Source organism: Halichoeres trimaculatus, unplaced genomic scaffold (genome assembly GCF_033239565.1).
Source record: "Halichoeres trimaculatus isolate MK-OKI-2021-1 unplaced genomic scaffold, fHalTri1.1 fHalTri1_scaffold_19, whole genome shotgun sequence".
Lineage (NCBI taxonomy): Eukaryota > Metazoa > Chordata > Actinopteri > Labriformes > Labridae > Halichoeres > Halichoeres trimaculatus.
The window spans coordinates 2,723,478-3,008,177 of record NW_027437197.1 but is presented as its reverse complement, the minus strand read 5'-3'; the positions used below and the strand labels follow the sequence as shown (position 1 = coordinate 3,008,177).

At 40.6% G+C, this 284,700-nt stretch overlaps 10 protein-coding genes across 15 annotated transcripts; 4 read left to right on the top strand and 6 right to left on the bottom strand.

The window, feature by feature from the left end:
• Window positions 1-7,094: 7,094 nt before the first annotated feature.
• On the bottom strand, window positions 7,095-87,092 carry slc49a4 (solute carrier family 49 member 4). Its single transcript, XM_074695274.1, has 9 exons — window positions 86,673-87,092; window positions 81,033-81,126; window positions 68,701-68,969; window positions 66,947-67,076; window positions 53,977-54,085; window positions 46,219-46,286; window positions 33,702-33,829; window positions 26,745-26,927; window positions 7,095-8,605 (listed from the first exon to the last, which is right to left on the bottom strand). Exons 1-9 carry the CDS (start codon window positions 86,965-86,967, stop codon window positions 8,490-8,492), a joined length of 1,392 nt encoding a protein of 463 aa, XP_074551375.1. The 5' UTR covers window positions 86,968-87,092; the 3' UTR covers window positions 7,095-8,489.
• A 55-nt stretch (window positions 87,093-87,147) lies between these two features.
• hspbap1 (hspb associated protein 1) lies at window positions 87,148-100,943 on the top strand. Its single transcript, XM_074695275.1, has 8 exons — window positions 87,148-87,297; window positions 88,557-88,755; window positions 90,881-91,065; window positions 94,591-94,727; window positions 95,344-95,515; window positions 99,125-99,208; window positions 99,280-99,390; window positions 99,501-100,943. Exons 2-8 carry the CDS (start codon window positions 88,560-88,562, stop codon window positions 99,960-99,962), a joined length of 1,347 nt encoding a protein of 448 aa, XP_074551376.1. The 5' UTR covers window positions 87,148-87,297; window positions 88,557-88,559; the 3' UTR covers window positions 99,963-100,943.
• Window positions 100,944-101,538: 595 nt separating this feature from the next.
• On the bottom strand, window positions 101,539-119,616 carry slc15a2 (solute carrier family 15 member 2). The gene is made up of 22 exons (XM_074694288.1): window positions 119,256-119,616; window positions 116,842-116,929; window positions 114,047-114,188; window positions 113,728-113,820; window positions 113,445-113,544; window positions 113,267-113,357; window positions 113,086-113,163; window positions 110,670-110,752; window positions 110,491-110,574; window positions 110,311-110,400; window positions 108,483-108,527; window positions 108,220-108,255; window positions 108,000-108,088; window positions 107,567-107,648; window positions 105,444-105,569; window positions 104,905-105,072; window positions 104,775-104,821; window positions 104,583-104,687; window positions 104,404-104,503; window positions 104,179-104,322; window positions 103,949-104,053; window positions 101,539-102,685 (listed from the first exon to the last, which is right to left on the bottom strand). The coding sequence occupies exons 1-22, from the start codon at window positions 119,262-119,264 to the stop codon at window positions 102,467-102,469; spliced, it is 2,124 nt and encodes a 707-aa protein (XP_074550389.1). The 5' UTR covers window positions 119,265-119,616; the 3' UTR covers window positions 101,539-102,466.
• A 2,993-nt stretch (window positions 119,617-122,609) lies between these two features.
• On the bottom strand, window positions 122,610-131,915 carry cyp27a3 (cytochrome P450 family 27 subfamily A member 3). The gene is made up of 9 exons (XM_074694286.1): window positions 131,491-131,915; window positions 129,094-129,284; window positions 128,743-128,942; window positions 126,510-126,707; window positions 126,149-126,312; window positions 125,910-126,076; window positions 125,750-125,831; window positions 125,463-125,669; window positions 122,610-123,390 (listed from the first exon to the last, which is right to left on the bottom strand). The coding sequence occupies exons 1-9, from the start codon at window positions 131,725-131,727 to the stop codon at window positions 123,271-123,273; spliced, it is 1,566 nt and encodes a 521-aa protein (XP_074550387.1). The 5' UTR covers window positions 131,728-131,915; the 3' UTR covers window positions 122,610-123,270.
• Window positions 131,916-133,519: 1,604 nt separating this feature from the next.
• eaf2 (ELL associated factor 2) lies at window positions 133,520-136,497 on the bottom strand. The gene is made up of 6 exons (XM_074694287.1): window positions 136,299-136,497; window positions 135,779-135,873; window positions 135,455-135,591; window positions 135,004-135,176; window positions 133,982-134,230; window positions 133,520-133,897 (listed from the first exon to the last, which is right to left on the bottom strand). Exons 1-6 carry the CDS (start codon window positions 136,399-136,401, stop codon window positions 133,854-133,856), a joined length of 801 nt encoding a protein of 266 aa, XP_074550388.1. The 5' UTR covers window positions 136,402-136,497; the 3' UTR covers window positions 133,520-133,853.
• A 3,029-nt stretch (window positions 136,498-139,526) lies between these two features.
• On the top strand, window positions 139,527-209,275 carry arhgef49 (Rho guanine nucleotide exchange factor 49). 4 transcript variants are annotated; one of them, XM_074694796.1, is made up of 8 exons: window positions 139,527-139,777; window positions 185,180-185,328; window positions 190,663-192,260; window positions 200,521-200,710; window positions 201,908-202,124; window positions 205,295-205,884; window positions 205,976-206,121; window positions 206,412-209,275. In XM_074694796.1, the coding sequence occupies exons 3-8, from the start codon at window positions 190,723-190,725 to the stop codon at window positions 207,244-207,246; spliced, it is 3,516 nt and encodes a 1,171-aa protein (XP_074550897.1). In that variant the 5' UTR covers window positions 139,527-139,777; window positions 185,180-185,328; window positions 190,663-190,722; the 3' UTR covers window positions 207,247-209,275. The 4 variants fall into 4 exon arrangements, with proteins under 4 accessions (XP_074550897.1, XP_074550899.1, XP_074550896.1 ...); XM_074694798.1 differs by having other exon boundaries at window positions 139,527-139,793; XM_074694795.1 differs by lacking the exon at window positions 139,527-139,777 and adding an exon at window positions 163,536-163,667.
• A 1,730-nt stretch (window positions 209,276-211,005) lies between these two features.
• tsn (translin) lies at window positions 211,006-213,880 on the bottom strand. The gene is made up of 6 exons (XM_074694924.1): window positions 213,707-213,880; window positions 213,199-213,292; window positions 212,999-213,095; window positions 212,747-212,862; window positions 212,591-212,670; window positions 211,006-212,469 (listed from the first exon to the last, which is right to left on the bottom strand). Exons 1-6 carry the CDS (start codon window positions 213,770-213,772, stop codon window positions 212,239-212,241), a joined length of 684 nt encoding a protein of 227 aa, XP_074551025.1. The 5' UTR covers window positions 213,773-213,880; the 3' UTR covers window positions 211,006-212,238.
• Window positions 213,881-215,213: 1,333 nt separating this feature from the next.
• Window positions 215,214-244,201, top strand: fam124a (family with sequence similarity 124 member A). 3 transcript variants are annotated; one of them, XM_074695048.1, is made up of 5 exons: window positions 215,214-215,280; window positions 215,380-215,468; window positions 220,386-220,417; window positions 236,132-236,907; window positions 243,227-244,201. In XM_074695048.1, exons 2-5 carry the CDS (start codon window positions 215,413-215,415, stop codon window positions 244,016-244,018), a joined length of 1,656 nt encoding a protein of 551 aa, XP_074551149.1. In that variant the 5' UTR covers window positions 215,214-215,280; window positions 215,380-215,412; the 3' UTR covers window positions 244,019-244,201. The 3 variants fall into 3 exon arrangements, with proteins under 3 accessions (XP_074551149.1, XP_074551150.1, XP_074551148.1); XM_074695049.1 differs by having other exon boundaries at window positions 215,237-215,468; window positions 236,141-236,907; XM_074695047.1 differs by having other exon boundaries at window positions 215,237-215,468.
• A 7,454-nt stretch (window positions 244,202-251,655) lies between these two features.
• On the top strand, window positions 251,656-258,066 carry serpine3 (serpin peptidase inhibitor, clade E (nexin, plasminogen activator inhibitor type 1), member 3). Its single transcript, XM_074695133.1, is given in 10 exon segments — window positions 251,656-251,980; window positions 251,982-252,000; window positions 253,914-254,244; window positions 254,616-254,843; window positions 254,958-255,197; window positions 255,283-255,481; window positions 255,555-255,655; window positions 255,764-255,847; window positions 255,931-256,014; window positions 257,896-258,066. Coding segments are annotated over 10 exon segments (1,374 nt in total). The 5' UTR covers window positions 251,656-251,945; the 3' UTR covers window positions 257,949-258,066.
• A 122-nt stretch (window positions 258,067-258,188) lies between these two features.
• On the bottom strand, window positions 258,189-282,739 carry ints6 (integrator complex subunit 6). The gene is made up of 18 exons (XM_074695222.1): window positions 282,286-282,739; window positions 282,070-282,147; window positions 281,399-281,548; window positions 275,905-275,994; window positions 273,177-273,360; window positions 267,300-267,425; window positions 266,905-267,056; window positions 266,664-266,816; window positions 264,365-264,497; window positions 264,176-264,270; window positions 263,960-264,070; window positions 263,657-263,872; window positions 262,621-262,747; window positions 262,381-262,523; window positions 262,118-262,298; window positions 261,697-262,041; window positions 261,412-261,505; window positions 258,189-259,587 (listed from the first exon to the last, which is right to left on the bottom strand). Exons 1-18 carry the CDS (start codon window positions 282,394-282,396, stop codon window positions 259,494-259,496), a joined length of 2,583 nt encoding a protein of 860 aa, XP_074551323.1. The 5' UTR covers window positions 282,397-282,739; the 3' UTR covers window positions 258,189-259,493.
• Between the last annotated feature and the right edge of the window lie 1,961 nt (window positions 282,740-284,700).

The window sequence follows — 284,700 nt, the reverse complement described above, 5'->3', positions numbered from 1 at the left end:
CTGGACACGGCGGTTAGGACCCAAAGCTGTCTCAGGATAACCGTCACAGCTTATAGACCTGTGACTGAAACCCTCCACGAGCGCTAAATCAACCTGCAGACACGTGTGTGTCGTCTCTGCCTCTCATGCAGCTCTGTCTTATGTTTTATTAACACCAGAGGAGCATTTATATCTTGATATAATTTGTGTTTCCCACAGTAGTGGCCAAATACTTCACATTCACCGGTGATGAATTAGCAAATTAGCGGCCAGCTGTCAGACGCCGGTAGCTTGTGCTTTTGCAGCCCATCGCTCCTAATCAAGAGCACCTCGCCCTTTTTAATACGTTGAAGATAAAGTAACGCTCGCTGTGATAGCAGCTCTGCTAAATGAGCCGTTTGAAAGCACGGCTCATTTTTCATAATCCCGGAGAAGTCAATTAAGGGACTTGTGGAGCTCAGGGAAGGCCCAAGGAGACATTGAGGTGCAACGCTCGGGAACAAAAAAACAGAGACACACGAGTGAGTTTTAGTCACAGGAGGAAGAAAAACAAGCAGGAGGACAAGAGGGGAATGAAAAAGTAGCGTCTGGAAACAAAAGATGGGGTATAAAAATGTCAGACGCAGTGACAGGAACAACAGGTTTTTCACAGCCGTCGACAGCCACCGCAACAAAAGCCGAATACTCAAATTGCTTGTGGGTAAAACAAATCTTTTGTTTCACTTTGTGAGGCTCCGTCCTCTCCCCAGAGACCTCTGAGCGCTGCGATAGCACAGCCAACACCGACGACGAGCCAGGGAGGGAGAGGAATTAAAGTCTCACTGAGAGGCCGTTAATAAACAGTAAACAGTGTGAACAGAGGGAAGTGAATGCATCATTACCTTATCTCTTTCTCCCTCTGACATAAAAACACAATCACCTCCTTTGTCCCGTGTTTGATGGAGGAAGTTTCAGAGCGTTTGCGTACATTCAGGCCTGATTGTAAAGTAGAAAGTGTTTATTCCTCCTGAATAACACCCCTCTGAGTGGAATAAAAGTGCTCCCTTTTCCACATCAGATAAAATAGATTTTCTGCTGTGAAGTTGTTGCCTCCTGCAGCTTCTCTTTGTCTCAGACATGAATCTGAAACTTGGATAGTTATTAAACCACTGAGTCAGATTTGGATGTGCTTGTTTTTCCTGCACATCTGTTCAGAATTAAACGCAGTGAGGAGGAGAAAAGTTCAGACAATCTGAGGGGGCCACAGCAGAAAACTTAAACAATAATACACTCACTGTCAGTGGTGAGCTAGTTGTTAAAAAACACACACTGAAGTGTCCTCTTGGGAGCAGAACCACTAACGTGCCCTCTTGGAAGCAAAAATGTGTTGCAAAAATACCTTTTTGGAAGCCAAATTGCACTATGGGCCCTTTTGGAAGCAAAAATATGGTAAAAAGTGTCCCCATGGGGGGCCAAAACTCACACTAAAGTGCCCTTTTTGGCACTCAAACGTGCTTCAGTGCACTCCTGAGAGTTAATACATGTATCAAAGTGCCCTCTTGGAAACCAGAATGTTTGTTTTGGTGCATTCTCAGGAGCCAAACCAGTGCTGAAGAGCTGTCTTGGGGCAAGTTGCACTAAGGTGCCCTTGAAAGAGCCTAGACATGTGCTAAAGTGCACTTCTGAAAGCCTTAATGCAGACTTAAGTGCCATCTTGGCACCAAATGAGCGCTGAAGTGCCCTCTTAGATGCAAGAAGGCATACTAAAGTGCTCTTTTCAAGACATAAATGCTGCAAAAGTGCCCTCTTGGAGTAAAACTGCTTAAAGGTGCCTTCAAAAAAGCCAAGATGTGCGCTAAAGTGCACTGTCAGGAACATAAACCTGAACTAAATTGACCTTTTTGGAACCAAAATGTGTGTTTTAGTGCCCCTTTGGAAGTCAGGATGCATGCGTAAGTGCCTTTTTGAAGCAAAAATGCTGCAAAAGTGCACTTCTGGAGCAAAAATGCCATAAGGTGCCCTCAAAGAAGCCAAAAGGTATGATCAAGTGCACTGTTGGGAGCCTAAACAAGCACCAAAGTGCCCTTTTGGGAACCAAACTGTATTCTTAAGTGCCCCTTGGAAGTCAGGATGCATGCTTAACTGCCCTTTTCAATACCAAAAAGCTGCCAAAGTGCTCTCTTGGTGCAAAAATGCTTGAAGGTGCCCTCAATAAAAGCCAAGATGTGCGCCAAAGTGCACTGTTGAGAAAGTAAACCAGCGCTAAAGTGACTTTTTTGGAACCAAAATGTGTGCTTAAGTGTCCCCTTGGAAGTCAGGATGCATGCTTGAGTGCCCTTTTCAAAACAAAATGCTGCAAAAGGGCCCTCTTGGAGCAAAAATGCACTGTGGTGCCCTTAAAGAAGCCAAGAGGTATAATGAAGTGCACTGTTGGGAACCTAAACAAGCGCTAAAGTGCCATTTTCGGGAACCAAAATGTGTGCTTAGGTGCCCCCTTGGAGGCCAGGATGCATGCTTAAGTGCCATTTGGAGTCAAATATGCAGCAAAAATGCCCTCTTGTGAGCAAAAACACACTCTTTGATGCACTCCTAGGGGCCAAAACTGGTTTTGAAGTGCCCTTTTAGCAGCCAAAATGTTTGTTTTAGTGCACACTTGGGAGCCACAAAAGTGCTGAAGTGCCCTTTTGGGGCAAAATGCACTAAGGTGCCCTCAAAGAAGCCAAGATGTGCAGTGAAGTGCCCTGTTGGGAACCAAAATGTGTCCTCAAGTGCCCTCTTTGAATCCAACTCATAGCTAAAGTGCCATCTTGGTAGTCAATTTAGCGCTGATGTGCTCTATTTGGAGCCAAAACGTGATAAAGTGCCATCATTGTAGCCAAAATATGTGCTTAAGTAACTTCCTGGTTTGCTAAGACATTTAACCGCCCTCTTGGTTGTTTAAAATATAAGAAACTGCCCTCTTGGGCGTCAAAAATGCACATGTATCTGCTGTTTACATTTCTATCTTTTCGCCCCAGCCCTTTAAAAAGTCTGTGCACGCCACTGCTGTAGCTAAATTGCCACTTGCTTTGATGCTCTCAAATCATGGACTACAATAAAAGAGATATGCCATCATTCCCAAATCTAAAAGCTTTTGCATAAACACATCATTTTTTTAACTTTAACTTTTGTCTGATTGAGTTGCAGAAGGAGAAGTTTGAGTTATGAGATGTTTGTCTTTGTCATTTTAAATCCTCAGGGTTAAAAAAGGCTGCAACAATAACTGGTTGGTCACTGCACATTCCTAACTCATTGCTTATTTAATTGAAAATAATAGCTTTTGCATAAACAGCTCCAGGCGTTTGGCTGCAGGCCACTCAAGGCAACTCATCAACCTTCCTGTGGGGCCTCCAAATAAACCCAGCCTCCATAAAATATATCAATTAATAATCGTTTACTCCTTTCTGCAGGGTAAGGTTGATTGTTTACGTGTCGAATCGGCCTCCTTCCTTCTTATCTCATCCAGTTTATTCCTGATTTGGACTGCGTGGCAGTGAGCAGAGGACACAGAGGACAGAGTCTGAAATAGAGGAGGAAAAACTGTGTCAATAAACCCACAGTCAATAAACGGAGACGCCAAAACAAAGCACGTTTTCTTCCCACTGCAGGATTTGAGAAGAATGCATGTGACAGCTCCTCTAAAACCAAACAGATCTCCATAAACCAACAGTGGATTAATTTTACATCCCTGCAGGCCTGCTTTGTGAACACTGCGCAGTAATTTGAGGCACACCCGGCCTAAAAACAACCAATCTCATCTCATGCACAGTGGCATCGCTTTCTGCGTCTGACTTATTTCTTATTCGGGGTTTAAATCTGACTCCTGGCTCAGGTCGGGAGTTTCTGCCGGCTTAAAGAGCCGCAGTTCAAAGGATGAAACAGATGAGGTGAAATTAATCTCTGCATCTTTTTGTCCGCGCACACACAGACTCAGGACGACAGTCTGTTGCATACAGACTCACCCAGGAGAGTTGAACTCGCCAGCTAAAGAGTGTGAGCTCATCTTCAGCTGGGAGCAAGGAGGAAGGGTGTGAAAACAGCTCTTTCAGAGGGGGTTATGCATTTTTATCTAGATCTAAATATATGAAAAAATGAGAAATGAGCAGACTCAGAGATTTCCTAGAAAGTAAGTTTCCTCTGATGACTCCCTGGGCTGCCGTCCTGGGAGGAAGAGGACGTTGCAGCGCTGAGAGGATAACACAACAGATGAGATCAGTGCTGAACAGAGGGTGATGTAATCTTCTCCTTAAAGGAACAGTGCACAATTTAAAGGTAACTAATAAAGGCTGGGAGCTTCAGTCTGTCTGACAGCGACTGATATTTGAGATGTTTCAAACTAGAAATGTGAGCTCTCATCATCGCAAGTAAAGTCTGAGTATCTCCTCCTCTGCTGCACTTCTTCAGACTTTTCTCTCATAAACCTGACCCCCTAAGCCCCCCCCTCCCAACCTTTAAGGACAGAAATATTCAATGAAGCACTCAATCACTCCTCGCCGTGGTATTTTAAACTTAAATTAAATGCAACCGTTTGTTGCAGAGGTGCTGGCATGCACATTTCCCAAATGTCAAAAAGGCGGCGTGTTGACCTGCGTGTCAGCCGAGTTGAGAAGTAATTTCAACTCTGGTCAAAAGGTAAAAGGGTAAAAAAAAGGAAGTAATATACAAGCTGCATCAAAGTATACCTGAGCATTTGGAAAAGGGACCCACTCAAATGTTTGCTGATGCGATAAGAGCAGAAATGACAAATTATAGAGCTGATATTTCAGTTTCAGGCCAAAACAGTAAAACTCCTGGGATGTACTTTCACTTTAGGTTGATTCTGGCGCCCCCTGTGGATGAAACACCTTACATTTTGGTATTTTTTATGAAACACACTCCTCTTGCTGGCTTCCACAGTCGAGTTAATGCTCAAAGAGAGTGTGTGCAGCTTCGAGATGCTCTTACCAGCTCTGCCGTCTTTGTCTGGATTGCAGGACGGGACCAGAAAGGGTGATGGGTTGGGGTCCAGTAGCTCCTCAGGCTGCTCTCAGATCTGTGCCTGCTTCACTGGTTTTACCACAGTGTCAACAGGCAGATGTGAAACATGGACTCCTTGATACTTTTGCTGAATTATTCACCGTTGTTGATGAGGTTTTGACCAATCAGCATTGAGTACTCAAAGCCCTGTTTCCACCGAGTGGTTTGGTTTGGTTCGTCTTGGTACAGCACACGTTTTGTGGCGTTTTCCTTTGACTAATCCTGGGACGGGTCCTGAAATATCCGACCCGTACCGTTCCTCTTTTTGGTTCCCTTCTGTTGGGGTATCAGACGTACCGATCTGACTCCAGAAGGTGGAGCTAGAACACTGCAGTGTGTTGACTGGTTGAAATAATCATCACTTCCTGTTTGATGGTGGTAACAAAGAACAACAAATGACCCCACCATGTTGGAATCACAAAGACAAATTTCTGGATGTCTCCCGTCGTTGCTCTTTGTTTACTGTGCCACGTTTTTCTTCTTCGTTGGATTTGTTAGCAGGGTGCCGTACAGCTTTTCTGTCACGCTATTATGTAGCTGATGCAGCTATCAACATCCGGCTAACACTTTGCCCACCAAGAACTGTTCTGCTCCATACCGGTCCAATTGGTGGAAACGGGGCTTTTTTTTATGTTTTAATATTTTAGTCTTTCATTAGCACTTTAGGATTTTAGTATCTCAGTTTTTATTCATTTTATTATCTGGACAATTGTTGTTTTTTTATCTTCTTGGATTTAGGGTTTTAGCATTTTAAACAGTAGACTTTGAATTTAATGTGCAACATGGTCTGTTTGTGGTGTCTGTTCCCATTTGTTGACTTCTCTACACGCCTCAACTCATTGGCTGCCGTTGGCGTCTATAGACGTCAATTATGTTTTTCAGCAAGGGGAAGAGATGGGGTCTGGCGGAGCTTGTCAATCAAAATCATGTAGAGGATCAAAGGATAGAGCTTCAGAGATCAGCACGCTCCAAAAAAGTATGTTTTCTCTGTTTTTAAAGAAGAGAGTCGACCCTTCTTAGGTAGTTTTGGTGTTTACATAGTCAGAGAAAATAATGTTATTTGGTCTTGAAAGATTGTTCAGAATACTCTGAGAAATGGCTGGCAGCCAATGAGTTAACTGACCCTGTGAATAAAGTAAGTTTTTTTTTGTTGTTGTTTTTTAATTAAATCCAATTCAATTCAATTTAATTAACACAAAACTGGGTGATGCTTCAGATCTGTCTAACAGTCCAGTGGATCCCAAAGTGGTGGTCTGAACCCCAAGGGACTATTTACAACTGCCTATTTCATGCATTCTTGTAACAATACCAACAGAAAAAGTTAAATTTATTAAATCTAAATTTTTTTCTTTGTTGAAGACCCTTGAGGTAACTTGGGTAAGGGTGGTGTCAGTGGTGACAGATTCATTTCTTTCTCACGGCTTTTTTGTCTTCTTTGATCAGTCTATCCATATATTCCCTCAGCAGGTGGTCCAGAGTCTCCTGGACGTATACCTCGGGGTCATGAACTGAAAAGTTTAGGACCTCTCCCCTGGTCGATGCTCATTTTTCCTTTTTGAGGTTATAGAAAGAATCAAAGTTCTTTTCAATCTGTTTCAAAAGCCGAGTCAAACTCTGAAGAGGAGTTGGATGGGCCTTTGTACGCTTTTTGGTTTGTTCAACTTTTACTTTCTTTCTAAAAGAAATCTACTTCACAGCCTCCTCGGAGAGGAAATAATAGCCCAGAATGCACTGCAGCAACAACTTCTGAGAGGTGGGAACAGACTTTTAGCTTTATGGGTGTTAGCAATTTTCACATCCACTCTGGGTTCAAATTGAAGCGTAGAGTTGTCTTTGAGCAAAGGAGCCACCTCAAAGTGCCTCGTCTAAAGGTCAGCGAGACTCAGATCCTCTACAGGAGAGGACTAATGTAAGAACAAGGGAAGGAGGCAGCTCGGAGGGAGGAAGGTGTAGGAACAAGGATTCTAATTAAGTCCAGAGTGAACCGAACCGAGTGGAGAAATGTCAAAGAGCGCGTACGTTTTTCACACCGTCATCAGCTCATTAACAAGACGAGAACAACAGCAGCTTTATTCGTAAAATGTTTGTTTTAATAAGGTGCTGGAGGAAAATTAAACAGTCACATTTGCTCTTTATCCAACCACAGAACAAAGACGTTTAAAACCCAAAGTCTGCTAAAAACCACAGAGAGTGAGCTGCAGAACAGGAGAACATGACCTTTAACATACGCCGACGGAGGAGTCACAGTGTGGAGGAGAGGAGGCCGAACGCACCGCACCAGGCAATTAAGGCAACACGTCGAGAACGGTAAAAGACAACCTGTTTCTTTTCCTGTACAAGGAGATAAAAAATAAAAAAAAGCACCAGGAAACACATCACAGAGCCTCCAGAGGGAACATCGACACACCTCACAGCTGCTGTGCAGGACGACGACACAAATTCAAGTCACATAACGTGTTTCTAACATCAAGTTTGTCTGCGAAGGAATCCAAGAAAATGCCCACTTCCTCTCATCCTTCAGGTGAAGTTCAAGTTGGCGCAGAGACACCTGCTGGTGCTTTGGAGGAGCAGCTTGGCACAAAGACCGTAACGTAACCCTAATGCCTGTGTGCTAAAATAATCTCCTGAAACCGACAGGAAACCAAACGTTCCAGTGAAACGAGGTGTTAAATATGTTAGTGTTGAGACTTTTCCAATAAATACTGGCAGGCTGCTGAGGAAAACAGAGTTAAAAACATAAAAACTGAAAGAAAACATCACTGAGGTTGATTTAAGAATCAGGAAAATCTCCTAAAATTTGACACGATGAATCATAAAACGAGCTCGTGATCAGGAAAACGATCAGATCTATCATCAAATCCCGGCTCGCCTCTTTGGCCCACATCCAATCATCAATGTGGAGGATCATTTTGCATAATTTCATTGAGAATGGGTGATAAAGTCAGTTCAAGTCCCGCCTCAGCACAGCCAGGCCCGCTGATTGGCTGATGAAGCCGTCTTTTATGCTTCCCTGTCAAAGGTCGACGCCTCCTGCTGATGTGGCGTCTACAGTTTCAAGACACGACCGAGGAAGGTAAAACGAGCAGCCACAAGGGGGCGACACTGAATACTTTAAATATTAAATCATCTGTAAACATCTAACAGTCCGTCATGCTGTGCCTGGTTAGGAAAATCAAACCGCTCACAAAGTTTGTTCACAACAAACGTAGACAGACGAATAAAACCAGGTGAGGATGTTTTTGCAGTCGTATGGCATCGTCGTTAGAGTAAACATCATTGAATCAAGTCTTCTGTTGCCATACAACGAGAGATCCATCAACACCGCGTTGAATATTTACATCCACACCCTAAAATCTCACACCGTAAAAGAAAGCGTCCGTCCTGCTTTCCTTTCGTCTCCCTTTTCTCATCGTCTTTGTGCAAGAATTCACGATTCAGTCCCACGTCGTCGAGTCGTTGTTTCGTCCTCAGCAGCATCACACGGAGACAAAGACGTCCAGGTAGAGACGGTCGTAGGACTCCCTGAAGAAGAGGACGACGAGGAGGCTGAAGACGCAGGAGCCGGCCAGACACCAGTTCACCCACGTCGGGTCTGAAAAGAGACACAGACAGGTGTTTGGGTTAGATCAGTTTCAGATGTTCCCAGATTTCTGCTTGAGTATAGATTCGTCTGACCTTTCCATCCACTCTGCACCTCTCCTCTCTTATTTCCCTTTCATAAAGAATACAAATAAATCCTTTCTGTCTGGAGCAGGTTGTTCATGAGTCTGATAAAAGACATTTGCTTTGCTACGATATTCAATCCTGTATCTAAGAAGAGCACTTTAAACTTTGTGTCATCGTTTAACGGCGTACTACACAGGTCTCTGAGTGAAATACATCCTGCGAAAAAATGAAACTCCTTCTTTCTGCAGACACAAAGCCCTGACCTTAAAGACATTCAACAGCTTCAGCATCAGTTTGAACTTCAAGCTAACGGAGTCTGAGCGGAAATGCCAGCAGCCGGAGCTGAGAGGACGCAAATCTCTGCAGCTAGCTTTGATAATACCAGGTATGCTTTCTTTAGAAGCAGATTAAAGGCACAGTCAGATGTTTTTTAATCACTACTGTCTGTATCAACTGAGTATATCAAATATACGCCCCCTGTGACTCCAAGTCAGCTGCACAATCAGTAATTATCCCGCGCCTCAAACTACAAAATGCTACAGAATCTTTGTTGATGTTTGTTGCAAACTAGATTTAATGTAATCACACATTTTTGGCTTAGTTTACAGCTGAAAACTGCAGCAAAGTGAAGCCAAAGCTGCAGCTTTGTGAATGCATGCAATGCATCATGGGTAGGGGTCTGCAACTTTAACTTTCATAGGAGCAATTTAGCCTCAGCTCACCTGGTTTAGAGTTGATCCAGAGCCACAAAATCGAATTTATCTTCACATTAAAGACAAAACAAGTTTATAAAATTTTAGACCTAGTTAAAATCTGGTAAATACTTGTCTTAACTACAAGGTTGGTGAATGCATGAAATTGTACACCTGATGTCTCAGTATTTTATTTCTAGTTTATAATTTGAATCAGCAGAATGTTTAAAAAAATTGCAAAAAAATTGCAAAAGATTTCACAAATTATTTGATTTCAAAACTTTGCAAGCATAAAAAAATAGATGAGAAATTAGAAATATTTTTTAAAAAATGTTTTTTTTATTAAGAAAAAGTTTCAAAACTGTAAAAAATTTGCAAAACATTAAATAAAAGTTTGAAATTTTCTTAAAAATTTCCTTTCTTATTAAAAATTTGCACAATTTCAATAATATTTTTTAAAGCTACAAGAAGCCACTGCAAAGGAGTTAAAGAGCCACAGGTTGCAGACCATTAAACATGATTCATGTAGGCGTATCTCTTCTAGTCAACGTTGCACAACCTGACGTTTCTAAGGCTTGATCTGATCACATTTTGCATGAACAATAAATGAACTCAGAAAGTAAAAACAATGTCAATCCATGTTTCTGTTGGTTGTTGAAGAAACTGAGTAGGAATAAAGATTTGATTGACTCCAAACTTGAATCATCACCATGCTAAGAAACTCTCCTCAAACTTCAGCACGTGCTCTTTGATGACGACGTGGAAGTCACCTCCATAAATCCAGAAAGCATAAAGGGAGTTTGTATGAAGGAGCATTGAATTATTTATCAGTATCATACAGGGCTAATGGCTAATCGATAGGAGCGCCCAACATACCATGAAGGAAAGAAGACCAGCCCCTTCAGCTGTCTTTGGTAATGATTCTGAATAATTCAATGGTATTGGCAGTGTTCTCCATTATCATTGACCTACACTTGAACCTAAACCTGGTACAGGATGAGCTGCTCTATTTTCTCTGCTCAGGCTCCATTAAGCACAAAGAGAGGAGCTGTGGCTGTCTGCAACAACGCCGACTCCAAAGGGCGTGAAGGTACTAAAGCATCGACATCTAAACTCATCAACACGCAGACGGATAACCTCCAGCTCCGGCTCTGAGCTGTGAGGGGTCAAAACTCTGACCACGAGGCCTGACAAATCCAGAAAAGATGTGATGTGAAAGAAACAATCCAGTAAATGACATACTGTATTAACCCAAATATAAGGCAAGTTTTTTTAGTTAAAAATGATGTGAAAGAGGGGGACGTCTTGTGATTGAGGTCTGACCATTGACTCATGCTGATCTGTCAATCACAGCAGAGACAGGAGATGAGACATGGAGAGATGCTTTGGTTGTTCAGAGCAAAGTGGGCCAAAAGTTGGATACGATGACAGAAAACTGAGGCTGAGTTATGATGCAAATTTTAAGATAACGATGGTCAATGCAGCAGAGACGACAAACAACTGTCAGGGAAACAAAAATAAGGAGTTACGAAGTGAAATTTCTGAAGATTGCAGTCCAAAAAGAGCATTTGAAAAATACGAACTGCAAAAGAAAAGGTTATCGTGGTTCTCATAGAGACCGTTACCAAGAGACTGAAAGGAGGGTATGTGAGTTTATTGAGAATCGTAACAATGGCATGTAAATTACCAGAGCTGTCATCAGAATGATATCTGAAACACAGATTTTGAAAATGAAAGCAGTCGCTATTATTTCAATGAATGTCTCAGAGTTTTAATAAAAAATAGTTGCAAAGCAAATTTCTGTTGTCAGTCTTTTTCTAAAAATTGGTCTTGAGAAGAGGGTGTCGTCTTATAATCAGGGTCTTCCTATGTTCAGGTCAATATGGTAATAAGAAAAAAATGAGATGAGAGAAAAAATAGTAAATGATATGGTACGAGTGACACGATAGGAAATAATTTGAAAATAAAATATGACACAAAATGAGATGACACAAGCCAAACAATACAACAAGAAACGATGTGGCATGAGTGATACTTTAAGAAATGATACAATGAAACATGATATGATATAGCGATAGGACGATAAGCTGTTCTCCTGATTCAATTCTTGTACGATTTTCAGGCTTCTTGATTTGTTTTAATTGTGATTCTTCAATATTTCTAATTTTTGCAATCTTTGGTTTGCTTTTTTGACACCAGACCGGATGAAAAAGTTGAATGATGATGTCTAGAAACTATATCAGGAGCCATGTGAGTCAGTTTTTAAGATTCCTTCAGGGGATTTAACATCATGATACTAGATAGTTGAAGAAAACTCTTTGCTGGAGAAAAACATTAACTTTTTTTTCCAAACAGGCTTACAAGCAAAGACCAAAATGAAGGATTTACACTTTAAAATACATTCAAAACCAACAGTTGATGATGTCAATGATAATGTGTAAACATCTGGCCGACACTACAGATGGAAACTAGCCTTTTGGCTAACTCTGGTATATTTACAGAAATGTAAATTAGTATGAATTAAAATTAAGTGCTAAAACCTGCAGTTTGTCGAATGTCCACTTGAGGCTAGTTTCAGAAGAACCAAGACCACATGCACACCAAAGTGTCTCCAGTCTAAGCGGCTTATTCCCATAATTTTTTCTTCATCTGTAGCTTAGAAGATATTAGGGATGTCATTTTATCCAATCAGAGGCACAGTTCAGCTGATTGACAGGTGAACGTCTGTAACATTGCCAATATGGCCCCTGTCGACGATTTGCTTCAAAACTCTAGCTGTGTCCCAATTCAGGGGCTGCAGCCTACGGAGGCTGTAGCCTTCGGAGGACCCGGCCTTTATAGCCTGCGTAGACCGCAAAGGCCGAACTGAATTGAGACAGTCTGGTCTATGAAGCATTTCCTGTTTGTCACCCTCGACGTCACACAGCGCCGCCCTCACCTGTCAGGCTTTCATTACTTTTAAACACACGTAAACCAAAACCTCACATTTAAACAGGATGATTTTTACTATCTTTTTATCACTTTGAGTTTTTATTATTATTATCATCATTTTTATCATTATATCATTTGTATTATTATTATCCCTATTGATAGAGTATAGATCTACCATTTACATGAGAGTAAGGCAACAACGTACATGTTCAACATTTGATCAAGTGCTGGGGGGATGATAAATAAATAAGTATAAAATAAAAGCTGCTGAAATGATTTAATGTCTTTTTTTGAATTCCCTGTAAAAAATACATAAATAAAAAAAAAAAAAACTCCAAGTACGTTTTTTTCCCAAGAGAATTTACATTTATGGACATATTTTTATATAATAATGAGAAGATTCATAAAGAACTCTTTTTCCTCAGTATGTTACTTAAAAAGAGCCCAAACAACACATTTTCACACAGAAAAACAAAATATTCTTTCACGTTTTAGAAACACAATCACATAGTTGTTGCCAGAAATCCTTCATATCTGAATAAATCAGGACTCCTTTTGGAGTTCGGCCGTGTCCATCATGTTTGGCATTCATACGCAATGAATCTTGGGATATGTGAGGCTATGAAGGATTCACCGAACCCGTCCTTCGCGGCCCCTGAAACGGAGGACGGATTCGTCGGCCGCATTTGGAGGAGCCTCCGTATTGGGACAGCCTCCGACGCACCGCTGTGACGTAATCGGTCTTCAAATCCAGCCTCCGTAGGCTGCAGCCCCTGAATTGGGACACAGCTTCTGTTTCAGAAACAGATGGGTGATGTCATGGAGACCACACCCATGTTTTATTCAGTCTATGGGCGAAAATTAGACGTATTAACCTTTTTGTTTCAGAATCTGCCTCCTGCTGGTCACTACAGGGAATGCAGCTTTCAGGCCCTGCCCTGGCTCTGCCTCTGAAACAGCCTTTGTCTGAGCAAAACTCAAATCAATAAACTCCTTATTCCAAATGCATTAAGCAGCTCTCGCAGTAAAGCAGGTAATCTCAGCAACACGTGGGCTCTCCGAGCGGTTTTGTCCCAGTGGAGACTCAAAGAAGGATTCAGGTCCGGGGCCGTCCTCCCTGCCAGGGCGGAGGATGTGGTGGCAGCAGGCAGCTGCTCAGGTCCCGATAACGAGCCAGACTAAATATAGAGGAAGCAGGCAGTAAAACACACAGGGGTCCCTCAGGGTCCGGCCTCTACAATGTGTCTGGACTCACAGCGGCTGATTCTCGATTCCAATCACATATCTTTTCATAACATCGTTAATCAGTGGTAGAATCAATGCAAAAGGTGGCCGCTGCTCACGCTGCATGAGGAAGCCTCTTTGTGGGGAATTATGGGGTTTGGCTCAGAGTCTCACACCTTTTACTGCCGCTCCGAAGAGGAAGAATGTGGGTTAAGAGGTGCAAAGATGAAAGTTGAAGATAAATGGAGGTAAAAAGGAGGTGAAGATGGGGCTCAGAAGGAGAGGGAGGTGAGGAATCGGGTGAAAGTGTTTTCAGCGAGGTGTCGAGACTCCTGGAGCAGCCTCATTAATCAGCGGCGTGCGGACCGGACAGCAGGAGACCCAGCGAGGAGGCGGGTTAATGGAGTTGTGTTTATCTGACCTGCTGTCTTCTTCCTCTAACTCTGTCTCACACATGTACTGGATGGAGAAATGTATAAATTAAAAGTTGGAGACTCAGACTGACTCTGAGAGTTTTAAAAGGAAGCAAACAGGGAGCTTGTTAAACGGCGGTCGTTCAATTAGGTGATTCGGTAAAAACAAACCAGCAGCTCGATAGCTCCCGACTGATCTGTAGCGCGAGTCTGGAGCAACATTTTGAGAAAATCCAGGCAGTTTGACTAAACGGAGAGGCCTGAGGATGAGGAAACCAGGAGGCAGAGGAAAAGAAGATTATACAATCATTTAGCATTCACTGCAAGCTGCTGGGCTGGTTCTGTCTGACATTTTGGCCACAGGGTTGCTAATGCATGATAAAAAATGTTTTAAAGAGGGGGCATTGTGCTTTTTTTATTCTTAATACTAATAAAATCCCTATTTTATCTCACTGCTGCTTTAGAAAATCCTTATTTCAACTCTGTCTCTGCAGGAGTTTCGTTACCTTTTTAGTAAACACAACATTCAAACTGGGCTCCTCCTCCTTGCCTCAGTGCCAGCGGCAGCACACACCCACAGCTTCCAACCATGAAGACATGAACACACTCACTAGCCCAGCGACCATCTCTAGCATTACGTTTCTAGGTGGGAGAGACTCGAGAGACTTGCACCTGACCTGGTGTGTTAGCACAAGCTAATCTTAGCAGGAAGCTAACTTGTGTCGCTCTTTGTCCCGTGCCGCTCTCCAAGTTCCTGAAAGCGAGTGAAAGTCGAGCCAAAGCTTTATCTGTATGGAGTTTCGTTTCACTTTAGTTGTTTTTTTTTTCTCCATGCTTCATCCGCTAACGTTAGCTTCTTCCACTTACTGCTTTCGTCAACATGCAAATTCACTTGGCCATGCTGTGATTGGCTGATGAAACCATGCCTACTCTCTGCCAAGAAAAGTCCCATCACAACCAAAACATCAACATACAGGCAGAGGTGGGGGTTTGAGGCAGATACAGACACAGACACAGGGGAAAATCCTGCAGACCCTACCCTTCAGGCTAGCCCAGCAACCACCTGTAGCGTTTCGTTTCTATGTGGGAGAGACACGAGACGTACACCTGACTTGGCATGTTAGCACAAGCTAATCACAGGTATCTGACACATACCTGGTTAGCAGGAAGCTAACTTGTGTTGCTCTTTGTCCCGTGCTACTCTCCAAGTTGCTGAAAACGAGTGAAAGTCAAGCCAAGTTTTACCCTCATTTAGGAAAACAGTTTATCTGTTTGGAGTTTTGTTTAACTTCAGTTGTGTGTTGTTTTTTGTTTTTTTTGCAACATCAGCTATTGTAGCCTCTCAGGGGCTAGCTTCTTCCACTTACAGCAATCGTCAACACACAAATTCACTTGCAAACTGGCCATGCTGTCATCAAGTCCCAACACAACCAAAACTACAACATTCAGGTGGAGGTGGGGGTTTGAGGCAGACACAGATACCGACACGGGGAAAAATCCTGCAGACCCTACCCTTCAAGTGTTTGAGGCCCTGTTCTTTCAACATGTCCAAAGCAGAATCTTAGCGGTGGCATCATTTTCTCCATGATACATCCGCCATCGTAGCTGCTCTAATTAGCTTCTTCCACCTACAGCTATTTTTAACACGCAAATTCATTCACTGGCTGAAGTAACCACACCTACTCTCTGCCCAGAAATGTCCCAAAACAACCAAAACATCAACATTCAGGTGGAGGTGGGGGTTTGAGGCAGACACAGATACCGACACGGGGAAAAATCCTGCAGACCCTACCCTTCAGGTGACTGGGGCCCTGTTCTCTCGAATCCCAAAAGCAGAATCTTACTGGTTGCATCATTTTTTCATGCTACCTGCGCTATTGTAGCTACTTAATTAGCTTCTTCCACTTTCAGCGATTGTCAACACACAAATTCACTTGCAAACTGGACACGCTGAGATTGGCTGATGTAACCATCACTAACCACCTCGACCCAGAAATGTCCCGACACAACCAAAACATCAACATTCAGGCAGAGGAGAGGGTTTGGGGCAGACGCAGACACCGACACGGGAAAAATCCTGCAGACCCTACCCTTCAAGTGTTTGAGGCCCTGTTCTTTCAACACGTCGAAAGCTGAATCTTACCAGTGCCATCATTTTCTCCATGCTACATCTGCTATCGTAGCCGCTCCAATTAGCTTCTTTCGCTTACAGCTATCATCCACATGCAAATTTACTTGCAAACTTGCCACACTATGATTAGCTGAAGTAACCATGCCTGATCTATGCCCAGAAATGTCCTGACACAGCCGAAGCAACAACATAACAGGCAGAGGAGAGGGTTTGAAGCAGACACAGATACCGACACAGGGAAAATCCAGCAGACCCTACCCTTCAGGCATTTGAGGCCCTGTTCTTTCGACATGTCAAAAGCAGAATCTTAGCGGTGGCATCACCATTCCAGGAAGTCTCTTATTGATCTCATACTTTGTTTTCTACAACATATGAATATGCAGAGTTTTGAAAATCTGCACACCTTTCGTCCCTACATACCCCTCTTTAAAATATTAGAGGGGAGGATTATAAAGTGGAGGATGCTGGACCAAAACAGCGGTATCTTTTAATAAACCAGCTTCTCTGTGACAGATTGAGTGTACGCTGAACCATCAGTGTGAACACTGGACACTTCATCATGCTAACAGGCTATTACTGCAGCTGCCACCATCAGCACGTCGCAGCTACAGATGAAGACGGAGTCACGGGCAGACAGGAGTCTTATGGCCGTCGTTGCTCTTAATTGAGGTCAATAGAGCGTTATAATTAATGAAACTCTTCTGGTGCGAGATGAGCAAAGTGACGACTCCTTGTTATATACGTCTACGTCGACAGGTGGTAAAACACCTATAGAAGCTGGATTCACATGTGGGTGGACTTTGTGAGTCAGCCTCTTCTCACATGAGTCAAAACTCTCCAAAAGATTTCAAAACAGAAAATAAAGAAGCTTTTTATTCTCTCAGGAGTGACGGAGACAGCAAAGAGAGGCTGTTTGTTTCTTTAAACACCTCCACGCTCGTTACAGGGGGCCGGAAGAGCTCCTCTGCGCTTCTCTTCACATGGAAATGCAAAGTTTAGCAAAAAACAAAAAACTTCTCAAGAATAAAGGAGTGCCACAATTATTTCTCTGAGCTGGGAACTCTAACTCAACCCCCCTCAATGCAGGAGACTCCAGCCCTCCTCGTCTTCCTCCTCCACAAAACCTCTGAGGCTCTTTTGCTCCACAATACCTCCCTGCTGCTTTGTATTCCACCAGACGCATTGCTCCAAATGACACAAACACACAGAAGATGAAATGGAAAAAAGAGCAACAAGCGCAGATATTTGGCCCGGGGTATCCATTCATGTTCCTGAGTCACATGGTTCAAAGATTTTTTTTTTTTTCAGAGGGTTTTGAAAACACGACGATGAAGCCGAGAGGCCAGGTAAGGCTCGATGAACCGGGACCGCCTGCTCATGGATATTTAAACGGTCAAATTCATAAACTGCAGGAAAAAGGAGACATCAATCAAAATGCATAACGAGGCAGAGAGCAGTGAAAGGGAAGACCCTTAAACGAACCATAAACTGGAAATAGATGGAGCTCTTGAAAGGCTAGTGTCGCCAGTTTTCAATTCCAGGAGGTAAAAAAAGGAGAGTTTGAAGAGACGAGGCTCGTGCTGAATCTTTCAGTTTTAAAGACTGCACATTATTTTCCTCCGCCTTTACGGGAATACAGAGAGGAAATTAGAGTAATGAGACAGCCCACTAGAATACCTCCAAAGGGGAATTTACATAATAATCAGATTAATCTTTGCAGGAGGGACGGCTGCAGGAGAACACAACGCAGATATTTTGGAACAAGGACAGGAAACAGGAAGTATGATTCAGATACAAAGACGTAGGCGAGATCTTCAGATATGTAACAGTTATTATTTTATACCGACTCATGGAGTGAGGAATAATGTGGAGTAGGCCAGTGGTATGAAAAACAGAAGATCTCACACTGTAAAAAATGAACTCCAAGCAAGTGTTTGTCTTATTTTTGTCTTGTTAGAGTTAATATGAGCAAGATTTAAGGTACTCAGAGACAAAAATAACAACTGGTTTGCTTCAAAAAAAATAAAAATCTGCCAAACAGGTAAGAAAACTTTGTTTATTATTTTTATTTCAAAAAACTTTACCAGTATTTTTTTCTCATCCCCTTCAGGCAACATCTTTGTCTGCTAATATCTTGAATTAAGGCATTTTTCTGGAAATGTCAAGTAAATGTGGCTCAAATTAAGACTTTTTCTTCTTTGTTACTTAGCCCCGTTTAAGTAGCAGCTTTTTGTTTTGAGTTGTCTTCTTGTGATGTCTTTTTTATGGCTCATTTGTTAGCCACTGAAACAAAGCTGGTTAGGTTTGCTGTGGTGTTTTTACTTGTTTTGTTCCTGTGTGTGTCCATAGACTGGCAGGAAACCATAGTTGCATTGATTACACACAAGATTTAAGCTGTTAACACTCTGAAGCATGTTGATGCTAGCTGGTGCTAGGCCCAATGTTTCCTGCAGGCTGAGTAGAAAGAGGTAAGGAAGACATGCTAGCGCTGCACTGTGAGCAAAAAAGAGATGACATCAACCTGTCCTTCCATCCATCATTATGGGGAATATAAGATCTTTCTCCAGTATGATGGACAAGCTAGCCATGCTAACCCAGCACCATAGGGAAAACCAAAGGAGAATGATGGTATGCAAAACAGAAGATCTCACTCTGTAAAAAATGAACTCAAAGCAAGTATTTTTGCCTTGTTAGAGTTAATATGAGCAAGATTCAAGGTACTAAGAGACAAAAATTACAACTAGATTTTAAAAAATCTGCTAAACAGGTAAGAAAACTTAATTTGTATTTCAAAAAACTGAACAAGTAAATTCTTCTTACCCCATTAGCAGACTTGTTTAACCCATTACAAACGATTCAGGCAACATCTTTGTCTGCTAATACCTTGAATTTAGACATTTTCCTGGAGTTGTCAGGTAAATGTGGCTCAAATTAAGACTTTTTCTTCTTTGTTACCCAGAGCTGTTGAAGTGGAAGTTTTTTGTTCTGTTGTTTTGTTTTTGAGTTATCTTCCTGTGATATGTTTTTCTGGCTCGTTTCTTGACCATTGACACCAAGCTGGTTAGATTTGCTGTGGTGTTTTTACTAGTTTTTACCAGTAGGTTACAGTGGTTGCATTGATTACACACAAGATTTCAGCTGTTAACAGCCTGGAGCACGTTGATGCTAACCAGTGCTAGGCCCAATGTTCACTACAGGCTGAGTAGAAGGAGGTGACGATAATGTGCTAGTGCTGTGCTGTGAGCTAAGAAGAGACATCGACCTGTCTTTCCATCCATCGTTACAGGGAACGTAAGATCTATCTCCAGAACGATGGACAAGCTAGCCGTGCTAACCTAGCACCATAGGGAAAACCAGAAGAGAAGATGGCCAAGCTGTCGCCTCTAATAGACACTTTTTCTAGTTGACACTTATTTTATCTTTCTGTTCATACATTCCTGAATGTTTTGCACTGTACACTTTGTTAGCTGATGTGGCTATAAAGTTCCCTTTGGGGATAAACAAAGTACATTCTATTCTATTCAATTCTATCCTGAACACTGGCCTGGATTTCAGTTTTTGCACTGCGTACAGCTTCACTGTTGTTGACAAAAACAAACAGAAATCCGTATTCTGCTGGAAATACTCACCAGAGCACCACATGTGTAAATCTGTTGCTAAAAATAGCCTCAAACAAACGTTCTGTTTACTACACTTTGACTGACGCTGCTGAGAAACGACATCACCCAGCTGATTTAGTAAAACCGCCTTAAAAAAAATGAATGCATAAAAACAACTCTTGAACCAATTTCTCAAAGCCGTCATCTCCAGTGGGAATGAACGAGCCTGACAGAGAGCGCCGCAGAGAGAAGTTCATAAACACATCGCTGGATTTGGTCTCTTTATGGGATTTGCTGTCAGTGATGTTTAAGTTGTAAATCCCTCATCTCGGTTCAGTCACCTTTAACTCGATTATGTAATCACAGAAGATTATAAAAACAGGATTAAGGATTATCCGGTCATGTGGAAGCAAGTGTCTTGTTGCTGAACAATGCTTCTTCTCTGTCTGCAGCTGGTCTCTTCGCAGGGAGTCTCCTGAGAGGGGATTTGTGGGTTTTTTTGCAACACTCCTGAAAATAAAACCTAAAATATTCAAAAAAAGTCGGCTTCTAGACATTTGGAATAATATGGCGCATCATTTCTCAAAGCAGCCCTTGCCAAGATAAAACAATGACACTAATGTTGTGCTGTGCAGCAAGTCTGCAGTTCCTCAAGTGTCCACATGAGGCTGTCTCCAAAAGCAAAGAGATTTAATAAACAGCCGATGTTAAAATATTTTACCTAGAATTTGATAAGTTAATGCCTCTGTGTTTATGCTAACCCACTGAGCAAAGAGACTTTCATGTCCTTTCATCATCATTTTTGGGAGTCTACCTCTGGTCTCCTAAAGCCACAGATTTTTAATTCAGAAGATGTCTTTTTTCCAATGTCTGCTGAACGTCCATTTATGATGCCCACTAATCCTCTGTATGAGACCTACCCAAAGAAAAATAATGCTAGGGGATAACACATCACCATATTAAAATGGAAATCAGGAAATGGGAAAAAAATTAAACACAATATTACTTTGATTTAAAAGTAATGTTTAAAATTGGACATAAAACAAAATGATGCTGAAAAGACGTCCTTTGAGCATTTCTTTGTTCAGTGGGCTCACTAATCATCTCCTACTTACACGTCCACTTAACGTCAAAAAAGCCAGTATTCAAATATTGATCTGCACATTTATGGAGGACCAAAACTGCCAAAATTAAAAATAAATTAATTCATTAGAGTGAAAATAAAAATGAAAATAAAAATGTATAAATACATATGTAAAAAAATAAATAAAAGTGAAAATAAATAAATTAATTAAAATTAATATAAATAAGAGTGAAAAGAAAAACAAAAATAAAGATATATAAATACATATGTAAATAAATAAATTTAAAAAAGTAAAAATGAATTAATTAAGGGGGGTTAAAATAAAAAAAATATATATATAAATACATGTGTAAATAATCAAATAAATAAAATTAAAAATAAATAAAGAAATTAATGTGGAAATAGGATTAAATGTCAAAAAATAAGTAGCAGGCACATCTTGTCCATTTCTGCATTCACTTGTCTATCAACCAGTAGGCAAACAGTTCAACCCAAGACACACTTTTGCCCCTTCATCTAAATCATATTTCCTTCTGTATTTAATGCTGATATTCTCTGCACTGTTAAGAAGAAATAAAAAAAAAATATATGAGCACACTGCTCTTTTAATTTATTGATATTTAATTCTATTTATAGATTTAATTCCACTTTTTTTTTCTTTATTTTCAATTTTTTTTATATATATTTTCAGTCATTTTTACCTTTATTTATTTAAGTGAATTTTTTATTTATGGTTTGTTCGTTTTTTTCCGATTTTAATCTTTCTTTTCGTATATAATTTTTTAAGTTAAATTTTTATTTGTGTTTTCATTTTGATTTATTTACTTTCATTTTCGGCAGTTTTGGTCCGCCATACATACTGGGTTGTGGTTAGACGTCCAGATATCAGACCTAATTCAAACATTGTACAGATTTCCAGAATTGGTCTTAGACCAATGAACACAATATAGACTTGATTTGCACGTCCACAAATGATTTTTAAATGATGCTAAGAATATCATAGACTCCACGTACAACAATCGGTCTAGGGGTCTTTTCACTGACCTTGCAAATAATTTACCTATATGAATGATTTTTTTCCAACATAAAAGGAATGTATAATTTATCACTTTTAAGGGTATAGCTGGTCTGATTGACCTGTAGCTGCCTGCCAGCTGCTGAGGCTATCATAACTCCATCTCTTTGCTGACCGGTCAGTGAGCCTCATTAGATTCAGCATTTCTGATCAGGCATCTCTTCTTCTGTCTGTGTCCATGTTTTAAACAGCCCACGTATAAAAACAGCTGCTCAGAGCTGCAAACAGCTGTTTGGCTTCCTGTCAGTGTGGCAGCATCAGCTGACCTCAGAGACTCAGCACTTTGTGCAGGTATGTAGTCAGTGGCAATCTCCTGCTCAGTTAGTTTCTAGTGCGTCTACGTTCCTGCAGCTGTGTGAACTTTCTGACTTCAGAGCCGGGCTGCACGGCGCTCCATTAGACGACTGCAGTGAGGGAAGAGGAAGAAAAGAGCAGAGAAAGCCTCCATCATCTCAGCTTGATCGTCTCTCTGCCTGTCGCTGGGAAGTTGTCAAGAATCCATCCTGGCACATCAGACGCCCTTCAGCTCGCCCACATACCAGACACACACACACACACACAGGTGTGCATCTCTGAACAAAAAAAAAAAAAGAGCAGCAGCAGCACACAAAGTGCACAGGAAGACACAAAACACACACACCTTTACACACACAGCAGTCAATCACTCAGCCCCGCAGAGAGAAGTGTGGAGCAGAGGATGCATGTATTCTTTATGAGTCGCACTCTGCTCCATCCATCCACACCTGCTCCGTCGCTGTCTGATCCATGATTTATCAGCACGCTGACACCACGCAGACGATTCAAAATACATAACACGGCGTCAAAGTCTCAACTCTGAACGGCTTTATTCTTATTTAGGCTGCTTTTCTTCTTCATGTGAAATTAAAGCCAGCTGAATCAAACTCACACGCTCCCTCCAGCTTCATTCTCAACCATCCAGACTTCACCTGTTGAACACACAGAGCCAAACCTGCATCTGTAGAGCTGCTCCAACAAAAACCTTGAAAGCACATCGCCTTCAAAATAAAGCTCATTCATCTTTTTCCAAGTGTTTCCTCCTCCTGTTTGCCGTCAGACTAACAGATTTTTAATCTAAATATACAATAATCTCGCCTCCTGTGCCTTTAACCACTCCAAGAAAAACATTTGGCGATCTATATATATATATATGCCGTGTTGCTTTGCTTTGCCTTCAAATGTTTTATAAGAGATCAGCTTATTAGTTTAGCAACAATGCTGCACAGCTTTCAGTCATTTTTGGTATTAAACTCGTACAAATCATCCTGCTTTGAGAATAAATGCCTCTTTAAGAGATTATTTACCCGTGAAAAATTAGATTCAGTAATCCTTAAGTAAGATATCACATTTTATAAATTACCCTTTTTGCTTCGGTGCAGTGTGAACCCAGAGCCAAATGTGTGTTTTGGCTCTCTCTTGTGATATTTACTTCTTTGGGAGCCAGCTTGGCAGAGAAACAGTCAGGGCTCCGAGTTTGACTGCGCTGACGATCTATTTGGGTCAAAAAGCTGTGAGAGCAGCAGGTACGTCTCCGAGCGTAACCGCTGAGGAGAGTCAATCGCTTCGTCACAGAGATCAGGAGGGAGAGGAGGCACAAAGGAGGACGTGGGAGCGTATAGAGGTGTCAGGAGCTAAACACTGTAAGTCTTTAATTGCGTGATTTAAATAGCTGAAGGCTTCCTCATCTGCCGAAGGAACGAGTGCAACAGCATCCATATGTTACATCAATTACATAAGCTCCCCTGCAAACCCACGCTGTGGAGTCATCAGTTTGATTTAAGTTCAACGACGAAAATAAAAAATAAATCTTTTCACAGTTTGAAACTCTTTGTTTGAAGAAGACTTGTCAAAGTTTTAAAACTGATTGTGAAAGTGCAAAAAAGGGTAAAGAGCTTCTGTCTGGAACTGCAGTTCCTAAAGTGTCCACTTGAGGCTGGGTCTGGAGGCATCCGAAACGACATAAACACCCATACAAAAAAGGTGATTTTACAGCAAAAATTGTAATTATTTTGAAAGCGTTTGGGTGTTTTCACTTCCTGTCCAGTTCAATCTTTTCTTTTTACATTAATGCATCGCTTATTCAACATCCAGTAGGAACATTTATTTTTTTCAAACTTTTTTCCACACCAGCAACGTTTTTCAGCGGAGCGAAATTTTGGCTTTAATTTTGTCAGACTTAAGTGGGTTTTTGCAAAGTTTTATTTACGGTAAGTACACATCCGACCAATGAAACACTTGTTGACAAGACAGATACCATAACATTCAACATTAATTTTGTTTTTGTCCCTGCACCTGGTTCTGTACGACAAAGGACATAAAAACAACAAAGACATTGTTTGGAGGAGAATAGCTACAGAGATTGAATATGACGCCTCCAAATTTTTCACAATTTTGTGCCGTTTATCTGCATCGCCGTTGGTGTGCTTTATTTGAGAGGCTTCAACTGCCTCAGTCTGAGACACAACCAGAAAGCAACCGCTGAGTTGGTGTGAGTTACCGCATCGACTGAAACTGAAATCTATCAGATCTGATGCAGCGACGGAGAGGAGGTGGATTCGGACCTTTGGCCATCAAAATACCTCCACAGGAGCTGAGTTTAGCATTTCCAATATACAGAGGTGCCTTAAATTACAGGGTTTAATTTGTTCATAACTCAAATTACTTGGATGACAAATCAATCCTCCCCATTGAAATGAATTAAAATACCATTTATATGTTCTGAACCCTCAAAAAACATCAGATTTTTTTGGTTACATGATTTTAAATAAGAAAAATATATTAATAGATAATAACTGTTGTAGAAAAAAAATCACCCTACATTAGAATGTATAACAATAGCCTGGTTTTATTAAGTATTGTTGCTAGGTGCCGCCCAGTTGTGGCTGCCTGTTACAGCAGCTATGTCTTCTTTGTCCGTTTCTCGTAACCTTATCCTTTCTTTTTCATCATGGTTTTCTCTTCAGTGATATTTTTACTATTTTTGCTCCTGTGTTTGTTTGGAGATCCATTGTTAACATGTGAAATCAGCTGTTAGCAGCCTGTAGCAAGTCAATGCTAACCGGTGCAAGGCCAGATGTTTACCACAAGGTGAGAAGAAGGAGGTGAGGACGTTGTGCTGGTTCTCAGGTGTGAGCTAAGAAGTGACGACATGGACCTGTCCTTCCATCCATCGTTATTTGGAACGTAAGATCTATCTCCAATAAGATGGACGAGCTAGCTGTGCTAACCTAGCAACAGAGGGAATACCAGAAGGCAGAGTAGCATCATGCTATTCACAGACATGGCTAACAGAGCTAACATCAGACACCACAATGGAAGAGCTTCACCTGCAGTGAGCAGACAGGATCTAGGAGACAGAGACTGAACAGACTTTCTATACACTTTCTTACTTTAGTTTTCTTGATTGCTGCCGTGAGTCCTCCTAAATTTCCCCTTGAGGAAAAATAAAGTATATTTTACTCTGTTCTATTCTATTCTATTCTATTCTATTCTATTCTATTCTATTCTACTATTCTTGAAGATGCTGAAAGGATGACCTAAATAACTGAATCTTATTGGATGATTTTTCCCCTTTTCTCCTCACTTTCATCTGCAGGTGCTTCCCATAAAAACACGTCCAATGAGCTGTTTCATTCTCCTTTTCAGAGTGCTCCTGAAATTAGTTAGAAAACTGTTATTAAACAGTGTTGTTGCATGCCAAGTTACTTTTTTGTGTGTTTCTTTCAAATAATGTCTGAAAGTTTTGCAAAATAACTGAAAGCTCAAATGCACAAAACTACAAACGACAAACAAAAGCCGGCTCCTAACTCCAACTTTAGCTCTCAACTCAAAATAAAAAGTCATCCTAGAGACAGTTCGTATCTCCAAATACTTGTTTGTTAAGACACTCATAAGTCAAGGCACGACTGTATCTTCTTACTACAATAGGCTTCAAAACTCCATATTAGAAACAGATGGCTGATGTCACTGAAACTACAGACATGTATTATTCAGTCTATGGAAACCAGCCGAGGGAGATTAGCAAATATAATTCCATTATTTAGACGCTGTAGCCTAAAAACAGGTGATGCAAATTTTTGAGACCAACAAGCTGGTATTCTGCTCAACTGTCATACTTGTTAGCGGGCCCCCAGGGGCCTCTTGGCTCGACGGCTGTTGAGGTGGAACTAGATTCGCATCCACCTGCACCGGCAAGACGACCCAGAAGGCAGGATCAACATACAGTTGTCAGGCAGCAGCTGTCAGTCTCCTCGTGGCAATCAGAGAGAGCCGGCAGAGTGGGAGGATAAAGCTCATAAATATTTATGAAGGTTGGAGAATATATCTGCTGTTTACTCGAACAAACACGGCAGAGGCAGAGAGTGTCGGGGAGAGATCCATCAACCCAGCTGATTTGTGTTGTGATGTAGCCAAACAGGGACGGGCAATAAAAGTGAAGACTGGTGGGTAAATATCACCGAGGAGAAGGAAACATGAAAGCAAACACGCCAACCTGTACGCACACACAGCTCTTAGCCTTTATATGCATGACTGAACTAGTTTCACTGAATAGTTTTGCTCTCGTGAACACTGCAGGGCAGAGAAGAGGCAGACGATATCCGGCGCTTTCTGCTGCTTTCCAAATTATTTCATCAAACTCTGCCAGGAAGCAAACTCAGAAGATAAATCGGAGGCTAAATTGCAAAAGGGAGTTTTTCTTTCTTTGTGCTGGATGTGACAATTGGATTGCAACCTTATTTTCTGTCTTTTATCAAAAGTATCTGCAGGCCTGGAAATGGATTTTTGAAAACAATGGTGTCTGTGGCTTCTGGGGGGAGAAAGAAACCTGCACGCCTCTGAATGAAGTGAAAACTGTTCAGAATCTGCTAAAATACTCCTGCACAGCTCTCCTGACTCACCTGTGCTGTAAAAAGTGAGGAAGAAGAGGAGCAGGCCGCAGAACAGGTTGGCGAGGAACGTGACCACTCCACAGGTGATGCCTTCAGGGACCGGGTACACCGTCTCGATGAAGAGCTCGAAGAAAATGGGCACGCTGCTGTTCATGAAGATGCCCACCAGGATGCAGGAGGTGTAGAGGATAGCTGAAGGAGAGGGGGATAAACAGCTGTGAGCAGGAGTTTAATGTGAAATTATAATAATAAAGAAAAAGGTTTGAATCAAAAAGCTTTCTGGTCAAGTTTGTGGAAGAGCTGCGGTGATTTATGCCACCTTCACATTCTCCTAAGGTACCATTTGTTCTCAGCAGCTCCAAGATTTATGCTGAACCCTCGTCCTGAAAAAACACTTCAATTACACCGTCGGCCCTTAAGGAGGAAATTTACGAGGAACAAAACCAAAATATTGTGGGTGCATGGACGAAAACAGCCAGTTTGCAACGATCTCTGCAGAGACACAGGTCGAATATTTCCGGTTTATTCTCTGATCTACGTGTTTTTAGATTATTTCCATTATTCCACACAGAAGTAATCTAACAAACATAACATTTCTGCCTGAGCTGGCAGTTTTTGCTGAGGGACACACACTTCACTCTGCGTTTACAAGACATCCCTTCTCCCTGTAGTCGAGTTTCCTCCGCTTCTCTGTTTCATTTCAAAACATTGAAAGGAAAGAAAGGGCGACACGACAGCTCCCAAAAAGCGAAGACAAACATTTGGACACACTTCCTGAAGTTTATATCAAGAATTCACTAAACTACTGAATGTAAAAGTAGCCATTGTAAAGGGAATACACCTGATATACAGTCAAAGTCCAGCTAAATATCTGGTTTGTTCGATTTTAAAAGTTCCTGGCTCTTTTGAGGTAGTTCCTGTGCATCACTTCCTGTCCAGGTATCTGGTTATGCAGTGTCTGTTCCACACTCAACTTTTTGAGCGTTTTGAGAGCGCTAGCTGAGAAATCAAAGTGCACAAGGCTCAAAATCATAAGTGGAGAAGTACACGATTTGGGACACAGCCATAGTCTGACAGTGGTTCAGCTCAACTTGTGATGTCACAAGTTGATTATATGTAATAACCTCCAGACCTTGCCATGCATTTACAGGAACAGGAACCTGCAGGATGTGGAGATCAAAATGACTTTTTGTTTACATGATGTTTACATGTTACAGTAATCTTAAGGTAATATGGTCATTTACGGTCATTTAATTACTTAAAAGACAGATAAACTCATGATATCGACTTTTAAGAGCGTGTGATTAACCGGAGTCAAATTCCTTGTATTTTTGAGATACTTGGTGAATCAAGGCAGTTCTGATTCTGATTCTTTACAATCTTTAAAATCAACATACTGTCGATTACTAACACTGTGAGAGACGCAGAGGTCAGTATCTACAGGCCACCTCTTTTCAAACCCATTACTTGATGTTTTCTGTGATCTTTACTTTTTACTGCTAACAAAGAAGAAGATATTCTAATAAGTATTCCCAGTTTCCTGTCTGTATCGTATTTTCTAAATTATTATTTCAAGGCATCATGGAGGAGCGTTGCGTTGGTGAGGCTACCCTTTGGGATAGCCATCATAGCTGCCAGCAGGTCACACACGAGGCTGCTACTGCCACTTATTACGCTTGCCCTTTCTGAACACTTTTGAGGTCTGAAACCAGAGTTAAAATGATAACTACCAATCAGAACCATCCTTTTTGATTATTGAGTCCAGACTTCCCTCTCAGCCCTGCGTGGGGAATGACAAGGTGTTTTTAGTGGCACCATGACAGTGATTTCATTTTCAATTTCCTTTATCAAAAGTATCCTGTAGGTTTAGTGATGTAGGCTAAGACAGGACTTAATGTTTACACACAAGATTTCAGCTGTTAGTAGCCTGAAAAATGTAGATGCTAACTGGTGCTAGGCCCAATGTTCCCTGCAAGCTGAGGAGAAAGAGGTGAAGACAACGTGCTAGTGCTGCAGTGAGAGCTAAGAAGAGCTATGGTGAATGGAAGATTTATCTACAATAAGATGGACGAACTAGTCATGCCAACCCAGCACCAGAGGGGATACCAGGGGGCAGAGAAGCATCATGTTATTCACAGATATGGCTAATAGAGCTAACACTAAACACAAACACCACAGTGGACGGATTTCACCTGCTGTGAGCAGACAGGATCCAGGAGACAGAGACTGAACAGACTGCTGAAGAAGCTCAGTCCTGGACTAGCTTCTCCTGTATCTTTGTCTGACCGCTTCGTTTAGAGAACGGCTGATCAGAGAAAAGTTAGACTGGAGCATTGTTTATTTAATCTGGACTCAATGGTTTGTGTTAAATGATTTAAAAGTTTGATGTCACCTTTAAAGCTGTCGGTGAAACAGATACTCCTGTGGATAGCTCTCCTTCAGAGCAGTATCTAAGTCCTACGTGTCATCCTTCCCCTCCCCCGCTGCCAGACAAACACTCAGCTGGAAACGTTTCTTCAGTTTGGTACCCAGCCTTCATCATGTGCGGACTTCCCTCTCAGCCCGGCGTGGAGAATCACAAGACGTTTTTAGTGGCACCATGACAGCAATTTAATTTTCAATTTCCTTTGTCATATTTTGCACATTTGAGTTTACTTGCACAGCCCTAATTAAGCTGCAACTCATTTCATGGATTCTACAATTTATTAAAATCTAATTTCAGACTCTGTTGCCAAAATGTGCAGATGTCCCCACAGTAAACAGCTTGTCTCATTTGCTCCTGAGGCATGATGGGAATGTTTCTGCCTGTGGTTAACTTTGGGAGAAATTCTTGCTTGAATTGAGAAAGAAAATCACTGGAGAATTTATTTTTAATTTAAAATTATGATGTGCTGTCCAGCTCAATCTATTTCCCAAAATAAAGTTTGTGGAGGTCATCTTCTGCAAAGTTTGGAGTAAAGTAGGATTATTGCTTGTTCATTGCTTACTGTGTGTGTGTGAGTGTGTGTGTGTGGAGTAATCAGACAGTCTGAGCTGCAGTCTTCCAGCTGAAGTAAAATATGTGTGTTGGAGTGGATGTGTGCAGAGATTAAGCCGTCACCTCTGGAGCGTCACGCCACCCTCCATCTCCCTTATCACACAGCAGATTGGTCCAAATGAGCCCCCCATTAGTCTGCACGTCCCTTTAATCACAGAGCCTCTGAGGGTCTCTCTGCGCCGCCTGTCCGCCTGCGTGTGACGGGGAAACCAGAGGCCTCTAACGCGCCCATGGAAGGCAGCCTTCTCCCCCTACTCGTCTCTACTCAGGCCTAATGAAGCCCTGATATGAAACACCACAGGCTGCTCTGACCAGCGCACTTTTCCCCTGATGACATGGCGTGAGCCTGAACCTGGTTCCAGGAAGAGACTCCATGTGGACAGGATCCCCGTGGTGAGCACAGCGGCATAGAAACACGAGGTTTACTTGTTAGCCTGAGGAGAACACAGTGTTTTCATACTGGAGGGCAAACAGTAAACACTGTTTCATTATTGATTAGTCTGAAGGTCTATCGCTGAACGTCTTCACAAAATGACGTAAAATATTTTAAAAGGTGTTTTCTTTAAACTGTATGACTTTTTTAAACTAACAGTCCCAAACCAAAAGTGTCCTGTAAGGTTTTGGACTATGCTAAAAAAAAAAAAGTCTTTGTGTGTACATACATTACTTCGGCTGTTAGCAGCCTGAAGCACGTCAGTGCTAACCTGTGCTAGGCCCAATGTTCCCTGCAAGCAAAGGAGAAGGAGGTGAGGACGACATACTAGTGCTGCAGTGATAGCTAAGAAAAGATAACAAAGACGGGGAATGTAAGACCTATCTCTAATAAGATGGACAAGCTAGCCATGCTGACCTAGCACAATGAAGCCACATTGGAAGAGCTTCACCTGCTGTGAGCAGACAGGATCCAGGAGACAGAGACTGAACAGACTGCTGAATAAGTCCAGCTAAGTCCTGGACCCCATGGAGGTGGAGGCTGATGGAGGACTACAACCAAGCTGTTATTTCTGATGGACATCTTTTTCTAGTTGACTTTTATTTCATTATTCTATTTCTATATAGAAAGTTTTGCCCTCCTTTACATTTTTCTGTGTTAATGCTGTGACACTGAATTTCTATTTGGGGATTAATAAGGTACATTCTTCTATTCAATTCTATTCTATTCTATTTTATCAAAATTTTAAATCAAGGCAGGAAACGTTCCCTGTATCCCTTTAGAAGACTTTGAAAAACAGTGAAACATTCAGATCTTTGCTTCTATCAAGAATACACGGTATTATCGGCAAGTTATAAGTTTAGATATTGATTGATAGATATTGGCTCAAAAATAAAACATCAGGAATCGGCTGACGCACCAAATTCTGGTGATATAATAAACCAATAAAAATTGCGGGCTGAAGCTGCGGATATTTTTTGCACTTTTGGTGGATTTTTTCGCTCAGTTTATATTGAGCAGTCCTATATTTGGCTTCTGTTTTAAGTTGGACTTGAGTTTAAGCAGCTGTCGGTACTAGGGATAGACCAATTATCCGGGCTGATTATCGGGGCCAATATTTGGCATTTTGAAGCATATCAGCTTCAGCCTTTTTTTTTTTTATTAATCCGACGGACGATACATACGAATTTAAAACTGTGTTGCTGCGGCTCTGATGCAGTCACTTCGCTGTGACTGCATCACACAAAAAAATAACAACATCATGCAAAAACTGACTTTGAGAAGCTTCATCAAGGTCAGTATGACAGAGACCACCTGAATCCGTAATGTGGATGTTTAAAGTGTATTTTCTGAAAGTATAGATAAATAATCTACAACATGTTTAATCTGATTTTATCTTATTTAAATCTCAGTGTCTATAAAAAACAGGAGTTTATATTTTTTCCCTTAAAGTCTGGTCAGATCTTTTCAGAAACTGCAGATTTCTTTGATCCGGCTCTGATTTACTGTCTGTGTGCGGCGACCAGCCCACACCAGGATAATGAGGAGCTTCGGGCAGATTCTGTTGCAGTCTCACACCACCCTCTGGTATGATCTGCCAGGTGGAGGAACCAGGATGGAGCCTGGCTGCTGCAGACTGCCAGAGAGTGGGGTGAGAGGGTGTGTGTGAGAGTGTGTGTGTGAGTGTGTGTGTGAGAGTGTGTGCAGTGCCAGGGCCTGGAGAATGATGATGGATGATGATGGCTGGAATCAGCAGCTTTGAACAACATGCTGGTATGCTTATTGGTTTGGCTTGGGAAAAAGCAGCACAGTCCACTGATGTCCCTAATGGGTTTGTCACTAATGGAATGTCTCTGTTGAATATGTAGCAACAGCACAATGCAGGCGGTAAATATTGGAAATGGGACTTTTTTTAAAAGCTTTTGGCTCGATGCATCAACGTTTGTGATGAAAGAGAAACTACACGGTGTAATTGTTGACTTTAAACTTTCAGGTTTGCTCGAGGCATCAAAAGACAAAGCTGCCGTGGAGTTTCCAGGCCGATACTGTGAGAAACGTTTGAGTATTCAAAGCAGCATTTTCTTTACAAAGTCCCCCATGGGAATAAAAAACCTTTACAGGAATTCAGTGAATTTCCTCTGCAGGGAACTCGGTCAAAATTAAGTTGAGGGAGAGTTTTATTACCTCTCAAAAGACTCGAAGGGATAGAAATGCAGAGGAGATGGGAGCTCTCTTAACTTTAGCCACGATTTATCAAAACAAAAAATGAAGCCTGCACATGACGCTCTCACAATCACTAAAATTTCTCCAAATTCTGCATCATTCAGCAACTAAATTCCCTCCCTTCAGCCTCTGATTGCACCAACTTTCCTCATCTCATCTCTGAGGTGAGGGTTCAGGTATTATCTCATCACTCTTTAAAACTTTTGCATGCAAAAAAACCCCCAACAACCAGAAGTGATGACTTGTCTTGGACTTGAAAGATTGACATACATTGTTAAAGGTAAAAAAGAGGTGTTTGCCTGTATTTGGGGTTTAATTCATGTCATTCTTGACTAATGAAAGGGATAACACTGACTGAAAAACATTAAGAAATGATCCTGCCTTTTTTATTTATTTAGCTTTTCTCTTTATTATCAATTTTTTAAAAATTATTATTATTATTATTATTATTATTATTATTATTATTATTATTATTATTATTATAATTATTAATTATTATAATTATTATTATAATAATAATTATTATTATTATTATTAATTATTATTATTATTATTATTATTATTATTATTATTATTATTATTATTATTATTATTATTATTATTATAATTATTAATTATTATAATTATAATTATAATTATAATTATAATTATAATTATAATTATTATTATTAATTTATTATTATAATTATTTTTATTATTATTATTTTATTTTTGTGTATTTTCATTATTTATTATTATTATTACTATTATTTTATTATTATTATCATTATTATTAATTTTATTTATTTATTTTTATTTATTTATTTTATATTTTTGTGTGTATGTGTGAATGAGCAATTGTTTGAGGGGACATAAATGAAAATGTTTGTACATTAGATACAAAGTTTGATATGTATCTAAAACTGTAATTAAAGTATTGTTAAAAAAAAAAACCCAACAACAAACCAGAAGTGATGAGGTTGCAGCCTCGCCTCTTAACACAAATAACGCTCAGCTGCTGCCGCTCCTCGTTTGTTATTCTTGGGGGGAAATCCAGAGCGAATCTGGAAAGCAAACCTGACCTTGAGGTGGAGGTGTAGCACATAAAAAATACACACTTATGGTCCGCTCTTCAACAAATCAATGAAAATGATTCAGAGTGGATTGGCCTGCATGTGAAAAATCAATTTGGCAAAGACTCATGAGCTGCCCGCTGGATTCATCTGGCACTGAGTTGTACCTCGCTGCCTCATTGCCCCAGTCATCATGGCAGCGATGCTGAGTGAGGACCCACCTGCAGTGGAAGGGAGGTGAGTGACTCTGCACAGGCAGGTCAGAGTGAACCAGGTAGAGGACAGGGAGGCTCCTGCCAGCAGCAGCACCAGGATGAGCTTCAGCATCCCCCGGATGGAGTCTGCAAACCTGAAGGAGAGAGGAGAGAGGAGAGAAAAGATAAAAAGGAGTTGGCAAAAGCAAAGAGGAAGAACGGGAGTGCAATTTTCCTTATTTCTGTTACTGATATTCTGGGTTATTTAATGGATTGAATGTGGTAGACAAAAATAAGCCTCAGCTTCACCCTACTCCTTTTTCAGTTACATAGTTTCTTAAACTTTTGGGGGATTTTTTGTGGAAAAAAATGTTTTGTGCAAGCATGCATAAACTTTTTTATTTTGTTTATTTATTCTTTTGTAAAGTCATCACCCATGGTTCATATTCTGTAGTGAAAAATGTAACCAAAACCAAAATAAAATCCTCATTTATTAAAACACTCATTTCCACAAGGCGGTCCGGTACGGATCAGTACAGGTTGGTATGGGTTGGATCAGAAAAGCCTGATCCTGTTTGCGCTTCCACAGCCTACACAGTGTACCCCACAAATTAATCCAGCGAAGAAGAAAAAGACAACACAGTAAACAAAGAGCAACGATGGGAGACATACAGCAACTCGTCTTCTTTGTGATTGGCATGTAGCTCTTTGTTACAAAGAACCATCGAGGTTTGTTTCTCTCGTATGTAGTAAGTGATGATTCTTTCGAACAATCAACAGTCTGCAGTGTTTCTGGCTTCACCTTCTGGGGTCAGATCGGGATGTCTGGCAAACAGAAGGATCCCAAAAAGTGGTACAAGTCTGTAATTTTGGGATTTGTCATAGTTTTAGTTAGGGATGCAGGATATATCAGTATCAATATCAGTATCGGTCGATATTTACTCATTAGCTGCCGCCATTTTCAGAGAATCCTCAACAATCTTTCAAGACCCAACTAATCTTGTTTTCTCTGACTCTGTAAACACCAAAACTACTTAAGAAGAGTGGCCTCCCTTCTTTGATGTCTATCTTCCTCTTTTTGATCCAATAAACAGACAAAAAGTACTTTTTTAATCACTTTCATCTCAGGCACTCCATCCTCGGGATGTCCCGATATTACATTTTCACTTCCGATATGATACCGATACCGCAGCATTGAGTATTGGCTGATACCGATATCAATCTGTTACGGTATCAGCATTAAACATGCATACTTCTATTACTTATTTGTAGTATGTCTGTCATGTTAGAAAAGGCTTGATTAAGTGATATTATTCAAAGAACAGTAGTCAGCAACAGTAGGTATGAGGAAAAACTGACCCATTTATTATTAACCAATGGGTCACAGAAACTGCTTATATCGGAGATTTTAGATGCATTCCAATACGATACCAATACTTGTTTTTTTGCTGATATCGGACCGATATCAGATATCAATATCGGACTGGGACACCTCTAGTTTAGACCTCATTTTGTCTTTAAATAACTTGAAACGAGGCATTTTTCTGGACTGGTCAGGTGACTGTAGCTCATATTGAGTCTAAAAAGACATTTTATACTGGAAATAAGACAAAAACACTTGATAAAACGAGCCAATCAGAGAGAAGGGGGTGTGTAGACAGGCAGAGTTAAAGAGACAGCAGCTACAACAAACCGTTTTTGGACAGAGACTAAAATAAGAGTTTTCTAAAACATGAGTTAGAAAAATTAGGGTGTTTTACTGAGCTGCAAATCATGTCAACGTACTACAGGGACACCAAAAGGACATAATAAAGATGAAAAAGTCACAATAGCTCTAAAAAGCATTTATTACACTGACATCCAGTTATGGGGGAACATTTCCAACTATCTTTGCAGCTTTTTCTTACCTCCTACAGAAACTTTTAAGCCTCTTAAAACCCCTCCTAAATACCCTATTTTCTTTTGAGGAGGAATTCTTAGAAAATGTCACGATTTTTAAGAATAATTTTGTCACAAAGTTGGACACTCGGTCGACACGGCCGCCTAGCTCTCACAGGTACGACCTGTGACTCACTCAGGCTGATAGAGGACAGGAGAAGTGATGGAAGTTGAATCCAGAGATAACACCACCACGTCTGATGCTGAGACGTAAGAGGACGAGAGGCGAACACTGAAGTCGGCTGCTTCAGAAACATGCAGCGTCCTTTATGAGCAGTGATGAAAAAATCCAAACGTCTGCTTCCTCTGTGACTGGTGTCATCATCCATTACAGGAGACATTCATTGTTTCAGGGAACGGCACCATCATTTCCGTCTCCCACTTGTTTCTGAGTGCGTCAGTCGCACTTGTCATTACACAAGCCGACACTTATCCAGGAGCTGATTCAATTTGTCTCACCAGCTAAGCAGGCGGACTTGAGATGCGAAATGTATAATATTGTGGAAGACAAGCCGTCCAGCCGTTCCCCACACTCTCTGGAGGACTGAGGTTTTCCTTTGTAGGCCTTTCTGAACCATCATAGTTCATTAACTCCCCTCCTCTCCTCTGGGTTTGCAGATGTATGCTGCTGAAAGATTAGATGAAGCTACAGGAGCCTGAAGCTAAGACAGACACTAATTGCTTTTGTTTTGTTGCTCACAGACGAGATGCTCGAGAAAAGAGGGCTCAACTTGACAATGAACTCGATGCACGAATAAAGAGGAGAGCTGGAAATGGCTGATTAGTTCGGCGAGGTTTGAAGTTCTGACAGCGAGCTGAAGGCCGGGCCGGTGAGGGAAATCATCTCCAGGACGGATAACGAGAACAAATCCACCAAGACCGGTCCAGGGGAGTTTTTAGACGACACAAGCGTCTCCTGAGAGTTCACGAGCTGTCAATCTCAGCTTCATGTTGACAAGAGCAGCCTTTTTAAAAGTTGTGTTGGTGGTAAAACACAATTCAAATCAGTGAGATAAAAAGTGAGTTGTCATACTCTTTGTCAACAGCAGAGGGTGCTATTTCTCTTTCTGTGCTTTTCGTAGAGATGCAGCTGAACAGAAAAGGTGGCAGGACGCACGACTAGTTTTGCAACCAAACCTGGAGTTGATGTGCTAACCATTTTAGCAGTCTTTTCATCATCTACCATCTGCTGATACTCTGTCGTGAGTAGGGATAGTTCATGACTTATCTAGGTTCAGGGTCATGAAGCAGCCAGGCAATAAACAAAAAAGGGCAGAGTAAGCCAAAACAAGAAGAAAACATCATCAACAGAAAGTAGATCCAGGCATGCTGCATGCACAATCTTCTTGTTGCATCTTTTGCCTTGTTTCCACCAAGCGGTTCAGTTCAGTTTGTCTCGGCATGGCACGTATTTTTTGGCGTTTCCACTGACTAATCCTGGAACAGATCCCTAAATGACCAAGACGAGCTTTTAGGACCCTTCCGTAAGGGTGCCAGACGAAACCGATATGATCCAGCTTTTCTGGTCTGGATTCCGATACCGACTCCTTTTGCTTCGGGTACCGACCAATACTGATCCTCATCTGATACCAGTGTTGAATAATAACCTGCATGCTCTACTGAGGGATAAGACTGGTAATGTTTTGGGTAGAAGACAAAAATGAGTACATATGGATTAACTGAGGTTAATATTACTGATCATTTTAAGTATAGGTGCTTAAATGTTCAACAGCAGTTTGGTCAAAAAAAATCTACAGAATTTACAGAAATGGCTTCATACCCAATACTTTGCTTGCTTTGTAACAAAGAGCCATATGGAAAATCAAAGACAGAGAATTACTGGATGTCTTTTTCATTGAATTATTAGCATAGACTTTAAAAAAGCTCGAAGTGAGGTCTCCACAAAAACTGCTCCCCCTGGTGGCCGGCTGCAGTATAGGTCAAAAAAATCCATCTCCCCAGTCATTCCAGATGGGCTGTGGTCAAATTTAAAGAAATTAATACACCTGGTAGAAATGTTTCTCACATCTGATTGTTTTGGTGATTTGAAGATATCGTTTGGCTGTCTTGTGTTAAAGTCCTCTTTTTTCTGAAAAGTTTTGTTTTCATTAGTTATAAGAGGTTAAAAACGAGGTTTTACGCCACATTAAATGGTGATTGACAGCTGCCATTCTTGTGTATTTTTTTTGGAGATTGTAAAATACGTCTGAAGGTAGAGTCAAGAAGTGATTACACTCTCAAAAGAAAAAAAATATATTGTTTTTGTGACTCGGCTCCACTCAGATTATCCCAGAATCCCTCACAGTCTCTACTGCACAGACTTTGGCTGCCAATGACTGCGCCTGTGACGGGGAATTTTGGCTTCAAAATCATACAATGTCCAATGACCAGGCTGTACCAAACCATGCTGATCCAAACAGGGTTTGGGTGGAAACAGGGCTATAGAAACACAGCACTGATCTCAGAGCAGTCGCTTGATAGCCCTGAACAATCAAGCGTTTTTTCAGAGAAGGCTGTGTGCCGCCAGGAGAAAAACAGCAGCCGCTGTCGCACAGGACGTGACAATTCTTTTGACCAACCAACGGACTGCAGTGTTTCTAGCTCCACCTTCTGGGACTGGATCGGTATGTCTAGCACCCCAACGGAAGGGAACAAAAGAGTGGGACAGTATGGGTCAGAAATTTGGGGACCTGTCCGGTTTTCAGTCAAACGAAATGCCACAAAATGCGTGCTGTATGAAGATGAACCGAACTGAGCCGCTTGGTGGAAATTGAGCTAATCATGCTGGTGTAGTCCTGTTTTTAGCAGCACTTCACTTCAGCTCTTTATCCAGCAGACTATGGGAGTTAATTGGTTATTTAGCAGCCAAACCAACAGCTTGGGATGCACAGCATGTCTGCAGAGAGCTTCCATTCAGTGACTAAGTGTTGTCTGAGTCACTGTTGTCTCTACTTGTCCTGTCAGAGCTTCTGTCAGAGCTTGACCCAGCAGTAATGAAATCACAGCACTATCATATCAGTTCTGACCATCCAGCAGGCTTCAAATGCTCAGCACTGTGAGAAGTGTGTCGTGATCTGAGGCCACTGCATCCCCACTGCTGTGAAGCACAAGAGTGCAACGGCGTCATGTTCAAACAGGATGAGTTTCCCAGATAAAGACATCTGAAGCATCGTATTTCTGTTAATAAGTCCAGTAGGAGGGACAAATGTTTGGATTTCCCACATCTGCACCCCTCAGATCTGCAGCATCCATCTGCCAACGCATGGCTTACATCCACAACTCCCACAACTCCACAGCCGCCCCCCGGTGCCAGAGCGGGACAAAATCCTCAGCCCGCATCCAGCCAAGCCCTCATCGCTCTGCAAAGAGGATCACAGGCTGCTTCCCTGTATCAAATCCAATCTGATCCTCTAGGTAGAAACATGATAAGTGGCTTATTTCCTATAATAACTGATGCTCCCTGAGTCCACCTGATAAAGACAGGCCAGGTAAGTCAGGTGTGGTGCAGTTTCAGCTGAGGTTTAGACGGTTAAAAATGTTTTTTTTTAACGATAGTTCCTTTTTTTATTTAACTTCCTTTTGGAAAAACAAACTAGTAAACAACACCTTTGTACAGGAAGCAACAGAACTCCATTTCTGTCTTTAAAGCATCAAAAACAACATCAATGTGCCTCCCTGTTGGACTTGATGAAATGTTCAATAAATGTTTACGGCTTCATTTTCCCCTCGTACACGATTCTCCTGCAGCACGCGCTCATAAAAGCATCAAATGGGTATTAATCCGAGGATGAAAGCAGCCCTCAAATGGATGCACAATTCCTAGTTTTTGATTATATTTTTAAAGCAGCAGTGCACGCTAAAACGAGAGCAGAGAAACGCAGGATGCTGCCGAATGAGGAAACATACGATGAGCGTTTGTGCGTCTGTAGTTATGTGGTTCAAAGCGTGTAAAGAGGGTCGAGGAAACGTCAGAATTAAGAGCATATGCTTCTCTAACGAGGCTTATCGGTTGTAAAGATAGGATCATTCTCGTTATGTTGAACAGGCTCCATTTGCTGCTCCCCCATCGCCTGCAGGAGCGATGAAATATCATCAGCGTGATGGTATCTATGGGGCCTGTCTGCATTTGTAGCATGGGACATGCTGTAAATAGATGCTGACAGAGTAATTTGATGATCAGGCTGCAATCACAGATATTCCCTGTTTGTAGGAAGCGAATGAAGCTGTGGCTGACACCCGTTTGTGTTTCTCATCTCATTAACCTGCAGTATTGTCACACTCAGGCCACCGTAATGTGAAGGAGGATCATCTGCTTCCGTTTTCTGTCATTTCCTCCCCCTCGCTCCCTGTTTGCCTCGCTTTTATTCCTCAGCGCTTAATGGGAAGATAACAAGGCTGCTCCTCAGTATTTCTCCCCACTCCTTCAATCTGAGGGAGAAAGAGGAGCAGCCAATCACTGCCATCCAGTCAGCCTCTGTCTGGGCCACATAATCAGAACAGCAACCAGCCAGATTGTTTGTCAAAAGCCGCCACGACGGGTGCCACACCTTGGAGCATCCACCGCTAATTGAACCTGCAGCATCCGGCTTCCCGCCAATCAACTTCCCAACAGCGAGGTGATGAATGTTTGCAAGCAGCCTTTTTTTTTTCTGGCAGAGGGCAAGCGATGATCCCTGGAGGAATTTATTCTGCATAAAAAGTGAAGCTGGATCACCTGCAGCACAAAAAGCTTTTACAGCCGGCTATTTTCTGCCGCCCGTGGCACACGGTGCTCGGCGCTCGCCTCTCTGCGCTGGCACGGCGTGCTGCTAGCTGGAGGGAGAGGGACATTAAAATTTCTCGGCCTGCCTGCGGGTGAAACGAGGGACCAAAATTGCTCCCTGCTCAGTTCATTACCACGAGCTTTCCAGGGAGTGTATCTAATGATGCCGTACTGCAGCAAGTTGATGACGGAGGGAAACGCAGAGAGATGCTGATTTCAGTATTAACGGGGAAAAAAAAGGGGAAAATTCTTGGTATTGTTAAGTTTTTTCTGCTCTTGCCTCTTTTGAAACATTTCTCTGACGGTCAGATTCATCAGACCTCTCCTGACTGCATAACCAATCAAAGAGATGAAGGCAGAAGAAAGCCATCAGCCCACCGACTGATGATAATTAATGAGAGCGTCTGCTCCCTGTTGTGAATGACTGAGCGGCGGCGGCGGCCCCAGATCACAACTGGTGAACACTTCAATCAGGTTCTGGCCTCGGAGAGCATCATTACACAGATAGGATTAAACAAAGGCTGTAAAAAGATAAGATAATGATAAAAATCCTTCTTTTTCTACAAACTTCTGAACCAAACTCTCCTTGGACTTTGTCAAACTTGAGGTAACTGAATCTGAAACTGGAGCTCGACTGAAATCAACTCATTAAGAAACATATAATGAATGAAACTCTTCTTTAAGCTTACAACAGCAAAGATGTGAAATACAGGAAGAACATTTTACCATTTTACGATTCTTTATCCATTACTATTTGTTCAACTTTACAACAGACAAAGGATTCAACCTCTGGGAAATTATATAACCTTTAAAAAAAGACACATTTGCTTAAGTCTGCAGTAACTTTCTTCCCTCTTCCTGTTTGGAAAACATTTGCCTCTTAGTATTTTGACATTTGGAGTTTCCATCATTGTTTACAAAGACTAAATGTGATCTGATTGAAATTCTGTTTTAAAAACAAAGTTATATCGATGTATGCTAACAGCTAGCATGTCAATGCAATTTTCCTTTTACGTTAGAATCAAACCAATGCAAGGTTTTTTCTTATGGATTCTTAAAGAAGATGTGCAACATGTTAAATCTCATATGTGTAATGCAACTTTTTTTGTGTTCAGTTTTACAGACAGGAAGTAACTTAAGCTAGGTTAGAGCAACTTTAGCAATAAACATAAGTGAAAAAACAACACCACAGTTAGTCAACAGCTCCGCCCCCAACAGGCCTCCAGACAGCTGGCCAATCAGAGGGAAGGAGGTTAGTGGAGCAGGAAGCCTTAAAGTGACAGTAGCTAAAGCAAAGTGTCTCAGACAGAGGCTGAAATAAGGGTTTTCTAAAACACCAGAGAGAGGATATCTGCAGGTTTTATCAAGTGAAATTTAAGACTTTTTAAGACTTTTTATTGCCAACTTGAATAAAACTTAGAGCTGAAAATGTTGTAAATACATCTTACAGCCAACCCTTGATAAACTTGCACTTACCCAGAGTCCCACACTGGCTAGCTAGCATACATATAATTTAAAACACAGAGGATAAAGCAAAAAGAAAAAAATTAAAAACTGAATTCCTAAAGAAAGAAAACAACAGAGGTGTTTTTTGTTTTATTATAGGAATCAAACTGACACTTTTTTTTCTTTTTTTTTTTTTGAAGCTCAAGATCTGGGCTGAGATATATGCCTCTGTATTAATAAATAAAAAAAATAACATTCATAAAATATTAAAATAAAATATAAATATAAAATATAAAAAATATGAAAATAAAAATATATATGTATAAAAAAAGTTTACCAGTCCTGTCCCCAAAATTTAAGACCTCTGGGTCAAGTATTTAAGACTAGCATATGGAATTTAAAATGAATTTAAGACATTTTAAGGCCTTAATTTTAGATACATGAATTTAAGACTTTTTACGACTATTCAAGGATGTGTGTGTAAAAAGAGATTTTTTAAGCTGTAAATCACCAGAGGAAAAAAAAAATCACTTCAAAAAGCACAATACCCCCTCTTTAACCCTTTTAAATCATTGTTTACCAAATACTTTATAGTGGCGCGATAACTTTTTGCTTTTGGGGCAGTAACAACGTGTTAGCTTCTGGCTGTTCTCACCCTGTTGGCATGAAGGTGTTGTTTTGTGTTTGTTTTATTTCATCAGTTAAATGTGTCACCTGCCGATAATCCTTCCTGAGCAAAATACTAAAAAGTCAGTCAATCTCTGTGTCTGACACTTAACCCTTCTGAAGCATTTTTAAAATAAGCATTTAGAAATAATCATTCCCCACGCTGACGGTTTTGTTTTGTTTTTTGTTAGTTTCATTCAGATTCAAAGACTCCTCACAGGAGCTGAAAAGGTGAAAAATGAATTCAGAAGTTGTTTTCTCCTCTGCTCCTGAACAGAAACTTTGTCAGACTCAGAGACTGACACGAATTCAGGCAGACATGTTAAACACTTACACTGCTCCACATTAAATAAATGCTTGGAGCTGAACTCCACTTAACTATCAACTGTTGCACCAGCGAGAGCCTAATCAATCCCTCCAGTGAGTCAGAGTCCACGTAATCAGTCCCAATAATTCAAAGGCTCTGTTTACATACACTTTCATCTGCTGCAAACAGCTTCATTGATTAACAGAGGGAGTTATGGGCTCATTTCCCTGATTACAGCTTTAAGAAAACACTGGCTCCGCCTGGAAGTGCTGATTGGGCCTCAGCCTGCAATAAACATATATTTCCATCAGAGCAGGAATGAATCCGTTGCTTTTGCAGACTCCACACTTTGTCTTTGTGATGTGGGCCCCTATTCATCAATGAGGGGAAGTGGCTGTTGCATTAGCATCTATTGCTCTGACTGTGCTGCTGGATTCAGATCATATATTAGGAAAATGGATGAAATTAGGGGAGCAGGACAGAGACGCCCTCTTTAACCTCAATGCAAGCATTAACTTTCCTTTATGTGAGATTTATAAGTTATTAATGTTGATATAAACAGCACAGATCTCCTTAGGGATTCTCTAAAGCACAATATAAATGCATAACAGCCACTGTGAGTCAAATTTAAAGGTTGGAGTCGAGACATCAGACAGAAATGAGTGAAACAAGCTCCAAGACTTCACTGGAACCAGTTTTTACTGCAACTAGCAGGTCCACAGCCTGGTTTAAAACATGGTTTTCATCTTTTATAGCTGATCATGTATCCAAAACAACTATGAGAGGTACACTTTGACCTCAAAGAGACTCTCACTCTGTAAAAACATAAGGAAATATTAGCATATTCACTAGTTTATTTTCCAAAATCATTCAGCCCTTCATAAGTCACAAAACACATCAACAGATTTAATATTTAGGCGATAGAAAGTTGACAGCAGCTCTAAAGCTTTGAAACTGACCCTAAAACCAGCGCTGAACCCTGCATGACTCTGTTTTTCTTGACTCTAAAATAAGCAAATCAAAAATGGAAAACAGAGAATTTTGTTCCAAGTAGAATCACTTCACACATCCAAAGATTCCTTTTATAAAAATAAAAATACACTTTTTATTTCTTCTGCATCAGTTATCCTTAAGCTCTCATATCTATCTGATATCAGACACAGAAATCTCTCTATCTCTTTATAGCAAATGTTGAATGCTTGGAGGGCAAAGTGGGGTGAGATAAACACTTTCCTCACAAGTTGAAAAACTCTGGTGCTGTGTTCAACCTTCGGACCATTCACAAAAAACACTCAGATGCAAATGAGGCTGGGCAATTAATCAGAAACTAATACAAACTAACATTTGGAGCGTCAAACTGACCCATGATTGGATATTGCAAACTTAAAAAAAATGAGATACTATTTCTGGCGAAGAATCAAAGTCTTTGCAACTGTTTTCAAATTTTGTGTAAACTTAAAGACGCTGTGAAGAGCATCTGTTTTGATTGCACTCCCTCGCCACCTTGTGGCCTGGAGTCTCTGAGCAGTGTCGTAAATTTCTTTTAGCGAGGCGTCTGTTTGTTTTGGAAATAAATAAAGATCAGATCAAAACAAATCTTTGTTCAAGACAACTTTTTACTGGATACAACATGCTAAAGTAAGGCAGCTCTACGGTTTGAAACGTGACAACAAGCAGTTGTAGTAGCCGGCAATATGTAGCGCTATCGGCAGCCCGGTGCTAAGATGTATCTGCAGGCTAACATGACAAGAAGTAAACACTGTCAGTTTGTATATAATTTAGTAGCCATCTATTAAAAAGACATGTCTGTAATGTGTAACGTTAGTAAATCCTGGTTATGTCCTGCCAGTCATCTACCAATCAGAGCTAACGTAACCTCACTCTTCATTTTATTGATAGACTCTCAAGTTTGAACAGACCACTGCAGAATAACTGCTGACTGTGGGTTGGAGTCAACATTAGCACAAACAGATTGGCTCTTTTAGCCTTTAGCTTGTGCTCTATCTCTCTCCTGTTTATCTTTCTTCTGCTCTTCTGTCCTTTTTCTGTCTGACAGTTAGGCTCCAGTGTCCACCATCACCATCTCTGTATTTTATCTCCTCTCACAACTTAACTTCTTCAACCCTAACTGGAAGCTATAAAATAACCTGTAACCAATAATATTGGTGCTGATAATCTCATTTTAAAGTGTGGATTACAATCAGGCAAATATCTAGAAGGGAGAGTTTTTCAAGATCACTTCCAAACTCCTCACAGGAACTTTAAGAGAAAAAATCTATAATTTAAGGGGAGTTTGTTGTCTTTAAAACAGGTAAAGTGAGAACTAAATTTTGAATACAGATGTGTTTCTTTTTGGGAGTCAAATTATTGGACGGACTCAGTGATGACTTGAAATCTTGTAAACTAGGGTTGAGTTTTAAAAAAACATCGAAAAATTAAATAAAGGGTTACAATAAAAAATGATTAAAGAAGAAGAATAATTACAACTAGATCTTGTCATGACTATTTTTCCGTATATCTATTACAAATATTCTGGGTTAGGATTATGGATTGTATGGGATAGACAAAAATGAGCCTCTGCTTTAGCCTTTTACTTTTTCGGTTATGGAGTTTTTTGTTTGTTTGTTTTATGTGGAAATTTTTTTGTTTGTTTGTTTGTTTTTTTTGTGGAAATATTTTTTTGTTTGTTTGGACATTTTTTTTTAGTGGAAATATATTTTTTTTTTTGTTTGGACAATTTTTTTTTGTGTAAATATTTTTTTGTTTGTTTGGACTTTTTTTTTGTGGAAATGTTTTTTTGTTTGGATTTTTTTTTTTATTTTATTTTTGTGGAAATATTTGTTTGGAAATTTTTGTGTTTGTTTTTTTTTATTATTATTGTTTTTTGCGGAAATATTTGTTTTTTTTCTTTGTTTATTTTATTTTATTTCATTTTTTTGGGAAGTGATCGTACATAATTTATATTCTGTACCAGATAATGTAACCAAAAAAAATACTAAAGACAATAAAACTGCAGACCTGTGTAGTTACACAACAGGCAGCCAGGTGGCGCAAAGCATGAAGGTTTGAAGGTTTTACAATTCTAAAATTATACAAATATTTACAAAACCAACTGAGGTAAGAGTAGGACTGAAGATTTTGATTTTTGCCAATCATCACCCAGCCCCAAGGGGTTACAGTAAGAGCTCATTTTCTAATTTTACGCCTCAGTAGGACCATCCAGTTTCCACTGAGACTGCCGTTACACATCATGTGACATCACAATGAAATTAAAAACTTATTAAACCTCTTTCTTCAGTTTTATGACTCTGAAAACTTCAAACAGCGCTCCAGCTTCCCATGCCGAGCACGGCTTCGGAGAGGAGCGGCTGCAATCTGATACCTGCCAATGGGGCGGCTGGAAAGCCAGGTGAAGAGCAACTTACCTGGCCATTGCTACTCCGAACACGCATCCACCAACACTCGACCAGAAACCAATCCAACCGGCATCCACCTGCGTTAGAAAAGATGAGAGGATAGCGGAGCGGAGGTGGAGAAGGAAGGGAGAAGAGGAGAGAGGAGGAAGGAGCGTCAATCACGGCGTCTTGTTAAAAAGCGGCTGCGCCTGTGTGTGCGCAGGATTGTTGTCCTTTCTTATTTACGAGGCTGAGGGCCGGTGCGTTCACTCGGCCTTAGAGTCGAGAGAAAGGACTTTACGGCGAAGGGGTGCCAGCAAAATCAATATGAGGTAAAGTGGAGCACATGTGCTTACACACACACTCACACAAAACCAATGTGTGTGTGAAACCCAGGCGAAGAATGTCTCCGAGTGCCAGTGAAGGTGTTTGGTTCCCATCAATCTCCCCGAGGCAATAACTCACATTCAACCAAACCCAACCAGATGGAGGATGAGACGGCGAGGGAGCAGAATCTAAAGTAGGAACTGATGCTTTTTGCTTAATCATACTCTGCAGCGACCTGTCAGGAAAGTCTGTAATGAAGAAAAGTGGACTATCAAAGTTATTAAATGTAAAATGTATTCTGGCTTGGAAAGTGATGAATGTCAAAATGTCATTAAATTTGAGCTAAATTACACTCCTCCGGGAGCTCTGTGTGGGCCAGCCTTCTGTAAAAATGCTAAAAGCTCATCGGAAAGGCTCTGTTCTCTGTTTGCATGGCCCCAGGCAGATCTGTGAATGACGAGCATCAAAAATATTTGATTTGCAAACATTTCTAAAACACCCACAACCTCACGGCACCTATAACAGCACTCATTATATCTGTAGGCTGAGCAACACCGGCGTGGGAGTTTCTGCACAACTTGCAAAGCCAATCCTGACATGCAAACGAAGGTGGAGAGGTAATTAGCTGCAGGAACACATGAAACTAAAAATGTGTCGCCAGCCTTCAGGTTTCCACAGCTCCTGACCCGTCGCGCTGTTTGTTTCCTCCTCCTGACTCTGACTCATTTCAGACCTGAGCTTGCATCATATTTCTCATCCTGTGACTTCCAAATGGCTGCTCTCCATTTAGGAAACAATTATGTCTGACTTATTCGCACAGTAAGTCACCTGTTCTCTGAGTCATACTCATCCATCCATCTTTCTCACGGCGAGCCCAACTCCTTTGCCCCTGCAGAGCTTACTCAGCAGGCAATCAAGCTCCAAGAGTTCAGCAACGCCGTCCACATTCCCTAAAGACCGCCACCAAAAACGGGCCTTTCATCCATAGTCTGACCATGTATGCTTTCATGATCCTTTCCTGTCTGAATAGCTCTCGTCCCGGTTTTACCCCAACTCCCATTTCCCACTCGATACAATCACAGAGGAAAGGATGCCGGCAAAATATTGTGGCAGCAGTAAAGACAGACTGACTGTATTGGAGAATGACGCACAATCTCAGGAGCAAAATTGAAAAGGGTTGGAGATGCAATCATCAAGATGGACTTCCATTGAAGAAAACTGTCCAATTCTGAAGGTTATTACTTTTTCAGGTCAGGCGACAACCACAGTGGCTGCTGGGAGAGATGGAAAGGCTGTGGGAGGGACGGGGCCTCCAGTGGTCGCTTGGATGTGACTGGATGAAAAAGAATAGTTCCTTTTGGAGCAGATGGTTCCCATGGAGAACCAGGACTTTGGACTTTTAGGTTTGGTTTCTCATCTGAAAAACTTAGCTCCATGTTCAGTCGGCACAATACAAGGGTGGGCTGAAAAGTTCATAGCCTGACTAGGAAGGAGTTACGCCTTGGCGTGCATTAAATTCAACATTTTCTGACACTTATGGTATGTTTTATTTTTAACATGATCAATGTTTTCTTGGGTTGTTGCTGTGACAGGACATCTGGACCTTGGGTCATCTTCCAGACTCCCTACCCCTCTTGATTTCAGTTGATAAAACTGGGGCATCATCCCCTGCTGTAGCAACCATGTTCCTTGGGGGTTACCTCCTTTTTCTGCAGATATTTGAGAACACCACACTGTCAAATTTTATCCAAATTCACAAAATATCTCTAGTTCTACTTTCAAAGTCCTCAAACGCTTCAGCATCAGTTAATCTGAAAATAAATCACGCTTGAAGTGTCAAAAAAAATGTTGAATTTAATGCCAAGTTTCATCACCACAGCATAACTTCTTCCTTGTTAGGTTACAAACTTTTCAGCCCACCCTCGTTCACTGAAAAAACTGAAATCTTATCAAGTTTTTTTTGTCTTATTTTCAGTTGAAAAAGTCTTTTTAGACTCAATATGAGCCACATTCACCTGACCAGTTCAGAAAAAATGTTTTAATTCAAGTTAATTAAAGACTAAAATGAAGTCTGAATTGCTTGGTCTGAACATTTTGCTTGGAAATGAGATTAGTGTCTTAATAAAAGAAACTTGTTTTCTTCTTCCATTGGCAGACTATTTTAACTTGTTACAAGCAGTTTGCTCAATTTTCTCATTAAATAACTTGAAATAAGACATTTTTCTTGACTGCTCAGGTGAATGTGGCTCAGATTAAGTCTGAAAAGACATTTTCTACTGAAAACAAGACAAACACACTTGATAGGATTTTGTTTTTTTTGCAATGTGGAGTCACAGATTGAGGAGTTCCCTTGATGATCCTCTCCTGGTTCATGTTGGGTTATAAAACCTCAAACCTGTTGACTCCTGGTCTTGCTCTGCTTATTTTGTTGGTTTGTTGTTGTAACTGAAGTAAATACGACCTGGTTTTGACATGGTTTGTTTTATTTTGAAAGTCACTGGGCATTTCTAGATGGTTGCCATTCATGACTTCCTGTCCTGCACAATCTGCTTTTTGTAAATTTGCAAGTCACAACTCCCGCATTCGGCTAAAGCAGGAGCCTTGCTTATCTGATGTTGAGGGCTACGACCTGCTGGAGAAACCCATCTGGTCCGGTGACGTGACTCCAGGGCCTGTATGCATGACAAGCCATTAGCAAGGAAAACAGACCGTTTGTATGAATGGGGGAAAAAAAGATGAGCAATAAGCATGAGCCAGGTTAACGGGCAAAAGAGCGTTAAGTTTAATAGAGGTAGACCCCACCATTACAGGCCTTAATGGCAGGATTACAGCGCCTGTTCCGCTGTTTAAAGGCAGACATCGCGCAACGTTTGAGCCGTTTTATTCGTCTGGGTCCTTCCAAGATGTGTTTGATGAAATGTTGGAATTCATGAACTGCTTTAAAAGTCATTCATCAAGGTACTGGGGCTTGCTTGTTCTGCAAAGTAGATTTCATATAACTGATTTTAATAATGAGGTTTTCCACTGTGAGCGCGGAAACTCCACACGCATTTACTCTAAAACCGCCAAACTTTCTCTTTCTCTTTGTTTACACAATTGACTCACTGATAACAGCTGTTTGTGTATTCTTGAAATAAAATCTCCATTTCTTCCACTAAGAAATGTTTTTCTTGACCTTCTCTGAGGCACACTATTACAACTAGAGGTCGACCGATATGGTTTTTTTGGGGGCCGATGCCGATGCTTTCCAAATTTGGGCAGCCGATGCCGATATGCATAGCCGATTTTTCCAATTTGATATTCAGGCCAATTGTTAAATAAATATAAATGTATCACATTTTTGTGAAACGCAGCAATTTCTGAGCAACTAAAAGAAATCTATTACAACAAGTCGTGTCCAGTCCTCTGAACATTTATTCAGCTTTCAAATCAATGAAATATTTTGTCTGAGTAAACACACAATTTAACAAGCAGTAGTAAACATTCACACTCTTCTCAAAATGTCAAAAAAGAAATTTAAACTTATTAATATAATTTGAACAAAAGTATGTAATGTATCCAAGTGGTTCCACAAGTTTGAGGTGCTCATCTTTTTTGTGCCTGATCAAAAATTGCGTCATTTTATACAACGGATCAAAAATTGGCTTTTTAATGGCCGATAGAGACAAATGTCCAAATATCTGCCCAATATATCGGCCGGCTGATATATCGGTCTACCTCTAATTACAACTCTCCAGTTTATGAGTGGTAGACGTGCATACAAACTCTACTTCCTCAAGGTTTTCCTTCAACATCCCAGAGACATGGTTACTTTTACGTTAGAAGAGAAGCGTCTTAAAACTCTTAATATAAGTTCCCCCGAACTCAAAGTTTGAGCATTCCTTTGGAAAAGACTTAACAACAAACACTGTAGATCATCCGTAAAAAACAAACTACACCTTCTGTTTGGTAGACTCTGTCCCTGATACATGCTTAAATGAGAGAGCACAGTTTTCCTGATTAAGACAAATTCACTCAGACTCAGACCTTGGTGTTTGAGGCCCGACCTGGTCTCCCACTGAGCCATGGCTTCCTCAAAACGCCTGGTCCACCTCATGTTTCTTCCTCCTCCTCATACCGAGTCAAGTCGAGCCTCTTTCACAAACAGTCCCATAAATTAGCACCCTCTGACTTTCACCTACTGATGATTTAACGCAGACTGCTTCCTGGCGTCTGGTGTTGACAGCAGATTTCTGTTTAAGTGATGGAATAATATTCAGGCCAAGACTTTCTCCTATCAGCTGCTTGACGTTTTTACAGCCAGACAACTTGAGACGCAATAACCTCACTGAGTTCGAGACGAGGGCCAGAGACAGAAACGTTTTCTGATCAGTCTACGACAGCTAAACCGACTACAGCTGTGGAAAAGACACAAGTTTGTTTCTCAAGTTTTTGCAAAAGCAGGCAGAATCATCCGTCTTATCAGATGGCATCAGCTCCGGCTGCCTCGCAGCACCTCCAGTAATCTCTCAATCAGACTGCCCGGCTCGCTGAGAAAGCGCATGACAGAAGCATCTATATTTTTCAGGGAGGAACTCTGGAGAAAGAGCTGGAAGAGAAACTCCGACAAAGATCAAGTGAGAGTGGAGGAGAGACTGAGCCGGATCCTGAAACTGACAAATGAGGTCAGGGAGCAGAGGATGAATAAAACTGATGTAAAGTTTGAAAAGTGGACTTTGACATCTTCTTGAGAGAGGTCACAACAGACGCAGCAGTTTCCTGATCCACAGGACGGAGAGAGAAAGGAAAAACTGGGCTGAGTAACTGATAATCAATGTGAGTTTAAGTGAGTAATCATCTAAGGAGGGACCCTACAGACACAACCACAGACTGCGGCGCTCTTTATGAAAAGCAGCAGCACAGAAATAGTTTGAAATCAATAAAATCCTTCCAGGTAATATTTAGTTTGAAAGTATTGATTTTCTTCGGTAACTGGGTGTGTAATAAGAGGGTTTGGACTGGTGTACAGGTCATTACAGCATAAACAAACTCCTTTAGGACTGAATGGAGCTTTTGATTACACTGTCAGAGTTTATTTCCTCCTAAATAAATGACTTCATCCCTTATTTAGTGAGAGTGCGTGCAGCTCCAGACCTGCAGCAGAGGTAAATGTACAGGAAATGGAGGAAATAGAAAGATTGGAAAGGCAGTGCTAATGGGTAAAGTAGCATGGCTGGAAGTGGAAGAGTCACATCCTCTCCTCTCCTCCTCTTTGTTTTTCAGCTCTTTCTCGATGATAACCCTGAAAAGATCCTCCTTTTGTCTTCTGACACACCAAGCATCAAGACACAGGCGACGCAAACGACACAGAGCTCTCCCACACGGTGTGCCGAATCTTTTACTCCTCTCTGCTCTGTCTCAGACTGAAGACCAGGATCAGAAATGTCAAATTTCAACTGAAGATCAGCAGAAGCTTTGAGTCAGTTCAACAAGTGAAAAAACATCATTTTAGTTTTTTCTTTGGAAGATAAAAACAAAGTTTCACAAAAGAGTAACAATTAGTTATTAAATTTTTGCAGAAAATCTGAGCTTTCTGTAGGCTAAAGGTTAATTATATCAAACCTGCATTATTTTAATTTATTTATTTATTAAATCCTCATTGTGCAAAAATAAGAAATGCATTAAAATTGATATTTTTATCATTTAGTGACATGGTCAAGGCTGTTGCATATTTTTCAGAAATACTCCACTCTGCACCTTTTTTGGAAAAAATATAATATTTTCTGTTTTCCCTGTAAAAACAGTTGTTTATTTTAAAAGAAAGGCCATAAAAACATTGAAGATTAAAAAAAAAAAAATTATTGGTGGATAGCCTGGGAGTTTCTGAAAAGATCTGATGCAGTAAAGGTTAAAAAAAAAAAAAGTATTATCTTTTTTTTTTTCTAATAGTTTTCATTGTGAGGGTGGCCATTTGTGTCCACTCAAGGCAGCACGAGGGATAACACTCTTACTCCTAGTGGACACAAGTGGCCACCCTCACTATAAAACTATTAAAAAAATAATAATAAATATTTTTTTTAACTTTCACTGCATTAGTTGTTTTCAGCAAGTTCAGAGTTTTCCATAGATATAAACTTTATAATGTTTTTTTTATATATCTTTTATGTGTATATGGTCTTTCTTATATAAGAAACCACATTTTTTTAAAACAGAAAAAAAATAAATATTTTTTTTTCCCCCAAAAAAAGGTGCCCATTGGAGTATTCCTGATAAATATGCATCAGCCTTGACCATGTCAATAATTGATAAAAACATCAACTTTTATTTATTCCTTAGTTTTGCACCAGGAGAATTTAAAAAATAAGTAATTAAATAAAGGAATTAATAAAACAATAAATAATAAAAAATAAATGATAAAATAACTAAATAAATAAATAAATAAATAAATAAATAAATAAATAAATAAAATTTAACTTTTACTCCTAGTGGACACAGGCGGCCACCCGCACTATAAAACTATAACAAAAAAAATTAATCAATTTTTTTTTTTACTTTCACTGTCATGTCTTTTATGATTTTATGGCCTTTTCTTTAAAAGACCACAATTTTTTTATTTTTCTTTTAAAAGGACAAAATTGTCCTCATGGCCCTCCCCTTCAGCTCTCGTCAGGGGTTAAATAAAGTTTAATTTGATGGAGTAGCCTACAGGGAGGGCTGGTGATGGTCACTATAGCAGTGAATCATATTCACATAACCCTCACTGTAAGATAAAAAATGTGTTAATCTTTCCAAAGCGGCCACCGGACACAGTACTCAGCTGTAAAGATAATGCAGACAAGGGGAAAAAATAAGATAAAAAAGGGACAAAATTGGAATATTAATTTTTCCAAAAATAAGGTGCAGAGTCAAATATTTGGGATAAATATACAACAGCCTTGACCATGTCAAATATTGATGAGAATATCCGTTTTAGTGCATTTCTTAATTTTTGCACAAGGAGGATTTTTAAAATGCTATCTGCACTTTTTGCGATAGCATCAGCTGGACGTTAAAGTACAGACTTTGTTTTTTATGGTGCAAACAGGAAGTGAGGTCTCAGCAGCTTTTCGTGTCATTGTTCGTCAGAGTGGGCCGAGGGTCGTGAACATCTCTGCAGAGCTCTCACTCAGTGGCTCAGCTTTTTTGGAAATGGAGAAAATCAAACCAGACAAATGGACCGATCCAGCTCCTCATGCAGAAACACGAGATGAGCCTCGGTCCATTTCTGGTTGTGATCCATCCTCGTAAACGGTAACAGAGATGAATGAGAGTGAGTGAGTGGTGTTTGGCAGAATCAGCTCTGAACTTATCTGCAGAGTTTCACTGAAAAAGACCAAGGACTGAGGAAACCTTGGTTTCCTGATGTGTTGTCCTATTCCAGTCTGAAACGTTTAAAGGTCTAAACTTCATGTGAAATGTGTGTGTGTGTGTGTGTTTCTTCACCTGGTTAACTTTGGCTGGTGTGAGCAACATGTCGAGGACTCCAGCCCAGCCTGACATCACACCCATGGGGACTGCGTACGCCAGCGCCAACATCAGGAAGCGGTGGTTTCTAAAGGGACAAACAGAGAAATTCAGAGATTAGGGGAAAAAAATCTTTTTCACAGCACTGAGAACTTTGTAACCCACCCAGGTTAAAAAGTTAAAAGACACTGAGCTCCTTCCACGAGCTGAAGTCATTTTTCGCCCCGTCACCCAGCCCTGCCTCCAGGTACAATCTATACTTTATCCTCAGATGAGACAATGAAAGCAGCATAATGGAAAGTCTCCTTCCCCGTCTGCTCTCTGATGTCTGGAGTCCTGCCATCAGCTCCACGCCCAGGTTCCCAGCCCATAGTATAGCTGTCACTTTGTACACACACACCAACGCACACACACACACAGCCTTGGCTCGTCAGCCTGCTACTGTCACTGCAGAAGATGTATCCTTGTGCACGGTGTAGTGACAGGGAGATAAGCAGCTACCTGAGCACACTGTCCTGAGCTGCCAGAACAATGCGGAGAGCTTTCACAGAGGGCGACGTGCTTCCTGCTCTGAACAACACGTCCAGAGGTGTGGATCCAGATCATCATACACAATCACTAAAACCTACACAGGCCAAACTCTGATCCAGGGACTTTATCAGGAACAGTCAAAACTTTTACTCATCTGGGAGTAAACGTTGCAACACTTGGTTACCACCCTCATACCTGTGCTGGTTCCTCGTTGCTCTGGTTGACCAATTATGGTTTAGTTTAACCTGACACAGCCTGAAAACAACGTCATCCTAATGTAAAATACAAACAAATCCATGTGTATCTGAAAAGGCTCAGATTGGGCCGTTACTGGATGCAAAGTTTGTTTGTAATAAAGAGACAATCGGGTTTTAAAGAGGGGCTATTTTCTTCTGTCCTTCTGGTGCCCCCATAGTAGCTCTACCTGATTTGCATTTCAAAAAATTCCTATTTTTTCTCTTCTTGGTGTTTTGAAAACCTTTGTTGCAGCCTCTGTCTGAAACATTTTGTTGTAGCTGCTGTCCCTTTAAGGCTCCCTGCTCTGGAACCCCCCCTTCCTTCTGATTGGCCAGCCCTCTGGAGGCCTGCTAGGGGCGGAGTTTTGGGCAAACCTTGGTGTTTGTTAGGGCTGGGATGATATGCTATTCTCGCGATTTGATTCTTTTACGATTTTCGGGGTACCGATTTGATTTACACTGCAATGCTTCGAAATCTACGATTTTTGCAATTTTTAGTTTGCTTTTTTAACACCAGACCATGTGAAAAAGTTAAATTATAATGAAAACGTCTATATCAGGAGCCATATTTTCCCATGAGATGCACATCACGAGTCAGAGAGAAACATTCCACCCTCTGCTGGAGAAAAGTGGTAACTTTTTACCAACCCGGTTAAAAATAAAAGACTGAAATGAAAAAAAAAAAAAAAAAGCAGATCATGTGGGACAGGAAGTTTTGCACAGAAAACAAAAATAATAAATAAAACAAATCGTGTCCAAGCCATATCAACAACAACAACAAGGAGCCAACTGTTGGAGGTTTTACAGCGCAAACAAGGACAAAGAGAGGCTCAATAATGGATCGGGAAGTGCAGAAGCTCCTTCAAAAAATAAACAAATCTGATCGCTGATCATTAAAAATTCTAAAAATGAATTGAATGAATCTAAAAACAAGGCCTTAGATGGCCTTAAAATGTCTTAAATTAATCTTTTAAAGTATAAAAAAATGCTAACCCAAATCTTAAAAGAAAAATTTCTTTTTTTTTCTTTTAATTTACATAGTGACTCTTGTATTAACATCACACAATCACAATAGTGGAGCCAACAAACACTAAGTAGCTGAAGCTGGGACTCTATTAATTGTCCCTAACCCTGTATAATTGATGTGTTTTTTTTCCATTTACGTTTATTGTGAAGTTGGTCTCAAATTTAATCTCAAACAGCATTAAAAAGTCTTAAAAAGCTTTGAATTTAACCTGCCTTTAGCCATAAGAACCCTGTATTCATACTTCAATATATAAACTTGTCATGCTGTGTTCATGTCCAGCATGGAAAATTGCCAACTCTTCCACTCCCTCACAGTCATAAGGATGTGTTTAGGTACCTAAACATGGTACCTTTTGATTTTATCCCTAGCTTTGGTGAGGATTTTTAACAAAATTTACTGTTGTGAGAGGAAAAGCTTTCATGTTATTCAAAAAAGACTGTCTGTGCCTTCGATAATTACTTTCTATAAATTTTATTTTTGATTTTAATACTCTTTGATTTGACATTTAATTGTCAAAATATCAGAATCAAGGGGAGATCTGTGTCTACATTTTTGGATCCTGTGTTTTTTGTGTTTCATGCTCAGTAGATTTACAGATTTACTCACATTTGAGAAGCTGTTATTAGTTTGACAGGCTGTCACTGACCAAAAGTCTAAAAACTGCTGTCTTTGCAGCTTTCGCTCAGCCAGCTGACGGCTGCTTATCAACTCATCAGCTGAAATCAACCTCCAAACACGAGGTGAACACGGGCCTCGTCCCTGAGCTGTCATCCATCGCTTCAGGCTGCAGATATTGTGCTGCAGGGTCTGATAGGAGCTGTCTGCAAACATCCCGTCAGCTCACTGTGTGCTAAGAACAACAGGGAGGCAATAACAGACCTTTTAATGTATGCATATCCAGTAAACACACACACACACACAAACACAGCTCACTTCTTCAGGCGAGATGGCACTCCTCCAATCACACACAACCCATTTACAATCACTCCCAACACCCACGCTAATCACCTTCACCCAGCGAGGTGGCATGCAGATTTAAATCAGCGCCACCTCCCCAACCCTAACAATGTGATTAGAATCTCTGGGCGCCGGACAAATGAGGAGAGGCCAGCAGAGCGGGCTCAGGATCCAAAGATTGTTTGTTTATGGTCGCTGTTTAACTCCCGCATTTATTCCCCCACCTCCCTGCGCGACGTAACGCAGGCAGCATCCTGAGAGGCACCGGGAGGGGACACGGAGATAACACTGTGGGCCTCCTGCATCCCTGCGAAGGCTTCAAACGCTGAGCAGATAACCGCTGAGCGTCTGAAAGTACAGGTGGAGAGGCCAAAGAAACACAACCTGTACAGAAAAGGCGATTTGTTTGGTTGTTAACACACAGAAAAACACACGGGCTGTCTCTGTACAGCAGACCTCTGCTGTCCTTAAAGCAGTGTTACATAAGTTTTATCATCTATGAATAACTTTACATCCGTCCTTTTTGATTTGAGCCAAGTTTCCATCCAAACTGTAAATCTACTCTTTGGTTGTATCAATTATTACCAACATTTTCCTCAGAGAACAAACAAAAAACACCCCTGGATAACATTATATTAATAATCTAAGTATCAAACAGGTTTTTACTTGAAATAAATGTGATAGAGTCATCTGTAATTCAGGGTCTGGGTGTTGTAACGCCAGGATTCTTTGACAACGACAGTGTCAGGGGGGTGAAAGTTTGAAAGTCTGACCAAAAAGGACGTAAAGAAAGTCCAAATTGTTTAATACAGGGTTCCTCCAGCTAAAGGCAAGTTAAATTTAAGACTTTTTAAGACTTTATTAATGAGGTTGGAACTCAAATTTAAAAACAAGTCAACAACAAACCACAATTGAAACAAACAAAACTAACAAACAAAAACCCCAGATGAATTGCCTGGGTTAGAGGCAATTTTAACACAATGTTTATTCTACATAAAACATCACTTTTTTCCTTTTTGTAACCCCGTTTTTACAACTTTATGCCTGTTTTGCCCCCATTCATCTTTTTTGGCCACTGTCACAACCATTTGGGGATCTTTACATAGTTTTTGAATTTTAATTTAAAATTTAATTCTCAATTTTGCTGCCATAATCAATTTTCCTAAGCCATTTTTGGATTTTTTTTGCCAATTTTTTCTCATTTTTTTCTCTCTCCAGCCACCTGAGGTAGAACCAAGACATGCGTCTGCTCTAAAAGTTCCTGGTGCAACCACATCACCGTTTTTTTAAGTTCTGCTATTGCGATTACGCGATGTTGCCACAAGAGTAAATCAGGAAATTATTTAGAGAAATAGATAGATAAAAATGTTTTTTTTACTTCAAACTAACATAAATCTTACCAATGTGTTCAAATTTTTAAGACTTTTGAAATTTGGATTTAAGACTTTTTAATGCCAATCCAGGCCTTATTTTTAGAATTATGAATTCAATGCCTTTTAAGACTTTTCAAGGATCCACAAGAACCCTGTAATACTGACGTGTAAATGTCACCACACCAGGACGCCACTGTAGCCAAGCAGTCTAAGCATAGACAGTATAATAATATAAATGGACATAGACTCTATGACATCATCCATCTGTTTCTGACATGGAGTTTTGAAGCAAATCGTTGACAGCAGCCATATTGAAAATGCGATAGGGCGCCCACCATAGACTGTATAAAACACAGCGTGGTCTCTGCCATGTCACCCGTCTGTTCCTGATACTATGAAATGAAGCTAATCCCCGTAAACAGCTACATTGGATGTGACGCCAGCTTTGAGCTTCCTCTCTAGCATCTACAGGACACCCGTCAGTCATGTGAGCTGAACTGTGTCTCTGATTGGACAATCAGACGATCCTAACAACTTCCAAACCGATGAGTTAGAAAAAGATTCACCCCCCCTTCAGTGTGTGCCAATAGCAAAATTAGCATTTCAGACCCACACTGTTTTTTGAACCAGGCTGTAAAAAGTCTCTTTTAGGGTCCTCGCCCAAAGAAAGAGAGCATTATCGTTCTTCGTCAACCCCCTGAACTTGCTCAAAAACTTACCAAAATTGGCACACACCTTGCGATCAGCAAAAAATTTGACATGATACCAAACTTAATCCTCGACACCCCACAATTCGCTCTCTAGCGCCACCTAGGCACACTTAAACAGCCCTAGCGTCCAGTAGGAATGTCATAGAGAGATGAAACCAACGTCAAAATGTTTGTCTCATCGAGACGCACAGAAACAGTAGTGGCACCACAGCCCTATCTTGCACAGGAAGCCGGCAATTTGTCTTTCAAAATAAGATTTTGCCACATTTTTACCCTTTCTGGAAAAATTATCTCCTCAAAAACCATAAGTGGTATCGGCTTCAAAATTGCTCACATGACAGACTAATCCCTACTCTACAAAAGCTCTTATGGAAGTTGTTGTTTCGGACCTGGTTTTTGAATGACGAGCCCTCAAAGTTGGTGAACCCCACAGAAGCCCCCCCAGCTCCCTCCATTGAAATACAAAGGATTTCTCATTCCTGCCCATGCAGGCTGCCGCCTTCGGGCTTCTGGACAAAAAGTAAAAGTCATTAATTACATGGTATAAATTGTAAACTCAAGAGGATCCTAAATGAACAGCATCTCTCAGCACTTCTGCATCTTCATTTTTCTAAACCAGATGTTGCCTCTTGGCGCTTAGCTGTCATTCAGCTGAGATGTGCCTCTGATTGGCTAGACTTATCATCTTAACATCTTCTAAAATGTCATGTTAAAAAAAAAAAAAAACACTCCTGTACAGTGTGTGCTTAGCAAGATTAGCATTTCAGATGGAAGACTTTCAACCAGGCTGCAAACATGTTTATTTTGATTTTATTGTTTGCATATTTCTGCAGTGACAATGTTATTATTTGGCTGGGTGTGTATGGGTTTTCTGGTATTTTCAGACCCAGCCTCATGTGGACACTCGATGAACTGCAGGAGGTTGCAGTTTCAACCTGTGGCATCTTTTCCACATGTCACTCCATGCTTCCCTTCTCTCTATCTACTGTCCTGTCCTCTACAATATAAAGCAAAAAAGCTCAAAACAACGCTCTCTATATTTTCTAAATTTGGAGGATCACCAGAATATCACTTAAGAGTTGTATTTCTCCACCCTGAAACTTTAAAGCTAATGTTTTGATCTTGAACTGAGCAGTTTTTCATGTCTGCTAATCTTACACTGTAAACATCTTTCTTCTTATTTCTTTTGGAAACCAATCACTCACTGTGAATCTTTGGCTGCAGCAGTTATAGCATCTGAGAATTTCTTTACCGAGGTAATCATCCTCGTCCTTAATGGTCTTGTTTACTTTTGCAGGTCACAGAGAGACATTAGCATTCATTTCGGTCTGTTTCATAAACTCCTCACAGGAGCTTTCATAAAATGATTTATCCTTGGTTTGCTCGCTGCTTTCCACTCCAAAGCCGATGATCTTTTAGCTTGTGAGACGCACATGTCTACGAGTGCACGGCTCCTCGTCTTGGAGATGAAATCACCGGGATGAATACCTGGGATGCACAGGTTTGGTTTACACAGAGCTGATGTGATTTTGTTGTGTTTGGCCGGTTTTGTTGGAAGCAGTGTAGAGATTTGGCCTTCTACGATCATAAAAGCCTCGTGATGAAGCATCCTCTCTGCTTCTCTCCGCCACCTTTTTCATTAACCTTGCCACAACAGCAGGAAATCAATATCCATGCACCTTTCATCCTCGGCCGGAAGCTTATTTAGATAACCAAATGTAAGCAAGCAGACACGAGCAAACGGGTGAAAGAGGGGACATTTTTCCTCCCGTTCCTTTCCTGCTGGTGATGAAATACCTCAGAAGAAGTCTCAAAGGTGGCGGCGCCATCAGCTAAGTGCCATTTGTCCTTGGCAGACCCCGACTGGGAATCAATGCATCAAGATGACAACTTTCTAAGCTGAAGTGAGTCAGCTGAAGGGGGGGAAGGAGGATCATCAATACTCTGGCTTTAGGCTGCTCAGTATTTCCCTCACACTGTGATCACAATGCAACGATAACTTCCCGCCACGTGTGGGGACGCTCGGGCTTCTAATTAGGCTGCTGCTGTGGAGGCAGATGTGAACAGCTGGGAGCACTCATCAGGCGGAGGATCATTAACCAGCACTCAGACTCTGACAGGCTCAATGGATGAGCAGATCCATCAATGGGAAGGTATCAGACAGACAAATCAGACAAATTGATGAGTCAGCTACCACCTGCTGCAGCTATCTCCTCTGGCTGCAACAAACTTTACCTGAGGTGCTCCGCTCTGTGACCTTTTCACCGTCTGCTGAGAGTTTGTGTTAAGTGTGTGTCCCATTATTTACAGAACTTTCCAGTCATTGTGACAAATCCACCTCTGGATAAACTAAAAATAAAGTGTCAGTAAGCAGAACTTGACATTTCTCTTGTTATTAAACTCAGGGGTCATGAGACTGTGGAGCTAAACCCTGCAGACGCTCTGTCAGCATGTGTCGAGACCGGGTGTTTGTTTTGATCAGGACACGCTCTCACATTAGCTCATCTATCAGGAGTGAACTTCACAGCACACACTCATAAGAAGTCTCCTCTCCTTGTTCAACTCAAGTGCATCAAGCAGCAAACCAAGCTGAGATGCAAACTTTTTTGTGCTATTTTTAAACCCAATATATTCTGCATGAACTCATGTAAAAAAAAATAAAAATGTATGAATGAATGCTTTTTATCAACATGGGACCATAATACAAAAAGAAAGAAAAAGAAAATCAATGGGGAGAAGAACAGATGAAAACAAACAAAAAAAAAATAATAGTAGAGAAAAAATACAAAAAAAGCAAAAAAAAAATCAGTTCTTCTTTATAAATAAAAAATAAAAAACAAAAAGTAAAAAATTCTGTGTTAATAATTGTAAATTCTCTAAAAAAAATAGTTTTATTTTTTAATTTTTTTATAACAGGAAATTAAAACAATAAATTTAAACAATTAGTACTCTAAAAAAGCAGTTAAATCTACAACACCTTGCAGTTTAAACATTTTTGTTTTTATTTTTAATCTTCAATTCCCCGTAACTCTTGTTTAAATGTTGAAAATGTACGTTGTTGCTTAAGTCTTACATGTACATTGTGGTTCTATACTCTATCAATAACAAAAATATTAATTATAAAGTAAAATATTTAAAAAACTAATAGTAAAAACATCCTTTTTTATATGTAAGGTTCACCTCTAAAGAGTGAATTTGAAGAGCGATTACTTAGTCTCACATATCCCAAGATTCATTGCGCATGAACACCAACGATGATGGACACGACCAAACCCCAGAAATTGTTTTATCCATCTGTGAAGGATTTCTGGCAACAACTTTTTAAATGTATTTCTATAAAAAATAGAAAAAGTTTTTGTTTTACTGTGGAAAAATGTCGTTAGGGAGAATGAATGAATGAAAAAATGAATTAATTAATGGTTTTATTTCGAACATGGGACCATAATACAAAAAGAAAGAAAAAGAAAATCAATGGGGAAAAGAACAAATGAAAACAAAAAAATACTAATAATAGAGAAAAAAAAACACAAAAAAGCAAAACAAAAAAAAATCAGTTCTTCTTTATAAATAAAAAACAAAAAACAAAAAGTAAAAAATTCTGTTAATAAATGTAAAAAAAAATAAAAATAAAAAATAATTATACTTAAATAATAATAATTACTTGATTTTTTTTTTAAAGGGAATTAAAACAATAAATTTAAACAATTTAGTACTCTAAAAAAAGCAGTTAAATCTACATCATCTTGCAATTTAAACATTTTTTTTAATCAGAAATTCCCCGTAACGCTTGATTAAATGTTGAAGATGTACGTTGTTGCTTAACTCTTACATGTACATTGTGGTTCTATATTATATCAATAACAAAAAGATTAATTATAAAGTAAAATATTTAAAAAACTAATCGTAAATACATCCTTTTTTAAATATAAGGCTCTGGTTTAAGTGTTTGAAGAGTAATGTAAGGCTGACAGGTGAGGGCGGCGCTGCGTGACATCGAAAGTGACAAACAGGAAATGCTCCGTAAACCAGACCATCTCAACTCAGTTTGCAGACTGAGAGGGACGGCAGAGCCAAAACAACACTGTTTTAAATTTTTTATCAGCCGTTGGATTAAAAAAAGGCTGATATGTCTCAAAATGTCAAATATCAGCGCAGATGACCGGTCTATTCCTGGAAATAATGCAGAGAAATACTACAAATCATGTTTGAGAAATGAATGTGCTTCACATTAAAATAAAAAAGCTAAAATGGCTGCAGGGATTGCAATCAATCTTCTAGAGATTCCCTCAGTTAGCTTTGCATAAAATGAGCTAATGTGGGTCTCTGGAGTTCAAATATGAATCACTTTGTCTACACTCTGTCTCAGAGCGAGTGGACACCCAGATCCAGGCTTACCGGACAGAGATACAACATGCTGCCCAAACAGGTTACTGGATGACTGCCTATCACAGGAGGAACAGAAAGCCTCTCAGCTGGATGGCCTAGTTCAACTGGCCGCTCTCTGTGTGTGTGGATGTGTTCAACCGTCCAAAACTAGCAGTCTGCCCCTCGTCATGTATCTGAGGGGAGCTCTTACAGGAGCTAAGCCTCTCTGTGCTGGTCAGCAGCCCTGTCCAAAGCATGGCACTGCAGTGAAGCTATTCTATTCAACAAGGGGGGCCGAGAGCCGCCAACAAGGCCGGGCCAGCTCCCCCCGGCTCCCTCCAGCTCTTTAATCCCTGGCCACAGCCACGGGCCTCGCTGCCCCACAGGCCAGACAAACAGACAGCAAACTACAGCTGAGCAGAGCGGCTTCCTGGCTGCCCTCAGGACGGAAACGGCGTGGGTTGATGCGTGTGATGGCTGGAGCGATGTGGGTGCTGCAGCAGAGTGAGGAAGTATGATTCAATCATTGTCTCCAGATTTCTTTCCAGCTCCTCTCTTGACGAAAAAACACTCAGGGAGGAAGTATCAAGACATGGCGTCCAACTCTAAGGAGTCGCCATCACTTCAACTTGAGAGGCTGTCACTTTAAAGAAGGAGTCTCAAAACATATTTGTTCATATTCAACAAGCAGGAGCCTTTTGACGTTCTCATATAGACTCATGTTAGAGACAGAAACCAGATATTCAGGGTGGAGAATCCTGCAGAATATTCTTGGGCTCAGATTTCTTTTACATGAAAGCATCAGGAACACACTCATGGAAGAGATTCACGAGTTATAAAGGACAGAGCGGCTGTGAAATGACATAAAAGGTGCGAGACGAAGACGAAGATGTTTGTCAGGGTTAATCAAAATGTCTGAGTAATCCCTCAGTCTCTGACAGGCTGCTCAGTTAGTCCCACGTTGGACTTTAAAGGTGCAGTGTGTAGAAGTTGGCAATGAGATAAAATGTTTATTTATGTGAAGTATCTTAAAAAAAAGTGGAAAATAATCTCCATAAAACTTTCCTTTTCTTTTTAACTAACGGCCATGTTTGTCTACGGCAGATTTTGGGGGACAGAAAGAGCAAAACACGGTTTTTGATATGAGTCTAGCTGCAGGTCCTAGGCAGAGAGGAAGAGAGGAGGGAGGTTGTTGTTTTACAGTAGAAGAAGAAGACGACGACAGCGGTTGTTGATGAAGAGGAAGAAGAAGACAGAGTTTATTTTGCTGTTTTGCAGGAAAGAAAAGGTACTGAGAGTTTTCTTCTGCTGGAGAATCCCAAATATGCATCACATGAGTGATGCAAACTGCTCCCCCTGGTGGCTGGCTGAAGTATAGGTCAAAAAATCCATCTCCCCAGTCATTCCAGATGGGCTGAGGTCAAACTTTAGAGAATTAATATACCTGCTAGAAATGTTTTTCACGTCTGATTGTTGTGGTGGTTTGAAGATATCATTTAGCTGTCTTGTATTCAAGTCCTCTTTTTTCTGAAAAGTTTCATTTTCATTATGTATACAAGGTTAAAAACAAGGTTTTATGGAGGTAGAGTTAAGAAGTGATGAGACTCAAGAAAGAAACAAATAATTACTATTTTTGTCACTTGGTTCCACTCAGATTCTCCCAGAATCCCTCACAGTGTCTACTGCGCAGACTCTGGCTGCACTACTGCTTCAATGGCGGCGCTGTGACGGAGAAATTTCGACTTCAAATCTGTACAATGGTAAATAACAGAGCCACGCTGTCCACTTTATATACAGTCTTTGGTGTAAATTCATCACATTTTGGTGCAAAAAGATCAGGAAGATATGAAGAGAAACTGGGACAGACAACAACTAAAACGGTACAGAAGAGGGTTAGGGCCACTGGAAAAAAAGGGCCAAATTTTTTTATAACTATTTTTCTAAGAAAAAAAGTCAAAATTCTGACTTTTTTCTTATAAGAAATAGAAATGAGAAAACAAAATTGATGAATTTATTTTTTTTTAAATTCTGACTTTAATTCCTGAATTCTAACTTTTATTAAAAAACAGATTTAAAAATAATTTGGACATATTTTTTTTTAAAATTCTGATTCAGAATTCTTTGAAAAAAGGCAGAATTCTGACTTTTGTCTTAAAATTTTAGGATTAATGTTTTTTCTGTAAAATTTTGACAGTAACCTCAGAAATTTGTATTTTTGTTTCACAGAAAAAAAAATATAATAAATGAAAAAAAATGATTTTTTTTTCTTTTTTTTTCAGTGGCACCAATCCTCTTCCTTTGGGTGTAGAGTTTCAGCGCTGGGAGACATCAATGAAGAAGTTGGGTCTGAAGGACGACGCTGCAGTAAAGGAGCAACATACCGCTGGAGAAATTTTCCATAGCAACATCATTGTTTGTTGTTTATGGTATGGTCTAACAAACGTCAGCGTTTCTCTGAGAGTTTTCTTTCCTCTCTGACAGTCCGAGGTGGATTGGTGCTTTGTTGTTGAAAGCTAGCTTTGTCAAACTGAACATGAGCTATCAGAGGGTGATGAGGCTTCATGGAGCTTTCTGCCAGGTGTTTCTCTAGAAATGAGACATGTCCCTCAGCATCAACGCCATCAACATGAGGATCAGAATAAATGACGCCATCTTCAGGATCCTGTTTGATCTGTAAAGGCTGAGAGTCGCTGAGTGATGGACTCAGTCTAAAATCTGATGTCGCTAAAATTCTCATTTCTACGCACTGCTCCTTTAAATGGTCATATAATAGTCACCGTACGAACTGCAAGAAAAACTCTTACTCCTCTGCTCTGGTTTTGAGGTTTTCTGGATAATCAGATCCAGTAAAAACACTAAATAAAGCACACTAACCTCAAAACCTGAGACAATGTGACACACTGCGGTGGAGCCTCAGGGCCAGGATGCCCTACCTTTGGCTCAGCGTGTGAGTAATATCCTCTCTGGAAGGAAATGTGCTCCAAAAACGACAGTGACATGACTTAAAAGGGTGAGAAGGAAAACAACATGAAAAATAAAGTTTCTGTCTGACTTAAAAATCTCTTTTAAAAGGCATCAGAGGGTGGAAAGTTTTCCAACTTTAAGATCATAAAGGAACAAAAAAAAAACAAAGTTTTAATCAAACAGACAAATCCAATATGTCTGCAGACTCTGAGTGATGCACGGCGGTTTCCTCTATCAGCCGGCTGTATCTTGAGATTCCATCGACCCTGGTTTTACAGATGCAGAGGTGGTTTTTAACAGCAAATACCATATAACAGCTTAGTAATTAACCTAGAGGGAAGGCTGCAGTTTCTTTGATAACAGCTCAGGCAGAAGGTGAGTGACAGAGGCCTTCATTAAGATTCAGCATCCCTCTCCAACCAAAGACTGTGTCACTTTAACTTTCCAAGATGAGAAGCTCGTGATGCATCGGTAAATAAGAGCCCAAACAAGCCTTAATGGTTGTGCAGACAGGGGTAGACAGCGCGAACTGATCTGAAGAAATATGCTCCCGACTCTTCTCTCAGAGTCTGATGTTGTAAAACATAACAGCACCTGAAACTAATCCCAAAATCAGCGCCAGAGTTTACTGCTTTACATGTCCACAAAGGAGCTGGATCGAGGACACGTCGGGTTAGGCATACAGAGCAAACTCAGCACAAAGGTGTCAGAGTCAAATGACTTTGTGTGTGTGTGTGTGTGTGTGTGTGTGTGTGTGTGTGTGAGAGTGTGTGTGTTTGGCGTTACCTGAAAAGTCTGCACATGCTGTTCCTGTAGCTCAGTCTCTGGCTCGCAGCAGCCACGCTCGGCGGTATCGGCGGGCGCGATGGGAAGTAGAGCACGACAGCCGCGTAGATCACGGCGATGGCAGCCAGCTCTGAAAGGACGCAGAGACACAGGTTCAAAACATGTGATGTTATTTTTTATTTTTTCATCCATCTGACTCGATTTTTTATCCATGACCTGAAAACTTTAGCTTCATAAAAGGCTCCTTCTTCCGCCGTGAAAAATTAATAACAAAGCTCCTCGTGTTAAAACAAAAGCTGCAGCCTCACTTCGTCGCAGCGTGCTTGTTTCTCTTTTCAGTGTTGCTTTTAATTTTCTGAATCAGTTAAGCATAACACTCTCAATCTATTTTTCAGAGGGGTGGTTACGGAGATAATAATTTAAGTTTTTTTTGGCTTAAGTGTTAAATTCTTCAACACCCCTCGCCTGATTGTGTTTGTGTCCCTTGGCGTGGTTGATATGATGCTGAAATGAGGTGTTATCAATCCTCCACGCCTTCAGAAAGGTTTCTGTTAGGGGCTGATCAATATTTATACGCATATGGGGCTGGTCCAAAACGGGGGGGGGGGGTTCTCAACCTTTTCTTGGAGCACTGGGGGGAGCCATAAGGTTTTTATTTTGGCTTCAGGGGGGGGTCATCCAACTTTAATTTGTTAAGTTTTGTATGCTTTTTTTGTTTGTTTTCCATTCGTATTTTACTCAGAGGTTTTGGTTTATACTCCCCTATATAAAGGTACCCTGCATGGTCCACAATGGTATTTCCCCATAGACTGTATTTCCCACTTGTGCACACGTCACTTTCAATGCACACGTCACTGACCGGGAAAACCCAATAGAGTAGCAGAAGAAGAAAAAAACACAAACAATTAAAATGGCTACTGTGAGGAGATCGAATCCGTGTATGGTTCGTTATTCTGTTTCAAAACCAAATTAAAAAAAAAAAAAAAAAAAACGACTTGTTTTTTTCGTTTTCTGTTTTAAAACCAAAACAGAAAAACGTAATAACAGAAAATCAGAAAAACCACGTTTTTCTATTCTGGTTTTAAAAATGGAAAAACGAAAAATAATAAAAGATTGTGTTAAAATTGTTTGTGTGATATTTTGATATTAAATGTGAACATCTCTATATAAAAATTAGACAAATAACTCACATTTAAGGTCTAAACCGACATGTTCCTGGGCTTTTTTTTAATATTGGTCTTTATATATGTCTGCAGCCATAAACCTTCAATGTGAGTTATTTGCCTAATTTTTATATAGAGATGTTCACATTTAATATCAAAATATTACACAAACAATTTTGACACAATCTTTTATTAATTTTTGTTTTTCCATTTTTAAAACCAGAACAGAAAAACGTGCTTTTTCTGATTTTCTGTTATTCCGTTTTTCCGTTTTGGTTTTAAAACAGAAAACGCAAAAACATGTCAGTTTTTTTGTTTTTTTGATTTTGTGTTGCGAAAGAACGAACTATACACGGATTAGATCAGCCTATCGAAAGGAAAGTTTCCTTCATGCTAATTTGAGAAATTGCCCTCTTTACTGCTGGTGTGATTATATACAAAAATGTTGTTTATGGTTGGGGGGGGGGGGGGGGGGGGGGGGTCCCTCACGTTTTTTTTGGACGCTGGGGGGGGCGTAAGGAAAAAATAAAATCTTAATCACGTCCCAACTATACCCCAGTCCTATTTAAATAACGATCAGCCCCTCAGTACCTATATACATGACCAGCTGGATCCTGGAGCGGATGGTGCTGTCGGGGAGGGGTGCTTCCAGGACGCCTGTCTCAGTGTCGTTGGGCGACGGCACGATCAGGGGTCCGATCACGAAGGAAGCGGCGCCTCCGAGGTGAGCGAAGAGCGAGGCCACGGCTGTCGCTGTGGCTCTCTGGTCGGTGGCGAACCATGTGGTGGAGAGGAAGGGGCCGGCGCTCATGATGGTGGGGCCGGCTAAACCGTTCATAAACTGACCTCCGTGGATGAACCTGAAACAGAAGAGGGAGACAGAGGTTGACGACGTATTCCTTCTGTCTCTACAAAAACAGGAATCTTATCAAGTGTTTTTGTCTTATTTTAAGTGAAAACTGTCTTTTTATACTCGATATGAGCCACATTCAACTTATCAGTCCAGAAAAAAGATTCAAGACAACCATGGCTATAGACAGATGTAACTCAATGATGTCTCAGCAATATAACAGAACCAGAATGCAAGAAACTATTCAATGAAGACAGGTGGACATTGAAATTTTCTGAATATTGACCCTTAAACAATGAAAACTGTGAATAACTATGTACAAATCACTTTAAGTCTTGGATCAAAGAAGAGGGAAGTATTTTCATTTTTACAAGCTATGGACACACCAACTGTTGCTCATTGGTGCAGAGCAGCCCCAAGCTAAACACGACACCAGGAAGATGGAAGGTAATTTTCAAAGAATTCTGTAGATTTTAATACAGGACACATATCGATCATTCGGGGCTTATTTAAAGCAGTAAAGAGTGTAGAATTATTTGTTTTTTACAGAATTGAGCTAGAGCAAACGGTTGATTTTCTGCAGATTTTCAAAGAGGACATCTAAATAGACACGATGTTGATGGCATTTCACAAAAATAATCATTCTTTCCCGCCGGTTCGGCATGTTGCTGACGTCACGTGTGATACATTCAAGGACCGTCAGAAATTTGAGAATCTGACGATAAAACCACTATGTACAGCTTTTGAATAGGACAAACAGTTTGTAAAAGCCAGGCATTTGAAAATAAGAGCGTTTTTGAACCCGCCACAGGTTTGGGATCCTAAAAATGAGGTCTGAATTGCTCTGACGAACAAAACAAACTGTCAATGGAGTAAGAAAATTGGCAATTGTTTACTTGTTTAAGCAAATCAGACCTAATTTTTGTCTCTAAATAATTTGAAACAAGACATTTTTCAAGTAGATGTGGCTCATATTAAGTCTAAAAATAAATTTTCTATCTTTTCAAAATAAAACAAAAACACTTGATAAGAGTTCAACTTTTTGCAGTGTGTTGGGGCAAAAAATGAGCAAAAATAACCAACCCCCTGCGCTCAAGGTGGCGTCTTCAGGAGCTTTTTTTCTACATCTGAGACTCCTGTACACAAAACTCTTTATCCACTTTCTCGCATATAAAAAAAAAGAAGAAGAAGAAGCCTGAATCTGCAAACTTTGACTTTTTTTGCCCTGATAATGACTTATTGATCATTCAAAGGGTTGGAAATTAAATTTCCTTTGAGAAATTAACTTAATCCAGCAGGTCTGAAACTCTTATACTGTTAAGGACATCAAACACTGCAACATTAAGGTGTGATGATATCCATGTTTTGTGTCAGATAACACCATGTGTGAGCAGTGGATGAATATTATATAATAATAATCACAGAGATAAACACCTGCAGTCTTACTCATGCACCTTCAGACTGTGAGGTGTGAAACAAACGTCCTCTGAGACGTCCCCGGATGCCACCAGATCCCCCCCGCGCCCTCCCATTACGGAGCTGTCTGACAGCAAACCACCTGAGACAGCACACGCCTGATTGTGTGTGTGTACGTGTGTGTATGTGTGTGATCGTGCTAAAGACACGGTTCATTCAGAGAGATGTGAGACAGAGGAAGAGGCTCAGCGTGAGGGAGGAGATGAGGATAAGTAAAGGACAAGGAGGGCTAATTCTGACATGACTCAGGAAGATTCAGGATAACTGTGTTCAGTGGGAAGATGTGACGGCTAAGTGTGGGAATTAAATTTAAAGAGGGGGTATTCAGTTATCTCATTTTAAAGGTGGACATAAAGAAACAATGCTATGTTCATACATACAGCACTCAGCATATGAGCTAAACAAGATCTAAACAAGATCTAAACAAGATCTTAATTAGATCTTTACAAGATCTGAAGAAGGTCTAAACCAGAACTTAACAAGATCTGAACACAATCTTAAAGACATCTAAAAAAGGTTTGAACAAGATTTTAACAAGATCTAAATAAGATCTTAATTAGATCTTTACAAGATCTGAACAAGATCTTAACAAGTTCTAAACAAGATCTTAACATGAACTTAACAAGACCCTAACAAGATCTGAAAAAGATGTTAACAAGATCTAAACAAGATTTGAACAAAATCCAAAAATATCTATATGAGATGCTAACAACATCAAAACAAGATCACAACAAGATCCTAACAAGATCTTAACAAGATCTTAACTAGATCTGAACAAGATCTCAAAGAGATCTGAACAAAGTGTTAATAAGACCTACCACTATCTTAACATGCTCTTAAGAAGATCTTAATCAGATTTTAACAAGATCTTAACAAGATCTTAATGAGATCTTAACAAGACTCAAACAGGGTCAATCAAGACTCAAACAAGATCTAAATGAGATTTTAACAAGATCCAAACAAGATCTGAAGACTGTTAACAAGCTCTTAACGAGACTTAAACAAAATCCTAATGAGACCTTTAACAAGATCCAAACAAGATCTGAAAAAGGTCTTAATGAGATTTAAACAAGATCTGAACAAGATCTTCACAAGCTCTTCACAAGATCTTAATGAGATGTTAAGGAGATCTTAATGAGACTCGAACAAGACCTTAATGAGATTTGAACAAGATCTAAACAAGATTTAAACAAGATCTGAACAAGATCTTAACATGATCCTGACGAGATATGAACAAGATCCTAATGAGGTCTTTACTGGACTTGCTAAAATGACTTCATCATCACTTGAGGACCCCCTAACTGGTTCATGACACATTATGTTGGGAGTGCGAGCCTCAAGCATCAAGGCATGCCTTTGGCTCCGCCCCCAACAAGCCTCCATAGGGCTGGCCAATCAAAGAGAAGGGGGTCTGTAAAGTGGGGAGCCTTTAAGGGACAGCAGCTAAAATCAAGCGTCCATGACAGAGGCTGAAATGAGGGATGAATAAAAAAAACAGCACCATGAGAAAATCAGGGAGCTGTAAATCATTTAAAGACACTACGGGGGCACCAAAGGGACAAAATAAAGGCTAAAGAGAAACACTGTTCCCCATCTTTAAGAGTGTGAGTCCACCATGTAGAAGGAGATGAAAACACGGCCTTACATAAAAAGTAAACAGATTTCAGTCTCTAAAACTCTGTCCTGAATCTGGTACCAGCTGTGTGTTAAAGAGGAGGAAAGGAACCAGCACCTCGGACCTCCAGTTTGCACATAAGAGCATGTTTCCCTCTCTGCCCTCTAACTCTTTTTAACTTCGCTGTCTGTTCCCTCCCGGGTTTGCAGTTTTCCGTGTCGAGGCGGAATACAAAGTGCAGCGGTCAGTGACAGATTGATTGGAGAATAGCATGTTTGCTCTATATCTCCTTCCCACATCTAAGGCTGGCTAACATCCCAGCCTACACAGCAGCACCTCCTGGAAACACTCAGGGCCTCCTCCTTTTATTCATCCTCTCCTTCCTCCTTTATCTGTCTCAGTCTTTATGGCTCAATTAACTGGGAAACTTTCTAACAAATGCAAATTGAGGCACAAATTTTGAGTCCTGTTTTTTATCAGATCCCGATTATCTGGGTTGTCGCTCACGTCTTGAACTCAACACATCCACTCTGTCTGTCTGTCTGCTGTAACGAGTGAGTCACCTCCGCCGCCACCGAGGAACGAACCCAGTGTCAGGACACAGCTGAACACCACTCTGATATTTTCCTTCGTCTTATTAACGACAGGAGCAAAGAGAGGTGAGGGATAAATCTGTCCTCTACATGAACCAGGTTTCTTTCTTTTTCACATCTTTTGTGGAAAGAAAAATGTACACAGAGATTGTTAATTTCATAGAGATGATGATGATGAGAATCAGCAGCTGGGATCAGACATCTCGCCATATTTGGTGATTTTCCACCTCTGCATCTGTCTGCACGAGCCTGTTCCTTCAACATCACAGCGACCAATCAGCACAGTTTCCCTTATAAATCCAACGAAGAAGAAAAACGCGACACAGTAAACAAAGAGCACAGATGAAGACATGCAGCATTTCATCCTCTCTGTGATTGGCATGTAGCTCTTTGATACAAAGAACAATCAAACTTTGTTTCAGAGAAGTCTGTGAGCCGCCAGGAGAAATGCAGCTGCTGTCTGGGTAAGTGACGATTCTTTTGACCAATCAACGGTCTGCAGTGTTGTAGCTCCACCTTCTGAGTGTGGATCGGTTCAGTCTGGCACCCATACGGAAGGGTCCCAAAAAGTGGGACTGCTCGTCTCGGATATTTGGGGATCTGTCCGGGGATAAGTCAGTGGAAACGCCACAACAAACCGAACTGGTCTGCTTGGTGGAAAGGCGGCTTCAGACGGTGAACTCATTCTCTACAAAAGTCTGCAGCACAACATTGAAGCCTTTCTCCACATCTCTGGATTTCTCTCCATACCAGGGAAAAGCCAGGATTTCAATTTTGGGAGGGCCTTAAGTTACAAAAGTTAGTAAATTGCTATAACACTGTAGATATATCCAATCCACTTCCAATCCACTTTATTTATATAGCACATTTTAAAAACAGACCAACGTCTCCAAAGTGCTGTACAAAAGCAACAAAATAAAGGCAGATACACAAAGCTCTGCCAGCTCCATAAAATAAATAAAACCATAAAATAAACATGAATTAAAATAATAAATAGGATAAAATAAATTTAAAGACACAGAGGACCACACAACTCATGCGGTGTTAAAAGCCAGAGAATAAAAGTGGGCATTAAGACGAGACTTAAAACAGTCCACTGTGGGGGCCATTCGAACGTGGTGGGGCAAAGCGTTCCAGAGTTTGGGACCGACCCCAGAGAAGGCCCTGTCCCCTCTGGTTTTAAGTCTTGTCTTAGGCCCCACGAGCTGGGACTGGCCCTCAGACCTCAGAGCGCGCGCTGGAATGTAAATTTGGAGGCAGTCTGTGATGTATTGAGGGGCCAGTCCATTCAAAGCTTTAAAAACAAAGAAAAGGATCTTAAAATCAATTCTAAAATTAACAGGGAGCCAGAGCAAAGAAGCTAAAATTGGGGTGATATGTTCGCGCTTTCTGGCCCCTGTTAAAAGTCGTGCTGCAGAGTTCTGGATTAACTGCAACCGCGAGAGTGCATTTTTGCCTAAACCCGTGTAAAGCGCATTGCAGTAGTGCAGGCGAGAAGAGATAAAAGCATGCACGACTTGTGCATATACAGATACAGTTAACCTTGCAGAGCAGATGGACCTGCCTGATTCAGTTTCTGAACTCCTGCAGATCCATCTCGCCAGGCTCCATTGACCAACGAATTCACTCAGATAAATTCTTAACGGCCCAATCAGGGAAGAGAGGCGGGAGCTGTGGGTGCAACCGTTTGGAAACCGTTTTCTCAATAAGCTTTGCCTGCTTCAAATATTTTTCTCGTACTTGTCAGCGTTCCTTTGATTCTTAAGTTAACTTAACAAAAACGGCAGCACTTGTTCATAAGCTTCATCATACCGTGGCTTGATGTGGATTGGTCTGTGGTGAGTGTGTTAATCAGAACGGTCGTCCAATCACCAGTTGCTGTTTTTTTTTTAAGATCCCGCCTCTGAAAACAAATTCGAAGAGCTGCTACCCAGATGGATTAGTGAAATATTTCCGTAGCGGATATATGAAACTGTGGGTCTGGCGTGTCAGGTTAAGATATAGTATTGTTACTATGTATGTTTCAAACGCCTCAATTTTCCATGTATTACAGGCTGTAAGAGCAGCAACATCAACCACAGTTAAAACACAAAAATCTACAGTCTTTCCCAAGTCATTTTCTAGTTGTACTGGTTTAACATGAGGCTAAATTAGTCATAACGTTTTACCAACAGGCTAGAGATTTCCAAACTTGGCTCATTTTATAAAGACAGGGCATCTGAAAATGACAAAAAAAAAGCGTAAAGTGACGAAATTTTAAAATATTCCTCTTCAAAGAAAAAAATATCTTTTTAAAGAAAAGTTTAAGGTGGGTCTGGGACTGTTGGGCCCACCCATGACGCCGCCCCTGGTCCATACAATCAGTCACCTTGACTAAACCAGAATATCTACATGAAAGCATCAATAATCAATTAAAGTCTGTCACTGTGAAACTCTCGACTCCCTTATTCTGTAAGTATCAAAGCATTTTATATTCTCCATCCTCTCCTTTATTAATTACAGAAAACAAATGTGCCAACAAAACCAGCCAAACAATTACCAAATAAAAAGTGAGCCAAAGAAACTTCCAGAGTGTTTGAAACTTCAAGATAAAAGTTTGGTCACTTCTCAAAAACTATTAAAGTTCTGTGTCGGAGCTCTCAGGATGGATGTGAGCGTGAAAATTGGCCTTAATGTGACAGGTGATGAGGACGGATGGAGGCTAACGTGAGGACGAGGGGCTGCGCGGGGCAGGAGGAGCACAGCCAAAGGAAGGGGAGCAGCTTTTTCCAGCCTTCATGGGAATTGATGAATCCTGTCAGACCAAATCTGATGGAGACTGAGACAAAAGAGCGGCGTTCTGGTAAAAATCCACCCCGTGTTTCTGATCTCGCGGGGCTGACAGGACCCAATTTTGCCGTCACACAAAGGCCAGACAAACTCTGTCTTGAAAATGACACCAAAGCAATCGTCACGGTAATAAGACAGCCCGCTGCGAGGCCCACAATGTGTCCTGATGGCCAATCAGACGGCGTCTAAAAGAAAGTCTGAGATCTGACTGATAGACACTTACTAATCACACAGCCGGCCTTTGTTTGGATGCAGGACAGAGACAGACAAAGACGAGCAAAAGAAAAGAGCAAAGGCGTGAAAACAAGAGGCTGAGGAGGTAAAAATGTGATGTCTTTGATTTGAGAGCAGACCTCATCACAGCGAGGGCTAATCAGCGACCGACTGATGCAACGCCGCTTCCCTCTCCTCATCTGAACTCCACAAAACAAACACTCCTCTTATCAGATGGGACTGCAGCAGCTGCACAAAGTTCCTGGAGATAAAACCAGAGGAACTTCAGCCTCAAACAGGTTCAAAAACTGCCTTTGATTTTACAGACAGGATCTTAAAAACTCAAAACAAAGAAACACTTCACTTCCACAAGAGGACGGCCAAAACAATCCCAGAGAAACATGAAACAGCATGTGGAACAAACAGATCTGCAGGAGGCGGCGAGGAGACTCCTCAAACTGAGCAGGAAACTCAAACACAGCGTTTGATCGCCGCCGGACAGCCCGTGATCTCTGGAGCCGGCGTTTCTCCAAATGATATCAACAAGACTTTATTTATGGATCAGCTTTCAGAATGAGAGTTCACAAAGTGCTCCAACAAACAGGCAAGACGACACAAAGATGCAGTCAATACTCAACAGAGGCAGGACAAAAGATGTAAGAAGTATAAAACGTAAGACGAATAGACGAAGAAAAAAAGGAGAGTGAAAGAAAATCAGTGAAACAGTGAGAGGTAAAATAATAGTTGAAGTAAAAGCTTTGAAAGACATTTCTCGAAGAAACTGAATAGAAAAATAAATAAAAGATTTAAGAAAATAAAAGTTGGTGAAGCTACGGTGGCCCGCGAGGTCAGGGCTCCTGAGTGCATGAGTTTGATCCTTCATTTGACAACAACTAAACGTGTTATGATTAATGTTTATTTCGTGCAACCATCAACTAAATACAAAACCACATGTGGCTTAAGTTTGTCCTTTCTGTGCTGCTGTAGAAGCATGGAAATCCAAGATGGCAGCCTCCGCTGAAGACAAAAACATTCATACTACGTTAGCACAGTTATTTTTATCTTCAGGGGATCTTACGCTTATCTAAACTTACTTATGAACATTAAATACCAAGTTTTTCTGCTACTACACGCTGACCTTCAAAAAACGATGGAAATAAAAGCGATAAAAAAAGAGTTGTAATTTTAAAAAAATGAAATAAAAGCATTAAAATATATGCAATCTTTAAATCAATTAAAAATAAAAGCAATTAAAGCAGTGAAAGGAGTAAAAGTATGTGAAGATATTGGTTTCATAAAGAAAAAAAACAGTAAAATTATATATTTTTTTTTTTAAATGATGCTATTAAAGGAGATAATTACAATAAAAAAATTGAGAAAACTAAAATAAATTTCATTAAAAAGTCAATTTTTCAAGATTATCCTGGCCAATCAAAGGAAATAAGAGTATGTGAAAAATTGGTTTCATTAAATTAAATAAAAAAAAAAAAAAAACAGAAAAATTGAACAAAAATTAGAAAAAAGAATTCTATTAACAGAGATTGTTGCAATCAAAGAATAATGAAAATAAAGATAAATTTCATTAAAAAGTCTTTCTTTCAACAGCGCCCTGGCCAATCAAATAAAATAGAAGAAATTGAAATTATCAATGATGTTATCAAAAGTATGAAAAAGAATGAAACAGAATTAATAATGGAAATAAAGAGGGAAAAAAATTAAATGAGACAAAAGTCAAAGGAAAAAAAAACTTTAAGTCTTAAAAAGTGGGATTTTATCAAACACCCCTCCGGGCAGGTCATTCAAAAGTCAAAAAGCCTGAAAGCAAACTCATGATTGTCTTTTTATTAAACCTCTACGGGTCAGAGAGGGTCAAAGAGGGTCAAAGAGGGTCAGAGGAACCTCACAGGTTGTGAGCTGCCGACCCAGACCCATCCCTGCTTTAAAGGGGATCAGGAAAAGCCTCACACAGCCCAGATCTCCAAACAAAAGCCCTCACAGTCTGATTGCTCCATCTCCATCCACTGTAAAGCAAAGAGTGACATCTACTGGTGAAGCGTGGAGCTGCGTGATTCCATCAGTTTGTACTTCACTGTTTTTAATCCACTGTGTCATCCATTAAGCTTCAAGAGCCGTAACCTATTACATTTAATATGCAAATGAGGCCGCGCTGTGTCGGAGCTAACATTTGCAGAGTGATTCACGCTGTCTTGGCTTTCACTGCGCTGTCTGCTTTTCCACTTGAATACTGAATCTAAAGAGCGAAAGGTCAAGACTGTGAAAGGCTGATCCTATCGGGCAATGAGAGCGCAGCGGGCGGCCCTGACCCGGGTACACACCTGGATCTCTGTCCAATTTACAGCTCGAGTTGAGCAGACAGAAAATTGCTCTTTTTAAAAAACACAAAGAGAAGAGAAGCTTGATATTTCTGTTCATCTTCTGGTTGATGGATGAATGTGGACGGAGAAGGCTCTTCACGTTAATACAAACCACTGTAAAGCAGTACAACCTTATACCTGGGTCACATCAGCGTGATAATACCCTCAAAGATGAGCTCATTATTTCCCAACACTTGCCCTGATTCACTCTCACACTTGCCGTTCGCTCCACTAATGGCTTTCCTCACCCGGACACATGAACCAAGAGAAAGAGAAGGAGGAATGAAATTGATTTATCCGCTCTATAAAAGCCAAAATTATTTTAAAAATCCTCAAACCCTGGGAGTGAAAATGATTCGTGACCCATTCTGTGGAAATACAATTTCCTCCAAGTATTGATATTTTATGATAAACCGCCTCATTGTCGAGCCCAATAGGAATCATTAGACGGATTACCACTCAGAAATATTCAATGAAATTGCATTTCTAAAAGGCAAATTATAATTGAAACGACCTTCTTTGAGCTCCTGCTCTTTGGAAACGAGGAGCGGTGAGCTCATGAGTAACGCTGAGAGAGAAACACAGAATAATGGAGGCTTTTATGTGTCCTAGCGATGGCCTGTCTTCAAATGAAGGACGGTCTGATAAGAGAGGCAGCAAGGACACACAAAAGGAATGTAAAAGATCCACACAGTATTGAACTGTCTGTCAAAGGCGGCCAAATGCCTCCTGACCGCCGGCCGATCAGTTACAGGGCTCTGCTTTGAAGGGAGGAACAGGACCTTGGCTTGGATCAATACAGCTGATACACAAGCCCGTCGTTCACCGCTGTGTGTTCAACAACATGTTACTGAAACTCATGTTTGAAAACCCAAACAGAAACGAATAAAAATCCAAAAAGTGTTTCTGATTCTTGTGCTTTTGTAAACTCACTCTGCTACAGCGAGTAGCATCTCCTCACCAGTGACGACTGCCTATTCAAGTCCAATTATGGAAATAATGACTACACTGAAGACCAGGAGCCGCTCTGCCTCCTCATCATCATCATCATACATGAAGCACCCCTCACCTGTCTGCTGCCACACTGCCAAAAAAACTGAAATCTTATCAAGTGTTTTTGTCTGATTTTCAGCAGGAAATGTCTTATTATACGTAATATGAGCCACATTCACCTGACCAGTCCAGAAAAATGTTTTATTTCAAGTTATGTTAAGACAAAAAAAGGTCTGAATCGTTTGTAACAAGTTTTAAAAATCTGACAGTGAAATAAGAGAAAAGTTACTTGCATTTAGACATTATTCTAGTTCAGGCATGGGCAAACTACGGCCCGGGGGCCATATGCGGCCCATTAAACATTTTAATCCGGCCCGCCGAACTTGAAAAAATTAAATGAATAAACCTTGTTAATATTTTATTTTCCCTGCAATTCTGATGTTTTCTGTATAGAGAGTTCATATTTAATATCAAAATATCACACAAACAATTTTGACACAATATTTTATTATTTTTTGTTTTTTCATTTTTAAAACCAGGACAGAAAAACCACGTTTTTCTGGTTTTCTGTAATTCCGTTTTTCCGTTTTGGTTTTCAAACAGAAAAACAAAAAAACAAGTCAATTTCTTCGTTTTTTTAGATTTTGTTTTGAAACAGAATAACGAAAGAACAAACCATACACGGATAAAACGGATATGGAATGAACGAATGATACCCTGATAGGTTACCAGAGCCCTCTATCCATCTGCTCCAACTCCGGCCTCTTTGTCAAATGTTAGAACCCATTGTGGCCCACGAATCAAAAAGTTTGCCCACCCCTGTTCTAGTTTCAAGCAAATTTTCAAACTTTTTTTTTTAATTTCCTATTGCCAATGGAACAAGATAAATTAACAAGAGAATTTGCTTCAAACTATAATAATGTCTTAATACAAGAAACTTTTCTCTTGTTCCATTGGCAGATTTTTTCAACTTGTTACAAACAATTCAGACCTCATTTTTGTCTTCAAACAACTTGAAATAAGACACTTTTCTGGACTGGTCAGTTGAATGTGGCTCATATTGTGTCTAAAAAGACATTTTCTACTGAAATTAAGACAAAAACACTTGATTAGATTTCTTTTTTCTTGCAGTGCAGATTTTTGTTCCTTCTTACAGGCAGTTCAGACCTCATTTTGTCTTTAAATCACTTGAAACAAGACATTTTTCTGAACTCCTCGGGTGATTGTGGCTCATTTTGAGTACAAAAAGACAACTTTTACTTAAAATAAGACAAGAAACTTGATAAAATTTCATTTTTTTGCAGTGCAGTCCAGAAAAATGTTTTATTTCAAGTTATTTAAAGAGAAAAATGAGGTCTGAACTGTTTTCAACAAGTTAAAAAAAGAAAAACTGCCAATGAAATAGAAGAAAAGTTACTTGCATTTAGACATTATTCTAGTTTCAAGCATTTTTTTTTAATAATTCCAATGGCAGATTTTTGTTTCTTCTTACATGCAATTTAGACCTCATTTTTGTCTTTAAATTACTTGAAACAGGTCATTTTTCTGGACTCCTCAGGTGACTGTGGCTTTTATTGAGTATAATAAGACAATTTTTACTTAAATTAGGATGAGCAGTACAGAAAAAACGTTTCATTTTAAGTTATTTTAAGAGAAAAATAAGCTCTGAATTGCTGTAACAAGTCAGAAAAAAATCTGCAAATGAAACAATAAAAAAGTCACTTGTATTAAGACATTATTCTAGTTTCAAGCAAATTTACAAATTTTTCTTGTTCTATTATCTGATTATTTTACTTTTTACAACCAATTCAGACCTCATTTTGTCTTTAAATAACTTGAAACAAGACATTTTTCTGGACTGATAAGTTTAATGTGGATCATATCAAGTCTAATAAGACAATTTTTACTTAAAATAAGACTAAAACAATTGGTAAGATTTCAGTTTTTTGCAGTGCACTGTGCTCACAGAGGAGACTCACCATCGTCTGAGACGCTGCTCCGACAGAGGGATGGTCCTCAGGACTGCTCCAAACAGCATGAAGAATCCCGCGAGGAGGAGGGACGCTCGAAGACCTGGAAAACAAGAAAAAATAATGTTGGTTTTAGGAGCAGGATAGTGAAATAATGAAGAAGAGAGACACGAAGGAATGACTCATTCAAAAATCTAAAAGTCAGTTTCACCAATAGTTAAATCTAACACCCATCCTGCAATAAACAGAAGATTTATGATGTGAAAAACAGTGTTTTATGCAGGATGCAGTTTGTAGTCAGTTAATTTTCATTGCTCTACACAGAGATATTTCTGTCTTCAGCAGAGACACATCCCCGTCACTGCAGACTAAAATAACTGCTTTATTTTTAGCTGGCGTTCCAAATTAAGAGGCAACTCTGTGTGTATCATCAAATATGTAAAAAGGCAGCAGCATGCTGCTTCAACGAGGCCTGCGTGACCCCAGTCGTACAGACAAGGATCCTTTCAGAGACTCAGACGTGTCTACTCTCAGTTTCAGACACATGATGCCCGCTCATAGGGAAACTCTCTCCACTTCCTTCTTCTTCCTCTCTTTCCATCTGAGCTGTCAGCTGCTGGAGCTGTACACAGATCCTCCTCACAGGTCAATACTTTAACAGCAGACTAACAGGGCTAGGCTGCAGCTGAGATTTATTGATCCTGGATGGGAATACAGGTCGCACATGTGAGCTCATGGTGCATGCTGGGAGCTCGTCAGGCTGTTTAATTAGAAGTAGAGGTTGACAAACGTTGGCTTTCGATATGTTGTTACAACTTGGATTGGCTGTTTAACCCACACAGTCCCCTTTGCAAAGGAAGTTGGCTTTAAGAGACAGCTTTAATAACAGATATCTTGTTAAAGAGAAGAGATTTGGTATTTCAATGGCCGATTTTTAATAAAACCTGCAAATAAATTTCTTTCTCTTGAAAACTTTCAAGACTTTTGGAAGTGCTGCTATTGTTGGATCAGAGAGCTGAAGAGACAGGTAATATAGGATGTAGATATTGCTGGACGACAGGCAGCCATAGGTTATGTAATAGATGGACACCATCTCAATCACTTCAAAACATCCCTACCAGTCCCCAAATTTCTGCAAAGTAACAGCAACATTTCAATATTTTGATGATTTCCAGGCTAAGTATCACGATATCACAATAATAGAAAAAAAACAGATGATGTCTATGTTATTCACATAATATTCAAAATTGAAAGGACAAATTAGGTCAAAACGAACTAAAAATAACTTTTTTATATGATTGTTTTTGAAATACTGAAAGTCAAATAACATACACACACTTAACTTGAAACCATAAAGTGTGTCAAGTTTGTCACTTAAAATACTGTGACATTACACTAATTAGCAAAGAAATTATTGGGTGTAAGAAGCGGTCAGTTGGTATAACCCATATTTCTCAAATAAAAAAAATCTAACATTGCGTAAAAGTTACTTTGATTAGGATTTTATCAGTGCACTACACTGTAAAAATTAATAGAGATGCATCGATGTGAACATTTTGGCCGATATCCGATATCTGATATCAATATTGCTGTTATGGCCGATAACCGATGTCACCGATACCGATACTGATATGATATTCATATCGATATTGGTTAAGAAAAAACAAAAAAAAACAAAACAATATGATATGAAGTGTTGAGGTAGTTCAGAGACTATGGAGAGGCACAAAGGATGGGGCGCCCCAAAAGCACAATCAAAAAAGTATGTTTTGTCTGGTTTTTTGATCTAAAACAGAAAGAAAGACATTAAAGAAAAGAGTCCACTCTTCTTGGGTAGTTTTGGTGTTTACATAGTCAGAGAAAACAAGATTATTTCGGTCTTGAAAGATTGTTGAGGATGCTCTGAAAATGGCAACAGCTGATGAGTTAATATCAGCTGATACCAATATTGATACCAATATATCGTGCATCCCTAAAATTTAAACAAAATGATTTTAAACCAACTGACCCCAAAATAGAGAAAACATTTATGTCTACAGCATCAAAACCAATAACATTAAGTTTAGAAATGAAGCCTTTTATGTACACTTACAAATAATATTTATAATACAGTCTATGGGAAACATACAGCAGAGTAGCCCTTTGGCACAGTGAAGGTTTTGAAGCAGTATTTGACTTCTAACTCTGCCTTTTGCAGCTGCTCTCTCTTCTTTGTCTGTTTCTTGTAATTTTTTGTCTCTTTTTCATAATCTTTGTACTTGGAGTGGATCATCACTTTGTATGACTCATTTGTTGGTCATGGACACCAAACTTTTTGTGTCTTCAGTGATATTTTTACTACTTTTCTCCTGTGTTTGTCTGGAGATCCTACATGTAGCCATGGCTGCATTGTTTACATGTGAAATCAGCTATTAGCAGCCTGTAGCATGTCAATGCTAACTGGTGCAAGGCCTGATGTTTCCCACAAGGTGAGGAGAAGGAGGTGAGGAGGACATGCTGGTTCTCAGGTGTGAGCTAAGAAGTGACGACATGGACCTGTCCTTCCATCCATCGTTATTGGGAACGTAAGATCTATCTCCAATAAGATGGACGAGCTAGCTGTGCTAACCCAGCAACAGAGGGAATACCAGAGGGCAGAGTAGCATCATGCTATTCACAGACATGGCTAACAGAGCTAACACCAGACACCAACACCACATGTGAAGAGCTTCACCTGCTGTGAGCAGACAGGATCCAGGAGACAGAGACTGAACAGACTGCTGAAGAAGCTCAGTCCTGGACCCTGTGGAGGTGGAGGCTGGCTGACTGGACAATGATGGACAAGCTGTCAGCATCTATTTTCTTATGGAGCTTTTTACGCTTTCTATACACTTTCTTACTTTTGTTTTCTTGATTGCAGCTGTGACTTCGATTTCGTTGTACTTGTTACAATCAGAATAAAGTTCTATTCTATTCTATTCTATTCTATTTACACTCCTGGGTAGAACAGAGGAAGAAGTCTCTCAACGCCACTTTAAGCTCTGTATTTATTATTCTCTTTATCTACTGTTCGTAGCAGCCCCTCTTGTTTAATAGCGTCCTTATCAGTAGATGAAATAATAAAGCAAACAGAAAATAATCAGTTAATCAGATTGTACTTCTGCAGCTTTGCATCATAATAACGCTGCTGCTGAGATTTTATCATACTCTGTGCTGCATGTGGGCCAATATTTCACCCTGTTGCATTCGTGGCACACAAAGACAGTAACCTACATTTCAGAGAGGCCAGAGAATTACGTCAGGGGACAATTCAGACATTATGTATGGCAAAGGACTCCTTTTACGAGTGGATTTAAGGAGCGTCTACTCTGTTGTTGATCATCAACAGCCTCCACCTTCAGGGAGGCTCAGCTCTCAGCGGGAGGCTGATCGTTCCCCACAGAGACATGTTGGAGCAGAGCCAGTGAGTCTGTGTGTTTGACAGAGGCTGGGTGTGTAGTCAACAATTACAAGCCCAATGCAACCTGTAGTTATCATCTAATTGTTGTTCTAACAAGGTAAACACATGTCCAGGCCTATTCTGTTAGTGCTGAATGATGAGCAGCAGATTCTGCTCAAAGCTGGGGATAAACTCAGGCGATATCTTTTACAGACGAGAAGATTACGTCTCATAACAGGCGTAACTCAGCAACAATACATCCAAAACCATAAATGATTCACAATCACAAGAAGAGTTGTGTAATTTCTTGGCGGTCTGTGTGTTTAGTGAATCAGCGAGGTATATTATGTCAGCTGACAGATGATGCAGAGGAACCGGTTTGGTGAAGTGACTCAGTGGCTCGAGTTAAGAGCTCTTCTGCATGCAAAGGCACTCGGAGAATGTTGTGTGGTTTAAACCGTGTCCTGAGGTTAGTAATCTGGAAGAGAGAAGTCTCAAGAAAGTGTTTGAGTTTTTCCTTTCGTGCATCAGCGGTTTTTCACATTTTTGGGGGCAGATGACATTTGAAAACCTGTCTGAGTCCAACAAAAAATGGCAATCCTTTTTCTGTTTCTTGTCCATCAAAAATAAGGATATAATGCCTCTTTGAGTTTCTTACTTTAATATTTAAATATCTTTGGATTAAATATTAACCTACCTAAGTGAAAATACACCTGATTGAATGCTAATACCAGCACGCAGGCTCTGTTGTGTCAAGTATCAACATCTCATAAGCTCTCCAACACATCCACTAGTTTCTCCTTCTTCTTCCTCTGCAGACAATCCCTTCTTAAAAATATTACAAAACAATGCCAGCAGAATGTCAGAAATCTGTTTTCTCTTTCATTAGCTCCATTTCTTCTGAGCTCTTTAACAAGCTTAGCATTTATACTCAAGCCAAGCCAAGAAAGAAGCTCATAAAAATGTGCAAATATCGATTTTAGGTGTAATATCAACATCTTTAACAAATTAAACCAGTAGGGAAAAGAAGCCCCAGCAGTTTAGACTATGCTTGATCCTGTTCTGATGCACCTGAAAATGTCCCTGCGCTGTGGAGCTGTTTATGGCGCACTATCTGACTCCATGTTGTGTGTTTCCAAGTACTTATGGTCAAAGAAAAAGTAGTTAGCATGCAGGCTAGAAAATAACAGAGCAGGTGCTCAGGGTTAGCATGTTTTCTACAGTGTTCAAAAGGTTTGTGCAGAAATGCATAGAAGAAAAAGACGCAAAAAAAGCCACAAAAATGTAAAATAACTGCATTTCTTATATCATAGTTGAATATTTAAATGAAATGGTTTGACTACAACACCAACTAAAAATAATATGTTGGTAGAGGACACTAATGTTGATATTTTGCCTAAAGCACTCAAATTAATCACATTTATTTAGCTTCAGGAGCAAGATGTCTGGCATACCCTGGAAAATAATAACGTATTTAGATAAAACCACGCAAGTCCAATAGGATAAGAGTATTACTGGCACCATTCATGGTCACAAACAGGGCCAGATAAGGTAGTCACCTGCTCCATTCAAACTCTAAATTTCACCTCTGCTGCTCTCTGCTGTGTAGTAATTAATTTTAATAAATGACATGCAGCTACATGTCTGAAATAAGGTTCTATTGTACTATATTCAAATCCTAATCCTATAATCTTAAAACATATGCCACTTTGAAATATTAATCTAGAGCAAGTAGAAGTCCTGAGTTTGAAATTTTACTTCCAAAAAGTAAAGTTTAGATGTACCCGATGCAGAAATATATCCCCCCATATTATTATTATTATTATTATTATTATTATTATTATTATTATCATTGTTAAAATTATTATTTTTATTATTATTATTATTATTATTATTATTATTATTATTATCATTATTTTTATTATTTTATGTTTTTATGACTTTACCTGCTAAGACTTGAGTTTTTTTGTTTGTTTTAGTTTTTTTTTTTTTTTTTTTATGTATTCATACATTTCTAGAAATCGTATCCAAGTTACAATATGTTGTGCAAAAGAAACAGCCTATCTGTAACCCACTAACCTTTGAGATAAGAAGTACAGGATGTCAGGTAACCACACTAAACCTCAGAGGGTCTGAACCATCAGGTGTGTGTGAACAAATCATGTGTTTTTGGAAGGTGATAAGACCATAACACGAGGATAGGACACAGTGTACCAACAACAGCAGCTCACCTTTTTTATCCATTAACCACATGAACAGGAAAAAGGGAAGGAACCCCAGAGGGCTCCACAGCACCAGAACCGCGATGTCAGCCTTGGTGAAGCCGTACGCGTGACCCGCAGAGACCTGAATTGGACCCCAGAAATTCCACACCATCCCTTGCAGTAGTCCCAGCAGACAGAACAGCATCAGAACCAGCCATCTTCTCCGGTACACTCTGCTGTGCACTGGCCGTGTGTGTGTGTCTCCATTCGCGGGGATAATAAGCGGCTGCCTTTCGGACTCGATGCTCCGAGCGGCACCCATAGTAGCTGCCTGTTCGTCTGTGTGAAAAATCTGTCCCAGCAGCTGTCAACGAGCGACTCAGCGAGCTTCTGTCAACCACAAACAATAACACCCGATAGCTTCGGCTTGTAACTTCACTGCGCATGCTCAGACGGAAATAGCGCCAGCTGTCGAAACTGTAGCCCATGGAACACCATTTTGGCTCTACTGGTGAAGCAGCTTCAGTGGTGCTCACAGAGCCGTAATGGGGTACATTCACAATGAGGCGTTTCTGGTGTAAAAAGAAACCGCACACGGTCACGTGAGGTTTGTTTACTTCCGTCTTAAACTCGACTACACGTGTTGTTAAAGGTGAGTCCTCTGCTTTCTCCAAATACAGCTGCGTTTCTGCGAAGCTAGCATGCTGTTGTTGTTAGCTAGCTAATGGAATATTCGCGGGTACCGTTTGCTGTAGCTCAGACATTCAAAGATACTGTCGAAAAAGGATGTTTCGGAGATAGTTACAGAGCAGAGCGCCAAATGTTTGACCAACTTTGAGCTAACTTAGCTGAATGAGGAGTATTTCGAGGTCTTTCTAATCAGAACATATATGAATGGTCTCCCGGCACCGTTTTAGACACATTCAAACACATAGCTTGCAAATCGATAAAGGTGTTAACTTGCTATCTGCGTTTAATAAAGAGTTAATAAACCACCTGTGCTCAATCAAAACCAAAATAATTATATAAAATTAGTGGCACGTGTTGTCAAATACTTGTAATAACACCTCATGGGTGTAAAGCCAAAAAAAAGTTTCATGAGTATTTGTCATAGTCAAACTTTCTCAATCATAATCCAGATAAAATCTGATTAAATGTTTGCTAAACAGGATTACACAGGAAAATATTAACTCTACCCCTATTTGGGAGCCATTTCTCCACAAATAATTTGCTTGAGCCAATTTAAATGATAAGTAATTATGATTTTATAACTGTGTTTTAATAAAAACTCTGAATAATCAATTTACTTGGCATATGTAGACATAACTCCCTACCACTGATTCTACTGTTGTTGTTTTTTGTAGCTCTGTAAACCACTTTGAGTTGCTCTTTGTATGAGTAGTCTTTTAAAAATAAACCTCCCTTTTCTTGAATCGACAGTGTTTCTAAAAGTATGCAAACGTAAGTACAACCCTTTCTCTAAAAAGGTCGTACTTAAAACGTTTAAGGGTTGGCAAACATTTAAACCCATGTGTAATTCAAAATAGTGAAACCAGGTCAAATATTTTGGCAAATTAATGTTTATTAAAGTATTAAGTGTGCGCCTAAGAGGCTTATATAAAAAGTAATATGCTTTTAGTCACATTTTTGGAACGAGGGGTTGTGCGTTTTGCATTTCAGAATTGCAATGCATTGTTCATTTTGATGTTTGTGCAAAGTAAAAACATTTGAAATTGTTTGGTATTGTTCGCTCATGCATTCTAGCCAATATTTGTTGAGATTTTATGTCATCTTTTTATCCAAAGAAAGATTAAACAGCTTCTCATAAACAGACACTGGAAGAATCTCTGTAATGTCACACCACAAGAAGCGATGATCTATCAGCTTCACTCTCTGCTGTGTAAACTTCAGGCCATGGCAGCTCCTGACTTCATCAAACCCTTCAGCCCAGAGGAGACTCGGAGGATTCTGCGTCATCTTCAGCAGCCTGCAGTCTTCATGGACATGACGTGTGGCTGGCCTGTTCTCAGCTGGACTGCAGAGCATCTATCTGAAAGCCTCGGTGACAAGCTCGTCAGATTCAGACTTGGGAGGAAAGACGAGACAAAGAGTAAGAAAAGAGAATGAATCAGACAGAAAAAGTATTGTGTAGTTAATTTCAATAAAATTGCAAAACTTGACTGGCATGATAGATTGATGGATAGGTCAGTGAAAGTTAGGCCTGTCATAATAACAAATTTTGCTAGACGATAATTTTCCAAAATATTATTGCTGATAAAAGATGTTATTGTCAATATTATTTTGATTTTTTTTTCCATTTTTTCATTGATGTAATTATGATAAATGGGATAATAAAGTGAGTACACCATATCAAAAGCAAGAAACTTTAATTTCTTAAGAGTATTTAACTATAATTAAAAGGTCAGGATCTTTTAAATAAAAAAAAATTAAACAAAAAATAAAATAAATTTAACAAACAAGAAAGAGAAAAAAAATACAATGAAAATGAAATGGACTCTTTTTTTTTTTAGAAAGAAATACATGTCAATGTAAATAATTAATACTGATCAAAAACAATAAAACATAGATCCTGTCTGTAAAGAAAAAACTCCAAACTCAAAAACAAAACAACAATAAAAACTGTAGCCTAAATAAAAGGGAGTTTATACAGTTCCTGAATTGTTTGTAACATGTACTTTTTCCCAGTCAATCCGTACTGTCTGTCAAACATTTTTAACATTTCTGGCTTTGAACCGTATTGAAGGGCTGCATTTCTTTGGCAATGTATCTGTCTTTGAGCGCCACCATTTGGCGCTTTTATTTGTATTTACTTTGCCGACCAAAAGCCTGAGTAAGAGCGGATTGTCAAAGAACAAGGCTCCGCTGCACCTCCCCTTCTTCTTCTTCGTCGCCACTATTTTCAAACAAATGCAACATATCAGCTGGTTGGTGTTCATGAGCTCACACTTTGTTCATTCTGATAAAAAACAAAATATTCCCACACTGGGACTGTGGCAGGCGGCTTAAGAACCGTATCTTTGGTGCCATCACTCATATTAGCGTGTGTTTCCTTCTTACCCCTCAGGACGCTCGCTTCAGCTCTCTCTGTGTGTATGCGAGCAGCCCCATCTTCACCCCAAAGATCGCATTTTTGACAGATGCTCACTCCCCTATAAATCTGCTAAATCTGCTATAGAACCTAAGCACCCCGATGTTAGGAAAGACAGACGTAGTGAGCCATCTTCTCATTCAGCCTCTTTGGTCGAAAGAGAGGAGGAAAACAAACATGCATGCACGTGTCAGTGTATCGAGGCTGGCAAACTTACCGAGGACGTTTTTATTTATCATTTGGTTAATCGATTTATTGATTATTGTGACAGGCCTAGTGAAAGTCTAAAAATAGAAAAAGGATACAGATCAAGATCTGAAAAGCTTTAAATGAGAGATTTCCACTTGCCCATTCCTTCTTTGTCAATTAATTAATTGATTTTCAAAACCATTAGAACTCTTTCAAAAGGTTTACCCACTTTGTAAAATATCCACTCCACTCTGAGGCATTAATCCAAAATGTTCTGGCGCCACCACATTCCTGTAGTCGTCAATTTCTACAGCTTTATTAATAATAAGCTTTTCTGTAGCGTTCCTGTTCACAGAGTCTCTATGCTTTTGAAATTTCAGTGAGCACATAATCATTTTCTGCAGGCTGGTGAAATATATTCTGAAACAGAGTGTTTCAAAGGTTGGAAAATGAGGTTAGGAGGATGTGGTTTAGAATTTCACATTAGGGAGGAAAACACTGAGTTTTTGTTGTTTTAAACCGGCTCTGCATTGCTCTCCCTTTTGGCACAAAGACAGATGCGCTGCTGACTCCTCCTGTGATGGATAACTGAGCGTGTCCTCTGATAAAAGAAGGCTAATTAGATTTCTAAATCATCTTCTCAGCTGCAGCAGCAACAGGAGGGCATTGTTTATGATCGATTATGACTGACATCGCTCAACTATTGACACACTTTGTTAAGTGAAACAGAAGAAAGTAAATCACTACAGCAGTGATTTATACTTTGGATGAAAGTGGATAAAAAGTAAATTTCATGCCTCTGTGGCGATGCATATTGTGATTCTGGTGTGTGTGAGTTGCATTTCTTTTTTAAATAAAGTGATTTTACTGAAACTGAATCACATTTTTGCACTGATTACTTCATTTTTATGCTTTTTCTTTCCATTTCCCTCCTCAGCTCCTCTGTTTGAAACTCAGTGTTCTTATGTGGAGGCCAAACTGGAGCACTTTCTGAACTGGACGCAGGGCCAGACTAGGACTGATGTCGGGCCTTTCTGTGGATACCCATTATCGGAGTACTGGGCTTATGCTGATTACAAATACATCGCCATGTTGTTTGAGGATCAGCCGTCCAAGTTTGAGGTAATTCAAGCTTCTATTTTCACATGATAAGACTTTTTTCCAGACTTGAAATCAGGAACATTAGCAGCTGTGCATCTCTTGAAGTCCTGTATCTACTTCCAAACATCACATAATCCTTTTGTTAAGATGAAAGTTTGTGTTTTGAAGATATGACCTTAAAGTGATACTCTGGGATGGAACAAGTTGGGTCCTATCACAAGGTTTAGGGCAGAAATTACCCCTACAGCAGTGTTTTTGTGCAGCAGAAGCCAGGGGCGCACGCACCAAACATCTCATCGTGTCCTAAAACGGCGCTACCTCCGCTGCAGAGCCACAGTTGGCTAGAGGCGCTCGCCACTTAGTGTATCAGTCCGCGCCCGTGGAAACGCAAACCCAGGTAGTCTGCCAGGACAAAGAGACACGATGAGAGCTAGAGCCTTATCTAGCGGTGTTTTTGTGTGAAAGTAACGCGCTGAAAATTCTTTAAGTAAAGCGTGAATGCAGACCGATATCAGATTTTTTTGGTTGGAGTCCGTCTGAGTGCAGAGGAAACCGGCAGAGGAGCAGGGAGGGGGTGTTTGGTGCGAGCGCTCTGGGCTTCTGCTGCACAAAAACACTGCTGTGGGGGTAATTTCTGCCCTAAACCTTGTGATAGGACCCAACTTGTTCCATCCCGGAGGATCACTTTAAAACCAGCAAGAGTTCAGAACTTTTTAGATCAAATAAGTTAAATTGGTACATTTCTGAAAGCTGCAAATAAGTTTGCCCTAAACTTTGTGTAAACCTGAACATTACACTCAGGTGTTCCCTGAGTAAGATGTAAGAGCATTAGTGAGGTTTGTGCCACCAACAGTTAAATTTTAGGTCACACCAAACGTGTTGAGTCAGGTGTATTTCAGTCCCCAGAGCTGGTCACATTCCTCCGGAGAAATATTCTCCGTGTACCTGGCGCTGTTCACAGGGTGGCATTAGCATGTCGAAATACTGTAGAAAGCAGCTTTCTCCACTTCTCTTGCCCAAATTTTTCAAGACCTTTCACAAAACAAACGTGTTCAGATTTCCCTGAGCTGCATTTGGGTAGTCTTGCCCGTCAGTTTGAGACTCTGAGCTCTTACATGGATTTCAAAATAAAGCGCTATAATTAAATAACCGGGGATCAGACCGGGACGGGTGAAGAGCCTTCTCAGACTACTGTTTCAGCATCAGCTTTCCATGAGGGAGAAATAAACCCCCTTCCTCCATTTTTCCTCCATATGTTGCTAGACTTTTAGTTTCTTCTTGGTCAAACGGCAACAACTACAATAAAAGACTCATTTTTTGTGCATTGACTGGAGAATTGGGTTAACATACACAAAATAAAACTGACATTGTCATGACTAGTTATAAGAAAGGGTTAGGCGCCCAAAAAAAGACGTAAGGAAATGCTTTTTTTAAATATGAAACTACTTTTTTTCTGTTTTGGATGAATGTAACAGAAAGAATAGACTAGAAAATACTTTATTTATCCCCGAGGGGAAATTCACAGCAGTCACAGCAGCGATCAAGAAAACAAATATCTGTGAAAAGCATGATGGTACTCTGCCTTCTGGTATTCCCTCTGTTGCTGGGTTAGCACGACTAGCTTTTCCATCTTATTGGAGATAGATCTTACGTTCCCAATAACGATGGATGGAAGGACAGGGCCATGTCGTCACTTCTTAGCTCACACCTGAGAACCAGCACGTTGTCCTCACCTCCTTCTCCTCACCTTAGGGGAAACATCCGGCCTTGCACAAGTTAGCATTGACATGCTACAGGCTAATATCTTACTGCAAATATGTGTTATTGTTGAATTTGTCAGCTTTGATTAATATCAGGTGTTCCTGTTGGCAGTTTTAACCGTTGTTATTAATAATTTGCTGTTTCTGCTTCTTTTTGGATCAAGCGAAAGGATTTTAGTGGGCTAATGAACAATAATTTCAGATTGGCTCACTGAATTGCATATTCAGTAATACCATCATTACATTTTCGAAAACACAGGAGACTGGACCAACTCTGTAATCTGTATCGGCACATTTCCTACAAAAGAAAATTGAGTTCAGCAGGCGTAGGGTCAGTTGGTCGCTGCATCAGATTTGAATATTAGATTGCTTCGAGAAATTAGAGTAGAAAAGCTTCTTATTTTATGTGTACAGTTTGATTTTCGAAACATTAAAGCGACCTTGCTTAACGCCTGAATAAACTTTAGGGAGCTTTAAGTCAAGCTGACATGTGAGCCAATGCTGCATGGTCAAAGTGGTAAATTTGGATCATGTGACTGCTCGTGTTACAGAAGTTTAGGTTTTAGTTTAAATGGATTAAAGCTGAATCAAACTCATGAGTAAATCTGAACATTTTGCTCTCTATATGACTGATGCCTGTCTCATTAACAGTCAAATTTCAGTTAATGCCAAACTTTTTATTTGAGGTTAAGTAATACTGGTCACATTTTTTACCACAAAACCAACACTTGGACTTGGCTTTGTGCACAGGGGGGTATTGTTATGTTGAAATAAAAAGGAGCTTTTCCCCCAAATCCCCAGGAGTTGTTGGGACTTTGTATGAAACCAAAGTTTAGGCTGGGCTGCTGCAAGATTTCCCTGAATTGCAGAGCAATTTTTCAGGAAAAGAATAAACGCCTCATAAATCAGCTTGATGCACAGCAGGAATTTCCAGTGCACGGTTCAGGAAACACTGATAGCCTCCCAAAATCAAAAACTATTTCAGATTGCTTGTTTCACCAGTCATTTTTAGAAAAACGAACAAAAATAGGAAAATATTCGATCTATTTTCTACATTTCTTTGCTGAAGACCCCGAGGTGACAAAGCAAGGTAGCTTATGAATAAATTATATCAAATAAGAAATTTGCAAATTAAAAAATGTGAAACATTCCCTTTAAAGTGTCATTAAAGAAGTCATTTATATTCTAATTCTCCCGTGTTTTGACATTTTCAATTAAATTGTTAAGCTTAATGTTCTGCTCAGTATTAGCAGCTATTTTTGTCATAGTCTTAAAAGTGCCATCCTTCCTCAAGCAACAGCCGCCGGTTCGTTTCATTTTTATCTCTGTGATGTGTTGTTATCGGGCTCCTACCTGCTGTTATTCGCCGCTGACATTCATGCCTTTGTGACGGGCAGATTTGAGCTTTTCACGGGATAAACGATGCTGGATTGACCAGTGTGTCGTTTACAGCCGCCTGTGTAATGACTTCATTATTCAGGATGCTGGTTTGATTGCTGCACCTTTGTGCTCTGACAGGACGTGATTGACAGACCAGTTTTCTATGACGGATTACAAATAGTGTAGCCTGGTTTTCCCACACAAAGGCCTTCATTCAGCACCTATAATAGGCGCTGTCAGAGCCGCTGATGAGGTGGGGTGACTCGGATGAGATGTGACAGTTCTTAAAATATGAGACATGTGTGGATGTCATCTCATTGTCATGCAAAATGGGACTTTTAGGGACTGTTATTTCTATTTCTGTATCATCTTTGATTGATATTTTTATAATTTGTGTGTGCTGCAGGATGTAAAGTGGTCTGAGTTTGGTTTTGAGGGACGTGATGGAAGGGAGAGCACGCTGTGGATCGGCACAGAGGGAGCCAACACGCCGTGCCACCTCGACTCTTACGGATGCAACCTGGTGCTGCAGGTACAAGGACGGTAAGAAGCATCACAGCACAGGATTGCAGATTCCTACACACTCAAGTTCCCACAATAAGTTTTCTGCCTGTTAACCCTCCAGCTCCTCTGCAGCAGGACTTCTGATCCCTCCTCTGCCCTCTCAAAGAAAGTTAATTTGTGGCAGAGCTCGGCAGAGCTGCAGGGAAATAGAGACAGAGAGTGAGGCGCCGTATGAGGCGATGTGAGTCAGAAAACAAGAGGGAAAAGGTCTCTTTGAATCTTATCTGAACCCAGCGTTCTCCCAGAGAGCAACACTCTTATCTCAGCCTTTGTAATGGGTCTCAGACTCTTTTATTTGGTATTGATCTCAAGGTAAATGAAATTCAGGCGCTACAGCTGACCCATGAAAGTACATCAGTGATGATTGAAATGACAACCTCTGCAACAAAGGTGGGTTAGATGAAGAGAAAGCAGTAATTGCTCTAATGGATTCTGCAGATGATAAAGCACAAAAAAGATGTTAGCAGAGGGTGAGAAAATCTATCCGCAGAAGCAGAAAACGCAGAGATCTAGATGACACATGCTTTTTCAGGTGCACGTAAAGGTCAGACAGAAGAGTGGGGTGAAGTTTGTGTTTCTGTGATGTGTGCTGCAGGAAACGCTGGCACCTCTTCCCTCCAGAGGACACTCCTCACCTGTACCCGACCAGGATCCCTTATGAGGAGTCCAGCATCTTCAGCCAGGTGGATGTCCTCCATCCAGACCTGAGGAGGTTTCATGCGTTTCAGGGAGCCAGGCCGCACGTTGTTACTCTGCAGCCAGGGCAGGTGAGGGCTCTTTGCATGCAGCACATTGCAAACTAAGACTTTCTGTCCTCTAAGGCAGGGGTCTGCAACCTTTACTTTTGTAGGAGCCATGTAACCTCAGCTCACCTGAATTGAAGTCATTCTGGAGCCACAAAATCATCTTTATCTTCACAATAAATACTATTAAGCTTATAAAATTCTAAACATAGTAAAAATCGGGTGAATAATTATCAAAACAGAAAGTTATTTAAGAATTTATAAAATTAACATGTAATATCTTAGTTTTTTTGTTTTGTTTTCAAATAAATTCGCAAATAATTAAAAAAAAAGCTGTGAATTAAAAAAACTGCAAAAATAAAAAAATAATTTTAAAAAATTGGCCCAAAAAAAATTCAATTAAAAAAAATCAAAAATGCAAAAAAAACTTGAAATGTCAAAATTCTGCAAAAAATTGCCCAAATTTCAAAATTTCAAAAAATTGCAACCTTTTTTTTAACATTTTTTTTAAAGTTTGTAAAAAAAAATTTAAAAAATTGAAATTTCAAAAATTTTCATTTTTTTTTTCATAAATCTGCAAAATTTTCAACATTTTTGTAAGAATATTTGAATTTAATAACATATAAATAATTATATTGCTTTACTTATTCATTTGTGTTGTTTGCTGATGTCTTGCTTATTTAATAAGCCTTTTGTCAGTTAAATGAATCCATCTGCACAGAATTGTTTATTAAATTTGCAATTTTGTTGTACTTGCAATGGGTTGTTGCAAGTACAACTGGTGGGCTGTTGATGTTGTAGGAGGTGAAGTAGAGCGGTGGCAGGGTTTATTGACAGATGGGATGAAGATTTAGTTCGACTAAATGTTAACGCAGGTTTTATTTAGTGTCAGTGTCTTTAATCATCAATACCCTCTGGAAGAAAAATAAAAAATCACACTAGCATTCTAGTTTTGCAGCAGCATTGAACTATGGGTCTTTTTTCATTTCTAGTTTCTCCACCAAGACATAAAGCACACTGTTTCATTTGTTTACTTGTCACTAGAAAACCCCCGCCATGACTCGTTGAATCTTAATGTTATGCAACACTTAAAAGCTCGGTTATGCCGAGCAGCTCGTAACACACAAGCTATAACCATAAAGTATCTCCTGATTGGTCCTTGAGCTCTGAACATGTAAAAGTAGACTTAACCAGAGGAGATTTATTCTTCGTGATGTCCTCCATAAAAGTGCAATGCAAGGCAACGCACATGACTTGTGTTCCAATTAAAATCTGGCCTTCATGCTGATGGTGCATCACCTTCAAGAGACAGAGGCTTTCATATGGAAGGAGGCGTAAGGTAAGTCACGTTACAGTCCTTTACGTCCTCACTCTTGATGTCTTGTCAGGAGAAAAGGTAACAGGGTCAAGTCCGGGCCGGTAGATCATCTGACAGCTCATGTCAGGCTCTGCTGCCGAGGCGGTGGAGTCAGACTGTGTGAAGGTATGATGGAGGTATAGCGCAGTCACACGGCGGCTGTAATGGCGCCCTGAGTTACTTTCTAAAGAGTTTCCAGGATTTCCAGAACCTTCCTGTCCTACTTTGCCTTGTTTGAGATTCCAGCTGCATTGTTTTGTTCTGCAGGAGTCAAAATAGTGACAGAGCAATTAAGCATCCGTCTCTTTTCACCGCCTGTTTGTGCCTGAGCTCCTGAAGCGCCCTGAATACGCTCTTATCAGCAAAACCAAGTGTCAGGGAGCTCAGAAGGCAGGTGACAGCGTGAGACGGTCAGGGTCACAGCCGATGATTCAGGAGGTTTACTTATTTCATCAGGAGGAAAATGATGAAGTTTTTTATTTTAATTTCTTAAATTAGATATTTTTTGGTAAATGTTTGTAAAATTCAGTCTAATGAAACAATTTCTACAAAAAATGAGACACAATTTGCAGTTATTGACATTAATCTTGAGATTTAATCATATTAGGATGTAGTTTGCTGTCTTTTTGGGCCTTTTTGTGTTAGATTAGATCAGAGATCTGCAAACTTTACTGTTATAAGAGACATTTTCCCTCAGCTCAACAAGACTAAAGTCATTTTGGAGCCACAAAATCTACTTTATCTACACAATAAAAACTATAAAAGTGTATAAAAATGTAGTTAAGATCTAGTAAATAAATTTTGAAATAAAAAAGCTATTTTTGAATTTATGGAATTCTACACATGATAGCTTTTTTTCACTTTTAAAAAATGTGCAAAACATTGCAAAAAAGAATTTGATTAAAAAAAAGGCAAAAAATTAATAGAAAAACTAAATAAAAAAATGTAATTCAAAAATTACATCAAACTTTTGCTAAGATGTATGAAATTTTACATGTGATGGCTTTTTTTCACTTTTAAAAAATAGCAAAAAAAGTGAATTTTCAAAGAAAATGCAAAAAAACAGAAAATAACTACAATAAAAAATAATTAATTCAAAAATTGCAAACACATCTTGCTTAAAATTTGCTAAAATTTATGAAATTCTACATGTGATAGATTTTTTACTTACAGTTAATTTGCAAAAAATGGAAAAAAAAAAAAATCTCTGTAAAGGTTAAAAAATGCAAAATGCAAAAAATTAACAAAAAAACCCCTCAAAACCCCACAAATTGAAATTGAAAAAAATTACAATAAAATTTTGCCAAAAATATTGGAATGTCAAAAATACAAAAGAAAAAATTGAAACACCAAAATTTTGCAAATTTGCAAAAACTGCACAAAATTTTAAAACTTTAAAAGATTATAAAATGTCAGACATTTTTTAAATTTTGAAAATGTGCAAAAAAAATTTTTTTTTAATTAATTTTATTAACTTGCAAGAACAAATGATTAAATGTTAAAAACATGCTTAAAAAAACTTAGAAAAAAAAGATTTCTGAATTTGATAACATATATTCATATCACCCAACCCATCTTTTCTTGTTGTTTGCAAATATCTTGCCACATATTAAGCATTTTTCTCAAGCTGGCATGTTGTCAGTTAAATGAATCCATCCACACAGAATTAAAATCTGTATTTTCTTCCAGATGAGTCTTTGTAGATTTCGTTTTTTTACCAAGAGTGTAAAACTTGAGCTGCAGGTTGCAGACACTTGGTTTAGAAGCATCAAATGCTTAGAGATTGACAACACTGCCATCTAGTGGTGAGAAGTTTAAAACATTGAACTACCTCCTCCCAGGATCCCTTGCATGTTAAATCAATCTGTGATTTTTAGTATCACAAGTCCCTCTGTTATCTTACACCCCAAACTCTTCCAGCTCCACGTTTGTCTGGGTTACACATAACGGAGCTCACCTTCAGGATGTCTCCACCTGCGATTCGAGTGATGATCATTCATCCTGTCACACCACAGGCTGTGAATGAATCAGGTCTGCAGAGGAGGCAGGGATCAATATGACTCGCCTGTTTTTAATGGACTCACTTTATGAATGGATGACCTACTGAGGGGCTGAGAGGGGGAAGGGGTTTGCTGCCACCTAGTGGATGATCAGTGTGAATCCTCCTCTCTGCTAAAGATTTATCACAGAGGCTTAAAGGTAAAAATACTGCGTGGGTGATGTTATTAAACTGCTGATCCCTTTAAGCTGCTGAGGTTTAACTTTTATCCACTCAGGTGCTTTATGTTCCCCGACACTGGTGGCATTACGTGGAGTCTGTGGATCCCGTCACTGTGAGCGTCAACTCCTGGATCGAGCTGGTGAGAGTTTACCCAGAAGAGTTAGTCTGTCTCATGTTGATCCTTAGACTGATGCGTCTGTCCCTGAACAGGATGTGGACCACGTGTCCAGAGTGAGTGAAGCTGTGACTAAGACCGTGGTCTGTGCCCTGAAAAGCGCGCCGAGTGATGACAACACAGACGACTGGCTGAATCCCACTGAGGTACGAGCTTTACCTCATCCAGTCTGAGTCTGTTCTACCTCCCACATCTGATTCAGACAGATTTAGTTAGAAAAGCCTCAAACCTCTCTGCTTATGTCATGTTCCAACAGGAAGGAGTAGGATCCCACACAGAGAACATGCAGTACGTAAACCTGGCGCTTAAAGCTTCTGCTCAAACACAGAGGAGCATCCACCACAGGAAACACACCCAGGACCACAGAGACACAGTCAAGAGGGACTCCAGAGGACACATCAGGACACACTGTGTTAAAGCAGGGGAGCCTGAGCCCTACAGGGTCCCCTTTGGACCACATCTGGTCCCTGTTCACTGTCAGACAGAAAACCCAGCAGGAGCTAAAGACGTTGACATGAAACCTTCCAGGAAGACGGAGCTAACATCTGCAGATGTGAAGTCCCAGAACTCCTCAGGGGATTATGAGGCTTCAACAGACACAACAATAACCACTAATGACCTCTTAGACTGCCTGCTGCACCCTGATGTCATCGCCCTCGTCACTCAGCTGTTACTGGAAAGGCACACAGGAAGTCAGCGGACAGATTCGCCGACTTAAGATGTGTGCATGCACAACGCTTGGATTTGCAGAGGCCTTGGCGATGAGGGAAAGGAGGACAAATTAACAGCACCTTTCTTATTCCCCTCAGCTGTAACCCTCCTCCTCCTCCTCTATGAAACCACAAACTAAACTGAATCACTCTGTGAGGAGTGATGCCATCAAGTGCTTCCTTGTTTTGTTGTCCTGCACGGACTAATCCAGTTTGCTTCCTCCAGGCCAAGAAAGATGTCCCACTAAATCAATTTGGTATGCTAATAAAGCGGGTAATTCAGGGAAATATTCCCGAGATGTGAACATTTGTTTTCTGCCTAATGTTTCCTGTCATCAGCTGAAGCAAACTGTGAATGAGCAGCAGAGGTAATGCTTTAGTGACGGATGCAAACAGGAAGTAATAAATGACGAGGAAACGGTCTGCTGCTGCAGAGAAAGTAAAATGATCAACACAAACATCATGCTGTGGTATAAAACTGCTTTAGTTCTTCAAATTGACAAAACAATCACATGAAAGACATTTGAATCTTCTTTTAGATCTGAACACAAAACAAGTTGAAGCATCACATCCGTCTATTTACAGTTTCATGAGGAGCAGCAAGATTTACAAAAAAATCCATCAAGTATCTTTAAAGACTTTAAAGGAGCATGCAGCAGGTTCAGGCCGCTTCAAGGTGGATAAGAAACGCACTGCAACAAGTTTTTCCCCACAGGAAACACCAACAAGGAGACAGATTTAATAACTTTTAGTTGTTTTTTTTTCCTGCAGCTTAAATCTCAGACAGTCCCTGCAAATCCTACAAGCAGTTCTGCTCCTGTGAGGAGTTTTCAGCTGCTACAGAAGGGAAGAAGACCATCAGGGACAAGATAACAAAACCTGTGTTTACATTTTCTACAGCAAAGATTTGTGTTGAGACACATTTTCTGTTAAAAACTTGGAGAAAGAGACTTTAAACCCCGTTTCCACCAGGCAGTTCTGTTCGGTTCATCTCTGTACCGACCCGTACCGTCCCACTTTTTGGTTCCCTGCTGTTTGGGAGACAAATGTACCAATCCAACGCCAGAAGGTGGAGCTAGAAACACTGCCATCTACTGATTGGTCGAATGAATTGACACTGTCACTTAATTTGACTTTACACTAAAACATAGCTGATGTAGCTATTAGCATCTGGCTTACACACCACCTACAGGGTCAGGCTTTACTAATCCGACCCGTACCAAACTGTACTGATCCATACCGGACCACTTGATGGAAACAGGGCTTTATTCATTCATCATTTCTCCTGCTTTTTCCCTTACAGGTGCAACAGGGGGCGCTGGAGCCTATCCCACACTGCAAAAAACTGAAATCTTATCAAGTGTTTTTGTCTTATTTTAAATAAAAATTGTCTTATTATACTCAATATGAGCCACATTCAACTTATCAGTCCAGAAAATTGTCTTCTTTGAAGTTGTTTAAAGACAAAAATGAGGTCTGAATTGCTTGTGACACGTTCCATTGGCAGGTTTTTTTTAACTTGTTAAAGCATTTCAGACCTCATTTTTGTCTTTAAATAACTTGAAATCAGACATTTTTCTGGACTGGTCAGGTGAATGTGGCTCATATTAAGTCTGCAAAGACACTTTCTAATGTAAATAAGACAAAAACAATTGATAAGAGTTCAGTTTTTGCAGTGCAGCTGTCTATGGGTGCAAAGCAGGGTATGCACAGGGCCAACATGTAGAGACAGACAACCATGCATGTACACGCTTTCATCGACGGGCAATTTAGCGTTTAGTTTAGTTTCTGGACTGTGGGAGGAGGCCAGAGACAAACTCTGCACAGAAAGGCTCCAGGAACCCAGAAACCACTGCACAAGCACAGATAAAAACTACGTCTCTGTCCACAGGGGGCGCCAAAACTGAGCAGAAGTTCCTCAAAGGACCTTTACGGGAAGCAAAGGTTGGAGTGATTTAACATGCTTTATATTATTTGCCAGCAGGGGGCGACTCAGACACATGATCTCAGTTGATCTAGCCTCAGTAAACATTTCCCTTCACTGGATTCAAGTCTGCAATATAAACTAAAATCATCTCAAACAGGATGAAGCTTCACCTTCATCATCCCACATAGATCTGTGACATCCAGACTGGCCCACTAAACATCATAGAACACATAAACAGAACAATCTGACATTTTCCATCAAAGGCAGTGAAGGCTGTGATTATTTTAAGGCATTATAAAAAACACTGAGTTAATATTCACAAACATGTTTATGTATAATATTCATTAATAATAACACTATTGATCATGTTGTAGGAAATGATACGATACTAAGACTCTTAAACTCACGTTTTCAGTCTTGATCAGATAATACTTTCTTCTTTTCAGGACAGATTTGGAATATTCTGGAGTGTTAAGGAATAAAATAAGACACGTCCAATAATCACGTTCTCTTTAAAATAAAACAGTCAGTTGATTGAAAAAAGCGCTCAACTCCAGCGGAGGAGATCCAGTCTGTGTTCCAGCGTTACAGCCTGGTGCTCTTCTCTGTTTTGTTCAGCTTCATGTCGTCCGTCCTCTTCTTCAGGTCGCCGTCTTCATGCTCGTCGTTTTCCTCCTTCCCAGAGTCCTGCAGGTAGATCTTGTTCAGCTCATCAGGGTCGACGTAGGTGTAGAAGGAAGCCATGATGGAGAAGATGACGCAGACGCCCAGCAGCAGACCGGCAAAGAGCAGGAACTCGATCCACTGGGACAGCAGAAAAACAGAGGTCAGTGCGTTTATACAACATGACAAAGGGTCTGCAACCAACGGCTCTGGAGGTTTAATATTCAAGTTTGATATGTGGCAAGACATAAGCAAACAACTACAATAAAAAAAGAGTTGATCAATATCATAAATATATGTTATCAAATTTAAGTGTTCTTTCATAAATTGGGAAATTTTTGCAAATTTTGTGAATTTCCTTTTTTGCTAAATTTGCATTTTTTCTATTTTTACAATAAAAAAAAACTTTTGCATATTCCAAATTTTTTTTATCAAATTTTTTAAACAATTTTGTAAATTTCCTTTTCTTTTCCAATTTGCATTTTTTTTATTTCTGTAATTTCTTTAAATTACTTTTTCAACAATTTTTTGGAAAATTATTTTTTTCTACAAATTTTGTAAATTTTTCTTATTTTCCAACTTGCATTTTTTTTTTAATATAAAAAAAATAATAAATTTTGCATTTTCAAAGTTTTTTTACGATTAAAATTTTTCCCTGAAATATTTGCTTGTTTATTTTTGTGGGTTTTGCTATTTTTTTTATATATTTTTTTTTTAATTTTGCAATTTTCTATAAAAAAAATAAAGAAACTAATCAATCCCATGTTGAAATTCATATATTCCCCAAACTTCTTGTTTAGACAATAACTCACTTGATTTTAACTACTTTAAGTTTTCTATTTTTTTAAGTTTAAGTTTTAAAAAAAAAAATTGTTTTCTACAAGAAATTTTGAAATTTTTGCAAATTTTGTAATTTACCTTTTTTTCCACAATTTGCTTTTTTTATTTTTGCAATTTCTAAAAAAAAAAACTAACTTTTGCATTTTCCACAATTTTTTGAAAAGTCAAGTTTTTTCCTCAAATATTTGCAATTTTTTTTTTAAATACATTTTTGTGTGGTTTTGCTCATTTTTTTAATTTTTTTTTAATTTTGCAAATCAATTGGAAATTTAAAAAAAAAACAATGAATCCCATGTCCAACTTCATAAATACAGAAAACTTCTTGTTTAAACAACTATTCATTAGATTATAACTACATACAAAATTACACTTCATTGTTTTTATTGTGAAGATAAAGTAGTTTTAGCAGCTCCTGAATGACTTAAATCCAGGTGATCTGAGGAAAAAAGGCTCCTATGAAAGTAAAGGTTGCAGACCCCTGATCAAGACAAATACGACAAACATGAAAGGTAAAAGAGTGAGTTTTAAGCTTTCTTTTGTTTTTAATGGTTTGTACAGTCGTACCTGCTCCAGTCCAGCCCCCTCCGCCACAATCAGCACGATCACGTTCCCGAAAGCGACAGTGAGCAGCCAGCCGGCCTGCAGGACGGACTTCATGTTGGTGGGAGCCTGAAGGGAAAGGATGCACAGGATTATTTCACACTTCTATGAGGTCAGATATTTATTTTGAACAACTTTAACATGAAGCAGAAAACAAAGCAGCTCTCTGTTAGTACGAGCGTATCCTGACCGACCTGTGAGTATGAGAACTCCAGGCCCGTGATGGAAAACATGACCTCTCCCATCGTGATGAGGACGTACTGTGGGATCTGCCAGGCTATGTGCACATTGTTCGCTTTCACATCCTCCATCTTGTGAGGATTAATTTTTCCTGCATCCTAAAAAGAAAGAGAACAGAGTGAGGGCGCTGGCGTGCTTCTTATCAGGTGAAAGGATCATGATATTCACCGCGTCCTGACCTCCATGAGGATGACTGTGTAGGACGCTCCGAAGTCCAGGAGGCCGAGGTTGAGACTGGGGCAGGGCTTTGACGGGATGCTGCAGGGGACAGCGAGGTATCTGCAGGAGAGAGGACGAAGAGTTTTATCTCTGCCGTGAAATGATGTGAAGGATCTTGTTCACAGGGACGTTAACTCACTCTCCCCGCTCAACGGTCTGGTTTGGAGACATGACACCAGGAGCCACCACAAAATCCACGTCTCCAACAGCTATTCTGATCTGATCTGGTCCTTTATTGAGAAACCTGAAAATTAAAACAAAACCTGACTTTAATTTAAGGCTTTGTGAGCCTAAATAAACTGAATAACCTCTAAGATTGAACAGGTTTCACCTCAGATAGGGATTCCCATCTTGAGTTTTCATGATGTTATCTTCAACCTGGATGGAAAGGAAAAGAAAAGATCAGAAACAGTTTGTACGCTTGTATTTGACCTGATCTGAAACCACGCAGGGTCACTCACAAGTTGACACTGAATGCCGGTGATCGGCTCCGAGTCGACGATCAGGCTGTAGGCTTTCTCCTCCTCGAAAAACTCAGAGCACTGGGAGGTTTCTCCAAAGAGGGTGACCTGAATCTCCAGGGTCTTGTTGTTGGCACCGAGAGGAACCGTTTCATATTTAGGAGGATCCTGACACAGGAGGAGAGAGCAGGACTTTAACGTTCAGTTTCAGAAACGTCACAAAGCTCAGAGAGTTGAGTCTCTGTTGAGTTTATCTTCACATGTTCAAGTTTTTTCACAACAAAAACAAGATTGGACGCTTCTTTAAATCTAAAAGGAAACCGCAGAAAGAGACTGAACTGGTTTAAAGTCTTCAGGGCTTCATGAAGACAAACAGCTCTGACAGTAAACACACACACACACACCTTCGAGCTTTTGAGCAGCTGATAAAACCTGCAGAGACAGGACTCTGAAAGAATAAGTCTCTGACAGTTTTTAGCTGCAGTGCCTGCTCACCTGGAGACGTTTTAACCCTTTACTCTCCTCCTGCTGCTGCTTACCTGCAGGTGAGGGATGGGTGCTGAGAACAGGTTGTTTGAGCCCATTTTCACACTGATGTCACCTCCGGCCAGGTTATACACCTGCAGGAGACAATTGCCGGCTGGAGCAGGATTCACCACAGTTTTCTAAACAGAGGGAGACAAGTTCAACACCACACTGAAGAAAAACAGACAACACAAGGCTGTTTTTTGTACTTTTTATGGCCCATTTGTTGCTATTGACACCAAACCAGTTGTGTTTGCAGCGGCTGGGACAATATGCTATTCTCACGATTTGATTCAATTACGATTTTTTGGATTTAAATCACGATTCGTCAATATTTTCAATTTTAAGTTTGCTATGACTCATCCATTTCGCCCTTTGCTGGAGAAAAGTGGATTTTTTTTCCCTATCTAATTTGTAAATAAAGGCTAAAGAATTTGAATTTGAAGAATAAAAGCTTTTTTGACAAAGAATCTGGATTTTGATATCATCAAACAAAAATCCTGATATATCGTATTTCAAGTTTTTTCTCCCACCCCTACTGTTTTTACTGTGTGTGTCTGGAGATCCTACGTGTAACCATGGTTAAATCATTTGCACACAAGATTTCAGCTGTCAGCAGCCTGTAGCATGTTGATGCTAACCGGTGCTAGGACCAATGTTCCCTGTGAAGAGAAGGATCAGGGACAACATGTTGGTGCAGTGGTATGAGCTACCCTGTTTTTCCATCAATCATAATGGAGTGATTTTACACTTTACTCTACATTTTGTTACACTTTTGTTTTTTTGTTGGTGTGACTCTAAAATTTCCCCTTGGGGATAAATAACCTACATCGTATTCTATTTCTATTCTATTTTATTCTATCTGCATCTTTTGAGAAACTAAAAGCAAAAGAACTGCACCAAAATTAATTCGCAGCTTTGCACACAAGCTCTTAGTGTAGCTGTCGCCATCAGAGTATTATTAGTTGCCATTTTACCATCATTTGATAAGATTTCTTTTTATAAAACCCTTTATGCAAGCTCTAAAGGAAAGTTAGCTTGTTAATTCAGGGCTCAGGCTTCGAACAAACACCTTTTGTTGGCCCGTTCGTTGCTTTTTTCTTCATCAACTTCTTCATCTTCCGGACAAAATTTTGGTTTGCTACTCCTCCTAGGGCTTTTGAGAAACCCCCACAAATTATACATCAAAGTGTGTGGTTTGGCCGGGAATGGTGTGCTATGACTTTTTTTGCTATTACACCAATCTTTGGCTGACTGATTCCCCAAGAACTGCGAAAAATGTCTCATAAGGAATGAGTGAGAATCTAGGACTATCCCCCCCAAATTTCCACTAGCTTTGAGATGCTAAGACGTCAGCATACTTCCACTTAGAGACTCCATTTTTGCTTTGTTCACAAATCTTTCGGTTGTTTAGGTTTGACCTCACTTGTAAATACCTTCAACAGTTTTTGAGATTTCACTGTTCAAGCAACTGTCTCATGACATGTCGGTGTATATTTGTGACATTTTGTTTTGGGGCTAGAATAGTGAAGATATAAAAGTGTGCCGATGAAGCACGCTTGACTGTGCATGAGGTCATTTTCACACCTGCTGAATCAGAATTAAGAAATGTTTAGCTGTGTTTTCTGTGGAAATTGTGTAGTTTAGTAGATGTTGTTCCAAATTTTATTTTGTTTTGTTTGTTAAAGTGTCGATAAAGTTGTGTTGAAAGTTGTCACGTCTTTGACCGAGAAGCTGAGCTACTGGCAGCAGCTCAGTCTGTGGACAGAGAGATGGAGGGTCGTGGAAGGAGCCTTTTTCCCGTCCTTTTTGTTTCTAACTGTTGGTCAGTAGGCGAACACGGTGAACATCATCTTATGTCAGTTTTTACTGAGTCCTCATGTCGCTATTTCTGTGGAGATTAAAGATTTGTGGACATCAGTACGAGTCATGAACTTTTACTGACTGGCAGTTACTGACTGAATGGCAGCTCCAACATGCTGCAGTATGAAGTAATATTAGAGGAGAAATTTAGAGTTTTGAGCAAGTTTTCCTGTCATTTCATGGATAAAAATGTGTTTTAAGACTTCAGGAACTCCTCTGCATGTTTTCGAACAGCTAATGTATGAAACATGTTTGGATTTCTCTTAATACGTACCACAACGTTCACTTCCACCAGTGTGGCCGATACGAAAGCCAACGCCGCAAAAATCATCCCTGTGGCCATTTTCCTCAGAGGCCTGAAAGCAGAAAGAATCAACACTTTAATAAACCTCTTATCGCCCACTGATTGGTCTGTTTACAGTTTTTATAGATCTGAGAAGTCATTTCCACATCAGCATCCTCGCTGATAAGAGCGGGCCCACCCTTGTTGTTGCGTAACGCCATCTGTGCCGGCGTCTTTTACAACCTGCAGTCATCGCTCCATTAAAATCACAAATTACTGCAGATCTCCGTGAATCTGTGCGTGTGAATCCACCTGATACGGCTCCAGGAGGAGCTTTTATGTGAGGTCACGTGGCTCATTTTCAGCTTTAAGAGGCTGGGATGTTTGCAGTAAACATGTCCCACTGGTGGCGGCGGCTACTCACGAGACTTTGATTCTGCAGAAGCCAACGAGCGGGTAGATGATGAGGTCAAAGATGGGCACGAAGACCAGGATCAGCAGAGCGTTCAGCATCTAGAGGAGAAGGAGGGGAAGGCGTCCTGTAAATGAGTCTATAAACTCCGTCTGAGACTCATCACATCGTAAAAACTGGATTATAAAGAAGAAAAGAGGCAGATGACGGGATGATGAGGAGATGATCGTACCTGCATCTGGTCGGGCTTGACGCTGAAGGAATCCCCCTGAAACACAACGAGGTGATTTCAGCTTCACAGGATTTAAAGTTTAACTTTTAAAGAGATAACAGGAGCACAATAAAAATGTGTAAAGATGATGAGTGCGGGATTCAGAGCGGCCATAAACGAAGAATAAAACGATGAAGGTGGTTTGTTTTATAAGAATAACAAAACCCAGCCAGTGATATCAGAGAGCATAAAAGATGTTATCACTGTATTCAAAAAAGTCTTACGAAAGCCATGTTCATCCTCGTGGCCTGAAGAGTCCAGCGGGAACCCTGAAACGTGGAAAAACAGGTTCAGACTGAGGTGTTTTATTCATGTGTAGCTGTCGAACAGGAAGTCAGGAGGAAACTAAGAAACGCTGCGTTGAGCATCGCCACACATTGTACAATGGAGCTACAGTGGGGAAAATAAGTATTGAACGCATCAACTTTTTTCTCATCACATTTATTTCCAAAGCTGCAATTGAAACAAAATTTCTGCCAGACATTGGTATGAACTCAAATAATCCACACATGAAAAGAAATCACAACGTTCAGGTCCATAAATAATGATTATGGTGAATTAAGTACGATAACACAGGAAAAAAGTATTGAACACACTAACTGAGACTCATCTAATACTTAGTGGAGAAGCCTTTGTTTGCAATGACAGCTTCCAGAAGCTTCTTGTATGTTTGAACTAATGGCCCACACTGCTCAGGTGTGATTTTGGCCCATTCCTCTGCACAGATTGTCTTTAAATCTGGAATATTCTTTGGTGCCCTCTGGTGAACCCTTTTCTTTAGTTTTTTCCACAAATGTTCAGTTGGATTGAAGTCAGGTGATTGACTAGGCCATTCTAACAGATTGATTTTCTTTTCTTGAAACCATTTGAGAGTCAACTTTGCCGTGTGCTTTGGATGGTTGTCCTGCTGGAAGGTCCAGCCACGTCTCATCTTCATCATCCTGGTGGATGGCAGCAGATTCAGATCAAGAATTTCCCCATACATGGCTCCATTCATTGCTCCGTCAGTTATATGAAGTTTGCCAACACCATGAGATGAGAAACAACCCCATGCCATGATGCTTCCACCTCCAAACTTCACTGTTGGTGTAGTGTTTTTTGGCTGATGTGCAGAGCCATTTCTCCTCCAAACATGGTCTGTAGTATGATTCTGTAGTATGAGTTCAGTTTTGGTCTCATCTGACCAGACAACATTCTCCCAGTATTCTACAGGCTTGTAAAGATGCTGTTTAGCAAACTTTAAACCAGCTTCAACATGCCTTTTCTTGAGGAATGGAGTCTTGCGGGCTGAGCGTCCACAGAGGCCATGGCGGTGGAGTGCATTGCCTATTGTTTTCTCTGTAACAATTGTACCTGTTGCCTCCAAGTCTTTCTGGAGCACTTTCAGGGTGGTCCTTGGCTGGTTGAGTCCTCTTCTGACTATCTTTCTGACTCCCTGGTCAGAAATCTTCAAGGAGCTCCTGTGCGTGGCCTGTTGATGGTAAGGTGGTGCTTCTTCCACTTGTGAATAATGGCCCCAACGGTGCTGACTGGAATATTCAGGTGCTTTGATATAAGTCTGTAACCAGTTCCATTCTGATGCTGAGCAACAATCAGGTTGTGAATGTCTTCAGAGAGCTCTTTGCCTTTACCCATCATGAGGTGTGTGGTATTTAACTGCTTGGTGAAAAAACCACCTTTTTTATAGGACCATCAATTTGCTCTAGCCCAGCTGATGTTGGTTTGCACTAATTGGAAGTTCAAGTAATAATTACTTACAGATTTCAGGTGGTATGGTGCATTTCCTTGCCAAAGTATACAGCCCTTCCATGGTGTGTTCAATACTTTTTTCCTGTGTTATCGTACTTAATTCACCATAATCATTATTTATGGACCTGAACGTTGTGATTTCTTTTCATGTGTGGATTATTTGAGTTAATACCAATGTCTGGTAGAAATTTCATTTGAATTGCAGCTTTAGAAATAGTTGAGAAAAAAGTTGATGTGTTCAATCCTTATTTTCCCCACTGTACGTCTCAGGATTTTACTCAATCTCCGTACACCTGCCCGTACCTGCTGATCAAACAGAGCCCAGAACATGGGGAGAGGGATGAAGAGCACCAAAACCCGCAGCACCATCTTAATCTCCTGGATCAGACGTTTCTGTCGACACACACAGATTATTAATGACCTGAAACCTGTGACGAAAAACTCCACCACGAATCACTCGAGTAAGAGGAAGAAGGAAGTTACCGAGTACTTCTCCTCGGCCCAGTCCAGCCAGTGTTTCCTCGGAGGCTCATGTCTCGATCTCCTGGAGCGTCTGTTTAAGGCAAACTGTGATCCCACAAAAACAGGAGCAGAGGTGGTGTTTTTGATTTCACGCCTTTAATCCGGTAAATTAATCAGAAAGGTTTTGAGGAATGACTCACCCCGATGCATCTGCAGACCTCCAGCAGCACGTTCCCCTGAGGAGGCGTCCTCTTGTACAGACCGCTGCCAGCAATGAAGACAACTGCACGAGACGGATGGAGCAAGAGGTTTATGGTGAAAATCAGGGGAGTGCATCTTTTAAATGTTAACTTCAGCATTTGAATCACACACGAGCAGAAAGCTGATATCAAAACTATGTTTGCTTGGAAGATCTAAAAGAAAACGACACCATGCATCCAGAAGAGTATGGAGACCGTTGTGAGATCTACGCTTCCATTTTAAATTGAACTATTTTATCTTGGAAAAATCACAGCAGAAATTACAGATTTTGTGAAGAAATATATGTTTAGGGTAATGTTAATATCAAGCAAAAAAGCCAAAACTCGAAAATGGTTTCCGAAAAAGATACCTAATGTTAAGGAGTAGGTTGAAATGATGCAAAGAATTTATACCATTGATTTTTAATTTAATTTATTTTTTAAAAAATTGGTCTATGGTTATATATATATATATATATATATATATATATATATATATATAAGTTTTCTGATTTATGATTCTGAATTCTGAATTCTTTTTTAACTATTTTTGTATTTTTATTTTTAAAATAATCACTATTTTTTTTACTACTTTTATTATTTTCTTTTCACTTATGTATTTGTACCTATTATTTTTCCCTTGGGCCGTCTTTAAATTTTTTTTAGATTTTTACCAAAATTATATTTAGCTGAAAGTCTCTAAAATTGACAATGGAAAAAATATATATATTATTATTTATTATTATGATTATTATTATTAATTAATATTATTATTATAAATATATTATTATTTATTATTATCTATTTTTGTTTTATTTCCTTTTATTTTATTTTTTTTCCTTTTTTTGTATCTAATCAATGTTATGACTGTTTAAAATGAATGAACAGATAAAGAGAAAAAAAAGGAAAAATTGTATCTAAGATGTATGGAATAAGTGATATATTGATACAGTATTTCAATAAAAAGAGTATTTAAAAAAAAGGGGAAAAAAAAGAAAAACAGGGGTGTGCATAGACTTTTTGAAGAGAAGGGGCAAAAAGGAAAGAAAAGGCCCCCGCAGCACCTTCTCACCACTGACATTCTACTTGTTTTCAAATTGGGTTCACATTTCTGCCTCAGAAGAGGGCACTTTATTGTTTTTTAACCAGCCAACACTTCAGCACTTTTTAATTCCAAAGAGGCCACATTAGGGCATGTTTTGCTTCCCCAGAAATCACTGTAGTGTGTGTTTTTGCAGCCCAAGAGAGCACTTCAGGGTGTTTGCCTCCGGTGAGGGCTCTTTAGCACATGTTTTTTCAATTTAAATTTCAATTTTTTTATTCGGAAAGGGTCATTGTACATTAATCAATATTTAAACAGATGTAAATGAAGACCAAAGTTAGCCAAAATGGCTATTTTTTTATTGGAAGTCCCTTTGCCAGGTGTTAATTGGCAACATAGAGCAGAGTTACACATTTTTAAAAAAGAAATAATAGTAATATTAATAAGAGTGTTGGAATAAATATAATGATAACACTTCAGTGCAGATTTGCCTCCAATGAGGGTATCCTGGCATGTGTTTTTAAAAACTGGGCCCCCCTTTTCCCCCCTCTGTGCACACCACTGCACTGTGGAAAGTAGAGTAAGCTTTTTGCAAACATCAGAAATAAGTGTTTCTATCCTCGGCATCGAAGGGTTTGTTGCTGTAAACACACAGAGCTCAGTCTAACAGGTCGGACATTAAAGCCCTGGCTTTGCCTCACACTAACTGTGATCTGCTCATGACCCCTGAGTAATAAAATCACAGTTTGTTTTCACGGCGTGCGCTCAGCAGAGCATGAATCCCGTAAGGATCAACAGGGACAACGGACTGTCAGGTCTTATGTGGACGGGCCTTGATCAAGATGAAGCTCCGCCTGCTGGAAGCTCGACTTAATACAAACAGACGCTTTGGCGTGCAGGCCACAGCTGGAGCCGAGGTTAGGTGAGATTAATCAGGACTACGGTAGTTACAAATACATTTAATGTGAAGTCACGGTCATGTCGACCTTAAGGATAAACTCCTCCATGTTTCAGAGTCAAGCTCTTATCAGGGAGCCAGAAATCAAAACCAGACACCAGCTTTAACTCCCTGTTTCTGAGCTCTGCACCCTTTCAAAATAAAAGTACTATAAAGGATTGAAAGGGGACAAACGTCGAGCTAAAGCTAATCTTCATGATGTGGAGGGAAACACTTGAAGGATCCAAAATCCCGTCATCTGAACGTCTTTCGTCAGCACTTCTGTAGCTTTCTGATCTTAATCTCTTCAGTTTATGGTTGAAGGATCAACAACACCCATCTATCGTGTGATAAAGCCCAGGATATCAGACCCAAACAGATTGACCGTTTCTGCTCACCTGTAGCCACGATCATCAGAATCGCAGGAACCCCGAAGGCCAGAGCGTAGCAGTCGTTACCGAAACACTTCACATCGCCTGCAGGAAGATCTCACTTTAATGGCATCAATGTTGGAGCGAGGTCACACTGTGTTGACAGCGTGTGTGTACAGTGTTAAAGATTAAACCTGTGGATGCTCACCTCTCAGCATGGGAGTGATGATGGTGGACAGGAGGCTCCCAGCGTTTATGGACATGTAGAAGATGGAGAAGAACTTCTGCCGTTCGGTGACCTGGGAATGATCGACAACAGAAACAGAAATCACCGTCATCAGAGCTCAGTTTCATCTTTTATTGTTTTAGAAGTAGAAGTGACCTACGCTCTCCTCATCAAACTGGTCTCCACCAAACGCGGCCACGCAGGGTTTGATCCCTCCGGTACCGAGAGCGATGAGAATGAGCCCGGTCATGGACAGACCGCTGAAACAGACGCATGTTTGCTTTAGAGCCGTGATACTGAAAATAAAAGCCTCATATTCCTGTTTTCATGAGTCAAACTGCTGTAAAGGAAGTGATTTCTGTAACTGTTAGGTAATCCTGTGAGTTTCTGCTAAACTGTGACTCTGCTCCTCCTGAACCATGAATCAGCTCGTGGTGACTTACATGTGCACGTCCGTGCTTCCCACAGTGGGAATGGCGCCCACCGACTTCACCACATGGCCGATCACGTACACAATGGACAAGTAGATGATGGTCCTGTGAGAGCAGACTGTGATTATGGAGAGGAAGAGCTGCAATTTGATTTACAGATAGATCTGTTAGAGGGAGCCAGGCCGCAGTGACTCATCTCTCTCTGCGTGTTTGGAGGAAGATCCTAACTTTAACGTCAGGTCTGGGATTATCTGGGACGCTCTGAAAAGGTACATTTGAGTTTTTAAAGCTCAGGTGCCAGTGATGATGTTATCCAGGGAGGAGGACTCACTTGAACTTCCCCAGCCAGGAGTCAGCGATGACGGCTCCCAGGATGGGTGTGAAGTAGCAGAGGCTGCTGAAGGCATGGTAGATGGCTGTGGACAGGTCTTTGTCCCAGTGTAGGTAGGTGAGGAAGTACAGGGTCAGCACCGCTGTTCACAGAGACACAGGTTTATGTTGGGGGCCAGGTTAGATACTTAGGCTTTTTTATCCAGCTTCTTTTAAGACGCCTTTTGATGGGGCTGAAACGCCTTCAAGAAATCTACCAAGTCCATTTTCCTTCACTGGATCTAGCTCTGATTAACCAGGACCTGGAGGACTGAGGACCATCACAGAGAATAAAAACCATGAACCCAGACAGAAAAGTCATTCTGTCAATGATACAAGAGGTGATACTGCACATGGCACATAACAAATGAAAAATGCTCAACATAGAAGAAAGAGATTTTACACCTCATAATGAATCAGTGGTGTTCATGGCCCCAATTTAAAAAAAAATAAACCCTCAAGAAGCCCTAAAGGGATCCCAAATGTGCAATATAGTGCCCTCTTGAGTCAAAACTTGCGCTAAAGTGTCCTCTTAAGGGCAAAAACATGCAAATAGTTCTCTTTTGGGGGCCTAAATGTGCACTAAACTGCCCTCTTAGGGCAAAGCTTTTGCAAGAGTACCATCTTGCAAGCCTAAACATGCGCTCAAGTGCCTTCTTGGGAGCCTAAATGTGCGCTTAAGTACCCTCTTGGGTCAAAGCCCACACTAGAGTGCCCTGTTGGGAGCTAAAACACACTAAAGGGCCCTCTCAGAGCCTAAATATGCACTAAAGTGTCTACTTGAGTTAGAGCTTGCGCTAGAGTGCCTTCTTGGGAGCAAAAATATGTGCTTAAGTGCTCTCTAGAGTCAAAGTTTGCACTAGTGCTGTCACCATAACATTTGCTAAAGTGCCCTTTTAAGCTACAGCTTGCGCTAAAGTGCCTTCTTGGGAGCCAAAACATACTAACGTACCCTCTTAAGTCAAAACTTGTGCTAAAGTGCCCTCTTAAGAGCAAAATCAGAGTTCCCTCTTGGGGGCCTAAACATGCTAAGCTGCCCTCTTGGGTCAAAGCTCACGCTAGAGTGCCGTCTTGGTAGCCAAAACACACTAAGATGACTTCTTGGGAGCCTAGTTGTGCACTTAAGTACCCTCTTGAGGCAAATCTAGCACAAGTGCCCTCTTGGGAACCAAATAATGCGCAAAAGTGTCCACCTGAGTCAAAGCTCTCACTAGAGTGTCCTGTTGGGAGCTTAAGCACGCTATAGTGCCCTCTTATAGCCTAAACATGTGCTAAAGTGTCTACTTGAGTTAGAGCTTGCACTAAAGTGCCTTCTTGGGAGCCAAAATGTGTGCTTAAGTGCTCTCTTGAGTCAAAGTTTGCACTAATGCTGTCACCATAGCATTTGTTAAAGTGCCCTATTAAGCTACAGCTTGCACTAGAGTGCCCTGTTAGAAGCTAAAACATGCTAAAGTGCCCTCTTAAGTTAAAGCTTGCGCTAAAGTGCCTTCTTTGGGGAAAAAAAACACTAAAATGTCTTCTTAAGTCAAAACTTGAGCTAAAGTGCCCTCTTAAGGGCAAAAACAAAGTTCTCTCTTGGGGGCCTAAACATGCTAAGCTGTCCTCTTGAGTCAACGCTCACGCTAGAGTGCCCCTTTTGGGAGCAAAACCATGCTCTAAAGTGCCATTTTGGGTCAAAGCTATTGCTAGAGTGTCATCATGGAAACCTAAACATGTGCTACAGTGCCCTTTTTAGCTAAAGCTTGCGCTAGAGTGCCCTGTTGGGAGCTAAAACATGCTAAAGTTTTCACATGCTTCGACAGATTAGACCATAAATGTGTTAAAACAAAGGAGTAGGACTAGAAAAGTTTTCTGACTTCATCCTACGCCCTTTCGAATAAGGTATAATGACCTGTGTTATTAGAGTTGTCTCTAAAACTGTTTTGTTTTTATGTTTAAACACATCGTACATTCTATTTATCTCTGTTTTGATTTGTTTTGTCTTTAACCTGTTCAAGTAAACAAATAAATGAAACGAAATAAATGAATAAAGTGCCCTCTTGGGAGCCAAATTGTGTGCTCAAGTGCCCATTTGAGTCAAAGCTAGCGCTAAAGTGCCATCTTGGGAGCTAACACACAGGCTGAAGTGCACCTCTGGTTGGAAAAACACCAAACTGCCGTCTTTAGTGCCAGAAATTTGGGCTAAGGTGTCTTCTAAAAACATGTGGACAAGAACGCGCTTTATATGCCTTTTTTCTTCTGCCCCTGCCCGTCAAGAAGTCCGTGCACGCCACTGTGCTGAATGGATCCAAAAAAAGCATCACTCATGATTGTAAAACTTTAATTATGTATGATTTGAAAATTGTATTTGCACGTTATATAAATAGAATTATTGTGCAACACATGAAAAGTTTTATTTCACATGCTCTGATAAGGATTACTGATTGACTCTGCCATGACAGGGCGAGCAGGACGTGACACATGTGACTGAGTAACATAAAAAAGGATCTGAATGTCACGGTGAGACAAACTGACAGAGAATCGCTGAGGTCATGAGGGAGGAAACCGAGCCTCCAGCCTTATCTGTCCTTTAAAGCCTCCGTGTTCCCTCTCCTGCTCCCTCTGTTAAACCTTTTACGAGCATCACCGCCTCCTGCTGCGTCAGCTCCTTCTCTCTGTTGCATTCAAAGACCCTAACATCGTCTCTGTAAACATGCAGTCCTGGTTTTCTGGTCCATTAGAGCTGCCATGTGCTGCCCAGACGGGCTGTGTGCATACCTTTCATGCCATAGTAGGAGAAGCGTTCGCAGAACTCGTTGACCACGATGAAGCAGATGCTGGTCGGGTAATTGGTCCCACATAGTTTCTAAAAGAGGAAAGTTTGTGTTCAGTGGCTTTTCACTGGTTTCTAAACAAAAACACTTGAACTCAGCTCTTCAGGAAAACACGTCAAAGCTGATAAATCACTTTTTAATCAAAGCATCGATTATTTAATCTGACACAGGGAGCGTAGCCTCTGTTAGCTCAGAGCTAATGAGTCACTTCAGTTAATCATTGTGCAGAAATAAGACACACTCCTGGTATCATCATCCTCAGCTGAATGTTGACCACTGTCCAGTTTAGTCACAGGATTAGAAACGGTTTATATTTAGAGGAAAGATGAGCAGCTCTTATGTTTCAGATTGATTCAAAGATCAGTAAAAAAAAAAACACAAGTCTGTGTGATCTTTAGACAGTCTCTGTGCTCGGGGTGATATCACTCAATCCCAGAATTTCAAAGTTCCTATTTTCTGACTAAACTGTATCAGTTATAAATCAATCACTATGAGTGGTATGACATATGAAATCTATGTTTTAGAAAGAATAACTTTTTGGGCTCCAGGACGATACATTTGAGCAAATTTGGAAGAAATAGAAAAGTAACATACTTCCCCGAAATGCTCAACTATTGTTTTAAAAAAAAGAAACAAATACATTTTTGGTATTTTTGCAAAATAACACAACATGATAACACATTATAATTGTATAATTGTATATTTGTGGAATTATGATCCTAAATAAATATGTATCTATATTTAAAAGGAATAATTTATAATAATAATACTAAAATAAAACAAAACAATAAAATAAGACAATAAAATAAAGATAGAAATAAATAAAATTAGATAAAACTAGAAGGTGCCCCTTAGGGCCCTGATAAATAAATCACTGTAGCCCAAAAAGTAAATAAAGAAACATATTTTTTTTTAATGTAAAAAAAAAAAATTATAATAATAAAATAGGAAAAAAAAAACAAAAAAAAAAACAATTAAATAAAGATAAAATAAATAAATAAATACATAAATAAATAAATAAAATTTGTTAAAACTAGAAGGTGCCCCTTAGGACTCTGGTAAATATATCACTCTAGCCCAAATAGTAAATAAAGAAAAAAAAAATTTCAAATGCAAAAAAAAAAAAAAATATATAATAATTAAATAGGAAAAAAATAAACAAAACAATAAAATAAAGATCAAATAAATAATTTAATAAAATTAGATAAAACTAGAAGGTGCCCCTTAGGACCCTGGTAAATAAATCACTCTAGCCCAAATAGTAAATAAAGAAAAATATAAAATTCTTAAATAATAATAATTATAATACTAAAATAAAAATTAAATAAATAATAAATAAAATAAAACAATCAAATAAATTTTTTTAAAATATTACAAATAAATGAATTAAATAAAACTAAAAGTTGCCCTTTAGGACCCTAATAAATAAATCACACTAGCCCAAATAGTAATACATTGACAATCTGGTAAAGTGCTTTAAAAGGTGCAAATTACTGCAAATAGAAAAATAAATAAAAAAATCAGCCCTTTGCATAAATTTAGAGCTTGAACTTGCTGACAAAAATATCCTGAAGGTTTTTTATTCCTCAGTAAACTCTGCTTTTATTTTGAAAAGTTACGGACTCTATCTGCAACTTTCACATCTTTCCAGTTTCAGTCTTTGGTCAGATTTTAAAAAAAATGTGAAGACAATTTAAAATAAAAACAACTTAGGTAGATTTTAGGTAGACTTTATATATGAATACACTTAGGACTGACAGTGTCACACCCTGCACAGATCATGTCATATGACTCCACAAAGAATCTGGTTCTTCTCTGTTTGTATTCACACAGTGTAAACATGCTTATAGGGTAAAAGGAGGACAACAAGCTCGACCACACATCTTTAAAATAATATTTACAGAAGCTCCCAGCAGACCTGAACTCTCTGAGGAGTGGCTGATGAGCTCAGTGATACTCATGGAGCAGATGTTTGAAAAGCTGGAGTAAGAATCAGGCCAGGAGCAGTCCTCTGGATGATAAATGAGCCTGATTGTTTCCAAATTTGGTGTCATCGCCCTTTATTTGTTCACTGTGGAGACTCCAGTTTGTGACTGCTCTGATGCCTGTTGCATCATCTCTGGTCTTTGGGGTTAAGGGGGGACCAGTTCCAGGCTGGCACACCGGGACACGTCCACAGATGGATCCGTGGATCGCGTTTCGCTGCACAGCTCGGACATTCTGATCTTTACGCGCACGTCTGTCACAAACAGCATCGTCAAACTTTCCACGATGGATTCCCTGAAATCTTTCAGTCAAACTGCAGTAACTTCACAAACAAAGCTCAGTCTGGCTCCACGGAGCACGGCTCGTACTCACCTTCGTCATGTTGTTTCTCTGTGAAGTTTTGATGTTTACAGACGCATCGAGAGCTCCTGTTCCCAATCCAAGCCCGTCCCACTCTGCTCCGCTCTGTGGCTGCACGACCACAAAACCTCCAGCATTTACCAACTTAAAGCTGAGCCAGAGTTAATGTTTCACCTCTTGTTAAATCAGGAACTACAGCTCGCTGCGTGAATTATTCCCAAACAGGCCTTCGTGGATGTTTCCGTCGCTCTGAAGTGAGACTGAGCCCACGGTCCGGGGCGCAGGAGGTCCGTTAGCTGGAGTGGAGTGGAGTGGTGTGGAGTGGTGTGGAGATCTGCAGCTCTCTGGTTGGACAATAGTCTCATTGTGAAACTCTCAGGCTCCACTTTGACTCCAGACTGTGGGATGGGGGGTCCGAGCAAGTCCTGATGCTTTTTAAAATTCAGTTAATGTCACTGAGAGCGTCATGATTTCCACTTTATTCAGCATTCACACGCTAGATTTGACTTTATCAAAGAAAAAATAACTTGTTTATTTTACTTTTTATTTTTTTCTAGTCAAAACTTAAATAGAAATGACATAAATGTAAAATATATCTAATAAAAAAAATTCCCAGAATTCAGAAATTAATTTATCAGCCCTGTTTCAGAAGCTTTAGTGTGCAGCAGCTTTTTCACCCCTTTCAATTTAAACTTCCGGTTTGAAGAAAAACTACAGAAATCTGGTAAAATACTCCAGTTAATGTGCTTTTATTTTTGTGAGTGTAAGTGTGTAAAGAGGAGAAAAGTAAAGCACCAGGGATCCACTAGGGGGCGACAAACAGCATGTACCAGGCCAGATTCTCAGAAAGCATAAAAAGTGCCTCTTTTGATAATTTCTAAAACATATCAACATTTTATTCAAAATAAATAAATAAATAAATACATTTAAAAAACACTTTATAACTTTATGAATTCTCAAACACAGGTCAGAATTCATCAGATAAATCCTCGAAATTTAAAAAAAAAAATCCTCATTGTAATTTATCTTAAATTAAAATAATAAAATAAAAGTTTAATTTTTTTCCAAAACTTGTGTAAGAGAATTTTCATATTTATATTTTATATTTAAATTTATATCAAGATTGCAAATTTATTTTAAAGAATATATAAATGAAATAAAAATCAACTTTAAAAAGAAAACTATAAAAATGAGAAAATGTAAAAATGCATCCAAAGTGAAATATCAAAGCACCAGAGCTGAAAGTGTAAACATCTCCACCCAGACTGGATTCACCTGTAACATCACCTTTACTGAGTTTACCTGTTTAAATATTTAAGTGTTGATAGAAAGAGCTTCTTCATGTAAAAAACTGATCCATAACAAAAGTTTTATGTCAACTTAATCTCTCCATGTGGTCATTAAAAGTCACATTTCGGATCCTAAAACTGCAGACATGAACTCTGTCCCTCAGGCTGTTTTCATCAAACACGAGTCATTCAAACATCCTGACATGTGAAAGACATTAGACGTCACATGATGGACAAATTTAATGTGGTTAAAATCTGGCGCCTGCTTAGGGTCAGAGGTCACAGAGGGCATCCCACTGGACAGATACACAAAGGTGTTTGTGTCTCAGAGCAGAAGCTGCCTACATCACGGCTTTGAAATGAAAATAAAAAAAACGGGTAAGATCACTTCTGCACAATGTTTTCTTTCTGGGATGTGCTCCATTTTTTCTTAGATTTCCAAAATTAGAAAAAAAAATATTTCATTTATTTATTTATTTTTATTAAAAAAAAGGTTGAGAAGTCAACAAAAGTGTGTTGTTTTCTCACGTGAGGAAAGTAATCGACATGCCTTTTCTAAAACCTCTTAAAAAGTCTTTAAGCTTCTGCTGCGCACTCAAAGGTCCCGTATCCTGCTCCTTTCCTGCAGTTTAATCTGGATCATTGATGTCTTCATGAAATGGTAGTAACATGTTTTGGTCCAAAAAGCCAATAAATCAAGCACAGCAGCATTGTTTCCAGGCTCTCATAGCCCCTCTGTTCAGAACGCTCTGATTTAGTGGGCGTGGCCTTCATATGTAAATGAGCCACCGCTGATACCGCCCCGCTCTTCCACGTCACTGAGAGCGGCGCCAGGAGCTCGGAGTGCACAATGTTTAGAAAACAGCAAAGCTTGTTTACTGTAACATTACAGGCTAAAACAACAGGCTAACTGCAGCTAAAGTTAGCATCCTGAAGCTAACACAGAGACAGGGGGGACACTGAGGAAAAGCTCTTCCATCTGCTCCACAGCACACAGCATTTAAAATACTCACATTTCCAGGGTCCCAGGTTTGTTGGAGGATGGTTGGTAATGCGCCTGGATTCAGGACCAGTCTATTGGCTAGCCCTCTGTTGGACTGTCCAAAGTTGGAAAAGCAGTCGGCCGTGAAGTGACTAGCACACACATGCACAGTTTTACTGAGTGTAGCTGGAACATTTCCTTGATAAATGAACTCTAGACACTTAGACTGTCTTCTTCTGAGATGGGAAGCTTGAGCATGGAACTATGTGACTGTTTACAGCCAAAAACAGAGCAGTGATGGCTCTTCAACTTTGACATTCTCTTCCCCAGCTGGAGCAGGGGTTCAAGGTATCTGCTACGGTGGACCAATCAGGTCAGACTTGCTCCTGATTGGTCAAAAAAGGGAATCGCTGACGTCGGCAAATCCCTAAAATCCAAACAGCTGGTTTTAGGTCAGGATTTTACATTCACAAGCTCTACTAAGAACAGGTTTTGTCATTAAATATCACATTTTGTGGGCTGGGAGGAAAGACAAAGACACACTAATTTCACTAAAAGACTTAATAAAGTGATTTTTGCAGAATATGGGACCTTTAAAAAGGGGATAGTTACCATAAAGCCAAGTATTGTGAATGCAAGGAAAAAGACTCTTTATTTACGCTGAGCTCCATCTGTATTTACTCTAACACTGTTGTACAGTGATGTTTACCCTTTTGCTTAAATTTAACAAGTTTTACTTTCATTGCGACACCTGGAGAGCTTGTAGCTTCAGAGAAATACTTGATTCACCCAGAGAGAAACAGGAAATCAAACAGGATTAAAAAAACACTTTGAGAATTTTGAGGATGAAGCTGAAAAATAAACAAGTTTACTCACTGAAAATTATTTATCAGATTATCTCAGCTTTAAAATGACAAGATTTTGATGATATTCCTGATATACAACTTTAAAAACGAGTAATCAACTGTAATATGATCTTCGACCACTAGGTGGCGACAAAGGACAGCTAGTCACATGAAACTGAGCAGGCAAAGGACAAATAGAGACAAATATGTCATGTACTTCCGCCTTTATTTCACAAAATCAGGAGAAATACACGAAATAAAACACATTCAGTGAGGACTCTAATCTTTAAAAGAGGGTGTGCAGTTTGAGAAGCTGATGTTTCAGTCCGTTTAAACTCACCGACAACTTTTGTGAAATACTTATCGACACATATGACCAACTCAGGACTGTAAAAGTTTAAATCCTGCTACTTTAAAACAGTTTTACTTTCTTTAACACAACAATTAAAGACAGGTTTTTTTATGTACAGTGAAAGAGAAGTGACTCAGAAATAACAAAGAGCTCTTAAATTAAATAAACCACTTCTTAATTTTTGGTATTTACATTCAGACTTCTTCTGAGCAGCTTTGTGGGGCCATCAGCCGCAGCTTTAAAACAATAAAATCTTCATTACTCAGCCTTTAACTTTATAATTTTATGGAGGGAACATCCTGTCTGTGTTTAACTGATTTATCTGAGCCCTGGAAACGATGATAAATGAGATTCAAAGCTCCATAAAAACAAAACAACATCTTTTCTGTACAAGCTCCACATCTGCACTCTGCATTGTCCGCTGCAGCTCCGCAGCATTCCTCTCCGTCCTCATGGTGTGAACGCTGCATAAAGAGGTGCTTGGTAACAGGCGAACGCCACAGTGTGAATACTAAAACAGCTCACCGCCGGGCTCACCGCCAGGCTCACCGCGACACTCTCAGCTCCTCCGGTCCAGAAACTGCAGGTTGATCAGTGTCTCTGGACAGAGCAGCGTCCTGGTGATGGGTTTGACTTCAGCTCCTGTAGGATCCGGCTTCACCTCGTAGGTTTTTATCAACTGCAGAAGAGAAAAAGGAGAGTATTTGTTGAGACAGAAAGAAATGAGTAGATTTGTATTTATTTTTCAGCATGAAGAGGGCAGACAGTCAATATTTAGGTTGATAATTGCCCGCTGTTTCGTAAGCTGACGGAGTTATGACTGTGTCTGGGCGAATGCTTGGAGGTTTGTTTGGCTCTCACTGCCAAGACTAACAAAAGTGGAGCAGCCTTTGTGCTCTGGCTGGGCGGTTACTTCAGGTCAGAGCGGCTCTCTGAATGTGGCTAAAGAGTAACGGATTTCTTGGAAGTGGGACGGAGAGAAAAGTCTCATTTGTGGTCGATCCATGAATGTTTGCAGGCTGCAGGAGCCAAAACTACGACTTTTAAAGTTTAGGGAAGTGAGAGGAAACTGAAGCTGCTGATTCATGCTCCTCTCCTGCAGGATCATGAAGTTTTATTTGCCTCTTGCACAATCTAAGATCTGTGTTTAGTTCTATCAATAAAATATCGACTGATGAGCACAACTCACGCTGCCAAGCTGAACCTGATCGGAACGTCTGGTTCCAGCCTGACCCTGATCTGATGCCAAAACCCCTGAGTCCAATCAGGAACTCAAACAGGTACAGGAATCATTTTCACAGCTGATGAAACACAGTGCTGTGAAAAAGGACTAGCCTTCCAATGGATTTCATCTGTTTTTTAATGTCAGACAAAAAAGTCCCAGAGAAAAAAAAATCTAAATGAATATTTATTTGATTTATGGAGGTAAGAGACCAAACCATCCAGGCATTTTTTTTTTTAATTCCAAAATTTAAAAATGTAAAAAATTATTTATTTATTTATTTATTTTGCAAATTTCTAAATTCTTTGTTTTTTTCATTTATCAAATTTAAATTTGATTTGAAATTTTGCAAAATTTTGAATTGAGAAAAAAAAAAACAATTTTTGTACATTTTTGACTTTCCTTTTTTAATTTTTCCACATTTTTAGGATTTCAACAATTTTGTGGATTTTTTGCACATTTTTAACATTTAATTTTAATGTTTTTTTAAATTTTGAAAAATTTGAATTAGGAAAAAAAACAATTTTTGTACATTTTGACTTTCCTTTTTTTATTTTTCTGCATTTTTAGAATTTCAACAATTTTGTGGAATTTTTGCCGATTTTTAAAATTTTATTTTATTTTTTACTTTTTTGCAAATTTTGCAAAATTTTAAAATTATTATTTTTTTAATTTTTGTAATTTTTTAAATTACAAAAAGATTGAATTTCTCAGCAAATGTTTGAAATTTAGAAAAATGGCCATCTTTGAAATTTCTAAATTTTTTTTTCAAATTTATTCAGTTTTTAATTTTTTTTTAAATATTTTCAGTTTTTTTGAAAATCTAAAAAAAATAAGACATCACATACACAATTTTATTAATTTATTTAATTAGTTATTCACTAGATTTTTACTATGTAAAGAATTTTGTGTTTTTTCTCTTTATAGTAAAGACAGAGTAGATTTTGTGTCTCCTAAATGACTTTAATCCAGGTGAGCTGAGGAAATTTGGCTCCTATGAAAGTAAAGGTTGCAGACCCCTGGTATAGACAATGAAAAAAACACTTTGAAGTGTTTGGAGAAACTTAAGTTGATGCAGGTTGACCTGTGTTTAACATCCGTGTGATTTGAGAGAGGTCAAAAACCCACAGAAGTTTCCTCAGGATGCTGGTTTGGCTCAGGCCTCAGGAGAAAGAGATTTGGATCAAATTAGTCTTTTAAATTTGCTGACAAATTCTTGGATGACAGAGCTTCCAACTTTGTGGCAAAGGAAAGAGAGTTTCAGCTCAACAATGCTCTCCTCCTCAAGGCGAAGCCAGTAAAGAAACGTTTCCAGCTTGGCTCTGTGGACGGATCCCTGACCTCGATTCAGTCCAGTACCTTTGGGACAAACTGCAGCCAGGCCTCACGATCAGCCTGACTGAGAGGAAATCCCTGTGGCACGGTCCTGACCTTTTGGTAATGGAACGATTTGTTTGTGGTTTTGGAAAGACCTGTTCTTGTTATGAGTCAGTTTCATTCTGGGGAAAGCAGGAAGGAGACGCTCTTACCCTGGAGAGCAGGAGATACATCTCCAGCTCAGCCAACCGTCGACCGAGACACGCCCGGATCCCGAAACCAAAAGGCACCGACCCAAACGGGTGCTGCTTGAACTTCTCCTCGGCGCCTCTAAGCCAGCGCTCCGGCAGGAAGGTGTGAGCGTCCGGGAAAATGTTCTCATCGTAGGAGGCGGCGTAGTGGCAGAGGTGGAAGAGCGTCTGAGGGAGGATAAAAAAGCTGTTATTCCTCACTGAATGAAACAGTGAAGGAGACAGTGACGCAGTTGTTTTCATCTCACCTCTTTGGGGAAGACGTGATCTCCAACCACTACTTCATTTTCAGCCGTGATCCTGGCGTTTCCTGGAACGACTGGGTAGAGCCTGGAGAGCACAGAGAGGAGTCAGAGCGTCACAGAGTCCTGTTTCCTGAGCTGAGGTCACTTCAGAGGCTCTGTTTACCGCAGCGTCTCTCTGATGATGGCCTTCAGGTACGGCATGTGTGAGATGTCGTCGCTCATTGGCACCTTCTCTCCTGGACAGACGCTGATAACCTCCTGGTAGAGCTTCTCCTGGATCTCCGGCTCCTTGGCCAGGTGGTACAGACACCAGGAGATGGTGTTGGAGGTCTGGGAACAAACAGAGCTTTAGCGTAGCTGGACCTGCTAGCTGTTGATGCTAAAGGCTCAGGCTGTACGTACGGTGTCGACTCCTGCCAGCAGGAGCTCGGTGATGCTCCCCAGGATCTCTGTGACCGTCATCTTATCGCTGAGCAGCAGGTGTGTGAGGTACGCCCCCTCCACGTTCTGGTCCAGGTCCACCTTCTCCTCGATCTCCTTCATTTTCTTTTGCACCAGCTCCTCAGCTGTTGACACAACACAACATCCTTTTTTAATCTCCTCTTGGTGATAAGCTGGAATCAGGGCAGTAGGACCCGTGATGTGGACTTTGACCTTTGACGACTTTAAATCATGTGATTACGACAGAGAGAAGCAGCCACGAAGCCTGAACTCCAGTGACCTTTAGGGTCAGCAAACACGCAGAGCTGTCAGCGCCACTCACCGACTTTGAAGAGATAATCCCAGCTGACCACAAACTTCTTCCAGTACGGCAGGTAGGGCCAGGTGGACTTGGGGAAGAGGACCAGGATCGGGGAGAGCCTGAACATTTCTCCCACGTTGAAGATGAACTTCTGGGTTTCCTCCGGCACCTCCTGGTTCATGCAGCCCATTCGGCTCTCGAACAGCACCGAGCAGATCCCTGCAGGAGGAAACAGTCAGGAGACGCTGACTTTGTGATAAGGGACTCACGTTATCTAATCAGCTTTCAAGGCCAGTCAACGTCTGTCGACACCCTGAATTAATTCTGAGGAACTAACTGGTTTTTAAAGTCGGGAAAGAGCTGAAAGTTTTCCTGTGAAATTCACAAAAAAAGCCCCAGTGAGCGGTGGAAAAGCTCCTCTGATTTCCCGGCACAAACTCACTGAAGGGAGTTATTTCCAGGAGCTGATGTGTGAAGCGGTGAAAGAGTCAAGGACGCTTGAATCAGGCCTGATAACGTTTCCTCTATCATCAGCCGAGGCTCTTATCCTCATTATCTTAGAGTGAACATGTCAGTCTCATGTTTGCTGCCCTTCATTCTTAGTTCTTTGGACCCTGCACTTGCAGATTTTTCTTCTTCAAAGTTATTTTCAGGATTTTTGTGAAGACAAAACAGTGGACAGAGCAGGAAACAGGGCTGCACAAGCTAACTGCTAGGCCACAACAGAGCCCAATAGTTACAAAATTAACCATGATGCTAAACCAAGGTCTTCAACCTGCAGCTCTTTGACTCCTTTGCAGTGGCAAAACAAGGAACAAACAAAAAACAAGAAAAAAAAGAAATTTATTTATTTTTCAAATATTTGAAACATTTAAAAATTTCATAATTGTTCAAGATTTTTTTTTTGGCCTATATTTTACCTTTTTGAATTTTTTCCCAATTTTTGAGATTGTTTTGAATTTTTTTGTGCCAATTTATGATTTTTTTTGTTTTTGTTTTTTGCCAATTTTTGATTTTTTTTTTTACAAATTTATGTATTTTTGATTTTTTTGCCAATATTTATTTTTTTTGATTTTTTTGCCAATTTATGAGATTTTTTAAAATTTCTAATTATTATTTTGAATATCTGAAACTTTTTGAATTTTTTGCCATTTTTTGAGATTTTTTTTAGTTTTGCCAATTTTTGAAACTTTTTGAATTTTTTTGCCAATTTTTGATCATTTTTTATTTTTCTACCAATTTTTAATTTTTTTGCCAATTTTGGACTTTTTTTTGCCAATTTTTGAAATTTTTTGAATTTTTTGCCAATTTTTGAAATCTTTTTGAATCTTTCGCCAAATTTTGAAATTTTTTTAATTTTTTGCCAATTGTTGAAATTTTTGCAACTTCTTGAAATTTCCTTTTTTTATTGTAGCATTTTTTTGAATGTCTTTTTGTTAATATTTGCAATTTTATTAATTATATAAAAAACTTACACATCACATTAAATTTTATAAATTAAAAAATATATATCTCAACTCATATAGATCATAAGTTATTCACTAGGTTTAACAATGTAGAGAATTTAATCCACTATGTTGTTTTCTTTATTGTGACAATAAAGTAGATTTTGCAGCTCATGACTGACTTTAATCCAAGTGAGCCTAGGAAAAATGTGTACACAGTGTTTGGAGCATGTTTTAGTGATACTTGTGCAAAATTATCAACAAGTGCAGATTCTGTCAAACATGCACCACAAAAAAATGAAATCTAAGCGTGTATTTATGTCTTATTTTAGTAAAAAAAATATGTTGTATTAGGCTTAGTAAGAGCCACATTCACCTGACACAGGAAATGTTTTACTTGAAGATGTGAAAAGACTAAAATGATTAATTGATTTTAAAGAAGTAAAAATATCTGCAATAAGAAGTTAACTTTTCTAGCATTTCCAACATGTTTTTTTCTTTTTAGATCTTGAAATTTGACATTTTTTTCTGGCTTATGGTAAATCTGGTAAGGCATTTTCTACTAAAGATAAAACATGAGGAAGCCAGAAGGAAGCAGTCAAAAAAACTTGTGACTGAGTGACTGACTGACTGAGTGAGTGACTGACTAAGTGACTGACTGACTGACTGACTGACTAACTGACTGACTAACTGACTAACTGACTGACTGACGTGCATTTGTCCTCCAGTAACCTCTCTCTAACTGAAAAGGGTGTTTTTCGGTATCTAAAAAAAAGAGGCGTTGTTTCATTTGTTTGTCGTCTGCTGACCTTCAAAAGCAAATTTGTAGAGCTCCCCAGTCAGGTCGTGGACCATGACTCCCTGCCCGCTGGTCTCCCTCAGCCAGGCCACTCTCTCGATGAAGTCTGTCACCACCTGGTTGATGGTGTTGGCGTAGGACGAGACGTGTTTGGGCTTCAGCATCCGAGGGTTCAGGATGCTGCGAATGCGCTGCCACTTTGCACCCATTCTGTAAAAAAAGGAGCGGATTGAAGGCATCGGTTGAGCTGTCAGAGTGAGATCAGGATGTTTAATGTCAGCACAGAGTGGAACAGCTCTTCAACCACAGCTTTAAAGTCTTAATCAGGCTCAGGCTTAATACAATAACAGTGTCTTCCTACTCTGTGAGGGGTCCGTGGGCCTGGTTCCTGAGCTCTCTGTAAGTCCTCCAGTGGGGCATGTCTGTGCGGATCGGGTGCCGGCCCTCCTGCCTCAAAACCTGCTCTATCAGGTCAGCCGTGGCCACGTTCACCAGAACAATCGGACCGTACTTTGACTTCCACATGGGTCCGTAGATCTTCTTGTGCTCGATCTGAAAACAGAGAGTGAAACAGAAATCAGATATCAGAGGATGAGTTCACAGACTGATTCAGGGATTCCTACAACATATGAACATGTAGAGGTTTGAAAATCTGCACACGCTCAGTCTGAACATCCAGGTCTGATACTTTACATCAATGTTTACAATATGTGAAAGCAGAACACCCCCTCTTTAAGATGCATTCAAGGAGAAGCATCGGTGTTACATAACAAAAGAGAGTATTAAAGAAACTGAACATAAAGCCATGCATGGATTACCTAAAGACTAGGTTTCAAAGAGTTAAAGGGCCAATACAACAATTCACCTCTCAATGTGACTCTGCAATTGTGTTTTTTCGGGGGAAAAATTGGAAACAACACTAAGAAAGGCACAAAACAACTAAGAGATGTCAAACAACAGCCATCAGCTACAAACAGACATGTGTCCCTAAGATATTTTGATAAAGTGCAGGGGTCTGCAACCTTTACTGTGAGCCATTTAGCCTCAGCTTACCGTGATTTAAGTCATCTGGAGCCACAAAATCAACTTTATCTTCACAATTAAGACAAAAAGGTGTAAATTATTTTTTACATAGTAAAAAATCTAGTTAATAATTACCTAAAACTAATTTTTTTTTGTGTTTGTAAAATGTACATCTTATTTTTCTATTTTATTAGATTTTAAAAATATTTTTTTTAAAAACAGAAAAAATTGTAATATGTTACAATTTAAAAAAAATGAAATTTCAAAATTTTGCAAAATCTTGTCCAAAAAATGAAACTTAAAAAATGTGCAAAAATTTGGAAAAAAAAAACAAATTTTCAGATTTCATAAATTTAACAAAATTTTATATAGTTGCTAATATTTAAAAAAATATTTTAAAATTTGCTATTTTTAAAGAATTTTTTTTTTAAAGAATTTAAATAATTCGCAAAAAATATATAGAAATAAAAAAAAGAAAATAAAAAATTGCACAAATTAAAAAAAATTGAAAAAAAAAATTGAAAACTTCATTGCAAAAGGTGTTGCATATTTAGTTTGACAAAATCTTAACCCTTGACTTTTTTGTGTGTCACTGCTGTAACCATCAATACCCCCTGTCAGAAAAATAAAAATTCTTTATTTCAATAATATTTCTATAAAGCTACAAGAAGCCACTGCAAAGGGGTCAAGAGGCTCCAGAGCCGCAGGTTAAAGACCCTTGATATAGGGGGACACAATCTACAAATATATTTAAAAAAGGCATAAGTGACTGCACAGGACAAGGAAATAACAAAAGGGAAAAAACAGTGACAAAACTACAAACAGAGCGGAAGCAGAATTTAAAAAAGACTTGGAAAAAGTTGAAAAAGAAAAAATGAACTTCAAATATACTCAGAGTGATGTTTAAGAGATAGAAACTCCATCAAGAAACAAAAGAGAAGAGATAGAGCAAAACAGGAAGTGAACAAAAATCAAAACAAGGACCCCCAAAAAACTACAAAAGACAAACTGAACTACAAAAATATTTAGAAAATCTACTTTTTTTTCTTATTCAATGAAGATAAACACAACACAGTGACAGATAGCACACAGCGTGCAGAATGCAACCACAAGTGTGCATAAAACCAGACAAAACAAGAACTGACAGCACACTGCAGCAAGGAATGCTGTGTGTGTGAGAGAGTGTTTCCAAGGGGTACGAGTGAAACAAAAGTGGTTTGAGAGAAACTGAGAGGGTCAAAAAGTTGGAACAAATCTCAGAGCAATGATATTTTTTTCCTTTCACCCCAAAACTTCAAAACTTTAAAACATCACAAATAAGCTCAACAAGCCCACAGCATGCAGGAAGTGTGCAGGCTGTCACTTCCCATGTGTGACAATACAGTCTTTGTTTATAACACACCATACCTCCCCTGTGACCCACTTGGGTCAAGTCCAAGTCCAAGAGAACTACTTTCTACTACAAACCCCTCTGCACAGAAAACCAAATGTTATCAGAGACCAGAGGAGGCTTGGATAAATGTGAGCTGCTGTCAGGAGAACAAACTCAGCTGATCTACGTTGTGTTTGGCTCATTTAATCTATTTCAGATGCATTAAACAAAGAATGGAGTCTGGGTTATGCTATGGAGAGACTGAGAGTCGGTGCAGGAATCTGGGTTACAGATAAACACTGAGTGCACTGCCGGTCAAACACACGCACACGCATCCAGCAGCACATTACCAACCCCGCTCACCTGCATCTGCTGCGTCGTTTTGAAGTACCCCTTAATGAAGAGCCAGTTCAAGGTGGTCAAGAAACTCGGCCCGCCTAAATCCTCCATGGTCTTCAGCTTGACGTTGTCCCCCATCACGGTGGCGGAGGATGCGTCCCGGCTGCGTACGTCCCCGTAACTCCCCGCGGCTCTCTGGACCCCGCGGTACCGCTGACGGTTCCTCCTCAGGCTGATGTTGATGAGACATTTTCTGAGCATGTTGCCCCCCCTGAGCTGAGCCGGTCTGGTTCCTGTTTGAGCCCTGCAGCCCCCGGTGTGCGTCTCTGCGGAACGAAGGCTGATAACAAGGTCTGCAGCGCTCCGCGTATTTATAGACACGGATATCCCAACCTCTGAGCGCTGCTCTGGACTTTGTTACTCCCATAAATTTCCTCAAAGGGGAAAAAAGAGTCGTACACTCACGAAGCAGCAGCTTTAACACATACAAACAGTCCCAGACCCGGAAAACCGGTTTGTGACGCGCATGGTCTGGTAGGTCTATCTTATCTTGTTCTGTCAGGCGTTTGACTTTGAATATTTTTACCAACTTTTGGGACACTTGGCACGAAATTCAGAGCTTCACAAGTCCAACCCTGGACCCTAAGCATGCAGGGAGAGTAAATACTGCTAAAGAGTGTTTGTTAAATAATAAAACATCCAAACATCACACAGCAGGTGGCTGATTTAGTTTTATCTGCCAAGTTTATGCGTTTATTAACTGTTTTGAGCCTTCGAGTCCTAAAACACTGATCCAAAACCAGAGAAAATCAAACACAACAAAAGTCTCAGATACTTAACTTTCTGTTTGCATGGTTTTATATAAAGCTAAATCCATATTTTTGCTTATTTTTGGACAATAGTGGATGAAAAACGCATTGTAAATAGTGGAAACACAAGCATAAACATCTCAAAGGGTTGCAGAAATATGACCCTGACATCCAAATTCAAGGAAAACAAGGATTTCATCTTTATCTCACTCCTGCGATCAATAAATGATAATTTTGCATTTGTGTTTACATTTCCAGGAACCGGTCTCTTCGTGGAAGCTGTAAAACTTTACAGCGAAAAAAAATGCAGAATAACTCTGAATATGTCTGAATCACAAATTCCAAAACAACAACAAGAAAACAAAGAATCCAGTAGCAGAAAATAGTATTAAAATCTTTATTTTCTACATAGAAACTACTCGCAAAGAGTTTACAAATGATTCTCCGAGGCTGACGTTCGTCTTAAGACTGAAAAAAATATGAGTACGTTTCTGAATTCAAAGATATTTTCATCTCATTCTCACTGAATCAGTCAGCCCTGTCGCCAAAGACAGGCTGGAACATAAACAGCAGCTTCCTGTTTCCTCTGGAAGCTCAGCAGAGATAAATGTCTTAACAAGCAGAGAGCCTGAAGGCACGAAAAGTCAGAGACTCACATTAAAGAAATGCATCGAAGGATTTGGCTCCTGTTTTTTAAGGATATCAAATAAATTACACAATTTACTGTTGGTGGAAACATAAATAATGATTCAAGTACTGCAGGTTTAAAGCTACAAAGCGTAACCCAGAATATGTCGACACAAGAAGGCCGTGTGCAGAAACCACTGATTTTCTGATTCAGCAAAGTTTAAGACTTTTTAGATTCTTTAAGCAAATTTAATATTTAATGAAAACAAGGTCAGACAAAGTCAAAAACCTGCTTCTATCAATGCTTTTTCAGTCACAGAGTCAGCTGCTCAAAGTGAAACAGCTCACAGGAAGCATTGAGCAGCTGACGAGAGCTTCAGATTGTAAGAAACATCCACAGATGAGCTGCTGAGTCCGTCTCTGACTTACTGTTTTACATTTCAAAGAGACAGCACATCAGCTTTTGTTTCCACTGTGGACTAATAATTTAAATATAATTTAAGTATCTTTAGAATAAGTTAGGTTCCAGTAATCAAAGTCTTCTTAAAGAAGTTTTGGTTTCTCTTTTGATGAATAAACTTCTCTGACATCCATCCACACTAAAAGAAAAGATCCTTCCACTCTGGCTCTGATATGCTTGGTCAGTGTAACCACACGTCCAGTGAGATAAACATTACACACTTTGTCACTTTTACTGGCACTATTACACCACGTCTCTGTAACATCCAGTCTTCACACAAAAAAAAGATCATTACCGAGTAAATGTGAGATCGTTAAATAAGACAGTTTGACGGCAGAAAGGTAAAGAATGTATTTGCAGGGAGGATTATGGGTATGGAGATAAGACGGTCTCACATTGAAGGAAGCAAAGCACTGATATGTCTGTGGCTGTTTGTTTACTCCTCACGGGTCATTCTCACAGTGTCCACAGGGGGGCGCACCTCTGCTTGTTCAGTCACTTTCACTGCCTGATTCACTCAGCTGCAGGTCGTTCTCTGAAAGGCAGAAGTGTGGGTTAAATACACACATCAATCAAAAACTGAGGCTTTAAATCTTTTGGTTTTTCGACGTCTACTCACTGAGTGTGTTCATGAGTCCTCCTCCACTCTCCTGGTGGCGGCTGCTGTTGATGCTGCTGCTGCTGGTGGTGGTGGTGAGGATCGGCATGCTGTGCTCCATGGTGACGGTCCCCGGTGCAGGAGTCTGCTCATCCTCTGAGTCGCTGCTGCTGGAGCTGGCGTCGCTGCTCGAGGATGAGGAGCTGTTGGAGTCTGAGGAGCTGTCGCCGCTGCTCATCTGCTCCATGACACGAGCCTCTGCCATCAACTCTGAGAATACAAAGATGAAGATATGTATGACATGATATGATGTGAGGCGCCGCCCTGTTGGCTATGGCTGCCTTTTGCAGCCTACTACTTTTTCTCCTGTGTTTGTCTGGAGATCCTACATGTAACCATGGCTGCATCTTTTACATGTGAAATCAGCTGTTAGCAGCCTGTAGCATGTCAATGCTAACTGGTGCTAGGCCGGATGTTTCCCCACAAGGTGAGGAGAAGGAGGTGAGGACGATGTGCTGGTTCTCAGGTGTGAGCTAAGAAGTGACAACATGGACCTGTCCTTCCATCCATCGTTATTGGGAACGTAAGATCTATCTCCAATAAGATGGACGAGCTAGCCGTGCTAACCCAGCAACAGAGGGAATACCAGAAGGCAGAGTAGTATCATGCTATTCAGACATGGCTAACAGAGCTAACATCAGACACCAACGCCACATTGGAAGAGCTTCACCTGCTGTGAGCAGACAGGATCCAGGAGACAGAGACTGAACAGACTGCTGAAGAAGCTCAGTCCTGGACCCATCTATTTTCTTATGGAGCTTTTTACACTTTCTATACACTTTCTTACTTTGGTTTTCTTGATTGCTGCTGTGACTTCAATTTTGTTGTACTTGTTACAATGACAATAAAGCTCTATTCTGTTCTATTCTACTCTATACTAAACAGCAGCTGTAGAAACTTATGTGTTGTAAACATTCAAAACAAAGTTGCTAAGATTTTAAAATGAATAAAAGTCATTAGTTGAGAAGTTCTCATGTTGTTACCTCTCTCGATGTCGTCCATGGGGGATGCAGGGGAGGTTTTCTCTTTGGGAGGAGAGCTCTTTGAGCTAGCTGAGGTCTTGCTACTGCTGCTGCTGCTGCCGCCCTTCATCTGCTGGCTGAGGCGACTAGTCTGCTGCTCCAGGCGAGAATGGATCTTACTGCTGCCCTCAGCTCTGGAAACACACACACAGTGCAACAATGACGTGAAATATTTCATATGAAATGAAGATAACAGCAGAATGTTGGCTAAATGCATTCTGAAAACCATTTCTTTTAACATATCTGAGAGGATACAACTATACCACATTACCCAGCAGCACCAGTGACATTTACACATCAGAGACATTTATTGCAGCCTTACTGACCTCACACAAACCTAAAAAACATATTTCTTTACCTGTGGTTTCACTGTGTTCCTATACTCTGGATTACAAAAATATTTTGAACCTACCTGGTTTTCTTCACGACTATGTTGCTGTTGAGTTTCTCCAGCCTGTACTCTCCTGTGTCGTGGTTTACAATGAGGATGCATTCTTTCATGTATGGTCTCTTTGATCCCTTGAACACAGTCACAGGCGCATTTGAACCCTACAAAAGCCAACAAGAGAACAGAAAAGATCTCAGAAAATTTACCTTTGCCTTTTAAATGCCAGAAACAGACCACATAATTACTTCTCCCCATGTGAGAGAAGCATGAACTAGAAAAAGATAATCTGAAGTGTCATTTCTTAGCAGGGAGTTCATATTAGGGTGTTAAACAGCATCAAACACCAACCTCTAAATTGGGTAATGTAATCGTGACTTGCTCTCCTTTGCCCACTTCAAGCTCTCCTTCACATGTTGTGTCAATGGATGCCGGTTTGAAGTCATCTGCAAAAATAAAGAACAAAAACAGACACATAATAATTATTTCGGCAGGTTTAAAGTATTTATATGAAGCTATATTTGTAAATATTTCTTTAAATGAGGCAATTCTCTACTCCAGCCGCTAGATGGTGGTGTTGTGCAGTCTGACGCAGTGCTAACACGGGCTAACACTTTGACAGCAGTCGCAATCAGAGTTTGTTAGACAGAAAAATAAACTTCATCAACAAGAAATAAAATAAACGAGCAGACCCGTCAGCGTGTTAAAACGTGACAACAGTAGACATAGACTTAAAAACTGTCGAGCTTAATTACTTCCCTAAATCATGAAGCAGCTGCGTCTGGTATTTAGCTCCGAAGCTAACTAGCATGCTATCACGTCGCTCACAACCGTTAGCTCCGTTATCCAGTGATTTAAAAAGCCCACTTACATCGAACTGTGTGGAAGGCACTTTTAGGACGTTTCTCAAACGTCTCTCCTAATTTCAGGACATGTTCTTGATTGTCAAAGTTGGAATAAGCTGTTCCATTCATCCTGAGAGTTTCATGAGCTCTAAACTTTCTGCTGCTCTTCGTTAGCCCCTGACCATGTATGGCAGCGATATGACGACAAGTGGTCCCGCCTTCTCTTTGCTGTGATTGGTTAAAGATAGCTATTCCCCTTTTTGATTGGTTTAAAGGATGTCATACAGAGAGCGTCATGAAAGGGCAACTTCAGGGCATGTGTCACTTTGGTTTGGACGTGTAGAAATTAGACTTTTTGGCTTTGTACCCGGATTTTGAGGAGTTATTCAGTAGAAAACAGGTTGAAAAGGGTGAAAAATTATTAAACTGACTCAATCAGATATGAGCAAGTTATCAGATAGACCTAATGTTTTTAAACTTCACTGTTTTAGATTAGCATGAGTGATTAATACAGTTGTTTTTACTCAGTTTAACATAGAAATGCACATGTAACAAGAGTAAATTAGTTAAAACCATAGACTTTAAAAAAATATATATATATACAGTCTATGGTTAAAACACATGGAACATAAGATTGGTCGATTTTTGACGGGAATTAGAAATATAAAACCTTATGTGATCACTGGGTGGGTTATTTCATCCAAACTATGTTGTGAAAGCAAGGTTAAGTTTTTTATTTACATGTTTAAAGCAATTCAAAGAATTTACACAATCAAAAATCATAACATTAAATGTAAATATAAGTGTTCTTTATTTATACAGCCCTTTACAACAACCCTTCGGTGAACCAAAGTGCTTTACAATAGTTGGAAGAAAGCAATAAATACAACAATTAAAAACAAATAGAAGCAATAACAGCAATAAAAACAATACAAGCAATGAAAATAATAAACGCAGTAAGAGCAATAAAATACAATAAAATAAATCAATAAATAAAAAATATTGTATAAGATAAGACTCATTTGGCACAGCTAGGTGTGCATCTGTACATGCTTGTGCATGTTGACTCTGCAAAAGTTTGATTTACAACATATCATCCAATCAAAGCAGCTCAGCTATTGATATTTTAGAAAACTACAGTGTTTGGAGGCTGTAGTCCTTTACCAGGCGGCCCAGGTTCAATTTATACCTGCAGCCCTTTCCCACATGTGACTCCTGACTCGCTTCCTGTTTCCTGCTCTGTCCACTCCCATATCCTCCCTGTGTAAGAGCCTAAAAAGGCCAACATCAACCTGGAAGTCTTTAGTCTTAAAATCTCTATTAAAAAGCTACTTTTTTGTTTAACACTGAGGCATATCTTCTTATTTTGTGCATACTTTTTAAAAGTGAGTATAAGTGACAACAGATATTTATGTTTCAACCCACAGCTCCCATCACTGACTACCTTATAAACTGGTCAGCAGCATCTCTGGGCCGAGCTGTACACCTAATTACCCTATTAGCTTGGACTGCTCTGCTGAGGAGGTCCTGAAGCTCAGGCAGTCGCAGACTTAATGAACTGTTGCAGTGACACTCAGCGACTGCAGTTTGCAGCTCCACAGGCCGCAGGGTCTCTGTGCACCAGTGAAAATAATCTCTTTTCCTTTCTTTAAACTGTTAATGATTCCTAAGCCTTAAATTCCTGCCTTGTCTGCACTTTGCTGAAGCCATATGCTCCGCTGCCTTCAAACATTAAAGGATCAACTTCCGAGACAAGGGGGAATTGTGAGATTACGCAAGTGAATTAGCGCTGATTGTCACAACATGGTCTCCCTCTGTCCACTTGCACTTCACGAGGAGAGTTTGTGGATGTTTTCAGCTCGTGTAGGAATAAAAACAAAGAAGAAAAAGTGGTGTTGAATGCACGGGGGAGGCTTATATTAGTCAGCTATGTAACCTTTGACCTCCGGCTTATAGAGTAAGAATCATGGCCTTAGAGTTCATTGAGTGCAGGAGAAGAGCACAGGTTTTCAGTGCTGTATCCTCCATGTTTTTGTCATTAGAATCTGATTTCTAAGATGCCGCTGTCGTGTTAAATAAGATAGATTGTTAAAGAATAGGCATCCTGTTTCACCGGACCAGTATCCCCTGTGAAAAGACGCCAGCAGGGGTCCGTTTCCATGGCTCGGGGTAAACAGGAGCTGCCCTCTGGTGATATCAGTTACTGTGGTTGCCCTCAGACTGTGGGAGGTAAGGTTTTCTGTTTCCAGGCAACTAGCCACAAGTTCACAATACTGCCGCCGAGAACAAGAAGAGCATCCCAGGATATGAGGTGGAAGCAGCGCAGACAAAGAGACGACGGGAGAGAAGTCTTTACTCAGCGAGGGGCAAAGGGGCCAAACTAAACCATGAAACACTGAGACCTGCACAGCCCACAAAGACTGACAAAAAGTTTTATTACTGACTGACAAACAAGCAACATGTTTACAACTGAGACTGTGTTCAGGATTTTGTCTTCATCGCCCACTTTTCTTTCTCATAAAGCTTCCAGTAGTGAGGAAGAGGAGGAGGCAGCAGCTTTCACTCACATGCAGGGTCAGACTTTTCTCTGAGAGCATCAACAACATGATCTTAAAGAGGCTGAGGAGGGAGCATATGGGCTGAGTGTGACCACAACATGCTTCTTTCATTTCAGCCAATCAGGAGCGGAGTGAGAGCAATTGTCCTATGGCCAGTGCTGCCTTCACTGACATCCAGGAATTAAATATTCTCACTCTACACCTGCCAAAACAGACATTACAATAAAAAATGTGTCATCAAAAAATGTCAAAATTTATTTCAGTCCACACTGTACCTTTAATATATGTTGTAAACTTACATAAATATTTTATGCATTATTATTTAAAAGGTTTAACCACATAGAGGCCTCTAATTAATATCAATATATCACTTATGAATCTTATTTAATCTGCAAATTTAAAGATGGATTCGTATTAACTGGCCCAAAAAATCAGTTGATTAATTGCATGTGGACAAACATGACCTATAAGGCGATGATTGTATAATAAATAATATCACAACAATGATAGTAATAAAAAAAAAGACCCTCAATAATTTCCTTTTATGACTGTAAGATTTAAGAAACATTCAATTGCGATATTTTCCAGCTATAAAAAAAGGAGAAATGCAGAAAGCACTTGTTTTATCAACGTGTAAAACTCTAAGTCTCGATTTTCCGCGCCGCACCTGAACGCAGCACACCTCCCAAGGAGAACCCCAGCAAAGAAAGAGGTCGCGTTTCCAGGATCCTCCGGAAAATCCCCCTCAAACCAGGACCAGGGAGGGACGAAGAGCCGATGCTTGAGAAACACCAGTCTTTCTCTTGTTACTCCAGCCTGGTCTACGTGGATCCGGGTCTGGAAGTTGGTCCAGATTCTTTAATCTGAGAAGACGCGAGTCTTCAACCTGCGCTTTGAATCCGGATCAGGACCCTCCAGTCTCTGATGGAAGTGAAAGCGATCTGAAGGCAAGTCTGAGTCTGAGTGAGTAATCTGCAGAAAATCATGGGAACCATTTTTATTATTATTATAAAAAAATCAGATATTTTAATATGAAATGGTGTTTTTACATCAAAATGTTGCACCTGAACTGTTCCTGTTGAGACCTGATTGATTGTGGTCACCTTGTTTTAATCTAAACTGACATTTATGAGCTCGATTTTAACTCAAACTACCAAATTAGTCCTTATTTGAGAGTTAATTTTACTTTTCTTCCTGCATTGTGTGACTGTGCTGTTCATTTATCTTATTTCTGGTTCCAAATATCTGGATTGAAATGATAAAAAAAAGCATGAATGTCCCTTTAAATGTGCTTCCCTGTTGTGTTAACTGGCTGCACAGGCCTATGAGTGCTGTCATGAAGTGGTTTAGCACAGAACAGCTGTATTATAGGCCTGTTATGATGGTCATTGTGGGTAATTTCATGTCACGAGTCACATCGTAATTCCTACTTCGTTAAAACCCTCATCTGCACAAAAAAGCTTCAAATTTAAGTTGAATTTTTCTCTGATGTTTTAGAAAACTTATTTCTTTTTTTATAGCTGCTGTCTCTTTAAGGCTCCCCGCTCCACAAACCCCCTTCTTTCTGATTGGCCAGCCCTCTCAGGCCTTTTAAGGGCAGACCTTGGTGATTAAGACCCGCTGATGTAGTTCATATTTTTATTCTTTCTCCTGACACATCCATTCTGATGATATCGAAGCCGTTTTTAGACATAAATGTGCATAATTATTGTTTCATGTGAGCTGGCAGGCAGGTGTGGGTGTTTTCCATGACGCTGAAAGCCTTCGTCTGCTCCAGCTTTTGTTCTGTGTCCAGGTTGACTCAGCCTGTGACTCACACACAGGTGATGCTCAGTAATTTATTCGTCAGCTCTGTGAAACGATCTGAAACATTTTCTTTCCTTTCAGCTTGATTGAACTTTTGTTCGGCTAATGAAAACTGCTCTTGATCGCACCACTTCCTCGAGCGTGCATCATCACTGGAGGCAAACACTGTCTGTGGCGTCTGCAGGGTTTTATTTTTTAAATGCCAGTTGAAACGTGTGATTTAGGACTGCACCACGCAGCAGTTTGAAGTTCTCAGTCATCCTCCCGTCGTCCCTCTGTGTGATACTATTTGCTAAATGAAACACGGAGGCTGCTGAGGGAATTAGCCCAGAGTCTCGTGCATCCTCGGGGGAGTCCTTCAGTGCAACATTTTGGGGTTGACTGGGCTGCAGCAGGCAGGTGCATCCAAGCCGTGACTGGAAATGCCTCTGGGGCTGATGGGAGTTCTGGCTGGCTTCCAGGCTGCAATCAGTTAATGTTAATGAATACGGTAAAATCATCTTGTTTGCACTAACAGCGGTTTCGTTGTTTTCCAGGAATGGAAATGCAGGATAATGAACCTCGGGCTCTCTTTGCATGAATAGTTGATGAAAACTGACTTTTTTTTTTTCCACATGTGTCACATGACTGGAAAACCATTTGAACTGTCATGGGTGCTCTCACAAAGACGTGTATTAGTGCTCCTTTAAATGACTAACTGCTTATCCTGCAGAACGTTTGGCGTGCAGGGCGTGAGGCCGAGAGGATCGGCTCATTAAGACGAACTGAAACCTTGACTTATGGATTAGTTTTGGGGTGAAATACTAATTATGACATTTTTGGATTTCTATTTTCTAGTCTGTCATGTGTGGAGGAATTTTGTGCCAGAGTCTGTAATTGAAAAGTTTTTTTCTTTTTAAAGAAGTTTTCAGTTTTGTAAAGAGCGTGCCAAGTAAGATCTCTTTGTTGGGCAGCCATACAAGTGTAGAAAAGTTGATATGATTGTATTTTATGCACAAAAAGTGCCGAACCCTCATGGACAAAGTTGATCTGATCCATGGTCTTTTTTTAAGCTCAGTAGTGAATAATATTCTGCCTTTTCTCTCTGGTTGTGCAGATAAACTCTACTCCTTTTCTGAAACAGAATCCAAGTTTTTCGCAGTCATCAAACCAGAAGAAGTCGGCATTAATCAAAGACATTTTCCTAAAAAGTAAATCTCTTAGGTCATCACAAACTGGACAATAAAATATAAAATGAATCACAGGGTGTATTCACACCTGTGGCTCGTTTAGTTTGTTCCAATTCAGGGGCAAAAATAATCCAATTATACTGGTTTTCACTTGGTTCATTTGTCATCACAAGGTAAAAGTCTTTTACGGTCCAAAGTTGTAAACAAATGCCAGGTGTGATTTTTCTCTCATTGATCAGAAATCATACCTTATCTTCATCTATTCATGTTCTTACCTGGAGAACAGACATGTAGCATCAACAACGTGTGTGGCTCGTTAGCGTTTATCTGGCTCATGTACCAGTGTGCACTTTATGATCAACATACGTAGTTTTTAAGAGTCCCGACTGCGTTCAGGCCAAGGTTATAATAGTTTTGGATTTGTCATTATAGTTTAGTTTTAGTTAGTTTTGACATTTTTTTTCCATTACAGTTTAGTTTTAATTAGTTTTAGAGCGGGCATTCTAGTTTTTATTTAGTTTTAATTTTTGCAACAAGGCTTAGTTTTAGTTTAGTTTTAGTTTAGTTTCAGTTTAGTTTTAGTTTTTTCATACCTTATTTGCCAGGTGCAAGATTCAAAAAGGCCAGAGTAAATATTTTGTAATAGCTACAGTTTATTTTCAAGTCCAAAATAGCGCTCACTGCTCAGTCAATGCTGATACTGAAATGTTGGCTGCTGCCTTAAACACAAGAAAATAATACAAACCTAATATAAAAAATATAAAAAATATATAAAAATAATGTTGACATAAATTACAAAAAAATAATATAAACATAAATTATATAAAACAATATAATATGAGTTTGAATAATTAGAAACTTGGACTCTGTAACAATAAAGTCAGACTCACATGCAGTTAAACTATTACAGATGCTCTAATTCGTTGCTCCTCTATGTTTTTTCGCAGCATAGCGCACAGCCAGTCAGTGCAGTAAACAAGCACGTCCCAGTACGTCGCTATGATGGTGCTGTAGGGCATTGACAACTGCCGAAAACTGTCATAAAATTGGTTGGGAAAATGTATCAGATTAATTTAAATCCTAAAGGCTGTTAATATTGTCAAAAACTATAACCAAGGACATTTTTTCTATAATTTTAGTTAGTTTCAGTTAGTTTTGTGAACACAAGGTGCAGTTTTAGTTTACTTAACATTTTTGTTTTCTTTTCTAGTTTTTATTAGTTTGAGTTAACTGCAATGTATTTTAAATTTTAGTTTTCGTTTTTAGTTTCGTTTTAGTTAACTATCATAACCTTGGTTCAGGCACTTAGATATGGAACTTTATTTCTTCTCTGCTCCACTGCTGTTTGATTCTTCTACTCCTTCTTCTTCTACTGTTCTTACAGCACAGTTGTCAACCGAGCTCATTACTGCCCCCATGACTGCAGTGTGGGCCACAGTTATGAGCCAGTTGTGCCGGTTGCTGTGGCGTTTGTGTTCTCACTACAAATGAACCGCTACACGGTTTGAATAGAAGCGAGCTGAGGCTCTGTTTACACGGAGACTCCCGCAACGATTCTTCCTTTGCGTTTTCAAAAGCCACCCACGTTTACATGAGGACGGCGTGAAAACGATCCGCGTTCATACAACTCCAGGAGGACAAGTCTCCTCTTCTGTTCTTTCTTTTTCTGCCGTTTTGTTGTGTGAGGCGGTCGGCAATCCAACCATAACGCGCATTACCGCCACCTACTGGCTCAACTGGAAATGTGGCTGAGCGCGGAGCCTTCACCTGAAACTGCGAGTGCGCATGCGGTGACGTCAGCGTTTCACCCTGAGACGCTCCGCTCTGTGTTTACACGAAGCTGGATGGGGGAGCGGATTCAGATCTTTCCACTCTGGGGAGCGTTTTCAAAAGTTTGTGGTCTCGTCTAAACGGAAGGCCAAAACGCAACGAAATGTTTGCGGAATCGACCGTTTTCGGCGTCATGTAAACGGGGCCTAAATTCAGAATTTGATCACACAAAATCTTATTTACATTCCTCCAGAGTTGATGTCTCTAATAGTCAAAACAAGTTAAACTTTATTTGTATCGGAATCAGAAATACTTAATTGATCCCTGAGGGGAAACTGCTTTTTACAGTTTACAGTTTACAGTTTCATTTAGCAGATGCTTTTGTCCGAGGTGACATACAACACAAGACGTCTTTCAGTTACAGCTACTCCCTTCAAAAAGTGTTAAAAATAGAAAGTATAAAATACAGAATTATAAGATATAAGAAATTACAAAATATACAAATATCTAAATGTATGAAATTATAAGATAAAATAAATGCTGTACAAGCTTAGAGCAAGATGAATAAAAATAAATAGTTAATAATAGTAATTTAAAACAGCAGATAGGTTAAAAAGATAAATAAAAATAATTGAAGAAATAAATAGATACATGTTTGAGGTATGTTTATGAAAATATGGATCCTTGCATTTATATATTTTGATTTAAAACAGTTAAAATCCCACTCTTGTGACCTCACAGCCAGAGATGTCACCGGTGTTTTAGTGGAAAGTGTGACCCTGTTAACTGGTGCCTCTTTGTCTGACTCATGGTCACTCTGAACTCCAAAACACCAGTTGAAGTTCTGATTTTCTTTTAATTAATGAAATGATCTGCACTTGTGTTTTTTAACTTTAAACGTGACGAACATTCTGATGTCGAACTCTCAGGAAACCTCTCAGAGATTTCCCTCCTCAGTGTGTAGCCCTGCTGCTTCTTATCTGAGCTCTACGGGGATTTAATCAGGGAGGTGATGTGATAAAAGGTCAGGCAGTAGACCTGCGGACTCTTACAGCTTCCTGCTCCACACACACACACACACCTACACGCACACACACGCACACACACACCGAGCAAAGAGTCAATAACGTTTGATCTAATAAGACAGGTCGATGTCAGGGTAAGCCCACAGGAAAGCGTGGCAGGTATACCGAGGCCCCGGGGCCCTCTGGAGTTAATGTGTAAGGTTTCGTCCTCCTGATGCTCTGCATTTGTTTTGGAGCTCGCTCAGCTTGGCCGGACTTTGTAATTAGCTTCCATTAACTTATTGGCTGAGATCAGGTGTTTCTTTAGTTCATTGACTTCCATTTTCTTAAGTAATCGTTATTACTGCTCGTTAAAGGATTAAAGCTGCGTGTTATTAGACGCTTTGTGCCACAGAGCACAGTAATGGACAGAGCAGACTTATCGATGATTAGTTTGAAATGTTAGCGCTATGAAGCAGCAACATGTGGTGTTAAGAAGTGAAACTGCAGTCCCTTTGGTGTCTAATATGTCTGTTCAAAGTCTTTCACCGTCTCAGAGAGATGCGTAAAGGGCAGCCTCCAAGTTGTCCACCGAATATATTTTTTTCAGACACATTTAGTGAGTAATGGATCATTGGTGTCTTCATGAAATGGTAGTAACATGTTTTGGTCCAAAAAGCCAATAAATCCAGCACAGCAGCATTGTTTCCAGGCTCTCATAGCCCCTCTGTTCAGAATGCTCTGATTTAGTGGGCGTGGCCTCCATATGTAAATGAGCCACCGCTGATACCACCCCGCTCTTCCATGTCACTGAGAGCGGCGCCACGAGCTCCGAGTGCACAATGTTTAGAAAACAGAGAAGCTCGTTTACCGTAACATTACAGGCTAAAACAACAGGCTAACTGCAGCTAAAGTTAGCATCCTGAAGCTAACACAGAGACAGGGGGGACACTGAGGAAAAGCTCTTCCATCTGCTCCACAGCACACAGCATTTAAAATACTCACATTTCCAGGGTCCCAGGTTTGTTGGAGGATGGTTGGTAATGCGCCTGGATTCAGGACCAGTCTATTGGCTAGCCCTCTGTTGGACTGTCCAAAGTTGGAAAAGCAGTCGGCCGTGAAGTGACTAGCACACACATGCTCAGTTTTACTGAGTGTAGCTGGAACATTTCCTGATAAATGAACTCTAGACACTTAGTCTGTCTTCTTCAGAGATGGGAAGCTTGTGCATGGAACTATGTGGCTGTTTACAGCCAAAAACAGAGCAGTGATGGCTCTTCAACTTTGGCATTCTCCTCTACAGCTGGAAAGGGGGTTTGGTGGTATCTGCTCTGGTGGACCAATCAGGTCAGACTTGCTCCTGATTGGTCAAAAAAGGGAATCGCTGATGTCGGCAAATCCCCAAAATCCAAACAGCTCGTTTTAGGTCAGGATCTTACATTCACAAGCTCTACTTAGAACAGGTTTGGTCATTAAATATCACATTTTGACCCGCAAATTTCATTAAAAGACTTAATAAAGTGATTTTTATTGTATTTTAGTGGTATATTGATCCTGCCAACGGGTTTGGGATCCAGAGGGTTTTTTCAAAACTAGCTGGACTAAGTTAAAAGGACTAAATAAGCTTTAACTATTATTTTTTACTATTCAGTGTTGTTAGGACACAAAACAGCAAAGTTTATCTCCAAACCCAAAAATCCGATTGGGACTCGGTATTGGCCGATATGCAATATTAAATACCGGGGGCAAAAAATGCAGATCGTCACATCTCTAGTTTTAAGAAATGAAACTGCACTCCTTGAAGTGTCCACTAGGGGCTGGCTGCAGAAACACAGCAAACCACACATACACCCATTCACAAAAACAGATTAAAACAGCAGAAATAAACACATTTCCAGGTCTGTTCATAAAAACTTTCCTACTTCCTGCTTTGAGTCTGGGTCACATGATCTAAAACGGCACAAAGCAGAGTGATGAAGTCTCAGGCGTCAGTCAAAAGGCACTCAGCCCTCTCAGCCTTGATGACGAGAACGCCACCTTGATTCGAGAGCGCCGCGAATACCGCTGAACGAAAGCACGAGGAGATTTCCAAGAATGTGGCCTTGATGCTGCAAAGAAAGGTCTGATTCACAGTTTTTATTACATCTGCAGGAAAAAATGAGCTCAGTGATGATGATGATGATGATGAAGAATGAGCTTCAACCCTCGAACGCTGAACCCGTCGTCCCCTGAGATCCTCTTTTGTTCCTGCAGAGTAAACTGTAACTCAGCCTCTTGTGTCGTGTTACAACATCAGTCACAGCTGCATGAGCGACGGTGTGTGTCCCTCTGTATGAGCATCTGTGTGTGTGTGTGTGAACAATCAACAAAGGGCATTGTGGGTTGATGACAGTCAGGAGTCCCTATCCCAATTATGGACAGGCTCTAATTACCAGAGGAGTAATTAACAATCAGGCAGCTGAGGCGACAATAAACAGCCTGGAGAAACGCTGCTGCAGAAGCTGAAACAGTTAATTATATCCTGTTACACTGCGAGGGGATGAAGCGTGTAGATGTGGCCGCGTCTTTGTGAGTTCAGATGTGAATATGTTTCAAAGTGAGAGCGACGGCGTCCCCGTTTCATGCTTTTCTGAGGATGAGTGAAGGCTGCAGCAGGGAAGTAAACGGCGGGCTGGAGAGCAGGAAGGTCACTTGATAAAATGCTAATACAAGCGCTTAGCATCACCGCTCTGTCAGTCTGACAAGGCTGCCTCTGCTGAGAGACCCCTCACACACACACACACACACACACACACTCCTGCTCCACCCGTCTGATGTGAAGGACATGGATAGTTTATCTGACTTCTTCTCCACAAACAAACACAGATTCCTACCATCCGTCTCTCAGCCTTGGAGATGAAAAGCCGCTCAGGGTGTTTGGTATGCAGACGGAGGCACCAGACCAGAGATGTTCAGGCCTCAGCGGTTTGATTTAACGTTTGCAGTTTATCTCAAAATCTCTGTGACAGTCGTTAAACCCACAAACCCCGGAAGTATCATTCATTAGCATCGTCGAACTTCCAAAGTCTGTCCGAGAGTTTTCAGGATCCAAACTTGGCCTGACTCTGAGGAAGACAAAGAAACATCAAAACATCCTCACGTGCAGGTTAATCTCAAGTAAAGTCCCCACTGAACACGTGAGGGGCACATGCAGCCACCACATGTGACTTCATACATGAGAAACAGCTTTTCATGTGTGATGAAGTCACAGACTTTTATTCCCAAACCATGAGAATCCATTCTCTATTTCTTTCTGATCAAAGACTGAGTCTGTCACCCTGCTCTGATATCGGTGTAGCTAATATTAGCTCTATCTATTGCTACAGCAGTGTTAGCTAGATCGCTATAACGAGCGATTCCACAATACAACCAACAATTTAAAACATGACTAATGTTTATGTGGAGAGGCAAAAAATTGGATATCTGATTAAAAAAATATCCAGATCGTGGGAAATTCGTCATACCCCTTGGTTTTAAGTGAGATCCTGGTTTGTCAGATGTTGACACGACGTTTCACCCCAAAATGTAAAAACAGGGTGTGGGTAAAAATGTTGAATCGATGCATCAAAATATTTCCTTTCCCAGTTCGATATCGATTCAGCAAATCCTTTGACTCGATTCACCTCCTGGCAAGTGGGGGGGGGGTCAAACAGCTAAAAAATGGCAGCTAAAGCAGCAGCAGCAGTGAAAAGCCTGCTTCTTCAGATTTAAAGTCTGACGATTGGTTTGGGTTGTTTTATTGCTCCGAAACATGGGCTGACATGCCACATGTTCACATGGGTGTGAAAATCAATTTTTTTAAATCAATATTTGGTCGAACCAGGACCTAAAGTATCAGAATCTGACAAAATTGAATTGAATCAAACTGAATTGAATTAAATTGTTTACTATTGAATCGAACTGAATCGAATCAAATCGAATCGAACTGAATCAAACTGAATTAAATTGAATCAAATCAAATTGAATCAAATTGAATTTAATCCAATTGAATTGAGTTAATTCAAATCAATTCACCTCCTGGCAAGTGGGCGGGGGGGGGGGTCATTTGTGTTGTATTAACAGGCGCTGCATTAGAGCAAACAACAACAAAATGGCAGCTTTAGCAGCAGAAGCATTAAGCCAGCTCTTTCATCTTTAAAGTCCAACATTTGGGTTGTTTTATTTCTCCAAACATGAGCTAACATACCACATGTGTTCACATGGGCATGAAAATCAAAAATGGAAGCACCTTAATCAATATCGAATCTGATCACAACCTATAGAATCAGAATCAAATCAAATCAAATCAAATTGAATTACATCAAATTGAATAAAACTGAATCAAATCGAACTGAATCAAACCAAATTAAAAGGTATCAAATCACATTGAATTGAATTAAATTGAAGCAAAGTGAATTACATCAAATTGAATTTAATCAAATTAAACATGAGCTAACATACCACGTGTTCACATGGCGTGAAAATCAAATCTGGAAGCATTTAAATCAATATGGAATCTAATCACAACCTAAAGAATCAGAAAGGAATCTGGTCGAATCGATTCAAAACAAATTGAATCCCATTGAATTGAACAGAATCGAATAGAACGGAATCAAATGAACGGAATTGAATGAATGGAATCGAATAGAACGGAATTGAATTGAAATGAATCAAATTGAATTGAAACGAATCGGTTCGAATTGAATAGAATTCCATTGAACCGAACTGAATTGAATCAAACTGAATTAAATAAAATTGAATCAAAGTGATTTGAATCAAATCATGATGTTTTTAGTAATACCCAGCCCTGTGCTGTTTTATGCCCATGCTCTAAGCGTGACGTCAGTGTTTCCACTGAAAACTCTGGCTTGCTCTTAACATGACAACGGTGACTTCAAGGTTTCAGAAAAAATCCACTCTTTAAAAGTTTGCTTTTAAGGTCAGATAAAACGCTGTTTCTGAGTAAACAAGCAGATGAAACATAACAATACTTTTGCGTTTTATCTTAAAATTGTTGTCATGTAAATGGCTCAAAGGGGTAGAACTGGTATTGACCCTAAAGATGTGTTTTCACCCCTTTGCTTTGACCCTTAAAAACACAGCTGACAGCTGGGATTGGACCTAACTCTTAAACAATTACAAAATGATATTTTTAGCCTTTTTTCATATGAGACACTCGTCATTTCTCATGTTTCACTCCGTCCCAGCGTTCATTTCCAGCATGTGTGTTCTCTCAGAGGTATAACTCTTCCTCTGAAGCCTTCATCCAATAATATTATTACCTGGATTAGCCCATATAATCCATTCAGGTCCATTACTCTGCAGGTATTAGAATACAGCTTTACAAACCTGCAGTTGTCATTCCCAATCAGCGCCATAGCTGTGGATGAAGCAGCGAGTTTAAGGTGTAATCCTTAACTTGGAAACATGAACTGAAGGAAACAACAGCCTGCTCTTTAATCTACATCTGTTCTAGCTGCATCCAGAAGCTTCTGTGTCTTCAGTGAGCGTAAGGCGGCTGTTAGAGCGCTTTGAAGTCGCCCAGCAGGAGCAGCTTCCCGTCCCTGCATTCATTTTTTAAGAAGCCTAACCTTCCTGATAGCCTGTGGCAGCGTAAAAGCTCCCTCAACGTGTGACCTCTCCACACATCATCTGCCGTAACCGCCAGTTAAAGCTGCAGCCCGGACTCCAGCTGTTCCCACTCTCCATCCTCATCCGAGCGTTCACCTCGCCCTCGCTAACGACCTCACTCTCCTTTCCTGCACCTCAGTGTCCTCGTCTTTCTCCACGCCGCGCGCTCTGATGTTCCACTCCGCCTTACCTCTGGCCACACGTCCATTTATCTCGCTTCCATTCATCGGAAAGGAAAAATAATTGGCTCGACTGGAGATGAGGGGGAGCGGATCACGCATGAACACATGAGTGGAAATAAAACTGGAGGAGAATCAGAAATTTCCAGCATTAATGTAGAAACACAGAGTCAGAAAAGTCTCCTTCTTTATCGTACATGGGACGCCAGAGGGGGTCAGGCTATGGATGCAGCAGGAGAAGCAGCTATGGTCTGCAGATAAAGGGATGTGAATTTCTATTTTTAAGGGATGCATGATGTAGATTTTGCTTCTGGTGGCTGATACCGATAAAATTGAGCCAATATTTTTATATTTTTGTGATTTTTTTGCACAGAATCCAGAAAAAATCTTTTTAGTCAACAAGAAACACTCTCCAAATCCCTCCTGGTCGCTGCTCCTGGAGTAAAAAAATCTTTTCCACAAATAAACAAAAACATCTTTCTGACTGCGAGCAGAACGGGCCCCACGGCGAGCTGCTGTTCTCACACGTTTCCATCCATCCATACAGTGAAATCAGCCGCATTTTACCACAATACATTTCTCTCTAAGGAGACTGTGCTGGTTGTGTGTGTGTGTGTGTGTGTAAGTGTGTGTGTGTGTGTGTGTGTGAGATGAAGCCAGATGCAGAATGTTAATGAGCCTGAAAGCCTCGGCGCTGCTCTACCTGACAGATTGAAGACGGGCCCTGCTTATGTGTGTGTGTGTGTGTGTGTGTGTGTGTGTGTGTGTGTGTGTGTGTGTGTGTGTGTGTGTGTGTGTGTGTGTGTGTGTGTGTGTGTGTGTGTGTGTGTGCAGCTGTGTTAAAATGCCCACCACCTTGCTGGACCAGAAAGGGTCAAAGCACATATTTACCAGCGGGGAGGATTATCCTGGAAGCAGCTGAATCAGCGAGTTGGCTTCAGTTAAGAGGTGGGTTAGCAGCTGACTCCTCTGATTTGCTTTCCCGCTCTTCTTCTTCTTGTCGTCGCTGAAACGTGGATTAAAGTTTGGAGTCTCTCCTCCAGGAGGAGATGAAAATAGAAGCAGATTTATAATTTAGGAGACGACGTCCTTAGGGAGCCCCCTCTGGTCCTTTTTCCTTTTTCTCTTGGTTACAATTTTCCGACGTTATAATCAGCATTTGTTAAAGGAGCTGGGACAGGAAGTGTTAGGCGCACAGGAAACAGGACAACACTTTTAGATTAATGTTCTCCTTAAAATTTAAAGCAATAATTTAGCTTTATCTATTTTTAAACTCAGTATATGAACATGGAAACCATATGAGCTGATTGAGCTCTGAGGCCAAAAGATTTAGAGCTCCCTCTGCTGGCCAGCTGCAGAACAGGTTATAAACCCTGCCTAAATAATGTGAATAGATAACAACTTCCTGTCTGTATTCTTCTAATGCAATAAAAAAAAAATCCCCCATTCATAAATTTACTGATATAATAGGGAATTTTTTGTATTTAAGCTTTTATTTAATGAAAAATTGAAACTTGTTAAAAAAAAGAAAAAAGGAAAAACAGTAAGACAAGTATAACATTTCTGACCATTGTTGAAAAATTTGGTAATGATAATAAAAAAAAAAATCAAAGCAAATTAAATAAATGAATAAATAAAATAAGTTTTGTATCAAAAAATATGAAAGAGTACTTTATACTTTATATTTACGCCCACTAGACTTATTTTACAGCTCCACTTTGCACATTGTATATTTTTTATTTCTTAGTTTTAAATTTTTTAATTTTCTTAAAAAATTTTATACTTCTGTTACTTCAGAAGTCATATATAACTTCTGTTATATATGAATTTTTATGATATATATTATTTTATGGAGCCTATAGCATAATTCTGTATTATTACAGTAGCACCAATAAACCAAGTCAAATTCCTTGTAGGTGTAAATAAACTTGGCAATAAAACCTGTTTGTGTTTCTAATTTTATGGTGAAACCTCTTGTTTTTACGACATAATTATCTCATAAAAACATGAATTTATTTATTTTAGAATTTCCTGTTTTTATGACAAACTATCTCTTAAAACAAGGATTTCCCATGAGGCCCTGCTGCATGACTCATTGCTGCATGCTTTTGCTGTTTTGCTAATCAGGGACTTCTTCATCGAGATGATGGTTAAAGATTTTCAGGATTTCAGGTTTTTATGTGATGGTGATGTCTTAAAAATGGGACTTTTTTTATTTTTAGGTGAATGCATTACGCCACAGTGCAATTCTGCAAAATGCAGCTTTAATTTCTTATTTATTTTTTCATTTTTTTGCAATTGAAGGAATAAATAAAATCTTTGCAAGAGCGATCATCAGCCTGCAACCGTGCATGTGTGCCATCACCAGTGTTGGGGAAGTTACTTTTAAAAAGTGGTGTTTGCTCGTTACATGTTCCTTCTTGAAGAAGTAGTCCCCTGCTTCAGTGGTCCCCAACCCCTGGTCCGTGGATCGGTCCGTGGGTCAATTGGTACTGGGCCACACATGAAAATTATGATGTTTTATATTGAAAAATGATCAGATTTTCTCCGTCACACCTGTCTATGACTCATTCTTGACGCCAAACCTCCCAAGCTAGCAAAATAGACAAAAAAACAACTTTGGAAAGTTTCTTTAGGCAAGGTAAAAGGGCCAGTGAGGAAACAGAAGAAGAGACGCTCCATGGAAATATTGTCAGACACTAAACTGGTCCGTGGTGCGAAAAAGGTCGGGGACCACTGCCTTACTTTGTTAGTTAATCTGTATGGAAAGAAAGTTTTTACGTTACTTTTATGGTGGTCTCCTAAAACAACTTTTCCAAGCACTGTTATTCAAAGAGCAGTGACCTCCTTGCCCTTTCCTTGGACCCTGGTTATGTCGCCGTCGCTGCATAACGCTCACGCCCTCACTGACCTCATGCTGAATAATTGCGTCCTACAGTTGCAACGCGTGTTACCTTCAATCAGCTGAGAACAGGGTCGCTGAGATTCATCCTGCCTGAATATTCTGTCATAGCATCGTCAGCTTTTGTTGTGCAAATCTGTTGTTTCTGTTAGTTAGTTTGATCTTTTATTTCACCTCCCACGCTGCTCAGAGTCTTTAAGAGCGTTGAGAAAAAAGAAGAAATCACAGAGGCACGGATGTGTCAAAGACTCTGTGTTTACAGCATCTACTCAGGCAAATAATTCAGTCTGAATATTAATAGAGTTGCCATTTTCGCAGATGGATGAAGCCCGGTCATGTTGCAGAGTTGCAGATTTACTGGCAGTTTCCTGTTGAGCTAATACTGATTCAGACGCATGCTGGTTCCTCTTGGCAGATGAAATCGAGCTGCGTGTTTTCAGAGAACGTGCACCTTTTCACGCCGTCCCGAGGCGATATCTCAGCTGTGGAAACGGTTTAGTGTATATTTGTGGGTGAAATGATGATGAAAGGCGAATTAGCAGCCAGCAGATGCTCCAACCAGATCTGTGGCATCAAAGCCGGCTGATGAGGGAGACATGTAGATGGTGCACGAGAGATTCAGCTATTAGAGGGACGGTATGGAGCGCTGTGAGTCGGATTGACAGGGAAATTGGATTTCAGGGCTTCCCATCAGGAGGGCAGGGCTCATTCAGAGCTCCGTGCAGCTGCAGGCGTGCTGATTATGATAGTTGACTCTTCTGGGCCCATAGGGGGTTTAAATGAGCCAATGCAGAGCTCAAGGGGGGGGCGCACATACAGTACGCTGTCGTCACATGCAGCGCCATTCACAAAAACCTCTCAGAAAGTAGGTCAGAGCCATTTCTTTACGTAACAGATGACATGTAGATACTGTAATGATCGAGAACGGAGCTGATGGAAAATGAAATAATGGAGGTAAATGGGTCATGATGGTTACGTGCCCTGTTTTCCATTTATTCCTCTTTTCATCGCGGGTCACCTGCTTCAGTGCTGCGTGGTCTAATTCATAAAATATACACATGACGTACGTCGCTCTGATACCAAGACCTGGATTTCCGTTCAGGATGAGTGTCAGGTCTTTCTGAAGCAGCTTCCTGTGAGGAGTTTGATGGGTGATGGTTTCATAAAGGTGCTTTTCAACTGCAGGAACTGGGAAGTGTGGAGTGGGAAAGATGTTTATCTATGAAAGCCTTCCAGTAGAAATTTCCCACTCAGAACTCATAAATCTCAACTTCCAAAGTACAAATGCATCACACCATGAGCTTAGGCAACTGATCTAATCCCTGATAATGGCCCTACTGGGGGGTAAAACTTTCAAGATGTCCGTATCTTTGAAAGGGGGGGCCTGCAAGTCTCAGATTTGTATGCTTTCTCGCGATTCAATTCTTTTATGATTTTTGGAATCTCCGATATTTACAATGTTTGCAATTTTTAGTTTGATATTTTAACACCAGACCAGGTGAAAAAGTTATATAATGATGATGATGGTGAAAATAATGTCTACAGACTCTATCAGGAGCCATATTTTCCCAAAGAATTATCACATAGGTCAGAGGGAAGCATTTTGCCCCCTGCTGGAGAAAAGTGGGAACTATTTTCCAATCCAGTTTATAAACAAAGACTGAAATAAAAAATTTAAATTTGGAAATAAATTGATTTTTTGACAAAGAATACTAATTTTGATATTGTCATACAAAAAATCCCGATATATTGGTGAATTGATTTTTTTCTTCCACCCCTAGTGTTGCTGCATGTGTACTGAACTAGTGTTAAGGCCCGTTTACACGACAATGTTTCACCTGAAATTGCTAAAACGCAGTAAAGAAATCTGCGTTTACACAGGAATGTAGAACTGAAAACGCTGTAGTAAGCATGACAGGCCTGTAGGTGGTGCTATAACTGTCTTTTCCAGAAGCAGCTTTTGGTAGATCTCCACTGAAGTAGAGTTGAGCTGATCATCTGGTGTATTGGTGAATGCTAAGAGCAGAAGTGGAGCAACAGATGCTCATTTTGTTAAAGACAGTCACAGATTCATCAGATTGAGCAGCACAAGCTCAACATGGTAGACTACGACTATCATAACAACCGTACTGTTGTCCTGTTGTATGCGTGAAGCGTGAAATAGAGTGTGACGTCATCGTTTCCACTGAAAACACTGGCTTACTGTTGACACGGCAACGGTGTAGGCAGCGTTTCAGAAAATTCCCACTCTGGAGGCTGTTTTCAAAAGTTTGCATTTTGAGTTGGCTGAAACCCCGTTTTCGTGTAAACGCGAGGCTGCAACGCAACAAAACTTTTGCGTTTCACCCTAAAACCGTTGTCATATAAACGGCCCCTTGTTGTGCTACGCTGAGTTCTTTCACAGTCTGACTAAGATGTTTACATGCAACTCTAAGTCTGATCCATAGCCTGTATATAGAGTGGACAGCGTGGCTCTGCCATTTATCATTGTACGGTTTTGAAGCCAAAATTCCCTGTCACAGGCGCCGCCATTGGTATCCGTTGTGCAGCAGAGACTGTGAGAGATTCTGGGAGAATCTGAGTGGAGCTGGGTGACAAAAATGATAAATATTTGTTTCTTTCGAGAGTCTAATCACTTCTTGACTCTACCTTCAGACATATTTTACAATCCCCGAAAAAAGTACACAAGAACGTCAGCTGTCAATCATCCTTTAACGTGACGTAAAACCTCGTTTTTAACCTCGTATAACAAATGAAAATAAAACTTTTCAGAAAAAAGAGGACTTGAATACAAGACAGCCAAATAATATCTTCAAATCACCACAACAATCAGACGGGAGAAACATTTCTACCAGGTGTATTAATTTTTTAAAGTTTGACCACAGCCCATCTGGAATGACTGGGGAGATGGATTTTTTAACCTATACTGCAGCCAGCCACCAGGGGGAGCTGTTTTTGTGGCGACCTCACTTCAAGCAGAGCAAGATGACGTCCATTTTTTTTTCAGTCTATGGTCAGAGTCCAGCTCCATCTTCTGGGGTCAGATCGGCATGTCTGGTGCCCTAACAGAAGGAAACCAAAAAGTGAGATGGTACATGCCGGTAATTTGGGGACACGTCCCAGTTGGAGTCAAAGTACTGAGACGAACTGAGCTGAACCACTTGATGGAAACAGGGATTTAGTTCCTGGTTGAAAAGTACAAGAGAGACAGGAACACAAAGTGGGGCATCCCGGGTTTAAACGTCGAGGTAAAAATGGTTTCCAGCTTTATGATGTGGAACCATTTCTCATAGAACGACAGAAGTTGCTGTGTTTCCAGGGACATGAATTGTGCACTCTCATACTGACACACGTCACGAGTGAGGCAGCGTTTTTTTTTTTTGGTCAGGAATGTGGGACGCCTCCCCTGCCGTCGCCGGTCTCCTCAGCTCCGAGGTTAACACAACTAAGAACAAAGTGCTGCTTTCAGGAACAACACACTGAGGTGTTTGTGTGTGTCTGCACCACAGGTAACGTAAACCAAGCGAAACGAGGAGCGAAGAGGAGATATTTACCACGGTTATCTCCATGACGGCGGGCTGAAGCTGGGTTAATGGTGTAAAATAGTTCAGTGTGTCGAGTCTGGATGTGTGTCACCGAGTTCCTTTATGCATTGTGCCTCCGTCGCCCTCCACCCATCACTCTATTGATTGCTTGGCATCAAAAGCACGCTCTGTGCCCCACAATGCCCCTGTGCTCGCCCAAACAATCACCCTCCGTTAACCGCGCTGGCAGAGGATTATTTTACGCCCTGCATTAACTCCTCCTCTCTTTCTATACGTGAGCTTCTCCATCCGTCGTCGCAACAGGAATGCATTGTTTGCTCCCAGGAGAGCTGACAGTAAAGGCCATTGTGCAGCAACGAGCTCTGCACACACACCCTGTTAGCTCTCCTGTGTGTGTGTGTGATAATACAGACTAATGACATGCCTGCAGCCGGCTCGTCGCTGCTTCCTGCTGCGTTTGACGGCTCACGATGCTTCATGCTTGCGGCCTCCCCTGGTTACTAACTCAACACTAAAAGCTGTCTCACCCTCCTTCCTCTCCTCCCCTGAGTCATGGAGGCTGTGCTAAATTTAGCAGCCCTAAAAAAGTAATGGTGTGGTAAGTTCTTATTGAGTTTGCACCCCACAACTGCCTCTCCTCCTCCCGGTCTCAGTAAAAGGCTCGTCCGTGACTCACCCGCAGCAGAGCCATGAATTATTGAGCCGACGGTGGAGCCCTCATGAATTATCAAGCCCTGTGTCGCTGAATGAAGCAGGGCCGCTCTGTGGATTCATCTCATCTCGACCCTCGGTGTCGGTACCACCAGGAACTCTGTGAGGGTCTGATAACACGACATGCTAACCTGGATGCTAACACACACAGGCTCATGCATTATAAAGTCTGAGATACAGGCTGCAGGAAGATGTTCAAACCAGGGGTGATAGTCAGCAGTCAAAGTGTGCACAGAGAATTTAACTCACTTTAAGACTTCAAGGTCTTTTTATCATCAGGTGTCATTGATTTGACAGCATCCTGAAACTTTAACTCTCAGGTAAACAGCTACCCAGGAAACCCAAGACCATGGAGTGAACAGGGATGGAGTTTTTGGGAGATCACCCTATATTTGGGTATCAGATGATATTTATTCGTTAGCTGCGGCCATTTTCAGAGCATCTTGAACGATCTTTCAAGACCCAAATAATCTTGTTTTCTCTGACTATGTAAACACCAAAACTACCTAAGAAGAGTGAACTCTCTTCTTTTATGTCTACTTCCTGTTTTTGATCAAAAAAACAGACAAAACAAACTTTTTTGATCGCGTTCATCTTGGGCGCTCCATCCTTTTATCCTCTCCATGGTCGTCTTTTCTCACGATCGTACCACTCATACTCTCTGAACTACCTCCACACACTCTCTCAGTTTGTTTATTTTTGTTTTTTTTACCAATATGGATATTGGAAAATATTGAGTAACGGCCATAACAACAATATTAATACCAGATATTGGTATCAGTTAATCCCTACTAGAAACCATCAGAGGCGGAGTTCCCGCAACTTTATGCAACAAACAGGACAGAAGATTAAAAAGTAGATTATTTGAAAACCTCTCTGAAGACGTCAAGCCCAGGTTCAAGGATTGGGGACTGACAAAAGTAAAATATTTAACAGTTATAGATCCAGATGTTTCTTCAGAGGGTGGTGGAGACCAAATTGGAGCTAAAAGCAATATGAACGACTGGGGAGACTGAGTTTTTGACCTATACTACAGCCAGTCACCATACCACAAAATTGTGATATATTGTGTTATTCTACACAGTTATCCAAGAAAAAAAGAGATGATGTTTACGGAAATCAAAAAAAATACTCAAACTTAAAAATATCAAGGAAAGCATTGATGTCTTTGGCGTCCTGGCCTGCTCAGTGCAACAAAAAACCACATTATAATGGTTAGAAATTGAATATTTTAAATATACTTAAAGAGAATATTTATTATACCATCTATTAGCAACATACAGTAAAGTAGCTCTTCAGCGCCACCTGCTGCAGTGGAAGTATTAAAGTCGTATTACAGTTGACTTCCATCTTAGCTAAAAAATGAATTTCTATTTTTACAAAAATATTAATCTTAAGAGTTGAAATATAAGTATTGTATCAGAGGTCAAAGTATCACGATGTATTGCCGTATCAATATTTTTAACACACCTCTAGTCACCAGGGGGAGCAGTTTTTGCCGCCCATTTTTTTACAGTCTTTGGTCAGAACTAGACTAACTTCATCCAAAGTGATATCTTCACGAGAAGCGACCAGGAATTCAAACATGTTTGAGGTGTCAGTCTCTCATTGTTGCCCCTCGTATACTACACGAAGCACGACACATGATTGAGCTGAAATTTGTCCCGATCCAAAGAAAAGTTGTCCGAATCGGCAAATTGGCTCAAAACCAGCAGACAGTCACCCAGTGTATGCCCGGCTTACGGGTCTAACAGAGCTCCTCTGGCGGAGAGATCCGGCTCATGTAGAGAGATTCTGAACCCAAAGTCTAAAGTTTGGGGTCTACTGGTGAAAAAGTCCACCATGTCCTCCTTTGGCTGAGTCATTCTGTCTGAAAAGAGGAAAATGGACACAACTGGGGACCAAAGATGGGGAGGTTCCTGAAAGTTATCCCAAAGGGGAAACCATGTCCATGAGGCCATGGGTATTTGGGAAACTGCATATATGTTGATACATTTAAGCCTATCGTCCACATGAAACTACAGTTTTGTGTCACTGAAAATAATGTTTCCTGAAAATTCTGAAGCTTTTGGAAAACTTCACAGCTGAATAATGGTTTCATTCTTAAAAATAAACACCTGGCCCTGCACTCTGATTATCTACTCATCAGGGTCAGAGCAGCAAACCTGAACCCCTCTGACTGCTTTCAGTGTTTCCCGACCCCACGTCCACCAAACTGGCTCCCTGCCTTGATCTTCTTTTCGCTGCCCGAGCGAATGTCGTGAACGCCTACACTTTCGCCATAATAAATTGATACGACTGGTTCAGGTTCATGTGCAGTTCTCCTTTCCCAAACAGCAGCTTCGACATCATAAAAGTCCAGATCAATAATTCAGCGCCTGCTGTCTGAGCTCCATGATTTGATGAAACCACGAATAAATTTCTCTCTCGTGTTATCAACGTCTTCAAACCGGAGAGATCAGAGAGGTGGAGCTCTTCTCCTCCCCTCGTCACCCTGACGGTTATCAGCCTGCTCTCTTTACTCGCAGAGGTCAGCACATTCGCTGGTCAAAGTTTAGCAAAGTTGAGCGGATGTGTGTGCAGAGCTGTGATGGGAGGTAATAGCTCTTTTGGCATGAACGTCTCTATTGAACGGCCTGTGCAGCTCCTGCAGGCTTTTGGCAGCCACAGCAGTATTCAGAGAGCTATTAATGAACGTTAGAGCGGATTTAAACATGGTCAGTTTGGCACTGATCACATACTGTAAATATACACTTCAGCATTAATGCACATGCTCGTTAACGTCAACAACTGATTGATTTTCCAGGGTCTGAATTTTGGAGGAAGTCTTCAGCAGTGTTAAACGTTTCAGCACGTTTCTGTTTGTGATGGCAGGAGCTCTTCAGATGCAAAACAGCAGGTGTTCAGTGAACGCACCCCCTACGGCGAGCGGGCTGCTCTGACTGTTGATAACGGCTTCACCAGCACCTGCGATATCACTGTTCTCCACACTCGCTTTGTGCTCTGAAGGTGAATGTTGGCGTTGGACAGAGTGAAGGTTTGTAGATGCTGGGAGCAGAAGAAAGAGGAGCTGCGGTCTAAATTTGGCGGTGCGGTTGTTCTGGAAGTGACCCACATTTGTCTCCATTTGAGGCGTCTTTGTGGCGAGCCTGATACCTGCACGCTGCCGCTTCCTGACTGTTACTCCTCCTGGGAGACGTGTCGGTGGAATAGCCCCCGAGTCTGCCTCCATATGCCCATCAGAGAACGCCAAACGCACAAACCAGCACGCCGTCACACAGCAGAACAGCAGAGCTTCGTCTTTATCCAGTGACACATTCTTCATGCATGTTGCTCGATGCGTTGCTTGTTAAAATTGCTCATTCTGACGACACATGCTCCTCTGACAGAGCAGAAGATTTGATTAGATTTGCAGCATCCTGCTGTGTAAATAATTGTGCATAGTAATGAGGGAAATTGGAAAGAGGCTTTAAAGCGTGTGGCGCTCAGTTTTGTGTTTCTCTCTGAAGAAGCTTTTCATGATTTATGGCTCAAAGATTCTCAGTCTGGTGGGTTTGAAACCGCCCTGTTCAGTCTTTGTCTGAAAGGAGTCCTGATCCAGGGGACTCGGTGGCAGAGCCTTGTACACACCGAGCTGAGCAATTTAAAAAACGAAGATCTGAAGATTCATTTTTGAATAATACTTTCGTCACCACGCGCTGGGCAAATCTGCCGATAAGTGCGTCTCGAGGCACGCCAAACCCACATTTGACAAGCTGAAAACTCTGTTTCTCTGCGTGAGTTTGTCTCAAACACACCGAGCCAAAAAAAGCTGTTTTAAAAGCAGAAATTAACCTTTTTACAGCCTGGTTCAAAAAACGTCTCCTGTCTGAGTCGCTAATTTAACTCCACCAACTCCCACTGTATTGTGGTGAATTGTTTTCTTATTTAGCTGTTCAAAGGATATTAAGGTCGCAAGCTCGCCCAATCAGAGGCGCAGCTGAGAGTCACATGACTGACAAGTGCCCTATAGCTGTATGCAAATCCCTTGCCACTACCAATATGTCCATGACAGCCAATCTGCTTCATTTTCCATTTCAGAAACAGACGGGTAACGTCAGTGAGACTACGTCACCCGTCAACGTTTTATACAGTCTATAGCCAAAACGTGAACAAATATACACGTTTTCCCAGATATCCCAAAAATCTGCATTTCCACAGAAACTATGAGCTACTGAAAACACTGTAGTAAGCATGCCAAGCCTCTAGGTGGCGCTATAACTGTCTTGTCCAGAAGCAGCTTTTGGTAGATCTCCTCTGAAGTAGAGTTGAGCCGATCATCTGGTGTGTTGGTGAACGCTAAGAGCAGAAGTGGAGCAACAGATGCTCATTTTGTTAAAGACAGTCACAGATTCAGCAGATTGAGCAGCACAAGCTCAACACGGTAGACCCTGGCGATCATAACAACTGTACTGTTGGATGAGCATGAGTGAAGCGCATTTTAGGTTGGCTAAAACGCTGTTTCTGTGTAAATGTGAGGCCAAAATGCAACAAACTTACAGCCCCTTTCACCGACATATCAGCGATAACTTCACGTTTCATTGTCTTGTAAAACGCTTGTGAAGCTCAGTTTTGAGTTGAAACCAAAAGATCTATCCTTTCATATCTAATCTAACTGAGTTCACCTTCTTGCTCAAACCACCATGCAAGGAATTATGGGAAATGGTGTACACTAAAGGAAAAGTAGGATAGAGTTATTGACCAACAAGGTTTGCTCGAAATGAGCCAACCTTGAAAGCAACACTGTGACACAAACACGTCCTTTAAAAGAGATTCACCAACTTGTGATGTCACAAATTGAGCAAATCTCGTGCTGATCTCACTAAAGTCTTGTATTACTTTCCAAATAAGGCTTATGAAACATTTTTTCATTCGTTTTTTTGTGATTAAAAATAAAATATAATCTCACTTCCACTTTCAAGAAAAAAAACATTCTTTGTTTTGCACAGTTTGCCCTACCTCAGAGAAAGAATTGTGAGACACAAACAGGTTTTTAAAAATATACCAGATCATAAACCACCCTTTATTTGGACAAAACCCAGCCCAGTGATGCAAAAATATCCAGAAATCAATTCACATTAATATTTCATAATTGGTGGAAAAATATCATATTGATTCGTGTCAATCCGAGTCCTCGCTGCGAGCCAAGATAAGAAAGCCGGCCTTCACCGTCAATAACTCCCGTGTTATGATGGAGACAGAGGTCAGCGTGATATTCACAACAAGCCGAACCGTAAACGAGAAAATATGTTAATGTTGAAGCTCAGAGAGCAGCACATGTCAGTGTTTCTGACACCGTGACGCCTCTGTGGACATCGTTTCACCGTGTTTCCCAAAACTGCTAATGAAGTGACAGCCTGAGAGGAAAACAAACAGCTGTCTCTGAGGGACGGTTTCTCACCAGCTCGACTGTTCACAGGCTGCCAGAGTGGTGAATCTCAGACCACGAAGGCTTTTCTTCAAATCGTGAATTTCTCCTCAAGTGAAGGAGATCCAGTGCGAGCTTTTCTTGGCTGAAAGTCTAGAGTTTTGGGTGGAGTGGATTAATTTAATCCAGGTGGTTGTGTGAAGTTGTGTTTGTGATCCAGGTCATCAGCTCACGGAGCAGCTGTCACCTCCTCCGAGCAGAACCAAACCGGCAGAATCAGGGATTAATCAGATCCAAACATGCAGGATGACGGCACAGCAGCAGCAGCACCTGCTCGTATGCACTGTGTGTGTGTGTGTGTGTGTGTGTGTGTGTGTGTGTGTGTGTGTAGCAGAAAAGCACCTCACAACTCAAGCCCCGACACCCAGCCGCTTCCCGGTCTCCATGCCAACCACAAGGGCTGTTCACGTTGGAGCATGCTCAGTTTGGCTCCCCTTCTTCTTCGTAACAATAGCCAGTGAGAGGGCTCACACTCGCTCAGTCTCACACACGCTCTTCTCACACACACACACACACACACGCTCTACTCCAGCTCGCAGTGGGAGACAGGCGGAGAGGAGAGGGCTGCCTGCTGTGCTGCGGAGCTCACAACACACACACACGGAGCAACAAACACACACTCCGTCCAAACAAAGGTGAGGAGCAGGTTTTCTGGATTTCGTTTCCTTTTGTTGTGGAGTTTTCAGGATTTGTGAATGAAGGAGCTGCAGAGAGGACAGTTGTTGCTGGAAGCATGTGCTCTGCCTTCCTGTTTTCTTTTCTCGTCAAACAGAATTGTTGCTCTTTAAATCTTCCTCCCTCCGCGTCGGCAGAAAGCTCCCTCTGCTTGATTCTTGTGGTTTTGTGAATGGTTGAAGCTGCGTGTTTTTTTTCTGCTCAATCGGAGGTGTAGTAGTTGACAAAGCGGGGTCTCTGCTCAATAATTCATGCAGCCTTGTATGGAGGAAAGTCAGGGGATGACAGCAGGTGTAATGTGATGCTTTGCATGGACACAGATCGCTCTTTGAGGCGCTTCTGACAGCACGGCTCAGTTTTACAGCCTCCTGTTTGCTTATTCAGATATCAAGCCTTTTAGAGCCAGTGTGTGTGTGTGTGTGTGATCACAGATAAAGAGCTAAAAGTCTTGGATAAAGCGTCTCCTCGTGCCGGCTGACCCTGTGAAATCCACGTCTGAGTGTGTCTTCAATCTCTCCTGTAGTCTCGCCCCATTTCTCTCTCAGAGGCGCACTTAGAGATTCAGACGCTCGCTGAGAGTCTCTCCCCGCCCGCCACAAGATTAATTGTTGTGGCTGATAAATTCCCGGTTGGTCGATGCTGGTGTATTCCTCTGCAGCCTGATCGCTGTGTGTGGGTGTGTTTGTGTGGCTGGCTGCTCAGAGAGGAGCGTGGATGTAGAGCGCTCAGGTCTGTGGCCTCGTATGTAAAGTGGGGATGAAACCAGGGCTGGCTGATGTAATCTCAATCAATTTGATGATTTTTATAAGACAGACACTGAATATTAATTCACAAAACAACAAGACAGCTTAAAATCAAACTCGCCTTTTCTACACCTGTCAGCTTTCACCGTTAGAAAAAGATCTAAAAACATTTTACAAGTTCTTTTAAACAAAGTGTGAATGTTTGTCATTTTAAATTATCTAATTGTGTTAGAAGTAAAGACAAAAATCTGACCAGGTTTTCAAATTTATTATTTCAGAAAGTGCCTTGTATTCTCTCTTATGACCACCAGGGGGCGACTCTCTGGTTTTACAATAATGACAGCTTACCCCTAACGTTTGTCGAGTTGCTACCTTGCCCTCGGCCTACATGTCTTCCTGTGTGTCTGTTTTCAAATTGGAAGTTACGGGAACTGAGGTGTTGCATTCAAGCAGGAAGCTACAGTTTTGAAAAATAAAACCAATATTTTCTGTAGTTGTCCAGTTATCGCGACTTTTGGCAGGAAAACCACAGACAGACAAATGATATTCTGGAGAAGCTATCATTTTCTCTCGAGGTTCAGAAGAAGTCTTTTTACAGAATCTGGTTCAAATGGCCAGAGTTTGTTGAACCTGTGGGGTGTGAGTGAAGGAGTGAAGACTAAGTTAATTTTAATTTAATTTATTTTTTTGGGGGTTTTTTTTGTTTTATTTTATTCTATTTTTTATTATCTTTTATTTTATTTTATTTGTTTTTGTTTTTCATTATTTTTATTTTATTTATTTTTTATTATTTTAATTTTTATTTATTTTTATTATTTTAATTTTTATTTATTTTTATTATTTTAATTTTTATTTATTTTTTATTTCATTTCATTTTATTTATTTTTTTGTTGTTGTTGTTGGTTTTTTTTTTTGCCTTCTCTTGGTTCATTTTGCAGTCTCTCTTACCTTTAAAATGGAACCGTCCCATGTTTTGTTGTATTTCTTAAGTAATTTAAAAAAAAAAAAAAAAAAAAAAAAAAGAGCTAAATTGTCGGTAAAGTACCAAGTATGTTTTCCCTACTATACTTGTAAGGTTATTGCTCTTCCTTTTTAAAGAAAGAACAATTAAAAAAAGAAAGAAAAGAAAAAGAAAATCAATGTTTAAGTGCAAAAAGCTGCAGTTCTTTAAGTGTCCACTTGAGGCGGGCCCCAAAAAACCAATGAAGTCCCATTAACGACCATGCTAAACTACCAAACATGTTTACAGCCTTGTACAAGGAAAATTAATGGTCTAAACAGCTCATTTCTTAACTTATATGAGCTGAACTAGGAGTGAATTATGTTAAACTAAATAATTTGAAAAGGATGGAAATTGATGGAAATTGCAAATTCAGGGCGGGCTGACCTGGGGCAGCAGGGATTATAGCTGTTTGACTTTGCTTTACAACACTGCCTGTGTTGCCCAAAAGTTAGGTTGAGAGAAAACATAAACAGTAACACAGGAGTCACTGGACTCTGATAGCCATGCATGTCTGATCCCTGATGATGAACCCACCTGAGGCATCATCGGCGCTTTAACGATGTGTTCAATACATGTGTTTATTTGCTAGAGAAAGCAGTTTTTGGTCTAACAATGAAGGCGTGCTTATTCTATATACAGTCAATAATAAGAAGATGGAGGACTTACTCCATCTGTTGTAAACCGTAATTACACCCAGCACTGTCTTTAGAGATGGTTATAATCTCTCGTCTGTTCATCTCTGACAACTGCTTTTAAATGGGTCTCGATTTCGTGAACAAATCCACCGTTTAAACGCTTTATCTTTCTGATGCTAATTGTTGTCTGCTTGATTTTCTGTCACTCAGCCTTTCAGAGAGACGCTCTGCGTTTTTAAACACTCGTGGGTGTGACAGGATGCTATCTGAAAATTCAACAAAGGGGAAAACAAGAGGCAGCACATGGCAGCTCGGAAAATAAAGAGGTGTACTGTGGAGTGATAGATGGCAGACAGGGAGGTGGAGGGAGTGAGAGCTACTCTTTCACCCTGCGGGAAATTGGAAAATAAATTGAGTTGATACAGGCGGGTTTGCATGGCGGTATTGATGCTGAGGTGGAGGGCGTGTGCAGGGGTTTGGATTCAGGGCTTAAGAGGTTCATGTGAGGCTAATCATCTCTGTGGCCACCGGTTAGGACGAGCAGAAAAGCTTCCTGGGGTCGGTAATTAGGAGTATCCATCTGCCTTTGATAAAAAGATAGAGCCAGCGAGGCAGCAGCAGCTTCTGTTTCTGATCAACACAAACAGTTTTTCCTTTAGCAAACATTAACCACGACCAGGAGACAGGAGAGCTTCCTGTGTCTGACTCTGAAACACTCAGGTGTTAGCGAGCATCTTGTTGGGGTACCTGCTGCATGTGTGGGGCTGAATATAAAGTGGAACACAGTGAGGGATGTCAGGTCTGATTTCCAGACCTTGTTGTGGTTCGATGGCTGAGAGCAGACAGACTGAGTGTGTGAGAAATGAGACTCCTCGTGGATATGACAGGAAAAAATCTCTCCTAATTCACATCCCTGGGGTTGTATGTGGCGTGGAGCTGCTGCAGATACACAAAAACGAGGTCGAAGAGCAATGTTCTCTATTCTTTGTTGTCATTTTTGGAGCTTTATTTGTTTGCTTTTATTTGATTTGCAGAAAATCAGCTTTTTGGCGCCCCCTGTGGACAAAGTGATACCTTGCGTATCTTTACAGAAATTGATCTGTGCATATGTTAAAGTATTTCCTGTTAAAAAAAATCTTTTTTTTTTTGCTGCATTTCAAGGCTTTCTGTGAGTTATATTTGTAGAAAAAGTTAGCTACCTGGTCATTTTTAACGTCAGGTGTTATTTATGTTTGGTCAAACATAAAGAAAGCGCGGAAAAATAAGGAGATTAAGATTCTCCTGCATTAAGATTTCCATGCATTCATGGAGCGCAGATGGCCTAAACCACTAGGCTACTTTTGCCCTGTTTCCATCTCTATCCACTGTCCTCTCTACCATCCAGTTAAAAGTATAAAAGCCCAAAAAATAACTTAAAAAAAGATTTCCATGTGTGACACTCTTCTGCTTGTGAAAACACTTCCAGGACATTGCATGGATGGAGCATGGGTGTAGTTTTATTCTGCAGTATGGGACACAAAACAACCACAAAGCTTAGTGTCTTCATGAGTTGATCATCAATTCGCTCCAGCATGAACCCCAAGCAAAGTCAAACATCAGAAGATGAGACCACAGCGTGCACATCTCATTATTAGCTAACTACAGCTATGCTAGTCATGCCGTTTTTAAGTTCGTTATCACTTCGCAAAGACATTAAAACACTCAAACTGAAAAAAATTTTCATCAGTCACAATATGTGATGATTTTTTACACTTTTAACACTTTACGTGTGACGGAGCAAACAGGAGACCAACTTACCTCCAGCAAAGACATGAAAGACTGCACCAAACCATGTCATGCTCAGAACTTAAGACTTAAGACTTAAGAGATATTTAACTGAATCATTCAAACTGGTACACATGCATTCAGCAATGTTCAGTTTTTATGCAGATGTGTAGCTCAGTGTGTAGCATCTATTTTCCCCATCCTGCCGGCTAAATATCTTTGACAGTTGGGAGGTACCAACTTCCCATGACTGATTATGAGATGCTCGCCAGCCCCCTCTGCTGGTCATAAAAAAAGACCTACCAAAAGTGTCTTGTACACCAAAACCCTTAAAAAATGTAAAGAAAAAAAATAAACAAAGATGATTTTTGAATGATAAAAGGATATGACAGTATGACAGTTTTTGTACTTGTCTTATTCATCAAATCTTTTCTTTATTAAAAATTTGCTCTATCATGTTATTAGTATTTAGTTTATCTTGCTTCTGCAGTTGTTAGTTTTAGTATTGTTTTATTGTTTGGAACATTGTAAATAAAATTATTGATTACTAATTTAAGGAAAAGGAGGGGGATTAGATAATTTTCGAGTCGGGATGCACGATATATCGGTATCAATATCGGTATCGGCCGATATTTACTCATTAGCTGCCAGCATTTTCAGAGGACCTTTAACAATCTTTCAGGACCCAAATAATCTTATTTTTTCTGACTATGTAAACACCAAAACTACCCAAGAAGAGTGGGCTCTCTTCTTTTTTGTCTCTCTTCCTGTTTTTGATCCAAAAAACAAACAAAACGTACTTTTTTTATCGCGTTCATCTCTGGCACTCCATCCTCTCGATGGTCATCTTTTCTCAGGATCGCGCCGCTCTTTCTCCCTGAACTACCTCAACACATCATCTAAGATTTTTTTTTTTTATTTTTATTTTTTTTTTTAGCAATATTGATATTGGTAAATATTGGTATCAGCCAAATTTTTGAACATGAAAATTACAATTTCATTTGGTTCCTTGGTTGTTGTCGGCCTTTTTGTTTTGTTTTCTTTGTTTTTTATCTGTTTACTTTTGTTTATGCATTGGCTATGTGTCTAAATATTTGCTTAAAACGAACGAAAACGAAACCTTACAGGCATTATGAGCTGCACATTAAATACCATAATTTCTGAATATGCATTAATAAAATTTGCCGTGCAACATGTTCAACAAGTGATGCATGAACATAAAGTGTGAACATTTATTCGAGCTCATACAGCTGAGTGTTGACGCCTGTTAGTCAGCTCCCTGTAAACAGAGGTGACAGCTGATCAATGGCTCTCCAGCCCTCCTCATTTACAATCCAAACAACCCCCCACCCCACCCACCTGCCGTCCTCTTCGCCTGCATCCACGCTGCTGCTCCACCCTTTCATCACCATCATCCCTTCCTCTCCTCCTTCCTCTCCTCCATCCTCCAGTTTAAGCCAATTACCAGGGTGTCCTTGGCTCTTGGAGGAGAAAGCAGAGGGTCTTTTCCTGCTCTCCTCCTCCTCCTCTTCCTCGTCTCTCTTCAAAGGCGCCGTGAGTCATCAGTGACATCCAGAATGCCTTCAGACACAGATCCTTATATACATCCTCCACATGCAGGAGCCAGCCAGTCGATAATCAGCCCATCATGCATCTGTGATGGATCCGTATAAAAGCCGACAATGAGCCGACAAGAAAGGCTTTTTGAAGACACTGACACCCCCCTCAGCAAGGTCAAGGGTCGCCATCGATCCTGAGATACAAGAACGCATGGATGACTTTTAAAGCGATGGGTTTGTATTGAGCAGGGTGTTTCATTCTGAAAGGGCTCCATCCTCATGACCTCTGGGAGGATTTCAGGGTCTGCTTTAAGTCAACCCAGGTCTCTCATTTTGTAAGAGACTTTCCATTTCTAATAAGAGCGAGCGTCACTGGAACATTTTCCTCCTTCATCCGCTCCTCCTGATGGATTTATGCAGGCAGCAGCCTGTGACCCTTCTGGTAAATAAAGCAGCAGAATGGGTTTCTTCCTCTCCTGACTGACAGGAGGCTTAAAGAGAGGAGAAGTGCTTTGATGGGAAACATGAATGACTCTCCTCTGGTTCTGTTTCTTTTTTCCTCCTGCGTCCTCTCTTATCTCTGCGTCTCTCCTCATCGCGGTGATGTGTGAGTGACTCATGTTACCATCTGCTGCCGTGCAAATCCTCTCCTCCTTATTACCCTCCTTTTGTTTATTAACAGCGCTCCTGTGGTGACAGTGATACCTCCTCCTCCTCCTCCTCCTCCTCTTCCTTTCTCCTCAGACTGTTTCTACTCTGCAGCCGAGTTCATCTTCACACACACACGTCTTCTGTTCACCTCACCTTATATCATCTTTCCTCACCTTCCTCTTCCTCTTCCTCTTTCTCCCAGGAGACAGATTGTAGAATGAGGTCAGACCTTGTGAGTGTGTGTGGGAGTGTGTGTGTGTGTGTGTGTAGGAGCATATGGATATGAATGTGAGCAGACTGTTGATGTTTTGTTGATGTAGGTGTTGCTGTTGCTGATGTCATTACGATCCCCTGCAGAAACGACAACAGACACAGGAAAACACCCCGGGGACAAGTGCATGTGTGTTTCTCTAGTGTGTGTGCATGTGTGTGTGTGTTTATCTTGGGGAGTAATAAAGGAAGTAGTAGATGCTATACTGCTCCACCAGCACAGATGATGCAGCTTAGCTTTTGTTCTTCTGTCCAGTTTCTCATCAAAGGAGGAAAATACGGTGGCCTGTAGGTCTCAGTCGATATGCAAAATCTTCAACTAAACAGAAGTTAAGAGGACAGTTTTTCTAACGGACGCAGAAGAGTTGTGAAAGTGAGTAAATTATTGTTTTCTTCTTTTAAATTTCAGCTTTGATACATTTAGCTTTAATGCTAATGTTGTGATATGACTGATTCATTAAGCTAAATATAGGACGACGTATTTTTCCAGTAAATAATAAATTATCAGAATCAGAGAATTGAGTTTTATTGCCAAGTACATTTGCATAAACAAGTAGGGATGGGTACAGAATCAGGTACTTTTATCGGTACCGACTGAATTCTGTCAAAAGTACCGGGTACCGATTAATGTAAAATCAAAAGGTTCCATGTTTAGGTACCTGGATGCATCCTTGTGACTGTGAGGGAGTGGAAGAGTAGGAGATTTTCCATGCTGGACTTGAACACAGCATTGCACGGTTATATATTGAAGAATAAATATGTTAAATTGAAAAAAATATATATTTTATTATTAAACAAATTAATTATTTTTACCACATAAACACAAAAAAGTACCCAAAGATTTCCAGCTACCAGGCATCAGTACCATATTGTTTTAAATGTGAAAGGTACCCTTTCCTATATACAAGGAAGTAGTCTTGGTGTGTTGGTGTCAACAATTAACAAGAAAATAATGAAACGCAGATGTAATATAGAAAAAGTTAAGATATAAAATATAAAAATATGCAAAAAAATATTAAGGAAAAAATAACCATAATAAAATAAAATATAATAAAATTAAAAAAAGGAATATTCACAGGAAAACTAAATTAATAGTAATTATTAATTAGAAATAATGATACTGGGAAGAATACTACAAGGTGGGACCCGTATAAAGCTTTATTTATCATAAATGAAGTTTAAAAAAAAATCACTTACTTACTTTTACAACTTTTCTGTGTCCATAGGGAAAAGTAACCTCTTTGAACTTTCGTTTGTTTTTGCTCTTTTATTCGTGTTGTGGCTTTTGCAAATGGTCTGACACCTACTGGCCACCATAGGAAATGCACTAACTGTTGACAAACACCTCATGTAAACCCACTATGGAAAAGTAACAAAGCATAAAAAACACCAAATATGTTTCATGTGAAATCTTATCATGTGTTTTTGTCTTATTTAAGTGAAAATTGTCTAATTATACGCGATATGTGCCACTTTCAACTGACCAGTCCAGACAAATGTCTTGTTTCAAGTTAAAGACAAAAATCAGGTCTGAATTGCTGTAACAAGTAAAAAAAAAACTAGAAAAGCTCAGAGAGCGCAGACCTCCATCAAGCATATTGTGATTGTCACCAACGCTTTAGTCCGACTTTAATGTTATACTTCCTTTCAGCAGACTGCCTGCTACAATTTGGTGTTAGTTGCAGGTTTGTACGATGATTTATTTCCTGACAGTTTTGAAAATGATGATGACCCAGTCCATATTTCATATTCCAGATCTTAGTATCCAGAGTATTGCCAGGATCTGGATCGTACTTTTACATCTGTCAGAAATTATGGTGACCTTGCTGCCAATGGGACAAGAAAATTTTGCTCAAAATTGCTTGAAACCACAACAATTCAGACCTCATTTTTCTCTTTAGATAACTTTAACAAGACATTTTTCTGGACTGAGAAGTTGAATGTGGCTCATATCGAGAATAAAAAGACATTTTGGACATAAAATGAGAGAAAAATACTTGATAAGATTCAGGTTTTTGCAGTGCTCGCTTTGCTACAAAAGAAAACTTGAAGTGGCTGAAACAGGGAACAAATCAGGGAACAACAGTGCATTAGTGAGCCTGTTTCTGCCGTGGATTTGGGTTTAATACTCTGTTTGTTTCTGTTGAGGATCTGAGAGCAGTCTGAAAGCTTTACGCAACAAAAACAGTCTTGTCCTGGTTGTTCCTCTGATGCATCAGAGTGCTCAGCCTCAGGCGAGGAGCCTCCGTCTGAAAACACGAGTGCCACTTTAAATCCAGCCCCCCTCCTCGTGTTACGTAAAGCTAAACGCAGAGATCACTCATTAAACCGCGCTCTGTCTCCTGTTGTTAGACTCAGGATTTTTACCTCTGAGATGAATCCTGCTGCACACACCGGAAGTGACGACGCCGCTTCATTTTTTTCCCCAGAGGAGGGAAACATCACACACTCACAGCTCCTAAACTTGTTCAAGAGGTAATCCAGTTTGAAGATCAGAACTTTATTTAAACCGCCGCCGCCGCCACAAGGGAGCGCGATCAGAGCGGGGAGGGAGGACGCCGTCTGTTTAAAGAGACGTTAATAGTTTGATCTAATGTGTGTGTGTTTGTGAGGAGCTGAATCTATCTGCTCTGAAGGTTTGCTCCATAACCCGTCATCAACACACACACACCGACACACACACACCGACACACACACACCCTGTTGTTGAGATCATGCATATTTTGATCAGGGCTTGTTTTCCTCCTGTGATCAGAGGGTAATTATAAGCTTCATCAATTAAACATGAGCAGACGGGCAGACATCCTTTGTCTAATATTGACCACGGATATGGTGTGTGTGTGTGTGTGTGTGTGTGTGTCTGAGTCACCTTAAAGAGGGGGTACTGTGTATTTTTGAGGCTTTATTCTTCTACCAAGATGATTTAAAGCTCAACAAATCCCAATTTTCCTTGGACTTGTGTTTTTTCTGAGACACTTCCTCTTATCTGCTGTCGCTTTAAGATTCCCCACGATAAAACCCCCCTTCTCACTGATTGGCCAGTTCTCTGGAGGCCATTTGGGGGCAGAATTAAGGGCGGACCTTGGTGTTTTAGGCCCACAAAAGATCCTCATGTGATCTCAGAAGATCTGGAGCTACTCTTAGAGCGTTTTGATCAGTTTACACAGATTCAGGAATTTCTGCAACATATGAAAAAGTAGAGGCTTGAGAATCTGTACACATTTAGACTGAACATCCAGCTTTTTATATCTGTGTTTGACTAGCTGAGCAAAGCTTCTTCAGGTCTTTCTTTTTAAACTCAAACATTTGATATCAGCTGTTTCACTCAGACACTATACGCCTCCTGTAACGCCGAGCAGAACGACTCTAAGGTTGACTGGTTTTATTTGTATTTCAGTCTCAGAGTGGGGTTAAGATAAAAGCACATCCTCAGTAAGAATCACACCCTGACACTTTATAGAGAAAAGAAAAAATGAGGTGTAAAATAAATGAATAAAACAGTGAACCTGAAGAAGAGGAGCATCAAACCCTCAGAGTATCACTTCCAGTGGCGTGGCGTGGAGATTTTTTTTGAGGAAGCCAAGTGAGACAAAGCCTGTTATCTGTATTTTTTTTTAGGGAGTGGGGTACATAAAAGGCTTTGTTGCAGTTTGTATCGCTATTTCATGTAACGGACCTGTTAGAGTGCCCAGAGAGCGCTCGTTTTACTTACTTCAAACACCGACACACGCCCTTTAGCTCTCCCACTCTCACTCACTCATTCACACACGTACATTGTCCTCTTGACTTAGCTTAAACATCGTATTAATTAATTCAACCGCCCACTTAGACGCACAACCGGCCGCTTCATGAACACTGCTAATGTGCTAACCTCCCTGATTTCATTCAGTGGCTCGAGGATGACGATACTGTGATTTGATTGGTTTGAGGCCAAAGACAGGGTGGCTTCCCTTGGCACAGTCTTGGTCAATCACAGATGAGCAGTGTCATGACCACGGCCTCATCTGATTGGTCAATCATTCTTGTTTTTTTTCACCAAGGGATGCCAACTCTGCTTGGCTTCCTTGCGGACAGCAACGTGCAGTATCGTATTTTCACCACGCATTCGCCACAGAACATTTACGAGGGCGCTGTTTTACACATTGTAAAATGCTCAATAACTAGAGGAGAGAAATAAGGAGGAGATGGCGGTGACAAAACACAGAAGAAGTATCGAAACTGTTAAAAAGGAATATTTTCATTAAATCACAGCTACAGTCTAAAAAAAGAGAGGAAGCATGGCTTCCCTTGGCCTCCGGGAGAAAACGCCACTGATCACTTCAAAGCGCCGCGCTCCCCTCAGCTCTTTATCTTTATTACGTGGCCTCATATCACACGAGAGCGCCGGCCATCATTTGCATGATTTGACTCCTTTGAACCGTCTCTCAGCGGAGGAGGAGACTCCCTCTTTTGTCCTCTCTGAATGCCGGTCGTGCCGCTCATGGAAAAGCCTCATGCAGAGTTTGCTCTCAGGTCATCGTCTGTCGGTAAAATGCATCTGCAACATTTCCAAACACATGAAATATGGATGAGGCGGGGATGACCTGGAGCATGGAGCGAGGATAGGAGAGTGCAGGATGTTTTGTAGGTTTTCGTTTTACCTCCACCAGATGAAGCAACTTCTGCTCCTGGTCTCTAACCTTTTGTCTTTGTTTAGGATCGTTTGTAGCTCCTGAGTCTGCTGACGTAGAGGGTGTCTTCATGAAAGATGTAAAAACAGCTGAGGAGTAATCTGCTACGTCAGGTCGCTCTGAGAATACCTGAGGTCAGAAATGAAGGAACCAAGTCCAACACATGTCACACTTACATCCTGGTACTTAGCGGTAACTGGGAGAAGAAAATCGTTGATCCATTTCAGCTCTTTCTGCATATGTGCGCGTCAGGACTCTCACTGTGCTCTGAACCAACACTCAGGAGTCGAATTGATCACCAGGAAGTCGATACGCCTGATGCAGAGTCTTGTTGCATGTATTGATGAGCTCGTCAGAGGGAAATAAAAGGACTCAGAGCTCATTCAGGCCTCGCAGTGCAGGAGTCCCTGAACCCTGAGTTCATGGTTGATAACTGGCTTCGTGACACTTCGTTGGGGGACCCACCCTGTCATAGCCAGATTGTTTTAAAAAAAGCCTTTGAGTGTACTCTTGGGAGTCATAATGCAAGCTCAAGTGCCCTCTAAGAGATGCTAGCTTATGTTTCCTCTTGGGAACCAAAATGTGCGCTAAGGTTCCCGCCTCACAATATAAGCCAAAGTGTCCACTTGGAGGACAAAATGTGTGCTTAGGTCTCTCTAAGGGGCGAAAATGCACACAAAAGTGACCTCCAGGAAAATGGAGCTAAAGTTCACTGCTGGGAGTCACAATGTGTGCTAAAGTGCCCCTTCAGAAATGCAGCTGAAGTGCTCTCTGGGGAATCCAAAACATGCATAGAATGGCCTCTTAGGAGTCAACATGTGCACTAAAGTGTCATTTTAAAAATACTAGCTAAAGTTCCCAGTTGGGAGCCCAAATGGGTGCTAAAATTCCCTCTCTGAAGCCAAAATTGGCACTTAAGTTCCTCTTGGGAGCCAAAATGCACTCTACAGTGCCTTCTTGGAATCGCAAGCTAGTCCTCACTTGGGATCCTAAATATGAGCTACAATTTCTTATTGGAAGCAAAAATGTATGCTCAAGTGCTCAATGTGCTCTCTCTTGGGAGGCCAAATTTGTGCTAAAGAGCTTGTTTGGCAGCCCAAAAATGTATGTTTTATTCTCAGTTTGAGACTTGAAATGCGTGCTCAAGTGCCCTTTTTGAAACGCAAGTGCTCTCTTGGGAGCCCAAACGTGCACAGAAAGCTGGGGGTCCAAATGCGAGCTAAGGTGTTGTCTTAGAAATGCAACTAAAGTTTCCTAATTTGAGCATAAATGTGCAAAGAATGCCCTCTTAGGAGTCAAAGTGTGCACTAAAGTGTTGTCTTGAAAATACTAGGGAAGTTGCCCACTTGGGAGCCCAAGAAGGCGCTAAAGTTCCTTCTTTGAAACCAGAAATTGTGCTGAAGTCCCCTCTTGGGAGCCAACATGCACTCTACAGTGCCCTCTTGGAGTTGCAAGCTAAAGCCCCTACTGGGGAGCCCAAATATGGGCCAAAACTCCTTCCTGGGAGCCAAAGTGTGCAAAGAAAGCCGTCTTAGGGGTCAAAATGTGAGCCTAAGTGTTTTCTTTGAAATGCGGACCAAAGTTTCCACATATACTAAAGTGGAAAAGCACACCAAACTACTAAGAAGTGCACTAAAGTTTCCTCATTGCGATCAAACTTTGTGCCTAAGTGCCCACTTGGGAGCCTCAAAATGCGTGCTACAGTGCCCTTTTTGCAATGCAAGCTAAATTGCTCTCTTAGGAGCCTAAATGTGCACAGAAGCCCCTCTTGACAGCTAAAGTGTGCTCTAAATTTCCTTATTAGGAGCCAAAATTTGAGCCATAGTCCAAAGTGCCAAATCAGCATAGAAAGCCATCTAAGGGGTCACAATGTGAGCTTAAGTGTTGTCTTTGAAAAATGCGAGCCAAAGATCCCATGTACACTTAAGTGGAAAAACACAATAAACCTCTTTTGAGGCACAAATTTGTGCAGGTGTCTCTTTGGAACAAAATGTAGAATATCATGCCCTTTCCAGTGGTGTGAACACGCCTTGTGCCTTTTTCCTTTTCGCTCCTGCCTTTCACAAAGTCTGAGCACTCCGCTGATCCTCGATACGTTTGATTCGCTGCACAGTGAAGCATTTTGCGTTGCTTCCCATCTCTCCAGCCTTTATATCTGAACCTCCTTCCTCTCATTTCCTTCCTCGCTGCAGATTCCTGCAGAGCCGAGCTCGTTCTGCCGTAGTAAAACATCTCTTCTCTCCAGCTCTGTGGCCTCCCCCTGAGACGAGCACCTCGCGCTCCTACCACGCTCGTTCTGTCTAATGAACTGCTCTCCTCCACGCTTTAATCTTTGAAGTAGCTCGTGCTCGGCGTCTCGCAGGCCCACGCCCACTCTCCCACTCCCCCCTCGCTCCTCCCTCTGATGAGACTGTTACTGTAGGTGTAGCTGGCAGTGCCCCCGGGTGGTGCCTCATTAACCCACATTTCTCCGGCTGATGGGACACAGTCAAGGGTGTGTGTGTGTGTGTGTCAGAGTGTGTGTCAGTGTGTAGAAATGGTAATACTGGATGTTGTGTTTGTGTTTCCTGGAGGCTGGGAGCAGATTTTTCCCCCTGATTCAGATCAACCAGCTCGGTGTTCGACACTCATTATCAATGCTAATGCTGTTTTTATGTACGGAGGAAAACTGGAGATTAAAACTGGAGAGGATTAGTTTCCATCCTCTGGCATTTGAGCTCCGTGCTGGGAAACAGTTTTGGATTCAGGAACAGGTTTGTTCACACATGACGGCCAGAAAAACGTGTTTTTATAGATTTCAGCCAAGTTTGTGTTCCCATGATTAAATCTAGTGAGTTAATAGGTGATTACTGTCTGAAACAGAGACCGTCTGATTTAATCCTGAGAGGTGGAAGTAACTAATTTCTACGATATCTGTGCAACCGGGATCATTTATAAGTTTTTCAGAAGGTCTACAAACCAGAAGCTGCACTTTTTTTGGAGTATTTAATATGGGAAGTCTTATGTTTCGACCTCGACAACCTTATGCAGAACTCTCACAGTTTCAGGGTGCAGAGGAATCCCCATCTTTAATTTTTTGGGGACTCTGGGTAGGAGCAGAAATTTTCCCTTTCTTGTGTTGTTTTAGCTTCTTCTAGACTCTGGTTTATGCCGTGCAGATCCTCCAAAAGTCACCAGAAAAATTTGATTTTACAGAAAACAAAGTTGCACATGATCACGACGAGGGATGTGTATAGAAAACTGGTTCCTGTAAAGTATTAATGGACATTGTTTGCCTCTATGCCTTCCCTCGTTGTCCATTGGATAGAATTGAATAGAATAGAATAGAAAATACTTTATTTATCCATGAGGGAAAATTCAGGAGTCACAGCAGCAATCAAGAAAATGTGGCATTGGTGTCTGACGTTAGCTCTGTTAGCCATGTCTGTGAATAGCATGATGCTACTCTGCCTTCTGGTATTCCCTCTGTTGCTGGGTTAGCACGGCTAGCTTGTCTGTCTTATTGGAGATAGATCTTACGTTCCCAATAACGATGGATGGAAGGACAGGTCCATGTCGTCACTTCTTAGCTCACACCCGAGAACCAGCACCTCTTTCTCCTCACCTTGTGGGGAAACATCCGGCCTAGCACCAGTTAGCATTGACATGCTACAGGCTGCTAACAGCTGATTCCACATGTAAACAATGCAGCCATGGTTACATGTAGGATCTCCAGACAAACACAGGAGCAAAAATAGTAAAAATATCACTGAAGACAAAACCAGTTTGGCGTCTACGACCAACAAATGAACCAACCTTGCCACTTGTCGAACACGCTTGCTAGCCAGCAGAAGAATTTCCAAGACAATGGCGGAGAGATAAAATTAATCGTAGTATAAGGATTATGACATTCATCAATGCACTTTTTGTCAGGAGAAATTTCACAGGAAGACTCGATGAAGGAATCGGATGAGCAGAATCGATAATGGCATCAGTATCTTGTCTATACCCGTCCCTAATCGTGACACCCCAAGTCTTTCAGCATCATCATCAGTTTAAAGATCCTGAACTTCCTCAAATCTAAAATCCTCAAAGAGCTCCGGATGTTTGTGCGCTCGCAGACACGCGTCGCTCTTCCTCAGATTTCTTCCCCTCTCCTCTCCTTCGTTAGCCTCCTCTCTGTCACTCAGTAAACTAATCCTTCGGGAAGAGTTTAACTCTCATCCTGCAGAGCCTCAGCCTCTCTCCTCTCCTCCGTCCATCTTCATCCTGACAGACAACGAGGGCCACTTCACTTCATTACTGGTTTCTTATTACCTGCTCGGCCTTCTGCCAGACGGACTCACTTTGCATTTGTGTCCGTCAAAGCAGGACGGTCTGTGGAGCGCTCAGCAGGAGGAGCTGGTCTACTCGTTTGTCTCAGAATAAAACAATATCTTTATATTTTACGCCTTCATTTCGTTTTCTCTGAATCTAACCTGCAGGATTTCCTCCTCCCTGCAGAGATGATCAAACCCTCCCGTCACAAATCCTGCTTGTTTGCAGGATCCTCTAATGATAATGGTGGTCGGTCTTTTTATGGGAGACACTGCAGATAAGCGCCTGGATCAATAAACCAACTCCGAGCCAGATCGTGCTGACGGGACTTCAGCTTTATGGAGATGGACTTTCACTGAGATAATGATGCTAACTGCTGGATTAACAGACGACTCGCTGGCTAAGCTCGCAGACGGAGAGATTAGGGATACTGAGCTGCAGGGTGGTTATCAGAGATCATTCAGGAGAAGTGTTTTATGTCCGTATGTAATCTTTCTGTGGTGTCTCTGAGGATGTCGACCTACAGTTTCAGCTGAATGTGATGCAAATGAAAGGGTGTAGGTTTGAATAGAAGCAGTTAAAGTTTGCATGATGTGTCTCCTCCTCAGGGGCGTCACAGGAAACAAACCAGCGCTCTGTTTTATTGTCCGCCGGTGGCGTGAAGTGAAATATCACAGCAGCCGTCGTGTTTGAGTCCAGACACAGTGTGAGGACAACAGTCTGCCACCTGCTGAGGGGAAAACACAAGCCCTCAGTGTGTGTGTGTGTGTGACCACTCAGGCAAAAACACACAACCACAGGTGTGTACGAGCACCTGTTTTCCTGGAGGAAATCAGAAAATTGAGAAACTGGCATTAAAATTCATAAAATAATTGATCGAGATATCTAAAATATCAAGTTTTGTCTCATTTTTTGGACGTGATTTTATTGGAGCTCTCCTGCTGTGGCCTCCAGCGACGCCAACATCAGCCTGCCTCACACATCACACACACTCACACACACTTACACACACTCAGAGAGGCAGACACCTGCTGAGTCACAGCACTGGGAAGTGGGAGGGGATCAGAAAGGTGTTAAAATGATGTTTGAACACCAGACTGTCTGACAGGAGTCTGCTGCTGATACAAACCTTTGTTTTCTTTACATTCAGGATGAAATATTGTTGCACATTTTGCTCAAAGGTAAAGAGTTAAATCCTAAAACATCAGCTTCATGTGTTATTTCTCCACATGGATAACAGACGACAACATTTGTCTGCATTCCCTGTCCCTGTGGCTGATACATCTCACTGTGTCTCACTGCAAAGAGTCGTTCTTCCTCTGGGAAACTGAGTTTTTGTTTTTCAAACGTCTCAGCTGAATGGCGAGAGTTCGTTCCGATTGGCTGGCACAGGTTTCACGTCTGAAAAACACTAACACATATGGGACAAAAGGATTCGTTAAAAACGAATAAGGGGGATGTTTGTTTTTCAAAACACCCGGCGACATGAACCACCACAGATGAAACTAATGACTGCAATCTGTAAGCACACTGGTTTAATGGTTTTAAGGACTACGCTTCATACAGATGTCATCAAGGAAGTCTTTAATCTCTCATCCTTTTCAGACATTATGAAAACTACAAACACAAATACAAATGAATACATGTGTGATCACGTCCAATGCAGCATCAACAAAAGCATTTGCACCTGTTGAACCATGTATGTTTAAATCTCTCTCTGGAGCTACCTTTCCTCTCCCCTTAACTCTTAATTTTCTGATAGCAACGTGCAGGGGAACACACTTTGACCCCTGCATCATGTCATGTCATGACCTCTGACCCTGATGACCTAATGTCGTTTGAATTAACTTTTTTTTATGGGGGTACATTTTTAAAAATTTTTAACAAGTATTTATTCTATGTATTACCTATTCCTATTCACTACCTTTTTAATGTTATGAATGATCTTTTTAATTGATATGAAACTGTGATTTTAAACATCATAACTTCCTGTACAACTTGTCTCAAGAACAGTTATAGAATCAAAGCGGGAAACACTCAAAGGTAGTAAGTCAAACTGAACCCGATAAAAAGGAAACAGGAAACAAGACAGTTCTCACCAAGAAAAAGAGAAATGGATTAGGAATGGAAAGCTTTCACATTTGAAACAACACAATACTGGGGCGGTCGGCACAGGTACTCTACGGTTCCATTTTAGGACACTTCAGTGTGTTTATGTGATAATGAATAGTAAATCTAAGATACAAAATATAGTAAAATAATATACATGCGATGGTGTGTTCATGTCCAGTGTGGAAAATCCCCTTTTCTTCTACTTCCTCACTGTCAAAAGGATGAGTTTAGGTACCTAGCCTGCAAAAAACTGGAATCTTACCAAGTGAATTTGTTTTATTTTCAGTAGAAAATGTCTTTTCAGTCTTAATATGAGCCACATTCACCTGACCAGTCCAGAAAAATGTCTGATTTCAAGTTATTTAAAGAGAAAAATTAGGTCTAAATTAGGGCTGCACGATTATCGCAATCACAATGTCAGCACATGCAATTCAGATTTTTCTCCATGGTAACCAAGCAAGTCTGTAGACTCATCATGACACAACTTTTTTTATTAAATCGCAAGCACAATCGCAATCGCAATATTGTCCACCTAATCGCAAATGGCACCTTTTCCCCAAATCGTGCAGCACTAGTCTAAATGGAAGAAGAAAACACTTTCTTGTATTAAGACATTTCTCTGGTTTCAAGCAAATTTTTGAGCATAATTTTCTTTTTCTGTCGGCAGATTTTTTTTAACTTGTTACACCAATTCAGACCTCATTTTGCATTAAAAAACTTGAAACAAGACATTTTCTTGACTGGTCAGTTGAATGTGGCTCATGTTGAGTATAATAAGACATTTTTTACTTAAAATGAGATGAAAACTCTTGATAAGATTTTAGTTTCTCTGCAGTGTATACATGGTACCGTTTATTTTATTTTATTTTTTTAAGTAATTTTTGGGGCTTTTATGTCTTTAACTGGAAAGTAGAGAGGACAATGAATAATAAAGGAAACAGAGCAAGAGTGGGGAGAGGAAAGGGGAAAGAGGCCACAGGCTGGATTCGAACCTGTGGCCATCTGTGCTCTGGTACCATTTGATTTTAGGTGAATAGGCGCTACAGACAGAACTCAGTACCAATGAAAGTACCTAATTTAGTACCATTCCCTAATGAGGATATAGAAGAAAAACAAGATAAATTTATAAGATGGATTAAAAACTAAGATTTCACACAACAAAAGGCCAACACACACACCAGGAGGGACTGTGATCTGCTGCTGGTGCAGAAACTGTTGGAGGCTCAGAAATTTCTCTGCTATGCTTTTTAATTTGGCTCAAAAGGAATAAACTTTTTACAGACCAAGTTCACTTCTCAAAAAAAAATCTTTCAAGCGTAATGAATGATGACAAATTAAAATACCTCCATCTGCTCCATTTATTTCACTTTAGTCACACGTATGTGCAGGATGCAGAGGTAGCTCTTGATTTCAGATACACCCTCAGCTCCTCTCTGCAGCTCCCTCTGTCAGACTCTGATGGATGTGAAGTGTAACTCAAAGCGTTGGCGGAGACATTCAATCCCCAGAGCGGTGATTATATCGACACCGTGTCACAGAGACGAGTCCTTCCTTTAACTTTTGAGGACTTTAGATTTTGCTTTATCGGAACGTCAATAACGACGCTTGTTGCTGATGTTATCATGACCGTAGATAGGATACTGGAAACTAACACTGCAAACTAATCTGTAACTTAAAGAGGGGGTTGCCTTTTTTTTTTTCTCTTAATTTTGTCCCTCTGGTGCCCCCATAGTAACTTCTATAATTATCTCTTTTTCTCTTGCTGTTGTTTTCGAAAGCCTTTATTTTAACTTCTCTCTAAAAACACTGTCCCTTTAAGGATCCCTGCTCCACAACCCCCTTCACTCTGATTGGCTGACGTATGAGTTCATAGAGGTTTGAAATTCTGCACATGCTCAGTCTGAACATCCAGGATCGTGACCTTTTTTTGAAGCTGAAGCGAGACTCTCCCTCTCACACACACACACACACACACACACACACACACACACACACACACACACTCCACAGCTGGACCAGACAGACGGAGGCGTGAGTCTTCCCGTCTGTAGGGAGCTCTGAAGGTGTCAAAAAACCATGGAGCACATTATTATCACCTCCTCTACCACCATGAGGATCTGAGAGACGTTTAGTCTCACACACACACACACACACACACACACACACACATATACACACACACACACACACACAGCAGTAATGAGGCTGCTCGCACAGTCCAGGAAACACTTCTACATAGTTTGTGAGGATGTGAAGCACCCAGGAGGAGAGGATGAGTGAAACGGACTGGAACAGCGGGGGAATTGACTCAGTGATTTAAACGCTCGCTGGATGAAAAAGAGGGAAAGAATGAAATAAATAAACGGGTCGCTTCAGTCGGAGCTGATATCCAATTTCTCATCCGGTCTTTGTAAAGCCTATCGGTTTCAGTGGGATTGTCAGAGCGAGGTTATTCTGCGAGCGGGAGCGGCGAGAAGCCTCCCTCTGTGTTAAATAAGTGGAGCTGAAGATGCAGAACTGAGCCGGTCAGTAAAAAGTGAGAGGAGGAAAAGTTCTGAGAAGAAGAAGAAGAAGAAGAAGAAGAAGAAGAAGAAGAGGAAGAAGAATAGGAAGAAGAAGAAGAGGAAGAGGGAGGGTCAGGCTGTCACTCATCCAGCTCTCAGGGGACGGTGGAGGGCTGGAGGCTCATCTCTCAGTGACAGTCACTTGTCAAAGCTTTGGATGCTGCAGCCACAGCACTCTGCATCCCAGAATCCCGCAGGAGGAGGAGGAGGGGGGTGTTTACGTCACGGGTCATGTGACCCCAGCTTAGAGTGACAACATTCTGGTTTCTCTCATCGTGTGGCCAGAGGAAGTGCTGGATGCAGAGTTTTGGTGGAGGAGCTGTGTTTGGAGACGAGGTGGGGTGTGTGCGTGTGTGTTCCTGTTCATAAATCCTGCAGAGCTGTGTGTGTGTGAGTGTGTGTGAGTGTGTGTGATGAACATTTCAGCATCTTTTGTCTGAATTTGGACGCGTTGGCCTACATTTCATTCATGTGCGGAGTTATGCCTGGAATCTGTGTCGCTCATCACGCTGCAGACACAGTTTGCTAACAGTTCGAGTGTTTTTAAGAAGCAGTTTCATCCTTTTGTTGTGTGCATGTGTTACTCCTGCTACATTTAAATCATATTATTTAGATTTAATATCAACTTTAAACTGCTTTGGTCAATGCACGATGCATTTTTACTCCAGATTTAAATGTTTTGTTGCAGAAATGTGTCGTTACTTTCACTTTAATCTGCAGAGCGTTCCTGCTTGTGCATTTTCAAGTTGATTTATTTTGATTTTTATCCTTATTTTTATTATTTTATCTCATGAAATTTGCATGTTTGCTCAGCTGACAGGTGCACCTGGGTTAATTCCTCTGCTAATGAAACGTAATCATTCGTCTCACACGAGGAACAACTTGGAGTGAATCTGTGTTGCGGCGCTGCAGATAATCCAGAAGTAATGACGTTATTGAATAATAATGTTGCATAATTATCGGCTGGGCTGGCTGTAATCTCCGTGCTGACAGAGAAACACTAATTATGTAATTGACATCTGATTCGATCTGTAAAAGGAGGACAGGGTTTGTTTTACAGTATCAGGATTCATCTGACGCTCCAGCCTGCAGTCTGTGAGCAGCGGCGGCGTTTTGCTCAGCGATTGTCTCCAGTTTGTTGTTATTTTTAGCAAAAGCAGCTCATTGATTTATGCGCTTCTCTTCTTTTTTTTTTTTTCTTCTAGCTCCCGGGCTCGTCTGCTGGCTCAAAGAAACTCCAGACAGACTTCTGAGCAGAGAGGAGACCGAGGAGGAGGAAGAGGAGGCACTCTGGGATCTGAGCCCATGACCTGTTCGAGGAGAGGAGCGGCGCACAGGCTCTGATTAAAATGGGGTAAGTTTAGAAGATCAGGCTGCGCGCTGCCGGCTGCTGCAGGAGCTGCCGGCTGCAACACGAGGACTCGCTTTCAAACCTGATCCCTGCAACATGAGGCTCAGCCAGCGAGGAGGAGGAGGAGAGGAGGAGGAGGAGGAGATGTGCCGATAGCCAAACAGGCTCTGACTCACCGACAGAGACGCTCACATGCTCTGACGGGATCTCTCCGAAAGAGCAGAGAGCTTTAATCATTTATAGAATCCACAAAAACAAAAAACATGGGCTCATGTTGGGAGTCGGCTTCACAAACTTCATCTTTAAGGAAGAAAAATGAGAGTTCGTTATGAGAAACAGGAAGTTAGAGATCCTTTTTCCTCTCAGCACGGTGCGTAGCTCCATGACCTTTGAGAAAGATCAGAGGATTTTCTGAAGAAGTTACTCGCAGAAAAAGAATCAAATTTTCGGTCAAACATCGAGATGCTTCAAATGTAATAAGGAGGAAGAGCAGAGTCAGGGAAAGTCCTGACCCTGAACAAAGTCAGGACCACAACCGAGCGCTGTAAATGTCAGGACTCCACCGTGATACACAAACATTAACGCTGCAGAGTCTGATTTACATCCTCGTTTTGAGGCGATCCTCTTCACGCTCTTCTCCATCATATCTGAGGGAACCCGCCTCGGTGCATGCTGGGACGTGGTGGCTGATTTAGCGTCCTGCTGGTGGAGATGAGTTATTCCTCCGTCAGCGGCGGTGACAGAGAAAGCTGAGGGAGTGCGGCCCTCCAGAGAGTCTTTATTCTGGCAGTAATTCAACCAGAGAGAGGAGGAGGAGGAGGAGGAGGAGGAGGAGGCGCAGGCCTGCTGGGCTTCCCACAGACACACGCTCCAGCTAATTAAACCCAAACTCCACAAATCAGCACCTTCTATCCATCTATTTCATCTTTGGAAGGGCCGTAAATTACAAAAGTTAGTCTGTCGCTGTTTGAATTGATAAAAAAAACTGACAGACTGCTGTTACTATGTGTGATTGTTTAATGCTCCTTTAATATTCGATTGCATTTTTTCTAACAGCATTTTAGTCTATCAGACAAATCTACATGTGATTGCTCTCCACGGTACTGTCCAATCAATGCCTCTGTAGGCACCGCTACGGCTTTCCATTTCTGTAACAACTCAGACTGTAAGAGCAGCAAAATTAGCAACAGGTAAATAAAAGACAAATGTATGAAATCTTCCCAAAATCATTTCCTCAGCTCACCTGGATTAAAGTCATTCAGGAGCCACAAAATCTACTTTATCTTCAAAATAAAGACAATAGAGTGAATAGAATTCTTTACATAGAAAAACATAGTGATTAATTATCTAAAAAAAGGAGTTGACCAAATTAATGAAATTGTACATGTGATATCTTTTTTATTTTGAATAAATTTACTAAAAAAATAATAATTCAGCAATTGCAAAAAAAATAAAAAAAAATCCCCTTCAATTGCAAAAAATCAGGCCTTCAAAAAATATGAAATTTCAAAAAACTGACAAAATGTTTTGAAAAAATCAAATTTAAAAAATTTGCAAAATGTCAAAAATTTAGAAAATTTTAAAAAGTAAAAAATTGAAATTTTATAAATTTGCAAAAATTAACTTAAATTTCAAATTTTTTATTTAAAAAATTTACAAAACTCTTCAACAATTGTGAAATAGAAAAAAAAATTAAATTCAAAAATTTGGATTTTTCTTTAATTTTTAGAAATTTGCAAAAATACTAAAATAAAAATGCAAAAATATATATATAATTTTGCAAAAAAAATTCTAAAGAAGACCTGAATCCGATAACATATAATGATTATTTTGCTTAGCTCATCATTTTTAGTTGTTTGCTAATGTCTCCCCACATATCAATCATACATATTAACCTGGCATGTTGTCAGTTAATTGAATCCATCCTCACAGAATTAAAATCAGTATTTTCTTCCAGATGAGTCTTTTTGTAGATGTAGTTATCTTCCCAGGGCTGTAAAACTTGAGGTTAGCCACAGGTGCATGGAAAGTTGGTGGGCTGTTGATGTTGTAGGCTGTATGTTTCACCACTCCTTTTGATTTTTCAGGCTAAAAAGATTGCCAAACTCTGCTTTTTTAAAAAGGCAGGGTATCTAACGACAAAAAAGTGTGAAGTGACAAAATTACACAGTGTTATTTTCAAACTAATTTACAAAAAAAAAGATTAAATGGTTTAAATAAAAAAAAAATCTTTGAAAGAAAAGTTTAGGATGGGCGTGTAAAAAGTGTGTGGGCCTGACCATAACATCGACCTGATGCAGATCATTAATTTGTCTCGCAAAGACAGGCAGAGCATCAGTGAAGACTTGTGTCCAGAACAGAGCGAGCATCAGTGAGGATGCACTGCAAAAAACTGAATCTTATCAAGTGTTTTGGTCTTATTTTCTGGAGAGAATGTCATTTTAGACTTAATATGGGTCATATTCACCTGAGCAGTCCAGAAAAATGAATGAATGTGGCTCATATTGAGTATAACAAGACCATTTTTACTTCAAATAGGACAAAAACATTTGATAAGATTTCAGTTTTTTGCAGTGCACTTATGACACTGATAAAATCAGACGCAGCAGAGGAGGAGGAGCGGGGGTGGAGGTGGGATGTAACGTGGTCGCTCTGCTTCCTGTGATGTGTTTCCTGGATTGAATTCACGCAGCTGTCCCTGAAAGAAGTCGCCTCAGATCCTCTGATTAACTTCTCCTCCTTTTCCTTTTGGAGCACTTTCGTTTTATAAACAGCTAACAAATGCAGTTTGATTAATCCGCCTGCGCTTGTTGTGTTGGAGGTGACTGATTAACTCGGCTTTGCTTACCTCCAAGCGTGCGAGGACTGGAGATTTATCTGTTACAGAAAAGCTGCAGAGAAGCGGCGGCAGTGGCGGTGGCGGCCTGTTCGTGCTGTGGCATTAGGAAGCATTTGAGCCCAGAGATGATTTGGGTTTTATTATTCACATAATGCATCAGGGATGAGCCCTCTGAGTCGCTGTTTCATAATCATAATCACAGCTGTAACCCCGCGCTGACTGCGCTGCAGACAGAACACGAGGAGGGGATGACGGCCGTCGACGTGCTGTTTGTGCTCGTCACAGACAGAGAAGGAGCTGAGGGTCTCTCTGCTCGCGGCTAATCTACGACTGCTGTCTGATTAGTCAGAGGAAGGAGCGGAGCGGGCCGCCAGCGGACAGCCGAGCAGTTATCTTCATTTCTGTCCCCTCGCCTCACGGCTTTCTCTCAGCGTCACACTCATTTCCTCTGCCTCCGTCTCATCTTTGTCTCCTCCACCAGCGCTCCTCTTACTCTCCTCCTGCTCTGTTTGTGGCTCTGTATCCTCCTCTCAATCTCATGTTTTAATAGCCTGACAAGCAGGGCAATAATCCCTCTATTATTATTCCTGCTGCAGAGAAAGGGAAAAAGGGAAAAGCCTGAGGGGGTAGACAGGGAGCCATTTATATGAAATGAATGTGATTATTCTGCTGAAGGAACCACGCTCTGCAGGCTCTGCCTCCGCATTCACAGCCCTGGTTATCCAATATCCCAATATGTGTGTGGACCGAGCCGACGTCCCCGCAGCTGAAGACCTCGAACAAATCTGTGTCACATGGTCAACGCCGCGGACAGAGCCTGAACTGTGAGCGCAGTGATATAAGAGCTCTGTACCATCGGACACGAGAGGGTTTGACTCTGAGAGCTCACAATCTGCCTCCATGAGAATGAGTCAACATATGTCAGAGAAATCACCACATTATCTTTGTCATTCTTGGTTAGAAAACTGCATTTTGTTAAACAATCACATCATACGATTACATCCCTGTAATATGATTCTATTGGAATTAATCTGGAATAATTTTCCAGCTTCAGAGAGCAGGATTTACTCCATTTCTAACCCGGTTGTGAGCAACAAATCAGATTAAGATTGAGATCAGATAAGGGTGGAGCTGAAATCTGGATTTAAAAGTTTTCAAGGTCACCAAAGATATTTATCTGAATCCAAATCTACTTTATGTTTGCCTGATTTACAAGTTAAAATGCTTTTCTCCCAATTTGATTCTTTTATGATCTTCAGGGTCCGCTTCTTCGATAGTTCTGATTTTAAGCTCACTTTTACAACACCAGACCAAGTGAAAAAGTTGAATGATGATGATGATGTTTCTAGACTTTATCTGAAGCCATATTTTCCCCAAAAAATGAACATCACAAGTCATTTTTCAGGATTTATTCAGGAGATCTGACATCTCAACTTTTTTAACCAAGCTGATAAATAAAAACTAAAATGAAGGACTTAAATTTGAAAAAAAAAAAAATTGAATTGAGAATTTAATTCATTAAATTGTTCACGTGATTGCTTGGTTTTTTGATTTTTTAATACATTTTTTAAAAAATGAATAAAAAAAAAAAAATATATATATATATATATATATATATATATATATATATATATATATATATATATATATATATATATATTTTGAACTGTAAAATATTTGCAAAGGTTTTAAGATATTTGAAATTTAAAAAATTTACTTCAATATCAATATTTCTTCATTTAAGAAAAATTGCAAAAATGTATAACAATTTTGAAATGAAAAAAAATAAACAAAAATTCTTTCAAAATTTACAGATTTGCAAAAATACTAAATTGAAAAAAAAGAATTTATTTAATTTGTACAAAATAATGATACGTAAAGAACATCACATGTCATGTTTTAGTATTTTTTAATGGGATCTGATATCCCAGCTTTTTTTAACCCAGCTGATATAGAAAAAACTAAAATGAAGGAAATAAATTTGAAAACAAATCTAAATTAAAATTTAATTGTACTTGTGATTTCTTGGTTTTTAAATTTTTAATAAATTTTTAAAAAATTTGAAGTAAAAAAGAAATTTAAAAAAATCGCAAAAATTAAAAAAACATTTTGAAATGAAAAAAATGCAAAAAAATATGTTATTTTGAAATGAAAAAATTACTAATTTCTTATTTTTTTAGTAAAAAAAATTGCAAAAATCTATAACAATTTTGAAATTAAAAAAAATTGAATTTTAACACTCTCCTCTGGCCCCAGAGGTTTGAGGGGCTAAGAGAGTTACTTTGAACTCATTTTAAGTAGAGTCTGTTGGTCTTTAAATGGTTAAATCATGGTTGATGAAGACATTGATGCAGCTAGCGTAGTTTTCTGCTCACATACTGATCGTATCAGCACCAGAACATGACAGCACTTTATCGAAAGCGTGTTCAGCTGCAGGAGCGTCAGTGTCACATGTGTCTGTGATGAAGTCTTCATGCTCCGTCTCTCTGTCCCTGCAGGCTGCACCTCTTCATACCAGCTGACTGCGTGTCTGAGGGTTGCTCGCTCAGCCCGCAGCCATGCCTGACGTGAAGCCTCCTCCGCCATGTGACTACCCCTGCGCCTCCTCCGCTGGCTGTGCCTCTCAGCTCGACCTCCTCATCAACATGGAGCCCTGCATCGCCAACCTCCCGCTGTCCCCCGACCCCCTGAACTCATTCCCCCGACATAGACCCGGCGTCCCGCACTACCCAGGCGTCCCGCTCATGGCGCGGTGTAACAGCAGCACCCTGCTCACTAACCTGGGTCTGAGGTACTGCTCCAGCAGGCAGGGCCCCCCTCAGGGTCCGGGTCCAGGCTTCTGTGGCCACACTGGGAGTAACGGCAGCAGACCCTACAGGAGCATGGAGAACCTGAACTGGAACAATGTCGCAGACTCTGGTCTGTGTGGGTTCAGTGCTGCCCCCTACAGGAGCATGGACAGTGAGTTCATTCTACGCTACACCTCCACCAGCCACTGGTGTGGGGGGTCTCCGGATGGATCTATAGTGGGGGCACACGGACTGGTACCCAGCCCAGATAGCTTAGCATTTTACCCTCGGCACGGACTATCCAGGAAGGACTTACCGCTCTTCCCTCAGCTGCTGTTTCCTGCCGGTGTCGACGAATGGGATGCAAGGAAAGGCCTGAGGGATAAGCTCCGCCTCCAAAGTGCGAGGTCTTCAGTCGAGCCTCTGAAGTCCCTCCCTTTGAGGCCGCACCTGACCCCAGGTGAGCGTGAGGGAGTGAATCATGTTATTCCAGCAGCTGGCTCCAGGCCGGCGTGCACCATGCGCATCACCAATCCAGAAGACATCAAACAGGAAGTCCTGAGACGCTTACAGCTCCGCCGGCAGAACAGCAGCCCCAACCTGGCTCTGCAAAGCTCCTCATCCAGCCCCAAGGTGGTGAAGACGTCCTACACCACAGACAACATCGCAGGAAGCAAGAACAGCTCAGAGTCTGCATCCAGACCGCCTGTGGGACGCCTCCACATCCCGACGTTTGAGGAGTTTAAGAGGATGAGGCAGAAGGAGGGGGAGCAGGGCAAAGAGACAGCACCAAGCTCCGTGGTTTCAGGGAAACCTGAGGCTGCTCTGCACCAAGAGGACGGTGAAATACCTCCGTCTGATCAGACCCTCCTCCAGCAGAGCTCCAGTGCACGAGACGGGAGCGACTCAGAGAAGGTGGAGGGAGAAAGAAACGCTGTCCCCTCCTCAGAAACACCTCCATGTAATGTCACTGCAGCTCCTACCTCCACCCCTGTCACCAGCACATACTCTCCCATCCGCACAGTCCCCACTCCACGCCCGCCCCTGCAGGCTCTGGCCAGCTCAGCCCAGGAGAAACCCCCCCATGCCGCCGCGTCAGGTGAGGATGGGAGCATACGGCGCAGGAGGAGCAGCCTGGAACCAGCCGGATCCGTTCCCTTCCCGCCCTGCAGGGAGAACTGGGAGCGGCCCTCCAGCTGCTGTCCGGCGCTGCTCCTGGAGGGGACGGACCTGTCGAGCTACGGGGCCAAGATCTATAAGATGAAGGACGGCCTCATCGGGTCTGCTCTGGACCTCATCAAGAAGAGGTAAGAAGAAGTTTTCACATTCCTCACTTTGAGCTGGCTTGGTAAACTTTTACACATCAGTTTTGTTTGTTGTTGTTTTGCATACAGCGTAATAAAGTTGGATTTGAACCAAATTTCGGTATTAGAACCTCCTCAGCCTTGTTTAAATAACCATCTAGACCAGGGGTCAGCAATTTTTTGGAGCTATGTTGCCTCAGCTCAACTGAATCAACGTAGTTCTGGAGCAACAAAATCTACTTTATCTCCAGGATTAAACTGTAAGGTGTACAAAATTCTATACATTATTAAAATCTGAGGAATAATTACTTAAACATGAATCTTTTTAGTGTATGAAACTGAATATGTGATGTCTCAGATTTTTAATTTTATAATAAATTTTTAAAAAATGTAAAAAAAATTTAATCATTGAAATTTCAAAAAATTACAGAAATTTCAGAATGTTTAAAATTTAACAAAATAATGCAAACATTTTTGAAATCCCAAAAAATTAACTTAAATTCCAAAGTTTTTCAATTTTTATTAAATTTCAAAAATTTCAAATCTTTCAAAAAAAAAATGCAAAAAAAATTCTAATTTTAAAAATTTGCAAAAATAAAAAATTCAAGAAATTTGACTTTAATTCCAAAATTTAAAAAAGTTTGAAATTTCAACAATTTGACATCTTTTTTAAAATGTGCAAAATGTGCAAATTTGATAAATTTGTAAAAATCTGCTTAAGCTTAAAAACATTGAAAATAAACTATAAATACTTTTGCAAGAAAAATTGCTAAAGTTAAAAAAATAGGAAAAAAAGATAAAAATATAAATACATTTGCAAATTTTTTTACATTTTTGAAACTTAAGTTAATTTTGTAAATATAAGAAATGTTAACGTTTTTTTTTTATTCAAAATAATTCAATATTTCTGTAATTTCCTGAAAATAAAAATCAGAAAATGTTGATATAAAAAAATAATTAATAAAAAAAAAACAATACCCAAGAAATCATTTGTACAAGTTTATTATTTCTAAAAAAAACACTATAAGTCTTCCTGCTGCTTTTTTAGTGCAAGCTTTATGCCCTGGTACCTTAAGGTTAGCCTGTCTTTTTTTTTCAAAGAGACCCTGCCTTTAAATGAGGCAGACTTTAATTAGTAAGTATTATTAAGATGATACCAAAATGTAGTTTTTGGCTTCCACAGTGTTTTAAAACCAAAGTGAAATATATCCTGTCTACCTGAGCACTCTGTCTGGTGCATGAGCGGTGAAAGTCCTTTGTGAGCGGCTCCATCTTTGAATCCAAACCAGCTTCAGGCACCAAACCCAGAACAAAGGATGTGTGATTTATTTCTTTATTTTCATTTTTCACTCCTCAGTTTGAGTGTGTGTGGACGATTTCACCAATTAGCGCGTTGTTTTAAAGCCTGATAATCCCTTTAGTTGTGAAATTAGATTCTGTAGCTCACTTCTCATGTAAGCCCTGCAGCAGCTCCATCCATGGAGGTGTGTGTGTGTTTATTTGTGTGTGTGTGAACATGCCTCCCCGTGTGTTTGGCAGGGCCCGCGTGTTGTATCCGTGTGTGCGAGTCCATCTGTTTGAGCCTTAACGAGTTGTTGTGTTATCGATTTATCTCAGTTATTGCGCTAACAGCTGTCAGAGCTAACAGTGCTGGCTCTTCAGACCAGACCGTGGGCGGGAGCTGGCATCCAGCACGTCAGACTTGAAGACTGGCAGCGTCCCCGCAGACCTGCTGTCTCGTTCCTGTCTCTCTGTCAGATTCTGGATGAATAAATGCAGTTTGCTCTCTGTCCTGGTTCATTGTGATCAAGGACAAACAAGAGGAGGGTGTTTCACAGCGCTGTGGTGCCAGGCGGGTCCAGGCGGGTCCATGTGGGTCCAGGCCTTCATGCAATGTAAATGTTAGACCCTGAACAGAGAGGAGCTGCTTGATGAGGACAGTGAAATGATATAAATCCATCCTTTCTGCAGGCGGGGAGCTGTGATAGATGGCAGATAGAGCCCGTATCTCCCCCTGCCTGTCAGGACCCTCCACTGACTGCCGCTCCTTTGTCTGCTCCGCTGGAAGCGATGATGGATGTCTGACGCTGTACTGCATGGAGGCAGCAGAAAAATAGCTGCTCTGTGTCTGTGTGTGTGTGTGTGTGTGTGTGTGTGAAAGTGCAGAGCTGCAGTCTTGGCTTCTTTTATCAGTTTATCCACGAGGCAATAAAATGGTGAAAATAGTCGATGCAATGTCTTCAAATTACTTCTTTTTATCTGATCAGCGCTGAAACAAGAGCAGGCGTCATGCTAACAGATCAGTGAGGCTGTTTTCACCACAGGAGGAAGGCTGGGACGAGCCGTCTGCAAGAAGAGCTGCAGAATAAGTCGGAAACAGAGGTTTGAGACGTAGTTTTGGAGTTTTCAGTTGTGCAGAAGGTAAAGAGGAGTGAAAGTTTCTGATCATTGGAGTATAAATCAAACATTTCACAAGGAGACAGAAAGAAAGAGCTCTTTGAGGGCAAAAAGTTTGACCTGATGCAGATTTCTGACATCTACTGAGACGTTAAAGCGCACCTCATGAAACGTTAATGTCATAAATTAGAGTTTGCAAAGTTTAGTCGTTAAAGTTTTCCTCCTCATTATGCATCCTGCAGAAAATTAAGTTTTTACATTCCTTACTTTCAGCTAGCTTGGTAGACATTTATGCTGCACTTTTGTTTGTTGTTGTTTAATGGTGTAATATGTTGGATTGAGACCAGATTTTGTTATCAGAAGCTCCCCAGCCTTGTTAGAAAAACCATCTAGACCAACGTCTGCAACCTCTACTTTACTTTCATTCTGAATCCTCAAAATCTATTTTATCTTAACAATAAAAACCACAAGGTGTATCAAATTCTATACATGGTAAAAATCTGAGTAAGGTGTTTTGTTGATTTTTAATATTTTAATAAATTTTTGAAAATGTGGAAAACAATTTAAATTTTTAAAACTTTTAAACATTAATTTTTTTTTTTAAATTTAAAAAACTGCAAAAATTAAATTTCCCAAAAATGCATGTAAATGAATTTTTTTTTTCTTTTTTTTCTTCTTTTTTTCCTTTTTTCTTTTTTTTCCCCATTTTTTTCTTTTTTCTTTTTCTTCCTTTTTTTTCTTTTTTTTTCAAGAAAAAAAAGAAAAAAAAAGAAATTATTTTGTTTGATTTTTTTTAGTACTCATATTTTATTTATTTTAATTTTATTATATTTTATTTCATTTTATTCTATTTTTTTCTATACATATTTTTGTAAATTTCAGATTTTATATCTTAACTTTTATATTGTGTGGTTTCTGAAATACCATGCTTCGTGTGGACAGGGACTCAGAGACGCCAAACTGAGCGCTCCTCACTGTTAAAATGTTAAAACGTAACCTTATAGCTCTAAGAATCCTCCTCCACTGTTGCCATATTGCTAAGTCGTCATGAATTAACAGGTGCACTACAGAAAGTGAAGTCTAAGAAGTGTTTACGTCTTATTTTAAGTGTTTGACGTATAATTAGACTAAATATGAGCCACATTTACCTAACGAGACAAGAAAATGTTGTATATCAAGATAATAAAGAAACTGTGAAAGACAGATAAACTTGTCAAGTTTCTTGAAATAATAATTTTGTCTTTTTGGAGAAACTAAAAATCTAAAAAAATATATATTTTGACAGATTTCTTTTCTTTTGCTATCTAGTCAGAGCATCTTGTCTTTTATTATTTTGAATAAGACACTTTTCTTGACCCATGTTGCATCTAATCAGACATTTTTAAGTAAATTAAGACGTAAACACTTGATTTATAGTAATGTTTCTGCTCACAGCTTTAATTTAGAGTTTAAAGAACGATAACTTGTCTAAATGAAAGGACGTCGACTGTAAATCTGACTGTATCTTTTAACATAAGGCGATGGTGCTCATGGGAAATGTAGTCCTCATTCTAGTGCAACATGAAAACTCCTTATAGTGCCTTTAAACATCATCCAGAAGCAGATAAAATCAGATTCTCTTAAGTCTGGACTCATTTTGCTCACAGAAACCATCGATTCCTCCATCGATTAGTCGTCTGATCATCCTTCTTCCCCCTCACCCAGCCCAGAAACTCCCTTTCAACATTGTTTATTCCAACTGAATTAATTTTTGATGCAGAAAAAAGCACCCCGAATGCAGCACACTGCGCTCTGCCTCTGGTGATCTAAACGTGACCGCGGGCTCTGTGAGTCTTTTAATATGTGGAGATTTATTAATTAAACATGGCAGCATTCTGTGTGATCTCTGCACCCTGAGGTGTTTGACTTCCTCCGATGAGTCTCTCAGTTTAAGTGTTTCATGCAGCTGAAGTTGCACACGGAGCACAATGGTGATATTATGAGAGTCATATTCAGATTAAAACACCTGGGAGGCTTTTAGAGCAAAGCAGTGAAGCAGTGAAGAGCTTCTCTGCTTCTAATGTGTTTTTATTTGTCTCTATTTGATGCACACACTCTGATATATATATTAAACTCCTTAGCGTGATATATGCATCAGTGGAATCGACAGCCGGGCTAATTTCAGAGTCAAACCGCGGCGTGCAGAGCCGTGATCTATCACATGCAGTGTTTCCTGATAGATTAAGCTGCAGGTTATTACTTCCCATGCATCATCCGCAGTGTGACAGCTAATACGCTGAAGGAGAGGCTTTAATGACAGCGTGTCTGAGGGGGAAACCATCGCATGCTTTAAAAGTGCATTAATTAAATCTGTCTCTTCAGTTTAATTTGGACGTTCGGACGCTTCTGATGGCTTTGTTTGTCGGGTTTAATCACAAACAGATCAGAAAAGTTGATGCTGATGTGTTTGTTGGAGTGTAATATGATTAAAGTGTGTGTTAAAGTGTGTGTTAACGTGTGTGTTAACGCGCCACGCAGCGTCAGAGGGATGCTGACACAGGGTTCAGCCGGTTTATGAGGAGGCCGCTCAGAAAGACAGCGTTATGTAAGGAAGCATTAGAATAATGAGAGCTCATGGAGAGTCGCCTCGGGGGGATTTGAGGTTTCGATGCTGAAGTGAATATGACGGCGAGGGCGACGCTGGGACAGCTGCAAAAATCTGTGAAGTGTGATCTGTGTGTCGTCACAGTTTAAGACGAAGAGGGCGAGTCAGTGTCCAGACAAAGGGATGTTTGTTTTTCTTCTTAAAACAAATGTTTTGTGTATTTTTTAAGGTATTTTTTTAGGCATTTCCACTTTTAGTAGACGTGGGGAGAGTCAGGGATGTCGTGCAGGAAAAGGTCGAGGCCAGTTGATACAAGGAATCCAGCCAGGGGAGAAAATAGTCCTGAAATATTCTATTTAATTCCAGTTTCTTTGATTACATTTTGCTTCAGTTGAAGTTTTCTGTCTGTTGTCTTCTTTGTTTTTTATTTTGCACTTTGTAGACAAGCCCTACATCAAGTCACAGCCTGGTGTGCTAATTTTGCTGAAAGGGAAAACCACCGGTAACTCTGTAACAGTCAGAACCGGATAGAAACTGACTCTAGTGTTTTTCAGACGTAAAACCTGTGCCAGCCAATCAGAATGAAGCCTGGTCATTCATCTGTGACATTTGATAACCAAAACAAATTCCAGCGTAAACATGAAATCATGAATAGATGAGAATAGAAAAGAATTGAATAGAATAAACTTTATTGTCAATTTAACAAGTACAACAAAATTGAAGTCACAGCAGCAATCAAGAAAACCAAAGTAAGAAAGTGTATAGAAAGTGTAAAAAGCTCCATAAGAAAATAGATGCTGACAGCTTGTCCATCATTGTCCAGTCAGCCAGCCTCCACCTCCACAGGGTCCAGGACTGAGCTTCTTCAGCAGTCTGTTCAGTCTCTGTCTCCTGGATCCTGTCTGCTCACAGCAGGTGAAGCTCTTCACATGTGGTGTTGGTATCTGCTGTTAGGTCTGTTAGCCATGTCTGTGACTATTATGATGCTACTCTGCCCTCTGGTATTCCCTCTGTTGCTGGGTTAGCACAGTTAGCTCGTCCATCTTATTGGAGATAGATCTTACGTTCCCAATAACGATGGATGGAAGGACAGGTCGAACCAGCACGTCGTCCTCACCTCCTTCTCCTCACCTTGTGGGGAAACATCCGGTCTAGCACCAGTTAGCATTGACATGCTACAGGCTGCTAACAGCTGATTCCACATGTAAACAATGCAGCCATGGTTACATGTAGGATATCCAGACAAACACAGGAGAAAAAGTAGTAAAAATATCACTGAAGACACAAAACCAGTTTGGTGTCCATGACCAACAAATGATCCACTCCAAATACAAAGATGACGAAAAAAGCCAAAAAAATTACAAGAAACGGACAAAGATTCCAGATTTTCAGAAAAAAGTTTCCAAAAAACATAGTTAAACTGCAGCGTGTTTGTACAACAGGCCTAAACGTGTTAAAATACTTACGGCTCTAAAAGACCCTCATAGCACTCCAGAATCCTCCTCCACTGTTGCCGTATTGCCAAGTTGTCATGAATTAACAGGTGCACAGCAGAAATTGGAATCTAAGCAAATGTTTACGTCTTATTTTAAGTGTTTATTGTCTAATTAGACTAAACATGAGCCACATTCACCTGACAAGACAAGAAAATGTTGATTTAGATTTAGATTTCTTTTATTTTTGCTCTCTAGTCAGGGCGTCATTTGTCTTTAAGTATCTTCAATGAGACATTTTTCTCGACTTCTCAGGGGAATGTGGCTCATATTGAGTCTTATCAGACTTTTTTCTGACTAAATCAAGACGTAAACACTTGGTTAGATTCCAGTTTTTGCAGTTAGACTCAGGGGAAAATACACTCTGGTGGATAACAGATCTTCCTCTGTTATGAATTCCTCATCCTAGAAATAAGAGCGAGGCTTGTAAAACTCAAACTCTCATGTTGGCAGCAGCTGCAGATGTTTGAGTGATGATAAAAAGGTAGTTCAGCGTCCGACAGGCAGATTTAAACTCAAGCTCAAGAGCTGGAAACACTAAATCCTCACGTATTTATAGCTGCTGCTGCTGTTGGATAAAAACCAGGCAGGATGCTGAGATCAACCTGTAATAACCTCTGACTAACCCCCCATCCTGTAAAGAAACACCCTTTGAAAGAAAAAGTCAATATCACACTGTTACGTCCCGTCAGCCTCTTCAACCTGCTGAGCAAATAAAAACACAAACATGTTTTAATTTAAGTCAAACTCTCATCATCTCTCATTCTGCAGCGATTCCACGTTTCACACTCGCGCTCGCTCGTCTGTGAAGCTGAAGGATCGATACGCGATGTATACCTTGTAGTTCCTGTTGTTAATTATGTCTGTCAGCAAAACACGGAGACATGTGCATTACTTTGAAGCCTGAGTGATCAATACGGCTGCATGTAATGAGAAAGGCGTCACTTTCACCAAGGAAAAACGCAGAACAGCTCGACTGTAAAGCTGCAAAGAGAGATGTTTATAAGAATGTTAATTTCAGCGGCTGCACTGTGTTTTAATTTCACAGTGATTAAGTTTTACATGAAACTGCGACTGATTAATTGACTCCTTTTCCTGGATTGCTTCTCGAGCTGCAGAGGCCAATCTGATGATGATTTCAGGATTATTTCCAGGAATAAATTCATCTACGTCTCATAACTCTTAATGAATGCATGTTTTAAATACGTCCTCCTGCAGGAGAGCTGGCTAACGGGAATAAAAAAAAGAGAAAACCTGGAGAGAAATGTAGAAAATCCTCTCCACAAAGGCCCACATTGTGTCGGCGGATGATGATGATGTAATACTCCTCGGACACACCTCTTTCTCCAGCTTCTTTCTCTGCTGGGTGCTCCTTTCTGAGCTCCTCTCAGAGCATGCACGCGTCGCTGCAGGCGTGCATCTGTGACTGTGTTCATGCTGGTGTGTGTGTCACTGTGGAGCAGCTTTATGTGTGTGTTTGTGTGTGTGTTGATGCTCGTCTGACAGACAAAGGAATGCAGGAGGAGACGTGGCGGCTGCGTGTCTGTGCTAACCCCGGGTTCAGGTGTTAATGTCCGCTGATGGGTTTAATTGCTGCCCCCCTGAGGATGAGGATGAGGGTGAGGGTGAGGAAGGGGGTTTAAGGATGATGGAGGAGGAGAAAGGAGGGTGGGGAGGAGAGGACGCAGCAGGAAGGGTGTGAGGAGTGAATGAGAGCTCTGCCAGAATCACAATTTCATCCCTCCTCTTCCTCCTCCTCCATCCTCCTCCTCTTTCCTCTCTCCACCAGCTGCAGTGCAGAGATCTCCGCCGAGGCCCCCGTCAGGCTGTCAGCTGACCGGGACGGAGGCTGTGACATCACCGCCCCCTCGACTGACTGTCAGCCCTCCGCCGTTGCCATGGCAACGTCGGCAACGGCCTGCGTAGCCGAGGCTGGCGACGAGACGCCTGCAGGAGGAGGAGAGGAAGCAGCAGAATGCGTAAGGACTCTTTCTGATTTTCTTCTTTTAAAACGTCTCAAACCGTCTTCTCTCTCACGCCTTTTCATCCTCGCCTTCCATGAAGCAGAAAACACACACACACACACACACACGCATGTTGGTGTTTGAGGATGACAGGGGCAAGGAAGGGGACTGCGACACACAGATGCACTCACACACACACAGATGCAGAGGTATTTGTTGGGGAAGGAGCGTGCAGCGAATGTCTGACGATGCAGTAGAAAGAGGAGCAGGAGCTGGATGCTGGTAACTCCGTGCTTCCTTCCTTCCTTCCTTCCTTCCTTCCATCCTCTCCTTCGCTGCAGCTAGCATTGTGCAGAGCAGGAGAGCCCGACTGACATGGAGGAAGCTGCAGGTAGTTCAGAGAGCAGATGTCGAGGTGCGTTTGTGTCTTAACGCCTCGAGTCCTCGGCGCAGCCTGCATCTGCATTCCCAAAGTGAACGCTGCAGTTGATATTTCATCTGGACATGAATTATTCTCCTTCATTTAGGCGGATCGCTGCGAGCTGTAGATCATGTTCCCGGCTAGAAAAGGATGAAAACCTGCCTTTGTCTCTCAGTGATGTGCAGAGGCTGTTAGCTGTCAGGGCGCCGTCAACGCTCGAGGAAAAACCGATAAAAGCAGAATCATTGGATGTCGGTGACGTCTCCTGGGTGAGGGGTCTGTGACCTTTGCACCCTCCATCTGAGGTCACATCCCAGGAGCTGCAGAGGATTTTTTAAAACACCACGTGTGGAGGGTTGGACCGTGCAGGATGCTGCAGCATGCCGGGGAATTCCTCGCTTCGCTTTGATTCGGACGCCGTTTTATCTCGGAGGCTGCGCGCTTTAAAGATGTGATCAGAGGCGTGTTTTGGATGCACGGCCTCGCTGCGTTTAGCGTCTGTCACAAGACTTGGCAGACGATTAGTGCTGCGTCTCAGTATGAAATTTGGATTCTTGGCAGTCCTGCAGGCTGGGATCAGAGCGAGCTGAGATTTGTTATGTAATGATGTCATGACGGCGACATGTTGACACTGCACACAGATATTCCTCACACACACACACACACATGCTCTGATCTCACCCCTGTCATTCTCCTCCTCACCTTATCTTCCCTGGGAGCTGTGCCCTTTTCCATCTGTTGCCATAGCAACCTGAGCGTTTGATTGACACACGTGTCCTTCTCGCCGGCAGCACGCCGGTCTGGGCTGCAGGCGCTCCAGCTCGGACGCAGCCTATGAGCTGGCTGAAACGGTGAGAGCTCAGCGCGAGTGTCGTCTCCGGCCTCACTACAGCGACCCCATGCCAGCAGACGCCTCCAAGCGCAAACAGCTGGAGATGAAGATCGCTGCTGCCGCCAGGCTCCACGGGCACCGCCGAGACCGCGACAGGGACAGGGAGCGGGACAGCGGTGAGTGGACGCACGTCAAGGCTTTAATTATCAAAGTTAACCAGGTTTCAGGTGTGCGTGGTGGTCTGTGTGGTTTCCTCGTTCTGTTTGTTTACTTCCTGTGCAGGAATATCAGTCGGTATGTTATAGAAATGTTAGTTTGAAAGTCTGTTCTGTACGGTGGCCTGTAGGTGTCAGACAATTTGCAAAAGCCACAACACAGCAGGGGTTAAAAGAGGTCAGTTATCCCAACAGACACAGAAAAGCTGTGAAAATAAATAAAACACTGTTTACTTTTTTAATTTTAGCTGCAATAAATGTTGCTACAATGCTAACGTTACGGCATGACATGATTCTTAAAGCTAAATATAAGATGAGGCAAACATAGAAAAAAAATGACTATAAAGGATATCACAAGGTGAGACTCCTATAGAATAGAAAATACTTTATTTATCCCCGAGGGGACACTCAGGAGGAGTCACAGCAGCAATCAAGAAAACCAAAGTAAGAAAGTGTATAGAAAGTGTAAAAAGCTCCATAAGAAAATAGATGCTGACAGCTTGTCCATCATTGTCCAGTCAGCCAGCCTCCACCTCCACAGGGTCCAGGACTGAGCTTCTTCAGCAGTCTGTTCAGTCTCTGTCTCCTGGATCCTGTCTGCTCACAGCAGGTGAAGCTCTTCACATGTGGCCTTGGTGTCTGGTGTTAGCTCAGTTAGCCATGTCTGTGAATAGCATGATGCTACTCTGCCTTCTGGTATTCCCTCTGTTGCTGGGTTAGCACAGCTAGCTCGTCCATCTTATTGGAGATAGATCTTACGTTCCCAATAACGATGGATGGAAGGACAGGTCCATGTCGTCACTTCTTAGCTCACACCTGAGAACCAGCACGTCGTCCTCACCTCCTTCTCCTCACCTTGTGGGGAAACATCTGGCTTTGCACCAGTTAGCATTGACATGCCACAGTCTGCTAACATCTGATTTCACATGTAAACAATGCAGCCATGGTTACATGTAGGATCTCCAGACAAACACAGGAGAAAAGTAGTAAATATATCACTGAAGACACAAAAAGTTTCGTGTCCATGACCAAAGTAATGTTCCACTCCAAATACAAAGATGACGAAAACGAGACAAAAATATTACAAGAAACGGACAAAGAAGAGAGAGCTGCTGCAACAGGCAGCCACAACCAACAGGGCAGCACCTAGCAACTAAACACCAATTACGACGCTTTATTTTTTCATAGCTGGAGTCACAAAAGAAAATTGCTTATTTTACAACTTTCCTGTTTCCACTTAGATAACTGACTTCTTTTTACTTCCATGTTGTGGGTTTTGCATTTGTGTTTTTGCCTTTGGAAATCGTCTGACACCTCCTAGTCACCGTAGGTTCTGCGGTCTGGGTACCATCTTTGGCCTCTGTTTATCCACTAATGTATGTTCAAAGACAGTAACAGGGGCCGTGGACCCCCTGTTGAAGACCTCTGAACCAAAGCATCATAAATCGTGAGAAGCCGTCACATTTTACTGTAAACCAACATGTATTCATCTAAATTTGGAAGCAAGATTGGAATAATTTTCAACTTTTTCCAATCCACTTTATTTGTATGGCACATTTTACAACAACAACAAAAACATCTCCATAGCGCTTTACATTGAATCATACAAACAATAAAACAAACAAAACAGATAAACATAGTTAAATAATCAAAAGACACAGAGGACCACAAAACTCATGCAATATTAAAAGCCAGGGAATAAAAATGGGTCTTAAGATGAGACTTAAAACACTTATGACAAAAGTAAATATTCCTGCAGTTAAAAGTCTTTTCTTACAAAAAATTCAAGTTTGGCTTTCAGGATAAATGATGAAAAAAAACAGTTTTTTGAATGTGACGCTAAAACTGTAATCGACCAAAGTAGGACTCCCAGATTGATGCTAAATTAACGCACCAAAAATTTCAAGTGTGTCTTAATATCACAGCTGTTTTTCTGAAAGGACACCTTTTTTTTTTAACTTGGCGCTCTAAAAGACGCCAGATTAAAGTTTTGGTTGTGCACCAAAGAATTTGTATCAATAAGAGTTTTTAAGAGTCATCAGTCAAACTGGTAAAGCATCCCTGAAGCTTTTTGTCTATTAAGGCTTCCATCACTTTCTTAACAGAAAGGTTAAGGTAGTGTTTCAACCTAGAATCTGACCACTAGATATCACAGTCTACCTTTATATGTTTGTGAATCTACAACAAAGATAAATCTGTGTTTAACTTTTTAATTTAGTCTGATTGGTCCTGATGAAATCAGAGGTTTCTCTTTCCCAAGCTTGGATGAATTGTTTCATGTTTAACAGAGTTGTGATTTCCGTGATTCAAGATTCAAAGGGAGGAAGAGAAGTTCAGTAATTTAAATTTCTAAATGAAGAAATGAAAATAGACTTTAGGAAACGAAGCCCCTCCAGGTTTGTTTCTGTCAGCTGTGATTTCCTCTCCTGTGCGGAGCCACACGTCGCCCTCCCTGTCCTTAAATATAATCCAGATTAATGTAATTACAGGAGCCTGTGTGCTCATTACATCGTCCTCACCTCATCAGGGAAGGTGACGCACCCTCAACTCTAATAAAACTGACGATTACACCGAGCATGGAGTCCTGCTTTTTAACACACACACACACTCAGAGTTCCCCTGGTAATACCACACACTCCTCCTGTCAGCTGACGCTCTCTGACCCTGGACGCCGGCCGCTGAGTGTCAGTCAATATGTTAATGCCGACCTCGCTGCTCCCTCAGTGGATGAAAGAGAAAGTGACAGGATTTATTTCTCCTCAGCGTGAAAATGTGTCATCCTCACACAGATTTCCACGCTGATACACGATTAACAACACACACACTCAGTGTTAAACCGTGTTAAACACACACACATGCAGAGGACATATTGATGTGTGTGTGGACAAAGGTTAAGTCCTGGAGTCGAGGGTCAGAGATTGAATTATTGGAGGAAGATGATATCAGTGAGAAGAGAAACGGTAATGACGGCGCACATTAAGAGGTCGTTGATTAGAGAGGCTGGTGTGTGTGTGTGTGTGTGTGTGTGTGTGTGTGTGTGTGTGTGTGTGTGTGTGTGTGTGTATGTGTGTGTGTGTGTGCAGTAAATCCATAAACATCATGGGCACTAATGAATCTGACCTCCTCCTCAGCTCCGGCAGCGATCCGCGGTCGCTCCGAGCCCCCCGGAGAGGAGCGCCAGGCGGGTCTGGGCGTGACTCGCTCCGGTCAGCATCGCTGGAGCACCATCAGCAGCCTGAGCGCCGACAGCGGGGTCGTAGGCCTCAGCGACGAGCGCGAGGAGGAGGACAGCGAGCCTCGCCGTCACCGCAGAACCAGGGGAGCGGAGGTGGAACGCGTGGACAGCGGCATCGGGCCGGGACTGTCTCGCACCTGGAAGCGACCATCCGCCTCCCTCAGGGCCTGGGAGGCTCAGAGACCCTGTCCGGACTGCGGACTGAGGGACGGGGCCTCCAAAGAGAGAGGCGAGCGCATGTGCGAGCGGTGCTCCAAGCTGAGGACGGAGCGGAAGGAGGCCATCCTGGAGTTCCTCAACACGGAGTCGAGTTACGGCGAGGACCTGAGGATCATCAAGGAGGAGTTTTACTGCCCCATGCAGAGCGCCGGGCTGCTGACGGCCGAGCAGCTCGCCGTGGTGTTCGGGAACGTCCAGGAGCTCATCGACGTCAACGACCGCTTCACTGAACACCTGCAGGACAGCATCGACCAGGCCTTCGACCAGGTAACACACACTCACACTTTCACACACTTTCATGCGAAGAAAACTTGATCGATCTCTGACCCCTTTCTTTCTCCCGTGTGGTCATCCTCAGGGAGACGAAGATCTGCTCACCGTCCACATCGGGGAGATTTTCCTGGAGTTCGTGAACATGCTGCCGGCTTTCCAGACGTACTGCCTGCAGCAGTCCACGTCGGTCAACATGCTGAACGCGCTGGAGAAGGAGAAGGAGCTGCTCAGGTACCAACACCGTTCCTTCTTCTTCTTCTTTCTGCTCGTGTGACGCTGAGGTTGATCTTCGCTTCTCGCCAAGACCGTTCAGAGTAATTCAGAGAGGGAACGACAGCTGGGCATTACTTATTCAGAAGACGGTCTATTTCCAGAGCCGAGCTGCAATGATTCATATTTTTAGACGGAGCAGGAGCGCGGTCATGAGTCAGGACGTTCTGTGAATCCCATTAATCAGTTTTCAGGAAACAGGTTTTGTTTTTCCTCTCCCCTGATTAATTTTCTCGTCTATCTTCTTTTAGGATCTTCCTGGATGTTTCTCAGAATGACAACACAGCGTTACGCCGCATGAACCTGCGCTCCTTCCTCATGGCGCCCCTCCAGCGCGTGACCAAATACCCGCTCCTGTTGAGCCGCATCATCAAAGTCACCCCCGAATGTCACCCGGACTACTCGCGTCTCCGTGAGGCGAAAAGTCGAGTGGAATCTCACCTGGAGCACATCAACATGAAGACGAAGCAGGAGGGGAACGGCGTCACGTGGTCGCTGCGGTCGTTCCGGCGCGACAGCCGTAAAAACCGGGAGGTCATCAACATCGAGATGAGGGAGGTGTCGATGAAGACGGTGGGCTGGGCCAGGGAGAACACCCGGTTCGTCATGGAGGGGCCTCTGCAGCTGTCCCAGCCGGCTGACGGTCAGTGGGTGAAGAAAGGAAGCAAGGGTCTCAAGTTTCAAAATGTCCAGAGTCTGTTGATGGTGAGGACGCAGCGGGCCGGGGACACGCCAGGACAGGGCACCGACACCGGGGCCAAACCGGATCAAGTGGAAGTCGGAGGAGAGAGCATCCGAGACGGAGTCCTGGTTCTGATTAAAGACAAGAGCAGCGGGAAGTTCACGGTGCTCAGAGAGCCCATCCGTCTGGGAAACTGCGTGGTGTCCACAGACCCCGAGAGCGAGGACACCTTCGAGGTTCTCGACATCCGGAAGGAGTCCTTCGTTTTCCGTGCCTCGGACAAATCCCGCACCCAGCAGTGGTTCCACCAAATTAAGAGGTACGCTCGAGACTTGGGCACCTGGAGGAAAAGACGCAACGCTTTACCCAACATCATGATCAACACGAACCAGGCCCGGTCCTGAGACTGAACCGGACCGGCTCCAACTTTGTTACACTGTAAATAACCTGAACCCTCCTACTGCAAAAACAGACGGACAACAAGAAGCATTTCAGAGAGAAACCACTGTTCGGACTCATCAGACTTCAGCAAAGGTGGACGAGAAGTGGACGTAGCCTCGTTGGCGTTCCCGTGGAACCAGGAGTTACAAGTTTGGGATGAGGGCGTAGATTCACAGTGCGATGTTTCTGCTGGAGCCAAGACCCAAAACTAACCCAACATAGTCCTTGATATCACTCCAAACATAATGTAGCATCAAAAAGATCCAGAGCTCATGATTCAGTCCATTAACCAGCAGAAAGATGACAGAATCTAATATTTTATTGTAACCAATGGAGGCGCCCCCCTGCTGGTGGTTAAAGAGAATGCAGAATACAGGCTTTACTGTAAAAACAAAGCCTCCTCAACGGATTGTTGCTCATTGTTGTCCGAGTGTGTAAATTGAGGTCGAGGATGTACAGAGAAAATAAAAGTTATTGCACTACACCACCACACCAATAGGGGGCAGTAAGACAGTATAATGGCAGAGATCGCTCAGTGTTTGGGTTTGAAAACTGATCTCCAATGCGAGATGCATCTTTTACAAACGGCGTTAGATAATCATTAGATTTAAACCCTATTTCTCGCGGTCGAAAGGCGCCTAAAGATCTACGTCCACTTCTTGTCTCCAGTCTTTGGTGAGAGGAAGATAAAGCACTTTTTGCGCTGTACTCTTACTGAACAAAAATGTAAGCCGTTAACACTGAAAAAAAAACAACACCACGTGGACAACCAAAAATCCCGGCTCGTCAGCCTTGATTGTAAATCCTGTCTGCTCCCTGAGAAAGCGAGCTGTGTGTCTGATGAAGAGCATGACTGACCGTGACCGTGACTGAGAAGAAAACTGTCTTTTTTTGTTTTTCTACTAAACATTTTTCTTTTCGTGGTATGAAAAAGGTGAAGATGTGGTTCAAAGCTTTGTTCTGTGGTTTCCGTTTGTCGTCACTGCCCTCTGCTGTGTGTCGGCGGTAGAGCAACTTTTCACTGCCAGAGATGCAGCTGAGCAGAGCCTCTCTGACGGGCTGGAAAAAAAGACCTCCTGGATCACTGTGTTTGAAACGTCACAAAACAGCAATAATCTCTGCCAGTTTCCAAAAGAGTAGCTCCTGGTTATGCAGTTTGTTTCCTCACACTGATGTTTGGCGTTCAGGTTTGTGCTGCTGAGTTAGTTCGCTGAAAGACCAGGGAGCGGTGTTAGAAAAGGAAACATGTAGCACTCAGAATCAATCATTGGAAAGAAAACTTAACAAATTTCCTGCTACTGTTCAATCCCACCTTTTATCAATCAGTTTTTAAGCTGATTACTGACCTGAAGTGACCCCGGCAGCTTTGGTCTCGTTGTAAAACTCTCCCGTCCAGACATGGTTCTGACTGTGTAATCCGTGGCCTCGTGATGAGCTGTTGTGCCTTGGTACTTGATAACTGTTATGCTTAAAGGTACTGAATAATCGCAGACTGTCACAGTAGCATTTATCTCCAAGATACAGACAAGCCTGCCCCCTGCTGGCACTCCATAGGCATCATTTTACAGGCAATATAAGAACTCCTCTGACGTCTCTGGCTACTGGTCCTCTCTCTTATTTAAGTGTGTTTTTTTATTTATAAAGGCTTTATTTCATTTAATGCACTTTATTATGATTCAGTAATAGATTGTTGTAGACGTTTCAGGTTCTGAAAACACTGTCATCAAACCAAATCTACTGTTAAAGACTGATGCTGTTTTATATTTGCTTTGACGTAGCACTAGAAACGGTAGCGAATCACTGTGTTCTGGAGGTCAGGGGGCGCTCAGCCTCACAACGAAACTCCTGCGCTGTCAGAAAACGCTGAAGGATGAAAAAACACCAACAGCCTGCAGAGAGGAAAACAGATTCTTTGTTTTCCTTATTTGCATTTTGAAAGACCTGATGTATTATTTCCCCAATGTAAAATATTGTTAATTATATTAAAAGATTTTAAACACAACTTTTGCTTGTGTGTGTGTTTTTGGTGCAGCAACTGTACTGTTCAATATTGAATCACAAATATTAGTATGAGCTGTAAAGATGCAATTCAAACAAAATTTCTTTGAGACATTGGTATTAACTCAAATAATCCACACATGAAAAGAAATCACAACATTCAGGTCCATAGATAATGATTATGGTGAATTAAGTACAATAACACAGGAAAAAAGCACAGATTGTCTTTAAATCTGGAATATTTGTTGGTGCCCTCTGGTGAACCCTTTTCTTTGCTGTGTGCTTTGGATGGTTGTCCTGCTGGAAGGTCCAGCCACGTCTCATCTTCATCATCCTGGTGGATGGCAGCAGATTCAGATCAAGAATTTCCCCATACATGGCTCCATTCATTGCTCCGTCAGTTATATGAAGTTTGCCAACACCATGAGATGAGAAACAACCCCATGCCATGATGCTTCCACCTCCAAACTTCACTGTTGGTGTAGTGTTTTTTGGCTGATGTGCAGTGCCATTTCTCCTCCAAACATGGTCTGTAGTATGACAGCCCAAAAGTTCAGTTTTGGTCTCATCTGACCAGACAACATTCTCCCAGTATTCTACAGGCTTGTCAAGATGCTGTTAAGCAAACTTTAAACCAGCTTCAACATGCCTTTTCTTAAGGAATGGAGTCTTAGGGGCTGAGCGTCCATAGAGGCCATGGCGGTGGAGTGCATTGCCTATTGTTTTCTCTGTAACAATTGTACCTGCTGCCTCCAAGTCTTTCTGGAGCACTTTCAGGGTGGTCCTTGGCTGGTTGAGTACTCTTCTGACTCTCTTTCTGACTCCCTGGTCAGAAATCTTCAAGGAGCTCCTGTGCGTGGCCTGTTGATGGTAAGGTGGTGCTTCTTCCACTTGTGAATAATGGCCCCAACGGTGCTGACTGGAATATTCAGGTGCTTTGATATAAGTCTGTAACCAGCTCCATTCTGATGCTGAGCAACAATCAGGTTGTGAATGTCTTCAGAGAGCTCTTTGCCTTTACCCATCATGAGGTGTGTGCTATTTAACTGCTTGGTGAAAAAAACACCTTTTTTATAGGACCATCAATTTGCTCTAGCCCAGCTGATGTTGGTTTGCACTAATTGGAAGTTCAAGTAATAATTACTGACAGATTTCAGGTGGTATGGTGCATTTCCTGTCCAAAGTATACATCCTTTCCATGGTGCGTTCAATACTTTTTTCCTGTGTTATCGTACTTAATTCACCATAATCATTATTTATGGACCTGAATGTTGTGATTTCTTTTAATGTGTGGATTATTTGAGTTTATACCAATGTCTGGGAGAAATTTAGTTTGAATTGCAGCTTTGGAAATAAATGTGATGAGAAAAAAATTGAAACGTTCAATACTTATCTTCCCCACTGTATATATCCAGCCTCTCAAACCTGGATGGGGTATCGGTGGGAAAGGATCAGTCCAAACTTGACACTAAGGCTAAACTATGATTTTATAATCTAATAGTCATTTCTGTAAATTCTGAAGCTTTTTTTAAACCAAACTGCTGTTTAACATTAAAAAACGTATAGTTTAAAAAGTCTTATCCCACAGTAGAGCATGCAGGTTATAATTAAACACTGGTATCGGATGATACCCAAAGCCCAGGTGTCGATACTGGGACCAGAAAAGCTGGATCGATACATCTCCGATATTAGCATTAACTCAGTTCAGAAAGCATTTCCTGTTTACTTAAAATAGACTTTTATTCTGATGATTTTTAAAGTTTTTTAATGCATTTATGCAAATTTTCACACTGATTTTTTTTAAACCATGCAGCTTCTGTGCAGTATCAAAAACTTAAAGCATGACGAAATGCAGAACGTAGAAATATATTTACAGTGAAATGAAGCATTTTAAGGACAACGGATTCATTACACAGCACAAGTGAGAAAACACTCATCACTCCAGGAAACAGAAGCACAAAATGGCAAAGAGTGAGGATACTTCTAGAAAATACAATCCTGCTTCACTACATCACTGAAGCAAACAGAGTTTCTGAGGCTGGAAAGAAGGAGAACATAGGTCGTAACACATGCAGGAAACAAACAACAAAATGGCTCATCAGACGTTTTCATTGGCACCGTTCAGCAAAAGTTCCTTTATGTAGGAAAAAAATACAAAATAAGGATTGAACACATCACAGAGTAGCTTCAGCATCACATCATGAGTGCATCTTAGTCGTTTCTTTGGCTGTACCTCTCCTGGAGCCTCTTTCATGAAATGTAGATATCTGTAGGAAGGTCAGAATGATCAGAACCAAAGCATCGTTATCAAAATCAGAAATGACTGGAATCTGGAGCAAACGCTGCCATGTGTACAAAAACAGGCTACTGTCACTTCTGGATCCTTGATGTGATCACAGGACGTTGCATCAAATAAGGCTCCTGGATTTCTGTCTGGATGCATAAACTTTGACGGTTTTAAAGTAAAAAACTTGATCTCGACACAAACATCCACAAAGCTCTGCACGGCAGGAACACTTGGATCTGAGAACTCTCTGCCTGAGTGTCCAACAGTTAAACATCAAATACACCGTAAAAAGAATTGAATTGCAAATGATATGTAAAGGTTGCAAAGTCAACTCAGTGAATCAAGAACACGTGGATACAGAAACAGAAACACAGATTTACAAAAACCCAAACAAACTCAACCTTCGTTCGAAACCCAACGCCAAACTTGGTCACCGCTTCTGCCACCCATCTGACAGACCGGCGCTCATCAAAGCCCTTCTCATGCATGCTGCTTCACACATTCATACACACACTCACACAGTCTGTCCTCAGCTGCTGGGGCCTCAGGTGCACACCTGGGTCCGGCCTTCCTGTAGGTTAAAGGGGGCAGCAGCCGTGGAGACGTCCCAGCCTGGGGGCGGCTTCTGCATCCTCCTCCGTCTCCCACAGCCAGACGCTGACTCAGAGCTTTATTTTTCCACACCCGTCTCCGTCTCTTTGGCCAGCCCGCGGATCGACAGGTCGTACACCACCTCCTCGATTTTCTTCACGTCGTACTTGAGGCCGTCGTAGCGTTTCCGCAGCGGGTCATTCTTCAGGTTCAACAGGCGGAAACCTGAGTCCAGCTCGTTGATGAAGTTGGAGATGCGAAGCGGCCGGCTGTAGTCTCCGGCTGTGACGCTGTTCACCGCCAGCCGCGACTGAAGAAAGAAACAACAACTTACATTAGATGATTTTTAAACACATGCAGGGACAAATGAGGAAGAAATGCATTAGTGACAGAACAAAGTCAAAAATTTCCTCAATGAAGAACAGACTCACCAGCTCACTCGCCATGATCAGCACACCTGCCAGGTAGTCCTCAACATCCAGGTGAAAGCCTTTCTCTCGCACAACCTCAACTGAGGAGGAAAAGCAAAATATGAAAACGGAGGACTTTTTGAATAAAAGCTAAACTCTCCGCACAGAAACACCTACTGCCAAGTATCTGAGCCACTTCCTCCCGTTTCACCAGAGCTTCACTCTCCAGATAGACGACAAAGGCGGCTAAAAAAGCCAAGCGCTGCAGGACAAACCGCCAGTGTTCATGGAACCTGAAGGAGACCAGAGGCAGAGAAGTTTAACACTTATTTCGTCAAAACAAATGATACAGGAAGACTAACAGATTCAGCTTTTGCATGCTAACTGTTCCTGTTTTCCCTATAAGATTAGCATGAAAGTGCATCCTACCTGTAATACTGCTCCACAGGAAATTTGGTTTTGAGTTCAGCTACTTGTGTCCTCACGGTGCAGAACAGCTCCCGTGCCTTTGCACATTTACCAGGAACTAATAGGAGAAAAAAGGTGGGAAATAGTTCATTTTAAGTAATTAAAGACAATTATTCAACTTTTTAACATAATTTGGTGCCAGATATATTAATTCTACTCACTTTCTTTGAACCCAGATGGCTGGTGAACACTTTGGAGGACTGTTAGTATTTCTCTGGCTGTCTGCTCCAGAGACTGGACCACTTTACGAATATCCTGAGGAAACAGATCATTAACAACAAGAGTTAACCAAATGCAAAATAACTTAATTTAATGTAAATCCAGAAAAACCCTGCTCAATGTTCCTCTATAGCGAATTAAAGCCATGCACATTATTTGATGATGCAGTGAGAAGAAATATTAATGTTTAGTAATATCAGGCAGACAGTTTCAGGCTAAAACGCTCCTGTCAGAGAAGGAACGGTGGCCCTTAAGGACAATAAGCTCCTGTGACACATGCTACGTTTAAACTACTCTGTCTGTTCGGCTAAATAATCATAAAAACGACGCTCTGCATCTTTAACCCACTCTGGTTTGCTCTTTAGCCTCAGCTCTGGTCAGTTAGCTGAATGCTAACAGTCTCTGGAGCTAACAGTGGTAGCAGCGCTGCGGCTGTGTGTTCATTCATACCTCTCTGACGTCCTGGTCCGCGCTCAGGAAGCCCTGAATGTAGCTGAACATTTCTGTGACTGACATTTTTGTTTAGGGTCGGAGTTTCTGGATAATAACGATGATAAACTAACCGAAGCTAATTCATAAAAACATCAGCGTGTACCAGACTCCTCAGCCCCGCCTCTACGTGAGAATTCGGAGCGGCGTGATGACGTCATGCTATTGACAGTTTGAAAAAGTAGGATTTTAATTCACCCTTCTTAAATTTACAATCAACACGTCTTTTTACAACCTTAAGTTCTTTTTATCAAGTATTTGCAACTCAGAAACGCTTCTTCCAAGTCTTTTAATACTAGATTCTGCCAATTGAACATTTTAAGTGAGAAAAATTGTGTGTGATTCGATAAAATATATACTTTGAGAACAAAAACTATACAATATTAGCATCATTTTCGTATTCTGGGTACGTCTCGCCTTAACAAAAAAAACAACAACTTGATTTTCAATCATTTTTTACTTCTTTTTGTGTGTGTGTGTGTGTGTGTGTGTGTGTGTGTGTGTGTGTGTGTGTGTGTGTGTGTGTGTGTGTGTGTGTGTGTGTGTGTGTGTGTGTGTGTTAATTTGGAATGGACAGAAATTAACACAAATCTATTTACATATGTGGACGTACAAACCAAAGTCCTTCCATTTTATTTTTCAGGAACAGGAACTTAAAAAAAAAAAAAAAAAAAAAAAAAGGGTTTCAAAAAGATTGTACCAGTGAGATTAAATAAAATCTGCTCTTTTAGGGGTAATAAACAGAATCCATTTATTCCAAATCTGGTTAAAAAAAAATAGTTGGTAGGTCAAATTTTCCATTCTAAAAATCTCAAGAATTATTCCTATCCAATCATCTAAGGATGGTGGAGGAGGGCTTATCCATCTCCTTGTAATTTCGTTTTTACAAGCCGCCAAGAGCATTTGAATTAACTTATTCTCACATCTCTGTTCCAAAAAGGATATATATATATATATATATATATATATATATATATATATATATATATATATATATATATATATATATATATATATATATATATATTTCTATTTTTATTTTTATTTTTTTTTTTACAATTTTTAGTAATTATTACTCGTCAAACCCCAAAGCCTTTATCCTCTAAAGTGGTGGTTTTGTCATGCTACACTACACCCTTCGACATTTTTTACTGTATTTCTTTTTTCCCCTGTAAACAATTTTTGCAATACCTCATTCATCCTGAAGATGGAGGCAAAACAGAAGATTAAAATGTTTTACCTTCAAAAGCTGCTCTAAAAAAATCCCAAAAAGCAAAGCAGCTCCTATTCGACCTACTATAAGAATTACAAACCTGAGTATATGTGTTTTAATGACTAAGAATTCATAGTTTGTGATTTACGGTGTGTATTTTTCTTTTTTACACAGTTTTCTGTACCTCTGGCTCCCGTTCAGTCAAAATGAAGGTCTCAGATTCCCGATGGTACCTGAAGGCATCACCCCAGCGCGCAGGGGCTCAGTCAAAGCGCCTGTTGCAGGAACAAGTCAAGCAGAGAGCTCTGCTGCAGGTCAGGAGGTACGAGCCAGCGTCTGTAAGCCGTCTGATCGTTGAGTTAACTCTCTTATTTCACCTTTACCGTTTTCATGTCTTCTTTATTGTCAACCCCGGACTCAGGAACAATGAATCTAACTGCGTTCAAACAGTGAGATGGAGAAAACCTCAGCAGAAGATGACTGCGTGGATTCAGGAGCTGAGACCGGAGGGTGAGTGAGGCAGACCTGAAATGTCACTAATTCAAAACATCGATATGAATGTAAAAGGGGTATTTTTTTACTACTTTTAACGACTATTATACCTCTGAAAAGAGCATTACTTAGATTTTTAATTAGTTACATATGTTTTATTGGACATTACGGGTAAATTAAGCTCAATTAAGAAACTTTTTGATTTAAATTAAGATTATTTTTGTCATAAAAAACGCACTAAACAAAAAAATAATAATCCAAAACATGTGCCGAATTACAACTAGTATTTGTTTACATTGATATATAATGTCATTGTAGGTTTGCATTGCGTGATAAGAAAGATAGCGTTAAAATAGATCTTTTTTATATGAGGTTTGGTGTGATCTATTTGTTTTAGGTATAGGCCGAATAAAAACAAACACTAACCGTCCAGTTTTCATTTATATCAGCTTTTAAATCAAAGTTTTTCCTATTTTTGTCTTAATTATTTTACTTTTCAGAGGCTAATAGAGTAGTTTAATGTATTTTTTATTTAATATACACGAATATTCCTGGTTTACATTCTTGTTTTATGTATTTATAATACCTCATAGGGGCATAAGGAGAAGTGTGATCTTAAGCCTTCAATGAAAAGTTAATCTGATTCACTTATCCTAATGAGAGCCTATCCTAATACAGTCACACAATAGCAGGAGCTTAATTCATGATTTTGGGTTAATTCACTGTGTTGTACTCTCTGTTTTCAGCTGTTAGACAAAGATGAGCCAGATGAGTCAAAGTTTTAAAAAGCAACTTTAGTGAAAAGTGACAAAATTACATCATATAAAGCTTCAATAGGGCTCTTTATTCTTGAAATGTAAGTAGAGATCTGGGAAAGTAATCTAAAAGCAGGAAGTCAGTACGCTGTTCTTAGAGTCACCTGTTTCATGAGCCGTGAAGTGGAACCAACAGCATAATGTGTGTGTAATAGAGAGTGTGTGTCATGGGAAAAGCAGACCCCTGCGAGCTGATAACCAGAGAACCGCCGCCTCCATCAGGTCACATCCTCCACTTCCTCTTCTGCTCCTACATCCACTGTTTTTAGCCTCTGTGTTACGTTTGCGCTGTTTTGTTGAAGAAAGTTTTACTAACGCTCCAACCCTCACCTGTGGTCATGAGCGGTCCTGACTGAAAGGATGAGGTCATGGATTCAAGAGGGTGAAATAAGTCTCCTGAAGGGTGTCTGGACTCGGCTTTAGAGATAAGGTCAGGAGGGACCTTGGGGTTGAGTCCCTGCTCCTTGGCATCAAAGGGAGTCAGGCTCTTGATAAGGATGTCTCCTGGATGCCGCCATCTTTAGGAGGCGTTCTGGGCACATCTAAGAGACCCAGGACTCTTTGGAGGGATTATGTATCATCTGGTCTTGGAACGCTTCAGGATTCCTGAGAAGGATCTGGAAAATGTTGCTGAGGAGAGAGATGTCTGGTTCGATTTGGATAAGCGGATGATGGATGATTTGTTGCATTGCAAAGACGTTTTGATGGATGTGGGGATTCCTCCTCCTCCTCCTCCTCCTCCTTGTGCACAACCAACCCAGCTCCTTGAAGCATCCAGACTTTTCATGTTGCATCTAAGCATCAGTCATCATCTATTTGAACTGTGACCTGAACGCCCCGAGAGCTGTGAAGCCTCTAAGAGTCATGATTTAGAGGAGTCATAACTGTGTGGATTTACGGCGTCATGTTGAGTCATTTCTCATCTTCATCTCTGTTTCCTCCCCAACATTCCCGACCCAATCAAGCAGGAGCCGGTTAGTGAGTGTGTTAGAGTTGGAGGAGCTCTTCAGAGTCACTCGAGCGGCCATCGGGGTCGCTCTGCAGTCAGACTCTGTGTGCGTAACCAGGCTGCTGTCTGTCTTCGCTCCTCTGCCTGTTTATTGTCTTTGGACAGAGATGAAGCGAGGCAGCGAGGCCAGACTGAGACGAGATGCTAACCGGCGCTGCGAGAGGAGGCCTGCCAAATACACACATCCATAGGGAGCTGTTAAAACAGGCTGCCTCCAGCTCTTCTCTGTGGAGCCTCGTGTGTTTTAAGAAAGAGAAAGTTTCCTGTTTGTTTCCACATGTAGTCATTTCTCTCATCCTCCTCTCTGGAACCTGTCGTTTCTAACCTGAGCTGTGTATTTCTCTCATTTTCACGCCACGGTTCCCCTCTGCTGTACCTCATCATCCACCCTGCTTCTTCCCATCCATTCCTCTCTAATGCCCGTTAGTTAGATTAATAACGTCCTGCTGCAGGAAACAGACCCTCTCCTCTGCTTCCTGCTGTCCTGCAACTCCCCAGGCCTTATTAGTTTAGAGACAGGAGGGTGTGTGAGGAGGAGCAGTGTTCTCCGGCTGTCAGCTGACTCCTCTGGGACTAATAACCTCAGGTGATGGAGTGGACACGAGAGCTGAGCTTTTCGCAGGCGGTTTGAAGAAATACAGCATGTGTAGGATTCAGGGTTTGTCGTGTGTGAGCAAACATGTCCAAACACGGATATTTGTGTAATTTAGGAAATCTAATTCTGCTCATCAGAGCTCACAGATCAGAGCTGAGATCAGAGACGATCATTTCCTGAGTGGATGTTTGTGTGAGAAAAAAAGGATCCTTTTCCTTTAAGGCTGATTTAATTATTATTTAATACAAACTTTATCCAACCAGGTGGAAAAAAACTCTTTTTTGTGAAACAAAACAGTCATAGTGTCAAGATGAAGGTCAGGTAACATAAACTATAGACTAGAAATGGACCGATTATCGACATTTGAAGCATATCGGCATCATTTTTATTCTTAAAGCCGACAGGAAATAGATTTTAAATTGGGTTATTTTGGCTTTGATGCAGCACCCCTCTGTCTGCAGCATCATCCCACCCACAGAAATAGGTTCAGTCCAGTTTTATTGCACGGAAGCACGTTGAGGTGAAGGCTGGTTAGCTTTTAGCATGACGTTAGCCCGTTGATGCTCTGCAGACTGTAGCAACGGCGAGAGTGATCCTGGGAACTTCCTGCTCACACCTTTTTTGTTTCAACGTAAACGAAGATAAATGAAAGATTAAATAATATATCAGTAGTATTGATATTTTAGAAAACTTTAGGGAGCTATTTAAGTTTTTATCACCATGTCGGCTGACAAAGTTTGAGAAGAGAGATCTGTGTTTTTCTCCGCTGAAAACGATTTCTGTGATTAATTTTGTAGTGATGGTGGACACGGGAGCCTAACTGTCAGACAGAAAAAGGACAGAAGAGCAAAAGAGAGAGAAACAGGAGAGAGATAGAGCACAAGCTAAAGGCTAAAAGGGCTAAGGACTAAACTGTTTGTGCTAATGTTGACGCCAACCCACAGTCAGCAGTTATTCTGCAGTGGTCTGTTCAAACTTGAGAGTCTATCAATTCGTCTCAGTACAGCGCACATTTTGTGGCGTTTCCACTGACTGATCCCAGGACAGATCCCCAAATAACCAAGAAAGCCGTCCCACTTTTTGGGACCCTTTCGTATGGGTGCCAGACTGAACCGATCCGCTCTCAGAAGGTGGAGCTACAACACTGCAGACTGTTGATTGGTCGAAAGAATCGTCACTTACCTCGACAGCAGCTGCATTTCTCCTGGTGGCACACAGACTTCTCTGAAACAAAGTTTGATTGTTCTTTGTATCAAAGAGCTACATGCTAATCACAGAGAGGATGAAATGCTGCATGTCTTCATCTGTGCTCTTTGTTTACTGTGTTTTTCTTCTTTGTTGGATTTATAAGCGGGGTAAACTGTGTCACACTACTATGGCGTTACATTATTATATAACCGACAAGGCTATTGGCATCCAACTTACACGCCGCCAACCACGATTAATATATACTGTAAACATATATACTGTAAACAGAGGGGGAAGATATAAATTACATAACTTCTACTCACTCCTTTTCTGATTTATGATTTATTTAATCATTTGATATGTTTTATTGCTTATTTTTCATGTGTTTGGCTTCTTTAGAGTATTTTTTGTTTGTTTATTACTATCATCATTATCATTATTATTACTATATTTTTAGTATTATTATTGTTATTGTCATTACTTTGTCCGAAATAAACTTTACTACTACTACTACTACCACAAGAGGGCACAGATTGCTGGGGAAATGCAAATGGGATCAGGCTTAACTGTACTAAACCGTACTGAACTGAACCGGACTGCTTGGTGGAAACGTGGCTTTAGCTTGTTGTCACGTTAGCTTATGGATACGTCGTAGCACTGGGCTATGATGCGTGATCCGTACGTTAAGATCTTAGAATGTTAGCTTGTTGTCATGTTTCAAACAACAGGGCTACATAACTGTACTGATAAATACGCCTTGTATGTGGAAAAAAGTTGACTTGAAGAAAGAAAATTTGCTCCAAAACAAACACACGCCTGGTTAAAAGTCACATCTTCACGACAGTGTGTATGAGACTCCAGGTCAGAAGGGGGCGCTGCAGTCACATTAAACACATCCTCTTCACAGCATCTTTAAAAGTGTTTAAGCAAAGTTTAGTGCCTGAGTTTGTGTTATTCAACATTTTGACACCAATATTTTCAATAATCGGTATCGATATCGGCCCTGGAAAAACCATATGAGTCTATCTCTACTCTAAACTTCCTAAAGTGCCTGAAAAGAGTCCTTGAGCTCTCGACATGTGGAGTGGAAGACTTCCTGAGTCCATGTCCTGTGTTTTATCCCCTCAGATAGAAAACTGTGACCTCTCCATCGGACCTCTCCCGCTGTTTAACCAGATGTCAGCACTTTGTTTGAAACAGGAGTGTGTCGTACTGTAAATCATTGTTTTTCAAGCTGAAACATAAACTGCTGTCTCCTCTCTCTGTTTTCTGTCCTCTCTTTCACCCCCTCCTCCTCCTCCTCCTCCTCCCCCTCCTTCTCTCTGCAGGTCTGATTACAGTCCCCTGTCCTCAACCAGCAGTAAGTACACCGACTGTGACGCCACGCTTTGCCAAACACACTCTGGGGACTTTATCTCCCTGAAACACAGACAAATTAATCCAAGCTCAGGGGAGGCCTGTGTGTGTGTGTGTGTGTGTGTGTGTTTACTCCTCGGTGTGTTTGGCCCTGCAGCAGATTTCAGAAAGGATTCACTTCTGTTATTGTTTCAGTTCTGGTAACTTTCTGCGCTCGTAGCTGGAAAAATGTTTCTTTTATGAGTCAAAAAATCAACTTTCTTTTGAAGCTTTTACGCAGATGTGGATTTCCAAAACTCAGACCAATGCAGCGTTGGCGAGCGCACAACCTGTGGTGTCATGTGACTGTTTGCATTTCCAAAACCATCTCATTCATGATTAGTGAATCACATCACAAACTTCCTGAAAAAATGAGTCACTATCAAGTCTCAAAAGTAGGAAATCATCTGTGAAATCTGCAGTTTTTAACATTTACATCAAACCATTTGTTTGTGATGCTAACATTAAGATATTTTCATCTGCATCACAGTTAAAAAAAGTTCATATGGAGAAGTGAGAGTGCCAAATTACAAAAATGAATCTATAAAAGAATACAAAAATAAATAAATAATATAAGAATCTATAAAATAATAAATGAATAAATTAATTAATAAATAAATTATATAAGAATCCACAAAAGAAAAGGCTAATAAAAACAGAAATATAAAGAAAAATAAAAAAAATAAATAGAAAAGGGCTAAATAAATAAATAAATTAATAAATAAGTAAATGAATAAAGAAAGAAATAAAGAAAGTAGCTATATGTAGTGTTAATTATCAAAGAATAAAGCCTTAAAATAAAAGGATAATAAAAGTTAAGCTTCTTTCTTTCTTTCTTTCTTTCTTTCTTTCTTTCTTTCTTTCTTTCTTTCTTTCTTTTTATTTTTTTATTTTTTTATTAAGCACTTTTCTATTTATTTTTTGATTTGTCTTTATCTTAATACTTTTATTAGCCTTTTATTTTATGGATTCTTATATGATTTTTTATTAATTCATTTTTTAATTCTATTATAGATTCTTATATAATTTATCTATTTATTGATTTATTTTTTAATTATTATTTTATAAATTATTATATACTTAATTAATTCATTTTTTATTCTTTTATAGATTATTATATAATTTATTTATTAATTATTTTTTCCTTCACTTTTTATTCATTTATAGAGTCTGATATATTCTCTTTATTAATTTATTCATTCTTTTATAGATTCTTAATTTTCATTTAATTCATTTATTTATTTTCTTACATAATTTATTTGTTTACTCATTTATTTATTTATCTTCTTTTATAGATTTATTTTTGTAATTTGGCACTCTCACTACTCCATTATTTCAGCTGCAACTTTTCTGCAAAGTTTTGACTTGAATTAATCTTCAGATTGATGAATCTGTAGCTTGACATGACTGGAAACCATCTCTTAAAATGCATGCTACATGCTACATGCTAATCACAGAGAGTCAAAGATCTCTCCGAGTTGCAGGCTGCATCACGCCGCTGTGTCACCGTCCCGCTCTTTGGTTTCCTCGGTGTCTGAGCAGTTGTTTGCAGAGGTCGTGACCGCTCTCCAGTCTGGAAGCCCGGCCTTTCACAATGGGAGGATTATATCCATTATTAGCTCATTAATCTGGTCTGCAGGAAGCTGTTATCCCACCAGCACCACACCCTGGAGTCAGGGACTGTACGACCGCGTGTATTTATACACTGACACACACATACAGACACTAACACACACACACACACAGGGTGATGCAGCAGAGTGTGTTTCCTGAGTCCTTCCTGCATCAGATGAGCTTCGGCCTGTTACTGTCTCTGTCAGCAGCTGAGGTCAGACGTTAAAACAGCGGAAATCAAATATCAGAAAACAACATCTGTGACTTTATTTCACGGAAAGATAAACACGTCAAACGCTGTAAAAACTAACATCTTAGCTAGTGTTTACATTTTATTATGAGTAGAAATTGTTTATTAGACTTGATATGAGCCACATGGATCTGACAAGTCCAGAAAAATGTTTGTTTCAAGACATGAAAAGACAAAAAATGAAGCCTGAAGTCCTCATAAAGATTTTAAAAATCTACTAATGGGGGAACATTTTTTGTTTTACTTAGTAAAAGCAATCCTGACATTATTTTTGTACTTTAATATCTTGAAAGATATTTTTAAGATTTCAGTTTTTTCAGTACAAATCTGCTCATTAAAACCCCCAGTGCTTTTAATCCCCAGTTTCTGCAGCAGTGTCCAAAATAAACCATGCAAAATGAAAAAGAAAAAACGCTCTGGTTTTCGTACGTTTCAAAATAAAGGGGAATCCTAAAAACAAGATAAAAGTGTGAATGTTGGTGGGAAAATTTCTTAAAGCTTGTGAAATTATCCGTTAGTGTAGCAAGTTAATTTTACTTGACAAGGAATCTTGAAATGAATGGGCCTTGAAAAGTATTCCTGAGTGAAATAAGAAGCAGAAAATGCTGGAAAACAAATTTTCTGAAGAAGAAAACTTTGAGAAAAATACTGAATATAAATTAAAAACCTATTTTTTTTTCTTCATTTTTTTTGTTTTTGCAAATGAATTCCTAGGGACAAGAAAATTACTACAGATCGAGGTAAAATACTTATTATTAAAGGTGATTTTTTTTGTTATAAACCTGGTATGTTTGTGCCACATTTGTAGAGTTTTGTGATATATTTGGACGTGAAAATTGGCCTAAGGATGTGTGGTTCGGTGTCTCTTTGCAGGAGTCTGAGCCATTCATTGGTAAAAACATGTTTCCATGCGATGCATCATGTGTTGATTTAAATCAAGCAACTTAGTTGTGTTTAGGGATGCACGATATATTGGTATCATAATATCTGTATCGTTGGTCAGTGGGTTTTTTTACAATTCGGTATTGGTTCCGATAAGTAAAAGTTTTAGTATTGTTTTATTATTTGGCAGTGTGTAAATTATTTATTATTTACTCATTTGCTGCTCATTTTGGGAGCTTCTTGAACGATCTTTCAAGACCCCAAATTTCTTGTTTTCTCTGACCTTATAAAAACCAAAACTACCCAAGAAGAGTGGACTCTCTTCTTTTATGACTCTCTTCTAGTTTTTGATCCAAGCAACAGACAAAACATATTTTTTTGATTGTGTTCGTCTCAGGCGCTCCATCCTTTGATCCTCTCCATGATCTCTGTCGGCTTTTCTCACGGTACCTTGACACATCATCTGTGTCGAGATTGTTTTTGTTTTTTCTACCAATATTTATGATCGGTTAATACTGGTTATCGGCCATAACAGCAACATTAATATGGGATATCTATATCAGCCAAAATTTCCATATTGGAGCATCCCTAGTTGTGCTAGCTGAGCCTTGAAACAAGTTTTGTTTTGATGAGACAAATACTTATTATTAGAGGAGAATGATGAAGGTTATTTTTCAGTTTTAAAGGAGGTGTGTTTGTGCCAAATTTGTAGAGTTTTGTGATATTATCGGATGTGAAAATTGGCCTAAGGACGTGTGGTTTGGTGTCTCTTTGCAGGAGCGTGAGTCATTCGTAACCGTATCGGTTAAAACCTGTTTTCATGCGACGGATCATGTGTTTATCTTAAATCAAGCAGCTTGTTGTTGTTACTGAACTTTGAAACAAGTTTTGTTTTAATGAGACTTTTTGTGAAAGAACCAATTTAGCTTGTTTTAACAGTTTTTATTTAGATAGAAATATGATCCGATCCAAGATCTTTGTTTTCTTTTGGATTTATTTTATTTTTAGTTCATTTATAAAAACATGAAAAGAGGAATTAATCTATTGTCAAATTACAAATGGATAAAACATATAAATGCTTGTGAATATGTGACGTTTAATACATTTTTAAAAAAGAGATAAGATCCAAATTAAAAGTATACAGTAAACTCAAAGATTATAAACAAGTAATCAACCTTTAAAAAAAGGTTTTGTATCTATTAGATTAAATCTGAGACAGTGTCGATAATTTGCGGTGTGAGCTCTTCTCTGTGTCTAAAACCCGTTTCTGAGCCTGAAACAGAAACAGCCTGAGTTCATTTCTCAAACTGAGTCTGAGGACAGATGGACGCTGGCGACAGATTCTCTAAAGATGTGAAAGAACAACACAGAAAGTCATCGATCAGCGCCGTGTGTGGCGTCTGAGTCTGAGTCCGTGCAGGGATGAGTTCATCTCCAAAGGTGCGTGCAGCATCCGTCTCCCAGGTCTCCTCTGGAGTAGATTTAGCTTCTGGTTTCAGGGGGACTCTTGTTTGTACAGGTGGTACTAAACCCTGTCCTTTGACCTGAGATCAGACCGGGTCTAAGCCTCACAGAGACAGACTGATACCAGGCTAAACCTCCGTCGTCTGTGACCGAGGTCGTTCTCTGACGGAGGAGCAGAAACCAGAGGAATGAGCTGTTTTTAGCCTCTTAAATCAGAGAGTGTGAGTTCATTCCTCTCAAACTGAATCAGCAGAAGCAGCTGCTCCGTCTGCGTCTTTAAACGCTCTGAATGAATGAAGAGGTAAATGGGTTTAATTCAGGAGTCCCGCCTCCATCACTTAATCACTCCACCGCGCTCTGATTGGTCGGAGCAGATTGGTGTCCATTCAGGCTGAGTGACCTGTGACCCTGCCCCCGATGCTTTTCTGCATGTGTGTGTGTGCGTACATGTATGTAACTCAGAGGGGGTCGTCTCACAGAGGAATGAATGTCTCGGGGGGGCCGAGGGGGGGTGGCCCCAAACCTCTGGGGGAGGTCAGACTGTAACAACAGAAAGACGCTCCGCTCAGAAACAAACACGCTAACAGAGACGTAAACTCTCAGCCGTGATTTGTCACACTCAGATGGATTTATCACTCGCAGCTGTGGACTCATGAAAATTTACACCGGGGCCAGAATCCAGCAGAGAAGAAGTTGGACGAGAGATGAAAAGCAAACACGAGACATCCAAATCCTAATGTAATGGTAAGCAAAACACAGGCCGTGAAATCTTTTCTTCCTGAGAACGACGGCAGGAATGAAGGGAAGATCTCCAAAACACAGAAAAGAAAACTGGAGGATCAGCAGAGTGAGAGGTTCAGAGAGGACGGACGGATGGAAAGATGGGAAACAAAAGAGTGAGAGGCACAGGTTGATCAGTCTGTCACCAGCAGATGCTTCCTCACGCTAAGATTCAAGAGTCAAGATGAGCAGATTATTTAGTTTAAAGCTGACGTGTTTGAATGGACGGATTTCTTATGATGTGAAAATGTGAGAGTTCAAAAAGCACGTTAAAGGACACAAGATGAAATTTTTGAAATAAGGTAGAAAAGATTAAAATAAGGTGCATAAGAAAGAAAAATCTGAAATATTTGGGGCTAAAAATGTTGTTTGGAGGTTAAAGTAGTCCTGATCCTGCCGTAAAAACATCCTGACGTTTCCCCACATCGCCCCCTAATGGAGAACATTTTCTATGGTCTCAGATCATCTGGTTTTCAGACACAACCGAGCAGTGATGCCGATGACGCGCTACTTAGTGACGCGTTAATCTGATTTGACCACTTTTTTCTGCAACAACTAATCTAACGTGTTACTATTTCCAAAACAGCAGTCAGATTAAAGTTGCTAATCCAAGTCGCCGTTCGTTACTGTTCTTTTCATTTTTCTCGTAAAAAATCTATTGCTTTTTTCTTGAGTCTCAGAGAGTGACGGGAGTCGCGTGTTTGTCACGTTTTCAGCATGAGGATGACTCAGGTGAAATAGCAGCCAGCGACACAAACGTAAACAACAGAGAGGAGAGGTGCTCGTTTTCTAGCTGGAAACACAGTCACTGTTTGAGTTTGTGTCAGCTAAAGATGATAGTATGAAGGTTCATGTTCACTCTGTGCTGCAGTTTGCTTAAGATCCTTTGCTGAAACATTTAGGAATCAACCAGAGAGAGATCAGCGCACTGCGGACATATATGTTTGAGAAGTTGTTTGACTTTTACCTGGGGAAAGGTGAGTCCTGTCTTTTGCTGTAACTCCCTCTGTTCCATGAGCTGAACCCTCTGTTTAGCATAAATCCATCCGTTAAGGAGCAGAGCGACATAACGTAGGCTACAATGAGGCATCCGGTGACGAGCAGGGGCGTGCCCAGACTTTTTAGACTTTGGTGCCAGAGCACATGGTGGCCCAAAACTGCCAAAATTAAAAATAGATAAAAGTGAAAATAAAAACAAAAATTAAATATAAACATAAGTAAAGGATGCAAAGAACTGAGGATTATTTGAGCCCACATTCCAGTAGTATTTATTTTTGCTTATTATATTTCAAATACAGGATCATCGGGCTACAGCTTCAACAGAAAAAAAGAAACTGATAAAAAACACACTAGACTAAAACAAATTGTTAAAAAAATGAATCTAAAATCAAAACAAACAGTGCTGTAGTGCACCAAAAATACTTCTGTAAGCTTTCTTTAGCCGTATTTTGAAATTCAAAATGTATGAAATTAATATTTTTGTTTTTAATTGTACTGTAAACATTTCACAACTACCAATGTCTGAACATTCCTTTTAATCAAAACACGTAGACTCATATTTTTATTTACTTTAATTGCATCACACAATTCTAATCACGCCAAATCATGAACTTGGAGGTGTTGTTGGCAGCTGCTTAATGTAACTTGTAACCTAACTTAGTTACTTTTCAAATTAAGTAATCAGTAAAGTAACTAAGTTTAAATGATTTTTCTTTAATCAGTGATTGGATTACTTTTTCAAGGTAACTGTGGCAACAATGCACCTGAGGGACAGGTGAGCTTTGATCTGAGGAGGCAGACTGGTGATGTGAACGTGCAGCGTGTGGGAAAGTTGCAGCTCTGATGTGATCGTGGGAGACTAAACAGAGGCTGTTATCAGTTTGATTCACTGACAAACACTGAGCTGAAGAGCAGAGTGATGCTAGCAGCAGTGATCTGAGCCAAAAACCTGAGTCAGAGTGAAGGCGTTTGGGTTACGTCTCCGTCTGTGTCTCAGCTCGTGCAGCTTAAGTCGTTCATTTCTCCTCCTGACTCGTGCAGACTGCCTCAGGCTCCCTGTTCTCTATCAGGCGCTGGATCCACTACCTGCCGCTGACAGGGCACAGCCTGTAAAGCCTCACTGCCGTCCCTGGAAGAATTTGAGGCCTGCTGCGGTTTTAAGAGAGCTGCTGAACATCATGCTGAGATGTAAGACTCTTAAAGCAGCAGGTTTTGCACCTTCAGCCTCTCGGTTGTTTAATCATCGTGTTGTAGTCGTGGATTTATTTGCTGAGAGAGAGAAACTTTACTTAAAGTCACTCCCTAAAACTTCTCCAGAGCTCAGTGAAACAGGTTCATGGGAGTCGGACAGATCTGCAAACTGATGCGGTATTTGCTCTGGCGGGTGGATCTGGTCCCCCTCCTGTTCAGACAGATTGGGTCTGATTCAGGTCGAGCCAAATAAAACTGTTTCTCTAATGTGCTGCGGCTTTAGCTTTAGCATGAAAGCTTTGGTGAGACAACCAGGATGGCAGATGGACAGTTTCACCCGTCAGCGTCATGGGGTACGTTTGATAAAGTTGATATTTAGGATGGAAAAACCTTTGATTACAGATCAAACCAGAGCAACAAAACATACAGTGGTGCAGGATTCTTCCTGGTTTTGTTTTTAGAATTTGCACTTAAAGTAGACATGCCGATTTCCTTAATTTTGGGGGATCGTTGGTGATCAGGGATCTGTGATCGGCCCATCCTTACATATGAAACTGATCCTCCAGGAAGGTCTGACAGTCAGCCATTGTTGCCTTTTGGCTCTGACACCTAAAACTCAGGACGCTTTATGGGTTGTTTAAGTTAAAACATAAACATTTTATTGTTTCACTGGTATTTTTCAATGATTCTTCATTAAATAAGATTAGAACATCGAAAGTATATGCTGCCAGTTATAAAAAATGAAAAATTAAAACTGGTATCAGCAAGTCAGGCTTTTTAAAGATCGGTGATCGGTGTGCTCCTACTTTTAAAGGTCTTCCTTTGCTGAAACACTTTTACAAATTTTAAACAAATTAAATTTTATGAAACTGAGAAATTATTAAGACACTTTAACAAAAAAACGAAACAAATTTACAACAAGTCCTGACACGATTTCATGAAGTCAGAATTTTGACAGAAAGGGAATGTACCAAATGTTGAACGTGACCTGGAAGTGATAATATTGATGAAAGGTGTTGAGAAGAGACGTGACAGCGTAAGATTTATGTAGATAAGAGATTTAAGAGATTATGAAAGTAAAGTAAGTAAACTCTGTTAATCTTGCCTCAACACAAACTAACTGACCCTTTAAGAAACGAGTTCTGGGTCACGTTCGGCATCTACGTACATTCACATTCCCTCGAAATTCTGACTTCGTAAATTTGTCTCAGGACATGTAAAAGGATACTGCCTAGAGATGGGTACTGAATTTGGTACTTTTATAGGTACCGACCCAATCCAGTCTGTAGTACCAAGAACCAATTTACTTGAAATCAAACAGTACCATGTTTTGGTACCTAAACACATCCTTGTGACTGTGAGGGAGTGAAAGAGTAGACATGAACACATCATTCCTGAAAGTTTATACCTTGAAGAATAAATGAGCTAAATTCAAAAACTTTAAGATTTTATTATTAGAAATATAAATATTTATTGCTAGGGGTGGGAACCTTTCACATTTGAAACGGTACGGTACCTGGCAATCGGTATTGGTACTCAGTTTTCCATACTTTTGTGTGCATATGAATTTAAAAATATCAATTTGTTTAACAATAAAATGTGCATTCTTTTTGATTTAACATATTTATTCTTCAATATATAACCATGTAATGCTGTGTTGATGTCCAGTATGAAGAATCTCCTACTCTTCCATTCCATCACAGTCACCAGGATGCATTTAGGTACCTAAACATGGAACCTTTTGATTTTACATGAATTGGTACCGGGTAATTTTGACAGAATTAGGTCAGTACCTGTAAAAGTACCTTATTCGGTACCCTTCTGTATTTATTACCACATAAACACACACAAAAGTACCAAAAATTGGTACCATAAAGGTACTGGGCATCTGTACCGTATCGTTTCAAACGTGAAAGGAACCATCCCTAATTCTGCCATTTGAAAATTTGTCTCAATGTTTGTAAAAATGTTTCGCACATAAATTTTGTTTGTTTATTTGTAAAAAATGTTTTCTTGAATGTAAATTTGTTTGAAATTTGTGTTTCAGACTTTGTAATTCTGGTTTGCACTTCTCAGCCACCGTACTTCTTGGTTACACCACAACAAAAACGATACCTGTACATTGCAAAATAGCAGAGCTTTAATACTGAATATTAATTAAATTAAACTCTAAATTTAAAGAGAAAGTTTCTTAAACCTTAAACCCAGTCCTTGTTTGTAGGACATAAATCTTTACTTATTTTGAAATGTTTTTATTTTTATATCATACATATGATTTTAATTCAACATGAGTGAAATGTAGACAAACTAAACTTAACTAAAATTATTCCATTGAAAACAAACTGTATCTCAACTGTATTACAAATATGATTTTACAGGACACCAGTGCAGAAAAGCAAATGCACAAAAGAAAAACTGATTTTATGATTAAAGAAAGATCAATATTTCACTCATGAAACTCTGTCTCCTGATTGGTCAGTTGTGCTTTTATTAGCAAAGTTGTAAATTCAGCTAAAATGATGCATTCTTTTAATACTAATTTTGAACCTACGCCCATATTTCAAAGTGAAACGTGATCGTTTGCTGCCCTCCGCCTCTCATCACCTCTGACTTTATTCCTGTTCACACCCAGACTGAAAAATGATGACGCGCTCGTCTGCTGCCGAGGATCTGTTCCCTCGCCAAACCGCTCCTCGTGATGTCAGCCAAGGCGTCTCAGCACAGTCAGATTGAATCACACCTGATGGAGCGAGGACCACACATCGAACCTCTGCAGACACAGAAACACACTCAGCGCAGTGGATCACAGAGACTCAGGCTGGATTAAGTGTTACCAAATGTGCCTCCACACACAGCGCGGGCTGGACTTTAATCTGTGTTTGCTGCTGAATTCGCTGCAGTCAGCTGTTTGTGAACGATCTAATCAGAGTCGTTTGTGTGTCAGTCTTTTTCTGGTAATGACTTTCTGAGTTCACGCTCAGAGCGGGCTGCGAGCGGTTACACGGTGAAACACTTATCTGCACTCGAGCGCGGAGAGTTTCTAATGAAACGCTGAGTGAAGGCTGAAGTTTCTAGAAGCTGGAACCAGGATCATCAGAGAGCCATGTTTGAATATTTTCAGTCTGATGAGGTCTGAGTCACGCCAGGAGTCCGACGGTGAAGGTCATGTGACTTGCATGAACTTGGACCAGGTCTGGTCTCCTGTCTAAGCCTCCTGTTTTAATCTGCTCCTGCAACAATCTGTCGTAATCGATCTCATTTGGAGGTTGAAGCAGCAGCAGCAAGACGCCAGAAAGTGATGGCGGAGACTTTTGTTGTTTTTCTTTGAGACTTGCTCGTCAGCAGAAATCTCATCTCAGTCTTTTTTTTTTCCTGATGCACGTTTCCCTCCATTAAATATTTTTATTATCTTAAGTTCAGAAGACTAAAAACACTCCTGATCAAAATCTTAAGACCTGAGTCTGCAGGATTTTCCAAAAAAAATAAAATGTCAGCTCTTACAGGAATAATCCTGTCAATTTACAAGTGTGTCAGTATCTGTGTCTGCCTCTAACCCTCTCCTCTGCCTGGATGTTGATGTTTTTTGTTGTGTCCGGACTTTTCTGGGTTGAGAGTAGGCGTGGTTACCTCAGCCAATCACAGTGCGCCCAGTGGACAAAGTTTGGACCAAAAAAACATGACTAAAGAGAAAGGAAACGCCAAACAGAGATGGTAAAGACGCAAGATGACTCACTCCTCTGGAAAAATCAGGTAGCATATGACCTGCAAGCACAGGCGGCTAAAGAGGACCATATTTTATGTAGGAGTTGTATCAGACCAAAAACAAAGCTGAAAAAAAGCAAATATTGGATTAAAATTGAACAAAATGTCACAAACATGACTTTAAAACTGTTATTTTCCAACTTCTCACCCCAGATGTGCAGAAAAAAAAGCACATTGTGCCAAAAAGAAACTCGTTTTCTCTACTTTTAAAGACTTCCTCGTCCATTCAGACAACTTTGGTTTAAATCAAATCTGTATGAGCAGCTCAGGTTTGACTGAACATGTAAATCATACATTTTAAAGTCACGACTTCACGTTTTAATTTCCTTGGCACGGCTCAAACCGCTCAAACCGAGGCACGGAGCTTTTTTCGTCTCTGCCAGACGACAAAGAGGGGCCCTCAGCTTGAATTTCCTCTTTGTTTTGACTTAAACTGAGGGCCAAGCTATAGCTAAAGCATTGCCTGCAGTCTCTCTCTCACACACACACACACACACAGGCTCGGAGACCTTCGCTGAATTTTCCCTGCTAATCACTCTCATATGTGCAGGGGCCGCTGCGAGGCGTGTTGTTTTATCTCACGTCATCGTCGCTGCAGAGAGAGCATGTGTTGTGGGTTAGCACGTAGACACACACAGCGCAGCCCGAAGTCTGCGAGTTATTGGAAAGACAGGCGTGTGTATCGATGTGCAAATCGATTTGTGTGTGTGTGTGTGTGTGTGTGATGAAGCTGGTAGTGCACGTGCATGTGTGTGTTTGCAGTCAGAGTCAGAGTCAGGTTGAAGACTGGAGTGGATTAAGAGCTTAGGGACACACTCCTCAGAGCTTTACACACAAACCCCCTTCAGGCTGCGCGCCGCATCGGGGTGACTTCACCTCCAGCTCCTGCTGCTCCCTGTGCCAGGTTCACAGGAGCTGGTACACGGAGCGGGAAAACACCTCGAATCTACGACTGACGTTTCCTTTGATAGACTCTATGGAAACCTGTCAAGTTCAGACTTAACTAGTAAAACAAAAAGTGTCACTATTAGACTTTTCTAAGTCCACTAATACTACTAGTAACATATTTTGAGTTCACTACTAATAAACCAAACTGTTGTTTCACTAGTAAAGGTTTTTTGCTCATGAGTAGAGCTTACTAGTAAAGCAAAGTCATTCGGGCTATTCTCGGGATTTGCTTCTTTTAAGATTTTTGGGGTGACGATCCAATTTAAATTGCGATTCTTCGATAGTAACGATTTTTAGTTTGTTTTTTTAAAACCAGACCATGTGAAAAAGTTAAATGATGATGATAATGTCTACAGACTAAATCAGAAGCCGTATTTTCCCATAAAATGCACATCGCATGAGCCAACAAGAAACATTTTGCCCTCTGCTGGAGAAAAGTGGTAACTTTTTTTAAATCCAGTTTATAAACAAAGACTGAAATGAAGGATTTGAATTTGGAAAAAAAGAATGATTTTTTTGACAAAGAATCACGATTTTGATATTGACAAACAAAACATTTTTTGACTGACAAACAATTTTGTGTTACTAGTTGTTTTTAATAGTAGCATTTTCTAAGTCGACTAGTACTACGAGTAATGCAAAGGTGTCAACTAGTAGACGACTTAGGTCTACTTGCACACTAGGCTCTGAATGGATTGGGGCCATAATATATCAATGATCTTTTGATCCCATATGAACCATCAAGACTACTCAGGTCTTCTGGATCAGCTTCTACGCTCCAAATATCTGGAACCAACGACATGAAATGATCAGGTCTGCCGAAACTCTGAGCTCCTTTAAATCCAGGTTGAAGACCCACCTTTTTACAGCTGCCTTTTATTAGAGCATTTTAACAAATCATTTTATTTACTTTTCTTAAAAAAAAAGAAAAGAAAAAAAAAAAACGCACAATTTTGCAACTCTGCACTGCCACTCTTATCTTAAAATCTGTCATAACTTTTTTCTTTTAATCTTGTTTTGTTTTGTTATACTGTATCTTATTAATTTTAATCTCCTTTCTAATTGAATTTTAATTGTTTTCTTTTAATTTGTTCTGTCTGTAAAGCACTTTGAATTGCTTTGCAGAAATGTGCTATATAAATAAACTTGCCTTGCCTTGTGCACCAAAATCCTTCCCTAATTAAACAAAATTTTGGTTTACCAGTATCACTACTTAACTTAAATTGTCTTAAAAGTAGTAGTAGACTGTTTGTAGTCTACTTGCTCTACTAGTAAAGCCAAAAGAGTCACTAGTAGTACAAGTTAACCTGATGCAAATGAAGAAGAAGGGGTTATAAATAGGGAGGTACCGATCAGGTATTTATGCCCTTGAGTCTGAGTCGTTTGATTTTGAGGGTCCATTTACACGACAACGGTTTTAGGGTGAAACACAAAAGTTTTGTTGCGTTTCACCCATTTGCACAGAAACAGCGTTTCATGACAAACTACTGTGTCGTTCTTGTGCTGCTCAGTCTGCTGAATCTGTGACTGTGTTTAACAAAATGAGCATCTGTTGCTCCACTTCTGCTCTTAGCTTTCACCAACACACCAGCCCAACTCTACTTCAGTGGAGATCTACCAAAAGCTGCTTCTTGACAAGACAGTTATAGCACCACCTCCAGGCCTGGCATGCTTACTATAGCGTTTTCAGTCCCTCAGTGTTTCCATGTAAACACAGATTTTTTTTATCATTGCCTTTTAGCATTTCCAGATGAATTGTTGTCATCGAAACAGGGCCTGAGTATCTGCCGATATTGAGTCCTGATCTGATACTTCTATCCTGATACATCGCACTTAAAGCTCTTCTCTACTTTACAGTATCCAACCTATATTGCCACTGTTGTGATGTCATGTCCTGTGTTGTTTCTGTGTGGGGTTGAGAGGATCTGACTCTGTATCACCACACAACGGCAGGAAATACTAAGATGTTATTTTTCCCATTGGTTTTGAACAATTATAGATCTGATAAACAAAAAAGAATTTTATATTTATATCAAGGGATGGGTTCCCAATTAGGTACTGTAATAGGTACCAACCGAATTCTGTCAAAAGTACCAGGAACCAATTCATGTAAAATCAAAAGGTACCATGTTTAGGTACCTGAATGCATCCCTATGACTGTGAGGGAATGGAAGAGAAGGAGATTTTCCATGCTTGACATGAACACAGCATTGCAAGGTTATACAGTGAAGAATAAATATGTTAAATTGAAAAACTTTGAGATGAAATATATATTTTACACTTCTGGACATCCCTAGTTATAAACAAATAGAGCTTCCTGGTTGGTTATTATATTTTCAGAAGCCAATGGGAAGACTTAATTGTTTTTTCCCACTTCCTCATTAGCATATAAGGCTGACTAGTAGTACTTGTGGCACTTATTGCTTCACTAGTAATGTCTACATGTGCACTAGTAAATCAAAGTTGAGTACATATCCTCTAAAAGTAGAGCTGAGCTATGGTTGATATCACTGATATCAGTTTTATCCTCCTTTGCATACGAGTAACTCCTCGAAAGAGCAGAGTGTAGAGAGCGCTGACTGTATCTGCAGCAGACGGACAGTTTGTGTGAAAGTTTCTGCTCCTGTTTGGCTCATGTCAGACTCTGACTCCTAGAAACAGACGCGTAGGAGGAACTGGAGGATTGAAGCAGCCTGTGTGTGACGGGACAAAGGGCTTAACTCCTTAAACTTCCTTCTGATCCCTTTGTTTGGCGTTTGATGCCAGCGACAAATCAGAGGACAGGCTGGGATCTAAAGGGATGGGGCCTTGTTTGTGTGTGTGTGAGTGTGTGTGAGTGTGTGTGAGTGTGAGGACTTTCGTGCCTTGGCATCGATCCTGACCCTGCTGTGGATTCTCTTGATCCTGCTTTATTTATCTGATTAGACAAACAGAGCCACATGAGGCGGCTGAGGTCAGGGTTGAAGTTAGATGTCATTTTATCAGTCGATAAACTCAATCTCGCTCGAATAATCTGGTTTGATTCTGGAGATTAGTCCAGAAAAAGTCGACCAAACAGGAAGTTTCCCTCATTGGTCGCTGAGTCGAATGTGTTCCTACACCTCTCACCTTTACACGACGCCTCTTCGTCATCTGATCTGAGCTTTTAGAAAATGTCACCTCTCCGCTCCGGCTGAAAATGTCCTTTAGCAAAGGCCAGCAGGACTCCAGAGAGAAAAACCTGTCCCTGTTTGGCCTCTCTGTTTCATGGAGGGGAATCTGGCAGCAACCTAAAAGGTCTGCTGAGCCGGGGACAACAAGTCTGCGTGCCCTTTCCCAAAGCGCCAGGAAACAAGAGGCGAAATGGGACAAGCCCCTCGAGGAGTCACAGAAACTCTGAGGGAAGGAACACACCAGGAGGAAAAGCTCAGCGCTGGGTTTTGGAGTACCTGTATCAGGGTTTCTGGCTGCACCAGGTCATGGGTTCAGGGGGAGGCTACACCTGAATGGAGGGCTCCTGCTGTGGTCTGGAACATTCCTCTGGGCCTCAGTAATGACCTCCTAATGGTACTAATGAGCCTCCACAGAGGAGCCCGGCTCCACGCGGGGCTGATGGAGGGGAGGGGGAGAAAGGTAAACAGAAACTGGGGAGAGATGGAGTCAGATCTGGAGGGGATAGGGGGATGGGGGAGGATGGGAAAAGTTGAACAAAGATGTTTTTCTAAAGTCGTTTTGTTTCTGATTTTAATGTCACATGTCCTCCTCCTCCTCCTCCTCCTCTCTTCTCCTCTCTTCTTCTTGTCTCTGCTGTATGTGGAGGTGACTTGTCCATGGGCGAGTTCCAGGACCCCTTCCTCGTCAGCGTCCACCTCATCGCAGACCCGGGTCAGGGGAAGCTCCTCCAGCACGCGGCGGACGCCGTCCTGTCCTGGGTCCACCCTGAGCTGCAGCTCTTCAGAGTCTCGGAGCGAGCCTCCATCTCCCAGCGTCCTCGCTCCAAGCACCAACAGAACGGCCTCCCGGAGGCAGCCTCCCAGCCGGCGATGGCGGTCATCCTCTTCCTCCAGGAGGGGTACGGAGGCGAGGAGCAGATTCTGAGGCTGCACCGCGCCCTGCAGAAGCCGCCGTGGCGCTATCACCACACGGAGCGAGTCAGTAACGGACGGAAGATGCTGCCGCTGTCGCCGTGCAGTCAGGACTTCTTCACTCTGTCCCCAGGGACGCCGCTCTGGGCTGTGCGTCAGGTGCATTATGGGAAGGAAATAGTGAGATTTACAGTTTACTGCAGACATGAAAACTACGTGGACATGGTGCGGCTCTACAGGCTGCTGCTGCAGCGCAGGGTGGCGCAGAAAAAGGAGGACTTCTGCTTCTTCGTGGTCTACTCCAACCCTGAGATGGAGATTCAGCTCTCCTTTAAGAGACTCCCAAGAGGAGAGAGTCCTGTGGTGCTGGACTCAGCCGTGATGGAGGTGAGGGTCCGGGATGTGGGGGCGCTGGTGCCTCTGCTGCCTCAGCCCTGCAGCCCGATCAGTGAGGTCCGCTGGCAGACCGAGGACTACGACGGGAACAAGATCCTGCTGCAGGTGAGAGACCGACCTGTGTGGGCAGGATTTTATTTAATGTATTTTTTTTTTTCATTATTTTTTTTATTTTATTAAATTATTCATTTTATTTTATTTCTTTTTTATTATAATTTTATTTTATTATTTGTTTTATTTTATTTTATTATTTGTTTTATTCTATTTTATTATTTGTTTTATTCTATTTTATTAATTATTTATTAAATAATGTATTACTTATTTTATTAGATTACTTATTTAATTTTATAATTTTTTAATTATTTAATTATTTGTTTTATTTCATTATATTTTATTTTTTATCTATCTATAATTTGTTTTATTTTATTTTAATATTTTTTACTTTTTTTTAATTTAATAATTTATTTTACTTTGTTTTATTTGATTATTTTATTATTGTGTTATTATTTTATATTTTTATTCTTTTGTTTTTGATCCTTTTATGACACATTAGAGGGCCTGGGCCTCAAACACCAAGCTTTACCTATAGCCCCGCCCCTAACAGGCCTTTAGAAGGTTGGCCAATCAGATTGAAGGGAGGTTGCAGAGCAGAGAGCCTTAAAGAGACATCAACTACCAAAGCTTTCCAGATTGAGCCTAAAATAAGGGTTTTCTGAAACACCAGGGAGAGAAAAATTGAGATTATTTTCACTTTAAAACATGTGAATCTAGAATAAAGACTAAAAAAGGCACACAACCCCTTCTTTAAGTTTTAAATCTTGAAGTTTCTGGGGTAAATGGTCTGTAAAGGATGTTATATAACAGGTTTCAGTCACTCAAATCGCCTTTACTCCACATTCCTTTTAACACATTCACACATTTATTTCCTCATTCATTCATAAACTCAAACACAGAAGAATTAGTGGAATACCTGCTCTGTGTCCTGAGCTGTGCTGAAACGTGGAGCAGGAAGCAGAGAGAGGAATGAAGAGCTGGACGTGTTTGTAAGAAACTCTGCAGATAAATTAAGCTTTGACTCTGTCTCTCTCTCTGAGTGTGGAGTGTATCACTTTCAGAGGGATGTGTGTGTATGTGAGTGTGTGAGTTTGTGTGCAGGCGGTGGCAGATTAAATCAGATTAAACAACAGTCCATTACTGGGATTGAAGCAGCGCTGAGGGAAACAAAGAGCTAATCTATCCTGACAATCGAACATATGCAGGATGCTAAACTACCACCTGGTCTCAGCTCATGTGCTTCCTGTGAATGTGATTTACAGAAACTTGAGTTTCTCCAAACTTTAAAGCTGCTGAGAGGAGGATCTGTTTCAATTCGACTACAGCGCCACCTTTTGGCCTGGAGTCTCATGAACACTGTGGTGAAGACATGACTCTTGGCTCATGTTTTAGCTTTTTTGCTCATGTTTTAGCCCTTAGCCAGTGTTTTAGCCTATAGCTTAAGTTTAAGCCTTCAGTCTGTGTTTTAGCTTTTAGCTTGTGTTTAAGCGTTGGGCGTTTTTTCACTTAAGCCTGTGTTTTAGCTTTTAGCCTGTATTTAGCCTTAGGCTTGTGTTTACCCTTTAGGCAGTTTATTAGCCTTAGTTTTAGCCTTTAGCTCATGATTTAGCCTCCAGCTCATATTTAGCTTGTGTTTTATCTTTACCCTGTTTTTTTAGCCTTTAAGTTGTGCTAAAGCCTTCAGCCTGTGTTTAACCTTTAGCTCGAGTTTAAGACTTTAGCCTGTGTTTGAGCTTTTAGCCTGTTTTATAGCCCTTAGCCAGTGTTTTAGCTTTTATCTTGTGTTTAAGCCTTGGGAATTTCTTTTTTGATTCCAGCCTGTGTTTTATACTTTAGCCTGCATTTAGCATGAGGCTTGTGTTTAAAACTTTAGGCAGTTTATTAGCCCGAGGCCTGTGTTTTAGCCGTTAGCTCATGATCACACCTTCGGCTCATATTTAGGTCTTTAGCTTGTGTTTTAGCTTTACTCTGTTTTTGGCCTTAAAGTTGTGCTTAAGCCTTTAGCCTGTGTTTAACCTTTAGCTCCTGTTTAAACCTTTAGCTTGTGTTTTAGCCTTTAGCCTGTGTTTTATCCCTTAGCAAGTGTTTTAGGTTTTAGCCTGTGGTTTAGCGTTTAGCTTGTATTTTAAGCCTTGGGCTTTTCTTTTTTGCTTTCAGCCAGTGTTTTATACTTTAGTCCCTGTTTTAGCTTTTAGCACTTTTTTAGCCCTTGGACAGTATTTTAGCTTTTAGCCTGTGTTTTAACCTTGAGATCACATTTAAGCCTAAAGTTTTTGTTTTAGCCTTAAGCCTCTTTTAACTTTTAACCCTTGGTTTTAGCCCTTAGACTGTATTTTAGCTTTTAGCCTGTGTTTTAACCTTTAGCTCGTGCTCTATCTCTCTCCTGTTTATCTGCTCTTCTGTCTTTAAAGCTGCTTCACCATCAGTTTCAGTTCATAAAACTCTGTAAAATCTCAGAAAAGTCTTCAATCTCAACACAGTAAATGCCAAAAAAGCTAATTTGGAGATTTTCATCCTTTTCTGCAGACGAAGAGTTTACAATCTTCAGACTTTTTACCTGCTTCGTTTTCCTCGTTCTGCCTTTAAGTCTCATTAAACCTGGAAACAGCCACAATCAAACATCAGAGAAGTTCAGAGCTGCATGTCAAATTCCTGAAATCAGATGCTTATCCTTTAAAATTAAGGAAGTATTTAAATATAACCCAAAGTGTTTTTTAGTCATCAGCCGAAAAAGACAAACAAATCATCTCAGATATGACCCAGAATTTATTGGTTTTGTGCCCAAAGATTGGCAGGAACTATAGACGTGTTTTTAAAGATGTAGCTGGTGGATTTCTTGCTCACTTGTTGCATCAGCTGTGAAATAATCCAAGCTTTAGAAACCAAGCTCCCAACCCTCTGAGCAGCTGAAGAATCCTGATTATTAACCTAAATAACACTCGTCCAGTGTCGCGCAGGATTAGCGCTCATTTGTGGTGTTTTTAGCCGCAGAGGTCACGTCTCTGGCTGACCTGGCTTATCCCAAGATAACCACAGCTCTCCAGAATAAGGGTCTGATCATCACCATGTCAACAACCTCATTACCCAGCACCCCCTGCTGCGGCTGCTCTCTGTCCTGGTCGCATGTCGTCCTCGCTGGAAAATGAACGCATCCTGTCGTGTCGCATCAGTCGACGCTTTTCGGCCCAAACGCTCGGGCAGAAGCATCTCAGAAACAAAACAACCACATGAGCTGCTGCTTTTCTCTTTCCTGAGCGGGAGAAAGAAGAAACAGACAAGAAGAGACGAGGAGGAAAGGAAAAGAAAGGAAATGACGGGGGTTTAGTTTCACTGTTGGATGTTTTATCCACACACTCTGACACATTTGCACTTCGATCCTTGTGAGAGCTCACAAGGACGATAAAAGTTTGGCCCATGACTTTAACTTTTAACCTGCAGTGATGCTTTTGGCCACTTGAGGGCAGCGGTTAGCAGATCTGATTATAAAACTGACACCTTATCACCTCTCTTGACCTTTTTAAACTCACATTTCTTCATTATCAGTCTGGATTTGTACGAGAGCGACTTAAAGTTATAGCTCTTCCATCACTCTCTGCAGGATCATTCATTCACGTCAGAAACACAGACATCAGTTGTTTCCTGCTCTGGTTTACGTTTGTCACGAGGATGTGGTAAATCACGGTTCAGCTCCTCTCAGGAAACTTTAAGATTTGCTTCTTTAATATTTATTGTTTTGAGCCTGAACATATGGGAGTCTGGAAACTCCCCTCCATTCCCCGCTCTTGGAAACGATTGTCCCGAGGCCGCTGTGTGTGCGGAAAGTTGATGCTCCTGCTCGTATTGTTTGGGAAAAAACGTCCGACGGAGGACAGAAACATGGAGAAACCATCAGCCGCCCTACACGCTGTGAAAAAAGAGGGTTTCCACATTTGTGCGCCGTGTTTCTTTGACCTTGTAGAGGATAATCAGACGGAGATTTGTGGTGGAGCAGTGTCAGTGTGTTCAGAGGAACTTCAGGCTGCGAATGGAGGCCTGATGCTCCTGGGGTTTCTCCGGACCCTGATGACTCCTGCAGCTGCTGCTGTGATTTATAAAGTGGCCGGGCTGAGAACAGGGGGGCGTGTCGGGGCTTTTATGAACCCCAGGGTTCCCTCGTACCCCTTTCTGCTTCAGTCTGAGGCCGGTTTGGAGCGTGAGGAGGTTTTTGGTTGCATTAGAGCCCCAGAGGGAGCGCTGACCCTGTGCCCTCAGACTTTACCTTTCCTGGACAAACTTATAAACTCTCAAAAGAAGGAACATACTTTTTAAAATTCACTACAATGGCATACTGCATTCACCCGAAAAAAAAAAAATCCTCCTGTTTTTACAAGATAGTAGCTCGTAAAAACAGGAATCTGAAAAGTAAAGGAATTCCTGAAAATCTTTTATCATCAACTCAAGAAACATTTCTCCCCTTAAGGTCTTTGCACGCTGTGCTCACACCCGAAAAAAAACATCAGGCACAGACACTTTGCACACTGAATCCGATGTGTTTATTTTACGATTAATTGCAAAAAAATACACAGTATGAGAAAAACACTATCACCAAGCAATTGATTAATTAAAAATGTGAAAATGTGATGTTGCAAGTAGCGTACGGCGTCTCTGAGTAGACAAACTACCTTGGAAACGAGCTGTGCAGATGCGAAAAAATGCAAAAAATCAAACCTGTTCCGATAAAATAATGGCGGACAAAAGTTTTGGATCAAGTTTGCAAACATGATTGACACAACATGGGATTGAATTTATTTTTTAATGTGCATACGTTTCAGAAGAGAAAACAGACTCAGTGTGCAAAGACCTTTATTCAGTTTTATTTCTTGGTTCTTGGTTCTTTTTTTGGTGTAAAACACTGGGAGATACTCGTGTCTTTAGGAAGTATGAATGATATTGTTATTAGTTTGTCCTCTTTGTGAAAACACTTGAGGAATTTGTAGTTTTTCAGGCGTAAAGCCCTCTCAGATCCGCTCCACGTTGTGGTTTTGCTCCAGGATCAGATGGACCAATAACTGCAGGCTGCATGGGTAAAAGATGATGCATCTGAAGTGCAGTCTTCTTCGAGATGATAATTAAAGATTTGCAGTTATTCATTTCCCTTTCAGATTCCTGTTTTTATGTGATACTAACTCGTAAAAGCAGGAGGATTTTTATTTTTGGGTGAATGCAAAACGTCACCGGTGTTCTTGAAAAGTCTGACTTCACAATTCGTCTTAGCTGCTGTCTCTTTAAGGGCGTATTCAGACCTGGACTGTTTGGTCCACTTTAACCGGACCAGGGTTTGTTTCCCACACTGGTGCGGACTTTTCATGCAGGTGTGAATAGACACAAACGAACTCTGGTGCAGTTCGTACAAACCAAGGTCCATCCGAACTAACTACAGGATACATGCGCCTTTTGGGCCTATAAAGCCACCGTAACCTAACCATCTTTGGTTCATACCTGATCCTCCGTCTTCTGTTTAGCCACGCTGTTGCTAGCATGTTGTGGGTCAGGACACGCAGAGCATAGCGCCTCCTTGCTGCGGTCATTCGTCTTCCTGTTCCTAAATTTGAAACGGTGTTGTTAAGCCTGCTTTGAATTCAAAATGTTACATATAATCACTTCAATCGGAATAACAAGCCAAATCCTAATTGAATTTCAATCGGCTACACAAGGGTAGTATATTCCTTTTCCCCCCACTCTGCCCCCTGGTGGAGAGCGCGTCATACGAATGTTTTGCTTCTGTTCAAGGTTGATAAACTCGAGAAGCACCACTCTTTCCCACCAGCCTTTGCAGCGGACCTTCATCCACAGCTTCCTGGTCTTTGAAGGAGGCATGAGGGGAACGGGCAAACGCTGCACAGCACCAACAATAAGGGCCTCGATCTTCTGTACGCTTTCTCCCCTCCAGTGCTTCCAGTAACAGCGCGTTAGTAGCAAGCTATTGCTTTTATAAAAGTGTCAAAACAATCACTACTACTTTGCATCCATCTTTGATAAATCACGTGATGTGCTCGAATCAAGTGTCTGTAAATGTTGTGGCACAGGTAAACACCAGATGAAATTAGATCACTTTACATGTAAACAGTTCACCTGAGATCTTCAATCTGAATGATTTTAATCAGAATGTAAAGAAGTCTGCATGTAAACCTGGCTTCTGATTGGCCAGCCCCCTGGAGGCCTGTAAGGGGCAGAGCTATGAACAGACCTTGGTGTTTGAGGCCCACCTTACATTATTTTTTTATGCATCTTCCAAAAAAACTTGTTTCCATTTTGTTCAGTTCCTCTGTTGTCGATAAAGTTTGATACAAACTCTACGATCTTTATTGAAGCTGCTTCTCTCTCCGTTCAGATCCAGAACTCGCACTTCAAACTCCACCCGGATCCCTCCACCATCTCTGAATCAGCCTCCGCCCCACCCACCTTCCCCCGCAGCTCCTCCAAGAACCGCCGACACCACCACCACCGCTCCTCGTCCCGCCCCAGAGTCCACCAGACCTCCCACCCTCTGGTCTACGAGGAGCTGGACGAGGAGGCCCAGTGGGTGGACCGCCACTACCCGGACAGCTGGAGGTCAGGGTGGAGGGGCCACAGATCTGGATCCCTCTTCTCTCTACCCAACCTGGGCTCTGGAAGCTCCCGCTCCACCTGCTCCTCGCCTGGCCCCTCCCCCAGCCCCCACCACAGGAGCCACTCCTTCAACAGACGCTCCTCTCTCATCCCGCCCTTCAGGCTCAACGTGGACGCTCTGGTCGGGGCGGAGGAGACGGACGTGGACACGGGGGACAAAGTGGACTCGAGCAGCAGCGTGGACCTGAGCGTGGTGTCTGCGTACATCAAACCCAGCCTGCCTCAGACTCCTCGGCCGGTTTCCGCTCAGTCAGAGGACTTTAAAGCCTCCCCCAGCTTCCCCGAGAACTGTCACAAACCAGCCTCCCTGAGGCGGACTCCCAACAGCTTCACCCCCAGCAGCACGCCCTCCACCCTGATTGGCTCTCGTATGACCAGCCCGAGCGTGAGCGTGAGCGCTGCTCCGTCTCTGAGCGACGTCTCCATCAACCAGTCGGACAGCTGCAGCGTGATCAGCGCTCAGATCGAGGAGGAGGAGGAGAGAGTGATGGAGGAGGAAGAGTTTTATATCTGACAGCTCCACTCTGCCCCCTGGTGGCTGAGTCGGAGTGAGGAAGAGACATGTTTATGTTCCTGTGGCTCTGTCTGCGTGTAGATTTAAGCTTTAAGCTGTAAATGTTTCTCGATGAAGGAAAAAAACACACATTTATAAAGTGACTGACATAAACTGTGTACAGATGTCTGACCAATAAAACCGTCCAACACTAAATCATTTTAAAGGAAGGTTGTTGTTTTTATTATTATTTTTTTTGTAATATATTTTATAAAAATTTGCACCTATTTTCCACCCTTTTTTCATCTCTAGTTTATTAATTGAACAATACTCAGTTAATTGATTTTTTTGGGCCATTTTCTTCTATTTCAGCTTCTTTATTGTGAATATTTTTTAGTTTATTTCTTTTCTCTGACTGTAAACTGAAATTTTCTTTATTAAAACCCCAAAACATGTCATCTTCAGTGTTTGCAAACAAACATTTTTTAACATTTTGTTTTATTTTCTTGTACATGAGTCATTAAAAAATTAATGTTTTTTAAATTTGAAATAAGAATGAAACTATTTTGTAGTTTTAAACTAGTTTATTTGAAATTATTTAAATATTTAAAGCCCCTGTGTGGAGTTTTTGCAGGTTTTGAAACAGGCTTCCCTCGTGTGTGTTTTTACTAGGGTCAACACCTAAGTAATGCTGCCCCCTGCTGGACTGGAGTGCAAATCACAGAGCCCCCAATGTTCAAAAACACAATTAATAATTTCTTGTCTCATGATTCCCAAATATTACTTTACATTTTGGTAAAGGGGTCTGCAACCTTTACTTTGATAAGAGCCATTTTTCCTCAGCTCACCTGGATTAAAGTCATTCAGGAGACACAAAATCTACTTTATTTTCACCATAAAGACAATAAAATGTACAAAATTCTATACTTAGTTAAGACCTAGAGAATAATCATCCAAACAAAAAGGTTTTTTGAGTTTATGAAATTGTAGATGTGACGTCTTGGTTTACTATTTTTAAGAAATTTGCGGAAAAAAAAAAAAGAAAAAGAAAAAAAAGGACATTTGGAAAAATTTTTGAAAATAATGATACTAAAAATTAAATAAATTTTTAAAAATTGCAAAAATTAAAAAAGAAAATGTACATAATATTGCTCACTTCCTCTTTTTTTGTTTTATTTTTTTGGTTTGCCACATATCAAACATACATGTTAATCCAGTACATTGTCAGTTGAATGAATCCATCCACACAGAATTAAAATCAGTATTTTCTTCCAGATTAGTCTTTTTGTAGATGTAGTTATCTTCCCAGGGCTGTAAAACTCGAGGTTAGCCACAGGTGCATGGAAAGTAAATGGGCTGTTGATGTTGTAGGAGGTCAAGTAGAGCGGTGGCAGATAAGATGTAATGATACCTGGGAGTTTTTTTTATTTTCAATAAATTTGCAAGTATTTAAAAAAAAATACTTTTTTATACCAAATATTTAAAAGTTTTTTTGTTTTTTTGTTTTTTTTTTCTAAAAAAGAAAAAAATTATCAAAAAATTTTGATATTAAAAAAAAATTCAAAAGATTAAGAGGTTAAAAATATAAATAAAAATTAGCAAAAAGAAAAATCAAAATTTTAAAATTGCAAAAGTAAAAAAATATATATATTAGATAAAACATAAAATTTGGAAATTTTTGAAATTTCAAAAAGTTTCAAAAAAGATTCAAAGAAATTCAATTATTTTTTTAAGAAATCCAAAGTTCTGAAATAATTGTTAAATTTGTTAGAATATATTGATAATTTTGCTCAATTCATCATTTATAGTTGTTTGCTAATGTCTTGCCACATATCAATCATGTTTATTAAGTGGGCACATTGTCAGTTACATGAATTCACCCACACAGAATTAAAATCTGTATTTTCTTCCAGATGAGTCTTTCTGTAGATGTAGTTATCTTCCCAGGGCTGTAAAACTTGAGGTTAGCCACAGGTGCATGGAAAGTTGGTGGGCTGTTGATGTTGTCGGAGGATTTACTTGAGTAATATTTTTCCAAAGCTACAAGGAGCCACTGCAAAGGAGTCAAAGAGCCGCAGGTCGAGGACCCTTGTTGATGATCCTGAGATTTCAGTTTCAAACAGACTCAGTCATCTGTCAGCCTGTTCATTATTTCTCTGCTGCATGAAGTTTGAGCTCTGTGAGTTTAAAGACACAGCATGCAGAGTTTTCACTGCTGAATCTTTGCTCTGATGTGTTTCCTGAAGTCTGTGCTGCTCCTCCGTCTGCGTAAATCTCTCCACAATCTGAGCTCTTCAACAGGTGCGACTCGGTCTTCTTGGGAGGTCTCCTCATCGTCTGACGAGGGCCAATCCAACAATGTGGTCGTCATGGCAGAGCCCTGAGGAGGTGACATCACCATCGACCAATCAGCACGCAGAGTGGTTTGATGTATTGTTTTCTCTCTGAGGGGAGGTCTGGGGAAGAGATCAGCCTCTGAGAAGAGATCCAGTCAGAGTCTCACAGATTTCAAACACACAGATCACTGCTGTAACTTTTAAGGTTACTTATGAATCCAAAACACAGAATCAGCTTTTTGCACCAGCACCATGAGTCTGCAGATGGCGCTACAGTGCCACAGAAACAGGATAAAGCTGCTGCTGCAACATTTAACCATTTACCAAAACTTCAGCTGATAAAAACACATGATCTGACCTGTCCTCAGAGTTATTTCTGAGTTTTTCTGATTTTTAAAAAAAAATATTTCAGAGATATTCAGAAGGGCTCATCCTCAGGACCCCAGCTGCATATTTCCCATGCTCCCCCAGCAGCTCCTGGGAGATGAGGGCTCCGTGGGACGTGTCTCCTCACGTCGCCCCTCTCGCAGTGCCAGCACTACTGGCTCTAATCCTCCATGGCGTACCTGGCAGATCTCTCTGGCGACACCGGCTCTGAGCGCTGCTGGCGTTGTTGCAGCCTGGCCCGGCCCTGCACACCAGCGTCCCCTCTAATCCTCCGCTCTCGCTGCCTGAAGGCCCAGCAGCCGGGAAGTAGGGCAACAGAGGTGAAGCAGAGGGAGGCGGGCGCTCAGAGGCTGACGGTCCAGAGACCACATCAGTCCACTCCCTAAGGTCCAGACAAATCCACAGCTCATCATCAGTTTCCTGTTTTTTGACCTTTGACCTTTAGCTTCTCTCTGCATCAGGCTCTGATGGTGGATCGGTTCAGTTGATTATTATTATTAAATGTCTGTAATTCCCTTAAAGACGCAGTGAGGCTTGAGAAAGACACCTGTCTTGACCTGCCTCACCTGTTCATTATTCTGTTTTTTCTGTTTCAGTTTTTTCCTCCTCGTCTGATCAGACCTTCATCTTCTTCAGCTTTCTTCTCGTCCTTCAGTATAATGTTTTTAATTCTTCTTTTTTCAGTTTTTATTGCTTTCATTATTCTTGTCACTGTTGTTTCTTCTTTTTCTTCCTTCCTTTATTTTCTCTTTCCTTTACTTTCTTCTTTCCTTTTTTATTCCTTAACTTATATTTTTCTTCTTTCCTTCCTATATTTTTCTTCTGCATTTACTTTATTTTCTCCTTCCTTTACTTTATTTTTTTTATTTCCCTCCTTTCCTTCCTCTACTTTTTCCATTTCTTTTTCATTTACTCATTTTCCCATTTTTCCTTCCTTAACTCTTTCTTTTCTTTTCTTTTCATTTATTATTTTTTTCTTCCTTTACTTGTCTTTTTAACTTCTTTTTTTGTTTTTTATTACTTTATTTATTTTCACTTCTTTTTCCCTTTTTTTTACTTAACTTCTTTTTCCTTCTCTACTTCTTTTGCTTCTTTTTTCCCTTTTCTTCTTCATTAACTTTTACTTTTCCTCATTTCCTCCCTCTACTTTTTCCATTTATTTTTCATTTACTTTTTTCCCCCTCTATTCATTCCTTGATTTCTTCTTCCTTAATTCTTATTTTAACAACTTTTTCCTTTATTGCTTTCCTTCTTTTTACCTTTTATTTTTCTTTACTTCTTTTTCCTTCCCTTCTTCCCTTACTTTTTTCTTTTTCTTTTTAATTCACTTCTTTTTCCTTCTCTTTTTTCCTTAATTTTTATTTTGCCTGCTGATGTTCTTCTGCTTTTTAGTTTTCTTTTTCTTCTCCCTCCTTTTTTTATTTAATAATTCTTTTTTGTCTTCGTTGTTGTGATCTTACAGTTTTCTTTCTTTTCTTTATTTGATTCATTTTTGTTCATTCGTCTCTCCGTCTGTTTTTCTTTCTTTTGTCTTTAACTTGTTTTCTGTTTTCTTTTTTTTCTTTTATTTGGTTTCCTTTTTTGTTGCTGCTTTTTTTTTTCTTTGTTCGTCTCCTCCATTTCCTCCCCCTTCTTCTTCATCTCCTTTTCAGTGGATGGTTGAACAGACGCTGCAGTTTTCTATCTCTGAGTTTCTCCCTCAGGTCTCAGTGGTTCCTTCATGGTCCCCTGTCCCGAGACAAAGATCCAGTTCTCGTTGCAGATTCTGGTTTGAAGGAGTTTTTTCTTTGGTGATAGTTTGTCTGATTGTCAGGGGAAAGTTCTTCGTTGAGACAAAGAAAAAAGAAAAGATATTTGAAAGATTTCCTCCCTGCCCTCGTCCCCTGACTTCCTCCTCTGCTCATTATCACTTCCCCTGCGAGGTCAAAGGTCAGGTGCTGGAGAGGGGACCTGGGTGAGAGCGGTGTGAATGGAGAGCCTGGGGACAGTCTCCGGTGGAGAGGGATTAAGTTGTTGCTGCGTGGAGAGAGGTGGAGGCATCGCAGAGTCTCACAGACACTCATCGCGGGATGTTTGCTCGGAGAAGTTACGATAAGCTGCTGCAAACAACAAGTGACGGGCGCGTGATCCTGCTGAGGGTTTCTGTCATTCAGGGACATTCAGTAAAACCACCCCGTCCTCTGGGGACCACGTTAAAGGACTCTGAAGAGTCCCTGATGCTCAGAGTCTGCAGAAACCTCAGGGACTGGTCTCAGGAGCTCAGGCAGACTTGTTCCTGGATGTTCTGTTGACTTACAAAGACCTGACCCAGACCCACAGGGGTCAGAACAGCTCTGTTCAGTCTTGGCTCCGGGCTGGTTCAGCTTGGTCCCCCTGCCAGGTCCCTGTTCGAGCCCGGCCTGGCTGTAATGAAGTGGCAGCCGCCCAAACGGCGGGGTGAACTGGCAGCTCGGGCAGAAACAGACTGTGAGCTTCATGTAAGAGTTTTTAGCTGCAGAAGGAAGGAGCGCTGGTCGACGGAGGCCTCTGATTGGCTGAGGCCTCCTGAGCACTGGTCCATGACTCTGTTGAGTAATTTCATCCCGAGCCTCAGAGCAGCGGCGGCTTGCTTTACACTGGGTCCAGAGATCAGACACAGAAAGCACAAAGCTTTATTTCTACTTCTAAAATACAAACTTCAGAGACGGCGATCCGTCAAAGGCCGCGCGGCCGCCAAGATGAAAGCTGCTGTTTATGGTGGCATATCTTCAGACCTTTTGTCTTTGGTCAGCTACCGTGACATCTCATCCATCTCCTCCGTCCCAGGCCTTAAAAATCCAAATTCCTTGTAAAGAATGTGGCGACTGCGTTTAATGAAGCCAAGCCACGGCTCTGCTAATGAGTCAGGTCCAGCAACGGCCGGAATTCCCCGTCAGACAAAGCCGCCAAATACCTGATGGCTACCAATCATGTTCTCTTCTTCATGGGAAAAAATGTTGGCAGTTTATTTTGCTGTCTTTCATGTCCCCAATTAAGAAGGACAGCTGAGGGCAGATCGGCCGACGCTGATGGATTCAAGGTGAAAAACAGGATCATCAAACACAGACTGAATAAATCTGGATCCTTTCCTGTGTTTGCCTTAAACTGTGTTTTTTTTATCTAGTTTTTGAAAAAGAAATTCACTCTGCAAAAACAAAGAGGATCAGAAACACTGACGCAGCCGTGACGCTCGGAGCAGAAATCTCTTTTCAATCATCAAAACAAAAAACTGAAAAACCAAAAAGCTGAAATCTCAGTCTGTGTGAGCATCAACACAGCTTTGACAAAGGGTTTGACCTCTGGACAAAACTAAATTTAACACATGTTGACATGATGGTTTGTCAATAAGTTAACTCAAAATGAAAAAGGGAAATAAAGGAGGAAACAAATACAGGATAGAAAAAGAAAGAGAGAAACAAACAATGTGCAAAGTAGAAAGAAATACTGAAGGAAACCAAATTGATCAAGGAAAGAAAGAAAGGAGTAAAGAAGAAATAAGGGAAGACAGAAAAAAAAGGTATGAGTGAAGGAATGAAGGAAGGATGCAATGAAGGTAGGAAGAAAAGAAGTGAAAAAGGAAGGAAGGAATGAAGGAAGGTATGAGTGAAGAAGTAAAGAAAGGTAAAAAGGAAGGAAGGAGGGAAGGACAGAAGCAAGGAAGGAAAAAGTGAATGAGTGAAGGAAGGGAGGAAGGAGGGAAGGAAGGAATAAGTGAAGAAAGAAAGAGATCAAGGTATGACTAAGGAGGAAGAAAAGAAGGGAAGGAAGAAGGAAGGAAGAGGTAAAAGAGTGAAGGAGGGGAGGAAAAACGAAAGGAAGGAAGGAAGGAGGGAGGGAATGAAGGAAGGGATGAAGGTATGAGTGAAGAAATGAAGGAAGGAAGGAAAGAAGAAAGGAGGGAAGGACAGAAGGAAGTCAGGAAGGGAGGAAGGTATGAGTGAAGAAGTGAAGGAAGGAAAGAAGGATAGAAGGAGGAAGGGTTGGAAGGAAGGAAGAAGTTAAAGGGTAAAGGAAGGGAGGAAGGAAGGTATAAGTGAAGGAAGAAAGAAATCAAGGTATGACCAAGGAGGTGAAGGAAGGAAGGAAGAAAGGAGAAAAGGATGAAGGAAGAAAGAAAGGAAGGAAGAAATATAAGAGAAAGGAAGGAAAGAAGAAAGTGAAAGAAGGAAGGGATAGAGGTATGAGTGAAGAAGTGAAGCAAGGTAGGAAGGAAGGAAGGAAGGAAGGAAGGAAGGAAGGAAGGAAGGACAAAAAGAATTAAGTAAGGGATGAAGGTATAAGTGAAGAAATAAACGAGGGAAGGTAAGAAGAAAGGAGGTAAGGACAGAGGGAAGTAAGCAAGGGATGAACATATGAGTTAAGAAGTGAAAGAAGCAAGGAAGGAAGGAGGGAAGGACAGAGGAAGGAATAAGTGAAGGAAGAATTGAATGAGTGAAGGGGGGGAGAAAGGATGGAAGGAATAAAGAAGGGAAGGAAGGAAGGAGGGTAGGAAGAAAATAATAAAGGAAGGGAGAATGGAAAGATAGAATAAAAGATGAAAAGAATACAGGAAGGAGTAAAGTAAGGAGAAAAGGAATAAATGAAGGAAGGGAGGGAGGAAAGAAGGTAGGGAGGAAGTAAGGTACCAACCAAGAAGAGAAAGAGAAATAAAGAAAAGGTAGTGACATGTTTCTGTCTGAGACTTTTAAAAACATATTTCCGGAGTAATTTCTTTAATAAATGAAAAAATAATAATTTATCTGAGAGCTGAGGAAAAGAAATGTTCAGATTTGCAGAAATGTTTTTATCTATGAACAGCAGCAGAGAAACCTGACAGAGTCCGAGCTGATCAGAGCCGGTTTCCAGCTCTGGATGTTTCTGAGTTTCCAGGGAACGTGAGTGGAGGTGACGCGCACTGCGCCTGTGTGCTCTTGTTTTTTTCTTCCCTCCCTCTGCCCGGTTTGGGATTTGCTGCTCAGAGACATGCCTCCCTCTGCCTGGCTCCTTATAGCCCCGGAGAGGCAGGAATCCCGGACGAGTGGTACGGACATCGCCGACGGAGACCGCAAACACGGCGCGGAGCGTTCCCCTTTAAACACGGTCTTATGACTACAGACTGCTTCAGGTCAGACGACCGGAGGACCGGAGCAGAGCGCAGAGACAGCCCGGGACAGCAGAGCGCAGCCTGAGGGGACACACACAGGACTCAGAGCCCCTGCAGAGGCTGGATGTTTGGAGCCAGTCTGAGGGAACACCTGGAGAGATTACCTCACCTGTCTGCAGGTGAGACACTCAGCTGCACCTGGCACAGGTTCAGGAGCCTCAGGGTCTGCACAGGGTTCAGGTTTTGGTCTCTGTTAGAGCATCTCCGGTCAGCTGTGCAGTGTGGTATGAAACGGTTTCTCCTTAAAGAGCTCCAGCTGAACGAGACACCTTAAACTGAAGGAAAGGTGTTAAAGCTTCACCTGTCCAGGTGAGCTGAGAGCAGCTTCAGTCTGATGAATCAGCTTCTTTAAGAGTTCACCTGTGTCAGTATGCTAACTGTTTGATGCTGTAACAGCTGATATGATGATTCTAAATGCAGTAAATGATTAAAGCAGTGTTGTACGGCAGCCCTAAAAGGCCAAAATGTAACACTTTTTATTTTCTGTTTTAACTTAAAAGAAGTTAACAGACAGGTTTTCTTGAGATTTGGGCTCATTTTTTAACAATCTGGAGAAAACAAATCTTATTTTCTTAAAGCTATGGGATCATTTATCTTGGTTAAGTCACGTAATGTCAGAAAATAATCTTTCTTTTTTCCAAACAAGATGAGATAATTTTGTGGTGAGCTAAAAATCAGATCAGTAGGTTGATCGCTGTCATTAGCAAACAGATGCTATGATTACCTGGACCATGTTGGCAGTAGCGTGCTGTGTCCTAGCTAATGATAGCGATCTGCCTGCTAAATTATTTCTAGAACACCGGATAATTGCCTCGTTACCCCTGGAAATGAGTTTTGATTTCCAGGGAAAGCCAAAACAAATTTTCCTATTATCTGGAGACAAATAAAAAAGTTTGTTTTCAAGATTTTTTAAGAAGAAAAATAATTCAGGACCTCCAGAAAATTATTGAATTTGACTCATTATCGCAAGAAAACGTAGAAAATTAAATGCATTTCTTGAAAAATGAAAAAGTATTGAAGTAAGACAACATCAACTTACTGATTTGATTTTTTGATCATCAGAAAATAATCTGGAGAAAATGAGGCTATTTTTTTTCAGAAAAAAAAAATATTTCCAACATTTTCTCGAGGTAACGGGTTAAATTCAGTTGTTTTCTGGAGGCCTTGACTTATTTTTTTGGAAAAGAAATCTTGTTGCAACTGGATATTTTTTTTCTAAAAAAAGGTCCAATAATAATATTTATTATTATTATTATTATTATTATTATTATTATTATTATTATTATTATTATTATTATTATTATTTATATTTATTTTTTACTACTTTTTAATTAATTTTTATTTTATTTTTATTTTTATTATTATTATTAGAAAAAAGTAATAATTCTGACTTTTATACCAAAATAATCCTTATAATGACAAAAATGGCCCTCATCCTCTATCATAGAAAATGTATTAATATTTATTATAACTTATAAATTTATTCTTGATATCTTGAGAAACTGAAAATCATTTTTGTGGAATGACAAGTTAATATTCTGGTGATCTAAAAATCATCAGAAAAAGTTGATTTTTGTGTTGTTGTTTTGATTTTTTTAATCATGACCTTTGAGAGCTACTGTAGTTTTAATATGAATCACTCAAACTCTTACTTAAAACATCCACAAATTCCCCAAAAAACATCACCTCTAAATATCTTACTTCTCTGTAAATCACAGGAGCGATGAAGTGTCTTCTGTTTGAAGCTGTCACACTTCTCTAAATAATATTTTATCTAAATTATTTCATGTTTAAAATGTTTATTTGCCATCTTTTAATCCAAACAGGTTTTTATTTTTGTTTTATAAAAGCTACACATTAAAAAAAAAGTTGATGCATTTAGCTCATCAGTTGAGATGAGTGGTTATAAAAAGCAGAGCAGTGAGTTCAGGCTGTGGCCGCTGGTTGATATTTCCCTCAAAGTCAGTAGTTTCCTGTTGCCTGACCTCACTGACCTCATTGGGTTTTTCTCTCTCCTTCTCGGGGCTTACAGGATTTAGTTTTTTGGGCCACCTCTCGCAGCCTGAGGACACATTTCCCCTCCTGCAGCTCTGAGGTCATGTGTCGCCTGCCGCTGGCTTCACTCTTCGTTTGCTTCTGGTTGGTGGAGAGGAGCCGGTGCGACGGCAGCTTTCAGGACAGCATGGGAGAGCTGCACACCCGCTTCGCCGTCAGCCTCTACCACACGCTCACCGAGACGGAGAACAACTCCAACCTCATCGTGTCGCCGGTGAGCGTGTCCATGTCGCTGGGGCTGCTGCAGCTCGGCGCCAGGGGCAACACGCTGGCTCAGCTGGAGGGGACGCTCGGGTACAACGTGAACGGTATGATTCATCCCAAATTTCTGATGTGTTTGTTTAGCTTCAGCTGCTCGTCGTGCTGCGAGGGGCTGCTGGTGGCCCTCAGCGCGGTTGGTACCAGGTGGTGGGGAGCGGTGCTGCTGCTGCTTCGGGCCCTGCAGAGCACAGTGGTGTCTGGAGCCATAATACCTGCCTCCACAGCAGCTCTAATCTCATTAACCACTCCTGCAGCTCGGCCTGCAGGTCGAGAGGTCACCGCGTTTCATTACAAACTAAAAGAGAAGGAGCTGCTGGTTGGGTCGTGTTGTCTCAAATGATGCACATCCTGTTTCCAGGTGAGACATATCCAGAAACACATCCTCTGACACGAGCTGTACTGTCCGTTTCTCGTGCAGACGCCCAGGTACAAGACTTCCTGCTGCACTCACAGATGGACGAGAGCAACAACAGCCAGGGGATGTGGCTGCAGCAGACCTGCACGCTCTTCGTTCAGAGCGGAGTCCAGCTCCTCACGCAGTTCACACAACACGCGGCGGCTTGGGCCAACACCAGCGTGGTGCGAGCCAACTTCAGCCAGCCGAGCAGCGCACGCAGCCAGCCGGAGCGGGTCGGACACAACCACGGTGAGGGAGCTGGGGTAATGAGCGGAAAGGAAGTGTGTGGGTGCAAAGTCAGGGTCATGAGCCTCAAATCTGGTCTTGTTCATGACTCTCTGCCCTGTCCGTGTTTCCTCCCAGATGAGAGCCTCCTCCAGTCGGGGAGCAGCAGCGGGGAGCTGTCAGGGTCCGGCGAGCCCCAGGTGGAGGCGGTGTTTTGGGGCCACCGCTTGCAGATGGCCCTCGTCAACAAGGTGTCGTTCAGGGGCGTCTGGCAGAAACAGTTCTTGTTCACCAACACCCAGAATCTGCCGTTCATCCTCTCAGACGGCACCGCCATCAAGGTGCCCATGATGTACCAAGCGACAGAGGTCAGCTTCGGTAAGAAACATCGTCGAAAACACGCAAACGCGCCTTCTCCTCACAGTTGAAGTCCTGCGCCTGATCTTCTCGCGATATTTCCCAGGTCAGTTCAGGACAGCGTTGGATCAGCGCTACACGGTGTTGGAGCTGCCGTACCTGGACCGCTCCCTGAGCCTCCAGGTGATTCTACCCAGCGAGCGGAAAACGCCGCTCTCCTCCATCGAGTCCCAGCTCACAGCTCGCCACCTGGCGTCCTGGAACACCGGCCTACGCAGAACCAAGATGGACATTTTCCTTCCCAGGTGAGAGTCACGAAACGGAAGATTCATCACATCAGAGGAAGTTGTTTGTAAACAGGAAGTGGTTTCTCAACAGATTCAAAATGCAGAACAAGTTCAACCTCAGGTCCGTGCTGCCCGCCATGGGGATCAGCGACGCCTTCAATCCCTCAGCGGCGGATTTCACAGGAATATCAGGTCATTAGAAAAGTAATAAAAACTACTGACTTTGCCTTGAAACACTAACCTGATAAAGAAAGCAGAACGTTCCACTTCCTGCGTGACACAGATTGTTTCTTCCTGCAGTGGAGAGTCTGTACGTGTCCGACGCTTTCCACGAAGTGAGGATAGAGGTCACAGAGGATGGGACGAAGGCGGCTGCTGCTACAGGTGAGAAACGTGCTGGGATGCGAACGTACGATGGTTATATTCACCGTCAAACATCACTGAGAGAATGTTTGGTGTCTTTGCAGCGATGGTGCTCCTCAAACGATCTCGTGCTCCTGTTTTCAAGGCGGACCGGCCGTTCTTGTTTCTTCTACGACAGATCAACACAGGTACTCATTTACAGAAGCAGCAAAAACACTTAAGGAAAATCCCAAATGTTTGTCAGGAACTTGATTTAATTCAGGTTATTTGAATGTTTTGGGGACCTCTAGTGGTGGCGTAAAAACCTTACAGGCAACATTTCCTCTGACTCTTACCTGAACTCCTTGATATATACTGAACCCTAAGAGGTAATCAGGAACATTTTTGTCCTTTCAGGTAATTTATGCTAGATTCCTGGCAGATATTTTTCAAGATTTATTTCATGAAAATCTTTTTCTTTGAATTTCTAATTTTTCTAAGATCAGTGATACACAGGGGGAAAAATTTCCTGCCATTTGAGATAACCAGAGGACAAAGGTTTCTTTCGTAATCATCTTCAATCCTAATCAAAAACATCATATATTCAAACTATTTTTTATCATTTTAGCTCTTTAAGTGCCCATTTCATTTCACAATGTCACTGTTTTTATAAAAAAAAAATACACATAAAACGAGTTTATTTTCATATAATAAATGTTGGATGGCAGGGGGATATTTTTAAAATAAGGCTTGAATAAACAATTAAATTAGTATTAAAATTGATTTTGATGCCGTGCAATAGAGGACAAAAGTGTCCCATCTAGTCTCATTATAACCACAATTGTTAAAAGCACAGTAATTACACAGTATAATACTGAATTCTCTAATTTTGGGGTTTCAATTAGGAAAAAAAAAAGTACAATTCTTATTTTTTACAGTTTACCCTGTTATTTGACAGTTTTCCCATTGTACATCTTTAAACAAAACATTTTTTTAACAGTATAAACAACTTTAAAAATACAAATGGACATTTAAAAGGTGAAAATAATAAAAAATATATACATATTTGTATATTTGCTTGAGACTGAAACTGGAGGTAAGGGTTTTATCTTAGGAAAAAATGGGCAAAATCAATACACCTTATTAAAACTTCTATTTCTATTTTGGTGAGGAACATTTTTTTCTTAATGTCTCCAAAGAGTTGTAAATTAAGAATCTGACAGAGCAAAAAAGAAAAAAAAAACCATCAACAACAAAAAACAAAAACAATTCATGAAATTAAACTTTATTTAAAATCTCATGTTTGTTTGTTAGTTTAAGGAAAATAACTAGTTTTCTTTTTTTTAATTTCTTTTACTTCCCCAAAACAACAAACGGTAAAATCATCTAACCAAAGGAGCTTCAAATAAACAAAAAAAAAATAAAATTGAATATATTGGTATTATTTATGAGGACTTAAGCTAATTGAATGATTTGGGCAAAAAGTAGAAAAGAAATAATCTTTTATGTTTTTAAAGGAGTTTTTGGCAGAGGACATTTTTTTTGGTAAATTACTAGTTTTCTGTTTTTTATTTTTTATTTTATATTTTCGAAAAAAAACAAATGGTGACATCATCTTATCAAAGGAGCTTTCATATTATTAAATAAATAAATAAATTTGAAATAATAAAAATAAAAATATTGGTATTATTTATTAGGACTAAAGTTAATTGAATGATTTGGGGAAAAAAAAAATCTGTTATGTTTTTATAGAAGTTTTTGGTAGAGGACATATTTGTTCCCAGCCATCCAGCATTTATTGTGTGGAAAACAACTAATTTTATGTTGTTGTTTGCTTTTTTCCAAAATTACAAACAGTAACATCATGCAATCAAAGGGACTTTCAAAGGGTTGAATTAAAAATAAATAAATAAATAAATATATATTATTAGGACGGACATTAATTGAAAGATTTTTGTAGAGGACATATTTGTCCTTAGAGAGTTGTAAATCAAAACAACCCATGAAGGTTAAAAAAAACATCAAAATCCTTTTCTTTCATTTGGTTTCTTGTATTAAAAATATTTTTTTTCATGTGTTTTCTGTTTCAGGATCCATCTTGTTCATGGGCCGAGTGATGAACCCAGCAGACCAATCATCCTGAGAGACTCACACACCTCTCACACACACCCACACACACACACTCCTACCCCCACCCCTAATTTCACCACCGGTATTTATTTTGCGGACCAACAGGAGGGTCCGCGGACACTTCAGGAAGAGGGACAATATTTTTGTACATGTCTGTAAATAAAATTTTAATACATGTTTTTACACTCGGGGTGTTTTGGTCTTTTTTTGTGCGTGACTGAAAATCACCAAGAAAGCCAGAGAGAGTCACATGTTTACAGAACACTTTATTTACATGGCCCTTCACAGTGTAAAATAGAAACTTTATTCATGGAAATACTTACAAAAAGGCCATTTTCCACTGAACATTCTCTTTAAATAGTACTCTAGGGTTATTTACATCTTTACAGTGTATTCAAAATACTCTTTTGGTAGCGGCCTCTTCACAAACAAAGACAAGTATGGCAGATTTTGGTCCCTGTCCGAGGAGGGAGGGAACAGAAGAGGGCTGCCCCCGCCCTCTGAATCAGAAATCAACTCTTGAGACCTCCACGCCTCGCTCGCGCTCGCTGTGTAGATTTGAGAAACTCAAAGAAAATGATGGAAATCTTAAATTAGGTTAAATAAATATTCTCAAATGTACACAAGTGCATTCACGGTTAAGTGACGAGGAGTTGGTTTGAGATTCACGTCGAAGGAGGAGGAGGAGGAGGAGGAGGGTGGGGTTAGGGGGGAGGGGAGACGGTTATTTGGCAGCGACCAGCACATTAAGAGAAAGCTGGCATCCGAGACCTCGATCCTTCAACTTTCCAGGTGAGAATTTGCTTCGTTTCAGCTTTTTTGAGGCTGAAACTTGAGTAAAGATGACGAGGGGAAAGTGGCTCCAAAGTTATTGCTGATTAAGATGCGTTTGTGTGAGTTCCTGAGCTTTTTCTCCCTGTATTCAACTCTTCCAACCAATGATATCACATCATTCAAACACGCCGCTCTGATAACGGATGTTAAACTTTGCCGCCTCGAGGTGCAAAGAAAGATCAGTCCTGAAAACATCTTCAGTATCACTCGGTTAGCTGTCAGTCTGGTAGGTTAAACTACGAGGTGACGAATTTGATACTCGAGCTGAGTCAGAGCGTTTTAAAAGCCAGCGCGGCGTCGGAGTGCTTCGTTAGTGGAGTGTAGAAAGTAAAATCAAACAGGACAACAGCTCGTCGTCCTCCGCCGAACAAAACAAAGAAACAAAGAAGATGTGAGGGAAGAATTCATGGGTTACTGAAGGATCGTGTTTGACCCTGAGTTGGCTAAAAACACCTGAACTCATCATCATCATCATCATCACAACCAGAACATGACTCAACATCCAGAACGATCCCAGAGAACAAACCTCTCACTTCACCTGTAGCAGCTTCAACACCGTCTTTCCCACCGTGCGCGAGCCAACCTGACCGACGCTGATAGTCTGAGGGCTGGATGCGGTCTCGTCTCCTCTCCGTGTGGGTCCTGGTTCAAGGAGGAGGGTTTTAAAGGATGTGGAGAGTTGTCGTGTTTTTTATCAGTCAGTTTATTCAGGAATGAGCCGGTCTCAGAGAGTGTCCACGTGGTTCAGGTTTAGAGATCTGTTGTGGATTTCCTCTAGGAAGTTTTCCAGCTGTTCGATGAGGACGCGCTTCTTGAACCTGAACGACACAGAAACAAAAAATCTGGAGTCATGGATCAGGATTTCTTTAAACCTGTATTTCTTTTTCCTGACATGTTTTTAAAATTTCAAAGCTGAAATTTAGATTAAATTCAGAACTCTGAATAAAAAGAAAGGCCACGTTAAAGATAAAAAAGTAAATATCTGGGATTAATCTCATAAATTTATGAGAATAGACTCATTATCTTAGTTTGTAGCTATGGGCTAACAGAGGATCTGAGTGGAGCCGGGTGACAAAATTGATTATTATTCTTTTTCTTTGGAGAGTCTAATCTCTTCTTGGCTTCTCTCTCTCCACATATTTTACAATCCCCCAAAAAATACACAAGAACGTCAGCTGTCAATCAACATTAAACCTGACGTAAAACCTCGTTTTTAACCTATAATAACTAATGAAAACAAAACTTTTCAGAAAAAAGAGGACTTAAATACAAGACAGCCAAATGATATCTTCAAATCACCACAACAATCAGACGTGAGAAACATTTCTACCAGGTGTATTTATTTTTTAAAGTTTGACCACAGCCCATCTGGAATGACTGGGGAGATGGATTTTTTGACCTAATCTGCAGCCAGCCACCAGGGGGAGCAGTTTTTGTGGAGACCTCACTTCAAGCCGAGCAAGATGACGTCCATTTTTTTTTAACAGTCTATGGTAACAACAAATTAACTCTATCAGGTACGGTGGTTGAGGAGGATCACACAGTGCAAAGTCACACTCCACAGTAGTGCTTCAAGCACGTTAACCGTTCATTACAGAGCGGATTTTGTAACAGAATTGTTACACTGATGAGTTATTGATCACGGAAAGACGAATCTGTGAATGTCTTTCTAACTTTGCCGAAGTTCTTAACAAAGCTACAGTTTTTAGCAACTTTTCAGGGTCCTAGTACTAACGAGGATGTTCTGCTAATGTGCCAAAAGATAAAATATTCTTAAAACCTACAACAACAACAACAATAATAATAATAATAATAATAATAATAAAGTATTTTATTATTATTATTATTAATTATCATTATTATTATTGATTGCAAATATTAATGATAATAATAAATATATATTTTTATAATTATTATTATTATTTATTATTATACTAATAATAATTATTATTATTATTTATGATAACATATTATTATTAATAATAATAATAATAATAAATATTTATTTTTTTAGTTCTTTTTAAAACAAAGTTACAAAGTGCTTTACAGGCAGCTGAAAACAACAGAACAACAAACTAAATCAGATAAAAAATATAAAGAAATATAAATGGAATGTTAATTTAATGAGGTAAAACTAAATTTAAAATACTAGAAAATAATAGTGAGTAAAATCAGGGAAGGCTCTCTGATAGAAGTATGTTTTAAGAAGTGGTTTAAAAGAGGTTACCGACTTGGCAGACCGGATGTCATAAGGCAGACTGTTCCAGAGTCTTGGAGCATGGACTGTAAACACCTTATCCCCTTTGGTTTTAAGTCAAGTCACTAGCACATCTAAAAGACCTCTGCCTGAGGACCTCAAAGGACGCAAAGGCACATATGGCGTTTAAAGGTCTAAAGGACTAAAGTATACTTAAGAATAACTTCACAAGATGCTCCACAGTCCTCATTTTTGTAGCTTAAGACTAAAATAACGACTTTATTCTTGTAAATTTACGACTTTGTTCTTGTAGATTTAGTAGGTAAATCCTGAAAAATTCCTTCCTTTCTTAAACATGGCCCTAATCTTCCGCAGTAGACTTCTGACTTTAAGTTTGGAGCTAAATAATAATTATGATTAAAAAAAGTCAGGATCGTCTTCATACCTGGCCGCTTCTTTGATGATATTTTGGAGGAAGATGAGTCGTGTGTCCAACGTGCCCTGAATCTGCTTCAGGAGGTGGAAGATCCTCTCGTAGTCTGGAACGGAAACAGAGCAGATTTTTATAAAACAGGAACATCTGAACTCCTGAAAATAAAGTCCTCCTCTCAAACGATGTGACATTAGCAAGGTTTTATTCCTACGTCTGTAAAATTCATGATTTTAATCTCTTAACTTGTCGGTAGAGACCTAAAAGTCTGAACCATCAGAGTGTGGGACTTCTACGTACGCCTGCCGGGTTTCCTGATCTCCTTCGTGATGAGCGTCCTCAGCTCGTTGTTGACCTTCGTCGTCTCGGTGTGAATGTGCTTCTTCAGAGCCGTAGGCGACAGGTATCGAGGCGGCTGGTCGTCCAGCAGCATCACCTCCGCCCCACCCTCGCTGCCCGGGATCAGCTCGCCGGCCTGGAGCTGCCCGTTCTCCTCCTCGTCCCCGTGCAGCAGATCCTCGGGGTCCGCTGATGTGTGGTTCTCCACTGAAGGGTGGTCCGAGTCTGAGTCCGAGCTGTAGTGGTTCTGGTTCAGGTGGTTTATGATCACGTCGGGTTCTGGTGCTCCGTCGGTCAGGTCGATGTCTGCGGGGAGAGGAGAAAACGTCAGACTAGAGAGGAGAGGCTGAAGAGGAGACGCAGAGTGGAGAGTCGTCCTCACCTGGTCGCGGGCTGGCAGGTGGCGTCACAGGAGGCGTGTAGGCTCGGCCCAGACGCAGCAGAGGGGACATACAGCGCCGTCTCTTGGGCCCTCCGCCCGTCATGTTGCTGCTGTCTCCAGGTCTCTTCCCTTTGTTCTGGGGGCCGGTCACAAACTCATCGGCCTCGTCGATCATCATCCCCTGAGAGAGGAGCGAGGAAGATTAAACCAAGCGTTTAAATCTAACCTTTCCTGTCAGCGTTTGTGTCAGAGCGAGCCGGTACCTTCTTGTCCAGTTTGAACGGGTTTCCAAATGTGTGCAGACGTTTGGGCTGTTCAGGATCTGCGTCCCGGAGAGGCTGAGGAGCAGCTTTGAGGAAGTCCTGGTAGTTGCCCATCTGGGCGATTGGCACGCTGTGGAGCTGGTCTGCATGAGAGACGGGAAAAAAACACGAATGTGAAGGTTTGACCTCCTGAAATCTGACGCCACACCATGAGGCTGAGATCCAGGTTTTGAGACTGACCTGAGTCATGGCCTCTGAGGGTGCAGACGCTGGTGTTGAGCAGGTTCCTCCTCATCCGGCTGAGCTGGTCCAGCAGGTGGCTGCGGGGGATGTCGTACGGGTTCCTGAAGCTCTGCGGTTTCAGGCCCTGAGGAGGATCACAGAGACGGAGGGTTAAACCATCAGGGTGTGGGAGAGAGACTGCTCATTACAGGGTGGATGAACCGTTTTTTAAACAGGACATAAATCATCACAATAAACCTTTACGGAAGATAAACCTCAAACCAAAGATGCAGGAAAAACCCTGATCTTATTTCTCAGTGGTGTCTTAAGTAACGACAGATTATAAAAGAAGAACATCTGTGAAGAACAAATGTCTTTTTAGACTTAGTCTGAGCCACATTTACCTGACCAGTCCAGAAAAACGTCTTATTTGGGGTTAATTGAACAGAAGAATTAGGTCTCAATAGCTTGTAACAAGTAAAAAAAAAAATCTGCCAATAGAAAAACAGGAAAGTTACTTGAATTAAGACATTAATTTTGAGCAAATTTTCAAGCAAATTTTTCTTGTTTACACTGTTTACATATAAAATTAGCTGTTAGCAGCCGATGCTAACTGGTGCTAGGTCAAATGTTCCCTCTGAGCTGAGGAGGAGGAGGCAAGCAGGACACACCGGTGCTGCGGTGTGAGCTAAAAAGAGATGACCTCAATCTGTCTTTTCATCCATCAATGTGAGAATGTAAGATGAGTCTCAAATAGGATGGATGAGCTAGCTGTGCTAACGCAGAAACAGAGGGAATACCGGCAGAGTAGCATATCAATTTCAAGCTAATTTTCAAGCAAATTTTTCTTGTTACATTGGATGATTTTTTTACTTGTGTCAAGCAATTCAGACCTCATTTTGTCTTCAAATAGCTTGAAACAAGTCATGTTTACTGGACTGATAAGCTAAATGCGGCTCATACCAAGTATAATAAGACAATTTTACTTAAAATAAGACACAAACACTTAAATAGATTTAATTTTTTAGCAGTTTGAAGGCAGACTCGGTTTTACCTTGTTGAGCAGTGCCAGCTGGAAGCCCTGAAACTCTTTGGGGTTGAGCTCCAGGGGCAGAGCGGGAGCGTCTCCTGACAGACTCTGCAGCTGCTGGATGAAGTCTCGCCGCTGAGCCAGAGATATCCCCCCTCCTCGCCATCGCACCTTCATGCCGGCTTCTGGGGGAAGCTTCTTACCGATGGAGGCGATCAGGCGGTCGTACTCAATTTTTGACTGGAGACATAACAGAGTTAGAAACGGCATCTCTCAAGATCCTGACAGTTTTCAGTTTCACTAAACTGAGATTTCAGTTTTTCTGACCTGCTGGCTGAGTTTCTTCAGATATGACACCACGCTGTAGCTCAGACCGTACTCCATGTTGTCTGCCAGCAGGTTCGGCGCTCCCATGATCCTCAGGGCCTTCCTCAGGGACTGTGGAGAGACACAGAGATGAGACAAGCGCTCTGTCTCCTTCATGTGTGAGACAGATTAAAATCAGAACATGAGGAGCTGAAGGAGGACTCTGCAGGGACTGACCCCGATGTAGTACGGAGGCATGGTCTTCAGGTAATTCTCGAAGGACTGCCGCCACTTTAAGGTCGGCTTGAACTTGTGCACTTTGATCAAGTCGTCTGCAGAAAGAAAGAAAGGTCACACGTTCAGAGATGTTTCACTGCAGCAGGAAATCTTAGTTTTTAAAGCAGGAGGCGACAGAGAGGAGCTCACCCAGGAGTGGCAGGAGAACGGGGTAGTTGTAGGGCATCACAAACAGGTTGACACAGTTCAGAGCTGTGCTGGCCTTCAGGTAGCCGAAGGGTTGGCCCAGGTCGCTGTACTTGGCACTGTTAGACACAAACACCTGAAACGCAGGGAACAGATCCTGAACGTGTGATGATGCGAAAAGTCTCAAAGATGAAACCTGCAGAGCTTTGGGTGCAGCGCTTCGTTGGTATCTGACTGTAAACTGCACAGATATCTGCACCTCCTGCTGAGAAGTGTTCCTATAAAAGCAGAGTGCACTTTCAGCGCTCCCTGTGGGACGTGTTTTCACCTCAACCGATCCCTGTCAGACTCAGTTTGGCTAAATGGGGCACAGCCTGTGGACGCTGAGTATTTCTCACTGCGACATGAAGACGGTGTTTCTGATTTTAACCACCTGAACTCGAGGGCAAACAGAAATATGTCCCATAGATGAAGGAAAAGGAAGATTAAAAATGCTGGTTTTATACTGCGCTGAAACGCCACACGGAGAAACAAAAGACAAAACAACCGGGGGTCAGAAATGTTAACTTCTCAACTTTTGAAAATTAAGAATAAAAATATTAATAAAGGGAAGTAAACAAGCACATTTAGGCATCATTTGTTGTTTTTTTAAATATAAGATGTCAACACAGTAGTTTATGCCTAAAGCAGTGTCTATTCAATATCCTTGAAAGTGCAACTGTATGTAATTTTTTATGTCACTTTTTCAATGTTTTTTGTATATGTTGGGATGCTATTCCCCACATGTTGAAATAAAAGTTATAATAAAAAAAAAAAAAAAAAAAAACCCCACTTGATTAGACTCAGTTATTTTAGTTTAATTTTTTTATTCTAGAGAGCGCCTCAAAAATAAACCTATTTTTTTTTCTGCAGTAGTGTATTTACTATTTCTGTTCCTGTGTGTGTCTGGAGATCCAACATGTAACCATGGTTGCATTTTTTTATATATGAGATCAGCTGTTAGCAGCCTGTAGCATGTTGATGCTAACTGGTGCTAGGCCAAATGTTCCTTGTGAGCTGAAGAGAAGGAGGCAAGGAGGTTATTTCTCACATGTCTAAATACAATTTTTAACAAAAACATGAAAATAAAAAAATATACAAAAAAAGAACTAACAAAAAAAACGCACTTGATTAGATTCAGTTATTTTAGTTTAATTTTTTTTTTTTTTTAGAGAGCGCCTCAAAAATAAACCTATTTTATTTTCTGCAGTAGTGTATTTACTATTTCTGTTCCTGTGTGTGTCTGGATATCCTACATATAACCATGAGTGCAATGTTTACATATTAAATCAGCTATTAGCAGCCTGTAGCATGCCGATGCTAACTGTTGCTAGGCCAAATGTTCCCTCTGAGCTGAAGAGAAGGAGGCAAGGAGGTTATTTCCCACATGTCTAAATAAAAGTTATAAAAAAAATAAAAATAAAATAAAGAATACATTTAAAAACAACAAACAAAAAAAACGCACTTGATTGGATTCAGTTATTTTCGTTTTTTTTTTTTTTTTCTAAAGAGCCCCAAAAACGTAAACCTATTTTATTGTCTGCAGTTGTGTATTTACTATTTTTGTTCCTGTGTGTGTCCGAAGATCCTACCTGTAACCATGGTCACACTAAGTTTAGCTGTTAGCAGCCTGTAGCATGTCGATGCTAACTGGTGCTAGGCCAAATGTTCCCTGTGAGCTATGAAGAAGGAGGTGAGGAGGACGTACTGGTACTGCAGTGTGAGCCAAAAAGAGACGACATCTCTTGTTCTTTCAACTATCAATGTGGGCAACGTAAGATGGATGAGCTAGCCGGCAGAAAATTTCTTGTATTAAGAAATTATTCTAGTTTCAAGTAAATTTTTCTTGTTTCATTAGCATATTCTTTTACTTCTTACAAGCAATTCAGACCTCATTTTTGTCTAAAAACAACTTAAATGAGACATATTTCTGGACTGATACATTGCACGTGGCTTATATCAAGTATAACAAGACATTTTTTATTAAAATAAGACGAAAACACTTGATAAGATTTCAGTTTTTTGCAGTGTATGACATGCTCCTACTATATTATCCTTTCTAATTTAATCTTTTAGTCATGTTTTTTGCGATATACTTTGTTTTTTGCTGCTGAAACCATGTGAATTTCCCTGTTGTAGGAAGAATAAAGGTTAATTTCTTTTCTTATCTTATTTTGAAGTCTAGTGCTCCATCATCCAATCATCAGAGGAAACCTGGCAGATCATCTAATGTTGCTTTCATAACTCCATCAACTCTGCGTACCTGCCAGCAGGTGTGTGGGGACTTCCTCTCCAGTATGTACTGAGTGAGAGGCGACGGCTCCAGCTCGTACTTATCGAAAGGAACTTTGTCAATGACCATCGGCTCGGCGTCCAGGCAGGAGAAGCGGACGTGGGGGTGGGCGGAGCGAGGTGGCTGAATGAGACACAGAGAGGAGCGTTAATCACAGCTGGAGTTAAAGTTACACCACAAAAACAAATAAAGGTGACGTGTGTGAGTTTACCAGCGTGGGGGAGTTCTGGTCCGGCCAGAAGGCCTCGGGGATGGGCCAGTGCCCGATGGGGACGCCTGTCTTCGGATTGGGTCGTACGTAGATCAGCTTGTGACAGCAGTGCCACGGCTGTGGGCCGGCCTTCAGCGCCTCTGGTGGAGCGTCTGCGAACAGAAACAGCAGAGACAGAGCTGATTTCTCTTCACTGAGGGTTTGTTTTTCGAGGTATGAAACACAACAAGAGGGTTTTAAACTGTAGCGATGTGTGGGCAGTTGAAATACGAAGGTGGGGGCTTAGGCAGCGACATCCACCAGCTGCTTATAAACAAGAAAGAGGATTTTAAACCGGTGAGTGGGAGAAAGAGCAAAGAGAATCAGATCTTTAACACAAACTCAGCTTGTCTCACCTTCTAGAGGAGGAGGGTCGGGGCCTGTTTTCTCAAAGTTTATCACCACGCCGCTCTGGATTTTCTGGACCAGGGACTCCAGACACTGATTCAACATACGCTGGGAGAAAACGCTGTAGGAGCGACCTGAAAACACAGAGAGAAGACAAACTTGCGGTTTGGAGGTTGACTTCTTGAAGCAGCTGCTGTTACACTTTTCAACCACTAGAGGGCGGTGTAGCAAGGGGAAACAGCAACATGAGCTCTTTCTGTCAGTTTTTGAGCAAAAGAGATAAAAGAGACCCAGAAATCAGACCTAGAAAAATCATTTTGATCAGATTTCTCATCGTTTAAGGTTAAAATGCTGAAGCTCTTCTCTGAGATTCTGAAACATCAGAAGGAAATAAACATCTAAACCTCTAATTTCTTCTGTTTTGTCTCTCAGGTAGCATTCAGTGTGTTTATCAGCCCAGGAAAACATTTGCCTGTTGCTGTTTGAAAGGGGTTAAGGCTGAATTACTCCGTAAATGAGCCATAAAAACAAAACAGTGGGTTTAAAGTGACTGGAAGGCTCCATGCAGCTGTGAGAGCCGCAGAGACGGATGATTGTTCTCTTTGGGTTTGTGGTAATGAGTAAACACTTCCACATTATTCGCAGCCAAAGTAAACGTGACTCAAAGTTGATGCAAACTCTGTGAATTAGAGAAGCTCTGGATCTTAAACAAAGATTTAAAGTGGAGAGGGAAACGTTAAAGGAGGAGAGGATTATTCTGGTTTAAACTCGGCTTCCTCCATCAGACTCACGCTGAATCTGACCTTTTTTTTTCACAAATAAACAAATAAATGTGCCCCCTCCCTCTTCTCTCTCCGCCTCTGGATATTCTGCAAACATCATCTGAACGTGCGAGCATAATTAAACCTTTTGTAATCAGCCTTTCGTATCTGCAGACCCAGTAAACTGGGACTAATGCAAATCAGGCCGCGCAGCAAATTGCAATCATATCGTTACTCCAACAAGTCTGAATCCATCAGAGTAAATGAGAAAAAGTATTTTATGCATGTTTTAAACCCACTGCATGGGAGCTGGGGAGGATTTTTGAGCTTAGATGAAGTTAGATATGCTATCAGCCACACTCAGATTCATATTTATTTATTAATTTCTGTCAATTTTAACTTTTAAAAAGTCACATCTCTGATTATGTTCCTGCCACGCTTCAACTCTTCTGTTTAAAGTCTGTATTTCCTGTACTCAGCTGATATTTCTAACATAATTCTGCCTGATTAAAAATGTGAATAATATTTTCAAATGTTTGAAAATTTAAAAAGCTATTTTCAGGTACAAGAACTACATTTTGGCACTTAAAGGCATCTAAACAAAGTGAAGTTCTCAGATTTCAACTTGTTTAAGCTCATAAAAAAATCCAACTATCAAAGATTCAGTGCTTATTTTTTAACAGAGAAAGTATTTACAATTTAAAAGGATTAAAAATATCCGCAAAACCAAGATTCAACCTGGACAGAGACTCCCAACCTGTGGGCTGTGAAAGCATTTCAAGCAGGCTGCAGAATAATTTCCAAAATAAGATGATTAATTTGGTGGGGGTGTAATTTTATAAATAAAAAAATAAAAAATAAATTAAAAAAAATCAGGTTTTAAATTAAAAAGCTCAGTTACCTTAAAAAAATGTTCAAATAATATTTTAAATATTTTGGGTTTTTTCCTTCAAGTATTTGACATGTGCCAAGCAAATGAGAGATAAGAACTTTTATTGTTTTTGGACCAGACCAGATTGCAGTATTCAGTTCAGACTTTTATGTTCGATCATCAATAATAAAATTGCTCTGAGAAAGCATTACATGGCCTCCGTATTTATAGGGTTGGAGGTGGGCTGCGAAAATTTTGGAGGCATAAAAGTGTGTCCCGAGTTCGAAAAGGTTAGGAATCACTGCTGTAAAGAAACCCAATAACTCTGTATCTTCAAAAAAATGAATCAAAACTAGTGTATTAAACAAATACAGGGATGGAAGATATCCTTAACTCCGGCAACCAAAAAAGAAAGAAATATATATATTAATAACAATTATCATATGAAAATGTTTTTTTTCTTTTGTTTGCTGAAAATTTGCACTTAAGTTTGTGGATCACTTTGTTTTCTGTAAGAGAGAATTAAAAGAAAGTTGGGCATGCTGGCGACAGTATTTTTTTTTTCCAATCGTGTTTATTTAACATTTGGGAGTTAGGAGGGGCAGATATCATAAGACTTTTTCTTCTTTCAGCTCCTTTATTCATTTGTTTACAAATTTTATCTTTATATTGCACACATATTTTTATGTCAGCATGAATGAAATAAAGACAAACTAAACTAAACTAAGTGTTGAAGTTTGTCTTTATTCCAAATTTTGACGCCAGTATTTTCACTTTTGCTGCAGATAAATATCGGCTCCAAATATCAGCTATCAGCCTCTTTGACTAATAATAATTGGTGCCAGTATCGGCCTTGAAAAAACCACAGCGGTCTATCTCCAGTGCTGATAATCTCATTTTAAAGTCAGGCAAATATCTAGAAAGGAGACTTTTCAAGATCACTGAGAAACTCCTCACAGGGATGTGTATAATATTTGCAAATGATGCAAAAAGAATTCAATTTTTGCACATAAAGGCATTAAAATAAAGTTAAGTGTTAAAGTTTGTATTATTTTAAATTTTGATGCCAGTGTTTTCAATTTTTCTTCCTTTTTTTTCTTCTTATTTTTAAATTTTTTTTGGTTTTTAATTAAATACAAGGAAATGAGATAGAAAACACACAAGGGTCAGACACATATATGACTGAATGAAAATTAAGAATTGGGTCATGAAGTGTACAAAACCCAAGTTATAAAAAAGACAGACTAGGGATGAAAACCAACCAGACAAAAAACTAACAAGAAACAAACAAAAAAGAAGCATCAGTTTTTCTGCAAATGAATATCGGCTCCAAATATCGGTTATCGGCCTCTTCGACTAATAATTGGTATCAGTATCAGCCTTGAAAAAAAACATATCGTCTACCTCTGGCGCTAATAATCTAATTTTAAAGTGTGGGTTAAGATCAGGCATATATCTGGAAATGAGACTTTTTTAAGATCACCTATAAACTCCTCACAGGGACTTGAAGTATTCAAATGAAGACCGTGACTGCAAGGCTATCGAGGCGAGATTTAAGAGTCAGATGTTGATTCAAATGGTACAAACTCAGAAAACTAAATCCAAAAATGAATCTCAAACTATCCCTCAAACCCTGCCAGTTAAGAGATGGGATATTATTTTTATGTTTCTCTCTACTTCCCTTTGCAAACATTCAAAGCAGGTACATTTGCATGAAGTGAATCTGATTTTGTCACAGATTAGTGAAGGTCACACTGTCACAGATCAGGACTAAAACTGATTCTGGACTTTTACTGCCTCAAACTTGACCTGGAGTGACCTTGCTGTGCACCCATTCACTCTGTGGTTTCAATAGGCTGCAGCTTTGTGTCAGCTCTGCCATCAGCAGTACTGGACTGACTGTAGACCGTCACTGACAATGGAGCTGTGTCATGATCTGCATTCAGCCCAACTGACACAGAGCTTTGGTGTGCTCCATGCTCTCCCTGTTAATCTTAACCTGTCATCAGCATCGTTCTAGTCTGTTCCTCCTGCGGGCCACTTCCCCTGCCAGCTCTAAAACTGTCTCAACTGTGGGAAAAACCTCAGCTCCTCCACGCTTTGTCAACAGTAACTGCTGAAGAGCTCTTGAACACTTCACCTCTCAGAGCAGCTTCAGCAGATCTGCTCGCTCAGTGAAACTCGTGTGTTTGTACCGGCTCGTTCCGCCTCGACTAACAAACCTGTAAACACAAGTTAGTCCGACTGTTGAGCAAGACGGAGCTGAGACGGAGCTCGAGGGCGTCCCTCGCTGGAGAAGAAAACAGCTGCCAAGACTCTCACTCTCCAGTTTCTCCCTCCAAACATGCACATTTTTCTCCTCCATCTTTGTATTGACAGAGATGATTCATCAGCTGCTGGAATGCATTTAACAAACAGCTATTTTGATCTAGTGTTATAAATACTTTGAGCTCGTCCCAGCATGTTCCAGCAGGCTCTGCTGCAGAAATTGGGCTTGTGTCACTCCCAGGAGGAGTGTGTCTATTATGTTTCTCCAAAATAAGAATTTAATGACAGATATTTAGAGATAGAGGCTGGAAAAAGTTAATCTATAATGGTAGTTTGTAAAGTTGAACGAGTAACTGATGAACAGGTGGTTAAAGTCAGAGTGTTTGAGGATGTTTGAGGATGTTACATCCATGTTTGCATCAGTGGAGAAGAATCTGACTATGTTAATAAAAGTGTTTATCTACAGTTTTCGCCGGCTAAGGGGTGGGAGAAAAAATCGTAGTATCACATGATCAGGATTTTTTTGTTTAACGATTTTATACATGATTTTTTTTGTTCAAAAAAATGTTTTTTTTTTTTTTTTAAATTTAGGTCCTTCATTGGAAAAAAACTGAAATCTTTTCAAGCTTTTTTGTCTTACTTTCAGTAAAAATTGTCTTGTTATACCTGATATCAGCCACATTCACCTGACCAGTCCAGAAAACTGTTTAACTTTAAGTTATTTAAAGACAAAATGAGGTCTGTACGACAGCGTATTAGGACCACTAAAGAAATAAAATAAATAAATAAATTTTCGAGAAAAAAACTCCAAATTTTTTTGTTTCTAAAGTCACAAATTTACGACTTTAGAAGCTCAAAAACTTGCAAGATCATAAAGTGGAAAATGTACAACTTAATAAATTAGTAAATTTGCGAGTTAATGAAGTCATAAATTTTCGACCTTGTAAAGTCGTAAATGGAGTAACAAGTCCTGGATGTTGGTTGATGCACAGGGTTAGAGAGATGCAGATGTGATAAGCTGAAAAACGCTAAACTGAAAAAAAAAATCTTAGAAAAAAAAAAAAAAATTGTAAAATTAAGTTGTTTTGAGACAGATATGGGAGACATCTGATGTTTTCATGTGTCTTTCTATGATCTATTTGTTCATCTGTGATCTACTAAGAATTCAGAGTGGACTGTAAACTGTAATCGTATAATTGCGACTTTATATACAGCAAGTTTTTGAGTTTAACAAGTCGTAAACTTGTGACTTTACAAACTCGAAAATTTCTAGTTTCTATCTCAAAAATTTCAAATTTAATTTGTCGAATTTTTTTAATTTTTTTTATTTTATTTTTATTTTTTTAAGTGGCCCTAATACGCCGTCGTAGTTACAAGATTGCTTGTAACACGTAAAAAAAAAATCTGTCAATGAAACAAGAAAAAAGTTACTTATATTAAGACATTATTCTAGTTTTAAGCAAATTTTTCAACAATTTTTTCTGTTCCATTGGCAGATTTTTTTTACTTGTTACAGCAATTCAGACCTCATTTTTGCCTTGAAATGACCTAAAACAAGACGTTTTTCTGGCCTGACCAGTCGAATCTGGCTTATGTTGAGTATAATTAGACATTTTTCATCGTAATGAGATAAAAACACTTGATAAGATTTCATTTTTTTGCAGTGTTCATTTTAATCTTCGTTTATAAGCTGGAGTAGAAAAAGTTGAGATGTCAGATCCCCTGAATAAATCCTAAAAACTGACTCACATGTGATGTGCGTTTTTGGGGAAATTATGGCTCTTCATGCAGACTTTTCAACTTTTTCCACTTGGTCTGGTGTTAAAAAAAGCAAAGTTAGAATCGCAATAATCGGAAATACCAAAGAAAAGCAATTCAAATCAAATCGAAACTCCAAAGATTTGAATTGGGAGTAAAGCGTATCGTCCCAGCCCTAAGTACCATAAACATGTATATCCCTGATGAGGTGAACACCCGCTGCCTACCTCCTGTGACTTCACACATGGGTGTGATCGGGGAATCATCCGGCGGGACGCCACCGAGGGGTTCGGGCTCCACCGACGCATTGCCGGGGATACGCAGCACCAGAGCGAACAGACGCTGGTCCCAGCGGAAGGGCTCCTTGGTCAGCTCGCTGCCCGGCAGCGGCGTGGTCAGAGGCAGATGGAGCTGGTGGAGGAGACAGAAAGAGAGGATTGAGTATTGATTTCAAAAAGGAACCATGAATCAGAAGCATGTGTGGGAGTTAATGTGATGATTTCTAGACATGAAGAGAAACGAGTTGTTTTTAGCAGAGGAGCTTACTGGAGGATCTTTAACAGAAACATTCATTAAAAAGCACAAAATGTGTTAAACCCAGAACATATTCCTGTTAAAAAACAAATTAAACACACCATTACATCAAATAATATTCTTATATTCAGTAAAACAAAGACAGCTTGGTCATAAAACGATACCAATTTACTCCCCAAATCTTCTGAGCAGACACCCACGGCCATCTCAGAGCTATTAAAAGATTATGGACTCCTGATGCATCATCCCTGCACACAAACACGCTCCTCATCACAAACACACATTCCCAATTTCTTATGATTTTTTAAACACTATCTTCAGGCAGCTCTGACTTTTTAATAACTGTGCTAAGAGGTGCTATTTCACTTGTTTCTTGTTCCCGGCTGAATGAACACAAGCCTGGAATTAGAGCAGAGGCTGTAAATTAGACCGGGAGACATTTTATGTGTTTGACCTCTGCAAGATTTAGATTCTGGAGCGACTACACTCTCCTTTCTGTTGAATGTTCCACATCGATGAAAACTAACAACAAATCAAACACATTTACTCTTGTTTGAGTTATGTTTGTGGGGTTTCATGTCAGCATGAAGAGAAGGAAAAATGGAGGATAAAGCAGGAGAGTGTGGAGTGATACGCAGGATCTTAAGATCTTTATGAGATCCTCAAACACCAAGGTCTGCCCAAATCACCCTCCTTCTGACAGGCCTCCAGAGGGCTGACCAATCAGATGAAAGGGGGTTTGTGGAGCAGGGAGCCTTAAAGAGACAGCAGCTAAAAAAAAGTCTTTCAGACAGAGGCTGAAAAAAGGGTTTTCTGAAACACCTAGGAGACAAAAATGATTTTTTTTAACTGCAAATCTCTTAAAGATAATACGGGGGCACTGGAGGGACAGAATAAAGTCTGGTGAAGCGAAATACCCCCTCTTTAACAGGGGCAGCGCCCAAAATTAAGAGCCTCCATCACTATTTTCTGACATTTTAAGGATAATTAATGTAAAAAAAGCTCATTTACTTCTTCTTTTCTGAAACAAGTTGAGAATATTTTGTTTTTTTCATAACCAGCTATATAAAACAAGAATCAAACATTTCTTGACAAGGGCTCTCAAGTATGGAGGGCTTTAAGTGCCAAAATGAAGTAAAATATTTAAATAAAAAACAATTTATTAAGTAATAAAATATATAAAATATATATAAAAAAAGAAGTAGAATGATTTAAATAAATAAATATATCAAAAATCTATTTAATATTGGATTTTAAAAATCAAATAAATATTAAATTCCCTTATTATTTATATTTGCCAAATTTAGTTATTTTTTTATCTATTTATCTATTTATTTCAATTAAAAACACATTTTATAATTTTTTTTATTTATTGCATTTTGACACTTTCAGTCCTCCATACCAGAGAGTCCTGAGTTCGTTTATTAGATAAACATTTAATTCTCTAATTGAATGAGCCAAATTTAATTATTTTAATTATTTTTATTATTATTATTTTATTTCAACTAAAAACTTTTTTTTTTCTTGTTTTTATTTTTTAACTTGTTTATTTATCGCATTTTGGCACTTTTAGTCCTCCATACTGGAGAGTCCTGAGTTCGTTTATTAGATAAACATTTAATTCTCTAATTGAATGAGCCAAATTTAATTATTTTAATTATTTTTATTATTATTATTTTATTTCAACTAAAAACTTTTTTTTTTCTTGTTTTTATTTTTTAACTTGTTTATTTATCGCATTTTGGCACTTTTAGTCCTCCATACTGGAGAGTCCTGAGTCCATTCATTTTTTTTTGCCAAATCCAAAGAAAAGTCACATCACATGGCTCCAAAACACCAGGAAATATAACTGTCCTAAATTTGGAGTCCTGCGAAGTGGGAGGACCATAATAAATCATGTTTTTACTTATTTAATTGTTCATTTTTTTTAATTATACATGGAATTTTTTTTAAAATCTTTTTTTATTTTTGCTAACTTATTTATTGCATTTTGGCACTTTTAGTCCTCCATACTGGAGAGTCCTGAGTCCAATTATTTTTGGCCAAATTCAAAGAAAAAGTCACACCACATGGCTCCAAAACACCAAAAAATATAACTGTCCTGTATCTGGAGTCCTGCAGAGTTTTAATACTTTGGTTTTTGTGATTCACTTGCTCAGCTCAGTACCTGTCCTTGTTTGTTTGGATGTTCTAGATACTTTATCTATTTTTAAGATATTTTGGGGGGAATTTTCTTCTGTATTTGTTAGTTCAGCTGAAGGGAGACAGATATTAAGGCACAATCTCATCACAGCTAATAACTGTTCATATTTGATTATTATTTGCATGTTTAAGTGAGCAAACAGGCGGAGTAGCCAAGCAAACAGGAAGCGCTCCTGATTGGTCGACACCCCCTCGGCTCTGTGTCAGTGTTTGGCTGACCTCGTCTTGGACTCCGCTGCTGCTGGTCAACTTGCTGCCGTCACTGATGGCGATGATGATGGCCGGCTCGAGGAAGAACGGGTTCCTCCCCTACAGAGAGAGGAAACCAAAAGATTCAGTTATTTAAAGAAGAAGAATCCAGCAGGTGTGTCTTCCAGCACTTTAAGATGTGAGGCGTAAATGAGAGCAGGTGATGTGTCATTAAACAGAAAAGTTGTGGGGATCTATTTTAAATCAGCTGGAGTGTGAAAGAGAGAAACTCCAGGGAGTGATAAAGGAAACAGAAACAGTCTTTTAGGAGCGACTCCATCCATACGTCTGGTGTCTCTGCAGCGTACGGCAGAGCTCTTTACCTGAGGATCTACTTTTAAACCTCTTTTTCCTCCTAGACCTCACGGCGTTCCCTGACAGCCGCCCTGCACACTGATAAAATGAAAGTGGAGCAGCACATTTATCACCCAGCCTCAGCCCGGTGGGATCTCCACGGAGGCCAAAGAATAACTCTGTGAGTTAACGGCGTAAAAACCTCAACGCGGCCGACGTGTCCTGTCAGCAAAGAGTCAGCAGAGCAGACCTCACTGCAGAGCCACACACACACACAGTCCATAAACACCGTCCTGTTTCTGACAGCCCTGTGATTATTAATGGATGTGGCCCCGCTCGGTGCGGACCCTACCTGTAGGCTGTGGTTTGTGCTGAATGATGGATCTGTCCACTTTCACAAACAGAGCAGAGTAAACAGAGAAGCCACAAAGACCCAAAAAAAAAACCACACAGGCCATGTTTCTATCTTCCCCTCACCCCTTTATGATACGGAGAGCTTTCTTAGCATGCTAATGAGTCGAGTGATGATGATTTCATCTGTGTCACATCAGCTCACTTTGCCGTTACTGTTGCCATGCAATTAGGTGTCGGGCTCGCAAAGACGGAGATAAAGATTAGATTTTAGGAAATCACATCAGCAGAGAGATGCGCTCCTGTAATCTTATCCATGAGGATCTTTAATCAAACTGCAGCACTTAGAGCTGAAACAGAAATCACAGTTTTAGGTCAAACTGATTTTTCTCACTGTAAAGTGAGGTGAATATTTTCCAAGTTATTGTTTTTTTGTTATATAGTGATATAGTTTTTCAGCATTAACACTATTGCTTTGATTGTTTTTTACTGTTTATCACTTCAAGATGAGTATTTTCCTAATTTGATCTACACCATAATTTCACATATTCACAGAACATCCTTATTCTCTAGGTTACCAGTTGTAGCTAATCAAAATAAATAAGTAAATGTATTTTATAAAGGGCAAAAGTTGATACTGAGCAGAACTAAGTTCCTGTTATTGTTGGTGCAGCTCTCTGATGTGGCCCCTTGTAAAAACTAGTTGTTGTTTCTCAACTTCAACTTTCTAGTCTTATTTATTTTATTGATTTTACAGCATTTTTTTTAAATATTTTGAAGTTTTTTTTCCCTCCTTTTTGTATTATTTTTTGCTTTTTTCCCCATTTTTTTTATTTTTTGTTCCTCCATTTGTGACGCACTTTGAAATTTGAGTCAAATTTTTGTAAAGTGATGAAAAACTGTAACAAAAAATAAAACAAATTTGATTTCTGAGCAAGTTTAAAAAATATTAAAAGATATTAAAAGAACTTATTTTGTTGGTTGGTGTCTGTTTAAGCTTGTGTCCTATATACAGAGACTAAAGAAAAGATTTATTATAATTTCAGCGGGATGAAATAAGTGATTCATGTGACTGATAAAGAAAGCAGGAGGAGGTTTGTTTGAGCTTATCAGTAAAAAAAAAAGTCTCATTTCAAACTATTTACAGGAAAAATGAGGTCTGAGTTGCTTGAAACAATGGGATAAGAAAAAATTGCTTGAAACTATTATAACATCTCAACACAAGTAACTCTTCTCTTATCCCATTGGCAGATTTTTTAAAATTGTTTCAAGCAATTCAGACCTCATTTTGTCTTTAAATAACTTAAAATAAGACATTTTTCTGGACTGATCAGGGAGTGTTGCTCAAATTAAGTTTAAAAAGACATTTCTTACTGGAAATCAGACAAAAAAAACCTTGATAAGATTTCAGTTTTTTGCAGTGCACACATACAGAAGATTGGTGAACACTTGAACGAAAAGAAAAAGCTGAAATCAGGAAGGTTTTGTGTCACAAAATAAGCTACCTAATGTAGCTTCTCAGCCTTTTTAGCTTTCTTTCAGGCCAAATAACTTACGATTAGAGTTAAATTAAAGATAAGTGAGTGCAGCTTTGATCATCTGTAGCTGACAGGAAGTTCCTCGACCAGCAGAGTCTGTGGTCAGCTGACCTGAGATCACTGCTGACGAGTTAACCTACAACCAAACATCCCGCCTGTCATTTCCTCCCTTTCTCTCCTCGGCTCTCTTAATGAATGCGTGATCAGTGTCAGGATTACCCCTCCGCCTCCATCGCTCTACCTCCATGCTTCTCTCCATCTCCCCGGGGAGAGTCATCTCAGATGCCTGGCAACCTGGAGGGTTCTTTGTTACTGTAGCGAGAAGCACTCCAGGGCAATATTAACTCCCCCACACCAGCCCGACTCCACCTTTGTCTCCTCCCTCCCTGCCCCACCGAGCGTCGCGTCAGAGCCGACTTTTCTTCATGAATTAAAGAAGAAAAACAAAAGCAGACCACGCCGACTTGTGAAACGGGACACTTCAAACAGAAAACAGCAGCCGATCAAAAGCTGCTGCTTCACTTTGATTAACTTAGGAGGAAAACTGACGCAGACCGACGGCGTGGAGTCATCAGACGGCTGAGCTGACAGCTCAAAGTAAAGAGAGCGGCACCTGATGAGGAAGTACGGCTCATCACTGGCATCTACATGTCCTGCTCCTCAGTGATGACCATCAGCAAAGATAAACACAGCATGAACGGGCTCTCAAATATTCAAATTAGAGGAAAAGTTACGCACATAATCTGAAATATTTAAATTAATTGAGTGATGCTCTCTTGAAAAATCCTCCACAGCTCATTGGGAAGAGAGGTAAACAAAGCGGGTCAAACAGTTGCACAAAAGCAACAATGCTTATTTTTCTGCTACGGCTTGATGAGGTGCAAAATAACCAGACATTTAATAAGTCTAGCTTCTTCAATCTGAGGATTAGCTGCTCAACTTCTCAGATTTGCTTGATGTAAACTGCAAACTAGACGATGGGGACCTGGACTATTCTGTTTTTATGAGTTTTAAAATTACAAAAGTGAGATTTTCTCCTTTTCTGGATTTGTAGCTCATTTCCAAAAGGGTAAATTAGGCTAAATACAGTGCTGTGAGTAAAAACCACTTTGTATGTGATGCTAAAGTAGCGCAGGCTTTGGGTCACCGAGTCTCAGGGCTCAGTCCTGGAGGGGCAGAGAGTCATTAAATGATAAAAACAGTTAAATCAGCCTGTCATTAGAGGTCAGTGGTGACCGCTGCAGGACACAGTAACCTTAACCTCGGCACAGAGCAACCGGTCTGTGTGTGTGTGGTGTGTGTGTGTGTGTGTGTGTGTGCTCACAGGCCCTCTGCGTCCATATCGCTGCTGCCAGCTTGACAGCGTGGATAGCATTTGACATTCCACCTCCCCAAGAGCCTCAACATGCAATATGCATGCTGCATGTGTTTGCATTACGTGGATGCAGGGATCTCCTGTTGTATTCTGGGAGATTCTAGCTGTATTCAGTGCTACCCACCCTCTGGACTTACCTCAGGACTGGAAGACAGGCGTCCAGATTATAAGTCAGCAACATGTTCGAGGCTCTTAATGTTTACAATCTGTCAGCCAAACAGAGGAGGCGATCTTATTTGTTGATGTGATATTTTTGGGGCTGTGTGGAGGCTGACTCAGGGCTGAACCACTTTTAACATTTTGTAACAGTCTGATGAAAGAAGTTATTGTCATCTGTTGCAGATGAATCCTAATTTTCAAAGCGTAAACAATCTCACACAGCGTTCTTTCAACCACTACCTCCCCAAACTGGAAATTTGACCACAGAGACTTTAACTGGTGATGTCACTAGGCGGCACTTTTTGGAAGCAGGCCAGTCATACTGAATTAGTTACAGACTTCGAGGGCTCAATGAAGATTTGTTTTTCTGAATTCAGCCACAATTAATGTTAGGAGAATGCAGGTTTCCAGCTGTGAAGCAAGTCTGCAGCTCAGCTAGAGGACAGACACGTCCCAGACTCACAAGCTACGGCCGACCGTGCAGCAAAACGTTAACAACAGTCAAGACTTGTGGTTTAAAGTTGAGGAGCTGAGCTGTGCAAGCCCTTTCTGAAAGAACAAAAAAATATCCAGGGATGAGAAAATATAAATTATTCAGAGACTTTCTTGAGATTAATCTCTGTTTGCTCCAGACAGGAAAAGAAAAAAGATCCCAGCCACAGATCTATCCAAATCTCACTGTCAGAGACACAGATTGTAAAATCCATCAGAGAATGAGACTCTGCTCATCAAGGCACAGCAGGAGGCAGATTTCTCGGCCAACTAAGAAGCAGCTCTGTCACTGCTTTTAGGGTCTCATCAAACCTTCAAGAAGTTTACGAAGCCCCGTTTAAGTTCTTGCGTTTTGCAGCATCACCAACTTTACCATCTTAATCTGAGTCCACACCTCTCCAAAACAGCAAAATATGGATTTTATAAACGTCACAGCGGCCAAATTTAAAGCAGATCTGTTGGACTAAACTTTTCTGCCTGCAACCCTCAAAATATTGGTGCTGGAGACTGCAAGTCCAAAAAAAAAAACAGACAAAAACAATTAAAAAAGGCCTTAATTTAGCTAATCGGTTAAAAAATAGACCATCTATATTGCCGTTTCCTTATTTCATCTGCCTCCATGGATGCTGTTTTTATCCCAGTTAAAGCACTTTAAGGGCCTTTAAGACAGAAATGAGCAAAAACAGAGTAAATATTTTCTGTCTGCATTATTTTTATACAGCTAAGCTTCTATTTTTGTTTAAAAATTTATGTTTACAAAATGGATTTGCATTTGTAAATAGTTATTATCCCAATTTTGGGAACTACTGTATCAGAGAGCATTGTAAAGCTAATAAAACAACTTTAGTGCAAACTTTTGGATACTTCTTTTTATCCTGTGCAGCTGCAAGAAATGTGTAAATTTAAAGTACAATAAATGCCTAAAGCTAATTTACAGACTGAGTATTTCTGCTTTTAAAATATTAGCATAAATATTTCATAATAAGTAGTTTGGGAAATATATAACATAAATAAAATCACCAGGTCAATGGTGAAACTGCTAAAGGCTAATTAGCAGGTTATATATTTTTTTTGTTGTTGTCATATCTGTGTCATGAAAGTGTGTGGGGTCACAGTATGCAGGTGGTTGATGCTTGTAAGACTGGGGAGGAGGGAGGAGGAGTTGGGAGTAGGTGAAAGGGGGTCTGTAGGGGCTATTTAACAACTTTGTCATTACTGTTTATCAACTCCTGTCTGCCTCTTCAGTACTACATACCTGTCCATAGTTGTCTATCCCAGTCACTAATCTATTGAGATTGAGTAAATCAAAAGCGGTCCTCAAGGACTGGCCAATAGTTGTGAGCCCAGTTGCTTGGAGGTTCCTCAGCTCTGTCATGAATGTGGCATGGCTCTCTTTCCACCCAGCCTGAGAGGAGGGAAACAAAGAAAGAGAATTTCATCAACAAATCTGTGATAAAGAAAAATACCTGCCCCTCTGTTGTGACCACCTCATAACTTTAATGTTTTTGTTTTGATCATAAACAGAAATATAGGTCGACTCTGCTCTATCATAACAGAATGTGACAGCACTGCAGCCCAGCTCTACACATGTTGGCAAGAGTGAATTATAAAGTAGCAGCATGTGCAGAAACTTAAGTGACAATTTGGTCTAAAGGAGTAAAGTAAGCTGGTCTGTCACCCTCCTCCTCCTCCTCTTCCTCCTCCTCTTCCTCCCCTCAGATATCACCTCGCTGTATAAATAACACCCAGAGTTCCTTGCTGCTCACATTGAAACAAAATGTCGGCCATGTTTTAAAAGGGGTATGAAAGCTCCTCCTGAAGATTTTCTCTACACAATTCATGTAGTGATCACAACGTGGTGGAGCGATGGAGGGACAGTCAATCTGCGCAATGTAAAGCTGGACATGAGCCGAAAACAAACTCTACCTTGATCCCGAACGGAACGTCTTCAAAATTTACCAACATATACCGGTCCCCTCGGCTGGCCGGATCTCTCCCTCTGAGCTGTGGAAATAGTAGAGAATTATTCACGGTTATCGAGAGATCAGGTTTGACAGGCGAGCTTGCAACAGTACAAAGATGATGTGAACCGCAATCCCGCTCGGGATCTCCCAATATGAATTTATCCCGTGGTTACAGTACCTTCATAAAAGTCTCAACAGCGCCTTTTGCTATGTCCAGATAGGTAGTGCCCAGATGGGTGCGCTGGTTCATTGAAGCGGACGTGTCTATCAGAAAAAGTAAAACGGGCATTGTGATGGTAATGACACGTTCTGCATGGACTTGGTGTCAGTACAACCGGTCAAAACGCAAAAAAAATCTTTTGTTCTCCTGCCGCCTGTATCACCTCTCAGCTAGCTAGCTAGCTGGCTAACTGTCTGTCTCACACATTCTTTCAAAAAAGTGTCAGAATAGTGAGTGTTGAAGCCCTTTCCGGGCGAACTAAACTAAAAACCTCTCACCCTAGGGGCAGGTTATGGATTCACGAGGGATTTTGTTAATTTTTACAATATTTTGCAAATAGTCCTAAGTTTTATAGTAACAAAGTTCCCCTACATAGTGAGTCCCTGCTTCTCCCTACACTGAATGCGCTGTGTCTCCTCCACTGGTTTTAATCAAAGCCCTCCGCTAAACCCCGCCTCCCAAGCGCTCTTTCAGTGTCACGTGTAAGAACACTCGCTTCTCATTGGGTGTCTGAAGCAGCTCATTACCATATCCAAATTAGGCCAAAGCTGAGCTCCTCATGCGCATGCTTGCTTGCCCGAGAGGCAGGAATGCGAGGAAAATATTCAGTACATACGATATGTGTTTAAGAATGCAATATATGTGGCGATACGCTCGTCTTCTGAGCGTTTCCGCTGATATACATCAGTCCATACTGTTTTTGATACGTGCTTGTATCTGCCCTGAGACTTGATTGCATAATCAACGTTTACTTCATCCTATGCACGGGCGTGGGCTACTGTTACATACAAACCCTTAAGATTATTTAGAGGAAACTGTGTGCAATAATAGACAGTTTCGACTAAAAACAGTAAAGTATTCACTCAAGGGTAAAGAGAAAACACTGGCTGACACTATGGCACTTTGTTTTCATCTTGATGCCCAAATAAAGACAGCCTTTTCTGCGAAACGATCAGAAGGAGGACAGGTTTAGCTGAATAGTCGCTGCAAGGGATTGTCATGCGCGCGCATACACTCACACACCCTTTCTTTGGCTCTTTGACTTCTCATATGTGCAATGAGATGTGTTAAAAACACAAATCTATTGTTGCACATTTACTTGACCAGATTCACCAAAGCAGTGAGAAGACTCATGTTTCTTCCTCTCAGTCTGGTCACAACATCAAAATAACAATTATAGACCAAGACCTCAAAGGTCTGCACTGATCATCATATCTGATCTCTCTAAAAGACACCTGACACTCGATCACACGCTAGTGATTGTGCAATACAATTTACATAATGAAGCTCCTTGGAAAACATCATCACTTCCGTAGAAATAGGTGGAAACCATCCGGTAGCAGGCGATTGCAAAGATGAGGAAGGTTTGTTTCCTCCTGTTTGACAGAGTTCTCAGAAGCAACACATACAACCCTTCATTTTCCGGCGTGTCTGTGATAAACTTTTCAGAATAAAACTGTTTGTGTGGATGGCATGATGGGAACTTTAAAGTTATATCGAATTACATAAACTTTTTTCAGGCTGAAATTCAATGAACATATACAAATACAAAACAAATATCGTTCTTTGCATACAAATCTCTAAAATTTAACTTTTGTGTTTCACTGTATTGTAGTTGGTAATAATATCACTTTATTTCCTGCCTTGAACAATAAATAACAAATATTTGCAATAATAATACTGGGTAAACAGCTCTATTTGCAATATATTTTTCCAAACCCAAGTTAAGAGTATATCGACAGTAACATAACATTTCTTTTTACTGCAGCACCACTTTTTCCTTCTGCCAGAAAGAGTTGAAACATCACAAAAATTCTGTTATATTTAATTTCCTATATTTAAAAAAACTATTTTCTGCTGTAAAATATGTTGTGAAGAATTCCCTCGACTTTTTATTCTGAAATCTTGACACAATAAAACCGGAAATCATTTTCTCTGACTCTGACGACTTTCTGTAAACAGCTTGGAGAAAATCCCAAACAATTTCAGTTAGGTGTGACGTTGTTTTCTCGTCCATTTACACAGTGTAATACTTCGAGGCCACATAGAGTCCTATCGTAATTTTTCAGGGAGAAAACGAAACTTGAAAGTAAATGCCAAACAATCATAAATACATGCTTGTATCTTAATTTGAAAGTCCAAACCGGAAACGGCATGTTTCTGATGTATGTCTACTTGACAGCTGTCATGCTCAGTTGGAGTAGTGTGTGAAGTTACTGATATTATTGAAAACAAGACTTCAGGTTCAGAGTAATTTATCTAATGGCTACTTAAAATTATTTGAGATCACAATTACAAATTTGTTATTCATCCTTTTGACAAGGCAGGTGGACCCAAGTGTAAAGGCATGGGGAAACCTTTTCAAATAACCTA

Excerpts from the sequence above, each read along its gene's own strand:
- slc49a4 (XM_074695274.1), bottom strand. The coding sequence starts at position 86,967 with ATGGGTGCCGCTCGGAGCATCGAGTCCGAAAGGCAGCCGCTTATTATC. Across the intron at positions 81,127-86,672 it reads GTGGTTAATGGATAAAAAAG|GTCTTCGAGCGTCCCTCCTC; the intron begins GTGAGCTGCTGT and ends CTTGTTTTCCAG. Across the intron at positions 67,077-68,700 it reads CCAGCTGGTCATGTATATAG|AGCTGGCTGCCATCGCCGTG; the intron begins GTACTGAGGGGC and ends GCGTCCTTTCAG.
- hspbap1 (XM_074695275.1), top strand. The coding sequence starts at position 88,560 with ATGGCAGCTCCTGACTTCATCAAACCCTTCAGCCCAGAGGAGACTCGG. Across the intron at positions 91,066-94,590 it reads ATCAGCCGTCCAAGTTTGAG|GATGTAAAGTGGTCTGAGTT; the intron begins GTAATTCAAGCT and ends TGTGTGCTGCAG. Across the intron at positions 99,209-99,279 it reads TCAACTCCTGGATCGAGCTG|GATGTGGACCACGTGTCCAG; the intron begins GTGAGAGTTTAC and ends GTCCCTGAACAG.
- slc15a2 (XM_074694288.1), bottom strand. Across the intron at positions 110,401-110,490 it reads GGGCCGAGGAGAAGTACTCG|AAACGTCTGATCCAGGAGAT; the intron begins GTAACTTCCTTC and ends GTGTGTCGACAG. Across the intron at positions 105,570-107,566 it reads TGGTGGAAGTGAACGTTGTG|AAAACTGTGGTGAATCCTGC; the intron begins GTACGTATTAAG and ends CCCTCTGTTTAG.
- cyp27a3 (XM_074694286.1), bottom strand. The coding sequence starts at position 131,727 with ATGCTCAGAAAATGTCTCATCAACATCAGCCTGAGGAGGAACCGTCAG. Across the intron at positions 128,943-129,093 it reads GCCCACGGACCCCTCACAGA|AATGGGTGCAAAGTGGCAGC; the intron begins GTAGGAAGACAC and ends CTTTTTTTACAG. Across the intron at positions 125,832-125,909 it reads ATCATCAGAGAGACGCTGCG|GCTCTACCCAGTCGTTCCAG; the intron begins GTAAACAGAGCC and ends TGTGCTCTCCAG.
- eaf2 (XM_074694287.1), bottom strand. The coding sequence starts at position 136,401 with ATGAATGGAACAGCTTATTCCAACTTTGACAATCAAGAACATGTCCTG. Across the intron at positions 134,231-135,003 it reads CATGGACGACATCGAGAGAG|AGTTGATGGCAGAGGCTCGT; the intron begins GTAACAACATGA and ends TTGTATTCTCAG. Across the intron at positions 133,898-133,981 it reads AGGACTCATGAACACACTCA|AGAACGACCTGCAGCTGAGT; the intron begins GTGAGTAGACGT and ends TCTGCCTTTCAG.
- arhgef49 (XM_074694796.1), top strand. The coding sequence starts at position 190,723 with ATGCCTGACGTGAAGCCTCCTCCGCCATGTGACTACCCCTGCGCCTCC. Across the intron at positions 205,885-205,975 it reads TCGACCAGGCCTTCGACCAG|GGAGACGAAGATCTGCTCAC; the intron begins GTAACACACACT and ends GGTCATCCTCAG. Across the intron at positions 206,122-206,411 it reads AAGGAGAAGGAGCTGCTCAG|GATCTTCCTGGATGTTTCTC; the intron begins GTACCAACACCG and ends ATCTTCTTTTAG.
- tsn (XM_074694924.1), bottom strand. The coding sequence starts at position 213,772 with ATGTCAGTCACAGAAATGTTCAGCTACATTCAGGGCTTCCTGAGCGCG. Across the intron at positions 213,293-213,706 it reads CGGACCAGGACGTCAGAGAG|GATATTCGTAAAGTGGTCCA; the intron begins GTATGAATGAAC and ends CTGTTTCCTCAG. Across the intron at positions 213,096-213,198 it reads GCCATCTGGGTTCAAAGAAA|TTCCTGGTAAATGTGCAAAG; the intron begins GTGAGTAGAATT and ends TTCTCCTATTAG.
- fam124a (XM_074695048.1), top strand. The coding sequence starts at position 215,413 with ATGGAGAAAACCTCAGCAGAAGATGACTGCGTGGATTCAGGAGCTGAG. Across the intron at positions 215,469-220,385 it reads TCAGGAGCTGAGACCGGAGG|GTCTGATTACAGTCCCCTGT; the intron begins GTGAGTGAGGCA and ends TTCTCTCTGCAG. Across the intron at positions 236,908-243,226 it reads GGAACAAGATCCTGCTGCAG|ATCCAGAACTCGCACTTCAA; the intron begins GTGAGAGACCGA and ends CTCTCCGTTCAG.
- ints6 (XM_074695222.1), bottom strand. The coding sequence starts at position 282,396 with ATGCCCGTTTTACTTTTTCTGATAGACACGTCCGCTTCAATGAACCAG. Across the intron at positions 266,817-266,904 it reads ACCAGAACTCCCCCACGCTG|CCACCTCGCTCCGCCCACCC; the intron begins GTAAACTCACAC and ends TGTCTCATTCAG. Across the intron at positions 262,042-262,117 it reads ACCTGCCAGCCCGCGACCAG|ACATCGACCTGACCGACGGA; the intron begins GTGAGGACGACT and ends CTCTCCCCGCAG.